General features: G+C 40.5%; 4 protein-coding genes, 2 non-coding genes and 1 pseudogene across 9 annotated transcripts; 2 read left to right on the top strand and 5 right to left on the bottom strand.

The window, feature by feature from the left end:
- Positions 1 to 51,553: 51,553 nt before the first annotated feature.
- Positions 51,554 to 107,140, bottom strand: CDC123 (cell division cycle 123). Its single transcript, XM_044228429.1, has 13 exons — positions 106,862 to 107,140; positions 101,836 to 101,907; positions 87,367 to 87,424; positions 87,082 to 87,114; positions 80,887 to 80,982; positions 78,530 to 78,636; positions 67,116 to 67,164; positions 64,648 to 64,723; positions 62,669 to 62,791; positions 61,272 to 61,300; positions 55,555 to 55,683; positions 52,374 to 52,511; positions 51,554 to 51,798 (listed from the first exon to the last, which is right to left on the bottom strand). The coding sequence occupies exons 1-13, from the start codon at positions 106,933 to 106,935 to the stop codon at positions 51,772 to 51,774; spliced, it is 1,011 nt and encodes a 336-aa protein (XP_044084364.1). The 5' UTR covers positions 106,936 to 107,140; the 3' UTR covers positions 51,554 to 51,771.
- On the top strand, positions 97,526 to 97,650 carry LOC122892858. Its single transcript, XR_006381530.1, has one exon. It is a non-coding gene; the product is annotated as a U6atac minor spliceosomal RNA (small nuclear RNA).
- NUDT5 (nudix hydrolase 5) lies at positions 107,129 to 132,137 on the top strand. 3 transcript variants are annotated; one of them, XM_044228431.1, is made up of 10 exons: positions 107,129 to 107,216; positions 118,540 to 118,647; positions 120,128 to 120,195; positions 124,354 to 124,403; positions 125,626 to 125,733; positions 126,966 to 127,061; positions 127,683 to 127,784; positions 129,287 to 129,295; positions 129,430 to 129,483; positions 131,897 to 132,137. In XM_044228431.1, the coding sequence occupies exons 2-10, from the start codon at positions 118,585 to 118,587 to the stop codon at positions 132,004 to 132,006; spliced, it is 660 nt and encodes a 219-aa protein (XP_044084366.1). In that variant the 5' UTR covers positions 107,129 to 107,216; positions 118,540 to 118,584; the 3' UTR covers positions 132,007 to 132,137. The 3 variants fall into 3 exon arrangements, with proteins under 3 accessions (XP_044084366.1, XP_044084365.1, XP_044084367.1); XM_044228430.1 differs by lacking the exon at positions 107,129 to 107,216 and adding an exon at positions 107,272 to 107,420; XM_044228432.1 differs by lacking the exon at positions 107,129 to 107,216 and adding an exon at positions 107,272 to 107,424.
- A 2,543-nt stretch (positions 132,138 to 134,680) lies between these two features.
- Positions 134,681 to 163,158, bottom strand: SEC61A2 (SEC61 translocon subunit alpha 2). Of its 2 annotated transcripts, XM_044226442.1 has the most exons (12): positions 163,054 to 163,158; positions 160,916 to 160,983; positions 159,787 to 159,852; positions 153,272 to 153,350; positions 147,782 to 147,913; positions 147,549 to 147,658; positions 142,173 to 142,326; positions 141,054 to 141,214; positions 140,508 to 140,705; positions 138,497 to 138,688; positions 137,832 to 137,908; positions 134,681 to 135,757 (listed from the first exon to the last, which is right to left on the bottom strand). In XM_044226442.1, exons 1-12 carry the CDS (start codon positions 163,058 to 163,060, stop codon positions 135,571 to 135,573), a joined length of 1,431 nt encoding a protein of 476 aa, XP_044082377.1. In that variant the 5' UTR covers positions 163,061 to 163,158; the 3' UTR covers positions 134,681 to 135,570. The 2 variants fall into 2 exon arrangements, with proteins under 2 accessions (XP_044082377.1, XP_044082378.1); XM_044226443.1 differs by lacking the exon at positions 140,508 to 140,705.
- Positions 163,159 to 166,421: 3,263 nt separating this feature from the next.
- On the bottom strand, positions 166,422 to 222,597 carry DHTKD1 (dehydrogenase E1 and transketolase domain containing 1). Its single transcript, XM_044226934.1, has 17 exons — positions 222,346 to 222,597; positions 207,340 to 207,495; positions 202,688 to 202,899; positions 201,673 to 201,867; positions 198,884 to 199,153; positions 194,648 to 194,819; positions 193,421 to 193,619; positions 190,550 to 190,862; positions 189,255 to 189,339; positions 188,634 to 188,773; positions 182,351 to 182,501; positions 180,994 to 181,100; positions 179,746 to 179,910; positions 171,778 to 171,860; positions 171,283 to 171,452; positions 169,787 to 169,872; positions 166,422 to 168,973 (listed from the first exon to the last, which is right to left on the bottom strand). Exons 1-17 carry the CDS (start codon positions 222,500 to 222,502, stop codon positions 168,872 to 168,874), a joined length of 2,763 nt encoding a protein of 920 aa, XP_044082869.1. The 5' UTR covers positions 222,503 to 222,597; the 3' UTR covers positions 166,422 to 168,871.
- LOC122892812 lies at positions 206,304 to 206,406 on the bottom strand. The gene has a single exon (XR_006381493.1). It is a non-coding gene; the product is annotated as a U6 spliceosomal RNA (small nuclear RNA).
- Positions 222,598 to 231,317: 8,720 nt separating the features above from the next.
- LOC122892754 lies at positions 231,318 to 231,446 on the bottom strand (annotated as a pseudogene).
- Positions 231,447 to 239,295: the final 7,849 nt, after the last annotated feature.

Here is a 239,295-nt window from a genome sequence, read left to right as displayed (position 1 = left end):
GGGCTCGATCCCAGGACCCTGGGATCATGACCCGAACCAAAGGCAGAGGCTTTAACCCACTGAGCCAACGGTGTGTTGCGGGGGGTGAGGTCGGTTAAGTTTTACTGCATAAACAACAAAATCACTGTTTAACCAGATGGAATCGCTCTGGCTAAATAGGCCCTTACAATAACATCTACTGGGAACAGGCCTATTTTCTCTCTTTTTCACTAGAACATTCGTTGCATACTGCCACTCTACCTCGTTAGTTCCTGGATCCATTTCCAGTACCAAAGGCAGTGGGAACTATGCCAAGGGCACAGGTGGGGTAGTCTGTGTGGTGTCAGAAAGGAAACTGGCACGGAAATGTTTAGTGTTTGTGAAAACTGGGTCTGCTTCTACTTATGATGACAATTCAGACAAAAGAAGCTTTCATTGCATGAGAGTTTTCAGAGGAATGGTCATCAATTATGACTATAAGAGATTTGGAATAAACCTCCCAAATGCTGGGGGAAGACAGAGGCAAAGAGGCCCCTATGGGTGTTCACCAAGATTTTTTAACAATCAGAAAGTAGAAAGTTCAGCCAAAAGGCACCTGGGTGGCCCAGTCTGTTAAGCATCTGATTCTTGATTTGGGCTCAGGTCATGATCTCAGGGTCGTGAGATGGAGCTCTGTGTTGGACTCTGCACTGGACGTGGAGTCTGCTTGGGATTCTCTCTCCCTCTCTCTCCCTCTTCCTAGTGCCCCTCCTCGTACTCTCATGCTATAAATTAATTCATTATTTAATTAATTAATTCTTTTAAAAATAGAGTTCAGTCAAGAAAAGTTGAATGAAACTGGGATGGTAAGATGGGCAAGACCATTTGAACATGAAGGAAAACCCCATCATCTGTAAGAAAGTAGAAGGATCAGTCTCTACCCTCTCTCTGGTGGTTTAGTGATAGCAAAAACCTCACTGATAAAAGAAGAGAAGTAGGGTAAGCACAGAGATGTGGCCGGTCTGCTGAGGACTAAAATGCATCAATAGCTGGTTGGAATAGACAACTTCAAGAAAATGAAAGTCCTAGTTATTTGGTGCCACACAGCCCACCTGGTTTACCTAGGTTAGCAAATATTTATTGAACACCTACCACTGGCTCAGCACTTGGAGTGTTAAGAAGAGTTTATTGGCCATAAACATTATGATTTGCTGAAACAACTTCACTCTGGGAGAGAGAATTTTCTTCACTGGATAGAACAAGTCATCTCAAAGTCCAGTTCTGGTTGGAGACAGAGAATGTCCTCTCTAGTCAGAGTTTCTCAAAAGTCAAAGATGACTTTGCTATGGGGGTTGAAGTCTTAAAACTACAGACTCTGAGGGGATTCAAATGTTAACAATTGGATATATTACTTTGCTTTTAATAGATATATTATTACTCTTCTCACGGTTTAATTTGCCTTTCAATAGTTTCCAGTTTTGTACATTGTCATGGTTGCAAAGGAGGCATCTTTAAATCCTTGAGAATCAAATTAAAAGCAAGTCAGGAAACTTTTTCCTCTTAACATTATAAGAACATTTGTCAGGAAAGGGCCCTGGCACTCATTCAGAACTTCCTTGTGAACTGGAGAATTTTCTTGAGGCAGATTACCATATGCTGGACAATGAAATCTCTACCTCTTGCAAGCTGTTTCTTTTCTTTAATAAGAAATTCTTATTCTTAGATGCTCTTTACAAAACTACAACTGTTTTGCAGGCATAAGTGCACCATAAATCCTGTATATAATACCAACAAAAGTTTTGGTTTTGGGTTTGTTTGTTTGTTTCAATAAAAAGAGCATATCAAATATGTACCCAGTTTATTTAACATGATTTCTATTGACAAAATGTTCTGTTCTAATTGTGATATAATTAATGGAGAAAAACGTTTCTGAAGCTTACCTCTTTTTAAGTAATCTCCACACCCAACACGGGGCTTGAACCCACCACCCTGAGATCAAGAGTCGAATGCTCCACCAACTGAATCAGCCAGGTGCCCCAGTGGAGAAAATCTTTTATTAAATAAATTTGTATTTAAATATTCAATATCAAAATTTCAAATCACCTCATAGCAGCATCAGCTATCATTTTGGTGAAAAGGGGTAAAATATAAGGTATGATCCTTGCCCTCAAGGTTCCAAATTCTCCACTTGGAACCCAAACTGTTCTAATGAAATCAGTAAAATAATATGTATCTTAATAAAAAATATTTCTTGGATTAGTCTCATTGATAAAATCAATCAGGAGGCCTACTTGGCTTAAAATTATATCTGATTTGATCTTTTAAGCAATTGCCCAAACTGAGCATTTTGTTTGGTTGGATTTATCTATTCAACATTTACTGAGTGTTTGTTTTTTTTTAAGATTTTATTTATTTATTTGACAGACAGATCACAAGTAGGCAGAGAGGCAGGCAGAGAGAGGGGAGGGAAGCAGGCTCCCTGCTGAGCAGAGAGCCCAATACGGGGCTCGATCCCAGGACCCTGAGATCAAGACCTGAGCCAAAGGCAGAGGTTTAACCCACTGAGCCACCCAGGTGCCCCTTACTGAGTGTTTTTTATGGGACAGACACCATACTAAGTGTCGAAGGTTTAGCAGTAAACAAGTAATCAATCTTAAGGCTTGCTCTGATGGGTGGGTTTGTGGGGCGGTAACAACTAACAACAGTGGCAATGGGAGTAAACAGAACAATGTTAGGATAATTTTCTCTTCTCCCCACCTTAGAGTCAACCTTGAATCTGAAAGAATCTGAAAGGTGTTTGAGAAGAGACGGAAGTGCACCTAGTTTCTTTCTTATCAGCTCCCCAGGGTTCTTTGACTGAATCTCTTCATACTGAAAAGAGATGGTCTTACTTTTGCCTTTAAAAAGCTGCAAGTTCCTTCCTGATGTTTCTGCTCAACAAAATCCTTCTCTGAAGGCCAAATACCACTTGTGAAGTTTGATACAGACCCACTTTAGGATTTTGCAGTTTGGAACCTTCCACAGAGGAAAGTCATGTTGTTCCTTTGGGAGTGTGGAGACGTATCCTGAAGGAGCATTCCATGGAAATGGTAGGCTCCCTTGGTTCCATCTGGTGCTTTCTACCTCCTGGTGCTCAGCCCTATGGTCCTCTTAGTCACTAAAATCTGTTAGTGTAGGAACATTCTTTTTTTTTTTTTAGTGTAGGAACATTCTAATACACACTGAACTTAAGAGACCCCCTCCTCAAAAAGTGAATTGACTCCTTACCATTCAAGAGCAGCAATAGAGGCTCCTCCTCGGAGCTTGTGAGGTAAGTTATAGCACCTTCCTTAAGAGGCCTCTCTGTTATCATTCTCCCATTGGAGCTTTCATCCAAAGCTCTAAGCGACCTATTGCCAATTCCTTGTGAGCCGATAGTACTGAGCAGCTACTGTGTGCAGGAAGTTGGTTGATAGATATAAAGCCCCCGGTTAGGAGGAGGGGAAACAAAAGGGAAAAGAATCGAGTGATGTTTTGATAGGTTCTGTGATAGGAATACAGGCTGAATTCTGTGGAGTGACGCATTACCTTCTGAATGGGTCTTAAAGGGTAAGTGAGAATTTGGGGGTTGGGTTGGGGTTGCAACATTTCAGGCAGAGGGAACATTAAGACCAAAGAACAAAAATGAGAATGAACATGACAGTGGGGGGAAACCTCAAACATCTACTCTGTCTTAGTTCATTCAAGCTGTTTTACAGAATACCAGAGAAACTTCTCACAGTTCTGGAGGCTAGAAGTCAAAGATCACGGAACCAGCAGATTTGGTATCTAGTGGGGGCCCACTTTCTGGTTCACAGGTGGTTCACTTCCCCCTGTGTCATTTCTTGGTGGAAGGGTAAGGGAGCATTCTAGGGTCTCTTTCATAAGGACACTAGTCTCATTCATGTGGTCTCCACTCCCCACGACCTCTTAATTACCGCCCAAAGGCCCTACCTCTTAACACCAATGCATTGGGGGTTAGGTTTCAACAAACAAATTTTGGGGGAGCTTGGGGGAATACATTCAGACTCTAGTTTACTGTGACTATGTATAATGTACATCAGGGCATGCTGTAAGAGATGAGAGTAACAAAGATGGTGGCAGACTGAAAGCATCACATATGTCATGCTAAGGAAGGATTACATGTCTATAACAAATGAGGAAACTGAGGTTCATGGTCATTATACTTGTCACTTAAAGTCACTCTCACAAGAACAGGATTTGGGTAGGCACTCTACCTTTCTCCCTTTTGCTAGGGCAGGAATGAGGAAAGAGTAAATACCCAGAGGTAGAAGAGATCAAAGTCTTTGGTGATCAGTTGCCTTTTGCCTCTTGTCCCTGGAGCCTACTCCATGCTCAGCAGACTGAGAGCACAGCTGCCTTTGGGAGGTTCTTATTTACACACAGCCCAGCTCCTTTGCCACAATGGCCTGGAAACCCAGCTGTTTCTTGCTATGGTCCCCATGTAGCTGAGCTAGTTCACAGGTTAAAGCCCATCTGCAGTGTCTACATCACTGACCTTCTGCCTCAGGACCTGGGAGCCAATCTTGGAGGAGAGCTGGCAGGGTCCACTGCATGACTGGGCAGGCTGGGGCCAAAGAGGGCCACTCCCTCTGTGCTGGCCCTGATTCTGGGAAAAAGACCAAAGCGCTTATCAGAATTACAGAAATTACCCTCAAGTCCTTAGGAGTTCAACAACACTCACATCTGAGTTGAGTATCATAATCAACATGGCCTCCTAGAGCCTTGAAAACAGTACAACATCATGGGCCAGTGAGGTCTAACAATAAATCAGAATTCAAGGGGGCCTCCTCTGCAGGTCCTTTCTATAAGCAAAATTTTTCTTGGTTTTACCTATACATGCTACTTGCAAAAATGTCAAACATGATATAAAAAGTTATGGCCATTAATCACTATTGCCTATGGCTAATCTCATCAGCACCCAGTGTTTTCACAGTCCCTTTCCTAAGAAGGAAGGGACCCATTCTCATACTCACGGCTGGAATCCAAAAACATTATAGAAAAGCTGCTCTTGTTTCCAGTTAATGGTCCCAATCTCGCATCAGATGGTACTGTCACAGGGCTGTTTATTTTATGTATGTATGTATGTATGTATTTATTTATTTTTTTGGCAGAACTTCTGAGTCCAAAGCACAATTCAGCATAAACAAAGGCCTGGCTCTGACCCAACATATTAATCAATGAATTAATTCTTTCCTGCATCCATTAACCTTGGGCATGAAGCAGTGACTTAGCATTGGAAGAATCAGGACTTCTTAAGCTATTTGAGATGCCTTGAGGACCGGGGGGGAAAAAGCAAGGAGTCCTCAGTCTCTTGAGAAAGGGTGGCCAAAATGACCTGTGACCCCTCCTGCTCTCAGGCTACCTTAGTTTTGTCTAGTCTTCCAGCAGAGAAAGCAATGCTCCTGCTACCAGTTATATGCTGGCTATAGGTATATCTATTACAATACTTATTTTAAAGATTTTTATTTATTTATTTGACAGACAGAGATCACAAGTAGGCAGAGAGGCAGCCAGGGAGAGAGAAAGGGAAGCAGGCTCCCTGCTGAGCAGAGAGCCCGATGCGGGACTCAATCCCAGGACCCTGAGATCATGACCTGAGCTGAAGACAGAAGCTTTAACCCACTGAGTCACCCAGGTGCCCCAAATACTTATTTTAAGCATTCACTTTCCAGATATGTGTCCCTGTCCCCCCACCCTTCCCCATTACCTTTCTTAGACTATGTTTTTTTAATTGTGGTTAAAAAAAAGAAGAAGAAGAACAACAACAACAAAACACACATAACATGAAATTTACCATCTTAAACATTTTAAGTGTACTACTCAGTAGGGTTCAGAGATGGCAGGCAGAGTTCGAGAGGTAGGGAGAGCTGCATATTCAGGGAATTGTACTTATCAGAAAAAGTCACAGAGACCAGTCCCTCTGAGGGAAGGAAATACAAAGTTAGACTTCTCCAGTTTTAGAAACTGTTCTATTTCTCCCCTTTTCAGAGAAAGAGAAGCCAAAACAGAGTACTGGGTATAAAGTAGGTTGCCCATAAGTCCTTAGCCAGTTCACTTGGCCATAACAAAATACCACAGGCTGGGCAGTTCATTTTATTTCTCACAGTTCTTGAGGCTTGGGAATCCAAGGTCAAGGTATGGGCCACTTAGGTTCCCAGTTGGGAGACAGCCACCTTTTCTCTATGAACTTTCCTCAGTATGTGTACTCAGAGTGCCCTCCCCTTCCCTCTCATGAGGGCCCCATCTCCATGACCTAATCTAACCCAATATAACCCACTTTCATGACCTAACCTATTACCACCCAAAGGTCTCATCAATAAGGACCGTCACATTGGGAGTTAGGGCTTCAGCATATGAATTTGGAGAGACATGAACTTTCAGTCCATAATACTTTTTTTTTTTTTAAAGATTTTATTTATTTATTTGACAGAGAGAAATCACAAGTAGATGGAGAGGCAGGCAGAGAGAGAGAAGGAAGCAGGCTCCCTGCAGAGCAGAGAGCCCGATGCGGGACTCCATCCCAGGACCCTGAGATCATGACCTGAGCCGAAGGCAGCGGCTTAACCCACTGAGCCACCCAGGCGCCCCTGTCCATAATACTTTTGATGGCTTTATTGAAAGTAGAGTAAAACACACTCTGCACTTCCAAAAAGGATTTAAGCCATCTTAAAATAAAAACAGAGGCGTCAGGAACTATGGAGAAGAAGGCACTCATTATTATACCAGGAATGAGGGGTGGGCAAGTATTGTTATTAAACACTAAATTTAGTTCATTCTGAGGATCATGGGGGATTTTTAAAATGTGATGGCTCCCTATTCAGATAATAAAAAAGCACTTTTTCCACCGAATTAGATTAAAAAAAAAATTATTATTAAATCTAAAAAAGTATGAAAATGTACATTTACTTCATGTGGGTGGTTCTTGTGCTGGCCTTTGAAAGAATCCAAGGGCAGATAAGCAATGGGGAGGATTCTACAGGTCTGAACATACTCGTGTCTGATGACCAACCTTAATACAATGGAGAGAGTCAGAAGAAAGGAAAGCAGGGCCTCTCTATGTGTGTCCTCCTCACCACCCCACCCCACCCCCACCCAGAACCTGCACCACCTTTGGCTGAACTGCTGATAATATGTAAATTCTCAGACCAATCCATACCTACTGAATTAGAATACTGGGAGAATGGGGTTAGGAACTCCCTAGTTTTGAAACTCCGTGGGTGATTCTGATCCCCATGAAGCTCTGAGATACCGTAATCTAGAAGAGAAGGTTGGTGGGGCATCTGGGTGGCTCAGTGGGTCATGACCTGCCTCTGGCTCAGGTCATGATCATGGGGTCCTGGGATCAACCCCAGATCAGGCTCCCTGCTTAGTGGGGAGTCTGCTTCTCCTTCTGCCTGCCGCTCCCCTTGCTTGTGCCCACTCTCTCTCAAATAATAAATAAGTAAAAATCTTTTTAAAAAGGAAAAGAATGTTGGTCTCATACGCATTTTCTTTCATATTGTCTGAATTGCTAGATAGAAAGCATTCCCTGTTCCTCAGTTACTTGAGGCCAGCTACAAAAATTGATGGACTGTTGTGAAGATTATGGGGTCTGATGTATGTTCTTTCTGAAAAAGAGGCTACTGTTCCCAAAGCAGCAGGTCCCAAGCTTTTCTCAACCATGGACTGTGAGCCCATTTAAAACCTCTTGGGAGCATCTAGTTACAGTAGTGTCGTACTCCACAAAGTACAGAAGAAATGACTTAGCCTTGAAATTCAGACAGGTGTTAGCAGTCAACTGCTGTGATCACAGAATGTTTTCTTGTGCTACCTAATATATATGTAATATTGATGAGCAACTGCTCCAGTGTGCCCATCATAACAAACAGGTGAGAGACAGCTGCAGTCCCTGAATAACAGACTCAAAAGAAGATTCTCTTGTATGCTAGACAAAGGAGAGTGTTGTTTAATAGTCAGGAATACAGTGAGCCAGCTGTTTAAGCTGTTGGTTGCTTGGAATCTGCCACATGTGAGTATTTATACCACAGAAATCAGCAAATGCTACAAATCAGGATTCATTTGTTCTCCTCAGAGAGCTGGTTCACCAGTGTACCCCTAGTGTGGACTGAGGAATGAATCTGAAACACAGGGAGCAGTCACCTTCCTGAATCCTGGGACAGAGACTCCCTCTTCTTCCCACAAGAACACTCTCTCTTAAAAAAAACAAAAACAAAACAAAAAAAAAACACTCTCTCTTGTCCTGTGCCCAGTGTTAACTTGGGTAATGGTCTGTGTGGAAGGTTGTGATTCCCCAGATAGTGACGTGCATTTAATTCTATTTAGATAGGCTCCATGTGGTTGACTAGGAAGGGCCACTACAGAGAATAAATAACAAAAACCTTTTAGCTAATATATTTCTTTCATTAAGAATTATGCTTTTGAGGGGTACCTGGCTAGCTCAGTGGATCGTGCGACACTTGATCTCAGGGTCAAGAGTTCAAGCTCCACATTGGGCATAGAGACTATTAAAAAAAAAAAGAAAGAAAGAACTATGGTTTTTTGTACAATCAGGGATAAATTTTAAATGCAAATGACTAGAGAGAGGAGTTCGTTGATTTAAATTCATAGCCAGCTAGGAATGACTGACACTAGATCTTTCCTGAGTGTAGGCTTGGCTCAGGGAGCAAAGGCTACAAAAGCAGTAGTCCTGAGTCTGAAGAAAGTGAGAAGAGCGGCCAGTGGGACATGAAACAGCTGCCAGGAGAGAGGCTGGGATACTCCTAAAACGGGACTGATGGCTTCTTTAGGTCCAGAGCCTGTCCTATCAAGAAGCTTGTCCTTAGGGCACAAGAGCAGAAGTCAGACACTGACTGGTGCACAGCTCTGCAGCATTTTACACCAGGGCAAGGCTCTGTCACAGTCCCTCTCTCAGGACTGCGGACCAGTTCTAGGCTACTCTGTACACTGGCATCTAGTTGTTATTACTACAAAAACGCTAGTTCACATCAAAACCAGTAGAATGTATCTGATTAAAGACAAGAATGGTGCTTGCTGTGGGCAAGAACCTCAGGAGTGGACACTTAGATAGACCATTTTGGCCATTTGTAGCATAAGTCTTAAAAGAATGTATACTCTGACCTAGTAAGTCCACTTGTAAGGATTTCTCTTAATATTATCAAACTAGTCACTGAAGATGTATCTGAAGCATGTTTGTTGACACCTTATTTATTATAAAACTTAAAAAAATATTTGAATATCAGGGTGCCTAGGCGGCTCAGTTGTTAAGCAGCTGCCTTTGGCTCAGGTCATGATCCCACAGTCCTGGGATTAAGCCCTACATCTGACTCCCTGCTCGGCAAGAAGCCTGCTTCTCCCTCTCCCACTCCCCCTGCTTGTGTTCCCTCTCTCGCTATGTTTCTGTCAAATAAATAAATAAAATCTTTAAAAAATATATTTAAATATCAACCAATAGGGTGCCTGGGTGGCTTAGTGGGTTAAGCCGCTGCCTTTGGCTCAGTCATGATCTCAGGGTCCTGGGATCAAGTCCCGCATCGGGCTCTCTGCTCAGCAGGGAGCCTGCTTCTCTCTCTCTCTCTCTCTCTCTCTCTCTCTCCCTGCCTCTCCGTCTACTTGTTATCTCTCCTTGTCAAATAAATAAATAAAATCTTTATAAATAAATAGATAAATAAATATCAACCAATAGAAAATAGTTAAAACATTAGGGTACCTCCAGACAAAGGAAATATTATTAGACATTAAAAATGATGTAGACAACTCATGAGGTGAAAATATGATTATAATACATTGATGACTAGCATCACTAGCCATCAGGGAGATTCAAATCAAAACCACATTGAGATACTACCTTCTACCAGTTAGAATGGCCAAAATTAACAAGACAGTAAACAACATGTGTTGGAGAGGATGTGGAGAAAAGGGAACTGTTGGTGTTGGTGGGAATGCAAGTCGGTGCAGCCACTTTGGAAAACAGTGTGGAGATTCCTTAAGAAATTTAAAATAGAGCTACCCTATGACCCCGCAATTGCACCACTGGGTATTTACCCCAAAGATACAGATGTAGTAAAAAGAAGGGCCATCTGTACCCCAATGTTCATAGAAGCAATGGCCACAGTTGCCAAATTGTGGAAAGAACCCAGATATCCTTCAACAGACGAATGGATAAAGAAGATATGGTCCATATATACTATGGAGTATTATGCCTCCATCAGAAAGGATGAATACCCAACTTTTGTATCAATGGACAGGACCAGAGGAGATCATGCAGAGTGAAATAAGTCAAGCAGAAAGAGTTAATTATCATATGGTTTCGCTTATTTGCAGAGCATAAGGAATAACACACAGGACATGGGGAGATGGAGAGAAGTGAGTTGGGGAAATCAGAGGGCGAGACAAACCATGAGAGACTATGGACTCTGAGAAACAAACTTTTTTTTTTTTTAAAAGATTTTATTTATTTATTTGACAGAGAGAGATCACAAGCAGGCAGAGAGGCAGGCAGAGAGAGAGGAGGAAGCAGGCTCCCTGCTGAGCAGAGAGCCCGATGCTGGGCTCCCAGGACCCTGAGATTCATGACCTGAGCTGAAGGCAGCGGCTTAACCCACTGAGCCACCCAGGCGCCCTGAGAAACAAACTTTAAGGGTTTTGGAGGGGAGGGGAGGGGAGTGGGAGGTTGGGTGAGCCTGGTGGTAAGTATTATGGAGGGCACATATTGCATGGAGCACTGGGTGTGGTACATAAACAATGAATTCTGGAACACTGAAAAGAAATTTTAAAAAATACACTTATGAATGAAAAACTTTATAACAATATGTTTATTGTGACTAGACTCTTAAAAGTTTACATGCTTCTATTTATACACTCATCCCCATGACAGGAATGCATTGGGTGAAATTGTAAGAGTAGTTGTGTCTGGATGGTGTGATTTCAAGTAAATGCTTTCTTTTTGTTGCCTACATTTCTAATTTTCATGCATTTACCATATATTATTTGCATAGCAAAAATTAAAGTTTTTAAAAGGAACTTCATAGTGCAAAAGGGAGGAGGGGCAGGATCAGTCTCCCTGTGTAATTGATTGTGATTGTCAGTTTTGTCTGTGTTAAACAAAGGAGATTTAGGGTATGTGTGCATGTGCAGACAGCAAAGTCCATAGACAAAGAACCGTTGGGGGTAAACAGATTTCTAATGTTGGGCTGAGTCTGATTTCTATTAGTGTCTATCCATCTGCCCATATGTCCTCCATATTGGTGACATCAATTCATTCCAATGTCATTAATATCTAAGAGAGGCAACATTACCTGAAGAACCTCCTAAAATTTTACAGTCACTGTGTATTTAGGGGGAAATGCCTAGCACCACTTCTCATAAAACTGAAAAATTCCCCTGCAGACTATTAGCCAGATACACAGGATAATAATGGGCAGCAGCTGTGGTCCAAACAAGTGGAACAGAAATGGCCATGTGAAAACAGAAACAAAAACAACCCCTATTTTTAATCCCATCCTCCAAACTTCAGCTTATTGTCTTTAATTGGGTAACATGTTACATGGGGTAACATGAAGAACTGCTGCCACTGGGGAAGGGCAATCAAAGATGTTAAGAGGCATTCTATATGTGGACAGAACTATTATCACCACACCCAGCTCATGCTCCTTGGAACATTATTGGGAAGGCCTTGATTCCATTCATTAATACCCAACATATCGAATCTCTGCTCTACCAATGACTGGGTATTTTCATTTTTCCTATACTCATCCCTTACAAAGAATCCAAAGGAGGCTGACTTCAAGCTTCTGTGAATAACCAGCCAGAGAGCCAATAAGTTAAAAAATGCAAGATAGTGTATATGCAGGCACTAAATTGGTGGTTGAATTAGGGAAATAGAGTCTAATGTGGGCTGATATAATCACGGACTGGGTGCTGGGTTATGAAAGATGGTCAGCGGGCTTAGGGAAGGCAAGCAGGCTGAGTAAAGACATGATGGTATGCAAGAGAGCAGTGTGAGCAAGGAGATATCCAGAAATTGCTGGGTACATGCAGCAGTTGATATTGGTAGGTTAGAAAGGTGGGATTACATCAAATTAATGAAGGAAGTTGAAAGTCTGGGAAAGAGCCTCAGGCTGAGGCTGGAGCAAAAAGCAGCCTTTGCATGGCGGACAGGAGTGAGGTCTTGAGCAAGAGGATGATATGATGAAAGCAATGCTCTACCAGGTAGCAGAAGTTTCTTAACAAAATTTTAAGTACAGTAATCCCTACGAAACCAGCAAACATGAGAGGATGTTCTCTCTCTCCTAGACAAGCCTATATTACTTGTTTCACCAAACCTACCATGGGGTTTAAATAAGACTCTTCCTCAGCCCAATCATGAACAAGGTTTCCTTCTTGTTCTTATTTTTTTTTAAGATTTTATTTTATTTTTATTTTTTTATGTTTTTAAAGATTTTATTTATTTGACAGAGATCACAAGTAGGCAGGGAGGCAGGCAGAGAGAGAGAGGAAGGGAAGCAGGCTCCCCGCTGAGCAGAGTGCCCGATGTGGGGCTCAATCCCAGGACCCTGGGATCATGACCTGAGCCGAAGGCAGAGGCTTTAACCCACTGAGCCACCCAGGCACCCCTAAAGATTTTATTTTTAAGTAATTTCTACATCCAGTGTGGAGCTTGAACCCACAACCCCAAGATTGAGAGCCTTATGCTCCACCCACTGAGCCAGCCAGGTACCCCTTCCTTTTTTGAATCCACTTATACTTAACAAGTGCTCCAAAGATGTTGGCTCCCTTGTCCCTCTAGCTAGAGAAATACTTCCATCTTTCCGTGTTTGGAAACAAAACCATAGGCCCTGGTGTGTTGCCAAGATAACATCCTGTATGCTATAAGCCAGGTCAGCCAAACCTTCCAGATTGCTCCTAGGCCTACTAACCAGGACCTGCCTACAGGCTGAGTGACCACACTCAAGTCACCATAGGAACCAAACAGTGGGCTCCATGAGAGTCTAAGCGGACAACCTAAACGCCTACATGGGAAAAACCAACACCAAACCTCCATCCATATCAGAGTCATTATGACTGCAGGGAAACCTTCCCGAGATAATTCTGACCTCAGAGGACCTAAGAATCGACTTGGTTTGGAGCGAAACAGTGTGGAGAAAATCCTACCCTGTCGTCTTCTAGGTCATGGGGTTCTGCCTCAATCCTTTACTTTGTGAAACAGCCTAAATATCACCCCCCCCAAAATGTCACACACTCCTTTGAGTGACCATTTTCCAAAGACCAAAATAGTCCCTGGTTTCTATTTTTAAGAGTAAAAGCAAAACAAAAACAAAACAAAACAAAACTCTATGTGTTTTACTGTTGCACTCACCACCACCCCCACCACAAGACCCTCTGATAGGTTCATGCTCTATTTTCACCTAAGCCCTCTATACCAGTGGTTCTCAATCTTGAATGTACATTATAATCACCCAGACCTGGAGAGTTTTTAAAACACATGGTACTGGGTCCCAGCCCTGAAATTTTTTATTCAGTATGTTCAAGGTGGAGCCAAATTTTCCATGGTGACAAGTTTCTAGCAACAAAAATTTCTCTGCTGTAAGATGTTTTCCATCCATGTTTATCTTCCCAGATACTCTTTCCAGTTCTTTCTCCTGAAAGAGATATGTTGGGGCAAAAAAAGGACTTCAAAGGTGAAGGCTCTCTGGGGTGGGGTAGTTGCAGTTGGCTGGTTATATTAGCAAAGGAAAACAGACAAAACTGTTCAGAGATAGGAAGGGTATTCAGTCAGCAGAACTTTCTGAGGTAAATGAGTTGAAAATTGGTCCCCAAACCTGTGCTTGAGTCCTAGCACCAACACCTGATAATCATAAAATCACAGAATCTTAGAGCTAGGTGATACCTTTTTGAAGTATAATGAAACATGAGGCTCAAAAAAGCTAAGTAAGTTGTCCAAGATCTTAGAGCTAACAAGTAGCAGGAATGGGACTAGAGCCTAGGGTTTATAACTTCTGAAAATCACTTTAACTTATTTATTGTACAAATGAAAGGATAGTAAGAGTTCTGCTACCAGTAATTTGCTGTTAATTAATCTTCATGCCAATAACAATTAGAAACTCAGAAAAGTTACCAGACAGGAAAAAATGCAGGGAAAAAGTATACCCAATGGCAAAAGGATAAAAAACAGCTAATCAAAGCAGACCCAGGAATGAACTGTTTGTTGGAATTAGCAAATGAATATGGCAAAAAATTGTGAAGGAAAAGACAGATGCAAAGGGGAAAGAAAAGGTGACTTTAAAAGCAATATCAAGAAATGCCTCCTTAGCGCAGTAGGCAGTGCATCAGTCTCATAAAAGCAATATAGAAAAACAACAACAAAAAAGCCAAATGGAAATCCCAGAACAGATAAAATACCTGAAATAAAATTCATCACCTGGGGTTAATAGGAGATTGCTCACTGCAAAAGAAGAGAATCAGTGAACCCAAACAGATGAACAGAAATATTACAAACTAAAGAGCAAAGATATGACATTAGGACTGTCAAATACCCTAAAGTAAATCCTGTGAAATAACCTGATGAGAGTTACAAATTAAAAGAAAAGAATAGACCACCATCCCTCAAGAACAAAGATGCAACTGTTGACAAGATATTAGCAAAGCAAGAAATATTTGTAATAATATATCATAACTCAGTAGGTTTTGTTCCAAGGATGCACTTGAAAATAGATGAATATATTTCACCACATTAACAGAATAAATAAGAAAACTCATGGTAACTGTGGATGCAGAAAAGCATTTGACAAATTTCAACACCTATTCATGATAAAAATATCATACTGAAGGTTGAAATATTTAATTTATTCTAAGACTGAGAATGAGGCAAGGATGTCTGCTTTTACTACTTTGACATTGCTTATGCCATAACACAAAAATTCATTTGTTAATCAGTTAATTAGTGGTATAGAGCTTGAAAATGAAGAATTAAAACTGTCATTATTTGCTGATGGTATTATTGTCAACATAAAAAAGCTAAGGAAACTGGAAAAACAAAACAAAAGCCACTAAAAGAACTAATAAATGAATTTAGTAAAATTACAGAATATAAGGTAAATAAACAAAATCAACTGTATTTCTATATGCTAGCAATAAATATAATTTAAATCACTATACTGTACAGCCGAAACTAATATAACCCTATATGTTAACTATACTAGAATTAAAATATAAATAAACAAATAAATAAAATTTTGAAAGGACAATTATTATAGCATCAAAACTATGATATGCTTAGGAATACATAAAAGATGTGTAAGATCTCTACATTAAAAAGGGCAAAGCAGGTGGCAAGATGGCAGAAGAGTAAGGGACCTCGTTTCATCTGGTCCCTTGAATTCAGCTAGATATCTATCAAACCACTCTGAACACCTGTGAATTCAACCTGAAGTGTAAGAAAAGAATTGCTGGAATTCTACAAATAGAAAAGTGACCACTTTTTGCAAGGTAGGAGGTACAGAGGAGTGAATCTTAGGGGATATATCTGAAAACAAATGGAAGGCGAAGGGAGGCTCTGAAAGCCAGCTCCTGGAAAGTAATATAGCCCCAGAGCACAAAATCAGAAAAATCAGAGACAACCTTGCTTGGAAGGTGCTCGGGTGGTAAAGCGGGGCAGTGTGGTCTCAGATCCTCAGGGTCAAAGAAAGAACAGGGGTGCCTGAGCTGGCAGAGTTCCCAAGCATCAGAGCAGAGAAGCCAGCTGCAAACAGCAATCCAGGAGTGGGCTTTCAGTTCAGTGTTGCCATAAACAGTGAATCCCGGCACAACTGGGCAACCACTCTCCATTTGGGGGCCTTTCAAAGGGCAGAAAGACTGCAACCCTCCTTCTTCCCCAGGGAGGATCAATGAGGGTGTGCATGGCAGAAGTCTGCAGAGTTTGGTGCTCACAAATGTGAAGACTGCCTCTACCTGAGGGTTTACTGAAAAGCAAGGGTTGCGATCTTTCAGCTATGAGACTGGAGATTGGGGCACTGCCATTTTTATTTTCACTCTCTACAGCAGTGCAGAAAGTCTTCAGGGAGCAAAAGCCACACAGAGCAACCTGAAGCAATTACAATGAGCCCAGGCCCCTGGCAAGTGGAGTTGCACTTGGACGCTCTAACAGTTAGGATAAATGAGGCAGAAGAGAGAGTCATTACATAGAAGACAAATGTTGGAAAGTAAGGAAACTGAGTAAAAAAGAAAAACAACTAAGGGATCATGAGGGGAGACTTTAAGAAATCAGTGATACCATAAAGCAAAACAGTCTTAGATGGATTGTGGTCCCAAGGAAGAGGAAAGAGAAAGGGGGGATAGAGGGTGTATTTGAGTAAATCATAGCTAAGAACTTTTCTAATCAGTGGAAAGAAACAGGCATTCAAATCCAGGAGGCACAGAGAACCCCCCTCAAAATCAACAAAAATAGATCAACACCCTGACATATAATAGTGAAGCTTACAAATTTCAGAGATAAGAAAATCCTGAAAGATGAGCAAGACAAGAAGTCCTTAACCTACAAGGGTAGATACATTAATTAGACTGGCAGCAGACCTATCCAAAGAGACCTGGGAAGCCAGAAAGGGCTAACATGATATATTTAGGGTACTAAATGAGAAAAATATGCAACCTTTATCAGCAAGACTGTCACTCAGAATGGAAGGGAAAATAAAGAGCTTCCAGGAAAAGCAGAAACTTCAGGAATTTGTGATCACTAAACCAGCCCTGCAAAAAGAGTTAAAGGGTATCCTGTAAGAGAATAGAGACCCCTAAAATAACATAGACCAGAAGGAACAGAGACAATATACAGAAACAGTGACTTTACAGGTAGTACAAAGGCACTAAATTCATATATTTCAATATTTACTCTGAATGTAAATAGGCTCCAATCAAAAGACACAGGGTATCATATTAGATAAAAAATAAGACCCATCCATATGCTCTCTACAAGAGACTCATTCTAGACCCAAAGACACTTCCAGATTGAAAGTGATGGGGTGGAGAACATTTATCATGTTAATAGACATCAGAAGAAAGCTGAGGGTGCCTGGGTGGCTCAATGGGTTAAAGCCTCTGCCTTTGGCTCAGGTCATGATACCAGGGTCCTGGGATCGAGCCCCACATTGGGCTCTCTGCTAAGTGGGGAGCCTGCTTCCTCCTCTCTCTCTCTGCCTGCCTACCTACTTGTGATCTCTGCCTGTCAAAAAAATAAATAAAATCTTAAAAAAAAAAAAAGAAAAAAAGAAAGCTGAGATAGCAATCCTTATATCAGACAAACTAGGCTTTAAACCTAAGGCTGTGGTGGTAAGAGATGAAGAGGGACACTAGATTATACTTAAAGGTCCATCCAACAAGAAGATCTAACAATTATAGCATTTATCCTCCTAACTGGGAGCAGCCAATTATATAAGCCAATTAATAACAAAATTAAAGAAACATATTGAAAAAACAATAATAATAAGGGACTTTAACAACCCACTCACAGTGTAGACAAATCATCTAAGCAGAATATCAACAAAGAAACAAGGACTTTGAATGACACACTGGATCAGATGGACTTCACAGATATATATATAGAGTATTCCATCCTAAAGCAACAGAATACATGTTCTTCTCAAGTGCACATGGAACATTCTCCAGAATAGATCACATACTGGGTCATAAATCAGGTCTCAACCAGTACCAAAAGACTGTGATTATTTCCTACATACTTTCAGACCACAATGCTTTGAAACTGGAACTCTAATAGGAGGAAATTTGGAAGGAACTCAAATTTGGAGGCTAAAGAACATCCTACTAAAGAATCAACAGCTCAACCAGGAAACTAAAGAAGCATTAACAAAATTCATGGAAACAAATGAAAATGAAAACACAACTGTTCAAAACCTTTGGGATGCAGCAAAGGTGGTCCTAAGAGCAAAGTACATAGCAATACAAGCCTTTCTCAAGAAACTAGAAAAGTCTTAAATATACATGCTAACCTTACACCTAAAGGAGCTGGAGAAAGAACAGCAAATAGAGCCTAAACCAAGCAAGAGAAGGGAAATAATAAAGATCACAGCATAAAACAATGAAGTAGAAACCAAAAGAACAATAGAACATATCAATGAAACTAGAAACTGGTTCTTTGAAAGAATTAATAAGATCAATAAACCCCTGGCCAGACTTGTCAAAAAGAAAAGAGAAAGGACCCAAATTAATAAAATCATGAATGAAAGAAGAGAGATTACTACCAACATCAAAGAAATACAAACAATTTTAAGAACGTATCTTGAGCAACTATATGCCAAAAAATTAGGCAATCTGTAAGAAATAGATGTATTCCTAGAAACTTATATACTACCAAACTGAAATAGAAAACCTTAACAGGCCAATAATCAGCAAGGAAATTGAAGAAGTAATGAAAAATCTCCCAATCAACTGGAGTCCTGGACTGATTGGCTTCTCACGGGAATTCTACCAAACATTTAAAGATAAACTAATACCTATTCTTCTGAAGCTGTTTCAAAAAATAGAAATGGAAGGAAAATGTCCAAACTCACTCTATGAGGCCAGCATTACTTGATCCCCAAACCAGACAAGGACCCCACCAAAAAGGAGAATTATAGACCAATATCTCTGATGAACAAGGGTGCAAAAATTCTAACCAAGATACTAGCCAAATGGATCAAACAGTACTTTAAAAGGATTATTCACTATGACCATGTGGGATTTATTCCTGGGCTGCAGGGCCATGTTCACAAATCAGCCAATGTGATATACCATATTAATGAAAGAAAGGACAAGAACCATATGATCCCCTCAATTGATGCAGAAAAAGCATTTGACAAAAACAGCATCCTTTCCTAATTAAAACTCTTCAAAATATAGGAATAAAGGGAACATACCTCAATACCCTAAAAATCATCTACAAAAAGCCCACAGCAATTATCATTCTCAAAGGGGAAAAACTGAGAGCTTTCCTGCTAAGATCAGAAACATGACAGGGAAGTCCATTCTCACCACTGTTATTCAACATAGTACTAGAAGCCCTAGCCTCAGCAATTAGATAACAAAAAGAAATAAAAGGCATTCAAACTGGCAAAGAAGAAGTCAAACTCTCACTCTTTGCAGATGACATGATACTTTATGTGGAAAAGCCAAAAGACTCTACCTTAAAATTGCTAGAACTGATACAGGAATTCAGCAAGGTGGCAGGATATAAAATCAATACACAGAAATCAGTTGCATTTTTATACACTAGTGATGAGACAGAAGAAAGAGAAATTAAGGAGTTGATCCCATTTAAAATTGCACCAAAAACCATATAATACCTAGGAATAAACCTAACCAAAGAGGTAAAGATCTGTACTCTAAAATCTACAGAACACTTATGAAAGAAATTGAGGAAGACACAAAGAGATGGAAAAACATTCTATCCTCATGGATTGGGAGAATAAATATTGTTAAAATGTCTATGCTACCCAAAGCAATCTACCCATTCAACTCAATCCCTATCAAAAATACCATCAACATCTTTCACAGAGATGGAACAAATAATCCTAAAATATGTAGAAAAGACTCCAAATAGCCAGAGGAATGTTGAAAAAGAAAATCAAAGTTGGGGGCATCACAATGCTGGACTTTAAGCTCTATTACAAAGCTATAATCATCAAGACAGTATGGTGCTGGCACAGAAAGAGACACAAAGACCAATGGAACAGAGAATAGAGAACCCAGACATGGACCCTCAACTCTATGGTCAACTGATCTTTGACAAAGCAGAAAAGAAGATCCAACAGAAAAAAAGATATTCTTTTCAACAAATGGCATTGGGAAAATTGGACAGCCACATGTAGAAGAGTGAAACTGGACCTTTTTTTTAATACCATACACAAAAATAAACTCAAAATGGATGGAAGATCTAAATGTGAGACAGGAATCCATCAAAATCCTAGAGAAGAACAAAGACAGCAACCTCTTCAACCTCAGTCACAACAACTTTTTTTTTTTTTTTTAAGATTCTATTTTTTATTTGACAGACACAGATCACAGGTAGGCAGAGAGGCAGGCAGAGAGAGGGGGGAGCAGGCTCCCTGCTGAGCAGAGAGCCTGATATGGGGCCCGGTCCTAGGACCCTGAGATCATGACCTAAGCTGAAGGCAGAGGCTTTAACCCACTGAGCCACCCAGGTGCCCCAGTCACAGCAACTTCTTACTAGACAGGTCATCAAAGGCAAGGGAAAACAAAAGCAAAAATGGACTATTGGGACTTCATCAAGATAAAAAGTTTCTACACAGCAAAGGAAACCTTCAACAAAACTAAAAGGCAGCCTACAGAATGGGAGAAGATATTTGCAAATGACATATAAGATAAAGCACTAGTATCCAAGATCTATAAAGAATTTATCAAACTCAACACCCAACAAACAAATAATCCAGTCAAGAAATGGGCAGAAGGCAAGAACAGACATTTCTCCAAAGAAGACATACAAATGACAAAGAGACACAGGAAAAAATGCTTCACATCACAGGGCATCTGAAAAACACAATTCAAAACCACCATAAGTTACCACCTCACACGAGTCAGAGTGGCTAGAATTAACAACTCAGGAAACAAAAAATCTTGCTAAGGATGTGGAGAAAGGGGAACCCTCTTACACTGTTGGTGGGAATGCAAGCTGGTACAGTCACTCTGGAAAACAGTATGGAGGTTCCTCAAGAAGTTAAAAACAGAGCTGCACTTTGACCCAGCAATTGCACTACTGGGTATTTACCCCAAAGATATAAATGTAGCAACTGGAAGGGGCACCTGCACCCTAATGTTTATAACAGCAATGGCCATAGTAGCCAAACTGCAGAAAGGGCTAAATTGACAGATAATGGATAAGATAAATGGATAAGGAAGATTTGGTATATATTACTCACCCATCAGGAAGGATGAATACTTACCATTTACATCAATGTAGATGGAACTAGAGGGATTATTCTGAGCAAAATAAGTCATTCAGAGAAAGACAATTATCATATTGTTTCATTCAAAGGTGGAATATAAGAAATAACACAGAGGATCATAGGGGAAGGGAGGGAAAAGAGAACAGGAAGAAATCAGAAAGGGAGGCAAACCACAAGAGACTTAACTATAGGAAACAGAGTTGCTGGAGGAGAGGTGGTTGGGGGGAATGGGGTACCTGGGTGATAGGCATTAAGAAGGGCATGTGATGTGGGCGCCTGGGTGGCTCAGTGGGTTAAGCCGCTGCCTTCGGCTCAGGTCATGATCTCAGGGTCCTGGGATCGAGTCCCGCATCGGGCTCTCTGCTCGGCAGGGAGCCTGCTTCCCTCTCTCTCTCTCTGCCTGCCTCTCCGTCTACTTGTGATCTCTCTCTGTCAAATAAATAAATAAATAAATCTAAAAAAAAAAAAAAAAGAAGGGCATGTGATGTGATGAGCACTGGGTGTTACATGCAACTGATGACTTACTGAACTCTGTATCTGAAACTAATAATTTACTATATGTTGGCTAATTGAATTTAAGTAAACAAATAAAATGGTGCAAAAACATTGCTGAGAAGAACTGCTTAAATGCCTAAGTAATAAATAGACACATCATATGCACGAGTTGGAAGGCTCAGTTTGTTAAGACGTTAGTTCTCTTCAAAGTGATCTATAGAGTGAACATGATCCCAATCAAAATACCAACAAGTTTTATAAAAATTAGCAGGCTGGGGTACCTGGATGGCTCAGTCAGTTAAGCAGCTCCTTCAGCTCAAGTCATGATCCAAGAGTCCTGGGATCAAGCCCTGCATGGGGCACCCGGCTCTGTGGAGAGCCTCCTTCTCCCTCTCCTTCTGTCTGCTGCTCTGCCAGCTTGTGCTCTCTCTCTTTCTGTGTTAAATAAATAAATAAAATCTTTAGAAAAAAAAAATTAGCAGGCTGATTCTAAGATACAAAGTCTTAGAATGGCCAAATTAATCTTGGAAAAAAAGAGTACCAGATTAGAAGATTTATACCACCCAGTTTCAAGGCTTACTATGAAACTACAAAACAATTTGGTATTGGTGCAAAGACAGACAAAGACATCAACGGAACAGAATAGGGAGTCCAGAAATTGTGTGTATGTGTAAAATGTGATCAGTTGATTTTCATCAGAGATGCACAGGTAATTCAGAGTGGGAATTCATTTCAACAAGTCATGGTGGAGCTACTGAATATCCATATTAAAATAACAGTGTACTTTGACCCTTGCCTCACACCACACACACAAATTTATTTAAGATGGATCTTAGACAGGGACGCTTGGGTGACTCAGTCAGTTAAGCATTGAGTACTGGGATCGAGCCCTATGTTAAGCCCCATGCTCAGCAAGGAGTCTGTTTCTCTTTCTCCCTCTGCCCTTCCCCTCCTCCCTCTCTCTCTCTTTCTCTTTCTCTCTCTCTCAAATAAATAAATAAAATCTTTAGGAAAAAAAAATAAAGATGGATCTTAGACCTGAAAGTAAAAGCCAAAACTATAAGGCTCCTAGAAGAAAACAAATGGGAATATTTTCATGACCTAGGGGTAGGCAACAATTTCCTAGAACCCAGAAAGTATTAAGTGTAAAAGAAAAGATTGATAAACTGGAAATCATCACAATTAAAAACCCTGTTCAAAGAACACCATTAAGAACGTTGAAAAGGCAAGCCACAGGCTGGGAGAAATATACAATACATGTATCTGACAGAAATCTTATAGCCAGAATATATAAAGTATTTCCACAAGTCAAAAATAAGAAGACAAAACTAATTTTTAAATGGACAAAAGATTTTTTTTTTTAAGATTTTTTTTTATTTATTCATTTGAGAGAGAGAGACAGTGAGAGAGAGCATGAGCGAGGAGAAGGTCAGAGAGCGAAGCAGACTCCCCATGGAGCTGGGAGCCTGATGTGGGACTCGATCCCGGGACTCCAGGATCACGCCCTGAGCCGAAGGCAGTCGTCCAACCAACTGAGCCACCCAGGCGTCCCTGGACAAAAGATTTTAACAGACATTTCACTAAAGATGATACACAAATTACCAGTGAGCACAAAGAAAGGTGCTCAAAATCATTAAGTCATTGCAGAAATGAAAATTAAACTCAGAGTGACATGCCACTTGATGCCCATTAAAGCTGAAATTTAAAAGACTGACTGTATGAAATGCTGGCAAGGGGATGAAGCAACTGGAATTTTCTTACAATGTTAGTAGGACTTTAAAATGGTACAACTACTTTGAATAAGACCGTAGCAGGGTTTTTTTATGTTTTTTTTTTTTTTATAATACTGAACATATAATTGCCGTATGATCTGCCAACTCCTAGTAATTTACTCAACAGAGATGAAAGTATAGGTCATTGGTGAGCGGAGAAGGATGTTGTTGGTATGACTGAGATGGAATCCAAACTGGAGCGGGTGAAGGTGCGTGGGAGGTGAGGAAGTGAAGAAAGAGCAGTCGCTGGGTGGGGAGCTGGGTGGGTGCAGGTTGGGGTGAAAGCTTTTTTTGTTTGTTGTGAAACAGCCTTGAGCATGTCAGGCATATCTGTCACACCAAAAATCAGTATAAATTTCAAACAGTATTGCTTAACCGAAAAGCAGGAAAATAAGATCATCTCGAAATATCTGGAGAAGTTGGAAGAGATAATGGTGTCTAGAAGCAGCATGTTAAATAAAAAAGCTTGAAATGACATATTTGGAAATACATCAAATGAGAAAAACAATTAAAATGCAAACAGACCAAGAGAGATATTTGCACCAACTCTAACAAAGGGTTAATATTGTTATCACTAAGAGAAAATCCTTATAATTGACTTTTTAAAACATCTTCTGGATAAATGGGAAAAGAACATAAAGCTACAATTCAAAGAATTATTTAGCCAGTGGAAATATATATGAAATATTATTTAATTGTTCTAATTATAAATATCAAAATACTGAATTTTCATTCTGCTACTTAATTAGCAAAACAAAATTTTACATTAATATAACTAATGCTAGCAGGATGTAATTTATAGATTGATGGACAAAGAAGGTGTCATGTTTATATGTCATTTATATATTACAAATGGGCATAATTATTTTCGAAGTCATTTTAGCACAATGCGCCAACTGTCATTAAAATAGTCACATTCTAACTTCATTATTTAGAGCAACAACATTATATCAGAGATGGCGTATGGATAGAGATGTTCCTTGTGGGTTTGGTTATAATAACAAAAGAAAAAAAAAGAAGTAATTTAAATGTCCACATAGAAAGGAAATGATCAGCACCCTGGTTAAAAGCTCAGGGCCCAGGGGCACCTAGGTGGCTCAGTGGGTTGAGCCTATGCCTCTGGCTCAAGTCATGATCCTGGGGTCCTGGGATCTAGCAGCACATCAGGCTCTCTGCTCAGCGGGGAGCCTGCTTCCTCCTCTCTCTCTCTACCTGCCTCTCTACCTACTTGTGATCTCTGCCTGTCAAATAAATAAATAAACTCTTTAAAAATAAAATAAAAAAGCTAAGGGCCCAGGGGCGCCTGGGTGGCTCAGTGGGTTAAAGCCTCTGCCTTCGGCCAGGTCATGATCCCAGGGTCCTGGGCTCCCTGCCTCTCTGCTCAGCGGGGAGCCTGCTTCCCTTCCACTCTCTCTGCCTGCCTCTCTGCCTACTTGTGATCTCTGTCTGTCAAATAAATAAATAAAATCTTAAAAAAAAAAAAAAAAAAAAAAAAGCTCAGGGCCTGGAATTAGACCTTGGCAGAACCAGCTCTGCCACTCCTGGGCTGTGTTACCAGTCCTTCATCTGAGAAAAAAAAAAAAAAAAGCTGCTATCCTAAAGCTGTAAGAAATAAATCAGATAAACATGGAAAGCTGACAATAATACAAACAGTACATGTTAGATGTTATTATTCCTTCTGCTTAACAAAATACCACTTAGCCACAAGAAGCTAAAAGTGTGAAACATAAGTTAAGAGAAACCATCTAGCAAAATGTATATATTAAGTAGGGAAAAAAATTCCAACTGCAAACATTATATTGGCATCACAACTGTAATAGCCCATCTATCTCTAATAAATTATATGTGATATCAGAGAGCCCAGAGGTATTTTTGCATCTTCCTATAACCTTGTGATATTATTTTCATATATGAAAATAAATTCACAAGCCAGGATACGTCCTCTCTCAGACCATAAGTTCTGATTTTTGATTCAGAAAGAGCATGAGGTGAAGGCAGTCTGTCTGGGCTGCCAGACTCCTTACTTTCTGTCAGCCAGGCCAGATGGGCAGATACTTCTCAGTGTGAGTTTTATTGTGCTTGTGCTCCTTTGGGTGGCTCCTCCTCCACATTCTATCAGAAAGTCTCCATCTTTTCAAGCTTTCTAACTAAATGAATGGGCATCAACTGTGTCTCTGTTGTCCCCACCCTTACAGATTCGGTCTCTAATGTCACTCCACAAGTAGGTGGACGAAAGAACTGTAGAGATGGGCCATGCTCTGCCTTCTTCAACCTTCACGGATAAGGAAAGCTGTATTTTCCAAGTGTGGTGTTGCCTAGAAGCATCTTTCCTATTATTCAAAAGCCCTTCAGTCTGTGCCTAATCCACATGATTAAGAAGGGCTTTGCTGGGGCACCTGGGTGGCTCAGTCGGTTAAGTGTCTGCCTTCCACTCAGGTCATGATCCCAGGTCCTGGGATGGAGCCCCACATCAGGCTCCCTGCTCAACAAGGAGTCTGCTTCTCCCTCTGCCTCTTCCTCCCACCCCTTCATGAATAAATAAAGAAATAAAATCTTAAAAAAAAAAAAAAAAAAGAAGAAGAAGAAGGTCTTTGCTGTTTAACTGCTTCATGTTCCCTACCTGTGTGTTAGGTCCATTGACCAGTTTTTAGCAGTGCTGGTCCCCAATTCAAACTCAGCTACTGTTTGTGGAAGAGATTATTCTATTAACTTTTCAATATAAGTAGCTAATATTAGTTGCAACTAAAACCTGCTTAGTATAAACTTGAACTATAGCAAGCAAAAACAGTGATGCCATTTAACTTGGTGGCTACATGGAAATCAAGTCCACAAACACTTTATTTAGTATATATTGAGCATCTACTGTGTGCCAGGTGTCATGCTTAAAACTGCAAACATAAATTATCAAGGTTGAAAAAGAACTTGTTTCTTTCTCAACCATGAGAAATTCTCCACCAAGACTAATTTCTATATCGAGGAACTCACAGATTCCCAAGGTAGTCCCTCCCACTTTTAGCCAGCTCTGAGAGTTAGCAATTTCTCCTCCGGGTTGATTCATAATTCAAAACCATCAGTTATATTGAAGGACTATAATCAGCTATCACCTCTTGCTAAGAACATCCCTTACCCCTGTCCCTTATACTGGCATCCAAGTGTCCTAGTTATCTCTCTTCCTATGACTCAGCAAGCATTGCAAATGTTTTTAAGACCAGGAAGTTGACAATTACCAAACAGGTATTCTGTACTCTGAAGACCAGTCAGAAATAGTAGCTCCCTGGTTAGTTAAAATGGTGTTTAGGTGCTAGATTTTAGGCATGTAGCTGGCATTCAGCCCAATGCAATTAGGAGGCCACCAGAAGTAAATTAATCTTTTAGGATCTTGGATGATGAGCCACTAACTCCATAAAAGGCCCAACTTCCAGCCCCTGGCCCTGAAAATTAATGTTTTTTCACCCTGAGTATAAGTGCTTAATACTCTTGAGGCAGATGCATTCTCAGAGGAAATTCTAACCAAAAGTTATTACCCCACTCTGGTTATGGGGGAAATGCTTTGCCCAAGAAGCAGAAGTTAAAAGGAGTGGAGACGCTTGATGGCTGACAGAAATGGCTGAAAGACAGCTCTCATTTAAACTTTCTTCTAGTAGACAATGAAACAATATGTTCAAATTTTTAATGGGATATGGTTCTGAATCCAGAGTTCTCTGTCCACTCAAAGTATCAATCGAATGTGAAGGAACCGAAAGACACTGTGGGACATGCATGCAAAAACTCAGAAGGTTAACTGCCCATGTATCCACCATGAAAACATTACCTGATAGACTACTTTGGCAAAATAAAAGAGGAATTCAAGAAAGGGAAAGAAATGGACTATAAGAAAGGATCGCTAAATATGACCCAAAAGATGCAAGAGGCTGGACAATCTGAAGAACCTTTTGTCAACGATGACATTCCAGAGCCAGGAGATTGGACTGCTGTATCTATACTCCATTCACACTTCAAGAGAGTCCTTCTTGAATAACTCAAAGCTGTCTAAAAATATTTCTCTCCATTAAGCTTAAATTAAGTCCTTAATTTATTTTGTCTCCTACCACAGTGACCAATTCACTTCAGCATCAATAACAGCATTCTATGCAAGACAAGGATACCCACTTTCACCACTTTTATTCAACGTACTACTGAAAATCCTAGCCATAGCAAATAGACAAGAAAAAGAAATAGGATGCATCCATATCGGTAAAGAAGTTAAAGCGTCACTATTTGTAGAGAACATGATACTTCATATAAAATCCTAAAGACTCCACCAAGAAACTGCTAAAAGTAATAAACGAACTCAGGATACAAAATTATAACCAGAAATCAGCAGCATTTCTATACACTAATAATGAAGTGATAGAGAAATTAAGAAAATAGCACCATTTACAATTGCATCAATAAGAATAAAATACTTAGGGATAAAATTAACCAAAGAGATGAAAGACCTGTACTCTGAAAACTATAAAACACTGAGGAAAGAAACTGAAGTGACACAAACAAATGGACAGTACATTCTCATTGATTAGAACTGTTGAAATTTCCATATTACCCAAAGCAATCTATAGATTCAGTGCAATCCTCATCAAAATATCAATAGCATTTTTCACAAAACTAGAACATATAATACTAAAATATGTATGGAACCACAAAAGATCCCAAATAGCCAAAGCAATCTTGAGAAAGAAAATAAAGCTAGAGGGCACCTGGTTGGCTCAGTCAGTTTAGCATCTGCCTTCGGCTCAGGTCATGATCTTAGGGTCCTGGGATTAAGCCCCACGTCAGGATCCCTGCTCAGGAAAGAGTATGTGTCTCTCTCCCTGCCTCTCCTCCCACTCAAATAAGTAAATAAAGTCTTTAAAAAAAGAAAAAGAAAAGAAAGTGGGAGGTATCATAATTCTAAATTTCAAGATATGCTACAAAGCTATAGTAACCAAAATAGTACAGTACTGGAACAAAAATAAACATGTAGATCAAGAGAACAAAATAGAGAGCTCAGAAATAAAGCCATGATTATATGGTCAATTAATCTATGACAAGGGAGGCAGGAATATACAATGGAGAAAAGTCTCTTCAATATAAGGTGTTGGGAAAACTGGACAGCTACATGTAATAGAATGAAAATGGACCACTTTTTAACACCACACACAAAACTAAACTCAAAATGGATGAAGACTTTTATGTGAGACCTGAAATAATAAAAATCCTAAAAGAGAACACAGGCAGTAATTTCTCTGACACTGGCCATAGCAACATTTTTCTAGTTATGTCTCCTAAGGCAAGGGAAATAAAGGAAAATTAACAATTGGGACTACATCAAAATAAAAAGCTTTTGTGCATCAAAAGAAACCATCAACAAAACCAAAAGCCAACCAACTGAATGGGAGACGATATTTACAAATGCTATATCCAGTAAGGGGTTAATATCTAAAATATATAAAGAACTTATACAACTCAATACCAAAAAGGTAAACAATCCAATTAAAAAATAGGCAGAGAAATAAATAGACCTTTTCCCAAAGACAGCATCCAGGTGGCCAACAGACACCTGAAAAGATGTTCAGCATCACTCATCATCAGGGAAATGCAAATCAAAACCACAATGAGACATCACTTCATACTGTCACAATGGCTAAAAAAAAAAAAAAACAAAAAACAAGAAAGGTGAGAATGTGGGGGAAAAAAAAAAAAGAAACCTCACATACTGTGGGAATGTAAATTGGTATAGCCACTGTAGAAAAATGGTATGGAGGTTCCTCAAAAATTAAAAGTAGAACTACCTATGGTCCAATAAGTCCACTCTTCGATATTTACCCAAAGAAAATAAAAACAGTAATTTTAAAAGATATAATAAGCACACCTATGTTTACTGCAGCATTACTTACAATAGCAAAGATATGGAAGCAACTAACCATTGACGATGGAACAGATAGGGAAGATGTAGTACACACACACACACACACACACACACACGCACACACAGGAATATTATTCAACCATACAAAATGATGAGATCTTGCCATTTGAGACAATATGGATGAACCTAGAGTATATTATGCTAAGTGAAAAAGTTGGACTGTGAAAGACATATACCATATGGTTTTTCTCATAGACAGAATGTAAAAAGAAAGTGAGAGAGAGAGAGAAAGAGAAAAAGAAAGAAAGAAAGAAAGAAAGAAAGAAAGAAAGAAAGAAAAGACTACAACAAATACATAAACAAACAAAAAGCAAATCAGACTCATAAATAGAGAGAACAAACTGATGATTGCCAGAGGGGAGGCAGGAGGTAGGCTGGGCAAAATGGGTGAAGGGAAGTAGGAAATAATACAGGCTTCCAGTGATGGAATGAAGAGGTCACGAGAATAAAAGACACAGCATAGGGAATACAACCAATGATACCGTTACAGCATCGTATGGTGACAGGTGGTGGCTACCCTTGTGGTAAGCACATGAGAATGTGTAAACTTGCTGAATCACTATGTTGTACATCTGGAACTAATGTGACATCATGTTGTCAACCATACTCAGATTTTACAAGTGAAAAAAAAAAATCAAATCACAATATTCTTCCAAGGGGACTGACACAAGCAATGCCCAGCCCCTGGCCTGGCAGTTTCCAAGTGGTCCATCTCTCATGACCTGGTAGGGGATTTCCTACTGCAAGAAAGAGAGAACTGCTGAATGCAAAATTCTTGAGTCTGTGGTAACTAATTTTCTGAACCAAAAGTCAGAAGGTGAGACCTTAAGGTCTCAAATCAAAATATACTTAGCTGAACCAAATGGACAGAATATTCAAACCAGACTGTTCTTGAAAATTCAGAATCTATAGCTGTCATCATGCTGAGATGCCTGGGGGAGAGGGACATCAAGGAAGGCCTAAAAAGCTGAAGTCCTCACCAGTGAGCCCTCTAATAGGAGCTTTTCACATGAACTTCTTGTGCTTCTCTTTGAGAAGACCTCCCAGCAACTGGCCCTCTCTCCAGGACAGGGTAAAGACATTCGACACTTGGTGCTCTCACAGGCTTATAACTGGACACTCCTTTAAATCTCTGATCTTTAGGGATTTGTTTGATGATTACGATTACAAGAGTCTGTGGGGCTAAGGGATGGGGAGACAGAGAAAACCGAAGTGTCTGATAACTCGGCCTTTTCTCTTTGTCCCTAAATATTCAGGCTCCACACGTATATCCCACTTAGCAAACAAGTTCTCCAGCTGGGAGGCTGCTGGACAGCTTGTTGTCTTTCTTCTAGCATGCCCTTAGGAGTAAGGCAGGGTGGGGGTGCGAGCTTCCCTTTACCTTAAGCCACTCATCAAAGTACTTCTTACTACCCCTTAGAATATTCTACCACAGAAAAATTCTGAAAGATAGCCTTTTCCATCTCATTGCATTTCCACAGTATTTTAGTGTTTCTTATAGAACAAGGCCCCTAACAACCATAGAACTAAGTGGTCTACTCCTCAATACATTTTGATCACAGTCCCTAGGAAATACTACTGCTTCAGGAATGTACACTCAGAAGGTGAACATCTGGGCCTACCCTTATCTCCAAGGCTCCTACAAATGACCCACTGGTCTTGACCACCAGAAGTTCCAGTGGTGGCTGAGAGGGAACGATAAGACTTGGCAAGGCCTCCGTTCCCTCTAGAGTTTGTGTCATTCAGTGAACTCTGTCACAAGAGAGAGATAAGGGTGGGGTAAGCTCACTTCCCACAGAGATTGTTTCATACCCAGTAGACACGTACCCCAAATCCAAAGAAGCGGTAGGCGTTTAGCAAATATTTACCTAGCTACATGGCAACAAGGAAGTGCTAGTTAGAGTTCTATTTAACATCAAGAACACACACCCTGCACACGATTCTCTCCACACACATAAAAAAGGCTCCATCCTTTCCTGTGGCTCTTTCCAAGCATTAAAAGCCACGTGAATTTTGGACCGCTTTAATCCCCAAATCACCCAGTTATCCAGGATTCGAACACCCAGTGGAAAAAAATATTAGGTTTTCTCTCATGTGTGAAGTGAACGGCTGCCACTGAGTCTTGAAGTCCAGACTCATCCTTGCATTCTCAGAAATGAGAATCACAAGCCTGGCAGAATTTTCTGGTTCTGCTCAGCTTGCACGGATAAATTAAGGAAACCAAGTGTTTGGTGCTTCAGGAAATCCACAGCAAATACAACAGAGGACCCAGAACATAATCTTCCCATACTTTCCATCACTTGCCAAGGGAAAAACTTAACACACACTTTCAGAGGCTGACCTAACTAAGCCACCTTCTGCTCAAAATATGTAACTAACCGTTGGCTTCATGCTGTCAGGATAATAGCATGTTACCCGGAAAGGCTTGGTTGAAGGGAGGAGCACATATGAAGAACACAAAAGAAAGACTTTAGTCACTAAAAACCCACATAGCAAGACAGACATTTGACTCTGTATGCATAGCTTTATCAGATTACCCTGTGCCACTGCTTTTAAGAGGACCTAATGTAAGATAAACATTCCGCACAGGGTAAGACTCTTTATTAACTACTGCTTGCATAGTGCCATCTTGTGGTGAATCTCTTTAGTGACTTGAAAGTAACAAGGCCAACTTTATAGAACTACCAAGTTCTGAAGTAACATATACAATTAAAATGTATAAAATTATAAATTTTATGAAGTACAGTATTTAGTTTAAAACAGCTTGAGTTTTCACTTCCTAATTTAAAAAAAAAGATTTCTGATACATTAGATACATTATCCATTGGATTTAAAAGTTAATGAATACTGATTGAGACTTCCCCACCCCAGTATCAACAATCATAAAATCGAGGAAGGAATTTGACTGCTTCACAGAAAAATCTATTTTTAAATTGTAATTATCTTTCTTTATTTAAGAAAAAAAAATGTCATGCAGTGATTCAAGCTTTAGACTATGTTGTACTATCTCATGTCCAAATGGCTTAAAAGGTAAGGGAATTTTTCCAGATGGTCGTTGATAGATTGGTTTCAAACAACCTGGAAGGAACTCAAGGTCTGGGCACATGGGCTCTGGATTTTTCTGTTTGCTTTTTTTTAATCTTGAGAAAAGGTTAACCAGTGGAGGGGTCTCCCTGAAACTCACATATCAAGGGTACAGGGGATCCTGTGCCCTTATGAAAACCACACAGTTCAGTGTGCATCTGTAAACCCAGATCCGAAACAAAGCTTTCCTCACCTCTAGTCCCACGGTCTTTGCTGTAGATCTGAGTGCTTAATGTAGATAGTGAACCCACACTGGCTAGAAGTGGTGTGTAGTTGGACGTTTGGGGTGGTTATGAGATTAGAGTGACAGACCCGTGGCTAAGGAGTCATAGGGAGACCCCTGAGCAATATGCCCAGACCTGTCAAACTGGGGACTGGAGAGGGCTCAGGTCATATTCGGGACTCTTTTGATGTCTGACCAGCCTTAGAGTAAACAGACCCTGAAATTCATCAGCCTGTCAAATACCACAGCCCCTAAAATCTTCCTAAGTCCTTCTCTCCACAGTGATACCACAGTGCCAAGTTCACAGAAAGTACTCAGCGGACACTCTTGCCCAGGGTGACTGCTGATACATCTCATCACAGCGAGCATCATTAAGAACCTAGTGTCTGGAACATAATGGCCAATAAATACCTGACTGTACTTTTAAAAAAAAATGTAAATCAGAATTCTCTCTTGCTCAAACTCAGTTCTTTTGTTCAGATTCAGATGAACCAAACACTTACTGAATGCCCACTGGTATGTTCCAGGCAGAGTCACATGTATCTTCACTTGCTGTATGTATACAGCCAGCCCTTTTATCCTCTTAACCTTTGGTAAACATGCATCTTTGTGTTGGGAAGTCACTCCACTGGAAGAAATACGCAGTGAAGTACAAGAGGTTTCACAATTAGCTTTCAGGGAATGGAGTGGTGAGGGTGTGACTGAAAATTATCTTTCCGGTTCAGGAGGGCCTCTGAGTTCAGCTCTCAGAAAGCCAGGTGCCGGGCATAGCTTAAAGATGAGACAGAGAGAGCCACAGATGATGCCATCAGTCAGAGAGAGACAGAAGAAAGACGTGGTCAGAGAAAAAGGGCAAGATGAAAAGTGATGTGGTTGGAGGCTTGCCATCAGGTCCTGAGGAAAGGAAGATCCTTAGAGGCGGCCCAACAGCAGAAATTATTCTGCAGAGAATCTTCAGATGGAACAAAGGATCAAAGCGTGTTGACAGGAGGTAAACTAGATGAATGAGTTTGAAAATTTTGTTATCTCCCCAATTTCCTGTTCACTGACCTTTCATGGAGGAGAGAAATCAAGCGTCTAAAATGAGAAACATTTGGGGCATCTGGATAGCTCAGTCAGTTGAGTGTCTGCCTTTGGCTCAGGTCATGATCCCAAGGTCCTGAGTTAGAGCCCCACATTGGGCTTCTTGCTCAGCAGGGAGCCTGCTTCTCCCTCTCCCTCTGCCTGCTGTTCCCCCTGCTTGTGTTTTCTATGTGGCAAATAAGTAAACAAAAATCTTTAAATAAAATAAAATGAGAAACATTTATATTTGTTGGTCTTCACAGCCTACAGAAAATGTGAGAAGGGAAAGAAAATTAACACAAATGACTAAGGGAAGTGATGGTACGGTGGTGACAAAGTATGGATTTGGGGTGTCCGTATTCTTCCTGTTCCATTACTAGAGTACGTACCCCAGGGACATATTTGTGATGGACCAATTGGAAGGAAGGGAAGAGGTCCCAGAAAATAGGGTACAGATGGAAGGAGAAATGCCTAGGGCATAATTAGACAGTGGGAGGCAAGTTGGAGAAGAGAAAACAGTCTTGGGAGAAGCAATGGAAATACCCACAAGGCCCCAGAGAGGAGTTGACAGTAGCACTTAGGAAGTTATTGTGAGAGAGGCAGGGGCCAGCCAGCTGCGCACTGAACAGGTGAGGAAGTGGGGGGGGGGTTGATATAAGGGGGAGGGAGGGAGGAAGGAGGGGGAGGGCAGACAGGCATAATCCTTAAGGCAGGAGGGCACAATCACACTCTTGAGTAAATCCAGCTGCTCCCCACCCCAAAGGCCCCTGCCTCTGCCCTTGTCATCAGGCCAACGAATAAATCACAGATTCAGTTTCAGGTGAGGATCAATACAGCTAAAACACATGATACCCTATGGAACACATTATATACTAGGGAAGGCATATAAGGACTCTCTGCTCTCCACTCTCCCACCTGTATCTCCCAAAGAGAATGTCCATTATCCTGGGGCCATCTTGAATAACAAACTCTAAGGGAAGAGAAAGGGAAAAACAATGCAAAAGTTTTCCTAAGAGCAGAATTTTCCACGAGGCATTAGCCACTCCTTTCTCTGCTGTTCACAACCCATGGTGTATAACATATTGCCTGAGGATCTGCTGGCAGGGAAGCCTCTTGGGGTGGAGGGCTGGCTCTCTGGTCTGTTCAAGGCCACTGGGTGTAGGCATCCTGTGGGAAGTTACCTTGCTGTGGCCTCCATGCTTCCACTCTCTAACTCCACCCTGAATGAAACATCTCCTGTGGCAAATGGGAACAGGTAATAAAAATGAAGGTTTCTCATTTTATTTTGAATATTCAGCATCCACAAGCACATCCACGCAGTGGGTTTTAAGAAGCCTGCCCCTCAGGCACTCAGAGAGATCCAGAAGTTTGCCATGAAGGAAATGGAAACTCCAGATGTTCCCATTGACACCAGGCTCAACAAAACTGTCTGGGTCAAAGGAATAAGGAATGTTCTATACCGCATCTGTGTGTGGTTGTCCAGAAAATGTAATGAGAATAAAGATTCACCAGACAAGCTCTATCCATTGGTTACCTATGTACCTGTCACCACTTTCAAAAACCTACAGAGTTAATGTGGATAAAAACTACCAGCTGATTGTCAAAGGCATAAAACCTCAAAAGAAACAAAGGAAAGGAAAGGAAGGAGGGAAGGGAAAGGATAGGAAGGGAAGGGGGGGAAGGGAGAAGGGGAGAAAGGGAGAAAGGGAAAAGTCATAGAGAGAGAACCTAAATAGACATTTCTCTGAAGAAGACATCCAAATGGTCAACAGCACATGAAAAGATGCTAAACATCACAAATCATCAGGGAAATGCAAATCAAAACCACAATGAGATTATCACCTCACACCTCACCTGTCAGAACGGCTAAAATCAGAAAGACAAGAAACAAGTGCTGGCAAAGATGCGGAGAAAATGGAATCCTGGTGCACCATTGGTGGGAATGCAAACTGGTGCAGCCACTATGCAAAACAGTAAGGAGGTTCCTCAAAGAATTAAAAACAGAAGTACCGTATGATCCAAAAATTCTACTACTGGGTACCTACCCAAAGAAAATGAAAACACTAGTTCAAAAAGATACATGCACCCCTATGTTTATTGCAGAGTTGTTTACAATATCTAAGATATAGACACAACCTAAGTGTTCATCAATAAATGAATGAATAAAGAAGATGTGTGTGTGTGTGTATGTATGTATGTATATATATGTGTGTGTGTATATATATATAAAATAGAATATCACTCAGCCATGAAAAGGGATGAGATCTTGCCAATTGCAATATGCATGGACCTAGAGGATAATATGCTAAGTGAAATAAGTCAGAAAGACAAATACCATATTATTTCTTCATATGTGGAATCTAAAAAACAAAACAAATAAACAAAAAGCAGAATCAGACTCATAAATACAGAGGACAAACTGATGGTTGCCAGAGAAAAGGGCTGGGGAGGATGGGCAAAATATATGAAGGGGAGTGGGAGATACAGGCTTCCAGGGGTGGTATGAATAAGTCACGGAGATAAAAATCACAGCTTAAGGAATATAGTCAGTGGTACTGTACTAGCCTTGTATGGTGGCACGGGGTAGCTACATGGTGGTAAGCCCAGCATAATGTAGAGGGATGTTAGATCACTGTCGGTATACTTGAAACTAATGTAAGATTGTATGTCAAAAATTTTTTAAAGAAATAGCCATATAAATATCTTTGCGTGTTCTGCAAAACTATTTAAGCATAAAGGCATAAGGACATTCTCTGTTACACAAATTTCACAACATAAAATCCCAAAACATAATGTATCTCTCCTAATGAATCAGTATGTGTGGTTTTGTTTGATAATAAAAAAAACTTTGGTGGTTCACCACCACGGCTCCGTCTTAGAATCACCTGGGCAGTTTGACCAGCTCCAGGTGCTCCGTCCTCACCTTGTACCAATTAAGTCACAATCTGGGTACACGGGACTCAGGCACTGATCATTTTTGGTAAGTTCTCCCAAGTATTGATGTAACACCCAGGACTGAGAATCCCTCCTATAATTTATCATCTTACCTCTCTAAAAATATCTTAACTACTAAGACATGCAAAGTTGGATTCCTTATAATACTTGGCCAAGATTTTTCATATTGTTCACATCTCATCCTCCATGGTTTACAACTTCTATTTGTCTTTTTTTTTTTTTTTGAGGTTTTCTTTTTAAGATTTTATTTATTTTTTTGACAGACAGAAATCACAAGTAGGCAGAGAGGCAAGTAGAGAGAGAGGGGGAAGCAGGCTCCCCGCTGAGCAGAGAGCCTGATGTGGGGCTCCATCCCAAGATCCTGGGATCACAACCTGAGCCGAAGGCAGAGGCTTAACCCACTGTGCCACCCAGGCGCCCCTCTATTTATCTTTTTAATTATCATTAAACATCCCTTATAAAAGTCACCTCAGATCATTTTGGGAAGCAAATAGAGAACGAGCTCTCATTTTCTAGAAAGGTCATTCATGGAAATCCTCCTAAAACCTATTTGTTTTTTTGATGCTATGGGTTCTTTGGATAACTGGTTCCATAAATTTAATCTCTGTTGTGCAAAGTCATGTTAACTTTAAAGTGCTCAAAAACTAATTTCTATTGAGCTTTCCATGCTATTTCTATACTTCCAAGATTTAGTAAGTTCTGTATCCATTTTCTATTGCTATGTAAAATATCTCCACAAATTAACGGTATAAAACAACACACAGTTGTTTCATCTCACAGTCTCTGGAGGTCAGAAGCATATGCCTATCTGATTTCTTTGCTCAGGGACTCACCAGGCTGAAATCTGGGTGTTGGTTGGTGGGTGTTCACAAATGGAAGCTTGACTGAAGAAGGATTAGCTTCCAGGTTGTTGCAGTGGCCCTAACATGCAGGCAGTTTGCATCTTCAAACATCAGTACAGATAAAAATCCTTCCGCTTTGAGTAAGAGTACTTGAGGAAATAGCTCACCTGAATTGCACACATAGCTTCCCAGGTGTAGACGTTTCTCTGCCTCGTATGTGGGGGTGTTTGTGTGTTTCCAATATCCTTTGTGAAGGCATCCTTGCATTTAGTAATGAACACATTGAGCTATTGCCTAGGAGGGCAGCCTATGGTAGTATCTGATTCTGTTAATAAGTGGTATCTGACAGCTCAGAGCTTACAAGTATTGAGTATCTGCCCCAAATTCATTATTTGAATTTCCCCACCCCCTCATTTCATATACTAGTCTGGAAGGGCGACCATAACAAAATACCACAGACTGGGGGGGCTTAAACAATAGAAAGTAATCTTTTCCCAGTTCTGGAGGCTGGAAATCTGAGATCAAAGTTTTAAAGGGTTTGCTTTCTTCTGGGGCCTCTCTGGTTTGCGGATATTCTTCTCACTGTATTCTCAGTTGGTCTTTTTTCTGTGCGTGTCTCTCTGTGTGTCCACATTTCCTCTTTTTACAAGAACACCGGTTAGATAAGATCAAGGCCTACCCTAACCACCTTATTTTAACTTAAGAACTTCTTTAAAAAGCCCCATCTCCAAATTCAATCCCATTCTGATGTACTAGGGGTTAGTGAGTCAACATGTGAATTTGGGAAAGGACACATTTCAGTCCCTAATACTTCACTGCCCACACAGAAGTGTCTAAAACATTTTTTGATTGATCGCCATTTTGTCATTACCTGGAAGAGCTTACTAATCATCCAAGCCTTTTATTCCTGCCCTTGAGGAGTTTGTGATATAAACAAATACAAGAGACAACTAGGAAAAAATATAATAAAGTAGGAAATTAGTTGCTGGTTTGGACAAAGAGGACCATAGTTTTCTAGAAGTTCAAAGAAAGACAGGGATCAAAAGCACAGTGGCTGCAGTGGGCCAGGAGGCCTTCAGGAGCAGGACTGGTTCGTGGACACTGGCAGCAAGCCTGAGGTTTTAACTAGTTGTGTTAAACTCTAACAGTACCTTAGAATTATCTGCGGGATCGAGCTGTGTCCTTCGCACTGGCATCAAAAAAACAAAACAATGGGGCATCACTGGTGAGCCACTGGGTGGCTCAGTCAGTTAAGCTTCTGACTCTTGATTTAGGCTCAGGTCAAGGTCTCCAGGTTGTGAGATTGAGCCCCGTGTCAGGCTCCAAGCTCAGCAGGGAATCTGCTTGAGATTCTCTCCTGCCCTTTCCCTTTGCCCTTCTCCCCAACCCCATGCCCTGCTTACACTTTCTCCCTCTTTCTCTAAAATAAATAAATAAATCTTTCTAAAAAGGCAAAAACAACCCCTTCCAGGTGATTAGAATGCATAGCCCAGCTTCAAACGGCTGGTTTGAATGGGTGGATGAGATACAGGAGGGCACCGCGGCTGAGGAAAAGAACACGAGCAGGAGCATGAAGGCAAAAACCTGGGGGTATCTGAAGGACAAGAAGACCCACCTTCCTGGAGGGGTGGATGTGTGGGGAGTAGTGGAAATAAGTTTGCATGGGTCAGAGCGAAGTGCCTAGAGGGCCTATGGAACCCGTGCACAGACTGGAAAGGCAGGAGGGAGGCGGACACCAAGTTAGGAAGCTCAACTCTGTGGTTATTGCAGTGGTTATCAACCCAGAAATGCAGACACGACTGTAAGGCTGTGAAGGATGGATTGGTAGGACTGGCTAAGTGGGTAAGTTGATAAGTGATAAAAATATGGGAGATTAAGAAAAACGTTGGGTTATAAATGATCTCAAGGTTTTGAGGCTGACGGTCGGGGCATATATTATTAATAAAAAGTAAATGCCTAAGAGAAATTGTTGTGGAGTAAAGAGCATATATCTGGCTACATCCTGAGCTTCCCTCTAGGGGATGTTAAGTCAGAGATAACATCTTGTTTATTCACACTCGGCATGACCGTTCTCCTGTAGCAACTGCTCCACGCACTGTGGTTGCTAGAGTTGAATGAGGTAAAACTGGAACATCAAAGTATACATCAGATATAAAAGTGCACGTGGCAGAGAAGAAAAATGAACACAGAAGAGATAAGAACTCAAGCTTTGATACCACAAAGGCCTTGGAGTGCTGTCCCTGATCTCCAATAAGGATTGCTAAGAATCTCGAGCAATGCGTCCCCGCAGCAGCCTTTCCCTTCGCCATCTCCTGCCCACGTAGAATGAATGAGTCTCTGCTGTTTTGTCACCCAGCACTCCCTTTGCTGGCTCCTATTTTCACTCGGGGAACTTCCCTTCCCCCAGCGCACAAAGTCTTGCTGGGCCTGTCAATCAAAGTGCTCTGCCAACCCTGGCTAGGGTCTCCAACCACTACCTACACATTTGGCCTTGTGCCTGACATTAAACCTCTCCTCTTCCCTGAGAGCTTCCTGGACCACTGTGCCTACCAACCCCCTCCTCAGCTGAATTTCTAGAGAACTATGGTTCACACTGTTCAAACTAGAAGTAATTTCCTCTTGACCTCGGGTGGGCTCATCAGATTCTCTCTCCTGGAATTCTGGGCCTTAGCAGACTAACAACAGTAGGGAACCCGCAATCTATTTGGTGACCAAGTCCTGGTGACACTCTCCCCTGGATCTCTAAAATTTCCTGGGTCCCTGTCTATTCAGTTTTGCTGTTAAGCCTCTGGGGTCCTTCAAATCCTGCCAGTACATCCTTTTGCCTACAGTTAAACAGAACTAGTTTCCACTGCTTGCAACTGAAGTTTTACTGATTGACCACATTCCTTCCCGTTATTCAAACTGTGTCACAGCTCTATTTTGTGTTCAAAATCCAGAAGTGAGTGTGGTATATCCTAGGATCTTTATCTCTCCTTTTCTTTTCTTTCCTTTTTTTAATTAAGTAAGTTCTATGCCCAGTGGGGCTTGAACTCATAACCCCGAGATCAAAAGTCACATGCTCTAACAACAGAGCCAGCCAGGCACCCCTGTTTTTCCTTTTCTAAAGCTGTTCACCCCAGGGATTCTCATTTCCTTTGCTAACAACAAAGAGTGATGGGCAGCAGCCCTCTGCCAGCCTTGCACTTTTCACTTCTTGTACCTACTAACTTATTGGAAGAGGTCCCCATGATCCTTTTGCCCTAAAGTGTATTTTATAGTCATCTGTTTAAAATGTTCTGTCCTGGACGCCTTCGTGGCTCAGTTGTTACGCGGCCACCTCCAGCTCAGGTCATGATCCCAGAGTCCTGGGATTGAGGCCCACATTGGGCTCCTTGCTCAGCGGGAAGCCTGCTTCTCCCTCTCTCGCTCCCCCTGCTTGTGTTCCTTCTCTCTGTGTGTCTCTCTCTGCCAAATAAATAAATAAATAATCTTTAAAAATATAAATAAAATGTTGTGTCTCTCCTTACTCCATCTATTTCTCCAACCCTAAATTCCCTTGCAGTCAAGATCAGGTGCCACTGAAGAGTATTTGAGATTAGGCTTCTGCATCCTTTCTTCCCCACATCCCTACCCAGTGTCCTCTTTTTTCGAGTGACCGCTTTATTTTGAAAACTAAGAACAATGATGCTCCCAGCATCATCAATGCTTCTCTTGTATCTGAGAGAAACAGGAGAAACAGGCTGTGGATTGGGCTTCTAGTGGGCCTAGAGACAAACGCCTTTTACCATGCTGACAACAAGCACTCCTAAAAGTGATAATGTCACTTGGCATTGATGCAACACTTTTCATCTAGAAAGCAATTTGTAGACATTGAAGGGTAAGCTGTCAGTTATTTCCGCAAGAGTAAATGCACAGTGCTGGGTACAGTCCTGTCCAGTTCCTTAGAACCCCAAAATGGGCCCCACATATAAACTGTGGCTGCACAAGATGATTTCTTGGGGGCAAAAAAGGGGACAAAGGTGGGGAAATGGAAAGAGGAAGAAAGAAAAGAAGACCTACAATTTATCTAGTGAATGTTGTGAGTCTGACAGGAGAGTCTAGAGAAAAACCCTCCAGGGTTCTGCTGCCATTTATCCTACTTCATGACCCACTGAGAAGTTTCCACGGAGATTAGGTCATTCCCAGTCACCTCTCAAGCTATAGTATTTTATCTTTTGATGATTCTTCCTTCGTGTCTCTGGCACATGTCCTTATTCCCAATTCAAGTCCTACCAAGTGCACCAAAGCAAATCAACTTTAACATTTGTGAGCGCATGTGTCCACATACACGTACATACACAACCTCTGTGCTCTTTCTTGCCTGGTTACCCCGCCCCTTCTTATTTGGGGTTAGGAGCTGGGAAGAAAGGTAAATAATGAACCATGCCTATTAGCCCAATGTTTTGCAATGATGTGACGGGAAAGAACTCCATGAGATTAAGGTTGGGCTTACTTCTTAAGAAATCATCCCATCAAAAGAAAGACGAGCCTCCACCTGTTCAGAGAAATTGTTGGCTGAATTTCTGAGCAGTTAGACACCCTGTGAACTGCAAATAAATGCAGGGCATGAAGGTAGGAGCCAAAGCCTTTCAATGCTTTGCACACAGGTTTCCCATAAAGAACAAAGTATATCACAGCTTAGGCACCCACATAGTATCCTCTTGTCTCCTGGTTCTCTGATCACAATGAGGAAAGTACAATTCCTTCCATAAGCTCCATCTTCCTTCTAAAATCACCCTATTGTGTGTATGGAGCTGTGTGGCATTAAAGAAAACAGATATGCAGCAACCCATTTTCAGAACTGACCATTTGATGAATAATTATTTGCATAATGGGACACAAGGGAAGGATTTTTTTTTTAAACTATGGAGTCCTGTTCTCATAAACTCAATAAATTATATTAAACTTTCAATTGTAAAATTTCACTTTCCACACCTTATAAAACCAACCATAAATCAAGGCACATCTTCATTTACTACCATTTGGCTGTTAATACATATATGTATCCATCTATTCTTTCTCAGACATCCTCTATTTGTGTGTGTCCCTATTTTACCACTGGCCTATAAACCTCCTACCAGTCCAGGGGAATCAGAAAAAAGGGAAATCAGAGAAAAGAAATAGAGTAACCTAAGATTCAGAAGCAAGCGAACATTCTAAAATATCACATTGGTCCTGAGGCTGACTCCCAGCAGACACAGATGCATTATACTCTGAAGTGGAGAAAGGCAAGAAAAAAGTGCCCAGTATGAACACATTAGCTTTCAGTTTTTTAGGTTTGTTGTTGTCTTCCGTAAAATGTAATGAAAGTTGAGCAATCTATTCAATCACAATCTACTTAGAACAAGAATACAAGGGTACAAGGGCCAGCCACGCAGCATCACTACTGCTTCAGTAGAAGGGATCCCGTGAAGACAAAAGCTTAATTGAGGGCACACAATAAAAATGTCCACATGGAGCCATGAGTACTGACCCCGGACTACAGAACCAAGACAAAGCAGAGGGTGCTCATCAAGTCCAGAGCACAGTACACACGCTCTCTGGCAGGGCTGTCTCCCTGGCCGCCAGGAAGAATGGCTGGCCTCTTGCAATTTTATTGTGCAGCGACAATAAGGCAGCTTGACTGATTTAAGTGAGCAGTGACTGGTAAGGTGAGAGAATCATGAACTCTTCGAACAGGACAATGAAGTCTGTCCTAGAAGTACTATGGAGATTCCAAGTCTTGTTTTCTATGTTTCCACATTTGTTCCTTTACTTGGAATCCAGTTGATGAAAGTAGGAGCTCCTTGGATCAGTGGCCTCCCGTAGGATTTTTTGAGAATGCTGTATATATTTTACTTGTAGGGGAAAATCAAAAGAGCCACAGATTAATTAAAGACAGTCTGGATAAACCTGTATGGACTTCAGGTTATTCTCCTGTGATTTTTGAAGGAGTAAAACATAGGGTAAATATGGGTTTGAATCATAGGTCTATCATTTACTGCTTATTATCTAGAGCAAATTATCTGAGCAACCGACTCATTTTCTGCAAAATGGGAAAATGGTTTAATTCATATAGCTACAGAATTGAAAATCAGGTAATGTCCACAAGACACTTGGCATTCCCTTATCCTAGAATTTTTTACTATCAGGTTGGTCATTTCTTATGTCTCCTGAATGGATGCATTTGTTTTAGTCCTTACTCTGTTGCGTTAATATAACTGCACTTATTTTTTTTTAAAGATTTTATTTATTTACTTGACAGAGAGAAATCACAAGTAGATGGAGAGGCAGGCAGAGAGAGAGAGAGGGAAGCAGGCTCCCTGTTGAGCAGAGAGCCCAATGCGGAACTCGATCCCAGAACCCTGAGATCATGACCTGAGCCGAAGGCAGCGGCTTAACCCACTGATCCACCCAGGCGCCCCAATATAACTGCATTTAAAGCATTCCTGATACATCTGTTCTTCTTCTTCTTCTTCTTTTTTTTTTTTTTTAAGATTTTATTTACTTCTTTGAGAGCGAGTGAGTCTGAACCGGTGAGTGGCAGAGTGAGAACCAGACTCCCTACTAAGCAGGAGGCCTGATGCGGTACTCATTCCCGGGACTTTGGGATCATGACCCATGCCAAAGGCAGCCGCTTAATTAAGCGACTGACCCACCCAGGCGCCCCCTGATACATCTGTTCTATTCTCAACTAACTGTTTAGCCCCCTGCTGCTCCCTCCTGTCCCAGGCCAAGTGGAGTGGCTCTGGAAATACATACACTGACACTCAGGAAGTCAGAGTCTTGGGAAACTGGGTGAGTGTTGGTTCTCTTCCCCCAAACACAGGAAGGCAGAAAGCAGAACATATTATTGGATTATTAGAATATAGACGTTAACAGCTCACTGGAATCACATGATGACAGTGATATAGTAGAGCAAGTAAGAGCTCATATATACCGAGCATTGAGTCTGATGTCAAGAACTGACCTATACTGACTTTTGGCAACAACTGAGACAGGTAGGCCCTATTGCCATTTCTGTTTTGTAGACTAGGAAACCGAGGACCAGAGAGACACATTACCTGGTCCTGGACCATGCTAGCAGTAGGTGACAAAGCCAATCCTAACCCAGTCAGCTGGGTTCCTAGGGCTGTGCTGACATCCAATAACTCATAAGCATGATTTTTCACTTAATTGTAAAACCAACAAAATAAAAGCACAACTGCATCCTAAGAGGTTATCATTCTGAATGACTCTTTAAACATATGGAAGGCACAGCTCTGTAGGCAGTGGCTACAGTTCTGTCTGGGCCTGCCTCATATGGAGACAGTGCTTGTTAGAGCTGGGCATGGGGAAGCAGGAGGAGTATAAATGTCTGGAAGATAAAAGGCAAGCAAACACAGATATACTGAAGTTCTTAGAACTTTTTTTTAGAACAAACAGGCAGAAATAATTACTCAGTTGGGGCTTATTCACAGGGCCAGCGTGCTCTGTCACGAATGCTGTGTGTTGAGATAACAGCAATAGGTCTTGATGATCTGGTTTAGTTAAGGGAAGATAAGAATTCTAAAAACCTTTGGAAGTAGTGATTCTATAATGTGAATGGAAAAAATTAACATATATAATTCAGTGTTGCACTTTTCAAATTGTCGACCTTAAGGGTGACACATTATTAGCTTGGGTGATGCTCCCGCTGTGGAGTGTTTTGGGAACTCATTTTGAACTGCTTCTAAGTCAGAATACCTTCAGTGATGCTAAACCACATTTCATTTGGCCAAGATAAAGCACCACACCCCTATGAGAAAACAATGCCAAGTACATCATTCTTTTTTTTTTTTTTAATTTTTTTTTTTGGTTCTGTTTTTAAGATTTATTTATCTGAGGGGTGCCTGGGTGGCTCAGTGGGTTAAGCCTCTGCTTTCCGCTAGGTCATGATCTCAGGGTCCTGGGATGGAGCCCGCATCGGGCTCTCTGCTCAGCGGGGAGCCTGCTTCCCCCTCTCTCTCTGCCTGCCTCTCTGCCTACTTGTGATCTCTCTGTCAAAAAAATAAATAAACAAAATCTTAAAAAAAAAAAAAGATTTAGTTATTTGAAAGAGAGAGAGCATGAGGAAGGGGAGGAGCAGGAGGGAGAGGAACAAGTGGACGCGGAGCAGAGTGGGGAGCCCAACTGGGACTCAATCCCAGGACCCTGAGACCATGACCTGAGCCCAAACCAAGATTCAGACCTGACTGAACTGCCCAGACACCCCACAAGTACACCGTTTTTGCCCTAAGTTTACACCCATGACAGCTACTTCTTACAAATACTGCACAGGATTCTAAATATAAGAGGAACAGTCCAGCACAAGGGACATCTGGGTGGCTCACTTGGTTAAGCATCTGCCTTTGGCTCAGGTCATGATCCTAGGGTCCTGAGATCAAGTCCCACATCGGGCTCCTGGCTCAGCGGGGAGCCTGCTTTTCCCTCTCCCTCTCCCTCTCTCTCAAATAATCTTTAAAAAAAGAAAATTAAGGAAGGAAAGAATGAAGAAAGGAAGGAAGGAAGAAAGAAATTCCAGCACAAAAGAAAATCTTTAGATAATTTTATGAGGAAAATAACACTTAAACCAGGCTGTGAAAGGTGGCTTTGAATAAGAAGACTGAGCAGGAGGTGAGTGGGGGTAAATAGGGAGGGCACAGCAAAGGGAGCAGTTGAGAAAGATAAAGACATCCTCAGCTATCTCAGGTAATCTAGGTTGGCTGGAGAATAGTATGGGCTGCTAGGGTGAAATTAGTCTCTAAAGACAGATTGAGGCAACACTGCACAGGGCGTTGGATGCCCACTGAAGTCTACTTTAACTTGCAAGTGATGGGAACCTGGGAGGCTATAAGCATTAGAATGACTGGAATTGTGCTTCAAAAAGATTAATGTCCTGGGACGCCTGGGTGGCGCAGTTGGTTGGACGACTGCCTTCGGCTCAGGGCGTGATCCTGGAGTCCCAGGATCGAGTCCCACATCAGGCTCCCAGCTCCATGGGGAGTCTGCTTCGCTCTCTGACCTTCTCCTCGCTCGTGCTCTCTCTCACTGTCTCTCTCTCTCAAATAAATAAATAAAAAATCTTTAAAAAAAAAAAAAATTAAAAAAAAAAAAAAAGATTAATGTCCTAGTGGTGCATACAATGGATTAAGGCCTCTTGAGGCTTAATTTTGGAAAAATTCTGAACCAAGTCTGATGAATAAGAAAAGTGATATGGAAATATTTATCATTTTTGGTCAAAAAACAAGGTATTGGGGACACCTGGGTGGCTCAGTCCGTTAAACGGCTGCCTTCAGCTCAAGTCATGACCCCAGGGTCCTGGGATCTAGCCCCACACTGGGCTTCCTGCTCAGCAGGGAGCCTGCTTCTCCCTCTCCCACTCCCCTGCTTGTGTTCCCTCTCACTGTCTCTCTCTGTCAAGTAAATAAATGAAATCTTTTTTTTTTTAAACCAAGGTATTGAATAAAATAGTAAGATAGATTTCCTTCTGTGGCTTATAAATGGATCTGATAGAACTTCCAAAACAAAAACAAAAACAAAAAACAAAAACTCAAAGGTTTTGGAGTGGTGGCAGCATCACAAAATAAATATACAGTATTCTCAAAAGCACCTGCTTCCAAGGATAACACCTATCCCAGTGAATAATCAGTTGCTCCTTTAAAGACAACCAGAATTATTATTTAAGTCACACAGTATACTTTTAAAATTATAATCCATCAGAAGAATTAGCTTCTAACGTACAATGTGACCTTCTTATCCAGTCTGTGATGGCATCCTGCAGTTACACAAATACTAAGTTCTGCTGCCAAGAAATTTTTGCAGATGTAAATAAAGTCCTTACCAGTTAACTTTAAATAAGTCTTTATCAGTTAACTTTAAATAATGATTGCTTTCATGGTGGGCCTGACTTAACCACCTGGAGGACATTAAAAGCAGGGCTGAGGCTTTCCTGAGGCTAAATGAGATGAAAATCTACCAGTGGACAAGAGCTTCGGCCCATGACCCCTGACTTCCAGCCTGGTCTATACACTTCAGACTTGCATGGCCAGTCCATCTCAACTGCATAAATAAATCCCTTGTAATAAAACCCTTATTTACACACACAAATGTACGTACTTACATGTATGTGTGTATATAATATCTATATATAAACACACAAGTAGTAAGGTTTTATATATACATCTGTATGCATGTACATAGGTATCGCATACTGGTTCTGATTCTCTGAATTCTCACACACAGTTTACTTTGTGAGAGTTGACAATCTGAAACGGATGCATTATAAATGAATTACAAAAAGACCATTGTTAGAAACTATCAAAGTTAGGGACACCTGAGTGGCTCAGTCAGTTAAGCGTCTGCCTTCAGATTGAGACCTGCAACAGGTTCCTTGCTCAGCAGGGAGCCTGCTTCTCCCTCTGCCTGCCTCTATTCCTGCTTGTACACTGACAAACACAATCTTTAAAAAAAAAAAAAAAAAAAAAGATTAGTTAAAAAAACAAACTATCAAAGTTAGAAGCTACTAAAGTGTAGTATACTATACAGTATGGGATGGCTCCATTCTTACAACTACAGAATCCTTGGCTTCCAATCTGATTCTACGTGGCATCCCACCAGGGATTCTTAATCTGGGATCCATGACCCTCTCGGGAGAGCCCACAGCTTTCACCAAATTCTCAGAGAAATTGATTTCTCCCCAAATCATTAAGAACTGCTTAGCTTATTTTGAAGGTTATATAAGGTTATTTATACTCAATTTCCCAATGATTGCTTTTTTTAAAAAAGATTATTTATTTATTTGACAGACGGGTCGGCTTCCTGCTTCTCCTTCCGGTCCTGGCATCCCGCCCGTGCTCCCCCTCAGTGGCGCCCCCGTAGCGTGCCCCACACCCCAGTTCCCGCTAAGGCTACTCACATGATCGCCATGAGGCACCCTTCTCCCAACTGATGGGCTTCCACACAAACCAGAAAACCACTTCAGAAACTTAACCCAGACCATCATCTCTCTCCCTTGCTTCAACCTCTGCCCTGGCTTCTCACCTCCCGCAAGAATGAAATCCCAACGTGTCACCCGCGGGCAGCACCCTGGCCCTCGTCCTGCCCTGGCCCTCGCCCCAGCCTTGACCGCGGTCGCCTCTCCCACCTTAGGTCACGCTCCTGTGGGCCGTTCCTGCCCCGCTTCACGTGGCTGGCTTCTCCCCAACCTCCGGTATCGCTTCCCTGTCGCCAGCTCAGAAATCTCTTCTTACCAGAGCAGGTGTCCGTGTCCGCGGCGCCCACCTCCACAGCTGCTGGATCCCGAGCGGTGCCTGCTCTCGCGGTCTGTGAGGCGGGACCGCTCGGACGCGCGCACAGCACCGGCCTCCAGCCCAGCCCCCAAGGCTCTGCCCCAGGGACCAGTCGCTGTGGTAGCCAAGTGTCATCCCACCTCTACCAGCTTATCTGTCCTTCAGGACACTGTTTTGGTTTGGTTTTGCTTGATTGAAAAAAGACGCATTTGAATGCATGCTCTCTTCAGACGATGCAGGACTCCTCGCCCAACTGCTTTATTAAGTCTCACATTCCCTTTCCCGCAAGCCTCCCCATGTGTATCCATGACACATCTGTGCTGTGTGTGAGTGGTGCGCTGATCATCACTTATTTTCTTAGATTACTTACAGAAGCTGTTTTCTGTGTGCTAGCACAGGTAAATATAACAATGAATTAAATAGGAATTTTGTCTTTAAAATGTCTAAAAATGGTTTAGTCACCTCTCAGGATGAGCTGGGTTAATATAAACATGAGACTGAATTAACTTTTCAAAGACAGTTACTTCCTCACTTAATTTCTGTATTTAATATCTCTTTTCATCTAATTCCTCCACACAAATGTGAATTTGTACTTACCTTTATTTAAAAAAAAAAAATCCCTAGCTACACTTGTAAACATAGCATCATGTATAAACTTACGGAATCCCTACGTTGTATACCTGAAACCAATGTGATACTGTGTGTCAGCTAGTCAACTATATTCAAGAAAAAACTTTTTTTTTTGAAAATTCTATTATTAAAATATTAATCTGTCCTGGTTGAAACTTATCTATAAAAAAAATAGTAGGCTAAAAGCCCTTAGAGAAGAGCATTAGAACAGAAGTTCTTTTGTGGTCCTGATTCCGCTTCAATTTTGGAAAAACCTTAACTCCTCTGGGCAGCAGTTTACTGCTTTGTTAAAAAAAAGTCAGGACGGGAGGAGGAAAGGAGGAAAAAAGGAAAAGAAACTGGGGCGAATCATCTTGGAAGTCCTTTGCCGCTCAAAATTTTCTTGATTCTATTAAGAAAAGAATTTGCCTTTAATACACAGAGGTCTGCAAAGCAAAATGATAATGACAGATACCATGTGCTGGGGGTTTAGTATGTATGTAGTGATATACTATATGAAAAAAATTACATGGGTTCTCATTTAACAAATGAATTTTCAACTATTATTCTACTGTTTGATTTTTAACAGTGGACACAATTCTCAATTACCCTAAGAAAAATGGCTGAGTAGATGGGAAAAATTTATGAAAATACGTATCAAAATGAGACTTAAAAACAGAACTTTTTGACAAAGTCTCCTGTATTGGAGGCCCATGATAACATGCTACTGTTTCACAGGACAAAGTAAAAATATTTGTCCCAACCTGACTAAACTGACAGCTACAAAATCTTCTCTTCAAAAGGTAGGATTTCAGGATCAAGCTAATTCTCTTTCTAAATTCAAGCACAAACCGGAAGTACCTCAAAACAAAACAAAAAACAAACAAAAAACCGAAAAAGCAGATGCCAATAAAATATAAGGATAATTCAAAACTAATCTTTAGGCAGGCATAAATGATCATTTGACTGTAGGAAAACATTTCCTGTACATTGGCCTATATTTAACAAGCTAATTAACAAAAATTAAATATACTAGGGAAATAATGTATAAAAATCACATTTTTTAAAGTGAGAGTTGAACTCAGTAATGCCTCAGGGAAACTAATGCAAAAATTTAATGAGTTGTATATCAAGAATTATACTTTTTATAAAATATTTGCCACATTTTACTTAAGTCCTCCTATTATTTGTAGTCCATTTCTTTTCAGTTGGTATTAAATACATCTTTTTTTTTTTGGACTGGTGAAGTACCACCTTGATGAAGCCAGCTTCCAAAGCTAAGGTTAAGTCAACTCACGATAATAAACCCCTCTATTACAAGTTAACAGTCAACTCCCTCAATTGTGGCTTAAAAAAAATATTTTGAAGCACCTCAATTTCAAACAACTGGCCTCAGAAATGGCATAGGATATACTGAGTACAAAGATCACAATTTGATCTCTGCATTTTTTAAAAAAATACTAATAGCCAAGTGATTATAACCACACAAAAAGCTACAGAGTTTGAGATAACAAAAAAAAAAGCATCTTTTATCATTATGTATAATCTGCCATAACCACACAGAAAGGGGAAATTCTATTCCACTTTTCCATTCCACTTTTCTATCTTCTCATGGGAGCATTCAAATGTGCACTCCTAAGCTGAAAAACATACCTCCAACTAGTAAAATATTCTATGATACCACATTAGATGGGAAATGGTAATGTCAATTTCTTTAAAATTGATCCAGGACGTAAAACAATAAACAAAGAACACATAGCAGAGTAAATAATAAGTACTAATAAGTAATAATAAGCATATAGTAAGTACTGAGTAAATTAGATATTATTGATATACTCATCACCCTTTAGTGCACTGAAGAATAATTACTCATATGGTGGCCTCAGAAAAGTGAATCTACCTCCCCAAAATTCTGATGTTTTTAAAAAAGGTCAAATTCTAATTAAATCTGTGATAGTTTTACTAATACACATTAAATATTAAGCTAGTTGTAATAGACTGACATTTTCTGGTTAGTTGATAGCTTCAGAATTCTGTATTATTTTAGTTATATGCAAACCAAAAATAAACCAATAGAAAAATTATATGAAAATCCTCTCAAAGTAGGAAAAATATTTTCTATAGCAGTATATAAGGTTCTATTTTTCCCAAGAAATAGCAATGATTAAAAAAGAACCCATTTCTGTATAACAAATATAAATGTGCCCATCTACCCAATAGGTACACAAGAAACATCTATAAATAGCACAAGAAAACACAGATAAATCTCAACAGACTGAGCCAAAAGAGTGAGGTATTTCAGAGAAGGTATTTATCATCAGAACAGTATGGTTTCCTATATTTAAGATCTATTTATTATTTATTTTTACAAATAGCAAAGTCCCTTCCATTTTTTTTCCAGCTTAATGTACATGGATATAAAAAGCTACTGATTTCACTCCACCTCCCATCCCAACCCAAGTGGGATAACAGGAAGTTGTGAGGTCAGAGCAGCCTCCTGATGCCAATGTGGTTTCCTCTTTATCTCGGACTTAACTCTGGCACTCACATCAGTCATCCTCTTGCTGATTTCTTTTCTGTCAAAAGAAACCATGATACATTAAATTAGCACTTTCTAGTTGGGATATTTGTTCAGCCAAGATCACTTGTTCTGTCATCAAGTATAATTTTCTAGAGCCCTTGGCAATAGATACGGTCAAAACTCATCATGGAGAAACATGTCTTAACTAATTCATCAGATAAGTTTATCACTTTGGTTGCTAGGCACATGATCCTCAGGTACTTGAATACTTCTCTTTCTTCCATTTGTGCAAACGTTCCCACATAGCAAAACACACAAGGGTACAAATATACACATTCCCCTTGAGTAATACGGCTCAGAGCTGGATCTTCTCTTAGCTCTGTAACAGTATACAGACTTTCTTCAAAAGCACAAGTATTGTGAAAATTATTCAAAAAGCATAAATATCATAAAACAGATTTTCTATCATTCTAAGCAATAAATTATTCCTACAGCTTACTTTATGTATTTCATTACAGAATGACCTAACCAAATAAAATCTAGGTAGTATATGGGTACGATGAAATTTTACAAAGTCAATTTGAAAACAAAGGTGTACACATATGTGTACTAAGTACACATATACTTTACCAGTTTAAGAAAATCTATGAGTTTGTGAGCATCCTCCCCAGTAGACAGGTCTACAAAGTCCTTCGGAAGTCGGTAACTCAAATAGGGACTGGGTTGAACTGTCACTTCACTGTTTGTGCAACGGAAAGCTGGAGAATCCTTTACAAAGAAAAAAAGGGAAAGGCTGTGAGGAATTATCTTTTTAAGTCTATTCTTCAAAGTGAAAAAGATACTAGTATAACAATTTCAAACTCATGTTCCCTTCTGTAGTAGGTAAGGAAGGAAATAAAATTCTGAAGTAAAAGAAACACCAAAATTTTAAGACTGTTTCCACATGTTCATTAGAAAATAAATACACAGTATCTGAAAACAGTGCCCTCATGGAGAGCTTTGGTCAATCCCTAAATGCTACCAGCCACTATTCACTGCGATTTGGTTATGGGTTCCTTAGTCCTTGAATGGACCAGAGGCCTATGGCTAGTTCTCTCTGGCCTTGAGCAATCTCCTGCAGGTCAGAGAGCTTTATCAATATTAGCATTTTCTACAGGTGCACAGTGGGGAAGTACTACCCTGGAGAATAAAGTTAATAGTAAGAGCAAGCAAGTGCTATGAATTCCTAATACTTTTGTGCTTCTCTTAGTCATTTAACTTACATATTTGTGTATCTCTCTTAGCACCTATGGAAAACTGCAAATTTCAGTATCATAATTAACAAGTCTTCATATTCTTCAATGTACTTGCTTAGAGTCTTGCATTTTATATTTACAAGTTGCCTTGTGCCAAAAAGGATTTCAGAGACAGAAGGCCTTGGGTTTGGACTTCATGGGTGGCAGGTATCTAGGTGAGGGATGGATGGTGTCCAGCAGATGGAGACAGGCCAGGAACTTGAGTGGAACAGGACCGTAGAGCCCTAGAAAGCAGGCCATATCTTATGACAGACCAGTCATCTGACAAATACGTAGGAAACACCCACTTTGCGCTGACCTTGTCCTAGGTGTAGGAGATACACTGGTAAGCCAGTCTGGCAGAGAGCCAATAAATAAGCAAATGAATACAACAGCAAGATCATTTCAGATAGTGAGAGGTGTTCTAAAAACACAACAACAGGGTGCTATGATAAGAGGCCACTTCACAGGGGTGGTCAGGTAACACCTTGCTAAGGATAGAACATGTGGACCAAAAAGTACGATGAAATCAGCCCTGAGAGGTCTGGAAACTCAGGCAGGGACCGGGCACAGCTTGGAAAGCAGTGGGCACAACCAGGGCAAAGATCCTGAGGCAGGGCTTTGTAGCTGTGAGAATGAGAAGAAAAGCCAGGTCTCCATGGAGGGGAGTAAGGACACGACTCTGGGAAAAAGGCAGGAGCCTGCTCCTGTTTTCCTGTCAGCCCCTGACCTCCAATATGTTGTTTAAATTAAAAAGAAAGAAAGGATTTGGATCATCGAGTGAATTTTGTACAAACTGTTTCTATCCACTGTGTCCCTCATATTTAAAAATAACCCTGTGCTGAATAATTTACACTCTCTTTCCTTGACATTCAGATTTAATGGCCTCCAACTCTAAGATGCCAGCACGAAGACAATTCTTTCAGCCATTAATTCAACAAAAATCAACTGGGCCTGAATTGTGCTAAGCCACACCAAACTGTGGAGAACATGAGAGACACTCCCACCCCCGCAACTTACAGTCTGGGGCAAGCACAACACAACAGGGCAAGAGCCTTGACAAGGAAAATAGCCATCTGAGCCAGATCTAGAAAAACAAGGCCAGAAAGGGCCCAGACGGAGTAATGATGAAAAGAAGTATTTCAGAGCTAAGACAAAAGATCCTCACACTGAAAGCAAGGCAGCAGCAAGAAACCCAGGAAGAGAGCGTGGATCATGGAAACCAGGGGAAAATGTGCGGTGAAAACATGGAAGAGGGTAACGCATTCAAATGTTGCTGTGCATCCTTCCCTGGCCCTTGCAGCTGGCAGGTAGAGCCCCTGCCTGTAGAGAGGCAGGGGCGGAGGCTAACCGCACAGGTGGAGGAGCGCACAGGTATAGAGAGGCAGCAGGCAGGAGAGGCAAAGGGAGGAGACCGGCTGTGAGCAGTTACAAAACCACAGGTCACCTGCTAGCATGAGGGAAGTCAGTAGGAAAATACTTGTACATATGATTATAGAACCATGCCCGGACAATATAAACTGCAGGGGTAAGAATGGCAATTTCCAGGTGGTAGGATTTCAAGTCTTGCCTCGTTCTAATTCCCTGGTTTTTTAAATGACTGTGTAAAAAAACCCCTGCTTTTTAAAATACATTAAAAAACACAAAGATAACGCATATATAGTAAAATCATTTATTTTAACACGTTTATGTGTATGTATCCAAGCATGTTATGTGTACCAAATATGATATAGAAAATATAAACTGTGGTTCTCAACATGGACTGTGGGTACTTCAGAATGCTCTTCAACAGCAGGTGTGTATTACTTTCATAAGCAGAAAAGGGCAACACAAAGGTGTTGTTCAAAGAAAGTTTGGCTGCAAAGATGAGATAAGAATTGCTGGCTGAAGACATGAGTTTGAAGGAGGTTTGTCTCGTTTGGACAGAAGATACCTGAACACAGACAGGGCGGGTGGACAGAAGAGAACAGGAAACATGACGGAGTGAGTGGCAACACGAGTATCCGGAGAGACGGTGAGGAACAGCTGAGCAGGTGGAACTGTTAGACTGAGGAGGAGGGACAGAGGGACGCTCAGAGGTCTGAGGACAATTACACGAAGTCACTTCGCACCAGCAGCTTCTCTTCCTATGAAGGAGGATGTGGAATCATCTGCTGAGGGGCAGAAAGGGAGGATGATGGGCGGTCTGAAGGGTTCCACAGGGGTATGGAAGGCCACCGTGGGTGGAAGAGAAAGCTGGTGAGGGAAACACTGCAGTAAGGTCCCCCTGATGGGGTCGTGACCATGACTATGACAAGAATGCAGGCTGGGCACCTGCAGTTTTCCTCTCTCAGGGGTCAGAAGCCTGGAGCTAGGATCAGAGCCAACATAGAAATGACCCAGGGTCAAGATTCTTCCAGGTGAATCAGGTACACACCCTTTTTGGTCACCTTCATGATTGAGTACCTATTAGTAAATCTGTATTGATGCCTAAAGAACAAAGGAGCAATTATTTAATGGATTACAGGGTTTTCTGTAATCCTTTTTTAACCTCTTACCTGCTCCAGAGTGTCTCCTTCACTAAAATCACCTTTTAAGTTTCTTCCAGATATCAGTTCTTCCCAAGTAAACAGCAGTGAATCAGTTACTTCACCAAACGGGTTGAAATCAATCAGCCACACCTTCCCCTAGAGTACAGACAGAAAAATTAGTAAGCAAGAAATAAAAACAAACACAAGTGTGTCATCTGTCTTATCCAAAAGATCATCTTCATATTGTTTTTACCCAAACAATAATATTAAAAATCCTGTAATTTATTTCAAAAGACAGTTCCTCCAGGTCCCAGCTGAGAAAGGATCACTTGTCTAAAGAAATGAGGGGGGCGGGGGGCACCTGGGGGTCTCAGTGGGTTAAAGCCTCTGCCTTCAGCTCAGGTCATGATCCCAGGGTCCTGGGATCGAGCCCCACATCGGGCTCTCTGCTCAGTGGGGAGCCTGCTTCCTCCTCTCTCTCTGCCTGCCTCTCTGCCTACTTGTGATCTGTCTGTCAAATAAATAAATTAATTAAGAAAAAAAAAAAGAAAGAAAAGAAATGCAGAGAAGGGACCTAGGAAAGAAAAGCCCTGACAAAGGCAGATATGCCAACTCCTGCCTAAAATCACACAACAATTCTAAGTCAAAAATCGAAGCAGGAGAAAGGACAAGCTCACAGAATGGTTCCACCAAAATACTATGACTGGAATGCTTTCAAGGGTGTCTGCAATCATCTTGCCTGAGGAAGCTAGGCAGGGAAGAACAGCAGATCTGAGAGCACCTTCCTTACCCCTGAGAGGCTGCTGCAAAAGGGGCATTTAAAACACACACACACACACACACGAAAAATGTAGGGAAATTCTGTTATCTTCAGTCTTCATGTAATATTTGCTTTGTATAACAGAATTTGTGGCACATGAAGGGGAAATGAAAAATAACAATCTTTAAAAGCAATTTCTATCTTCTGTTCTGAGTATTGGTGGGCAATGTGAAAGGTTCTAGATGCGGGGAAAGAATACTTCTAACCTAGTTATTCTGAGCTTGATTAGAATCAGGTGCATCTTAATATTATAAAGCAGCAGAGCACTGATATAACAGACCTGGGGAATCTGTGTAATTGTGCCAAGAGATTAAAGCCACATTTGATCACAGAGATGTATTTGGCATTTAGTAAATGTTTCCTTGAAACTTTTATCTTTGATTTTTTTCCTCACTGAAACATTCATATACTGGCACCATTTTGCTGTTGATAATTTTTTTTGCTAAATATGTAATCATGTCTTGATCAGATGTGCATGCATAAAATTATATCCACCTAAGGAACTAGACTGCTGAGCTGGCAATATTAATCTCTAGCACTACTTCTCATCTGGGTTCAAAGAAAATTTTAAGAAGATGAAGCATCTTTTTTTTTAAAGATTTTATTTATTTATTTGACAGAGAGAGATCACAAGTAGGCAGAGAGGCAGGCAGAGAGAGAGAGAGGAGGAAGCAGGCTCCCCGCTGAGCAGAGAGCCCGATGCGGGACTCGATCCCGGGAACTCGAGACCTGAGCCGAAGGCAGCGGCTTAACCCACTGAGCCACCCAGGTGCCCCAGAAGATGAAGCATCTTATTAGGACTAGCTTCAAACATCAGAAACATCTAGCAAGTAGCCAAAAACCATTACAGGAAGTTTGGACCACATATTTTTTTATAAGTTTCCTATTATATACTAATACCCTCTTTCCCCCCCCAGCCCCCCAGCCCAGGAGAAAGCCTGTATCTCTTTCTTGCCACCTGAGCTGTTTTCTCACACAGATTCCAAAACCACTTGTTCAATGTTCAAGTGAAATAATGTTAGCTATTAATCAACTTCTTTGTGTGACATTAGCTTTGTTTTGGGGTGGTTAGTAAGATGTCTTTAACATACTGTATATTACTCTAACAAAATAGGTATTTTCTAACCCCCAAACTCTTTCTACTTGAGTTTTCATAACCAATAAAACCAACCCTTTATTAAAAGGGTGGGGGGGATAAAGGAATATTGAGCTCTATAAACTAAAAATATGTCATACTATAAAAAACAAGCAAAACTAAAACAGATCAGCTGGCAGAGTTTGTTCAGAAGGCTCCTCTAGTTTACTAAAGGAAAAAGAAACCAGCTGTAATCAGGCATGAAACTATCAAGATGACACTATCAAGGATTTTATAGCTCTAACATGTTTTTTATGTAACTTCTGAGGCACAAGACATCCTGAGAAAGTCTGTTTTTAGGCAATCCATCAGGTAAGAGTGGTCACAGTGACCTTCCTGGTATCTACCAACTAACCACCCCGCTACCTGCCCAAAGAAATCTCTATGCACCAAACATTACCAGGCATTGAAGCATAAAGACCAATAACACAAAATCTATTCCTTCAAAGAGCTCAGGCCAGGACACATATACACACACACACACTCCCTGCCTGATGCAGTTTGTAAACGCCTAGAAATAAGCTATGTGTTCATAGACAGGAAAATGGCTAAACAAACTACATAGTATATTCTCAAAATAAAATACTACACCATTGTATGAAAGTAGAAAGCTCTCCAAAAATACAATGTTTTAAACAAATGTTTATAAAGCAAGGTACAGAGCATATATCACATGCTAACTCCTGTGTATGAAAGGTGGAAAAAGGTAAGTATATTGCTTGTTTCTGCAAGCAAATACTAGAAGGATATATAAAAAACTAATAAAAGCGTACTTGTAGGAGGTATAGAGGAACAGAGGTAAGAAAAGCAAGACTTTCTATATGTATTTTCACACTGATTTAATTTTTGAGGAATGTGAAGATATTCTCAACTAAAAAGTTTAAAGCTCAGTAGGTTTTACAGAGCAATGTTTGCTAGGGTGCAGGGAGGGTCATCAGGAAATCTGGGGGAGTGATGGGAGTTCTACATGTTCACTGTAATAGTGGTTATACAACTGGATGTATTTGTCAAAACTCATATAACTGTACCCTAAAAAGGATTAATTTTACTCTGTGTAAGTTATTTCTCAAAAACTCTAACAAAAAAATTCAGTAGTTTTAAATGATTGAAAATACAGGGACGCCTGGGTGGCTCAGTCAATTGGGTGCCTGGCTCTTGATTTCAGCTCATGTTGGGATCCCAGGGTCATGAAACTGGGCCCCGCTTCTGGCCCTGGACTCAGCAGACAAAATATAAAGAACCCAAATACCTATCACTCAGTTTCAACAATTATCTTGTTGAGCCCCACAGCCAATCTTATTAATCTATATCCATCCATTCCCCCCAAATCGGTATTGCTTTGATGGTCTCTTCAGACACCATTTCATTCACAATCTATAAAAAGATTTTCACAATTATTATTACCAAGCTTAATCTAACAAACATCTATAGAATGTCACACATTAGTTGTAATTTTTCAAACACACACAGAACAGACACAAAAAAGTGACCAAGTTGCAAAGCCAATCTCAACAATATCAAAGACTCACGATCAGACATTTTTAGCCCTTACAACAAAAATTAGTAACAAAACAATAGCCATCACTAAAATAATAAGGAGACTACAATAATTTTCCAAGTCTCTGAAGTAGTGATTCTAAATTCTAGTTATGAGCTATCATCACTTAAGGAGCTCCTTAAGATACATATACCAAGGCCTCATCCCAGACCTACTGAATGTGTGGGCCATCTCTGACATATGTGATTGCTAGAATCTATCAACACTGAGTCAACTTGCCCAGCTGCAGTAAGAAAATAGACACATCAGAATATTGCCAAATTCAGACTTCAGTTCCACCGCATAGGAGAGACCACCATAAAGACTTAGTTTTCTGCAACAGTCATAAAACCAAATTTCCGCAAAGTGCCTATCAAAACAGTGATACAAGTGTCCCTGAGTATATGAAAATGTGTCCTACACCACGGTTTAAATCTCTTCTCAGAAACTGTTGGCATGTTTCTACTGGTATGTTTCTCACTTTTAAAAACATACAACTTCTTTCAGCTCTGTTAGATCATAGCAGTAATTATTTCTCTACACGTCCAACTTCACTTATATAACTCTTTCACCAAATTACACATTTGCACTGACCTGCCAGCAATAGTGAATCAAAGCAGATATGGACATTTTCCAGGGAAATACTGACAGACCTTAGTAAATTCCACATTTTTAAATGCCATTAAATATAACTGCATTAAAATATAATTACTTCAGTTTTAATATCTATAAAATGAGAATAACACATACCTCACAGGGTTATATGGATAACCTGAGTTAAATACAAATAAAGTTCTTCTGAGGTGCGCCTGGGTGGCTCAGTGGGTTAAGCCGCTGCCTTCGGCTCAGGTCATGATCTCAGGGTCCTGGGATCGAGCCCGCATCAGGCTTCCTGCTCAGCAGGGAGCCTGCTTCCCCCTCTCTCTCTCTGCCTGCCTCTCTGCCTACTTGTGATCTCTCTCTCTCTGTCAAATAAATAAATAAAATCTTTTTAAAAAAAAATTTTTCTGAGCTACACATTAGGGTAATAAGCCAGGTTTACTCATTCACTAACTGGTTGCTTTGATCCCACTTATGACCAGCCAATTCCCTGGAATGGTTAAGTCTCAAAGATAGGCTCCTTGCAGGTCAGGAAATCATCTTGTTGGAAGCTTTTTGTTAGAAGCATGGCATCTGACAGTAAGGCTCTCTATAAATGTTAGCTGTGTGAGTGACTGATGCGGCCAGTGTCTATCAGTCAGAAGCAGATCTGGGACTAGAGCCTGGGCTCCTGTTGATCAGCCCTGGTTTCTATCCATTCCATCACACCAGCTTCCTGTCCTTTCTCTAACCTTTGTTTCCACTAGATTTAAAGTGCAAAGTAACATCCCTCTTCCTTACCACATCTCAATTTGTAACTCCTCTAACTCTTAGCAGACACTCTCACCCTTGAAGACATAGAGGTGAAAACAGAGTAAGTGCATCTTTTGGCTAAATAGAGGCAAGTCAATAGTTAACAGGTATTTTGGGACATGACCATATGGGCCAGACCCTTTTGTCCAAAAAAATGATTCAAAGGTATCGTAAGCATCACAACAGTGGAACTGCTTGAGCTTGGAAAGGGAATGAGAAATGTGCGGGTAACATTTGGAAAACATATGGTCACATACTCAGAAAGCACACCTGCTGTCTTCCCAACAGCTTAGTAAATAAGCACTAATCACAGGACGTTTAGTGACCCAGATTTTTTTTTTAAAGACTGCACGTCTTGATAATAAAACCTCTGCTATAGGATTAAGTGAAGTCAAGTTTTTGTTCTCTTTTTCATTATATAGTTTCCAACACTTTTAAGATTTAAAGAATAAGCAAATCCTCATCTTCAGTCTAAAGATAAAAGTGATCCCAATCATGCTAAGGATTTTTTAGTTGATTAAAAATAATGACCCAAATATTAAAAGACAAACTCCTGGCCACACTTACATGTGCCAACTGAACTATTTTAAGCAGGCCTAGAACCCCAACAAAAGTGGAAAGCAGGACATCAAGTAGCCATTTAGTCGTCTGTTAAATTAATAAATCCTAATCCACAAAACTATTGAAAATATGTCTCCCAATGTTAAGTATATGTTAAGGGAGACTCTTGACCACTGTGACTTTCAAACACCTTAGCTGGTTTGAGAAAGTATTTTTTGAGCAGCGGGCCCCTACATAATGGCTACACACTCCGGAAGACCAGCCCTGATTTTAAAGCATATCAGAGAGTTGTTACTTACCCTACTGTCTCTATATATATCGAACACAACTGTAAAGGAGAAAAAACTCAAAGTTAACAATGAACTACTACTTTCATGATCTAAGTCTCCTTTTGAAAATTAAAATGAATCTTATTATTCATTACTCAAATAGCAGGATATAAGTACCTTGAGAACTTCATGCTTCTAAATCTCAAAATTTTTTAAGATAATAAGATAGCCTACAATGTTTTATTACATGATTTTGTTTTCCTTTACTCTACTCTTGGCCATAATCCTTTATACAGTTGATCCTTAAGCAATGCGGGGGCTGGTGCTGACTTCCCCGCAGAATTGGAAAACTCATGCTTAAGATTTTACTTCCCTGAAACTTAACTACTAACAGCCCACTGTTGACCCGAATCCTTACCCATAACATAAACAATTAACATGTATTTTGTGTATTATAAACTGTATTCTTACAATAAAGGTAGAGAAAATATTAGTAAAGTTGTAAGGAAAATATACCTACAGCCCCACACTGCATGTATTAGGAAAAAAATCCACATTAAGTGGACCCATGCAGTTCAAACCTGGGTTAATCAAAAGTTAATTGTATTTAAAACTTCAAACCAAACACATCATCCCAACAAATTCACCATTATAAACAAATAACATGTACTAATGACAAAGACATCAATCACTTAATGTGAGGAATGATTTCAGTAAAATCTGTAGTAAGAAAGCATAAAATCTAGCTATGATTATGGCATGATCATCTTTTTTAAAATCAAATTTGCCACAGAACCCAGGTTTGGCAAGAAGAAATCAGAACAGATTTTAGAATGCAGGAAAACTCTTTCATATACAATATACTTTCTTAAAAGCAAGTCACAAATGTTTACCTTGTAACTGGTACTATCTGATCATTCAAATAAAAAATCGAGAAAGATGTATCAGTCAACTAGCTAATTCAGTCTGAGTAACACAAGCATTTTGCTCTCTGTAGACAGACCCTCTGAAATGAATAATAAAACGTCTAAAATGACAAAAGAAGTATCTGCCTTGGTATTAAAAAGTGACTGATTAAAATAAGATAAAATTAACACACCAACCATCAGATACAGTAATACAGCAAAATGGTTAAAATACAGTGTTTTAAATCCAGTTCTAATATCTGCACCACCAGGGTGCCTGGGTGGCTCAGTCGGTTAATCATTTGCCTTTGGCTCAGGTCATGATTTCAGGGTCCTATGACTGAGCCCCACACCTGGCTCCTGCTCAGCGGGGAGGCTGTTTCTACCTCTGCCCCTCCCCTCACTGGTGTATTGTCTCTCAAATAAATAAAGAAATTCTTTAAAAAAAAATCTGCACCACCATGAAATAAGGTTCAGTAACATTATGTACTTCATTTCACTGAGTCAATAAAAAATACTCACAGTCTTCATCCAAGAATTTGTACTGTATGTGTTTCTTGAAAAAGTCTTGTATGCATCTGCAAATCTCTTCCTTTTGTTTAGAAATATGATCATAGTACTGTGTATAGTCCCTTTGAGAAATACCTGACAAGAAAGTATTTTATATCCATTATTATATAACATTCTTTTCAAAAACATCAAAATGTAATTTAAACATTTTTTGAGAGAACCATTTTTGAGAGAACCATTAAAGTAGATCAGAAGACCAATCAGATGAGTATTGCATAATACATGATTCAGCATTTTATACAGGTAAAAAGCTTAGTAAAAAATTATCCATTCATATGGATAGATATCCTAGGTTCCATATTGTCATGCATTCTTATTTTAGAAAGTTATTTTTATTTAGTACAATAAAGAGCTCAGTCATAAATATATTTACAATGTAAAAAATTGAAAGAAGCAATTTTAAACCTATACACATACACAATTGCTTCTTGATTTTTTTTTCCAACAAACTTTCTACAAAATGGTATTCTTTTCCACTCTTCTTTGGGAAACTTAAAATATTCCCAATGTCTTCCAATTCATATTGTATTTCACAGAAACAGGCTATTTTTCCTATTCACACATGCTACAATGCCTTTCACAAGCCTGATGTTTCAAGCCATGGAAAAGTAAACATTCCTTTCTTCAGAGTGACTTGCTGATTTTATTCCAGATACACTAAAGGGATTATTGTAAAAACTCCCTCAATTTGCTCTAGGCTTAGGAAAGTTTTCTACTTTGAAAGAAGGGTTTCCACCCAATTTCTGCATCAATGACAATATGCCTCTCTTCTTTAGCTCGCTTGTGTTGCACCTTCTTCCAGAAATACCTAACAATATGATCAATTCAAACACCCCAAGTTTCTTTCAGGTAAACTAACAGAACGTTACATTCACTAAACAGTGCTCATGTGGGGCACATGGGTGCTCAGTCAGTTAAGCTCCTGACTCTTGGTTTCAGCTCAAGTCATGATCTCAGGGTTGTAAGCCTGAGCTGTGTGGAGCCTGGGTAAGATTGTCTCTCTTTCCCTCTCCAAAAAAAAATAATAATGATAGACAATTTTTAAAACCTTTAAACTTAAAAAAATTTTTTTAAATAGTGATGTGATTTTATTCAAATCACACTTTTCTTGGTCAAAGATAAGTTTTACTGCATGGAAAACATGCAAAGACAAAAAGAGCAGATTATCTTCAAAACTTGAGTATATCACAGCAAACAAAATAATAATCTGAGAGGAAGAAAATGGGTGGCTTTTTAAGTAATGCACTTACTTGTCTACATACTTCCTCTTGCTAGAATAATAAACACTGCACTAATAATAGAAACAAAGATCCCAAAACTTGACTTTTTATGATGCTTAAAATAAGTAGTGTGTTGCTAGTAATACTTAGGAAAGTCCCAAAGAGAAAGCAGGTAACATGGTATGTAGCTTAAATTGGGAATGGCCAAGACCATCACTTTCATCTCCAGAATCCAGACATGATTAATGGACAAGATACTTCTCTGTGGAAACTGAATATGGCCTCAGGACCACTGTCCATAGAGAATTCCAGAGAGTCACTACTAATTGGCTAGAGGTACCATCTGAGATAAAAACTGATTACTACCCTCTCCTAATTATTAGAAATTCACTTCCATCAAAAGCTTATCTTCTTGGAGCAACTGGCTGGCTCAGTTGGAGGAGCATGTGACTCTTGATCTCAGGGTCATGAGTTTGAGCCCCATGTTGGGTGTAGAGATTACTAAAAATAAATAAACTTCAGTGATGCCTCGCTGGCTCAGTTCGTGGAGCACATGACCTCGGGGTTGTGATCTCAGGGTTGTGAGTTCAAGCCCCCTGTGTGGTATAGAGTTTACTTAAAAAAAAAAAAAAAAAGAAGTAAAAGTAAAACATATAAATTTAGAAAGAAAAAAAAAATCTTGTCTTCTTTTAATGTGTAAAAAAACCTCACCAATAAGTTTGTTTTCCTTGACAAAACATCGGAACTCAGCCCCAGGAATTAATTCACACCATTTTCGAAGAACAAGCTGTAGAGAGAGGAAAAATGTAATACAACCATGTAACAAAGGAATGTTTACTGGTCTAACAGATAATTTTATGCCAAGAGTATGTTTTAATAATTGCCATTATGAAATAGTTTGGAAGAAAAAGCATCATAAACCATTCTTATCATGAGATATAGAGAACAAATGTATTAATCCAATAAGTGGCAGAAACACTGTTAAAATACTTTATGACAAAAAGTACTTTTGTCATTTATTCATCACTTTAAGAGCTGACATAATATATAAACCCAAGGATGAAGTTGAATCCTATCATCATTGCATACAGTTGCCCTCTAATTATTTGTTCTTCACCCCTTTAAGTATATTTTAAAACAAAAAAAAAAAGGATATCCTAGTTATCTACCTTCTTAGCACTATTGTGTAATACTCTGATCAAAGTATTATAATTTATCACTAAGAATCACTATAACCCTCAATAATTTTGCCTCCACTTTAAAGTAAAACAATTCTGTTACTGGCTCAAGTCATAAATGGGTTCCACTACTATAATTAATATATACAAATTCTCATATACTCCTGAATTGCTGCAATTTTATAAATACTATAGTTGACAGATGTACGCTTCTGAGTCTGTTTTTAAAATGTTCTTTGGCGAAAACCAGTCCTACTCTTCCAAGTATTAACTGTAATACGTGGCCAGTGCCTCCAGCCTCCCTTAGACTGGCATACACTTCTTTGCCCTTTAAGGCCTAAGAGATGGAACTTAAATCACACTAAGCCCCATTCCTCGAATAACCTCCAGTGGCCTCAGTATCCTCCCTTCCCATACCCTGTGCTCCCAGTTTCTTGTATCTAACATTCCATAGTATGCACATATATACCAAGTTATACACGGCAATAATCTGAACAAGTCTCTCTACCCTCCTAACTAGCAACTCAGAAAGGGCAAGGAACTAGGTCTCAATTCATCTTTATGTTCCCAGCACAAGTAAATAATACCTACCAAATGCTTAAAAAATGTTACTAAGTAAAGTTGTCAATATATAAGATACACAGCCACTAAAAATCCTGATATAAAAAATATTTAATGAGCTGGAAAAATAAACCATAAATGAAAGAAAATGGTATGTAAAGTATTTTATGAAGAGAGTATATATATACACACAAACACATATATACACTTATCTCAGGAAAGGTGTTTTCCAGCACCAAATGGTAAGACACAGCAGGGATTTAATAGATGTGTTTTCAGTGAGACAAAATATATGAATATAATATATACATATAAAAAAGGTTATAAAAATGTTTAATGATTAGGAATATGCTCATACTATATGCTGTTAAGTAAAAAACAACAAAACAAAACAAACAAAAAAAAAACCTTTACAACTGGTATGTAACTCAATTTTAAGTGATAAAAGATCCAGTTTGGTGGCCTAATAAATAGTAAATTAACTGTTCTACAAACATGGTAAAATCACAGAAGATATACCAATACATATTCAGCACACTAAAAATTTCTTGATATAGTGAGTCAGTCTGCAAGTTTTGAAAGTGTGTGTATACAAAGGTGACAAAGCAAACAATGAATTTTTTTTTTAAATGAAGAATTTTTTTTAAAGACTACTGGACTAATTCTAATTAATGTTACAAATCCAAAAATGCAAGTGGTTTGCAATTATGAAGCAAGATGACCACTCTCTTCAACAAAGTATGAGCTGTCAAAGTTTTCAAAAGTGTTACATTTTGACAATCCAAGTGCAAGAAGAACCAAGAGTAATGATAAGGAACAGCCTATCAGGGATGTAGCTGAAACCTGGAATCAAGATTTAAAAGAAAAGTATTTACTCATAACAACTGATGAGTAGTTATTTGAGTCCAAGAACACTGCCCATTTCAGGGAGAGGTATTTGGTGGGGGGGGCAGGTAGTATTTAACCTTCAAACTAGGAAAAGTGGAATACAAATTTGGGTTTGCTATGTTTGAATTCTTATTGCTATTTCTAAAAATGTTTTCCACTATCCTTTTGATCTAACTTCTGTATGTAATTTATAAAATAAGTGAACAATGTAAAAAAATAAAAAGGTCTACTGAGTCTAAATGGTAAAATGGAGATTATTTTTCTTCATATACCAGGTTAAAAAGCTTACCCAGCTTAAGCCAGATGATGGATGTAAAGTATTTGTTTCATTAAAAAATACATATATTCTATAGTATGTATACACTGTGTCTAAGTGTTAAATATTTATTTATACAGATATTTTTCATAAATTTAAAAAAATTCAGTGGCTCCAGGTTCCCAGAGAAATTGATTCAAAAAATTTTATTCATTCTGCTTAAGAACAGATTGCAATTTCCAACACATCGTCATCTAGGATTATCAATTTCAAGATTTAAAAAAGTAAATCCTTACCTCATATTCTATACAAGGATCTGGAGAATCATCAGTACAATGAATAAATCTTTAAGAGAAAAAAAGGCAATTGAGTATCTTTTTTGGGTGCCAGGTTAGGTACACACATTTACTTATATTCAGTGTGATACATGTAAGGTTTTACTAAAAGAATCCAGTAACAGGAGGCTAATTCAAACCCAATGAACATTTATTAAGTACTGTTGAACATCAGATGTTAGGTGAGGAACCCAAAAAGGTATTTCACTAGTCCCCCAAACCACCACATAATCTACAATTGTCTTCATTTTTTCTGTCAAAAAACAAAGAAACTTAGATCCAGAAATGACCAAATTTAATGACCAAGACAGGGCTAAAACTCAGGTTGTCTAAATACAGATTCCAAATGAAGGCAGGATGGCACTGCTGTTCTATAATTCTCATTGCCTTCTTTATGGCTAAAGCAGAAGTCTACTTCTCTGCTGACATTATCTCCACCATCCAAAGCCACACAAAATTAATCCAATCTTTACCCTGCACGCTGTTTAAAAAAATATTTGCTAGAACTACTCATCCCTTCATTAAGCATACTATTTCTGTCTCTAAAAATCCTCCATTTCATGAACAATTTTTCATATATTTTCTAAATGCCTTTGTTAAATACCTCCCTATAAGGATGGCTAGGCACCAGAAATGCTAAATGACCTAAGTCCCTTGTTCTTTAGGAGAAAGTTAGTCTGGTGGGCAAAGCCTAACAAGCAAAGAAATTCAAAACACTGGAAGCAAAAATAAAAATACTCTGATAGCACAAAGGAAAAACCAGTTAGCTCTCTGTTGTGTGAGGGGGAGGGATGGTGGTAGTCAAGAAGGCCTTGTTCAACAGGAAGGGAAGCGTCCATATTAAGGCAAAGGGAAGCACACACTAGAGCAGGAAGGGAAATGAGAACTGTCACGCTGTGTGCAGAGAACGACTGCGCTCGCGCTGACGGAGTGGAGAGCGCAAGGAAAACCACGGAAAGATGAGGTTAGACCTCATGCACTGTTGTGGGGAACAGTAAGCTGGGGCAGCCGCTGTGGAGAACTGTACGAAGCTTCCTCAAAACAGTAAAAGTAGAACTACCATGGGATCCAGTAATTCCACTATTGGGTATTTGCCCAAAGAAAACAAAAACACTAATTCGAAAAGATTTATGCACTCCTATGTGTACTGTAGTATTATTTATTAACAGCCAAGATACGGAAGCAGCCTAAGTGTCCATCGATAGATGAATGGATAAAGAAGATATGGGGTGTGTTAAACAAACAAAAAGCAGAAACAGACTCCTATTTATAAGAAATAGACTCATAAACACAGAGAACAAACTGGTGGCTGCCAGAACGGAGGGGGTAGGGGGGAATGAACAAATAACGGTGAAACGGGGTGGGAGATACAGGTTTCCAGTTACAGAATGAGTAAGTCATGGGGAGAAAAGACACAGCATGGGCAATCTAATCAGCGGCACTGGAAAAGGGCTGTATGGGGACAGACGGCAGGTAACCTGTGGTGAGCATACCATAAAATATAGACTTGTTAAATCACTATGTTTTACACCCAAAACTAATATAACATTTGTATCAACTATAATCCAATTAAAAAAAAAAGAAAGATGACAATGGAGAGAAATTCTGGATAAAAAGGAGTATCCAGATTGTGAAGAGTCTTGTTTGTCTCTCTAGGGAGGTTGTACTATATTATATAGATAATGGGGAGCTAAGTCTCTAAACATGTGAGGGCTTCAGGACTACCACTGTGGTAAAGGTACTGGACAGCTGGGCTGGCAGTGCGGAGGGGGCGGGGAGAGTGGCAAGTAGGGAGGCAGAGAGACTAGTTAGAAAGCTCAGTCCAATAACCCTGGGGAGAGATAAGGGTCTACCTGCTGCAGTGGGAGGCCAGGAGGAGGAAAGCACTCTAAAAAGATATTCAGGAGTCAAAGTCTATTTAACATTGCCTGGCACCTGCTGAAAGTGAGAGGTGAGGGAGAAAGAGGTCAGGATGACTGGCTGGACAGTGATGAGAATGCCATTCGCTGAGATTGAGAGAAAAGCAGGTGACAGGGGTGAGAGAAAGATGGGAGAGAATAATGTTTGTATGTGGAGCACTGGAAACATCCTGAGAACCACACAGAGATTGTGTAGGAAGCAACCAGGAAAAACAAAACTGAAAGAGAGGGAGGAGTTGTAGAAAATTATCTGGAGGTAATCACATAGGTATAAGAGCTAAAGTCCAGAAAGTAAATAGAAGCGATCACCTCAGGCAGATGACAGAAACTTGGAGAACACCAAAAATTAAAGAGTAAGTAAAACTTGCAATCGAGACACATTTTTATTAAAAAGAAAAACCCGCATAAAGAAAATAAAAAATACTTCTGAAGATCACTTAAGCAATTTACAAGTAAAACTGAGTTTGAAAAGCTTTTCAATTCCCCTGAATATTTGATTAGGTTGGAATTCTCTGTAATCATTTGTAATTTATGATACATATAATTTATAATAGCAACTCCAATTTAGTTGGTTGGCTGATATTCTCAGACAAAACCCTTTATTTCTACTAACAACTGGGCATGGGCAGATATAATCTGAAATACAAAGTACACCCAATGTTCTTTGTTGAAAAGCAATGGGGTTTTCTCTTTATTAATGAACAGGCACTAATAATCCTATGAGAAAGTGCTATTAATATCAATGTTTACCACAGGAGGAGACCAAGGCTCTGAAAGGTGAGAGATCAAATAAGTGGTAGGGAGGGCACTAAACCAGCAAGGACGGAGGTTCTAGAGTTGCTGCTGGGGCACCTGGGTGGGTCAGTTGGTCAGTTAAGCATCCAACTCTTGATTTCAGCTCAGGTCATGATCTTAGGGTTATGAAATCAAGCCCCACGTTCAGTGTGGAGTCCACTGGTCTCTCTTACCCTCTGCCCCACCCTGCCCTTGTGCACGTGAGCTCTCTCTCTCAAAAAAAAAAAAAAAAAAGACCTGCTGTTAAAGCTCTTGAATTTCAGCCAAAAAAACCAAAACACCATAAATACCAGATGCATCTAAAAAAAAAAAAGTCCTTGATCATCTTTAATAGTTCCACATAATAAATTTTTCATTTCAAAAGATTCCTTGCCTTTTTTCCTAGTTTAACAGTCTAAGCCTTTTAATTAGTAAAAAAAATGCTATTTTATGAATTCTATTATAAACATTTCTTTTTGTCCTTAAAACATATATAATTTTATTCCAACTTTTAATTTTGAGGAATTAAAAAATACATAAAAGTACAAAGTGTACATGTATTGCCTTTGTAGGAAACCAATTCAAGTTTACTTTAAAAGTTAATATTTTACATTTTATAACATATACAAATATGGAATTACTATGTTATACGCCTAAAACTAATATAACATTATGTCAATTATACCTCAATAGGCAAAAAGTGTAATATTTTGGCTTCCAACTAACCAACAATTCATTATCGATGATAAAATTGAACTATCTTTTCTTAATTTAAATGTTTCTAAAACATACATGGAGACGGAAGTAGGGAAATGACAAAGGAATTTGAATAAGTAAAATAATGGCATTATCTTAGTGGTTAAGTATAGTACCATTCTCACTCTAGAAATGTGATTTTTTTTTTTTAAGGTTTTATTTATTTAGTTGACAGCACAAGCAGGGGGAGGGAGGGCGGGCATATGAGAGAGTGAGAAGGAGAAAGAGGCTCTCTGCTGAGCAGAGAGCCTGATGTGGGGCTTGATCCCAGGACCCCAGGATCATGACCTGAGCTGAAGGCAGATGCTTAACTGACTGAGCCACCCAAGTGCCCCTTGAAATGTGATTTAATCATGTGGGTGCCATAGTTTTTGGAAATCTGATAATAGAGGATAGAATATTGTTATTATTCTATAAAGAACAAGGTGGATTAAGATCCTATATCTACCTATTTTTAAAATACTACAGGAAACCCAATCGACACAATTCCAAAACACAGATCTTCGTTATCTAAAGTTTTTAATGTTTTGATATTCTTACAAATACTGATTTCAGCCCTTGATTAATCCTCATATTGCTACTTTATTTTTTTTTCCTCAGAGTAAACTTTATTAAAGTTACTTTTCATATTGCTACTTTAAAACAAGTATGTTTTAATGCATATTTGCATTCCCCCATCCTATAACATTTATTTTTTTAAGTGTTGATTGGTTTAACATTTAATGTTATTTTAAAAGCCTGGTTAGTTTCAGAAAGCAGAAGTGAGAATGTCTGTGCTATGTGAGATTATTGTATAAGGCTTTTTCTTATTAAGATGATTAACCAGATGGCCCAGTACAGTTCCTGCAAGAGAAGAGTACAGAGCCAGCTAGTTAAGCCCAAATGTAAAGGTCAATAATAGCATTTTCAAGAGCTTAGCTGAAATACTGCAAAGAATGCTGTGTGTACTTAGATTCCATTTACATTCTGGAGGATGTAGGTTTAAAAAGCAAAAATAAGATAATTAGGGTACTAACAACCCTGGAATTTTTACAATCCTTAAATATAAATTAATGGACCTAAAATTTGTACTAAGAGTCTCAATTTGAGTTTAATTAATTAAAATACTTCCTTTATATTATCTTTGAAACTTCCGTTATTTTAAATTCATACAGCTCTACTTCCTCCTCTAGTCCACTGTCTCACCTTGACGCACGATGTGCTGTTTTCTCACAGGTCTTGTTATTTCTACATGAGCACCTATTTGGTGTGGCTCATTTCTCTGGGGGTCCCCCGAGGCCTGGGTTGTGGAGTCTTCCCAGAACACTTTGCATTTGCATCTTCTAGGCACCTCAAGGGTAAAAATGACTGGAGGACTGACTTCTAGATTAATTTCTTAGTTAATGGGAGATCTCTAACAGGCAGGTGGTTCAAATTCTGTTTTTCAAAGTTCATCAGACACAGGGCTGAGGTTTCAAACTTTTAAACCAAAAAGCCAAAGCCCAAGAACTTTCAGTCCTGCTTCCCTGTCTCTGTGCTAATGGATGAATTTTTTTCTTGTTCATCCTTTACTGAAAATGCAAAATGGTCTCTTTTCCAAATCTTCACTTTATTTTGGCTTAAAGCTTAGCCTCTAGTCCCATAAAGGGATTAAAAGTTATGTCCCTTATCGGTTCTGATAATGACCCCTAAAAGACTTCTCTACCTCACCCTCTGATTTTCTATCCTCTTCACATCTCTTGCCACTGGGATTTGCCTTTTGTTTCTCCTGAATTCAGCTATGCACTTAAATTTTTGTTATAGTTAATATTTTACCGAGCATTTCTAGATAATTTGTAACAAAAGATTTTTCAGGTTATCTTGCCTGCTACTTAGCTAAAACCAGAAATTAACGATCAGTTTCTTAAAGTTCTTTTACAATTAGAAATTAGAACATTCTGAATTTCATTTAAACATCTCTGCCAACCTGAACAGTCTAACTATAATTAGTACTTACTAATCATTTTCATGTACACTTAGGAACTTATTTTGTGCTGTGTGTGTGTGTGTGTGTATTTTTAAATCCCACTTCTTAATTTATTTTCCTGGGTAAATATTTTATTATAACTTGGAAGATTTCTTTGACTGAAATTTTCAACAAGGTAACAACAGAAAGTAGTACTAAATCTAAGTCACTACTTTACAATCTGGATGGAAAGGAGGCTCCTATACTGAATTATAGTTCCTCTAGCTACCCATTAAAACGCCAATTATACACAAATGTTATTAAATGATGAATGCTACATTATCTACAGTGGGAATCACAAACTAAAAAAAATTCTCAGGTACAAAAATAAAGATTTTATTTTGGGGAAAAAAAACAACAAAACCCCAAAATCTATTCTGATAAAAGCTACTATGAAATTAAAACAGTGCATTTTTAAAACATTTTGAAATTAGCCAGTTAACAGGAATTTTTGAAAGTAATGTTCCAGATCCAAATCTTTAAAAAGAGAAGAAAGGGGAAAAAAAGTCTTAGCCCAGAACTGCAAGCATGGATCATTGGCAGGCAGAAGAGTCGTCTTATTTCTTTCATGCCTACTCAAGGTCCTACCCAAATCACTCCCTCAATTCAACAAGACTGCACTAACTGTCAGTCCCGAGGGCTTAGCATAAATAGGCCTATTCGTTATGCCCTAAACATGTCTTAATATTGACATACTTTTTTCTGTGAACTTCATAACTGCGATCAACATGTTTTTATCATGTGGTTCCAAATATTTCCCACATCAAAAGCGAACAAATGTAACACACTCAATGATAAGGACGTGGGTGTGTGGAGCAGAGGGGAGCACCCTCAGGAAAATATGGATGCACTCTAGTATACAGATGAGGCAGAATGTGTCCCATGCTTTGTTACAAGTAAAGGAGGAGAGGACCAGAAAAGGATGCATGTGCTTATACTATGCTGAGTTGTGCTACAATTCAGAAATAGACTATGTAAGAAAGAGCTAGATGGAGATGAAAACAGATGATACTAGTGGAAAACATCTAAGCTGAAAATGAATGAGTGAGTGAAAGGAGTGAGATTCTGGCACTGGACATACAGATTTACAATATTACCTACTCAAAGTGTATGATTTGGGCCTGTAATTTGGGCCAGACACATGACAAGAGTGGGGGAAGGAGAATCACACTAGGGGTATACTTTGAGAATAACATCTATATGAATTTACTCTAGGTAAATGACATATTACCTAAGTCCATTGGCTGAGATCACAATTTGACCATTTTTATAAGCAGTAAGAAAACATCTTCATTAAAGCTTTCTGAAGTGGCAGTAAACACAATCACTGATGTTTTAAAGTGGCAAACCATCCTAGATACTTACTAGGACACAAGTCTCATTGGTAAGCTTTTATCAAAAGTTGGAAGGTTACATTATACCTCATGGTAAACACTTTTAAGTTTAAGAAAAAGTGGAAATTATGGGTGCACACACATACACACACACACACACACACACAATGCAGAGCCATGGAACCTTAAACATCAGTGTTTCTGGTAGAACCAAGAGAACCAAGATGAGTACTGGTGCACAGATTCCATTACAGATTTCACTGGTGGTGGAAAAACAAAGATAAAAGTAAAACAAGACTGAACTAAGGATTACTGGGTATGTTCATCTGAATTCTTGTAGAATTCCTCTTCAAAAAGAGAGAAAATATGCTATCTAAAATTAAAACAATCCACAGAAGAAAAAGTGTCACCTCATTAAATGGGCCCTAAAAATCACAAGGTAAAAATTTTATCAGTCCAACTTACACACAAAATTGTACTCCTGAGACTACTTGCTGAATTTTAGGATTAATAACCAGTTTTATGATAATCTTACGAATGCATACAAATTATGTCAAGCAAAGCTGAGTTAAATTACTAAGACAAGTGAAATTTCCTGACCTCTAATCAAATCTATCTTGTAGGTGACAAATCCCTCAGAGAAACACTTAATGGATTTATTTTTTCACTTGCTCAGCTCTTTCTTCCAAATGCCAGTTGAATACCGGATATTATTTTCTTGCCTTGCCCTACTGAAGTGACACTTAATCAATAAAATAATTACAGCAAGCAGCCTTGAGACTCAACAAGTCTAACCACATGAAACGTTTATATCTGGACAAACAGTTTGCTCAGGGAGTCTAGTGCAGACAGATTGTGTTAATGTGTCATACTTCAACTTCCACTTTTTAAAGCTTCAAAAGCTTCCTGTGTACAATAACCAGTTGAGGAACAGGAAAAATACAAGTACTTAATAATCTCTATCAGCTTACGACTGTGACAGATAGTACTGCTTGTCTCCCTCGAGCTATCCCCAGCCTCCATCCTTGCTAACACAACTGTGATTGCCGGATCAGGAAGCACTGGTATTCTGCAGGCCCCTCCGGAATCCCAGGGAGGCATGTGTTGCTTAATCTAAGCAGTCCTCAAGGGGTGGGCCTGCATAAGCATCATCAGAAAACCAGGGAACTTCTCAGAAATTATATTCCCGGGTCCCACTCGCAGCCTACTGGGCCAGAACCTCGGAGAGTGGACGAGCAATCTGTGTTTTGTCAAACCCTTCAGATGTTCCTGATGCGCGCTAACGTCTGACAGCTCTGGTCTAAACCAGTCGTTGCATTTCTGTTCCCTCTGCCAACTGCTAGATTAGGCTGGGTCACTGTGTGACCAATGAGCCTGGAAGAAGTCTCTCGGGAAGTTTCCAGAACGCTTTACTTGCTCATGTACAGAGAGGAGTGAGAGGAAACAAACCACCCCTTCTATTTTTGGTTCAGATACTGCTGTCTCTTCACATGATGCCCAGAAGTGTAGCAGCAATCTTGTAACCAGTAGGTGATAATCCCAAATTCCACACCAGTAACCCAAGCATGAGCGTGGGGGAAAAACTGAAGAGCCTGGCTCCTTGGGGACCTTGAGGACCAGCTCAATGAACCCCAGAAATACCCACATTCCAGAGTCCTTGTTAAGTAATATATTTTTAAAAACTCTGTATGTGTAAAATACTTTTAGTTGGCCTTCTGTTAGCTTGCAATCCTGACTGGAATAGATTTCTTTTTTTGAGGTAAGCCCCAAAATAGTATAAACAATATAATGTCACTTTTATATAATCTTCTATGTATTACAGATAATTATATAATAATGCCATAATGTCTTTTTATAGTCTACATTTATATTTATTGTTTTTATTTATTTTTATTTATAATAAATTCTTATAAGATAAAATTCATTATGATATTCTGTATTTTAATTTGAAGCATTTTTTAAAGGAATTTATGACTTTACTAAGTGAAAGTACAGAAACCATTTAGAATGGCATTACTGAAATTATATTCTGGTTTTGGTTCTACTAACTCGTTTGTGGGAAAAGTAACCAAGCAGATTTAGGCCTTGATTTTCTAGCCGACAGAAGGAAAGAGATTAAATCATTGGCACAATCTTGTCTATAAAGAATTACACTCCGCATTTACTCTTTCAGGGGTCCTGAAAAGCCTATGCAACAGAAGTTCTTCTTCCACTAAAGATCTCATCAATACAGATTTTTATGGCGACAAGACTTACAGCTCTGCAGTTCCTCAACTGGTTCATGTACACAGGAACACTTCCAGAAGAGGGTGACTAATTAGAGCCGCCAAGCTGAAAGGCTGCAAGCTTGGTGCTCGGGGTTTGTTCCTGCCAACTCCCAATTATTTAGACTAGGAGAAGCATGGTATTCTGTGGGTAAACACTCTTAATCCTAGGCCTCAAATTCACTTGCTGACTTAACTGCCCTCCCATGCAAAAGCACAAAGCCAAAGCCAAGAAGCACAAGCCAAAGCACAGAAGGCCAGACAACTGACTGGTATTTCTACCTTCTACTGGACTCCCACTAGATTCATGCATAACACAGAGGCAGAGGTGGTTTACAGAGCTGCAGAAGTTCACCAAGGGCAATGACTTAAAAAAACCTTTAGCCACAGAGAATTAAAAGCGACTTACAGTAATGATTTGATTGAAAAAGAAAAGATGTCCTCATACTCTCACTTCAACTGGTGTTGAAGGAACAGGGAAACCCCTATCTGATGAACTAACACATACAGAGCATTTTTAATGTAATATATTTTAAGGCATCTTTACTTAAAGCATTAGGTATTTAAAAGCTTTATAATGGACAAAGAAGATAGCAACAACTTCCTTGAATCAGAGAGCCTCTCCTAGAAGGGAAATGCTGCAGCATTATTACTAAAACAAGGGCCACCGAACACCTAGTAACATCTGTGCCAATGTGACCACAAGAGGAGGACAATGAGATCTCAAGACAATATAAAGCTTTTCTCCGTAAATGAACCAGAAATATCAACACAGGTAAACCCTTTTACAATAAACTGACAATTTAACCAGGCTCGTTTATTATCACCAAACTTCATTCCCTTCATTATTATAATACTAAAACCAATGCCCAAGCTGCAGAACTCTGAGGCAAAAGACCAGGTGCACAACTGACATGCAGTGAGTTTATTTTTTCTTGTGCCAGGCTTCTCCTCAAAAACAGGATCTGAAGGGGTGCCTGGGTGGCTCAGTGGGTTAAAGCCTCTGCCTTCGGCTCAGGTTCATGATCTCAGGGTCCTGGGATCGAGCCCCTCATCGGGCTCTCTGCTCAGCAGGGAGCCTGCTTCCTCCTCTCTCTCTGCCTGCTTGTGATCTCTGTCTAACAAATAAATAAATAAAATCTTAAAAAAAAAAAAAAGGATCTGAAGTTGAAATGGGGTGAATGGGCAGGACAGATTACATGAATGGATGGGGAAGAGGTGCCAAGGATACACAGTATCTCCACCCCTACTGACCTGCTTAATTGCTGGATTTTGTGATACGCTTTCATTTAGAGATCAATTTAAGTATTAGTTTAAGTGGGATAACTGGTTTGTTTACAATGGTAAGAGGGGAATTCTAAAAGAATACCTACTTTACGACAGAACAAGAGAGCCTGAAGAGTTCACTAGCAGGTCAACAGTGCAGGTGGGTTACCTGCCTATGAGTTCTTTAGCTGAAGAGTAACTAGCAAAGAAAGGAAAATAGCAATGCCACTTCTAGAAATATATTCTAAGAAAAAAATTAGGAACATGCAAGAAAATTTAGCTCAGGGATATTCATTATAGGACTCTATAAAAACAGAAGGCTGATCAAACAAATCATGTTGCAGTTGTCCAGCGGAATACCATTAAAGTAATTTTAAATAGTGACACACATAAGTATTTAAAGACACGTTAAGATGTCAGCTATACACTGAAAGCTACAAAGCAATACAAACTACATGATCCCATTTTTGTGTTAAAATGTCAGAATACAGTTAGAGACTGGTATACTTATACATATGCGCAGAAAGAATTCCGGAAGTACATAAAACCAACTATGGTGAGATCATGGGTCCTTCCACATTTCCTGTTTTTATTTAGCTCAAATTTCTAATTTTATTTTTCTATGATAAGCATATGCTGATTTTATAATGAAAAAAAAATTGCCAAAATATTTAATGGACAGATACAAATATTTACACATATTCATTGTAGAGCATTTACTATCAAAGGAAAAGAAAGATCTGCTTTAATAGATGTTATTATATGGAACTGTTATTGTTGTTGGTTTTTTAAAGATTTTATTTATTTGAAAGAGAGAGAGAGAGAGAGTGAGAGGAGGGTTTAGGGGCAGAGGGAGAGGGAGAAACAGACTTCCCACTGGGCAGGGAGCTGGATGAGGCTCAATCCCAGGACGTGAGATCACAACCTGCGCCAAAGTCAGATGATTTAATCGACTAAACCACCCAGGCAACCCGGAACTGTTGTTTTTAACAGTACTAGAAGCAATGGGATTTTGCCTTCAGCAAAACTCTCTTAAGTACAGAAACTACTGACATGGGAGATCAAGAGACATACTTACGGCTGAGTGAAGTCACGAGTGATGAAGTCAGAACTCTTGAACAACAGAAAGATGTCGCTGAGGGTTTTACATTTCAGAGAACTGTTCATTGCTATCCAGTATGCATCCTAAATAATAATGATAAAGCACACTCAACTTAGTATATATTCCATGTCAGTTACTATGAATGAGGTCAGGCCAATATACAAAACTGATAATGCATTTAAAGAAAAAATTCAGGTAAGACATTTTAACTATACCTCCAGTGTCAAATCATACTTCTTTTTTTTTTTTTTTAAAGATTTTATTTATTTATTTGACAGAGAGAGATCACAAGTAGATGGAGAGGCAGGCAGAGAGAGAAAGAAATATAGGGAAGCAGGCTCCCTGCTGAGCAGAGAGCGATGCGGGACTCGATCCCAGGACCCTGAGATCATGACCTGAGCTGAAGGCAGCGGCTCAACCCACTGAGCCACCCAGGCACCCTCAAATCATACTTCTTAACGGCCAAGAGCAGGGCTACTGCATGCTACATGCTGGGTTAGGAACACTGAGCTGGTAAGGTCCTTACCTTCCCACTCAGGCCCAAGCACTTCCCTGCGTTTGTCTTACTGATGATGAAAGAGGGGGGAAGAAGTATCAGAAGTGCTGACACTTCAGCTAAAAGATCAAAGTGTAAAGAAAGAGCCCGACTGGCTACTCTCTAAGAAAAAGGAGATCCCTTCTTGCTTCCGGGCAGTGAGACCTGGGACACCTGAAGTGCGAGGACTAGAGCAGTTCAGACCCATGTCTACCAAGTCAGGGAGAGAGGAGATGAGATACTCTGCACCATCACAGCTTTCAATGGTGAATGTCTCATACATATGAACCAAAAAAAGTAAGAACAGCAGGCACACTGGGCATAAAGCTTAGCAAAACATGCCTAAAAATGACAGAATAATTAAGTCATTTATTAAACATACTTCTCCCATAGATCAGACACAGGGCAGTATCTAATTTCGAGAAAACTGCAAAAAAATATCTAATTATCCACACACGAAAGACAGCAGTGGCACATAGTAGGCACACAAAAAGTAAAATATAAATGAATAAATGAACAACTTCAAACCACAAATAATCTGTCATTCTTAAGTGGAAACCCTCAGCCCAGTTCAGCAGTAAGAAATGATTCAAGTTACTGCTCATATAAAACTAAAAATGAGATTGAATAACTTCTTTATAATAACTTCTTTATAATTTCTCCCAGTGAAAAAGATGATGAACTTCTGGTTGAGAATGGTACACTGACCAGAGATTTAATTCCACTGAAATAACAGTAGATGCACAGGAAACCATGAACTCCAGGGAAAACAGAAGGGTGAACAAGAACACGAAATCATCCTATAAAGATGCGCAGAGAACAAGAACACTGAATGATCCTACCTATCAGATGTGCACAGAGTCTGCGTTACCAGAACATCAGAGACACTGCGTACCAGAACATCAGAGACACTAATCAATACATGACAGTACTCAGCTGAGGAGAGTGGAATATAAAGTAGCAAGAACGAGAGAAGAGAGAGCAGAACCTTCTCGTTCCTGAGTGGGTAGCAATAATGAATACTGACAGCTAAAATAGTAAAGGAAAACAACGAAAGAAAGCATTCAAATACTGACAGCCATTGCCTCTGAGGAATAAGAAATGGCAAAGCGAAGGAAGTGTCAGGATCTGCTGGTTTGGGGGAGCAAGAGTCCCGATCTTTTAAAAATTTAGGTGATGTACATGCATAACTAATTTTAACCAGTAAAAATAAAGGCTAGATTAGGTACAATTTGTCATTCATTTTAGAATAAGAAAAGAAAGGCACACGGGATGATTTTTGAAAATGCAGGTAAATCTTTGAGTCTTTAAGTGAACTTTGCCGCTGTAGTTGTTTTCTACTGGTTTAGAAAAAAGACCAAATTTTTCCACAGACCTTGACGTAAAAACAACTTGTCAATGCATGTCATAACGATAAAATACAATTTAAGAAAATGTCAGCTGAATTCTCTAAGGACCCTGTGACTTTTTAATTTTCATTATTTTTCAACAGAGAAAAATTTCTCTGTTACACTGAATAGCTAAAGTTTTGAAAGGGGCAGAGAATGGCCTTCCTCGGGTTCTAGTATGATCATGCAACATAAGAGGTTGCAACTGTCTTCTGGCAAACTATACAGTATTTTACAGACTCAGGAACGTGGAAAATCAGGAAAGTAAGAGGAGAAAAATAAAAATAAATACCACAGTGTTTTCCCTAGAATTAGAAATAAAATTAGACCCTCTGTGGGGATATAAAAAGAAATGAATAGCAAAACAAAGAATATTCAAACAGCTGAGAGATTTACTGATGTGTTCCTACCCTTGGGGCACTCCAGTTAAGCTTAGGAAATACACTGCCCCCCAGGGAATTGATAGCTTCTTGGACTTTCGTGGTAAACTCGGGAAATTCCGGTGCCTACAGAGAGAAAGGAGAAATCATTTGGGCAGGTTGATAACAGCACAATAAATACAGAAAACAAGATCAAAATCTCAAGGTTAAACAATTAGGCATGTTAAAAATAAGTTAGAATACAAATTACTATCAGAATTTCTCAATTGAGCTAAATAAAATCAATGATCAAATATTTACCAGAAAGGCAAAAAAAAAAAAAAAAAGAGTGCCCAAATGGTACTTCCCAAAAAACAATCAAAACCCAGGAAGCTTAAAAGACAGATGTCACGAGGCACCTGGGAATGTGAGGAAGGACTGAATGGTTTCTTAACGTCTACAGAACTAACAGTTATTAAGTGGAGAGACAGATGGAATGTCACCTGTACCCATACTCCAACACTCCGAAATAACACCTCACATTTAAAGGGCCAGAAACCTTTCCATCTAGAGGAAAAGATTCTTGGGCATATCCCCAAAAGCCTTCATGAGAATGAGAAATAAATGATATGCTTAACTGTATTTAAACACTGCTATTTCCAGACAAGTTTTAATATAAACAAAACTCAAAAATAGGACTGTAGTGCAGTTAAAATGTTCTTTCCTTTTTGGTTGATTTTAAAATGCAGTTTATATAAGCAAGTAACCAAAACGTCCTGAGTGTCATTTCAACCAGGAAGTCAAGAGAAACAGTATGAAGAAACACTCTTCTGTGAGCCTTATGTTCCTAGCTAAGGAGCACATGAACATTAGCAGAGAAAAGGGGACTATGAGACGCAGAAGTGGGGTCTGCAGGGCACAGAATACAAAAACATTAACAGGTTTGCCAGTCACATTATCCCTTTATATCTGTCGCCCCCTACTGGGCAACTGCATATTCTGAAAAAGTCCAGTAATGAGTTCTTCCGTAGAAGAACTTAATTAATACACACTGCTTCTGTTAACCCCCATGATCTAATCCAGCTACGACAGAAAGAAAACTGTGTTAAGAGTCTAGGAAACATAGCAAAAAATGTCAATTTAAAATAATAGGTGATCTATCCCTCAAACTAGAAACCAGCTTTAAGCAGTAGGCTAGTGAGTAAAGGGAGAGATCACAGCCGACTGGATCCCCTTCCTCTCTCCTACAAATGTCTATTCTCTCCAGACAGTCTGGCAGCATCTTTAGTATCTGCAACCGTGTCATCTTCCTTGTGACATCTTCAGCTTAGACATAGGAAATCAAACAGCTGCCATTCAGTGAGGCTTTCAAAATGACTACATCCTGAGTCCTTTATCTACCATTTGCCTCTCCCCATGAGAAGAAATTACCATGTATGTTGAGCTAATAATTTCCTTACGACCGGCTGAAGTTGCTGATGTGGCTCAGTTACTAGGGTTCTATCCATAAAAACACTTATCTAAAATCTGCATTAGCGGGGCGCCTGGGTGGCTCAGTGGGTTAAGCCTCTGTCTTCGGCTCAGGTCATGATCCCAATGTCCTGGATCAAGCAAAATTTCCCATCGCTTTATATTTTATGTATTATGAGAGGTGACAGATTCCCTCAAATCCTCAAATTACTCAACTTCAGGATATCCTGCTATAAGGATCCTAAAATTATAAAGTTTACATATTATGGAGAAAAACATGTGCTTCAGTGGAAGACCTATGTATTATCTACCTACAGCACACCCTCTGGATGATTGGATTCTAGCTAGGTCTATGAGCTGTTTTACAACTTGACACGTACGTTAAGTGATAACAATGAAAAGTATTTCTATGGACATAAAAATTCTATCCTGCTTGATAGAGAGCCAAGTGTCTCCCCCAACCCCCCAACCCTTGAGAGGCAAAACCAATTCTGCCTCATTTACATATTCATTTCAATATTTCTGATCTATAAATGTGTCTGTCCATTGCATTCCCTTTGGAGCCACTTAAAACATCTGTTTAGATCCCCCATGAGTTAAATAAAAACTTCAGCATGTGTTAAAGATTTTTATATTAGTATGGGAGTCATGAGTCTAGCTCTTTGAAAATTATCTTTCAACAGATTTAACTAATAGAATTCTTTTAAGCTCATAGCTCAAAGAGTTAATTTTAAATATGCAATACACCTCAGTTTTCCAGGAAAAGGTTCCTGCTGTGACTGATAAAATCCACATTTTTCATCGTATCTGGGGACTCTCTGTAATCCAAACTCCATCTTTCCAACTATACCTACCATACCCATTCAGAAAGGGTATTTCTTCTTCTTTTTTTTAATCATGAAATCTTTAAAATATCTCATATATATATAAATATATAAAAATACACACACACACACACACACACACACACACACACATATATATATATATATATATATATGTGTGTGTGTTCATGGGTTCATACATTCAACAATTTGGTATACTTAACCCAGACCTTTAAATTTCTTAAGAGGACAAGGTTACAATGCAAATGAAGCTCCTAGGGCGCCTGGGTGGCTCAGTTGGTTAGGGGACTGCCTTCAGCTTGGGTCATGATCCTGGAGTCCCAGGATCAAGTCCCACATCAGGCTTCCTGCTCCGCGGGGAGTCTGCTTCTCCCTCTGACCCTCCCCCTTCTCATGCTCACTCTCTGCTCGAACTCTCTCTCTCTTATTCTCTCCTCTCAAATAAATAAAATCTTTAAAACACAAACAAACAAAAACAAATGAAGCTCCTTACTTGCTCACTCTCCTCCCTAATCTTCACCCTTCTCCTCCCCACAGGCAACCAGCATTACAGACTTAGACATATTCTTCTAGAGTCATGATTTATACTGAATGATAATATGTGCCTCTCCATAAATTTTAAAAATTTAATACAACTGCTGTCATTGATACGTATACTTTTAGCAAACTGCTCTTGCTTTTGAGATTTATCCACCTCAACGGAGTTTTCCCATTTTTTTTAATGTATTTTATTTATTTATTTATTTGACAGACAGAGATCACAAGTAGGCAGAGAGGCAGGCACAGAGAGGGAAGCAGGCTCCCTGCTGAGCAGAGAGCCCGATGCGGGGCTCAATACCAGAACCCTGAGACCATGACCTGAGCCGAAGGCAGAGGCTTAACCCACTGAGCCACCCAGAAGCCCCAGTTTTCCCATTTTTAATTCAGTGTTTCTGTATCTAGATTAATGGACTCTTACCATTCATCAATACCTTATATCTTCCTCCTTGGGTCCTGGCCCAGATTCCTCGACTAAGAGTGTTCCGCCATGAATATTCTCCTGCTCAACATCTAGTTCCACCCAGCAAAACCCAAATCATTTAGTAACTTTTTATTTTGAAATAATTTCAGAAAGCATTAAAAGAAGAATAGCAAGAATTTCCATATACACTTCAGCCAGTCTTTTATTCTGTTTGTTTTATCGTTCCCCATCCAAACCTCTCTCTCTTACAGGTCTATGCGGATGTGTGCATTTACTTATATATACACACATATAAATAACAAAATTTTTTCTTATATTCTTTAAGTAAGTACAAGTCATCCTGCCCTTTTACCTCCAAATACTTTAGTATGTTTCCTAAAAGAGCAGGAACATTCTTTCACAGAACCTAGCAAAATGATCAAAATCAGGGAGCTAACACTGATAGAATACACACTGATAGAATACCATTATCTTATTTACAGATCTTATTCAAAAGGTGCCCATTTTCCCAATAATGTCCCTTATAGCAAAAGAAAAAATTTCCTTTTTTTTTTTTTTAAAAGATTTTTATTAATTTATTTGACAGGGAGAGAGAGATCACAAGTAGGCAGAGAGAAAGGCTGAGAGAGAGGGGGAAGCAGGATCCCCACTGAGCAGAGAGCCCAATGCGGGGCTTGATCCCAGGACCCTAAGATCATGATCTGAGCCGAAGACAGAGGCTTAACCCACTGAGCCACCCAGGCGCCCCAAGAAAACATTTCTTTCTGACCAAGGACCCACTCCAGAATCACACCACTGCATTTAGCTGTCATGTCTTCTCGATCCTTAATCTGTAATAGTCCTTCTTTCTGTTGTCCTTTATCTTTCAGGACCTTGATATTTTTGAAGAGTACTGGCAATTATTCTCTATAATTTCCAAAGAGCTGCGTTTGCAGGAGGTTTCCTCATGATTTAATTTAGGTTATCCACATTTGGTAGGTGGTGTGTCCTTCGTAGTGCATCATATCAAGAGGTACACAATGCAGGTCTGCGCCATCACTGACAAGGTTAACTGTGATCATTCAGCTACCAGGTCTTTCCACTATAAAGTCACTATTTTCCTCTCTATAATTAACAAGTAATTTTCGTGGAAATATCTTGAGAGTATTAAAGTATCCTCTTTCTCATCTAATATTCATCCTCTAGTTTTAACATCTACTCCATCAAGTATTACTGTGATGATTGCCAAATGATGGTTTCTGTAATTCCTTCTGCATTTGTGAGCTGGTGCCTTTTCTACTACAAAGAGCTTTCCCTTCTGCTCCCATTTATTTAATACAATCATTTAATTGTCAGTATGGGATCACAGATCACCGATCTTAGCCATCTATTAGAAAGCATGAGCTGGGAGCACCTGGGTGGCTCAGCAGGTTAAGCCTCTGCCTTTGGCTCAAGTCATGATTTCAGGGTTCTGTGATCGAGCCCCGCATCGAGCCCCGCATCGGGCTCTCTGCTCAGCGGGGAGCCTACTTCCTCCTCTCTTTCTGCCTGCCTCTCTGCCTGCTTGTGATCTCTATCTGTCAAATAAATAAATAAAATCTTTAAAAAAAAAAAAGAAAGAAAGAAAGCATGAGTTGGCACTCACCACTTTTAGGGTCTAGGTCAAATACTATGTCTCCCTTTCCCCATTTCTAGAAGACCTCAGCTCCAATTGTTACCCTCTGTGTTCCGACAGCACTTCATCATCTACTCCCAAACTGAGGCATCTTTCCCTGCAGGTTTATAAACTCACTAATGGCAGGAATCAAACCAAATTCATCTTTGTTCAGAACCCACTGGAGTGCCCTAAATACAAGAGATCACTAATATGCATGTTTAACTGAACAGGATTTTCAGACACACAGAGCGACTGACTTGCACGATACCCAGAGTAAAATAAGGCCCTGAAACTTTCTCTTTCTGCATATGTTGGCATGCTTTTCATACCTAAGAAAATATACTGGTTTAGGCATCTCCACTTACTTTTCTTGTACTGTGGATACCAGTTCTCTTCCATTAAAATAAACAGAAGTATCTTATTTAGTGCTGTATTAGACTATAACTTTCCCTAAAACTAGTTTCCCATGTGCTTGGTACATGTATCTGCAGGAAATTATATAAAAACCTTTCTCTTTTATCTCAAGTTATAATAAGTTTCATTTATCTACTATATTTTTAGAAATACATGTTTTACCACACTCATTCCTTTAAAAAGTATTTCTATTAAAAATATATTTCTTTTTTCTTTTTTTTTTTTTTTTTAGATTTTATTTATTTATTTGACAGAGAGAGATCACAAGTAGGCAGAGAGGCAGGCAGAGAGAGAGGAGGAGGCAGGCTCCCCGCTGAGCAGAGAGCCCAATGCGGGACTCGATCCCAGGACCCTGAGATCATGACCCGAGCCAAAGGCAGCAGCTTAAACCACTGAGCCACCCAGGCGCCCCTTAAAAATATATTTCAAGTTGAATTAGACAACAGCATTCTTAGCATCAAAGACCATAATATACTCAATCAACTTCTACATTTTTATGATATTGGTTAAAGCCACACACTTCTTTGCTCTCCTTTGAAAGAAACTGTATTTTTATGCCATTTAAATATACTTAAATAAGTGACTATAGATTTTACTTTAATTCAGGTTCCACAGATCTGGGAACCTCAAAACTCAATGTTAGGCTTAATTACTTCTTTCAGAGCTCAAAAGAAACAAGTCAAGGCACCAACTATGCACTTAAAATACTTCCTTTGAAATCAAAGGGAAAGAAGGGCAGGCCATATTTTCCTATAAACAATGATTCAAGTTACTTTTCAAAGTAATCTATCAAAACCAACAGAGAAACATACATCTGAAATAGTGAATAAAAAGGATTGAGAGACATGTGAACTGAAACCCTGAAGCATCCTGAGCAATAGTGTGAGGCTGTTCCCACACTGGCAAGGCTCTGCTCTTACCGTAAGCGTAGCGGTGTTCTCGTCATCCGACCACTGCATGAAGAGGACAGAAACAAAATATTAAATGTGGATAGTGTACTGGGCTTCCAAAAAGCAATGCTCCATCTAAAACTGATACATAAATACAAGAACACCTCTTTCTGAAGACAAACTACATGTCAAAGTGAGGTTTTTGTATAATTTCTCACTTTACCAAATGTATGCTAAGATGTAAATATCAGAACCATACCAGGGCTCATTTAAATTACAAGAGTCTATAGAATGAATTTTATTTTTTGAACAAACCTGTATTTCTTCTGCCTCATCATCACTGTCTGGTTGAGAATGTGTTGGTGGATCTTCCCTACAAGAACATAAAACAAAAATTAAGCAAGAAAAATGCTTTGGTACCATGTGTAGTCATCATTTCATAAGGGGAAAAAACATAAAGAAAGACAGCCTCAGGGGGCGCCTGGGTGGCTCAGTGGGTTAAGCCGCTGCCTTCGGCTCAGGTCATGATCTCAGGGTCCTGGGATCGAGTCCCGCATCAGGCTGTCTGCTCAGCGGGGAGCCTGCTTCCTCCTCTCTCTCTGCCTGCCTCTCTGCCTACTTGTAATCTCTCTCTGTCAAATAAATAAATAAAATATTAAAAAAAAAAAAAAAGAAAGACAGCCTCAGAATTAGAGGATGTTAGGAAAATTTCATTTTTTAGGGGCACCTGGGTGGTTCAGTCGGTCAAGTGTATGCCTTTAGCTCAGTCATGATCTTGGGGTCCCTGGGATCAAGCCCAGCGTCAGGCTCCTGGGACAGAGTCCCACGTCAGGCTCCCTGCTCAGCGGGAAGTCTGCCTCTCCCTCTCCCTCTGCCCCTCCACCCCACTCATGCTCTGTCTCTCTCTCTCTCTCAAATAAATAAACACAATCTTAAAAAAAAAAAGTTCATTTTTTGAGACAGAAACTAATAAAAGTTGATATAAAATTAAAGAGTACGCTTCCGATAAGAGAAGAAACTTTCTGCCCTCTTCTCAGAAATCACTAGAACCAAGGAAGAGAAAACCTTTAACTCTGGCTCTGAGGACACGAGCAGTCATCTACAACTCTGAATCCCGACATGTGAGGTAGTGCCACCACAGACAAGGAAGATCAAGTGAGATGAAGGAGCCAAAAGGAATCATCCAGAGAGCTGTTCTACCGAAAAGCTGGAATATGGAATACCCCCAGGTAGCAAAATCAGGAATCTTTTGCTTATATTGTGACAACGCAGCATGTGGGCTGGTGTCAACAATTACCCTGGATCGGGACAGGCACAACAGAAAGGTGTGGGGGAGAGAGAGAGAAAGACTCAGACATGCTGTCTTTGAAGAGCCTGTGAGCAAAGCACATGTTGGAAAGGACCAGCGAACAGCCAATCTTCATTGCCTAGGGAGGAAGCAAAGGCTGAAAACAGAGTATTTCCTCTCTAAACAATAAACCACAAATAATTGGCCCCTAAAGAACTCACGACATCAATGAAAACAATAATAATCAGAACAGGAACCAGCACAGGATCTATACCAAGAAACTTCAAAGAGGGAAAGGGAGGGCTCTGGATGACCATGGGCAGTTCTCTATCCTATGCCCCCTCCTGAAACTCCACTAAAATGGGTAGGGAAAATCCCAAGGGAAAAAAAAGGACCAAAAAGGAGACAACTGCAGAAAAGAGACAGCAAAAAAAGTTTGGGAAACAGAAAGCCAATGAGGAGGATAACCCAGTGAGCAACAGGCAGGACCTACCACGGATGATGGAAACGAAGCTCTGGGCTACCAACAGGTGACCTGTGCCCACAGCAGAGGCAGTCCGCACACAGCCCTCCTCACCTTGTATACCCTAACAACTAATCCTTCTCCATGAACCAAAGAGGCTAAGGACTCAGGTCCATAATGCCCCAGAAGAAAATGAGGGTGAAATGCTATAGAATCATGAGAAGCCATGTGAAAGTCACACTGACAGAGGCCACCAGTCCCCTTCCTCCCACCCTGCTCCCAGAACACACACAGATTACAAGACTTTTCTCTGTAGAAACTAAACCACTTCAGGGGACAGACCTACAGATAAGAGTCATCTGGAAAACTTCCATCAGTACCTGCTGACTGCTGGCAATCTTAGTCAGCAAGCCTCACCTGGGTACAGAGTGAATGAGTATGAGTTTGAGGTGTATGTCCAACAGGAATCAAGGCCTAGAATCATACAAATCTAAAGAAAGGCTCCTAGATGAAAAATAGTATTCTTAAAAGGAGAGAGAAAAGGTAATATATAAGAAACAGACATTAGAGGGACCAGGTGAAAAGTATTTTTAAAAATCATTAATAAAAAGATAAAAGAAGACATTGCATCCATGAGAGAAAAACAGGAAGCTGTAAGAAAGGAACAAAGGAGAGGTGCCTAGGTGGCTTAGTCAGTTAAGCATCTGACTTTTTTTTTTTTTTTTTTTTTAAGATTTCATTTATTCATGAGACAGAGAGAGAGAGGCAGAGGGAGAAGCGGGCTTGACTCTCCCAGGACTCCCGGGATCGTGGCCTGAGCTGAAGGCAGAGGCTTAACCATCTGAGCTACACAGGCGCCCTAAGTATCTGACTCTTGATCTCAGCTGAGGTCTCGATCTCAGGGCCATGAGTTCAAGCCCCATCTTGGGCTGCCTGCTGGGCAGAGAACCTACTTTAAAAAATAAACAAATAATTTTTTTTTTTCAAATAAAGGAAAAAAAGGAACAGAGGACAGTATTAAACCTGAAGAAATGAAAACATGGCAGCTGCTATTTAAAAATTCAATAGGGGGCACCTGGGGGGCTTGGTAGGTTAAGCATCTGACATGGGCTCAGGTCATGATCCCAGGGTCCTGGGATCAAGCCCCATGTCAGGCTCCGTGCTTAGTGGGGAGCCTGCTTCTTCCTCTCCCATTCCCCCTGCTTGTGCTCACTTGTGCTCTGTCAATAAATTTTTTCTTAAAAATAAAAAAAATTTTTTGGGCGCCTGGGTGGCTCAGTGCGTTAAGCCACTGTCTTCAGCTCAGGTCATAATCTCAGGGTCCTGGGACTGAGTCCCGCATCAGGCTCTCTGCTCAGCAGGGAGCCTGCCTTCTCTCTCTCTGCCCGCCTCTCAGTCTACTTGTGATCTCTCTCTGTCAAATAAATAAATAAAATCTTTAAAAAAAATAAATTTTTTAAATTTAATAAAATGGGGGCATCTGTGTAGCTTAGTCAGTTAAGCATCTGTCTTCAGCTCAGGGTCCTGGGATTGAGCCCTGCATCAAGGTCCCTGCTCGGCGAGGAGCCTGCTTCTCTCTCTCTCCCTCTGCCTGCTGTTCCCCTTGCTTGTGCTCTCTCTCTCTCTCTCTGTCAGAAAAAGACTATCTTTAAAAAAAAAAAAAAAATTCAACAGCATGAATGGCAAAATGAAGGAAATTTCCCAGAAAGAACTAAGAAGACAGAGAGACAACAGAGAAAGAATGATTCAATTCAGAGATTCCAACAAGCTTCAGTATCTAAATAATAGGAGTTTGAGAAAAAGAAACCAGAAAATATAAGAAAATTGCCAAAGATAGAGTATTTTTTAAATGTTCCCAAACTGAAAAATACATCTCTAGAATGGAAGGGCTCACCAAGTACACAGCACAGTGAATGCGGGGTGGGGGAGGACTCAGGCGACTTGCAAAGGCTACCACAATAATTCTTCCCATCTAGTCTGACACACTCCTCTATGGGGTGACTTTGCCACTCTTCCCATCAAAAAGTGGCATTTATGTCCCCCAATCCTTTCATTTAAACTGGCTTCAAGACTCACTGTGACCAACAAAATGCAGCCAACTGATACCATGTAATTCTAGGTGTCAGAAGCCTTTACAGACTCTGCTCTCCTGTTTGGAATGCTTCCACCAACTATGTGAAGATGCTAGGGTAGCCTTCTGAGATGAGAGACCACATGGAAAGAGAGGCCCAGCATCAATGGCCAGACATGGGAATGAGGCCACCCTAAAAGCACCCAAGTATTCAGCAGAACCACCAAATGACAACAACATGATGTTAGCAAGACCAAGAGAAGACTCACCCAGTGTCAAGAAGTGTAGGGGTTCTGAGATTTTACCCTACTTGCAAGCTAACAGGCTAGCTCATCTCAGTTTCTTGGACTCTGGCAGAAGACCTAAGACGTCTAGGTCAGAAACAAAGGACTCTTTGACTTACAGCACAGCATCAAGCATGAGCTTCATCTGTCCATCAGATTCCACTGGCCCCTCTGTCCCAGGGGAGGTCAAAGAGTGGTCCAGGTTTGCCTCACAACTGAGGAACCCTGAATTTAGGGAACCTCATCTTTTATAATGGGCTGCAGGTGAACCTGTTCGGTCTGGGACCCACGGGCAGACACACTTGTCTTTACCTGTACTAGACAGTAAATAAACCTGCTCTCTGCTAGGGAGGGAGCCACTACCTCTACCTTCCAAGCTGTCTGCTATATAAACATCCTAGAAAGGATAGTCAAGAACAAAAGCTTTAGTGCCTCTGCGTGCAAGACAAGCAATAACTGAGATGCGAGAATTGTCTCTCAACACCCACCTGAGCAATCACGGACAGACAAAATGTTTATTGTTCTAAGTCAGCATGTTTCGGCCATTCAGAGGACTTTAATGAAATATAAGAACATGAAAGAAGAATTCTCAAAAACATTCATAAAGAAAACTGGGTCACAATAAAGGAAGACAAATCAAAGTGACGAAGGACCTCACAGCATTCTAGAAGACAGTAGACCATACCTTCAAAATCACAAGGGAAATTCTCTGCCTAGAATCCCATACTAAGCCAATTCATGCTCCCACCCCACCGCCCGGAAAATCTATAGTAGAATAAAAATTTTTTTCAGGAATGGAAAGACTCAAAAGTGTTTCCTCCTATGCACTGCAGAGCATGACAGTCAATAAAACAAGTAACTCAAGAGACCCAAAAATGTGATATCCAAGGGAGAGAAAATCTAACACAAAATAGTAAAGGTATCAGGATGACAACTGTACACCAGACCTGAAAAGAGCTACCAGGCGGAACAGGACGAAGGGGGATTGCTAAAGTGAAATATCCAGGAAAGGAAAATGGAAGTGATCCATTTGGAAGTGTCCAGGAGTATTTAGAGAAATAGCTAACAGGCTATTTAACCTGTCTCCTGAACAGTTACTAGGTATTAGTGAGAGACACATGGAAAACAAAGCACATTTAAAGAGCATGGTTATTAGGAAAGAAAAGGTAATCACAGTACACAGTGTGGCTCAGCAGCCACAATAATGTGGTATACTGTAAATAATGACTCTCACTTAACCAAAAACTGTAATGAACGTAGAGAAGGCACAATAAAACTAAATCTTCAAACACTGTAACACAAAGTCAAGAAATAATATCTAAGGTGGATATAATATCAAGAAATAGTGAAGTATATTGCTAATAAATGCAAAGCTACCAACAGTGGTTCCCTTCGAATTTGTTGAGGGTGTATTACATGGTAAACAATACAGTAGCAATCACTGGAAAGGCATATCCTCCTTTATAAATCAAGAAATTGACACGCTGGCTTGTCAATCATTCAATCAATCTGGTGTAATTCTGTTTAACATGTATCAATCAGTTCCATATATTTTCTTTTTTTAAAGTAATCTCTGCACCCAATGTGAAGCCTGAACTCATAACCCCAAGATTAAGAGTCGCATGCTCTACTGGCTGACCCAGCCAGGCACCCCAGTTCCTAAACTTTTACCAACCCTTCACAATCCTAAAGAACTGACTTGCCAGATCCATGAAGCTAAGAACCAGACACTATAGTACAGTGATAATACTAACACACTGTCACTAGTGAATCCCAGCCCAGGGAGCCAGACTTTCTCCTGCCTCTTTTTAAATACCACACATTTTTAAATACATTATTTTTAATAAGGTTTATTTAACCTTACAATACAAAAGGTACTCAATGAACTTGAAAATATGTTTCGCCACTCTAAAACATCACTTTGTTAGTATAATGAAATACATTTTAAAAAATCATTATTTATGAGGCGCCTGGGTGGCTCAGTGGGTTAAGCCTCTGCCTTCGGCTCAGGTTATGATCTCGGGGTCCCAGATCAAGCTGTGCATCAGACTCTCTGCTCCCCCCGCCTGCCTCTCTGCCTACTTGTGATTTCTGTCAAATAAATTTAAAAAGTCTTTAAAAAATCCTGTTTATAACCAGTGTATCCATATACTTCTTCAGAAGAATTTATTGCAGTACCTGCTGTGAGGTATGTCCCAAAACCTGGTCACCGTAGATGATGGGTGAGTATAAATCTGCAAGTTTCCCAGACTGGCTTTCTAAGGTATATCTCTGACTACTGAGGACTGAATTGGCCAAAGTATGATGCTAATATTTAAGGCCTTCTGCATTTCTTGTATCATATCCAGCACAGAGATGGAACATAAGAACAATGGGAAACCTTAAGAGAACTGGCTTTGGATCAGAAAGAGCTTTAGTGGGTCAGTTCCACCACTGTTTCTCAAGAGCTCTGCACCATTATCCCATCTAAAAAATCTACAAAATCAGGATAGTAGCAGCTATCCCGAAGAGTTGTGAAGATTCAAATCACAAACACACCTAACATGGGTTTTTTTGTTTTGTTTTGTTTTTTAAAGATTTTATTTATTTATTTGAGAGAGAGAGACAGTGAGAGAGAGCACGAGCGAGGAGAAGGTCAGAGGGAGAAGCAGACTCCCCATGGAGCTGGGAGCCCGATGCGGGACTCGATCCCGGGACTCCAGGATCACGCCCTGAGCCGAAGGCAGTCGTCCAACCAACTGAGCCACCCAGGCGTCCCTAACATGGGTTTTATAACTGGTGTCTTATTTATTATTTTCTGCCTTAGGGAGACAAGTGAGGAAAGAACTTGGGATCAGAAAGGGACAAGTAAAGATTAATTCCGGGAAGCAGTGAATCAGATGACCTGAGTCAGATCCAACCTATGAGCCTAGTTCCAGTATCACCTCTACATAAAAACTTCCTGAATCACCCCACTGATTATTTAAACTTCAAAAACCTTATTAGAAGAACAGATGTTTTTATTCCAAGAAAACAGAGTTCTATTTATTTATATCTTTGACTTGGCTACTAAAGAGGGACTCCCCATGAAGCGTATCCCCCGTCTTGTTATTTCTGTTGCGCACTCAACACCCATCTCATGAGGGTGGGACACACCCAATAATGTACAATAAAATGAATTACCACCTATACTAGAAATGCACATTACCAGCTTCCTTTCCCATACCCTCTGTAGGCAATAATAATCAAATCAAGCATTCTTTCTCACTGAACCCTGGATATAGCCTCAGAACCCTTTCTAAATTTTGGAAACCATTACCAGTAGATCTGAACTGGCAAACAAGATAAACCCAGTTACCATTCTTGGTGTGTACTCTTCATCTGACTCCATTTAGGCCGCCAGGGGAAAGAGTGAAGTAATCATGTTCATTTATTCACTCATTCAACAAATACTTATTGAGCCCAGACTGTTTTTTTTTTTTAAGTATAAACAAGACACCTTATAGAGCTGAGAGTCTGGAGTGAAAAAATGTCCTCTATGTGGAGGTAATGGGAGATTAGGCATGAAGAATCGAGACTTATGGCAGACCCCAACAGCCACTTCCCCACTTCTCTGTTAATAAAACCTCCAATGTGTCCAGAAACAAAGTGCCCCTGTGCCTTATGGACTTCTCCCCAGCCGCGACAGGATGTACAGACTAATCTACCACTCCCAGCTATTCCATCCCCCCTACCAGTGAGGGACCCGGCCCCGACCAACAAGAGCTAGAGGCTTACTGAGAAAGTTTGTCCTGCTCTTAAAGAGGGACATGAGACAGGATCTCTGGGTATGATATTGTGAGGACATGAACTTTGAACCGACTATGGTGAACCTGGACTCTCTAGAGGAAAACCAGGAAATTCAGAGAGAAGCATCACTGAACTACTATACTTTACAATAGCTGCCATGCCTTAGGGCTTCTTATGAAATAAGTTATTTGCCTCCTTATTTAAGCCATGTTTAAAACTGGATATTGTCTTAGTCCGTCTGGGCTACTGTAACAAAATAACATACACCAGGTATGAAGAGGAATTTATGTCTCACAGTTCGGGAGGCTAGAAGTCCAAGATCAGGGTGCCAAAAGGGTCAGGTGCTGGTGATAGCCCTCTTCCAGGCTACAGATAGCCACCTTCTTGCTGTGTCCTTAAATGGCAGAAGGCACAAGGTTGCTCTCTGGGGTACCTCTCATTAGGGCATAAAAACCATTCATGAAGCCTCCAGCCCTGTGACCTTATCACCTTCCAAAGGTTCTACCTTCTAATAACAAATATCTTCGGGGGTTAGGATTTCAACATATGAATTTGGGGGCCACACAAACCCTTGGACCACAGAAGATATTCTATTACTTGAAACCAAAATCACCCCATTTGACCCAGGGAACAAACAAGAGAGTACTGAACGGCAGGTTAAGGAGATAAAAGGCCACATTCACTTCATGGGAGCTGAAACTGATGAAATCATATTCAAAGACTTGGTCTGTCTTTTATTTTCGTTGTTGTAACAACTAACTTGGAAACCTAGAAGAAAGCATTTAATTAAGAATTTCACTTTCTGAGATGGGTATCCTAATACACTAGTGTTAAGACCATAAACTGGTACAATGGTTACAAAAGCTATTTGGCAATACTGGTCAAGAATCTTTTTTTTTTTTCCTAAATTTTATGTATTTGTTTGAGAGAGAGAGCATGCACACATGAGCAGGGGAAAGGGCAGAGGGAGAGGCAGAAGCAGACTCCTACTGAGCAGGGAGCCTGATATGGGGCTGGACCAGGACCCTGGGATCATGATCTGAACCGAAGCCAGATGCTTTACAAACAGCCACCCAGGCGTCCCCTGGTCAAGCATCTTAAAAATTTTTATAACCTTTGCCATGTGACTAGAGCCTAGGATTCTTTTTTTTTTTTTTTTAAAGATTTTATTTATTTATTTATTTGACAGTGAGAGAGCTCACAAGTAGGCAGAGAGGCAGGCAGAGAGAGAGAGAGAGGAGGAAGCGGGCTCCCTGGTGAGCAGAGAGCCCGATGTGGGACTCGATCCCAGGACCCCGAGATCATGACCTGAGCCGAAGGCAGCGGCTCAACCCACTGAGCCACCCAGGCGCCCCGAGCCTAGGATTCTTATTGCACAGAAATAATCCTAAATGCAAATAGTGTTCCACAAAACAATATGTTCACTGAATTATTTTTCAGTAAAGTTGTAAATGACCTATGTATATACAACTATGAAATCAAATCAGTCATAAAAAACTATATGCAAAAATTACGCAGTTATTAAAAATAACTTTATGCCATTTTAAAAACATAGAAAAATTACACTCTGGTTTCAATGATAAAAAAGTATAAAATTATCTATGCTCATAACTTAGGCTAAAAAAGTATTTAAAAAGACTACAGAAGATATGCCAATATTTGAACAGCATTTGCTTTTAAGATGGTGGAATTATACATGATTTTTCTGCTTCTTTATATTTTGTGTAGTTTTCAAGTTTACTATCATGAGCAAGTATTACACCTTGATAATTAAAAATGAGATGGGGCAATTTTACACATGATGGAATTTCTAAGCATTCACATTGGTCCCACTCCCTACCATCTCAGAATTTATTTTACCAAATAAAACCAAATTGTATGTGTTCCATGGTCTATGCTAAAGAAAGATGCTTAATTGATCTATCTCAGTATGTACAAATAACAAGTAGTAGTTCACTATTGACCTACTCACAATAAAAGAATACTCAATAACTCTAGTTCATTAACTCTATTTATCTGTAACTATAATACCGTATTCTTTGATGCAGGGCAACATTCCATACAAAGGAGCTAAAATGTTCACATAATAATAGATGCAGTTATGGTACTCTATAAATAATATTTTAAATAAACACTCATTCACCTAAAGCTATTACTATCTGAACTCAGGATGAAATTACTGGTAGAATCCAATCTGGATTACTCTACCCTAACTGAAATCATGTAGGGCTTTAATTGCTGAACAAAAGAAACCTAATAGGATCTCCTGATTGTAGGCCATGAATCCTACTACTGCTATGAACTCTGTAATAAGACGTGCTGTTATCCGCAGGGTAACTTGCTCTGTTGATCAATACCTTGAATCAGTAAGTAATGACTGATATTGTGACTAGTGAGTCTAGATATTATTCACTCAGAAGTTGTTTTGTTCTCCGAGGTTACCCCAACCAAAACTGTTAGCCCATTTAATATTTTGATATCCATTACGGTTAGGTTAAATTATGTTATTTTGGGGTAAATTAAAGCTCCACAGCGTCTTCTCATCTTATTTTTTTAATCCCCCACTCTTCACTGGAAGGTAAAACAGATTAGGATAGCAAGTGTTACATGAACTGAGAGAGGGTTGACACTCCCCTTTACAAGGATGGAAGAAACTCTCGGGCCTAACAACACATATATGGTTAAGGCACTGCCACCTACTTTGAGGCATTAACCATCGTTTTTTAAGAAACAGACTCTTAACAATAGAGAACAAACTGGTGGTTACCAGAGGGGAGGTGGGTGTGGGATGGGTGAATTAGGTGATGAGGATAACGAGTGCACTTGTCATGATGGGTACGGGGTGATGTATGAAGTGCTGAATCACTACACTACACACCTAAAACTAATAGTGCATTGTTAACTAACTGGAATTTGAATAAAAACTAAAAAAAAAAAAAAAAAATGTTCAGGGTGCCTGGGTGGCTCAGTGGGTTAAGCCTCTGCCTTCGGCTCAGGTCATGATCTCAGGGTCCTGGGATCAAACCCCGCATTTTGGGGGGGGTGTCTCTGCTCAGCAGGGAGCCTGCTTCCCCTTTGCCCTCTGCCTGCCTCTCTGCCTACTTGTGATCTCTCTCCGTCAAATAAATAAATAAATAATGTCTTTTAAAAAAATTATTTATAGATAAAAATATAAAATAATATAAAATAACAAAATAAAGTATCACTGACTCTAAGGGGGAAAAAAAAAAAGATTAGGATAGCAAGGAATATACTAAGAGGGATATACAACCAAGCCCACACACAAAACACAAATACTGAGTTTTAAAAAGACACATTTGGGGCACCTGGCTGGCTCAGTCGGTGGAACTTAGGACTCTAGATCTCAGAGTTTTCACTCTGAGAAAGTTCAAGGCCCACAGGTGACATAGAGATTATTTAAAAACAAAATCTTTGAGGGGCGCCTGGGTGGCTCAGTGGGTTAAGCCGCTGCCTTTGGCTCAGGTCATGATCTCAGGGTCCTGGGATCAAGCCCCGAATCGGGCTCTCTGCTCAGCAGGGGGCCTGATTCCTCCTCTCTCTCTGCCTGCCTCTCTGCCTACTTGTGATCTCTCTCTCTCTCTGTCAAATAAATTAATAAATAAAATCTTTTAAAAAATAAAAACAAAATCTTTGAAAGCAAAAAAGAAGCCACATTTTTAAAAGCTACTTAGTTATAAAACATAGCAACCGAGATGAATCCCAAAAGCATTATGTGGCGTTAAAGCAGCCAGACACAAAATACGTACTATATTTCACTTACAGAAAGTTCTAGAACTGGCAGAACTAAGGCATAGAGATGTAAATCAGATCAGCATTTGCCTGGGGTGGGGCAGGGGGAAGTAGGCAGGATTGACCAAAAAGAGGTAGTAGGGACTTTCCTGGAGAGTGGAAATGTTTGGTCTTTTTCATGGAAGAGGTGATGAAACAGGTGTCTGTATTTATCTAAACTCACCAAACGTTACACTCTGCACTCGTTTGTTTTACGATCACACCTGTAGTAGAATAGTCATTTAAGTTACGCCTATAATTTTCAAGTTTTTACCGAGAAAAGGAATCCAATCTAAAAATTACCTCCCTTTTCAAATCAAAGGCTTTTCTCAGCCTGAGCAAAATCTTCATTCATCTAGCTCTTCAGCCAGAAATGAGAGGGTGATTCTTGCCACCTCCTTCTCTGTCACCAAGTCCTGAAGGCACAGCTCCAAGACACCGCAAATCCATTCACTTCTCCCCTTTCAGGGACACCACCATAGTTCAAGCCACTGTCAGTTCGTACTGGATCCAAGGCAGTACCCTCCTAACTGGTCTTCAATTTCCACATGGTAACTGGTCCTAGTTCAAACCCTGTAATCTGCCAGCGTCACTTTCTTGGTCAGAGCTCTTTAATGCATTCCCACTGACCTCAGAACAAATTCTAAGATCTTTAACAGGACTCTCACACATCCTCTTATCACCTCCCCTACTGCAGTTACCAACTCTTACACAATTCAGCTCTCTGTGCTCCAGCCACATGACCTCTTTGCAGTGTCCTGGAAGGAATACCTTCCATGCCTCAGAGCCCTCCTTAAGGCTGTTCCCTCAACCTTAGGATAGGATAATTCCTTATCTTGCAATTATTCTAAGTTAATGAGACTCTCAAATAATAATTTTCAAGTTATTATGAGGCTGAGAATACCAAAACAGAAATATAATCCAGAAAGCTACACAGAAAATTCATAAACAAGGGAAGGGGGGCGGGTCGAAAATCAGTGTTACTTTGGGGCACCTGGCTGGCTTAGCCAAATAAGCGTCTGACTCTTGATTTTAGCTCAGGTCGTGATTTTCACAGTTGTGAGCTCGAGCCCCACCTCAGACTCCTCCATGCTGAGTGAAGTCTGTTTAAGACTCTTTCTCCTTCTGGGGCGCCTGGAGGGCTCAGTTGGTTAGGCATCTGCCTTCGGCTCAGGTCATGATCCCAGGTTCCTGGGATCGGGCTCCCTGCCCAGCGGGGAACCTGCTTCTCTCTCTCCCACTCCCCCTGCTTGTGTTAAAAAACAAACAAACAAACAAACAAACAACTCTTTCTCCTTCTGCTCCCCCAACTCGAATGCACACATTCTCTCTCTCTAAAATAAATACATCTTTTTAAGAATTAGTGTTATTGAAAACATACAATTCTATTTGCAATTTTCATCCTTCAGCAGATGTCTATTAGGCACCTCTTGTGTGTGAGACACTGCTCCAAGAGCTAGGATCAGAACTGTCCATGTCCCATTTCTCAAGAAGCCAGCAATCTCATACCAGAACAGTTATGGGACTGGTATCAGATGGAAATAAGTATTTTTTTTTATTATGTTCAGTTAGCCACTGTGTAGTACATAATCAGTCCTTGATGCCATGTGCAGTGATTCATTAGTTAAGTATAACACTCCATGCAGGAAAGAAGGATTATGCAGAAAAGCAAAGTGAGGCAAGGGGGTGAAGAGTAAGGCACCAAAATGTGCCCACTCATGCCACAGAGCAGCGTTCAGCCTTACAAGGAAGGAAACTGAAATAGCAGAACATGGACAAACCCCAACGACATCATGCTGGTGAAATAGAGCTGGTCACAAAACAACAAATACTGCACGACTCCACTCGGGCAGGTACTGAGAGGACGCCAGTCACAGGCACAGAAAGTAGAACGGGGGTGGCCAGGGGCTAGTGGGACGAGCAAGGGAGGCAGTGTTTCCGTGGGACCGACTTTTGGCTTTACAAGATGAACAGAGTTCCGGAGGCGGGTGGTGGTGACGGCTGCACATTATAAATGTACTTAGTACCACCGAGCTGTGCACTTAAATATAATTAAGATAGGAAATCTACAGCTATGTGTATTTTACCATAATCAAAAATTTTTTGTAATATTGCCAAGGGAAAATGATTTCCAACCTAGAATCCTACCAAAAAGGAGTACAGGGCTGCCTGGGTGGCTCAGCCGCGGAAGCATCTGCCTTCAGCTCAGGTCATGATCCCAGGGTCCTGGAACTGATTCGGGCATCTGACTCCTCCTCAGTGGGGAGCCTGCTTCTCCCTCTGCCTGCTGCTTCCCCTGCTTATGAGTGCATGCTCTCTGTCTCTCTAACAAATAAACAAAATCTTAAAAAAAAAAAAAAAAAAAGGAGTTCAGTCTACAGCAAGGGTTCCTTCTCGTTAGGCTGTTTTAGTAAGGCGGGTGAGAGATAAGCACTTAGGTAACATAACCTCTGAGCAGAAACCTGAATGAAAAAATAGGAACTTCATTAAATTCTATGATTCTTAAACTTTTCCAAGTTTGCACTAAAAAGACTGAAGCATGGCAATGTCTTCCCTTTTTGAACAGAGGAACAACATGAAGGTAGAGATGGGGTTAACCGTGGGGAAGAAGTAGTTAGGGAATTACATGATACACCTGGTGAAGCTGTTTGAAACAATTTTTTATCTTAAGAGCTGACGTATCCTGGGGCACCTGGCTGTCTCAGTCAGAAGAGCAAGCAACTCTTGATCTCAGGGTCATGAGTTCAAGCCTCACACTGGGTGCACAGATTACTTAAATAAATAAACTTTCATAGCATGTCCTCTTTCTCCCTCCAACCTCTCTCCCTACCTCCAGAAGAAAGAATTATCACACTCATTTTCTCAAGTTAAAAGATGAAAATAACTGCCCAATTTCTCAACTGGTAGCTATTAGAGGAGAAAGTACTCAATTCTGTAACTATTAATTGAGCATTGACAAGAAACACAGGGCAAAGATAAGGACATAATTTTAGCTAGGGAAAAAAAAGTAGAGAATGGTCCCAAAGCTAATGTATTTATTTTACACGGTAATCAATGAGATTCAATCATCACAACATTTCTTCATAATAAAGCTCTAAGTATTCCTTCTGGTATACTTTACCTTCCTGAAACCACCAGAGTTCCATCATCGAGTAAATAATCCTTCACATTCTGTGGAAGTGGAAGAATGACGCTTTGAAAAAAAAAAAAAAGGCATTTATCAAAAAGGAATCATTTTAAAAGACCAAACATAAGCAGAGAGAAAAAAAATCAAAATTCAATTTTTTAATTACTTATTTCCTTTATTTTTAATATATGGTAGGAAATGTTAATGATGTACATTTGCGGGCGCCTGGGGGGCTCAGTGGGTTAAGCCTCTGCCTTCAGCTCAGGTCCTGGGATGGAACTCCACATCGAGCTCTCTGATCAGCAGAGAGCCTGTTTCCCCCTCTCTTCTGCCTGTCTCTCTGCCAACTTGTGATCTCTCTCTCTGTCAAATAAATAAATAAATAAATCTTTTTTTTTTTTTAAAAAGTACATTTGGTAGCAGCACATTGAAAATTAGAATAATATGAACAAATCTTGTGGTAAACTAACTTCAGCTCATGTACTACCACAATCATGGTAAAACAAAACCAGACAAACCCGAAGAACCATACTGAAATCACAGTCTGAAATGCATCAGCTCAAGAAAATTCTGAGTATCTGTCTTTAAGAAATCAGAACTAGGAGGTATTTCCAGCAACACAGAAAATGTAGCAAAAAAGCAGAAACAGCATCTGACCATCTTCTAAGATAGAGGGCAGAGGCAGACTTAGGATCTGCAAACCATTCTTTGGTTGGCAATGAGAGTGAAGGGCTAAGAAGTCATGATGTGTCTGGGTGTGTTCTGGTGGCTTTCTGTTCAACTGACTGCCAGAGCTATAAAGCTGCTTTCGTCTACTCTGTTTCAGATAATTAAGGGATGCCAAAGCCATAACTGGAAGTCATTTCAAAATCTCATGGGATCATTAGATTTTTTACTCTGAAATAATAAATCATCAAGCAATTCTGCCGCAGGTACATAAAAGGAACGCTATTATTTTGAGGTATGTATTCTTTAAAAAGTAAAAAGAAATGATGGCCTGCTTTCATAGAGTCAAGAGAACATCATCGACTTATGCATCATCTACTTATTTTCTAACACATTAAAAATGGTTTTTGTGGGGTGCCTGGGTGGCTCAGTGGGTTAAGCCTCTGTCTTCGGGTCGGATCATGATCTCAGGCCCTTGGGATCAAGCCCTGCGTCGGGCTCTGCTCAGTGAGGAAACTGTTTCCCTCTCTCTCTCTCTGACTGCCTCTCTGCCTACTTGTGATCTCTCTCTGTCAAATAAATAAATAAAATCTTTTTTTAAAAAAAGGTTTTTGCGCACAGAAAACATTATTCATGGACTATTTCAGTTTTAAAGATTAACAGCTGATCTATCAAATTCATAATTTTACATTCAAAAGCCTAGTCCTTCAGGATTTTAAGGTCACCCACCAGATCTTACTATTCCATTTGTAAATTTGCTAAATTTTAACCAATCTCAAGTGAGCCTTTGAAACTTAAAAGTTGCTTAAAATTTTAAAACTCTACTATCAAAAGAATTATCCAATTTTTTTTTAATTTTATTTATTTATTTGAGAGAGAGAGACAGTGAGAGAGAGCATGAGCGAGGAGAAGGTCAGAGAGCGAAGCAGACTCCCCATGGAGCTGGGAGCCTGATGTGGGACTCGATCCCGGGACTCCAGGATCACGCCCTGAGCCGAAGGCAGTCGTCCAACCAACTGAGCCACCCAGGCGTCCCGTATCCAATTTTATTTTTAAATATGTCAACTGTCTAGTCACAAACAAGCCTTCCTAAATATTTACCTTGTAATGAACCCAGCAAACTAAACCATAAATGCAGTCAATCTGAGGTTCTTGCACACATTACAATACTACCTAAAATCCTGAAAAATCTTCTTACTCGTTTTCCAAGAGAATTTTTGAAGTTTATCTTCTCGGGGGCCCAAGCCTGTGAAACGCTGGCAGGAAGGCCAGTTCCTAGACATCTACGGTGGTTTTCCTGACCCCAAAGAGAGCACAGAGTCCTCTCCCCTGCTGGTCATGTCTCTAAGCCCCCAAATCAATGTTTTCAGAGTCCATGTCCATCATTTTTGAGTTACACTCAATCAGACTCAAGTCTGATTTTTGAATCTGGACTTTGCCTTCAGGCTGCACCACCCCTTGACCAGATTCAAAACATCTTGTTTATTGTTGGATTCTATTCTGAATTCTTTGCATATTCTTCCTACTGGAGAGTCTTCAACTCTTACAGATACTAGCTGACATCTAGATCCCGCTTACTTCTCATGGGTCACTGACTTCTAAAGCCCCAGTTCTGAAGTCATCCTAATGAGCGTATCATGCATTACATTGTGTACGACAAGGAGGATACCAAAGTGATTTCATTAAGACCTGAAAGCCTATGATGAGGGAAAAATACAAAAGAAAAAAAAAACTACAGTACAACATGTTAAGTGCTGTCCCAGGTGAGGATGTACCAAGTGCTGCCAAAATTCAGAAGAAGGGGGCCACCTGGGTGGCTCAGTGGGTTAAGCCTCTGCCTTCAGCTCAGGTCATGGTCCTGGGGTCCTGGGATTGAGCCCCACATCGGGCTCCCTGCTTGGTGGGGAGCCTGCTTACCCCTCCCTTTCTCTCTGCCTGCCTCTCTGCCTACTTGTGATCTCTGTTAAATAAATAAAATCTTAAAAAAAAAATTCAGAAGAAGGAACTGTGCCTAAAAGACTGAGGCCATAAATAAGTCAATGCCAGGGAAGCTTTTTACAAACCTAAGAAAGCTGTCAGAGAAGAGCTTAAGTCAGGTCATTGAAATCCAAGTGCAGGTGAGAATCCAATGAGGCCTGACAGATGTAAAAGAATTAAATGTCAAAGTTCCTATCCCGTTCTATATCCTATTCAGTATCTCATATATTCAACATCCTATTCTAGATCCTATTCAAGTGAATATAATTATGCACATACAGATAAGTTATTCTAATATAATTTTAGAGGTAAAAACGGGCTTTTAAAATCATTTATCATAGCTTTATGTTTGAGGAAAGTAACAGATTCATGAAGTAAAGAGGCCTGAAGTTATCTAGCTAATGATTCTTAAGCCTGAGTCAAAGTCCTAGAACTTGTCAAAAAATACACCTGTATTCTTACCCACCTAATCATCTCTGAACCAGGATTAATAAACACTGAAAAATAATGCTGAGTCAGTAACAAGAATATGATCTCAGCATGGAAGCTGACAATGACAACGCAAAGCTAACAGAGCCCCCACGAGATTCGCCCAGACTGTGGAGGGATATCCTGTCATATGTGAGGTTTCAGTAATATCACTACAGAACTAAACAGACTGAAGAAAGAGTTTAAAGAGCAGTTTCAGGCCACACGGTTTAGCTGTGAACTGTTGGGAAAATCCCACCTCCTGGTTTATTCTCCGATCTCGGCTCCCTATGAATGGTACACATCCTAAACTTATTTTGCTTCAGTGAAGCTTTGATTAAATCCAAAATGTAACAATGAACAGCATTTCTGTGTGTTTACTACATGCCAGAAACTGTGACAAGCCTTTAAAATATTTTTTCTCATTTAATTCCCATGACAATCCTATTACTTTCTCAAATTCCAGATGGGGCTTAGAGAGATTAAGCAATTTGCTCAAGATGCTGGTGGAACCAAAATTCAACGCCAGGCAGATGGCCCTGATGCCAGTATCCAATTCCTAACCATTGTTCCCTACTGCTGAAGGCAAAGGAAAACTACAGTTGCAAAAGGCACCTGAACAGAATGCAGGTCAGTTCAAGTGAACTCTGTGTCTGGGCGGTTCACAGAAATACCTTCTCTTACACCAACACAGATAACTCTAGCATCATCTCAGACCCAATGCCCATTTCAATTACAAAAGGTGACAAAGACTGGAATATACTAAGAGAAGGTAACTTCTCTATTAAGACGTACTGTCCACTGCTGCTGTTGAAGCTCTCCTTTTGTCTTAGTGTGACTTTCAACCACCTTCAAATGCAAAGATGATCTATCTTCCTTCAAGTTGCTCTAACCTCCAACTAGAAGCAGATTCTATGTATGACCAACAGGATGAAAAAGAACTGTCCTTTGACTAATCTCCTTAGGCTCTTCCAATCCCTTGGGATTTCAAAACCATTTCCCTCTCTGCATGCACACTCTGCACCAAGAGGACAAAATGAGAAAAGGGCAGCTGATACCTAACTACATGACAATCAAGGCCTAAAGAGCGACTGGGCAAAACACAGAAAATCCTATCCATGAATATGCAGTTCTTTGTCAATCCTTCTTAGTGAGTGAAAGCCTACTCCTTCATCATTCTCCAGGTGTTATGATTGCTTTTGAACATTTGGGGGTATTCTCCTAGCTACCTTGCCTCTGTTACCTTGAATGACTCCGTGAAGGATGAGACAGTTACTCCTGTTTGACCTGCAACCCAGGGACGGATTCCCTGATGTAGTCCAGGAAAATAGAAACCAAATACTGTTCTATTCCTTTTCCAGGGATGACTTCCTCTCACAGTACATTACCAACATAACAACATGTAACTACACTAATGTTTCCATGCACACTATCTTATGGGAGCTTCGCAACAGAATTCCAGGTAGAGTCTACATCACTGTTCTCATTTTACATCGACTGAAAGCAACTTATGTCCACCAGCGGGTTGGTCGGTGGCAAAGTCCAGACCACCCAGTTCTCCTGATCGTCCCCTCTCTGACTATCCTAACAGCAGTGATGGTGAACTCCCAAGCCCTGAACTATCGTCACCCCGCGTCCGACCTTCACTGAACCACGACATGCCCTTCTGCCTCCCTTAGCACACCCCCTGAACGCAACACGAGGTACAGAAAACAAGGATCGACTTCATTAACCCCCTCTCCCCCCCAGTGAAATATCACTGGGAAGTCGAAATCTTGGCACTGGTGCTCCCATCCGATCTCTGTAAGGCCTGCATTTTTTTTTTTTTTTTTTTAATGGAGCTAGGACTCGCTCAAAATGTCGCAGTTCCCTTTTGCCTATCGGCCCGACGTAACCCCTCCTGTCTCACCTCTTGATGGTAAGGCTTCGGAACAGTGGATACCACGCGGAGAACTGACAGTGCAGGACATGCTCCTTCTTCATCCTCCAGCCGCCGCCGCCGCCTCTCCCTTTCCTTCCAGCACCCTCCCGGAACCCAGGTCTCCCGTCCCGGAAGTACCCGCCGAGCTATTTTGGCTCAGGGACTCTTCCGGTCCATAAAGTAAGGGGGTGGGGGTCTAAAAGAGCGAGGAGCGTCGCGGGGCGTCCTTTCAGTATTCACTCACACACGCGCACACACGCACACACACAAAGCGTTCGCGTCCCGAAAAAGGAATTCCGGACGTGGTAACAACGAGATTCTAAGACGCGCACCGCCCCGGAAGGTAATTGTCTCAGGCAAGGTTACGAGGGGCGGGGGATTCTACGGGTGCCGGGAGGGGCCGAGCGCACATCCTCTTATCACCGCGAGGTGCGGCTGTGCCTGAAGCAGTAGCACCGGGTCTTCTGAGATTGCTGCTTCGGAATCGTGCTTTCTTCTCTCGTCCCCCTCCCCAAAGGAGTACCCTCCCCTTCACCCCACACTTGGAGTAGGTAACTGGGCGCGGGCCAATCCTGTACAGTCCCCTCTTTGGGGACGAGGGAGGGAGTACTTCTGGTGCGTGCCGGCAGCCGAGCGCGCGCGTGTCCCAGTCTGCGGACTGGGCTCGTGTCCCGGAAAGCGAGGGGGCGGCCGCCGCGAAGGCGCAGAAAGGAGGGCCAGTTTAGTGAAAACCAGAGGCTGGGTAGAAGAGCTTGGGCTCGGGCTCTTCGGTGCAGAGAAAGCAGGAAACACCGCAGTTACCTGTTCATGTGGGTGCGGTGGTTGAAGCATCTGCAAAGGGGGGAAAGGCACCTCTTCTTCGTTCGTGGAGGAGGATTTTGAGAGAGGGGGAGAGAACCCTGTCCGTCCGCTCCTGAGAAGGTAGAAGAGGAGAGAGAAATTGGGAGGAAACCGACGAAAGTGGGGAGAGGTGACTCCTTTGAGCGTGAAATTCATTTATCCCAGCCCTGCCAAAGTAGCAGCCTGGAAAAATACAGCCAGATGGTATCAGTAGCCGGGCCATGCTGGAATCGTAAGACTGGAAGAATTCTAGTCTAGTGAAATTTGCAGTATCATTCTTTTTCCCTCCTCTTTTCTCCATCACTGTTATTATCCTTATTCCTTCCGTGATGATGTATCAGATAGCGACCAGACAATAGAATATTTTAGAAGTTCACTTTTGTTTATTTCTGCAGAAGAATCAGATTCTAGCTGCTGAGTAATTTGACTTGGGCTTGTCCCAGTCACGTCTGTCTAAGGGCACACATTTTAGGTACCTCGTTAAAACGGCACACTCTGGTCGGGCTGAGCAGTTTTAGATTAGAAAGAGGGGGGAACCCCACCGTCTACAGGCCTCTTCAGAAAAGTATTCATTAGGATAATTATAGGATCCTCTGCCTATTTGGAGTTAGAAACTCCTCCCCCAAAGAGTTTCATGTTTTGTTTTTCTCAAAAATGTTACTGGCTAAGTGGTTTAGTTGGGAGCATCATTTTTAAAGATACATTTTTCACAGCAGAGGTAAGTTACAATGTTGCAGTGTATGCTGGGGGAGGGGCGGCGGTAGTTTTTCCTAAGGACTTCTGAGATCCAGGATTATGTAGTGCTTTCTGTTTTGAGGGGGAAATGAAGCAATATTCCATAGATGTGAGAGAATTGTGCCAGACTGCCAGATCTAAGGGAGACCTAAAGCTGAATGGAGCAATCACTTCAGATGTTCGTTTTGATTTGACCTAGGAATAAATAGGTTGCTGCTGAAGGAATTATTAGCATCGATGAGGCGAATTAGGGTAAGGTATTTTATGTTGGAGATAGGAATTAATAGATGTATAGAAGAAAGTAGAAACTGGGAATATAGTCCTTCTGAGAGGAGTAATATGTTAACAGCCCAGGAAACTTGAGTGTAGAGGTAGAGGCAACTGCAAAGCATTACTACAGAACTGGTTATTTGTAGAGAAGCAGCCAAGTTTGTAAACTTAAATATAAACACTACAGGGATGGAATTTGTTACAGATGTCTTTTTGGGGGGCTATATACTTTAGAAGTGAGCTTGGTGACTTTTTAGTATTACAGTTGATTTTTTAAGTTAACTAGTTACACATTTAACTAGCCTCAAAAAAATCAACATTACAAACGGATGCTCTGGTGTTGTGAATGGATACAGCTAAATTCCCTTAGATTATTTTTTAGCCACCCTGTTTGTCTTTTCTTCACTTAGCCATGAAGTGTTTATTCTCAAGTCTCTTCAATAAAACCTTTACAACAATGGAAATAGTTGCTTTTTCTCATGCATGCCTAAAAATATCAGTAGCTAAATGATTGTGGGGGAGGGGGGTTATTGTGTAATTTTAAATTAAATAATGGAAAACATTTCCTGCCCTGAACCCACATGACTAATCCTTCTAAATTAATACTTCCATCTACCTGCTGGTTTTATCCACTTGGATATCATGTCAACATCTCAAACTCAGTGTGTCCATATTTAAAGACTGTACCACCCCTTTCTCCTGAAGAAGAGAGAAAAAAAGTCCTTTAAGAACTTCTTAAAAAGTCCATAAAGTCCTTTAAGAACTTCTTCTTGGAATTAGCTTTGAAAACCCCTTCCGTAGACACTGGTTTAGGACAAGTAATAAAGTTTCATATGCAAGGAATTAAGTCTGTTTCCTTGCCACCGCTACCACCCTAGACCAAACCTATGGTATCCCTTGCTTGAGCTATTGCAAGAGGTTCTTTACTGGTCTCATTGTACAGCTGTAACCAATTAACCCTCCCAAGGGTAATTAGTCCACAACCCAAACTAAAAGTAATGATTATAAATCACCAAGTAGCGTCATTTCAGGAAAATGTTACCTCTCTGCCCATCCAACCCCCATATCTGCCAGAAAAGAAAAGAAACTCGGTGGCTTTCCATAATTAACAAATTACAGGAAGTCTTCGGTATCTGAGGATAATTGTTGTCAGCAAAGGAGAGTTCACGTAAAGCGGATCCATTTGAGATGGATACCAAAATTTTGCTATAAGTGGTACAAAAGAAGGAATGATCAAAATATCTTTTAAAAAATTAAGTTTTTTAGAATTTTTATGATTATAACCAAGACCGTTAAATGTAACTATCCCAATTGATTACTTATTTATTATAAATCACATGGCTTCTCTGTGTAATTATTCTGAAAGAATGTGGGATGACATCTTGGACAGGCCTAAGCATTTGATGCTTGACTTACACAGTCATAAAGTTATTTTTGCAAAAATTAATCCTTTCCCACTTAGTTTCTTTCAAATGCCTTATTGGAAATATCTCAATCCAATTATTAAACTATTCCACTGCCTGACCTTGGTCAGTCAGAAGCTTTGCTTGTGATTTGAGCTTCTACACCTTTTATTTGGTTGAACGTAAACGATGTTTACAATACTCAACTTTTATCTGGGAGAGAGTCGCCAGCATGTTATTTCTTGATTTTTTTGCTTCACTTTGCAAGCTCAGCAAACCGTAGGGATTCCAATATGGTAATAACTGAATAATGAGAAGCCTGAGTGCAAACTCCGCCCCCACTTAACCTGAATTCAGCTGTTGTTACTAGTACTGAAATACCCAAGATTGTGAAAAAGTAATCATTTTTCTTCCTCCCTTCAGTGGAGAATTCTTAAGTGCTATCCCCAAGAGGCGCTTACATAGTAGCAAGAGCTTGTGGCATGCCCGCGTTTTGGGGCTCTTTATTTGCCCGCAAATTTGGGAGAGGAGGCAGGCATCAAGCCAAATATGTGTAAGCCCTTAGAAATGTGTTTGCATATGTTAACATCACCCGTCATGTGGGGTCATGTGGGGTTAGTTTGCAGGGGAGGGGGGTGGTGGGAGGGTGTGGGAGGGAGTGGGAGGGAAAGATTGAGAACCACAGAGCTTGCCAAACTCTACTATAGTAATTTCTCAACCCTTCCCATAATTAGTGTTTCTGTTTTTCATGTGGTTCCTTCCTGAAATGCTTTCCCTGTCTTGGTGTCTAAATCATATCTTAATATTAAATGGCCTCTTAGTAGTGGTAGACTTTTCAAAGTCTATTACTTTCCCTGCCTCCCAAGTGGATGTGATTTGTTGCTCACTTAAAACACCCTGGTATTGCTTTATCTCTGTAATAGACATTTACTTTTCTGGTTCCTTGTGAGTCCAACTATGAGGTCCCCAAGGGCAGGATTATGGGTCAGTTTGTACTTTCTGTGTGTGTGTGTGTGTGTGTGTGTGTGTTTCAAACATTTGAACTGCCCCTCTCATAAAGTCAGTTAACCTCCTGCCTACCACCGTGTGGCAGTTCTAAGAATCCTGTGATGTCTTCCCTCATGAGAGTTTCTGGTGCCCTGAAAAAATACAGCTAACATATCATAGACCTTCAGTGTTCAGACCAAACAAAAACTACATAAAACAGATTATGTGAGTTAAAACAGAAGAACACAACATTATGTACACGGGTATTATTTTAAGTATAACATGTACATCTTAGCAGCTTAGCAGCAAAATGTAAATGACTTGAAATTCTAGCTAAGGAAGTGGATAAAATTTACATTACGCTTTACTTTTAAATCTGAAAATAGGATGGAGTCAGCTCAGGAAAGCTTTATTACAGTCACTGAGACAGGAGTGTTCGGCACGCAGTGGAGCCTTGTTTCTTTCTGTAGTGCCTTACTTGTAGGGACCAGTCCCCACATGGCACCATTTAGCTTCCAGTTTTGAAATGGTGCTAAAAATAATATTCTTTTTTCTGTTTCAGTAGTATTTTTGAGATGCTTTTATAATCCTGAACATTTTGGGAATCACAGAATAAAGAAATTATTTTGAAATCACCCTTTAACCACATTTTTTGGTTATTTACACTGTCAGCAGATTGCTTCAAAATACTGTTGCCTCTTGGGGCTGATTGCATTTCAGTTATCCTGGAGAGGCTCAGCCCTGCTTCCCACTTTTTTTCCCCTTTTTTGTAATTTATGTCTGTAGTTTGTTGTCTTCCTAGCTCTCTAACAGTCTAGCTTAAATTTTTTTTAATACAGTCTGTTTGAAACAGCTGTTTATAGTTTAACATTTCCTGACCAAAACTCCATCTTTTGATTACTGAGACTGGTATAATAGAGTTTAACTAAACTGTTTAAATGATGGATCATCCTTCAGAATAGTACTTTCCACCTTTTGGCCATCAACAATCCCTTTTACAGTCTGGAGGAGGCTAGAGATAAAGATAAGGGGGCCTAGCAGATAATTTAAATGCCTTAAAGTTATATGTAAATCTGAAGGAGCTAGTGGCCCCTTTGCCCCTATATACTCCCCTGGGGATGGGGGATGACCTCCATTTTGTCTAGACTTTCTGGGAGTCCAGATTAGGAACTCTTTTAACAGAAAAGTTACAGATGATCTAACTCTTCTTTTATGAACTTCTGGTGGTGTTCAGCCTTTTGAGGCCTGCAGTTTTGTTTTTAAGAAGTTTGGGTAGGCATCAGAAAAGTTATTTGGGGTCAAAAATACAACTTTTCAAAAGGAGGTCGAAATTTTACTTAATCCAACCATCTTGCATGTAAATTTCAGATTACATCGTGCACTAAATGGGTTCCCTTGGATGCCTAAAAGTTTCTCTCGAGTGACAGAATTAAGAGCAGAGGAAATATTCTTTCTGTAATGTATATGTTCCTAATAGGGAGGAAATGGAAATCTGGAAGATAACAATCTAGGTAGAGAAAGTTCTTTTATCTGGTTCTAGAGACCACTCAGGCAATAACCAGTAGCCAGCCTTTGATTTAACCTGTGGTTAGTGTTCCTCTGGATCAGCAGACTGCTTTGATTGCCTAATGATGTAAATTATTTGCCATATGTAAACTAATGCTAGTTAAAAGTTTACCAGGAATAACTGCTTCTTTTGTTAACGCTATAGGCATATAGTCACTGTGCTAAATGACTCTCTCTAAATACGCACATAGCTTACTGTTTATTTAACTTTCTAGCGTCTGTTCAGACGTCACCAAATCAAAGGAGGCTTCCCTGATCACGTCATGAAGATACCAGCACCTGCCCTGCACCTTCTCTATTCTTCTTCATCTTCCTCTGTAAAGCTTAAGAGTCTCTAATGTAAATTTTGTATATTCCTCAGTTTTCTCCCCTTTCTCCAACCAGAAAGTAAGCTCCTGGTAGGCAGGGCATTTGTGCAGTGTACTACTGCGTTTCCAGCACTGAGGACACACCTTTCAGGAATTCCAGCCCCTCTGCCACAGGGCGCTCTAGCCAAGTTACCTAAGATCCAGTTGATAATTCATTTTTTTTTAAAAGATTTTATTTATTTATTTGACAGAGAGAGAGATCACAAGCAGGCAGAGAGGCAGGCAGAGAGGAGGAAGCAGGCTCTCTGCAGAGCAGAGAGCCCGATGCGGGGCTCGATCCCAGGATGCTGGGATCATGACCTGAGCCGAAGGCAGAGGCTTTAACCCACTGAGCCACCCAGGCGCCCTGATAATTCATTTTTTATGAACATTAATACAATTTGTGCATACTTCTTTATGGTTAAACGAGTGTGAAAATGTATACACATTTCTTTCTGTCTTCATTAAGTGGTTTTTATTTCTTTAGCATAAAGTCATTTCTTTCTTCCCTAATGCCTCAAGTTTTACTTTTTTGGCAAAGTTCTTACTGGAAATTGAATTCCTCGGTTTACCCACAAAATAATCTGCAGGCAACAATGTTGATTAATCTCATGATACAACAGAAATACATTTAATTTTACAACAGAAATATATATTGAGTATCAGGCAAAATATACACCCAGTGGACAGTAAAATGATCGCTTGGGTACAGTAATGCTATGTATATATTATTAGCCTGTTGAATCCAAAGCAAAGCTCCCTGAACTAGTCTCCTAGACTTGGTCAATCTTTGGGTCTACTGTGGCTTTCAACAACCAACTGCTTGTCTCTTGGGGATTTTAAGACTGCAAAGGTAGTGGTTGTTAATTGAGATGCAATTCACATACCATAAAATTCACCTTAAACTGTAAAATTCCATGGTTTTTACTGTATTTGCAAAATGGTGCCACCATCACCACTAAGTTCTAGAACACCTTTCATCAAAAAGAAGCCCCATACTGGCAAGTAGTCACTCCCTATATTCTCCTTCCCCCCATTCCCTTGGCAACCACTAACTAATCTGCTTTCTGTATCTCCAGATTTGCTCTTCTGGGTATTTCATATATATAATCTTACAATATTTGGCCTTCTGTATCTGGCTTCTCTCACTTAGCATAATGTTTTCAAGGTTCATCTATCTTGTAGCAGGTGTCAGTACTTCACTCTTTTTATGGGTGAATAGTGTTCCATTGAATGGATATACCACATTTTATTTACTCATCAATTGATAGACATTTAGGTGGTTTCCACTCTGGGGGTATTACAAATTATACTGTGATGAACATTTATGTAAAAGGTTTTAGAGAGTTTGTTTTATTTCTCTTGGGTATATATTAGGAGTGAAATTGCTGGGTCATATGGAAACTCTGGTTAATCTTTTGAAGACTGTTTTCCAAAATGGCTGCGCCATCTTGCATCTTCCAGCAGCATATGAGGGTCTCAGTTTCTCTACATCCTCACTGCCACTTGTTATTCTCCACCTTTTATTATAATCTCCATAGTAGGGGTGAAGTGTGGTATCTCATTGTGGTTTTGATTTGCCTTCCTCTGATGGCTAAAAATGCCAAACATATTTTCATGGGCTTATTGGCCATTTGTATATCTTCTTTGGAAAAATGTCTATTTAGGTCCTTTGTCTATTTTTAATTAGGTTGTCTTTTAATTATTGCATTCTGAGATTTTTCTCATATTTCAGGCACAGTTCTCCTATCAAATTTACAGACTTTTTTTCCCATTCTATGGATTGTTTTTTTCTATCTTGATGGTATCCTTTGAAGCACACAAGTTTTTAATTTTGAGGAAGTCCAGTTGATATGTAGTTTCTTTGGTTGCTTGTGTTGCGGACCACATCTAGGAGATCATTGCCTAACCTAAGATCATGAAGATTTACACTTATGCTTTCTCCTAAGAATTTTGTAGGTTTAGCTCTTACATAAGTTGTCCATTATGAGTTAATTTTTATACACAGTGTTAGGTAGAGGTTCATTTTCCTTTTTTCTTCTTCTGAAGATCCCATCTACTTAGCACAGGAGCACAAGTTGTGGGGGAGGAACAGAGAGAGAAAGAATCGCCAGCAGATTCTGCACCAAGTGTAGAGGCCGATGCAGGGCCAGTGACCCCAAAATCATGACCTGAGGTGAAATAGAGAGTCAGATGCTCAACTGATTAAGCCACCGAGGCACCTGTGAGGTTCTTTTTCATTCTTATGAATGTATGTATCTAAGCCCAGAACAAGCTCTTGAAAAAGGCTATTTGTTACCCCCCTTGAGTGGTGGTATTCTTTTTTTTTTTTTTTTTCTTAATTGACAGAGAGACAGTAAGAGAGGGAACACAAGTAGGGGAGTGGGAAAGGGAGAAATAGGCCTCCTGCTGAGCAGGGAGCCTGATACGGTGCTAAATCCCAGGACCCAGGGATGGTGACCTGAGCCAAAGGCAGAGGTTTAACCCACTGAGCCACCTACGCTTCCCAAATGGTGACATTCTTGTTGAAAATCATTAGACCATATAAATATGTGGGTTAAATTCTGGACTCTCTATTCCATCAGCTGATATGTCTGTCCTTATGCAGGTACCCACACCATCTTGATTACTGTGGCTTTTATAGTGACTTTTGAAATCAAGAACTGTGAATCTCTTTAAAACTATGTGCCAAGACAATTTTGAAATTGAGTTTAACTAAGTTAGTCAAATAAAGACAAGTAGACAAAGAACTATTCTTCAAAGTAAGTCTAAGCAGGTCCCAAACTAACCTAATTTACTTAGGAACAGAATGGCTGTCTAGACTTACCCAGCCACGTTCATTTTACTCCTTCCTTCATTTATTTATTTTTTATTTAGTTATTTGTCAGAGAGGGAGCACACAAGCAAGGGGAGAAGCAGGCTCCCCACTGAGCAAGGAACCTGATGGAGGACTGGATTCCAGGACCTTGGGATCATGACCTGAGCTGAAGGCAGATGCTTAACCAACCGAGCCACCCAGGTGTCCCATCTTCCTTCATTTATTCAGCAGTAATTTTAGGTATTTCTATACCAACACAATTGTGAGCAGTGTTGAACTTTGGACAACATAAAGAAAAATCTAACGTCGAGGAGATGGCTTTGGAAATTTCATCCCAAGTGGGAGGTTTTCAGCCAGAGCAGTGATGGTAAAGATAAGACACTTTTAAGAAATGTTAGAGACAGAATTTTTAGTACTTACAATGGATAAATTATAAGTTGGTGAAGGAGAATAAGGGATTGGAGCTATCTCTGTTTCTAGCTTGGGGTGTGGGGGTGATGGGTAGATGGAGTAGATAGGCAGATGGTAAAGGAGTAGACTGCCCTGGGCTGAATAAGTGCACACAGTGGTATCATCTGTTTTTTTGAGAAGTCCAACAAGGCAGAAGGAGAGAATAGAGTTGTGAGAAGGTTAAATGTGTTTGTTTTGTTGGGTGTGTTTTAGGATGGACGGTACTTGCCATCTGAGATAAAAATTGCAGATGTGATATTACTACTTTAGGTCTCAGAAGAAACAGAGTGGGGTGCCTGGGTGGCTCAGTGGGTTAAGCATCTGCCTTCAGCTCAGAGCATGATCCCAGGGTTCTGGGTTTGAGCCCCTCATCAGGTTCCCTACTCATCAGGGAGCCCGCTTCTCCCTCTGCCTGCTTCTTGCCCTGCTTGTTCTCTCTCTCCCTGTCAAATAAATAAATAAAATCAAAGAAAGGAAGGGAAGGAAGGGAGAAAGCAAAGACACTCTTTCCTCCAAGACATTTAGGATAGTTGAAGTTGATGGTCTGTATCTTCCCTGGAGCAAACATAGTGAACGTTAGGAGGTACAGTAGGTGAGGGAACTACAGATCTTAAGAGCAATAAAGCACTGGAGTGGCCACTGAGAACTGTAGAGAGAATAATGAGGAAATAGAAAATAGGATTGAAAAAAGACAAGTTCAGGAAGTCTAACAGCTAAATACCAGTTCCTAAAAGAAAGAACAGAGAAAGTAGAAGGGAGGAGATGATCAATGAAATATTTCAAGAAAAGTTCCACATAAAGAAGAACAGTATGGTTCTCAGATTGAAAGGACCCATTGACAAAACAGGGGAAGGGGATTAAAGTTACAGACTTACAGGGGCACTTGGGTGGCTCAGACTGTTAAGTGTTCAACTCTTGATTCTGGCTCAGATCATGATCTCAGGGTTGTGAGATCAAACTCTTGACAGGTTCAGAGCTCAGCTGGGAGAAATCTGCTTGAGGCTCGCTCTCTTTCTCTATCTCAGTCTCCCTTGGTCCCTCCCCTACTCATACATGGTCGTGAGCACTCGCTCTTCCTCTCAAAAGTAAATCTTCAAAAACACAAACAAAAGATACAGACTTCAGCTATTAAATAAATGAGATATGGGAATGCAATGTACAGCATAGAGAATATCGTTAATATTGTAGCAAGTTTATATGGTGACAGATGGTAGCGAGATTTTCCTGGGGATGACTTCGTAAATTATAGAAACGTTGAGCCACTATGTTGTACCCCAGAAACTAATAAAATACTGTATGCCAACTATGCCTCAATAAAAATAAGAAAGGGCCCATTTGAGATCCCAATACAATAACATCAACACAAAGACATGAATAACTACAGGTTTCCAGAGATATAAAATAGGCCCCATAGAAAAAGGATTGGATGTCACAGCAGCCAATGCAAGACAACTGAGCAAGGCCTCCATATTTCTGGTAGAAAGTGATTTTCAGCACATACTTCTATATGCAGCCAGGTTAGTCAGTCCACTTTGAGGGCAGAAGAAGATTTTCAGACCCTCAGGGTATACAAAACAGGAGAATAAGCCAAGAATAGAGACTGGAGTAGTGTACAACACGTGGAACGGGACGGGGCCTGCTCCTTCCGCAACAGAGCTGGTGCCACTGGCCAACTCATGCACAGCTGTGACTTTGATACATGTTGAAACTTGAAAGTGAACAGGCCACAATGTAAATGTGTTTCATTCCACTGAGCTGCACAATTTAACATTATTAAAATGGTATAACCACTTACCACAAGTTTAAAAAAAAGATCTGTGGGAGGTAAAAACAGGCAGCTCATAGAAGTCTTACGGTTGAGCTGTCAAAGGTAGATAAGGCACAGCAGTGAAGGGGTGGGAATGGGGAGGGGTATACAATTTTTGTACTGTTTCCCCCTTGGAAAGCTTTTAAATTTAGAGTCAAAAAATCCACGAATGTATGTGTAAGTGCCTAGCGCCCACCCAATAAGAGCTTAGCTAAGATGAGCTGAATCTGACTAGGATGGCTGAGGGTTCTTTCCTGGGTGTTTCCTGGGGCCTTGGCATTTACTTTCCATCTGGGGCAGTCCTCCCAGGTTCATGTGAGAAAAGCGGCTTTGACGATGTCAGAAAAGTTTTTCACCATTTAAGTACTCTGACTGGTGGCCTCTGGACAAATGTTTAATTCAGAAAAATAAATGTAGCCTAAACAAATTTTATTATCTTCCAGCGTGAACTTCCCGCCTGAGGACTATAAAGACGAAGTAGTTTGAAAATGGAGAACCAAGAACCAGCGGATCCTCCTCAAAATACCAAACAGTCTATTATTTCAGAGGAGGTATAAATTGTTTTTTACTTCCCTTTCTCCTCTCTGCACCCCCTTCCCAGAGCTGAGTTTAAATGAAATGTAGGAACTGTTGTTTCAGATGCTTGTATTTAATTCTTTTTTTTTTAAGATTTTATTTATTTATTTGATAGAGATCATAAGTAGGCAGAGAGGCAGGCGGGGTGGGGGGAAGAGGCTCCCCACGGAGCAGAGAGCCCCAGGAGCCCGATGCAGGGCTCGATCCCAGGACCCTGGGATCATGACCTGAGCTGAAGGGAGAGGCTTTAACCCACTGAGCCACCCAGGCACCCCTGTGTATTTAATTCTTAAAGACAGTTTCTTAAACATTGTTCCTACTCCCTTTTTAGGACGAGGGACATTTTGCCCTTGTGTGGGAGCAATAGTATGTCTCTGAATGATATGCACTAGTGAAATGGAGGCTGTTTTTAAAGTGGATTTTGGCTGTTAATACAAAAATTCTCAAAATTTTATTAAAAGCTTCCCTGGGTAGAAGAATAAATCATAATGTGAGTTTTAGGGTTTAGACATTTCATACTTAGGTATCACATCACATCTTAGTTAGCTGTTTACGGTCTCAATAGCTGTGTTTAAGAACAGTAACAATCTTAAAAAAAAAAAAAAAGAACGGTAACAATCTAAGTTGTTAGTTGTAGGCTGAATTCCAGAACTAATGTTTGTGTTATATGTTATTTGATTTAGCTTTTAATAAGTCTCTTTCTGCAGGAACCATTGCAATGGATAAATTTTAAGTCCTTCACCTTCGAACTCTGACCTTGACATCTTCCTGCAGTTGTTTACGATTTTAAAATCTTTCCATGTTGTCTGTGAATAGATCTGCTGATAATTATTAGGTTGCTGCTGGCCAGAAGTGAGAGATAGGATAGTGAGGAAAAGGCTACTGCTTTATGTCCACAGTGAATCTCTCCTGTCAGTTCAGTATAGTGCCATAGGTAAGTTAGTCCAGGTAATGGAAACTCATTGTCTAGGGAGAACAATCCTGGGCTACCTGTCTTGGATGGGGTGGGAAACCCACGTGTCACTGGAAATGCAGTTGTTGAACATGGTTTCTTCAGTCAGCCTCCCGGTGTGGTCGCTGACCATAAACCACACTGATGAGTCTCTACCCACTAACCACACGTGTGTGACGAGCGCCCAGCTCAGAGGATAGAACACTAGGTCCCCGAAAACCCCTCATTCCTGGTTCTCCCTCTCCACTCCCCTGCACCCCCCCCAAGAGTTTTTCAACTATCACCTCTTTTCACCTCTCAGGATCACTTCCAGAACTCCAGAAAGAAGCTGAACCACCCTTCAGAAACAAAACTTTCCATACTTTGAACTGAAAACCTTCACACAACTACTGGGAGGGATAGGTGGTCACTGGGAGGGCCAGGCAGAGAAAATCTGAAAGAAAACAAACCTTCTAAATAAAATCCTCAGTTTGAAAGTTTCCCAATTTAATGTCTCCTTTTAGTTAATTTCAGAAGGAAAATGGGTCAAGCTTGAGAAAACAACATACATGGATCCTACTGGTAAAATAAGGTAAAGGATTTTTTTCCCTCTTGTAAAATGCACAGTGTTTGGGTTGTCAGTCGGGTCTCCATTTTGCATTTGGCATAAACTCTGATAGTGTCCTCATTATCAACTTGGTCTTAAATGAAAAACCCATTTCAGTGCTTTCCCATTGTCAGAATGTCTAGATTGCTTATAATCTCTGAATAAAATTACACTGTCAGTATGTTGTAACAACTAATTGGGAATTGATTTTTAACACCATTCTTCCTAAGGAGGTTTGTATGAACCTGAAATTTGGGGCCACGCCTCACTTAAGCCGATCAGCAGAATAATGAATCATCCAGGGTGCCTCCTTCCGGTCACACCAGTTTTTAATTTGTAAACTAGAAGGATTAAGGAGAGGATAGTGCTGGGTTTGAAGTAAAACTTCTATCCTTTACACCTTGCTCATGGAAATGGGAACTGGTGGTTGGGGAGGGGGAGTTTTGCAAAGCATTTCACAGTATGTGCCAGTTCCCATGAAACTATGACAAGACACCCTTCGACCTAAGTGATCACACCCCTGACACTGTCTGGAGTTACGTTTGTGCCTGAAAAATGTTCATCAGAATTTAAAAAGACAACAAATCGAAAGCACCCTCACCATTTTTACAATTGGGAAGTGACTGTAACAGTGTACTGTAATAAGAGAATACGATGTACAGTATGAGGGAATATAGTCCGTGTTACTATAACAACTTCGGTGACTACCCTTGGTGTGGTGAATATTAATTATTGAGTCACTGTGTTGCACACCTCAGATACAATATTGTGAGTCAATTCTTCAGTCTAAATTCTTCAGTCTAAAGTGGGAAAATAATTTTTTAGTATATTCATTTGGTAAAATGACCACTCTTCTGTGGTCTTTAAATTATAATTAACTACCAGAAAAAAAAAGTTTAAAAATAGATTAAGCATTTCAGTGAAATATAAAAAGGAATGAAGTGAAATGAGAAAATACAAAAATAGAACTAAATTTAGTATCCAGATTACATGATATAAATTCGTTAATATAAAAAGTCCATTTGCTAAGTGATCAGGTAAGAATACGGGTTTCTTTGTGAGGAAGTACATCTATATTCCGTGTGAAAGTACGCGACTTGCCAGTAGTAACTGAAACCACTCTAATTACATTTACTAAACCAGCAAAAGTATTATTAAGTGCCAGTGTGAGAGAGCTGCAGGAAACATTAAGCTCTCCATAGCACTATTAAGTTAAAACCTCAAAGTAAGAAAGCTAAGCACACTGCAGTCCATCATCACAGGGGAATATACAGAACACTTATCTGATGTCAATCTGATGGGCGGAACTAAGTAGGAAATTACCAGTGGGTACAGGAACACAGTCCAGAAATGTGGCCAGGTCCCAGGCCTTAGGAACACAGTATGCTCAAATATGCTTGTATCTGTGAAAATGTAGACAGATGAGAACCCAGTTGGTAGTGATATGGTTTGGCTCTCTTTTCCCTATAAAATTGTTTAAATGTATAACAGATAAAAACCCTTAACACTAATTTATCAAAAGAGTACCTCTTGGTTTGTACCAGTTCATCTCTTCACCTGACTCCTTTTCCTCCGTCAGCATTTCTGAGTCAGGGATGTGCATCAGAATTATTTGGAGGCTTTTCAATCACATTACTCTCATCCGGGTCTCCCCTTCAGATTGCCTGTTTCAGTAGTTGAGGCGTGCACCCAAAAGTTTACGTGGCCTGTTACCGCACGTTCACCTCCGTTCTCACATGTAGATATCTTCCCGTGACTTCCAGAGAGCTTTTACAAATCATTCCGTACTAGAATGTCAGGCTTTGGAGAGTGAATCTGGATTTTCCCATAGGTCATGATGAGTGAACTTATGAAAAGTTTTATCTCTTACCCAAAACATAAGCATGTCGGTAAGGATGAAATAGCAGCCCGAAAATCCTTTGTTCCACCGTATTATTTGTGGATTAAGGTATGGAATTGATTTTGTGTAAAAACTGCTGGCAGTGTGCCCCTTCATGGACTTTTGGGACAGAGCCAAAGTCTTCATTTGTTTCCATTCCTGCCTCTTGTGTTTGTTGACTAGGCCAACAACATATTACGGGAAAATAGGCTTTCCTATAGCAAAGACTCAAAAAACGAATAACTTAGCTAGAATCAGAATTCTAAAGCTATAAGAAGCTTTTGAGATAACTTACTCTTAAGTCCATAGCTTTACAACTGAGAACAGTTTCAGGGAGTTTGTGGCTATGAGGTTGGCTGGTAGGCAGGCAGAGACCAAGATTTTCTGACTCAATCAAATGTCTCTCTCAGAGTCCCTTGAAGATGATTGGAGCTTTTGTGAGGCATTCCTGGTCTGGATTCCTTATAAGTGCATTTATATTTCCTTGCTGATTTATGGCTCGTTACTGGTTATTTTACTTGATCTTAACCACTATAATGATGGTACTCTTTCTGTTTCCCTTATTCCTAGTGTTTTTGGGGTGGTACCTTCAGTTTCCTCAGCACTGTCTTCTTCAGTCTTTACAACTAACCTTAAGAGACAACAGAGAGACCTATGCCAAAAGGTGTTTTGTCTCCTGCAACCTGTATTATTTACTGATCAGAATTGCTTGTTGGTTGGCTTCTTGTTACTAACCGGAATGTTGGGCAGTTGTGAGTTGTCATAATAGCATTTGGTTTTCTTAGGTTCGTTTTGACACATTTGCCATTAAAATTTGAGTATAACACCAAAAGATCTGCAGTTTATAGTAAGAAAGGTTTGTTTGTTTTTTAAAAGATTTTATTTATTTATTTATTTGAGAGAGAGAGCACAAGCAGCGGGGAGGGGCAGAGGACGAAATAGACTCCCTCCTGAGCAGGGAGCCTGATCCAGGACTTGATCGCAGAACCTGGAGATCACAACCTAAGCCAAAGGCAGAGGCTTAACCGACTGAGCCACCCAGCACCCCCAGAAGGGTGGTTTCTTTTTTTTTTTTTAAAGATTTTATTTACTTATTTGTCAGAGACAGAGGGAGAGAGAGCGAGCGAGCACAGGCAGACAGAGAAGCAGGCAGAGGCAGAGGGAGAAGCAGGCTCCCTGCCGAGCAAGGAGCCCGATGTGGGACTCGATCCTAGGACCCTGGGATCATGACCTGAGCCGAAGGCAGTTGCCTAGCCAACTGAGCCACCCAGGCGTCCCTGTTTTGTTTTTTAACTAGAGTAAATATTTGGATTTTTTTCCATAGAAATTTTGGCACAGCCCAACCCTTAAGAAGGAGCAGGTCAGAAGTGCGAGGACCCCTCTGGGGAGCCCATCTCCTCAAACCCACTCTTCTGTGGGGAGGCAGACCTTGATGCCTTTCGTACCCTAGTCTCCAGCACCACTCACATGTCTTATTTCTCCTAGATCCAGAGGTCATCTGCTTCTTCACTCCCATCTGCTATTCCTTTCTCTGGAAGGGATAAGAGAGTGAAGGGGAATTTCTCTTATATGCCCCTCCCCCTCAGACACAATTATAGCAATAACTAGATTTTCAGAACAGCATTCCCCAGAAAGAAACAGCTACTCAGGGAAAGGGAGCAGGAACTTGTTCACTACTCATCTCACTTTTTCCTCTGTGGACCATTTCCCCCTTAGGTAGGATAGATCTCATACATGCAAAAGAGAGCACTTACCTAAATCAAATAATTCCTCAATGAATAAATGGAATGGTCCTGCTTTCTTCAATTGTTATTTTAGGTCACATGTAAATAATAGCTCAGTAGTTCCTATTGTACCAAATACCCTCTCTTTTTAGCAAAAAGTCTGGACTTTTCATAGGACCGTAATCTGCACACTGCTCAGTAGCTTTGCAGCTTAACTGCTCACCTGTGGATTTATGACCCAGCCTGAAATACTTCCAGTGAACGATTTGAAAAGCAGCTCAAGCGAATAACAGGCCTTGTCTTTAGACAGCACTCAGAGGGTTAGAGTTGGGTGGCACATTTTCTTCAGAAGATTTTTCAGAAGCGACAGGAGAGCACAGTGGGCGTTTCCTATACCAATGTGTACGGCTGTGGTCTTCTTCATCATTATCGTTAGCACACTTGCATGCTTTGCATTTGAAAGTTCTCGTTGTAGACCAAAAACCCAAGGACATTCCCCTCTGTAATACCAGTGATTTTTTTTCTTCTCTGCCTGAACAGAACTTGGGAAACTGTGAAACGTACAACCAGGAAAGGACAGTCGGCTGATGGTAGGAGTGCAAACCCGTTACAGCTCTTCATGAAGGAGGTCACCGCGCATTATTGCTGGAGGCACCCTGCCTCCAAGACCTTAGAGCAGTTCTCTTCAATTGTGATCTTTTATCTTTAAACTACCTTTCCTTTTTGCAGTGCTACATGATTAAATCAGGCTGTCTCTTTTTTTAGTTTATAGATTTATTCATTTAGAGAGAGAGAGAGAGCGTGGCAGGGTGGAGGGTGGAGTATGCGGGCAGAGGGAGAGAGGGTTTAAGCAGACTCTGTACCAATACAGGCCTTGATATCACGACCTGAGCCGAAACCAAGAGTCAGATGCTTAACCAAATGCACCACCCAGGCATCCCAATCAGGCTTGCTTTATAAATAACTTTTGCCTCCTGTTATTTCTTCTCAGTACAGTGTTCTGAGGGGAGGGTATACGAATATTTATAGCCAAATATAAGTCAGTGTAATTTGAAGCCACATACTGTGTCTAGATAAGACTTTTAGAAATCCTTTGTATTCTGTTCAGAGGCCCTAGGTGAAAGTCTTTAATTTGGAAAAATATTTGGCCCTACATTATGATGGACCGGTTGCTTTATAAGTTGATGAGGAAATGGAATTAGGATAAGACTGTTCTATTCATTCATTTCACTGTCCCTTCCAGGCATAAATAAATGCTTTGACTGCTAAGATCCTGAAAATCATCTCTGGTCTAGAGGAAGTTGGGCAGTAGATCTCTGTTTCTCCCTTTCATTTTGTTGTCTGTTTTTACTGGAAATTAACAGGGTAGCTGCCTCAGCTGCTGTTTCTGCCTGCCAGGATAGTTGGGGGCAAAGGGGTAGCCAAGAGCTCCCCGTAGGCAATTTGTGTTTTCCAGAACGCAGTGGGGTTTTGTCTGTATTTTGTTCTAAAGCCATGTAAAACGTTTCCCTCTTGGGAGAAAAGGTCCTTGATCCTAACATTGTGAAATCCAGTGTAGCTAGGTTTACCACAAACAGCAGGACTGACTTGATTCATTCTTTAAAGGCAATACAAGCGCAGGGAGATGAATGTCCCTTCACCCGCCCCCCAACCCCCCACCTCCCCCACTCCCATCCCCTGTCTGGCTTGCTTCAGAGTGAGAAATGAGCCTCTGCAGAGGTTAGCGTAGGTGAGAATGTGTCCTTGACCCTGGGCTAAGTGTTCACGGACGTTTCATTAGGGATCTTCCTTGGTCTTGTTTCCCGGCCACAGGTGTGGCGGTCATCCCAGTGCTGCAGCGCACGCTTCACTACGAGTGCATTGTTCTGGTGAAGCAGTTCCGACCGCCGATGGGAGGCTACTGCCTAGAGTTCCCCGCAGGTGAGTCTCTGAACCGAGGGGCCGCCAGGCCCAGCACCGAGAACTGCAGTGCCTAGACCGTGAACACCTTTTTATCTGTGCCTGTGGTTCTAAGTAAGGAAGAAGCATCCCTGCAGCGAGCTGCCCCATCGCATTCTAGTGGCCTGCTAAGCCCGAGAGCGGTGGTGTCCCAGCCGACCTTTCCAAGCCACCTCTCGGCAGCATTCTCTCTAGCTTCTCTTTGAGGAATTGCATTTCCCTAATTTGTCAGCTGAGTTCATTTTCCATCACTAGTGATCCATCTCCAAGCAGAAATTCACAGTAATAACTAGGTCAGACTCTTAACTGTGTGAATGGAAAAGACATCTTGATCTTCCTCTATGTGCCCAGGCCAGGGAAATGGTCTTAATTTCCATTAGAATATTCTCTTGAGTTGCACAGTTAAGTTGAGCTATCCAGAATTTGAAGCTGTATATCATTGTAGGACTTAATGGGGTTGTTCCCATCTGAAGAGATTACATCTCATTTATTTATCATTAGCGGTATAGGTTTTGTACAAATTCCAGCCCGTGAGAACGCATACCAACTTTCCTTCTCATTTACCTGCCATTTCACTGAACTTTAAAAGTAACAGAATAGGCTATATTTTACTTTTTCATTGCATTATTTCCTTTCGAGTAAAATAATCCAAGTTCTAAGGTCCTCCCCACTTGGCCTCCCTGTCAGCTGCATCAGGTCCACCAGCCTCTCAGCTTCTCCCTCGCACGGGATGCTCATGCCAGCATTTCTCTCCAGGCCCCAGAATCCCTGTGCAAGGGAGGAAAGCACATAGGTGACACTGTGACATGAGGAAACTGAAAACAGTGCCAGGCTTCCCAGGCTGGGGCACATAGGTGGGTCCGTCACCCAGGCCAGTGGTCCAACACCATGAAGCCATTTCTCCTCACGGGAATCCATGGTGTCCAGGCTGCAGAACACGAGCGCCAAGACACTCGTGGAAACAGTTGAGGTCTAAGTAAGATGAACAGAAGGGAGCTGTGGGAACCTACTCGATCTGCCGAGGGCTTTCTTCTTTTGCCCTTTTTTCTTAGAAAAGTTCCAAACCTCAGTCAGCTTTACCTGTAGAACCATGTTCCACAGTCCTCTGATTCTTCTCAGGTAGCTCGACCACAATTATACTAGAAGGAGGAGAGTTTCAAAAAAATCCGGCTTTCCCTAGCCCCCCTCAAATCACAAATGATTTGAACTTCTAGGTCTCATCGATGATAACGAGAGCCCGGAGGCAGCCGCTCTTCGGGAGCTTGAGGAAGAAACGGGCTATAAAGGTGATGTTGCAGAATGTTCTCCAGGTGTGTATTGCTGTCCAGGTGAGCACTCGGGGACAAACTCTTGAAAGTTAGTGAAGCGTAGATTCTTCTGTGTGTAAAAGATAACACAGATGTTCGTTAAGCTCGGGATTCAGGTGGCTTTTGTCTTGGCTAGTTCACTGAAGAGAAGTCTTAGTTAGATCTGGTCATCCTCTACACAGAAGCCACCCCCCGCAAGGGAGCCACTTTGAACAGGAAGGCCCCAAAGCTAGAGCAGAAAGTGAAATTCGTTACCTTCCCAAGCTTCCCACATCCTAAGCTTTATCTTTTATTTCTTAACCTCATCCCCATGCCATGCACCTCGCTAGAATTCTTTTCTTGACATGGTGAAAGGAGTTGACAGCGTGACCTAATTAGCGTAGTGTCTAATTTTGCTCAGACTCACCACACTGAGGAACTCGGGGGAAAACACGAGTGCTGGCTGCGCGTGTGCTCGGCAGGCCCGCGGCCCTGCTGAGCAAATTGGGCCAACCGTCGCTTTCCTCACAAGTTCTGTGTTAACCGGGAATCACGAGCCCCGTTTTCTTCCAAAGGCATTTAAGTAAGGAAACAAGAGGCATGTGACTGGGGTCCGTCAGGGTGACCTTTCGCTTCTCTCCATAGCTGTGTGTATGGATCCAGGTTTGACAAACTGTACCACACACATCGTGACAGTAACTATTAACGGAGATGATGCTGAAAACGTGAGACCTAAGCCAAAGCCAGGTGAGCGTGCGGTGGGTGCGTTGAAGGTGATTCTGTTGCGTTAAATATCATTCAGTTTGCTACCGATTTCGGTATCTGACTTGTCAGAAGAATAATGGGCCTGTAGATACTTCATCAGGGCTCCAGGCTTTTTTCCCGATCTTCAGGTCCTTTAGCATTTTTCTTTCAATGCTTTCTGATCTTTATGCCTTATAAAATGTTAAATTACAGTATTTCCATATTTTCTGTGTGGAGTTTATTCCCACTTTGTAATAGGAGCCCCAGGTCTGAATAGTAGACAATGAAAATCTTCAGAGTCACTCATTTCTGGTTTTGTGTGTATTGCAAACATGGCATAAATAATTGTGAGCGGACAGCAACTGACTGTGCACGGGGTTCCGTAGAGAAGTGTTTAGGAAACTCCTGGCTCTCCTGTATTTCTCAGCAAGTTTGGACTCGAGCTTTGATGCCTCTGTCCACCCCTGTTGTCTCCCACCCCAGTGAAGGCATTGCTTACACACATGCGCGCGCGCACGCGCACACACATCACATGTCACAGCCGTACTCTTCCGTTGCTCTCCGGCTCAGGTGTTCCTGAGTGGTCCAGCCCCCACCACAGCTGATTTTAAATGCACGGTTCAAACTCGCTGATTAATATGCACAGGACCCGCAGTGCGAGAGTCAGCTGTCCTCGGAGCACTGCCACTCCTGGGTCTGTACCCCAAAGCGCTGACAGCCAGTGCTCGCACAGATCCCTGCATCGCAGCGTTTGGATAGTGGCACTCACAGTGCCCAATCGGTGGCCTCTGGCAGGTGCATGGAAAAACAACGCGTAGTGTGTGTGTACAGCCCTTAAGGAGACAGGCCGGCGCGGGCTGTAATGGGATGAACCCTGAAAACTGTGCTGAGTGCTTCTTGCCGCCTGACAAAAAAGCCTCCGCGGGGGCTCCGGGCTGGCCCAGTGAGTAGAGCGTGCGACTCTCGACCTCCGGCTCCCGAGTTCAGGCCCCACTTTGGGCATAGAGCTCACTTTAAAAAAGGAAGAAAAAAAAATGTTTTTAAGCCTAAATCTGGCAACTCCACTCATATGAGGTTACCAAAACTCCACGTATTCAGAGAGATATAACATACAATAAGGTCAGTGTGCGTGCAGACGTACTACTTAATGGCTACCAAGCTTCTCTTCATGAGGATGAGAAAGGTGCTGGTAACTGCATAGCAGCGAGAATGAATTTAATGCCACTGAACTGTACCTTTAAAAATGGTTAAAATGGGGACTTTTGTATATTTTAACAACTTAAAAATACATACGGGTATCTCTTAGAACATGCTTTAAATGTTGCTGTTACACATTTGGAGAACAGAAATGGTTTTGTACTGTCGGAATGCTTTTTACCATGTACACAGATGAACTTAGCAGAGACCCAAGTTTCTGCCGAGTTCTTACACACTTCTAGCGTGTTTTGCACAGCGAGCCCCCACAGCAAGCCTTTCTCCAATGTCGTCCTTGTGTTTGTTTTCAGGAGATGGAGGTATGTTACCCAGCTGGCAGTGGCTGACCGTGTGTATGGCTTAGCGCAGTGGAAATGGCTGCAGGCATTTTGTGGTGTTCTGGTAGGCCCTCTTATTCTTCAGCTTTGTTTTCACGTGCACTTTGTTTGTTTAGAATTTGTCGAAGTAATTTCCTTACCAAAGAATGACCTGCTCAAGAGACTGGATGGTAAGCATTCTTAAGACTATTCCCCAACTTCCTCAATGTTTCCCCATCCCTGGCCCCAGCCAGTGGGGCACTAAACAGAACTCCATTTCTGTAATTATGTTCCTCCTCATTAAAGTCAAATACCGAAGAAACTGTTGTACAACTGCAGTTCCCCAACAGTAATTTTCGTTTCTGGGTAGCACAGAGTTTGAAAATGTGAGCAGAAAATTCTGCGTCAAGCTTTGAGTAGTAGAGTTGTTGTTTTGTTTTTTTCTTGTGGAAGAGTCAAGATATATTCCTGCAGATTTGCCAAAACTTCTATACCTCAAATCTCTAATCCATGGCAATGCAGAGGCCTAAGCGGATCCCTCTCAGCTGATCTCCCTAGTGCCTGCTGGACGGTTCTCTGCAGGGTAGAAGTTAAAGGAGAATTTAACAATATTCCTTCCACAAAGACTGAGGTATATGAAGAGCAATACGGTGATACAGTGAGCCAGACTGGCAGAGTGACTCCTAGGAAATCACTGGTCATGTAGTTCCGTCTTGTCATTCCCAGCCAGCCCATCTCAGAGGGATTTGATAAAAAATTAAATAAGGTCATGTGGACAAATGTCTTCTGATGAAGCGACAGTAGGATGTACTGTACTGGAGACAGAGGCCCAGCTGGGAGGGTCCCGTTTGCTCATTTGTAAAGAAACAGATAGTCTTTCTAATCTGAATATTTTAAATTTTTTACTTTGAAAAGTAACTTGAAGCATTGTTTGGCCTGAGGCTTTGAGGGCTCTCTTCCCCCTTCCGTAAGAACCAGTGGCTTACAATTTTATTTCTGATATCCGTGTTGTTTTAAAAGTAAGTATAGTATGAGCTTCCAAAAATGACTGATTTCAGAATTCCCAGAAAGCGTCCCTTCCTACTTTATCTTTTTAAAAACTAGACCTGAGGTAAAAAGCACCAAGTCTCAGAGTTAGAAACACTCACACTGAAGAAAGCCATGGTTTACCCAGTGAAATCTCTGGCTGCCAGTAACGGACAGCACAACTCAGAGTCTTTCAGGTTTGCCTGGGTCTGAGGCTCAGCCCGCCATGCGTTAGTCATGAACCAGAACACGTTCCACAGCCTCTCCTCGCTTTTCTTCTTAAACAGGAATGAGGAAAAAAAAAAAAAAAAAAAAAAACAGGAATGAGAGGTAGCCCCTGTCTCCAAAGAGGCAGCAGAAAATTAAATGATAATGTTGTCACTAGAGAAATTAAATGTTAAATGCTTTATGTCTTAGGGAAATATTCTCGCAAAGAATTTCCTTCCTTCTCCCTCCCACCCAACTTAGCCTTCTTCTAGCCTTAGATAAGGGGAAGACAGAAAAGAAGAGGAAGGAAGGTAGAGAGGGACAGATCTGTAAAAAGAGGAAGGGGAAGAAAAACCATTTTTCCTAGCTTTATTAGAGTCAAAATATAGTAATCAAACCATTTATTCAACAAGGAACATTTGGGAAGGTATTTTGAGTTGTTTGCTGTAAGAAATAGTTTTCAACACTTACGAAGCTCCCGCCGTGCACAGAGAAGGAGGCCATAACCCTGCCTTCCAGGATCAACATATCTCTGAGCATGTTCCTAAACTAGTGGCTAGGAAAACAAGTGACAGATCCCAAGTCTGATCACCTCCACCTGAGTGATACAGAAGTTCTCCTTAAAGCCCACTGTACAATGTAGGATTCTGAGACTTCATTCTTTCTTAAAAAAAAAAAAAACAACTATATATATATATATATATATATATATATATATATTTTATTTGAGAGAGGGAGAGAGAGAGAAAGCAGAGAGAAAGGGAGAAGGAGAAGCAGACAGTGAGCAGGGAGCCAGGCGCAGGGCTCAGGGCTCAATCTCAGGACCTCAGAATCATGACCTGAGCTGAAGGCAGATGCTTACTTAACTAATTGAGCCCCCCAGGGACCCCTAAGACCTCATTCTTGGTAGAACTCCAGTCCTGTCATGCACACAGCTTAACTTATGTGTAGAAAATACACCTCTCCCTAGAGGTGGAGAAAACGAATGAACCCTTCCATGAGGGATGGAAGAATCACCGCTGAATCACCACTGAGCCCTATAACGAGCTATAAACAAACAATTGATCCACAAACTTAGAATGTTGCTGTTTTAACACATAAAATCATCCTGAATGTGTGATCTTCTCCCTTTACGCTTTTTTCTTGCTCTTGTCTCTTGCTGGAAATGGAATCCTGCTTATATATCCTTTCATCTTCTTTCTCACTAGAATAAGATCCTCGAAGGCAGAAAATGTCTTGTTTGCCACTTGATCTCTAGCATCTGGCACAGGAACTGGCACATAGTAGTAGCTCAGTGAAGACGGACTGATTGATAAGGGCATTTTCCTTGATGAACTTCATTATGTAACTTGTGTGCTTTGTTTCCTCTAGCTCTGGTAGCGGAAGAACATCTGACCGTGGACGCCAGGGTCTACTCCTACGCTCTGGCACTGAAACATGCAAACACAAAGCCGTTTGAAGTGCCTTTCCTGAAGTTTTAAGGCCAAAGGACAGTAGCCATGTTTTTATAAATAAGACCATCAGGCCTTCTTCACTAAGACTTTGTATTCAGCTTAGCGTCCTGTAGACTTGAAATTAGCTTTTTTTCATTAAATAAAAGCAATACGGAATACATGTGGTGATATGGTATAATTACAGGTAGGTTGTAGTCTTCATTTAAATGCTAAACTCCAGCAAAGGCTAATGAAAAAGAACATAAATGCAGATACCGTTTTTAATCCAGTTAATTTTTAAAGTTCAGCTGTTACTTATCTAATGTAGTCCAACAGACAGGAGTATTTCTAGAAGAAAAATGACCTGAATTCCAAATTAGGTCAATTATTCCCACCCTCGGCCCCCATATAAACTTCTGTAACTAGGTATGCAAATAACTATTTACTACATCAGTGTTTAAACAAAGTTGTTTTTGTTTTTTTTTTTTAAGACAGACCTATAAGGGACTTTCTTGGTACTTCTATTAATTATCTGCTATTTGGAATTAATACACATCCCTGCAGAGCAGAGAGTGTAAAATCAACAGAGAATAACATCCATGAGAAACAAATATTTATTTACATTTGGCTAGTGTCCTCCTACCCACCTAACTACTGAAGGTAAACAAGCTGTTAGGTATTGAAAAATGGTTGATTCCATTCATTATAACAAGGTTAAGAAGCTAATGAAAATACAGGGCCCTTGCCTCAAGCAGGTATATATATTTTAGAATTTCATTTCCTGTCCTTACCTCAGAAAGTACTTGAAGTTTCAAAAACCAAATCCATTTAGGTGGCTGGGTGGCATCACTGTCTTGATGTTGAACCGTGACTGTAGCCAGCAAGGAGAGCAAATACCAGAACCCCAATACAACTACCTTACAGGGGAGAACAGGGGCACAGTTTCCAGCTCAGGCCATGCCCAAAGCCCCCGTCACCCAAAACGTCTGCCAGTGTCCCTGGGCCATTTTCTCAGCTTTTGGCTGTGCTTAGCCCTTGTGTTGACTTCTGTGGCCTCCAGCAGCTCCAGAACTATCACCGTTCAGCTGAGCCCCCAGTGGAAGTCTCAGAGTGATGCTCCCTGGCCAGCCCTAAATCGGGTTTCCAGCCCTGCACTCTGGCCCCTCAAACCAGATAAAACCAGGACACTAATACCAAAAAGTGCTATAATATAGTTCATTTGTCTACGGGGTTATTTTGTTCCCAGTGTATCACTGTGTTCATCTCTGTATCCAGAGATGTTTTTGTGAGCAAAAATACAAGATCTAGGGGCATCTGGGTGTCTCAGTGGGTTAAGCTGCTGCCTTCAGCTCAGGTCATGATCCCAGGTGGGATCAAGGCCCACATCCGGCTCTGCTCAGCAAGGAGCCTGCTTCCTCCTCTCTCTCTCTCTCTGCCTGCCTCTCTACCTACTTGTGATCTCTCTCTGTGTCTGAAATAAATAAAATGGAAATGCATCCCTTTAAAAAACAAAAAACAAGATTAGACTTTCTAACCAAAGGAGGAAAGGATGAAACTGGAGAACTGACTAGATTGAGTCTACTCTGTAAATATGGCAAAAATTAGGCCCCCAACTACTTGCTCTAATAGTAGTTTTCCTCTGTGCCCCAACCCTTTAAAAAAAAAATAAAATCCTTATTTTTAATGCTAGGCATCATGATTCTCTAGAGATCTTATTCCTTCTCCCTGAGCTCCCAAAGACCAACTTCTATAATCTCCCTGGTAACTGCCTTCCTTCAAAAATCAAGAAACAGAAGGCATATGGGAAATACACAGACTCGGCGCACAGACCAGTCTCCAAACAGACCAGCTCTTCCGAAGCTACTCCCTGCAAAAACTGAGACACCTACTCTTAAATGTTGGTGGAAGAGAGATCTTTGTAACCCCTATCTGTCCTTTCTACCTTTTTCTCTTCCTAAGAGTGCAAATCACAAGAGACTGCTAAATCCTAGAACATACCCCTAATGCCCTTTATATTAACCTTTAAGCGTCCAACGGTGTCCTTGGCAAGTTAGGTCAGCTTGAGAGCCAGCAGTCTGGATGTTTTTCATGGCTGGCACTGGTCATTTATCAGCATTTGGAAGTTCAAGTTTTCCCCAAAAAAGCCCTATTTCCACCTTCTCTTGAAAAAAAGGGGGAAAAATCACATATGACCACTGAATCCACATTTCAATGGTGACCAGGGTCTGAGGCCCTGAGGAGATGTCCTCCAGATGACCACTGTTCCTGGCCTGCAGCCTTGTGTCATCTGCCTCCCTGTAACTGTACTTTTGTTACTGTAACTGGCCTAAATAAGATGTACTTCCACGCTTACTAAAAAAGTAAACAATGGGAACCCTTACTTCTGAAAAGGAGCCTTCAAAAATGAAATGTGATCTCTTTGTGGCTGAAAGACCACACCGTTTAAAAAATTATAAAGAACTCTGCTATTTCGGATAGAGGCTAGGACGACATCGGAGATCGTCCTGTTTTCCTATTCTTTCCAGTTAGTCGCATAACTGAGCACCTCTGAGTTGGTCCCTGTTTCCCAATAGTTTTAGGATTAAACACTAAACCGTAATGACGTTTGACCTCTTGCCACAGACTTCTCAGGATGGGTTTTGTATGATTATGATGAACCTATACAAATAATCTTAGAAATCATTTAATACCCGATTTTATTTTTCCAACACAACTGAAACAGTTTTATTAAATAAAGGTTTATTTTCTACTGTTTACACTCATGTTGCTGCTGTAAAGTACAACAACATACACAAATTCCTAGCATGAATTACTCATTGTTCACCCCCACTGAACTACAGACATTGCTTGAGAATTAGATCTTTGCTTTAGGGATTAAAAAAAAAGAGAGAAGAATTGGGGCATCGTATCTTGAAAGAATATTCTCAAGTGATGTGTTGGAATTCGAAGGCATAGCCAATACAGTAAAACAGCACCAACTGCTGTCACTGGGAAGAAAGGAATGAAAACCAGGAGTAATTACAAGCAGTTGTTTCTAGGAACAGCTGGAACTGAAGCTCAGCGTTGCCCACCTGGGCTGAGTGGCAGCTGTGAGAGGGGACGCATCGGGCAGGGGACGGAGAGGGAGGGTGGGAACGTGGATACTAGGAGTTAAAAAAGTATAAAAAGTTAATTATATCTAAAATACAGATTAGATATAAATGTTCCAGAACTCATTAAATAAGCTCAAAAATACTGGAAAGTGGCAATTTGAACTACATTTATTTTTAAACAAGTGGGGGGAAGAGTGAGTGTTCTGAATGTTGTGTGCAAAACTGATCCACGTCACCATCTCACCGTCACAAGTGAACAGGGCAAGGCGGGTACATTGGTTTCCAGCATCACAGGCAACACTACAAGTACATTTTTGAACGAATAATGTAAACTTCAGTTTTAAGGCAGCTGGTACTAATGCTGCACACGGGCTGAGCTCGGCGCCCATCTCACAGACGGGCCGGTGAGCGCTTGAAAACAAACCGTGAGGGAAGAAAAGGGGAACCAGCATTATTTGACAAAAACAATGTGTCAAAATTATTTTCCCTTTCACACACACAAGAAGAAATACTGGAACATTTAGAAAAACAAAGCACCCATCCCACCGACTTCAGCCTGTTCCTTGACAAAAATTTCAAAATACTGATAAATAATAGTGACGGCAAGCAGGATGCCGGTGCCGGAGCCAATGGCCCCGAGGAAGTCAGCCAACACCGACAGGGCGCCGATGCACAGGCCACCAAACGCTGCCGCCGTGGGGATGTACCTGCAAGACAGAATGCTCAGTCAGTCAGTGCAGGGCAGGGGGCGCTGGGGCGTCATCGTCACGCTACCCCGGCAGGGGGCCATCTGCGGGGATGACGTGCATGTCCCACGTGCTGCTGACATGCAGATGGAGACTTTATGACTCAGGGAAGGATGTGACCTGGATTTCCAGAAACCAGTCGATAGCCAAGAAGAGCAATACTTGATTTTTATGGCAGAAGATTGGAATCCTCAACGTTGATTTAAGTATTAAAATATTCACTATTTTAGGGGTTCCTGGGTGGCTCAGTGGGTTAAAGCCTCTGCCTTCGGCTCAGGCCATGATCCCAGGGTTCTGGGATTGAGCCCCGCATCAGGCTCTCTGCTCGGCGGGGAGCCTACTTCCTTCTCTCTCTCTGCCTGCCTCTCTGCCTACTTGTGATCTCTCTGTCAAATAAATAAATAAAATCTTAAAAAAAAGAGAATGTTACAACTCGGTAACAAAAAGACAACACAATTAAAAATGAGCAAAAGATCTGAAAAGATATTTCTCCAAACAAGATACACAAATAGCTAACTAAATGCATGAAAAGATATACGCATGAAAAGATATTCAATGTAATTACTTATCAGGGAAATGCAAATCAAAACCACAAAAAGCTACCACTTCATACCCACTAGGTGGCTATAATCGAAAAGCAAGAAGTCGTGCTTGCAAGGATGTGAACTGAAAGCCTCATCCAGGTGGGCATGCAGACCAGTATGGCCACGCTGGAAAACAGCCTGCCGGTCAACATGTTAAACACAGAGTTGCCAGATGGCCCAACACTTCCATTCCTACAGGAATGAAAACATGTCCACACAAACCATGTTCAAATACGTTCTTAAAAGCCTTATTCATAATAGTCAAAAACTGGAAACAACCAAAATCTGCATCAACTGATGAATGGATGAACAAATGCAGTATAGTACATCCATATAATGGAATATTGCTCACAAATAATGCCTGAACTCTGAAAACCTTACACTACATGAAAAAACCGCTTCACTAAAGACTGCAAGTCCATTTATATGAAATGTCCAGAATAGGTAAATCCATAGAGATCAAAAGAAAAAGTTGGCTCGGGGGTGGGGAATGAGCTCGGAATGGGAAATAACCAGTAGGTATAAGGTTTCTTTCCAGGTAATGAAAATGTTTTTGGTTTGTTTTTTATGTTTGTGGGGTTGGGTTTGTTTTTTGTCTTTTGTTTTTTCATAATCTCTACACCCTATGTTGGGCTCAAACTCACAACTCTGAGATCAAGAGTTACATACTCCTCTGACTGAGCCAGCCAGGCACTCCAGTGACAAAAATGTCTTTTAAATTACATTGCAATGAGGACGCCTAGGTGGCTCACAGTTGGTTAAGCAGCTGCCTTTGGCTCAAGTCATGATCCCAGCATTCTGGGATCGAGTCCCACACCAGGCTCCTTGCTCAACAGGGAGCTGCTTCTCCCTCTGCCTCTGCCTGCCACTCTGTCTGCCTGTGCTCACTCTTTCTGACAAATAAATAAATAAAATCTTCAAGATAAATAAATAAATAAAAATATATTACATTGTAATGATTATACACTTTGAATATACTAAAAACAGAAACCATATACTAAACCATATACTTCAAATGAATAAATACATTTGTATGTGAATTATAACTCAATAAAGCTGGTATCAAAAAATAAACTAATGCACAGGATCTACCCTAGACCAAATAAATCTCAATTCCTAGAGGTGGAATATCAGGACTTTTTAAAAGCTTCCAAGGGATTTTATGTGCAGCCAGACAATGAGGACCTCCCATCAAGAACATTTTAATACTGGGCTGAGCAGTGAAGGGAACACAATTTTAAAAAAATAATTTAGATGTCAATTTTGATGGGGAACAATTTTAGAGAACAATTCAGTATTATGTTAAACTTTGGTTCTTCTGTGTGAAATAGAAGAAAAATGATTCATATGCAAACAGGGTAACACCTGACAATAAATTAAAGATTGAAAAACCAAATAACATGTGTATGTACACACATACACACATCAAGGATTAAGTTTCATGACCTTACCTATTAAGCTCATGAACCATAGAGGTATCTCTGTGGCCCCTCATTACCATTTGCTGTTCTTTAAGCTGCTTAGCTACCTGCCAAGAGAAGAACAACTTTGAAAATCGAACTGTAAATACTAGGTGTAAAGTGCTTTCCACACACTAATAAATCAAATAAAGACCCTTAAGTAGGCACTGTCATACCATTCCCATTACATCTGAGGCTCAGTGGTGCACACCACCTATCACCCACACATTAAACCAGTGTTTGTCAGTCTTTTATTTATCATCCCCCTAAAACAGAAATTAAATACTAAGGAGTAAGAATTTGCTGGGAAGGGTTAAGAATGTATGACTTAGGGCGCCTGGGTGGCTCAGTGGGTTAAGCCGCTGCCTTCAGCTCAGGTCATGATCTCAGGGTCCTGGGATCGAGTCCCGCATCGGGCTCTCTGCTCAGCAGGGAGCCTGCTTCCCTCTCTCTCTGCCTGCCTCTCCATCTACTTGTGATTTCTCTCTGTCAAATAAATAAATAAATAATCTAAAAAAAAAAAAAAACCTTGATAAAAAAAAATTAAAAAAAAAGAATGTATGACTTAAAAGCTTAAATTATAAAAGTAATTAAGAATGTTTCAATTACCACTTTGAAATTAAAAACGTTTATTTTCAAATATAACAAATACTTACATCTTTGGCTGAGGAACCAGACACCTCTATCCATGTCTTAGAAAAGAATGCACATGATCCCAACATGAAGATGATATAAACAACCACATGGACAGGATCCTCAAATATGGCGCCCATGGACTCAGGAGGAGAAAGATAGTAACAAAGCCCTCCTACTGGGTAAGAACGAGCAGGTCCTCCCCCACTGACATCCTATAGAACAAGAATAAAAAGGAAAGATGGTGAACCCAACTGGTCAAGATACATTTTTATGACTTTTCAAACTCCTCAAAAATTACGGCAATGCTTTCAACTCAAAGCCCCTAGAGTTAACAATTCTATATAACTTAAAGATTTACTTTTGTGTCTAATATCTTCACTCCTTCAAAATTATATGGTGAGTATCTACTATATAAAAGACATTGTGGGGGCACCTGGGTGGCTCAGACGGTTAAAGCTTCTGCCTTTGGCTCAGGCCACAATCCCAGTATCCTGGGATCGAGCCCCACATCGGGCTCTGCCTGCTTCCCTCCCTCCCCCCAACCCGTCTCTCTGCCTACTTGTGATCTCTGTCTGTCAAATAATAAATAAATAAATGACATTGTGAATATATTATTAATAGAAGAATGATCTTTTAAAAACTAACATTATAATACATTTACAAAAAAACCTTCCTTCTTTTCCTAAAGACAGGAATATGATGACATTTACATTCCATCTCTGATTACATGTAGAATCTGAAACTTTCTGCACTATACAAGAGTATGCAACATACCCTTTCACTTCAAAGTATTCTATGAAGAATACAATCAAATGATCAATAATATTGACAGATGACTAATAACTGCCTAAACTTTATACATTTTATAAGAAATGTATAAAGAAATAGTCCTTTAATATTTAAAATAGGATTTTTATCCAGACCAACATTTAAGAATTTTTATATGAACAGAACCGGGAACAGTGTTAAGTTTTCAGGCATAAGGGGTGGGAAAGCAATTTCTGCCTGCAATGATTAAAATGTCTGGTTCCTGAATATACATTTCAAGATGATTTCTTTACTGTGCCCCTAAAATCACTAATCCCCAATCAAAAGCACTGTTTATAGACACAATTCAATTTCTCAGTAATTCTCTCATTAAAAAGGAACTTAGTTAAGATCACAACACAATCTATACACAAACCACTCAATACATTTACTGCTATTAAATTATTACAGTCATAATTTCTGATGGATTATTAGCTCACAAAGGGAAGGACCACATCCTCCCTCATTACAGGTAATCACATTTCCATTACATGAGTGAAGAAAGAGTACTGTGGATAAACGAAATCTTACTTCCTTCAACTAACACTCAAGAGTTACTGTCTTACCTTGTTAACCTTAAAAAAAGAAAAAAAAATGACCTTTATTGTAGAAGTAGAAAGATCTGTCACTGTAACTTACAATGTTAACAGGGAGCATATGAAGATAAAGGCATAGAATAAGCTCATTTCAGAAACAGTGACTATAAAAAATAACAGTTGGTAAAATACAAGTTGTACAACTACGTGTTCTGAAGAAGAATAAAAGGCCATGGTCTCTTTTAATTTTATAGTTTTAAAAGAGGAAAAAAATGCTCCTTTGTCATATGAAGAATTTAAACCAATTAAAATTCAATCCGACAATAACTCACACTTCAGTAACAACAGGGCTGGACTGCTTTGGAAGAAGCTATGATGACAGGATCTATAAAGGGAAGTCAGAAAGTCCTGGATTCTATTTCTAGTAACTCTGTGCTCTCTCCGGTCTAGTAATCACATGCCTCTCTCTAGCCCAGTTAATCACAACTAGTTTATTGCCACTCAGGCCATGAAAAATGGGGTAAAACATCTTTCCAAAGAAATGATAAACTCTGCAACAAGTAAGTGAATCTGAAAATGTTATAGCAACTGCTTCAATTATGGCTCATCTCTTTCAGTTACAAAATATAACCATGAAATGCAAATTACAATAAATATGAATGCTTAGAATAAATAACAAAATACTCACAGCCCACTGTCCTAGTAAATTTACTAAAAAGTTGCCACTAAATCGAACAGACAGCATCTGGGAAATAACATACAGGTTTGACACTAAGGCCGACTGGAGAATAATGGGGATGTTCGAGGTGTAGAAGAGCTTGATGGGATAGCTACTGTACTGTCCTCGATACCGGGCTGACTTGATGGGCAAGTCAACACGAAATCCCTAAAAAATGAAACCGAAGAGGAAGTAAGAGTTACTGCACATCTCAACTAAAGAACACAGATGACAGGCAGAACAATACAGTGGGGAAGGTGAGAAGCAACACTATCATTTTCCCTGCTACACACACACACACACACACACACACACACGCGCGCGCTAAAATGTAACTCCTGTTCTATGCCATCACCACCGCTATTTTGCACCTCAGTTGAAAGACCAGAATTATTTGCTTGACTAGACTCTGCAACACTGACTTGTCAGATACTGACATTTCAAATAGCATTCTTTTCTTTAAAAGCAAAATAAAAATCCACATCCCCCTGACTCCAGTGAAGAAAGTATACGTACCTGAAAATATATAACAACGGCAAACACAAAGACCGTAGCGATGAGGTTCATGAGATTGGGTAAGTTCTGACGATAGAAAGCTTCCCTTAAAGCTCGGACCTTGTCTGTCCTGGTGGCCAGTAAATGAAAGAGGGCGATGACCGCACCCTCAAACTCGGTACCTGATAAATCAAGAGACAAATTCACTGTAGACTCTTTCTCCAGCGCTCTCCCTAAGATCAAACAAATAACCTTGAAACTCCAGTACATGGCCAAAATAGGAATCAAAATCATTCATCAATGTTTACTCTATAAATCAGCCATGTGTGGGGCTTCTAAAAATCTCTACATCATGAAGGCAAATGTATCTTTTTTAGCACAAATCTCAAGTTTTCTCAAGAGACTATTCTTGACGAAAACAGCTAAAGGAGAATAAGCCTAAGCAAATATTTAGGTCATAATGATTTGCCTCTCCTTTACTTTAGGGAAGAGAAAGGGAGGGGAGAAAGCGGCAGCAAAGCAGAATAAAGATGTCAGAATCAAAAGATCTATGTCACTCTATCGAGCTGGCTTTTAAGTTTATTTTACCAAGAATACGAATAAAGCCATCATTGCTCTTAAGGCTGGGATCAGTTTAGACGTTAACTGTTATGAAGCTTGGATGGCATCGGAGACAAATGGAGATGGGGAAGGGGAAAGACAGAATGAAGGATTTCAAAATTTAGTTGCTACTGAAAGCCAAGGAGAGTGGCAGCAAAAGTATTAGTGCTCCCTGATGATACAATAGATAATAGTGTTTTCATTTGAAAAATCTTAATCCACTACCTTTTCCTCCCCCTGGAAATGTGGCAATCGGTCAAATCAATGACTTCTGCGGCAATGGCTTAAGTAACATTTTAAAAAGCTTGTTTGCAATCACTGAAATTTTCAATGAGCAGAGGCTAATATTTAGATATGATTCTTTCTGAAGTACTATTTCATACTCCACAAACTCTGCTGTTTAACTCTTGAGCAATTAGCACCAGATGTCCCCTGGGACAGCAAACCAGGATGTTTACAGGCACGTCCTGCTCCGTGATGGGTTACTTTCCAGCACACATCCAGCAAAACTCGTGCAGTTGCAGTCACTGTGCAATGTACCTCTGCCAGTGTTAATAGTAGTGGGACTAAAGGCCTTCCAGACAATGGTTTCACAGATGTTGGTGGCAATAAAGAGGGAAATACCAGACCCCAAGCCGTAACCCTTCTGTAGCAGCTCATCTAACAGCAGCACAATCAAACCAGCAACAAACAACTGTGGGGAAAGAAATGCAAGTAAGCTGAAGCAAGAATAAACTCAAGAAAGGGGAAGGTGAACACCATTGACTATTTTCAAAGTACGGGCATTTTTAATAGTAAAACCCAATTGTTGCAATATCACTGTTACAACTCTCTGCATCTTTTTAAACCCCACTTTTGTCAGAAGTCATTTCTGCAAATCAGATGGGTGGAAACATCGTTACATTATAAAGCAGACATTTCAATCTTTAAAGTATTTTTTATAAACCATCTGAATAGTGTTTTGTACAATGTTTAAGTAAGGCCTATTAAAAGCACTCTAAAGCAAAAATGTTCAAACTTGTTCAATTTAGGACAGCAAAACACTGAAAACATTCCAAGTAGTTCCAAGGAAGTGAAAGACCAAATGAAATATGGTATAATAACAAGACACAATTGCATACTGCCACTAAAGGAAAAGTGTGTAAACCATGCTGATACATTTTTAAGGTATTATGCATAATACTTGAGTAATTATATTACATATACAGTTACCATTGAACGACACAGTTCTGAACTACACAAGTCCACAAATACACAGGCTTGGTTTTTTTAAATAAATACACTGCAGTGCTATAAATGTATTTTCTCTTCCTTCTGATTTTCTTAATAACATCTTTTCTCTAGCTTACTACATAGTATAAATATGGTATATAACACATAAAATGTGTGTTAATCAATCACCTATGCTATCGAGAAGGCTACAGGTAAATAGGGAGCTGTTAATAGTTACGTTTTGAGGGAGTCTAAAGTTATATGTGGTTTACAACTGCATGAGCGGGGTCAGCACCCCAACCACTGTGTTAAGGCTCACCTATAATATATAGAGAGAATAACTCAAAAAGAGCACAAATTAATATGTATAGAGATTATAACAATGTCAAAAATGCACTCCATACATACAATGACAAAGACTGAATGTAAATTTAAAGACAAGGATTTGCGAGGTTCTTAAGCTCATCCTTTTTTTAAAAAATAAAAGCATAGGGGCGCCTGGGTGGCTCAGTGGGTTAAGCCGCTGCCTTCGGCTCAGGTCATGATCTCAGGGTCCTGGGATCGAGTCCCGCATCGGGCTCTCTGCTCAGCAGGGAGCCTGCTTCCTCCTATGTCTCTCTGCCTGCCTCTCTGCCTACTTGTAATCTCTCTCTGTCAAATAAATAAATAAAATCTTTAAAAAAAAATAAATAAAAGCATAATAACTTTAGTTTATGTGAAATTGAAAATTCTTAATTTTCTCCTTGGAGAAGACATTCCTGTAAAAGCATACACCAATTAAAAATAATCCATAGCCTTGCAAGTGACCTCTACAGTCATGTCTTCCCTGCACTGCAGTAACCTGATCAAGAGGGAAAGAAAAGATGTTTCTAGGCCTCCAACCTCACACCTGTCCCCATTTTAGAAACCCCATCCTACGTAAGTGAGGAAATGCCACTTGCCTTCTGCCCAGCTCTGCAGCCTCCCACCCTCTTACTCAGTTTACCTGACATCCCCCGTTACAAAAGGAGCAAACTACAGAACACCATTTTAAGCATGCTTACCTTCAGCAGTTTTTTTATTTCCCTTAACTGTCATTTCAGTGGTTGTACAGAGCCTAAACTGTCTATTACAGTCTTTTAGTTTGACTTTCAAAGGATTGGGAAAAGGGTGCAATTCTTCAAACTTCTAAGAATGCTCATGAATCCTTTACTGTTTGAAAACCAAGCTTAACACTTTGACAAGACAAAAGAGAAGTAAGGATTTAGTACTGAGATTTTAATTTGACCACAATTATGTAAAAAGTAATTAAATACTCCCAATTAGAGAACCAACCTTGTGCAGGGACTAACCGCTGTCCTCAAACTACCAGCCCACCAGAAAGTATGATCATGGGCTTCTGGTTAAACGACCTTCCAGAGTCATAAAGTCACTCTGAAATACCTGTAATTCTCCAAACCGCCTGTTCAGACCAATAACCATCAGACTACAGAGTGATTTATGTATGTCCTGTGAAAATCAAACTCATATTTTTCTAACCAGAGAAAGGAGTTACAGAGAAGTCTAAATGAGAAATCATTTCTATAATCTAAAGAATGAGATAAAAGACCGTAAAAAGCATGTGAACTATACCTCTGAGGTGGGAGATGCTGAGAAACCAAGAAGCTAGAGCATCTCATTGACTACAATACTGACAGAGACTCAATGCTACGGGCACATGCTTGTGCAATGTGTCACAGGTAGAAATCTCTAAATCAGGCATAAAAATAACTCTTTACATTTTAATTCTGCTTGTGCATGCACACACACGCACACAATTGTACAACATGATACTCACCTTTCCTGTGTGCCATGCACACTGGTATTTTCTATTCTGTTATTTTAATCAAGATCCACTATTTAGATTTCAAATCTCACTAGTTGAAAGACATGACCACATGAAGGAAACAAGAATAATTAAGGCAAGAAATACCTTACCTAACAACATGCAAACAGTTTTCACAACCTATGTTTCTGGATGAAACACACTGATCCAATCATCTCTCTTTAGCATATCCATACATTTTCAACGTTAGCAATGCCTTTAAAGACATACTACCTACCTATCATCAAACACATTTCTCTATACATTAACACTGAAAGAATTAACCACAAGTATTTGTTTGCCAGAATTTCTATTTTTAAAAAAGTATATATCCATTTATTTCATTCCTGGAATATAACTATTCCCTGACTTCTGATACTGGGGGGTAAAAATTAAAATAGCTTAACTCTGTTTTATCTCAAATTCAAATTTGTAACAACTGCACAGGAGTCCATGCTTTAACCCAGAACTGGTCAGATGAAGGTCTTCAAGAATCCAAAATTATCCTTACTAAAATACTAGAAAAATTGTACTGGAGCATAATGTTCTAAGAGTTAGGTGCCAATTCCAAGTGTCTTTTAACACTTGGGGTTATTCTGGGGGTGCCTGGGTGGCTCAGTTGGTTAAGTGTCTGCCTCTGGCTCGAGTCATGATCCCAGGGTCCTGGTTTCATGATCTCACAGTCCTGGCGTCATGATCCCTGCTTGGCCGGGGTCCGCTCCTCCCTCCTTCTGCCCCTCCCCCTGCTTGTGCTCACGTTCTCTCTCCCTCCCTCCCTCTCACTCAAATAAATAAAATCTTTAAAAAATAAAGATAAAAATTGGAGCTATTCTGAACTACAAGTTGTATAAAGCAAAGGCTGTAAGGAAACAAAGTAGGACAACAACTGACGCATCAGTATCCTCAACAATGGCAAAAGCACACAGAGAGATCCTAAGCACCGAAACACATAAATCAGTTTTCAGAGGCTCCTCTCTCCCAAGCCACTGCAACACTGCTTCCTCTAATTCTCAAAGGTTATAAATTTGCCGATCAGTTTTTTTTAAAATGGAGAAGTAAGGACATTATGGGAACACGCTAGAGCTCAGAAACCTACCAAAGACTGCTAACACATTAAAAATTCCTTACCTGGTCAAAAGACAAAATATTTCCATCCAGTTAGAAGAGCCCTCTCTGTTGTAATGACACCGATAACTACTTGAACAACCTAATTCTCTTTGCTCTAATCATATGCACAACAAGATCTTATTGTGCTTCTTATAATGGTTTCTCATTAAAAAATGGTCAACCATGCCAATTGAGAAATGGTCCTATTTCTCAATGTATCTATTAATAAGTTGGTATTTTAGTTTCATTTAATAATATTTTTCTGAAATTAATGCTCTGACCATTAAAAAAAAAATGTTCCTAAGTGAATCCTAATTCCATAGACTGAGCAAGAAGAGGCATTTCTAAAATAACCAGGACTCTAGATGTTGTATTTATTAAACTTCTTTTCAAAATCCCATAAATAATTACTATGTAACTTAAGTACAATCCCTTAGTGGATAGCCTCTCAAAATGACTTCTAAGGACTGTACATTAGAGAAGTATCTTCTAACTTTGACAACTCTGAGACACTTATTACAGGGATAATTTTATATTGGTCTTTAAAAGTTCAATTCCAGGGGCGCCTGGGTGGCTCAGTGGGTTAAGCCTCTGCCTTCAACTCAGGTCATGATCTCAGGGTCCTGAGATTGAGCCCCGCATCAGGCTCTCTGCTCAGCAGGGAGCCTGCTTCCCCTTCTCTCTCTCTCTGCCTGCCTCTCTGCCTGCTTGTGATCCCTCTCTCTCTCTGTCAAAAAAATAAATAAAATCTTAAAAAATAAATAAATAAATAAAAGTTCAATTAAAAAAAAAAAAAGTTCAATTCCAAAGGATCTACTTTAAAAATCCACAGAATATACGTATACAGGTTCACCAAGTTCACGTATTTTACTGGCTGTAAGATATTATTTGTGATGCCATCATTTTATACACCACTAAGAAACAAAAAATATATCATCAATTAAACGATGACACAATAACTTATCACAAAGAATTTTTATTTTCTACTTATAAGAAAAGCTATTTTAAACCTAAACACAGATTTTATCATCTAACATGTTCTGTGTTTTACTACACACAGTGACTGTTCCATAACAAACCAGACACTCTTGCAGACATTTTAAACAGCAACTAATCTCAAAAACATGTTATACCAACAATGCACACAACCAATCAATGCAATGAACATGTGACTAGCTCCAACCAGCTGATACACATATGTGCACAATGACTACTATCACAACCGCTGCCTGGCAGACAGCAAATGTGGGGTACCATCAGCTGTAAGAAAAAACACCCTGGGGGCGCCTGGGTGGATCAGTTGCTTAAGTGTTTGACTTCAGCTCAGGTCATGTTGTGGGAGTCCTGGACTCGAGCCCTGCCTCAGCTCCCTGCTCAACAGGGAATCTGCTTCTGCTTCTCCCTCTCCTTCTGCCCCTCCCCCTGCTCCTTCTCTCTCTCACTCTCAAATAAATAAAAATCTTTAAAAAAAAATCCTGATTTCAAAGACATCAAAAAGTAAAAAATGTGCATCTAAAAACTGGTAAAATATAGTTGATCCATAATTCCTTATACTATGCAGCTATGAGGCTATTAAGATAAATTTTAATTTTTTATATCAACACAATTTATATGTCACTTCAATAATCAAAATCTTATAATTAAATAATTCAGAGGAGGAAAATTAATGTAGCAACCACTTAAAGAACTGTTAGAAAGGAAAAAAAGGGGTCAAACTGTTTTGTTATTTGCAGATGAAAAATTGGATTTCTTACCTGAATAATGATAAGGAGACAGATGCCAGCACCCATTTCAGCAGGATCCCCATACATGCCCGTCATGACATACACAATGGCTTGCCCAATGGTAATGATCATACCAAATACTGACAAAAATTGGGGGAAAAGGAGTACATGCTTACAACCAAAGACAAAAAAGACTAGGAAAGCATCTTTACCGCAAAATTCTTAAATTTGGAAAAGACTCTTTAATTGTATTAATAGCTCACGTTTCTGGGCTCCATTGAATAGAGCTCTATCTTTGGGTGTATCTCCAACTTCAATGATTTTGGCTCCAGCTAACAACTGCATAATCAAACCAGATGTTACAATTGGGGAGATACCCAATTCCATTAAAGTTCCTGTAAAGGAGAAGGAAAAAAAAGTAAATCTTTCCTATACCCAATGAGGATTACAAGTGTTACAATCCTTAATTATGTCTATTAAAACACATGCTCAAATGTTAACAGGCAGACTTTCATTCTTTAAGCATTAATTTGTTAACACATTCATTTACTTCATTTATTAACACAACCTTGCAAGAACTCATTGAATCAAAATTACTATTTCCAAAATAGGTAAATTTCTGTAAATTCTAAACTTAAAATGTTAAAGAAATCCTTTGAAAGATATCTTCCAAAATATCTGTCCAAATCATTATTTTTAAAACCTACACTGAACATTTTATTTTAATGCAAAACAAGAAATACATACCAAGCCTGAGAATTAAATACCAAGTTAGGGGGGTGGGAGGTTGGGGTACCAGGTGGTGGGTATTATAGAGGGCACGGCTTGCATGGAGCACTGGGTGTGGTGAAAAAATAATGAATAATGTTTTTCTGAAAATAAATAAATTGGAAAAAAAATACCAAGTTAATAAAAAATGACATTTAAGACTATCTGTGACTCTTCTAATTCAAATTCTAAAAACACATGGAGAGTCATCTAAATTCCTGTTGTAGAACATTTAGTGGCATGAAAAATGTTCATGCCATAGTGGATAGCAAAATAAAAAATTTGGAAACTAGTATTACAGTTTGATTCCAGTTAATACTTGAGTGGAAAAATGGTTTTCTATATTTTAGTCTGGTTGTCAAGATGTGGTTATTTTTACCCAGTGAGATTATTTTCTTCTTTTTCCCTCTCTTGATTTTTTAAGTTTTTCTTTACAGAAAACATATACTGTACTTATAGTGAAAAATAAGAAAACCAAATATGCCAACTGTATAAATTAACATGTAAAATGATTAATTCTATAGCATCAAGAATACATTTCCACTGGTCTTTCTATCATACCACAACCTTAAATCCTGGCTTTTATAAATGTTGAAAAGGTGCCCTTAATATAAGAAAAGATTCCATTCTAGGATTCTTCATGTCTTGTCAAATACTTCAATAGTAAAAGGTAACATTTCTTATTGTTAAAACCAGTAGATACAGAAATAGGAAGGTAAACATTTTTATTAAATAAAGTCACAAAAATTTATAACTTTCAAATGGATCTAGTCTGAGAATAAACATAGTCAAATTTTAATGACAATTTCATATAGGAAATATGGCACCCCAAATCAGTAGGGAAAGGATAAACTGACCTTACCAAATGCCTGGCCATTTATAAAAAATCACACCTCTATTTCTTACCTTATGACTTATATCAAAATAAAGGCCCGATGTATAGAAACTTTAACCATATGAGAAAAACAACAAAAATACTACAAGTGAGTATGCTTATCATCTTGGAAGAGAAAAAGCCTTTCTAAGCATGACAAAAAAATTGAGAACCCACAATGGAAAAGACACATGCTATGGCTGTATCTCTAGATACAACTACAAAAATTCCATGTGGTAGGGGCGCCTGGGTGGCTCAGTGGGTTAAGCCGCTACCTTCGGCTCAGGTCATGATCTCAGGGTCCTGGGATCGAGTCCCGCATCGGGCTCTCTGCTCAGCGGGGAGCCTGCTTCCCTTCCTCTCTCTCTGCCTGCCTCTCTGCCTACTTGTGATCTCTCTCTGTCAAATAAATAAATAAAAATCTTAAAAAAAAAAAAAAATTCCATGTGGTAAAACACTGCATAAAAGTTTAAAAAAAAAAAGCAGCATAAAAGTTAAAAGAAAAATATCTGAGCACAAATGACAGAGTTCATATCTTTAATATGCAAAGAGTTCTTACAAATCAATTAAAAATGAAGAAACCAATAGTAAACAAAATTTTAAAAAGGAAAAAGAGAACACAATTTGGCTGTGCCCAATAACATTCTTTCTCAGGAAATACTAACAGTACAGGAGGGGACCCCCACACCCAAATCTAAACTACATAACTCTAAAACTCTAACCAAAGCTCACTGAGCCCAGTGTAAATCGTACAGTTTGGAATTTTGAGCTAAGAAGCAAAGAACCCAGGAATTTGGGGAGCTAAATCCCAAAGAAAAGGTTCCTGGTCCCTGCTGCTGATCTAAAGCTCCCCTGGTTTTCTCTCCCAGCCCAGGCTTAGTTGTTCTACTCCCTCTACGGATTCCAAAAAATGATCAGTATCTTTCTAATAAATTCCATTTTTGTGTTTAAACTGGTCAGTAATTTTCTATTACTTATAACAAGTCCACTCAGAAAAAAATCAAATATTCAATAAAAATATAAGATGATGCTCAAGCTGACTAACATACAAATACAAATTACCAATTTTTACCTGTCCAACTTCCAAAGACTAAAGGACTAATAATATCCACTGATGGAAGAAAAATGTCATTCTCATATACAATTGCTAAGTGTATAAAATAGTACAAATTTTTTGGAAGATAATTTAGCATTATTTATCAAAAATTTAGGTTTTTATATCTTGCACAGTAAAACTTCTAGAAATTAATTTTATTAAAAAATGATAGGAGGTAGCATTACAGTTATGCATTCATGGTAGCACTGGTTAAAATGATACAAAATTGGGGTAAAAACTTAAATGTGTGACAGAAGAAGACACTAACGGCCTGGAATCACACTTGAAGTACCCTCCCTACTTTGTCTCTAAGCCCTTCATGATCTGGCTCTTGGACTCATCTGCATGTTCTCCCTCATTACTCCTTTCCTTATTTTCTTCTAGCCACACTGACCCCACATCCTTCCCTGAACACATTAAGCACACTCCCATCTCGGGGCCTGGGCACACACTACATATTCCCTACAGTGTTCCTCCCCCAGATCTTCACATGGCCTTCCTCTCGCATCCTGTAGATCTCTGCACAAATGTCCCTCCCCTCACCCAAAAGGTACTTCATGTAGAGGATACCTCCCCAAAAAGTATAATATAAACTCCATGATGATGGAGACACTGTCTTAATCTTTGCTCTAACCTCAGCACCTAGCACAAAAAAGACCTGAATGATTAAATAATTCATGGCAGAGCCATATAATGGAAGAGCATATGGCCCTTAACTGAAATAACTCATCCAAGAAATTGAGTAAACACACTAAGTAGAAGAGTTACATAATTTATCTTATTTTTTAGTATATAAAAACCAGCAGAGTTGACCCTTGAACTACAGAGAGGTTAGAGCCACTGATCCCCCCATACAGTCAAAAATCCACGTATAACTTTTGACTCCCCCAAACTAAAAACTTAACTATTAATAGCTTACTGTTGACCAGAAGCCTGACCAATAACCTCACAGTCGACTAACACATATTTTTTATGTTATGTGAGTGTTATATACTTGTAAGTAAGCAAGCTAGAAAAGCAAATGTTATGAAAAATGTCCTAAGGAAGAGAAAATACATTTATAGCACTGCACTGTATTTATTTTTTTTAAATCCATATATAAGTGGACCCACACAGTTCAAACCTGTATTGTTCAAGGGTCAAGTAAATATAAATTTGTATATGTGAATATATATGCAGAGAAAAAGTCTGCATATGTATTCACCAATCTATTATCTTCCCAGGAGTTACCCCTGAGATGCAAGACTTTCATTTTCAGCTTTATATAAAACTGCATACAAATTTTGGTGCATTTTTTTTTAATGATTAACCATTATTTCTATTTTAATCTAAAAAAATTACCAACAAAGCCCTCATGATCCAGCACCTACCTATCTCTTTAGCCACTGCTTTACATACAAGGGCTTTTATTTATTTATTTTTTTGAGTCAAAATTATTTTATTTTGCACCTCAACATCAGGAATTCTGTTTCTTACATCAGCCAATCATTAAACTTGTTAACAGTTTTGAAAATCTGCTTATATAGTTGGGGATCATTACACCCCCATAGAGAAATTTTAATTGGCTTAAATTGTATCTATAATTAGAAGAGCTTAAATTTTAAAATAAGTTAAGATGGAAAAGTAATACACATAATATATTCAATAGTATATGAGTATGCCAGCTACATAGAGATAACACAAACAACCACAAAGGAAAGCATATTTCTAATTAGGTTAATTTTTAGTTGGTAAACATCTATACAAATGTTAAATATAAAAAATGAATTTTAATAACATTACCAATATGCATACACAAATGATTTCTTTTCTTTTTTTAAAATTTTTTATTTTTTTATAAACATATATTTTTATACCCAGGGGTACAGGTCTGTGAATCGCCAGGTTTACATACTTCACAGCACTCACCAAAGCACATACCCTCCCCAATGTCCATAACCCCACCATATAAGGGCTTTTAGATCAGCCTTCCCTCTCCCATCGCTTCCTTCACATACTGAACTCTAATTCAAATGCTACCAGTATTGTCTCCTCTGACACTGCAGATCAGGGTCTTTCTGGCCCATGCGAAATACAAGGACCAGACTTCAGAGGGTCATGAAGCTCAAAAAGTTTTATGCAAAATCTGTGCGTTTGAGTATATATGAATTTTTCTTGGGAAAGTATACATAAATTTAATAGAGTTAGATTCAACTAATGAGTCATTGAACATTTTATCAAAAACTAATGATGTACTATACCTTTGCTAATTGAATTTAAATTAAATAAAGTAATACTGGGACGCCTGGGTGGCGCAGTTGGTTAAACGACTGCCTCCGGCTCAGGGCGTGATCCTGGAGTCCCAGGATCGAGTCCCACATCAGGCTTCCAGCTCCATGGGGAGTCTGCTTCGCTCTCTGACCTTCTCCTCGCTCATGCTCTCTCTCACTGTCTCTCTCTCTCAAATAAATAAATAAAATCTTTAAAAAAAATAAAGTAATACTGTACCAAAAAAAATTAATTAGCGTCTCAAAGAAAATATGACCCATAAAAGGATGGAGGACCAAAGCTCCTGACAGTGCTATCACTCCATTCTCTGTTGTACATCTATACTCTGTACATATTTCCATTATTATAATATATACAGACTTTTTTTTTTTAAAAGATTTTATTTATTTATTTGACAGAGATCACAAGTAGGCAGAGAGGCAGGCAGAGAGAGAGAGAGAGAGGAAAGCAGGCTCTCTGCTCAGCAGAGAGCCCGATGTGGGACTCGATCCCAGGACCCTGGGATCATGACCTGAGCCGAAGGCAGCGGCTTAACCCACTGAGCCACCCAGGCACCCTATACAGACTTTTTTAAGTATTTATGTGTTGGTCCCTTCTCCTAGGCAACGGTTTTCTTTTACCATACACTCCACACCCCTGTAGACATCAAAATAGTTGTTTCCACATTTTCACATCTACTTGATGTCAGTACTAATGCCCAGTATGGAGGCAAACAAACAAACAAACAACAAAAAAAGAAGTACATACCTCTGTTAGATGCAAGAATAACTCTCATCCAGTAGAAGGGATCTGCAGAATCTGATGACATTATTCCAAACAGTGGTATCTATAATATTACATAAAACAGTTTTTAAAAATGCATTACATAAATTAAGTTGGAACTTAATTCACAACTCAATTATTTAATGTTTGCAATACTTAGAAGAAAAAAAAAACACTACTTCTCATGTTCTGTAACAAAACAAGTGAACCCTAAAAGGAAAGTTTCAGGGTTTTTTTAAAAGATTTTATTTACTTATTTTGACAGAGAGAGAGCACAAGTAGGCAGAGCAGCAGGCAGAGGGAGAAGGAGAAGCAGGCTCTCCGCTGAGCAGGGTGCCGGATGTAGGGCTTGATCCCAGGACCCTGGGAATCATGACTTGAGCCAAAGGCAGTGGCTTAACCAACTGAGCCACCCCCGTGTCCTAAAAGGAAAGGGTTTTTTTTAACAAAAATAAAAACAAATCACTACTTACACAAATCTACTAGTAAAAACACCTATCAGGATGAAGATTTGTTGCATAACAATGTGAATACACTTAACACTACTGAACTGTATGCTTAGAAATGGCTAAGATGGGGGTGCCTGGGTGGCTCAGTGGGTTAAAGCCTCTGCCTTCAGCCCAGATCATGATCGCAGGGTCCTGAGATCAAACCCCAAATAGGGCTCTCTGCTTAGCAGGGAGCCTGCTTCCCCCCTCTCTCATCCTGCCTCTCTGCCTACTTATGATCTCTCTCTTTCTCTCTGCCAAATAAATAAATAAAATCTTTAAAAAAAAAAAAAAAAACGGCTAAGATGGTAAATTTTATTTTTTTTTACAATTAAAAAATACCCCTATCAGTAAATTACAGGAGATATCCACCCAGTCATAGAATAATTTTGCTAAGCTATGGGTGCTAATGACAGCCACAGTCACACTCCAATGTTAGACTCAAGGTTTTTTTATATGTGTGTGTGTGTGAATATTATGCAGCCACTAAAAAGAAGCTTAAAGAAGCTTGTAACAGCATAAAGAAGTGCTTATGTTTTAATACCAAGTATGACACTATGGTTATCAAACTGGGGCAATTCTGCCCCCCAAAGGATATCTGGCACTATCCAGAGACATTTTTGGGTGTCACAACTTGAAGGGAAATGCTACTGCACCTCGTGGGTAGAGGTCAGGGATGCTGCTGAACATCCTACAATGACCCCACAATAAAGAATTAACCGGGCCTAAAATTCAGCGCCATTGTTGAGAAACCCTGCTATAAAAAGAAAGGTACAGAATTATATAAATGGAAGTTTGATACTGTAAAAATATGTGTAAAAGATAAAACTAAGTGTAAATATTTAAAATCCTGAAAAGTAATTTCTGTAGGTGGTAGGATTAAGGCTGACTTTTTCTTTATTCTTCTCAGCATTTATCAGATTTTCTATAATAAGTACATACTACTTTTTCATCAGAAAAAAAAAAAAGAAAAAGAAAAAGAAACTCTTCGCTTCAGAATGTTCCCAATTATATGATCGATGTTCAGGATACAGCTCCTGGCCATACCTCTTCCCTTACCATGCAGGGATCAGACACAAAGAAAAATACATTTCCAATTTCAAAAAACTTCTTTACACAAAGCTGATTTTTTTTTTTTTTTTAAGTTGCAAAAGATGCTGCCAACAATTCTGAACAATCCATCTGATCAACCTCACCCTTTCTGGGCATCTGGATTTATTAGCTGGGTAGCAAAGCTGGTGAAGCAAGAAGCATGGATATTTTATGTCCCCTAATGCTGCAGATACTCTTCAGGTAATGTGAGAGACAGGGAGGAAGGAAGTTAGTGTATAAGAACCAATTAACACTACAGGACAGTCCACATCACAATCTTCCATAAGTGGGAGAGAGGTCAATCAGTCAAATCACTTTGCTTAATTGCACCTGATAGAGATGGCCATTACCTCCACAATTAGATGATTTGTGGGACAATGAACAAGAAAAAGTCAGCCAACCTGCCCTAAGTAATGGCATTCCCTCCTTTCCTGAAGACAACTGGATTATTAAACTCAATGTCTGGTTTTATTCCTCTCAGTAAAATCAATAGCTATGGGTTTATGTACAACAATAGTTGAGCAGCAACTCCCCCATGCATAAGAAAACACATTTTACATGTTTACATGTTTACATATTTTACATGTTTTTTAAACATGTAAAATAGTAGAAGCTAACAAGAGTGAAAAAAGCTAACAAAAAGAGGGGTGCCTGGGTAGCTCAGTCAATTGAGCATCTGACTCAATCTCAGCTCAGGTCCTGAAATGAACTTAGGGTCGTGAAATCAAGTCCCACACTGAGTTCCATGCTGGATATGGAGACTACTTTAAAAACAAACAAACAAACAAAAAAACTAAGGAAAAAGAATAAAAAATCCATGAAGTAGCGTAGGAAGAAAAGGGATCATGAACTGAAGCACTGGCGGTCATGGGGGTGAGCAAAGTGCAGACAACTGAGAAGCAGAGAGCCCAGCATGAAGCTGCTCCAGCCATCACAATGGGAAGGCAACAAAATCCTCCCAATTCCCACAACATTCCAAACCTGGAGAGGAGCAGGCTGCACAGATAGCCTTATCTTTTTGTCTCCTTTGGTTAAAGGGACTAGAAAAAGCAGCTGGGATGAAACAGAGAAGTGAGCAATGGGGCTTTCTTCTGGTGACAATTACAGGGTCACCATGAGTTGGGAATGAGGGAATGATCTGAGGTCAGGAATGGAACAGCCTGTTCCATCACCTGATGAGAACCAGTTCGGGAGAGGAGACAACCATGCCCACCTAGTAATTATTGCACTTATCACTGCGTATCTCACCTCCCACCATTCCCTCCAACTAAATAAAACTCGGTGAAACTGGAGACCCCAAGCCCCTTAACTGTGGCTAGGAGGGGAAAATAAACCTGTCTGGAATTCAATGGAAAGAGATTCAAGAAGTTACCAGCCCTGGGCAGAACTGCCTAAATATGAGAAAGACATAAAACACACTTTGGCAACTATGCAATTATACTGCAGGGAAAAAAACAATAAAGTAACATAAAATGCATAAATTAACTTATTGCATGAAACAGTCATGAGAAATACCACACTTTCTGAGCAACACAGTTCCTACGGGTCTTGGGTTCTAACAGCCAAGCTTAAAATATTTACTACCGAGCCCTTCACAGAACAATGTCTGCTGACCCTTGGATTAGAAAATTCAATATTGTCAAGAAGGTAATTTTTTTCTAAATTTATCTATAAATTCAAAGCAATACAAATCATAATCCCAGCTATAGAAACTGACAAGGTGATTCTGAAATCTATACAGAAATACGAAAAACGTAGAATAATCAAAAACCATTGTGAAAAGGAAAAACAAAGTTGAAAGACTTACGACCTGATTACAGGACTTAATATAAAGCTATGGTAATCCAACAGTGTGACCATAACAATGGAATATACATGAATGGAAAAGAACAGAGTACAAAAATATATCCACACTTATACCGTTAACTGATTTTCAGCAAAGATGCCAAAGTAATTAAATGGAGAAAGAAGAGCATTTTCTGGCTATCCAAACAGAAAAAAATGAACCCAAACCTTACTTACACCATACACAAAAATTAACTTGGACTACATCACAGACCAAAACATATAAGCCAAGACTATAAAATATTCAGAAGAATACAGGAGAAAATCTTCTCAACCTTAGAAGATAAGAAAACAAAAACCATGAACCATCAAAGAAAAAAGTCGCTAAACTTCCAAAGGAAGGATTTTTGCTCTTCACAAGATATTAAGAAAATGAAAAGGCAAGCCATATACGAGGAAGACATAGTCATAGTCTTCCTATTTACCTGACAAAGGACTTGTATCCAGAAAATATTTTAAAAGGCACATAATTCAGGGCACCTGGGTGGCTCAGTTAAGCATCTACCTTCAGCTCAGGTCATGATCTCAGGGTGCTAGGATCAAGCCCCACATCAGGCTCTCTGCTCAGCAGGGAGTCTGCTTCTCCTTCTTCCTCTGTTCCTCCCTCCCTGCCCCCGGCCCTCCCGGCTGGTGCTCACCCTCTATCTCTCTCTAAAATTTTTAAAAATCTTTTAAAAATGCGGGGCGCCTGGGTGGCTCAGTGGGTTTAAGCCTCTGCCTTCGGCTCAGGTCATGATCCCAGGGTCCTGGGATCGAGCCCCGCATCGGGCTCTCTGCTTGGCAGGGAGCCTGCTTCCTCCTCTCTCTCTGCCTGCCTCTCTGCCTACTTGTGAGCTCTCTCTCTGTCAAAATAAATAAAATCTTTAAAAAAATAAATAAATAAAAAATAAAATAAAATAAAAATCTTTTAAAAATGCATATAATTCAATGAGACAATAATAAAAATTTTTAATGACCAAAAGACTGGAAAAAGACACTTCACAGAAGATAAACAAATGCCCTATAAGTACATGAAGAAATTGCTCAATATCATTTACTAGGGAAATGCAAATTAAAAACCACACCCATTAGAGTGACTAATACTAAAATGCTCAACAAGAGGAAGGGCAGGCAAGGAAGGGGAGAAACTGGAACTCCTATACCTGCCTGATGAAAATAAAAAATGGGGCAATCACTTAGAAAAAAGTTTGACTATTTCCTATAAAGCTGAACATGTAATTACCATTCAACCCACCAATTCTACTCCTAGGAATTTACCCAAGAGAAATGAAAACAAATATTCACAGGAAGTCTTGCCCAGGAATGGTCACAGCAACTTTATTATAGACAAAACTTGGTAACAACCCAAATGTCCAACAGCAAGTGAACAGATGAACAAATTCTGTACAGTCATCTAGTAGAACACTCCTCAGAAATAAGAAGGATGAATTACTGCTCTACCAAACACAGGGACAAATCTCAAAATACTCATGATAAAGCCAGAGCTAAGGAATGATACTGCATGATCCCACTTAGATGAAATTCTAAAAAAAACAAATCAAATTATAGGAACAGAAAGCAGATCAGTGCTTGCCTGACACTGGGGGTGAGTTGGAGACTGACTAAGAGATTACACAGAACTTTCTGGAGTGACAGAATGTTCTGTATCCCCTGAGGTAGCAGGTATGTGGGTGTCTACATTTGTCAAAACTCTTCAAAATGTACACTTAAAAAATAAGTGTATTTTACCATACATAAATTATACCTTTATAATCTAATTTTTTTATGGAGGGGAGGGGAATTTCTAAGATGTTAAAAGTAGCTGGCAAAAATATGGATGATTATTCTTCTTTTCTCTCTACTTTTCCGTATTTAAAAAAAGTTCTCGGGCGCCTGGGTGGCTCAGTTGGTTAAGCCACTGCCTTCGGCTCAGGTCATGATCCCAGAGTTCCAGATCAAGTCCCCAATCTGGCATGGGGCTCCCTGCTTAGCAGGGGGTCCGCTTCTTCCTCTGACCCTCCCTCCACTCAAGCTTTCTCACTCTCCCTCTCTCTCAAATAAGTAAATAAAATCTTTAAAAAAAAAAAAAAAAAGGCTCTCTCTCCCTGACCACTGAAAACAATCTTAAACTAAGTACAGCAGTAAAATATCTTGATGACCAAATTATTTCACTCTTCAAAAAAAAAAAATACATTTGGCTTTTCCCCAGACTATGGACTTACTCTGCTCTACTGCTTCCTAATATAACTTTTTATACTTCCTTTTATGTATTTTCAATAGCTCTTTTTTTTAATTTTTTTAAAGATTTTATTTATTTATTTGACAGAGAGAAAAATCACAAGTAGTGCAGAGAGGCAGGCAGAGAGAGAGGAGGAAGCAGGCTCCCTGCTGAGCAGAAAGCCCCATGGCTCGACCCCAGGACCCTAGCCAAAGGCAGAGGCTTTAACCCACTGAGCCACCCAAGCGCCCCATCCTCAAAAAACCTGCACCTAAAGCATCTAGTTTAATCCTCTCAACAATCTTGTGACAGGGACAGATCACATTTTACCCTCATTCTGTGAACTTAATCTCTGCAAAATACTAATAAAAAGCATCAATGAATTTTATCTATTTATAAATACAGGGTATCACTGGGGTTCTAGAATTTGACTTTTTGAGATTTTTAAATTAATACATGCTATTTACAACATGATTAAAGGCCAACAAAAATAGAAAAAAAATTTGCAATGTATATGTCAAAGGTTTAATGCTTTTATATATAAAAATCTGTCTTTATACAAAAAAACCTCAAGAAAAAAATGGGTAAAGATCATTAACTGCACATTAAGAGAAAAAAAGAATAAAAATGTTCAAACCCACTAATTTAAAAAAAAAAAGAATACACAGTAGGACAAGATAACCATTTTCACCATCAACTCAGATTAAAAATAACAATGCTCAAAATATTTCAGGCTTTATTTTATCTATTTAATCTATTTAATCTATTTATATTTATCTATTATTTAAACTAAAATAAATTTTCTCAAATTATAACCAATCAAAACCCTCCAACAAAAGCATAGGCATTTAATTAATATTTTGGTTTTGGTTACATACCTGACAACATACTAAGAAAATGAAGAGAGTTATGGCAGTCCATAGTACCTTCTCTCTAAACTGGATCTACATCAAAATAAGAATGATCAATCAAAACCAAGAAACAGCAAATACAAAGCAAAATTCCACATTAAAGCATAACATTCTGCATCATGACAGGCTCCAATTATTTACCTTAAAATACTCTGACCTAGTTAGTATCAGCTAAAGCAAACAGCTCAACTTTTCAAACATACCTTCTTTACTTTTCCGAAAATTAAGTAAATTAAATACAGGCAGGCCTCAACACCCTGAACTACATTAACTGAAACCAAAAAGGATAAAAAGCAAGACACAGATCCAGTATGCATGTATTTCAGTTAACACAGCATTGTGCGAAGCAGGGACTGCCCAGGATAATATTATATGAATATCTTATGGAATATGAAAAGCTAGAGCTTCTCGGGATGCCTAACATGTAACTGAAACAACTATTTTTAAAACCACAAAGCAATTAAAAAAAAAAAAAAGAAATACACTTCTAAATGAAACAGTAAGTTTATCAAAAGTTTCACACACCTATTTCTGTTAGTTTTGTGAGATATCAAAGGCAGAGAAGAGGACTGTCAGGGAATTGGCCAGTTTGGGACTAACAGTATTACTGAATTTAAATACCTGTGTTCCAAAAGTGCACAAGGATTCAAGAATAATTTGATGCAGTCATATTATTTTCTGAATGCATTTATGTGATTCTTCCATGTATTGAATGACCAAGAAATGGGAGGCATATACTTGCACAACTGTAAATCATTTAGGTAAAACAACTGTACTCATCAAAAGTGACCCAGCAGACTGAGTCATTCATAGTGCAGTGGGTCCCTAGAGATAGAATATCTTATCTAACACATAGGCCAAAGAAACACTTGGTTTGGAAATATCCCAACTTAAAGAACAGACCTTTTTAAAAACAGAGGATAACCCATCTAAACTGGTTTAAACTGGTGTTACTTACTTTGCGCCTCTTGCAAGGAAGAGCAGTTCTATTTCTCCAAATATACCAGAAAAGGGTTGGGGACAGTTAATCAATCTTGCTAGTTCAGTAGAGTAAGTCATTTAGCTACCCTCTATATTACCAATATGTTATACTTACTTTCCTTTCAGGTTTCTGAATTTCTGGTAGAACTGCACAGAAAGGTTTGATAACTTCTAAAAATTTGACTGTAAAAAGAAAAAAAAGAATACCTCTGTTACAAAGTTTTTAAAAAGAGATGTACCTTTTTACAGAAACCAATACAAACATCCTCTAACTTTTAATGAAGATTCATCCCATTCCCACCTCCAAAGTAATCACAGTACTCTCCATTTCAAATATATCAGGGAAGAGAAATAATTAAGGGACAAAAGAATCCAAAAGTTTTAAGGGTTTACTCCATAGAAGCAAATACAAATACCCTTGTGCCATGATTTTGCTTCCTCATGTTGGTATCCAGCCCTTTTATATATACAGAAAAGGAATACTTTCATAAGCATTACTACATCAAGAAAGAAAGAACGAGAGAATGCAGTCTACTACATTACCCACATGACAATGTACTATAGAAGAAAATAAGATGTATCAGAGGAAAAATGCAAGAGGAAATGTGCTGACACTGCAGAACTGACTTAATTTAGATTAAAAGATGCTGAAATGTATAAGTGAGAAAGATTATGGATTCACCTTCTACACAGAGAGTTTTGTGTGTTTTGTTTTGTTTTGTTTTTTAAGTATACAATCTCTATTTCATTTCACTTACACCAACCTTCATTGCTTGGTTGCTCTCCCACATAATGATCTCAAAGAACTTGTGTATGGATGATAATCAGCCCAGAAAATGACCATGACATTTCATGAGAAAGCACTGCTTTTCCAGACAACTTATAACATATCAAAGTAAGATAAACCAAGGTTCTTTAAGGATAGACACTATATTCTGGCATAGCTTAAGTCAATTCCTGCCAAAGAACTGGAGAATGAAGATGATATTCTCTCAGTCTTTGCCAGTGTCTGTAATGTGCAGAAACACAAGAAGGCACTATTAGTTATGATCATCATCTTCTACAGAGACTGCAGTCTGTATCCTAACACCAAGAAATTGTTTTAAAACTGACCTAACTAATTACACTTTCATAGTGAGCTAAAAGCTGACTATATAATCTTCTCATGAAACTTCTCAAAACGATGGTAGTCACTGACATTTGACAGAACTCAGAAATTCCCAGAGCAGATACTCATTGACCAAGTGCCATTTTGGACTATTTGGAAAATGTGAATTATAGAAGCTTTCTTCTCTAATGCAACACAAATGATCAACCACATCAGAAAACTTCCTAGACTCCTTTATCCTCTTTCCTTCCCACCTCAATCCAAATCACCCTCCCAGATTTCTTGGCATTGTCCCATCACTGGTGTTGGAGAGCTCCTGTTCAAGCAATGCTTCTGTCGGCCACTTGTCTATTCTTGCGTTGCAGAACGTCACCGATTAAAATGTAAATTCAAGGTCAGGGGTCTCCTCTATTTCCTTCCTAAACGTTCACTAGTTGGCCAGTGGATGCACCGCTCAGGTTTGCACTTAACCATTCATCCAAGGAACATCGGCAACAGCTATATAAGTATATGCGTGAATGCATGGGCCGTTGAATGTTCAGGAGATAGCCCTCAAAGATCCCCATAATTCAAGGCCTTGTCCCTAAGGCTTATACAACCTCACACACAGTGAGTTTTCAGTCAACGCTAGAAAATAACTGAAATGAAAATTTTAGGGAAAACGCTATGCTGCCAATCGCACTTTCTTCCTCCCCTAAAATACATGCCATGCATCACTTTAAAAAAAAAAATATCCAACAAGTCAGAGAGCTTTATTCATCACACTAACGTGCCAAGGAAGGGTGACTTGGAAATAAAAATGTGAGCTTCCTAAGCTCCTGAAAAATTAGAAGGGGTCCAGGTTTCGCTCGGTTCCCTAACTCCCCGCCCCCCAAACCAATGGCTTCCCCTCTCCGTCCTCCGCTCCCCGCCACCTAGAGAGCGCAAACCCCGGGCCTCCGGGCCCCGGGCCCCGCAGGCGGCTCCGGAAAGGCCGCACCGCCGAAGGAGCCTCGGAGGAGGCCCCCGGCCCGCGCCCTCCGCAGCGGCCCGGCGCGGCCCGCGCCTCTCCCTCCCGCCCCCGGGCTGGGCGACCCGGGTCGGGCGCCCGCCCCGCCGCCCGTGGAGGCCGGCAGCCCAGCGAGTGCTGCGCCGCCGCTACTCACTGCCCATGGCGGCGGCTGGGGCGGCCCGGCGGGGCACGGCGGCCTCGGCACTGCCTTTGCTCGGGTCCCACGGCTCGGGTCTCGCCGCCCGCTCCCGATGCGCTCCTGGCCGGCCCCGCGCAGGCTCCGCCCCGCGCCACGTGACCCGCCCGCCCGTCCCGCCCGTCCCCGCCCCCTGGCGAGCGCCCGGCAGTTGGCAGCCGGCGCGGCGGACGTCCGCGCGTTGCCATGGTCACCGCCAGCGCGCCAGTGGGCGTGCTCCAGCTCTGCAGCCGAGTTCAGGAGCCTTGGCAGGATTGCAGCGGCCAGGCTCTATACTGCCTGAGCTCTTCTCTGAGCTCACTGCCAAGCAATACCCGTTTCCTCGACCTCCTAGTCCGGTCCAGGCCTCCCGGGTCAGGACCCGGCCAAAGCGGCCGCCCGAGGGTCGCGGGCCAGAGTTGCATCTCTGAGTGTGACCCTAACAGCCCTTTTATTTTGCTCCTGCCTTATCGGAACTTCGTGGAAGTTGTCAAAAATCTTGTGATAATCTGTCTATAATTAATAGCTATGAACTCCCCACTATTATGTGTGCTCCTTCTTCAGCTTCTCTGATAGACGAAGATCCGCGTTTTGTCCCCCCTTATCCCTTCTGGGACAGCGTGGCAATAAGGGAAATCAGTCTTGGAAATCAGTCTTAGAAATCAGCCTGCAACCTGTACCCCTGAAGCAAATAATACATTGTATGTTAATTTTTTAAAAAAAGAAAGAAAGAAAGGAAAAAGAAATCAGCCTGCATTTTAATCTCTTCTTCTGAATGGCTTTGGGCAATTAACCTTTCTGAGGTACATCAGTAAGATAAGGATAATAGCCATGTACTATAGGTGTGAAAATTAGAGGACGAGACTGACACACAGAAGGCCCTCAAATGTATTCTCCAAGTCAATTTTAAACCCCTACTGTAACTTCTGCTCTAACTTCTAATGAAACAAGCTATTTCAAAGTTCACTAATGACGCAAAACCACCAAATCCAATGATCTGTCCTAAGACTTCATCTGCATCCAAGAAGGAAACCAGTGATTCATATGTGTGTGTGAAAGAGACTGAGAAAAGTTGATTTTCTCCTTGACCAAACTCCAGCCAGGCTCTGGTGAGCCCTTTCTTCACTAAGCTTTACCCAGTCCTATAAAGATTTAAACAGAGATTAACAGCTCCATCCCGAAAGTGACCCTAGCCCTCCCTTGAAGAATCTGCCTGTGAAAACTCAAAACTGCCCGAAGAATTTACCATTTGTTCCAACACCTGAAGATACTGCTTCTGTCTTCTAGCCTTTGTGAAAGGTAGGAGCCTAACTTTCATAAGCACCATTTAACGAACCCAGATTGGTGTCACATGGACAAATCCCTCTTCCTTCAAGCTTTTTGTCATTTTTTCACTTCCTGACTCTGAGCCCCACCCACCTGCTCCTTGTTCTGTCGTTTTTGCTTTAGATTTCCAGTCCCCTCTGTACAAATCAAAGTTGAGTTCAGTTCATGCTGGACTCTTTTCTACTGCAATAATATACTGCTGATTAAAATCTGTCCTGACTTCTTTACCTGGTGTGAGGCATTGTTTATCTTTGAAAACACACACACACACACACACACACACACACACACACGTAGGCTGGGCATGCACAGAACTCTGCTCCACTTGGGGTCATCTGGGACAGCTCCAAGACTGGAGACTTGAATGAGCAGAGGGATCTCTCACTCACAAGCCCAGCATTTGCGGCTGCCTGTCAGCTTCAACATCTCCACAGGGCCCCTTCATTTTGCCTGGGCTTCCTCAAAACATGGCCGCTGGGTACCAAGGGAATGTTCTTGTTAATGACCCAGCATCACTTTCAGTGCATTATCTTGGTAGAGGCAGCCACAAATGCCTGTTCAATCTCAAGAGAGTAGGAAAACAGACTCTGCCTCTAGGTGAAGTTGTGGCAAGGTTCTGGAAGGGCAGGTGAAGCAAAATACTGCTCTAGCCACTTTGGGAAACACAAAGTTTGCCAGAGTTATAACCTCCCATCCTATGACTTCATTCTTGTCTCACTCTATTCTGTATGAGTCATTTTTATACTTCTCTAAGCTCCCCTACTATCCATAAACTTCTAGATGGCAGAAACGTAATTTTTGTATCACCTATGGTGACTGGCAAATGGTTGGCTTACACACAGTTTTGGCCCTATACTGTGAGCTAATTTCACACATATAATATCCTTTCAATAAAGATGCACTAAAATGAAAGCCTAATTGACAGACAAAGAGTTGCCTCCACTTCTCTTTACTTCTTCTTTCTGGGACAGCTCCATGTTTCAAGTAAAAGAACCTGGGAATAAGCTCTGACATGTTAGGTAACTGCTGTGAATTATCCTTCCAACATTCTTCAGTCTTTCTACTATTACATGCTACCCAGAACTTGTCCTCTTTTTTTTTTATGTTTTTCCATCTGTTTATGAGGACTGACAGATACTGAAATAGCAAATGCCTTCCAACAATGAAATGTAAACAGCAGAACAATAATTTAACAGGATATTTGTTGTTTTGTTTTTGATATTTTGTTGTATTCTCAAAATCTTGATGTTATGTTGCTATCTACAACACAAGCATCTTTTTCTGCAAGTAAAGTAATGCCTTGTTTGGTAGGGGGAAAAAAAACCATAACCACTATTCATGGTGTTCCACAGAGAATGCAGGCTTCTGGATGTCACATCACTAGAACAAATCCAAGAACCACCATCCTAGGGATGCAGGCTCTATAAAACCTCAGTGACAGATGTCATCACAAGAAAATACCGCCGTTAGGGAGAGGTTAACCATCCCATCCTGAGTCGTTCGGAATCCTGGCAGCTGCATAATTGATCTGCTTGCTGGAAGACATTCAGGTTTCAGAGGCTGACCCAAGGTGACACATAGGAGATCATTGCAGTGTTCATTCTGAATGATCATGTGGTCATCTTCTGCCCATGCAGAGTAGTAACGTACCACATGTGGGTGATGCCCAAGGACTGCATGAGCATAAACATATTGACTACAATATGCCAATTAATCTACATCTATCAGCAGTATCACTCTACCTTGACCTCCCACACTGTTTTAGCACACTCAACAAGAACATATCTCTCTATGTGTAAAATGCGTTGTCATCTCAAATAGATAGATAGTCCACTGAGGACAAATAGCAACCCATTTTCCATTTTACTCTCATGTATTTCTAATGTCCCAAACAACACCATATATGCAGTAAGTGTCCAATAAACTACTGGGGAAATACTATCCTACTGTTAGAGGGTCATTTCTCACTTTTGTTCAATTATAGTTGATTCTCCACATGACTCAGAGAAGACACAGGGAAATAACACTAAAGGAACATACTTTTATTAAAAGTTTTCTAAGATTAACTGATTTTGCAAATGGCAATGGGGAAATAACAGTCTGCTTTAGACTGCTTTATCAGATTTAAATACAAGCATGACAATGAGTTACTACTCCCACTGAGTAATTTAGGAGTTGTTTATTTGAATTAATAGTAGGTTGTAAATATTGAGGATTTAAAAACATTTTGTCCAAATTTCCCCCAAATGTGATGGTTTTAACACTAAACTTAGAAGCTGAAGGTGAAAAGCAAATATCCAAGTATATCCAAGGGAAATGGAGGTGAAGCTTTTGGAACCTCAAGATTCAAGTCTTGATTCTCATCTGTGACTTCCCTCCTGTGGAACCCCTAATTTCTTTTAACTGCATTTCCTCGCTTTTGTAAAATGGACACTATTTCTATTGTCAGTCAAGGAATTAAAAAAAAATTCATAAGTAATACAGTCAGACTAAAAGAAGTTACGCTTTAGAATATTTTCTAAATAATATGCATATACAAAAATGGAGCAAATGGTTCTCAAAGAAGAAAATTTTATTTTACTAAGAATATGTCACTTTAGACAAAATCAATATTTTTTTCACTCTTGTTAATACTTCTCTTCAATGAATACCCAATTTGAGCTCTATTCTTCATTGAATATGAAATTAACATAGATATATGTTAATATCACATTATGTGATATTATTATGTGATAATATTATTATGTATAATATCACATTATCAAATTTCCCAGGGGAATACAATAAAGGTGTTTTATTAATTTTGCTATGCTATTTTTATCCCATACTTTATTATGGGAGTATTTGATTTGGTCCTTTCCTACGACGTAATTAAAAATGCTGACCCGTGTTGCAACAGTGATTGAGAGTAAGAAGGTTAAGATACAGAAGACACATTTTTTTTAGAAGACAATTTCATGGCTCATGGTGGTGAAGACATAATAAGATACCAGAGAAATTAGAAGAAATCTAAACTTCTAAAAAACAAAAAAAAAAACAAAAAAACCCTAGTTTTCCCTCTCATTTTGTGCTTCAAGCTTGGAATTTTTAACTCAAGAAACCAAGAGATCTGAAAAAAATGACAGGCCTTTCATGTTTTTCTAGTTCAGTCTACAACACTGATAACCGTTTTCATTAGATAGACTTTGTAATTGTACCGATTTACATGCGTGGCACCGAGTTACATGATTTATAAGGCTTGACACAGGAAGGAAGCATTAAGGTGCATGGGCTTGAATATAGGTGCAAAGGGCTGTGAATATTACAGAAATATTAAATTAACAAACTAAGGCATACACTGAAGATGTGAATTGCAAATCTACTCCTGTGACCCAAACAACCATGTTGATTGTGAAAGACTTTACCAGTCACCAAAAAAGGGAGAGGCCATTCCAGTGCCCCAGCACTTCCTCCATTATTTCGAAGAAAAACTCTCATAGCACCAGAATGGAAGATGGCAGAGCCCCTGCAGCACCAAGTGACATTAAGCTACACAGCTTGCTGCTCTGTGATTAAGCTTCCATGAACTTTCAGAGGTAATGCAATGGGCTGGTGATCTCCGTAAACCCCTAAGAACCTGTGCTTGGAAGTTTTCAGCGTTAAAGTTAAAATGCTCCTTAAACACCACAAACGAACATCACTTCATCATACCCTTTTAGCAGCAAGACTGACTAACCAGGAGCTGAAATCCTCGTATCAGACACCAAAAGTCAATCAAAAATATTAAGATATCACTGCAATAAGAATTTAGGGGGAAAAAAGATATGATGACAAACAATTTCATTGTAGCTAAAACTCCTTAATAATACTGTGCAAAAAGATGATACATCCCGAGTCCTTTGTGATGGGATGGATATTTAAGGTCAGTGGGTGAAAACAGCTCTTCTGAGGAACATCCATCAGGACTAGCATAGCTTTGCTCCAGCATTTGGTGAACACTTCTCACCGTGGCTGGAAAGCAGCCCCTGAGATCACATAAAATGAAAATACTGGTAGTCACAGGACTCTGAATAAAGAATGGCAAAATTAATGAAAGTGACACGCACCAAGCAAATTGAGAAGTCATGTCCAGGTGATCTGCAGGTAAATTCTGTAAATTCAAATTAAAGAGACTTTCCTGGGCATATATAGTTAATTAGAAAACATGATCTGAAAAAGTCTGGGTAAGGCACTGGTTCTACAGCTCACTCAGATCTAACCAAAACAGAACACTGTTGTACCTTCAAGGATTAAGGTGACTCATCAGGTTCATGGATTGATGGATAATTCCCTTGGTTACTCTGTGTATTCCAATTAAATGTTCCTCATCAATCCCAACGTCTTAGAGGAACACAGACTTTTCATGTTGCCTAATGGAAGAAGAGAGCAAAGGAGCCGGCTTTTTTCATGCTTGTTTTCTTAAAAGGAAGTAACACTGTTTCAAAGGACACCATCAAGCAAAGGTCTTGGCGAGGACATCTTCATGCTGCTGCAGGTGAAGGGTGCCAATTCCTACAGCAGGGGCTGGCAAAGGGGGTCGACTCACAAGACGGAGCTATGATGAGAGCAGAAAAGAAATAAAATGACCTGCTGACCTGATCAGAGCCCGGCTTTATTCTCCCGAGGCAGGGCATGCATTTCTTTTAGCTTGTTTAACCACAAATCACCTTTTTTGGAAAAATAATAGGTCACCTAGAATAGACTGGAAGGAGATACAGGTCACAACTAAAAACTAAATCCCAGGCATCATCAGGGGAGATCAATTCTTGAATTTGTCCTATTCTTCAGTAACTATTAGTTGGTTTTAGCAGTAGAGTTTCCTAAATTAGAACAATGACAATGATTTGACCCCACAAACTAGTAACAAATGTGTGAAGTGAGTTCTAATTGAAGAAGAACAGGAAGAGAAACAGAAGCCCATTTGCTCTTCTCATTGTTCTTCCCTCCTGACAGTCTAAGCAGTAAGAACTTGGCCTTTGATGGACCCCAGCTATGTGGAAGAGCCTAGAACAAGCATTAGTGGGCATCTCTTCTCCATTACTGTAATACAAACCCACTCATCACCCTGCTTCCCCAGGGCCTGGATTGTGAACTTTAGGACAAGACTAGTGGTAAAGGTAGCTGACAGGTAAGGGCTTTTACTTTAAGTATAATCACTTTTTCTTACATCATACTAGCACATACACATATATATCTTGATAAACATTCAGCATTTCATTCCCCCAAAAAACAGTCTAAGTTAGGTTTTATAGTTTAGTTTCTCTTTAAAAGAATTGGACTGCTAATGGGGGATAAACCCATTTACGGGCACTCCAGGAGAAATAACACACACACACACACAAAACACTGTAAGAGGGAAAGCTATTACCTTGCAGGCCAGCTGCTTTTCAAACCTTGGAGAAACAAAGCACCATGGTCCCATGTTCTGAGGCTCCTCCTGACTCCAAATAAAATCTATAGCAGAAGAAAGTTCATTTCAATACTCCAGGTAAACCTACAGTAACACACACACACACACACACACATTCTATATGTAGAATATATAAAAATATATAGAGATTTATATATATCAATATATATAGAATATATATATATAGAATGTGTGTGTATACACACACACAGTGCATATGTACATAGATACCTTTTAGCCATATACACACACATATGTACATATACAGTGTGTATGTATGTATAACTAGCTTTCTTCAAGTAAACATATGCCTTTCCAATATGGCATGGTGTGGTTTGGTTTTTGTTTGTTTTGTTTTGTATTTTGGCAAATGATAGTCACGTATCAAGCACCTCACTCATGATACAGAACAATTCTATCCACCCCCAAAATTCCCTCATCCTGCCCTTTGAAGGCAACTCCTCCTATGGCACCAGCCTCTGGCAACCACTGAGGTTCTCTTCTCCCTATGGTTTTGCCTTTTCCAGAACATCAGATAAATGGAATTATACGATATGGAAGCTTTGGTTCTGGCTCCCCTGAACTAGCAAAATCCCAAAGCCATAGTTCACTCTCTTTTATTGCTGAGTAGTATGGTATTGCAAGGATGTACCTTACATCCTTGTTTATTTACCCACAGGTTCAAGGACATCCTGGTGGTTTCCAGTTTGGGACAATTATGATTGAAGCTGTGGTAGACATTTTTCTGTGAACACACTGTCATTTCTCTTGGGCAAATACCTCAGAGTAGACTGGCAACTGTGTCTTGGAACTAACTATTTTCCAGAGTGGCTGTACCACTTTCCATTCCTCATCAGCTCTCAATATCGCCAACTTACTGTTTTGTTTTCATTTTAGCTATTCTGACAGGGGTGCAGCCGTATCTCGTCTGGGTTTCATTTGCATTTCCCTTATCACTAATTATGTCAAGCATCATTTTAAGTAGTTATTTGTCATCCCATTCTTTCATTCAGATCTTTTGCCTAGCCAAAGGTCATGGAGATTTTCTCCTAGAAGTTTTAGAGTTTTATGTTTTACATTTAGATCTGTGATCCTGAGTTAATGTCCATTTCCAGTACATACAGATGTCTAATTACTGAAGCCCCACTTGTTGTAAAGACTTGGCTTTTACAGTTACATTTATCCTAAGCAATAGTATAGCACTGATTACCTCCAACCTATCAAGAAACGACACATCTTAAAGTGAGAGAAGGGGGTGGGTTACTGAAAGGGACACCATAAAAGACAAGGAAACATTGGCTCTAGCAGTATTTTTTTTCCCCCATATTTCCAAATTCCAAAAGATTCAATCCTTTAAGGACTCTCACTGCCCCAGAATCCCTTTCCACATGAGACGCTGGAATAGGTTTCAGGTATATAAAACACAAAGAACCCCACCAAGAATAATGCTGCACCTTTAACGTGTTTGTATTTGCTCATCTCTTGCTGTAACGAATCCAGTGGGAAAGGGCAGAGTTCCTCTAATCGGATGATGGCAAAGTCATGCTTCTTGGCCTCTAAGGATTCTCTTTGCTTCAGCAGGGCATAGAAATGTTTGCCACAGCAGAACACTAGCCTCTTGACCCTGTTGGGTAGAATGGGGTAGAGGAGAAACAGCTAAGAGAACTGTATCAAAAGAAAGAGGAAATTGCGTTGATGAAAATGCTTCATTATGGAAGCAGTGGGGGGCTCTGTAGTTGGGTTCAGTGACACACTGTGCCCTGTGGCCTTCCTCAACAACACACGCCTCTGAAGCTCCACATTCCATGCAAACTCTGACTCCCGCCCCATGGGGACAGAGGACTTCTATCAGGATAGAGGAGATTTGGGTCACTCTGGGCTCCCTAACGTGAACTAGTTTTCCCATTAATTAAAATTCTACTGCAGAGTAGAGATACACAGCAAATTACTTTTTGGGATCCACAGATGAATCTCCAATGACCGGCTTGAATGTTGTTCCTGGTGCCATTTCTTGAAGAGTTGACACAGCGGCCTAAGGAGGGTAAAAAGCCACACAACTATCAATCAAAGAAAGGAGCTGAAGATGCTTGCACTTTCAAGGGATCTTTACCAAGAAATAACATCAAACTTTCCTCCTCGGACTCATATATGTAAACATATGCCCTAGTAAACACAGTATCTTTCAAAAAAATACCAACTGTGTATATTTCAGAATAAAATTACTTTTTCAAGGTTATGTAAGATTGCCTTTTATGCAATACTGAAACAAGACTTTTAGAATCAAAATTTCAGTTTGATCACACTTTTTTTTTTAAGATTTTATTATTTATTTGACAGAGAGAGATCACAAGTAGGCAGAGAGGCAGGCAGAGAGAGAGAGAGGAGGAAGCATGCTCCCCACTGAGCAGAGAGCCCAATGCGGGACTCGATCCCAGGACCCTGAGATCATGACCTGAGCCGAAGGCAGCAGCTTAACCCACTGAGCCACCCAGGCACCCTGATCACACTTTTTGTCTCAGTAAAAATACACTTTGGTTTGTTGGAATCAGAAATGACATTTGTGAACAAAAACAGCTAAACTAGGACAAGGATTTCTGTCTTTAGGATTTTGACTATAATTTATACGTGAAACCTAATGAGTCAGAACAAGAAGGAACAATACATGAATATTTCTGTGATGAAAAGAAATTTTATTAATGCACTCAATTTAAATAAGTACCTGTTGCCCAAGAACTTAGCACATAGACAACCCTAGTTCACTGCCCTATAATCTATTCTCAAATGGGAATACATCTTGATTGGTCCACTGATGGGCAGCCATGCTGATGGGGAATATTGTAGTATACCCTAAAAAATTAATATTAACTAAGAGAATGAAATAAAAATATATACTTTATACATTATACATTATCTATATGTCTACATAATATATGTTACCTATTATATATAGATATATATTTTATTATATATCATATATTTATTCTTATTTTTTACTTATTCTTATTGCTAAATAATATATGATAGAAGCCATTTTTCTCCGCCCTGAACCCTTGGTCAGCTCCCACTTCCTAGGGTAGGAATCCAAAGGAGCTGGAGGCGTGCCTGGCTAGCTCAGTTAGTGGAGCAAGTGACTCTTGATCTTGATCTTGGTGTCAGTTCAAGCCCCACATGGAGGTGTAGAACTCACTAAGGCCAAAAAAAAAAAAAAAAAAAAAAGGAACTGGAATTCAGAGCTGGGTGGGAAATTTGGGTACAATTTAGGTACCACTTGTCAGACAAACTTCTTACAGCCCTGAGTCATATTTGTCATATGGCAAGTCATCTCTAAATACACCTTGAAAAGAAAGGGTGGACTTCTGTTCTGCTAGATCACTTGTACCAATTATCTAATTTTCAGGAAGAAATCAGACTTCAGTAATGGTGGTATTCACTTTCAGTTAATAGAAGGACTTACATGTTTAATGAAGATATTTAGCTACTTAATAGTTTTTCACTTAAAAATCTATAGGATAGGGGCACCTGGGTGGCTCAGTGGGTTAAAGCCCCTGCCTTCAGCTCAGGTCATGATCCCAAGTTCCTGGGATCCAGCCCCACATCGAGCTCTCTGCTCCGCGGGGATCCTGCTCCGCCCCGACTCCCTCGCCGCCTGCCCTCTGCCTACTTGTGATCTCATTCTCTCTCTGTCAAATAAGTAAATAAAAAATAAAATCTTTAAAAAAAATCTATAGGATATATATATATATATATATTTTTTTTTTTTTTGAGAGAGAGAGAAAGAGTGTGTGAGCAGAGAGATGGAGGGAGAGAGAGAGAGGGAGAATCTTAAGCTCTCAGGCTTCATCTCATGACCCTGAGATCTTGACCTAACTCAAAATTAAGAGTCAGACACCTACCCATCACAGCCACCCAGGTGCCCCTAGCTGTTGATATTTTCAAGGTTCCAGAGCAAGGTCTCAGTTATTTGGTAAGTTATATATTAGACATGAGAGAGGAGTGGACTATTGGGGCCAGAATGTGAACTCTCTTTCTCATTAGAAACAGCAAAAAAATTCTCAATAAAATTTCTAATTGTTCACTCAATACTTAGTAATATACATATATTATACTTAATGTGATTACATGCCATTAGAGTAATGATTGAGGGAGCATGTGACACCCTTAGGGGTATAATGAAAACTGGGTCAAGAATCCCAGACAAATATTTTTCTTAGAAATAAATTATAGTAATCTGTATTGTGACTCAGCCCCTTTAACACTGCTGCTTCAAAACATCTGTGTCCAAAAACCCCCATGAGAAACACGTGTTAAAGGGATTGCATTCATTATTCCTGAATATCCTGTCATGCTGCGAGACCGAGGAAGCCATCTCACAATGTGCAAGGTTGTTCAAGTCAGGGGAGCAAACGAGAATGAAGGGATCAAACACACAAACCACGCCATCCATGTAAGAACGGGAAGTACATTTCCACAGTACTGACCCCCGGGGTCAGCACCAGGGAGAGGCAGTGGAGGGGCACAGAGGGCGGAATTTGAGGTGGCACCCACTCTGGGCTCATGTGGATGCTGACCTCCACTAGAGGTAAATCACTCACTGCTTTCCTCAACACCCCTCAATTCCAAATATACATTCTCGAACCTTCGTGAGAAGCACAGGGTAGTCTTGAAGAGCCAAATCCTAAATGACTTCTTTTACCTCCTTTGCCTAGCATCCAAATAAGTGCCAAGGTTTTTTTGAACGTTAATTCTAATTAAGACTCTCATATAAAACCAGAAAAAATGCTCGCAGATGGGATAAATAGATGCTTAGCAATATATATTATCTTGAACTCTGCATATTTTTGTGATTTAAAAAATATATTGGGGGTGGCGCCTGGGTAGCTCAGTCGGTTAAGCGTCTGACTCTTGATTTCTCCTCAGGTCATGACCTCAGGGTGGTGAGATCGAGCCTCTTGTCTGTACAGCTCTACGGTGAGCATGGAGCCGACTTAGGATTCTCTCCCCTTCCCTTTGCTCTTCCCCCTCCAGCTCACATGTGCAATCCCTTTCCCTCCCTCTCTCTCTCACACACAAAAAAATAAAAATAAAAATAAATTTAAAATAAAATAAAAAACTATACTGTATGCTTAACACTCAGTTCAGGTGAACCCAGACAAAATGTTCCTTTTCTTCTTTTTTAAAGATTTTATTTATTTATTTGAGAGAGAACAGGAGAGAGAGAGAATATATGTACCCCTTTAAATGTTATAGCAATAAACTATATTGTTGTAATGTTTGAAACAGGATTCTATCCACTGGCAAATCATTTAACAGAAAAAAATCTCAGCCAATGAATATCACCACTGGTTTTCATCAAAATACTTGGCGGGGCGCCTGGGTGGCTCAGTGGGTTGGGCCGCTGCCTTCGGCTCAGGTCATGATCTCGGGGTCCTGGGATCGAGTCCCGCATCGGGCTCTCTGCTCGGCGGGGAGCCTGCTTCCCTCTCTCTCTCTCTCTCCCTGCCTCTCCGTCTATTTGTGATCTCTCTCTCTGCCAAATAAATAAATAAAATCTTAAAAAAAAAATACTTGGCATTCCCAACTTGCTACTCTCAATATAGTACATTAGACCTGGTTTTCTCTGGTTTTGCTTTCAATGGTTTGTGTTACGTACAGTCAACCTAGGTCAAGAAGCAGATGATCTTCCTCCTGACATGTGGTCGGAAGGTCTCTAGTAGCATCATGCTGTCACCATGCCTACGTCATTCACCTACTTCCTCTCATTATGTACGCATTTTATCATCTTGCTCCATCACAAGTAGGGTGAGTACAGCACAACAAGGTATTTTTTAAAAAGACCATATTCACATAACTTCTTTTATAATATATAATCGTGATTCTTATATTTTATTTAGTTCTTGTTAAGCTAATACTGTGTCTAATTTATAAATTAAAATTTGATAGGTACGTGTGTATAGGAAAAGACAGAGTGGGTGCAGCATTTAGTACTATCTGCAACCTCAGGCATCCGATGGGAGTCTTGGAATGTATACCCCACAGATAAAAGAAGAATACTGGTACTGAGAACTACTTGCACTTTAAATAAACTTTTTCTAAAAAATTATTTCTGCTTGGGTGCCTGGGTGGCTCAGTGGGTTAAAGCCTCTGCCTTCGGCTCAGGTCGTGATCCCAGCATCCTGGGATTGAGCCCCACATAGGGCTCTCTGCTCAGCAGGGAGCCTGCTTCCTCCTCCCTCTCTCTCTCTGCCTGCCTCTCTGCCTATTTGTGATCTCTATCTGTCAAATAAAATAAATAAAATCTTCAAAAAAAATTATTTCTGCTCACAGTGAGATGGAGTGCTCCCTACAGTCCAAGTTATTCCAGAAAGTTTTTTTTTTTAAAGAGAGAAAGCAGTTAGGTCAACTAAAACCGAAAAGACGTTTCTGTTTAAATATAATTAGACACAAGGGGATGTGTGGGTTTGCAGAGTCTAGGGGGCCAGGGGGGCGGGGTGGGAAACAGTTGAAACAGGTAAAGGGGATTAAGGAGTGAGTGCTCTTGTCGTGATGAGAACCAAGTGTGTATGGAAGTGTTGAAGCACCATATTGTACACCTGAAACTTACATAACACTGCATGTTAACTGGAATTAAAATTTCAATTTTAAAAGCCAAAAAAATTGCCTGGGTGGTTCAGAGGTTAAGCCTCTGTCTTCAGCTTGGGTTATGGTCTCATAAAATAAATAAAGGCCCTAAATAAATAAATAAATAAATAAGAGGGGCGCCTGGGTGGCTCAGTGGGTTAAAGCCTCTGCCTTCGGCTCAGGTCATGATCCCAGGGTCCTGGGATCGAGCCCCGCATCGGGCTCTCTGCTTGGCGGGGAGCCTGCTCCCTCCTCTCTCTCTCTCTGCCTGCCTCTCTGCCTGCTTGTGATCTCTGTCTGTCAAATAAATAAATAAAATCTTAATAAATAAATAAATAAATAAATAAATAAATAAATACGATACAGAAAATAGAAGCAAGTATGTACAAAAATGACAAAAGGACATTACAGACCAATACCCCTGATGAACACGGATGCAAAAATTCTCAACAAGATACTAGCTAATTGGATCCAACATTAAAAGTATTATTCACCACACCCAGGTATGATATATTTCTAGGCTGCAGGGGCGGAGGTTCAATATCTGCAAATCAATCAATGTGATATTCTACATTAATGAAAGAAAGGATAAGAACTATATGATCTTCTCAATAGATGCAGAGAAAGCATTTGGCAAAATACAGCACCTTTCTTGATTAAAAACCCTCAACAAAGTAGGAATAGAGGGAACATATCTCAAACATGATAAAGGCCATATAGGGAAGACCCGCAGCAAATATCATTCTCAACAGGGAAAACCTGAGAGCTTTTCCTCTAAGGTCAGGAACTCAACAGAGATGTCCACTCTCACCACTGTTATTAACATAGTATTAGAAGCCCCTGCCCAGCAATCAGACAACAAAAAGAAGTAAAAGGCATCTGAACTGCAAAGAAGAATTCAAACTCTACTCTTCACAGATGACATGATACTCGATGTAGAAAACCCAGAAGATTTCACCAAAAAATTGCTAGAATTGATACAGGAATTCAGCTAAGTCATAGTATATAAAATCAACACACAGAAGTCTGTTGCATTTCTATACACCAACAATGAAGCAGTAGAAAGAGAAATCAAGGGATCAGTCCCATTTACAATTGCACCAAAAACCAGATACCTAGGAATAAACCTAACCAAACAGGTAAAAGATTTGTACTCTCAAAACCATAGAACACTTATGAAAGAAATAGAAAAAGACACAAAGAAATGGGAAAACATTCCATGCTCACAGATTAGAAAAACAAATATTGCTAAAATGTTGACACTACTGGGGTGCCTAGCTGGCTCAGTGAGTTAAGCATCTGCCTTTCATTCAGGTCATGATCCCAGGGTCCTGGGATCAAGCCCCATGTTGGGCTCCCTGCTCAGCAGAGAGTCTGCTTCTCCCGTTCCTTCCCCCCACCACCCCCTGCCCAAGCTCTTGCTCTCTCTCACTCTCTCTGTGTCTGAAATAAAATCTTTTTTTAAAAAATGTCTATACTATCCACATCAATTTACACATTCAATGCAATCCTTATCAAAATACCACTAGCATTTTTCACAGAGCTAGAACAAACAATTCTGAAATTTGTATGGAACCAGAAAAGACCCCAAAAAGCCAAAGTAATGTTGAAAAAGAATCAAAGCTGGGAGCTCACAATTCTGGACTTTAAGCTTTATTATGAAGCTATAATCAGCAAGACAGTATGGTACTGACACAAAAACAACAAACAGATCAATGGAACAGAATAGAGAACCAGAAATGAACCCTCAGCTATATGGTCAACTCATCTTCGACAAAGCAGGAAAGAATATCCAATGGATGGGACACCTTGGGTGGCTGAGTCAGTTAAGTGTCTGCCTTTGGCTCAGGTCATGATCCCAGTGTCCTGGGACCGAGTCCCACATGGGGCTCCTTGCTCATCAGGGAGCCTGCTTCTATCTCTGCCTACCACTCCCCCGCATGTGCTTTCTCTGTCTCTTGACAAATACATTAAAAAAAAAAAAACAAAAAAGAATATCCAACAGAAAAAAGTCTCTTCAACAAACAGTGCTGGGAAAATTGGACAACAACAACATTCAGAAGAATGAAACTGGACCACTTTGTTACACCATACACAAAAATAAATTCAAAACAGATGAAAGACCTAAATGTGAGGTAGAAATCCATCAAAAAATCCTTTGACCTCAGAAGCAGCAAATTCTTACTAGACATGTCTCCAGAGGCAAGGGAAACAAAACCAAAAATAATTATTGGGACTTCATCAAGATAAAAAGGAAAGGAAACTATCAACAAAACTAAAAGGCAACTTACAGAAGTAGATTATCAGACAAATGACTAGTATCCAAAATCTATAAAGAGCTCATCAAACACAATGCCCAAAAAACAAAAAATCCAGTCAAGAAATGGGCAAAAGACATGAATAGACATTTCCCCAAAGAAGACATACAAATGGCCAACAAACACATGAAAACATGCTCAACGTCACTTATCATCAGGGAAACACAAATCAAAACCACAATGAGATACTACCTCACACTCACCAGAATGGCTAAAATTAACCACTCAAGAAACCAGAGATGTTGGTGAGGATGTGGAAAAGAGGGAACCTTTTCCAGCTGTTGGTGGGAATGCAAACTGTGGAAAACAATTTCCTCAAAAAGTTAAAAACAGAACTACCCTCAGATCCAGCACTATTAGGTATTCATCAAAAAGATACAAAAATAGTGATTTGAAGGGGCACATCCACCCAAATGTTTATAGCAGTAATGTCTACAATAGCCAAACTGTGCAAAGAGCCCAGATGTCCATCGACCGATGAATGGATAAAGATGCGGTATATTTATACACAATGGAATGTTACTCAGCCATCAAAAATAACGAAATCTTGCCATTTGCAACAATGTGGACAGAACTAGAGGGTATTATGCTAAGTGAAACAAGTCAGTCAGAGAAAGACAAATACCATATGATTTCACTCATATGTGGAATTTAAGAATCAAAACAGATGGAACATAGGGGAAGCGAAGGAAAAATAAGATGAAAACAAGAGAGGGAGGCCAACCATAAGAGACTTTTAACTGTAGGAAACAAACTGAGGGTTGCCGGAGGAGAGATGGGTTGAGGGGCTGGGGTAACTGGGTGAGGGGCACTAACGAGGGCACATGATGTAATAAGCACTGGGTGTTATACACAACTGATGAGTCACTGAATTCTACCCAAAACTAATAATACACTTTATGTTAACGAGCTTAACTTTAAATAATTTTTTTTTTTAATAACAAAAGGAGAGACGCTTCCTAACTAGTTTTTCCTACTTACAGGGAACCTGAGTAACATCTTCGGAGAAGCAACGATGAGGGGTTTTCGGAAGTTCCGAACCATCTGTCTCCTGAGCAGGTGGAAATACTGTGCAGGGGTGGTCGGGTGTGTCACGAACATGTTTACCGTGTCTCCATCTACCCCCTCTTCGACACTGTCACACATCTGAGGGAAAAAATGGAAGAAAGGAGCAAATGTTCAGATCATCTCATTCAATCACAAGGACCCAGGCTGTCCTAAGGGAAACATGTCTGTATCTGACAACTTCCAAACCGTATCTTCTGCACAGGTGTGTACATATCCTGTAATTTCTTTCCCAAAATGTACTTTTCTGTTTGCATCACACGCCATCTTTAATTTACCTGCCATTTATTTCTGTATCCTAATTTTTATAAAATCATTTTTCTGCATTTTCATCTACCAGTATAACTTAGCATCTATCTACTATTCTGTCTACCTTTCTACTGACCTATCATCTAGTTGTGTATTTTATCGGCGCAGATGCCAAAATGACTAATGATATTCCCATACTAAGTGGATGTGTACAGGTGTCTCCATTTACTCTGAATTGCATCAGAAGATAATAGAGGTTTAGAGACAGAAGGATGATAATGAGTAGTTGTGATAAACCAGTACTGTAGAATAAAATATTAATGATACACTCTAAGGGGTCGGCCTATGAACGTTCACTGGAAAATCTTCTAACTTCTGTATGTTCGAAAATTTTCACAATAAAATACCCTAATATTTTCCTGCATATTCTGCCATATGCAGAAAAAGACGTAGGTATTGCTCCTTACCAATGAATAACAATGGTTATTTCTGGGTGGTTATTTAAATTTTTTTGGTGATCATGAATCATTTTATAAAAATACAATCATTACTTGAAAAAAAAGTTTTTTAAGTAAACATACAGATTCCTAGGCCTCACTCTGAAGAATCTGGTGTTTGTCCCTGTATCTCTGTTTACAAAATGCTCCCCAGGTGATTCTGACAGTCAGCCTGGTTTGGGAGACCCTGACCTCTTCCATCCAAGAACCACTTTAATGGTTATACAACCATGATGTTGGTGTCCCCAGACATCAGGCTGATAAGGAATATTGACATTGCATGAAATCTGTGTCATTCAAATCTTCCAAGTCCTCTCGTTTGAGGTGTGTGTGAAGTATCTACAGGACGCAATTCTATTTCAAACCATCTAGGAAGTAGGAAGCGTTTCTTGGAATCTAGAAGGCATGGGACACGTACCTGCAGGAAACGCTCTATGCGGCAAGAGGAATGGTCGGGTCCAGCCCCGTCGTACCCATGGGGAAGGAGAATAACAATGCCACTCTGTAGGAGCCACTTGGCCTCCCCTGGAAAAGTACATGACAGGGAGTAAGACCTCTCTGAGGCAGGAACACAATGGCCTGAGGTGACCTGGTAGTGCCACAAATTTAGTTTGCTGTCTGATCCCCTAAAATCATTTCCATTCTACGCACTTCCCAGCAGTGTTCTAGGCTTCGGAGGAAGATATCCATCCCGCTGGCTGAAACCCTACAGGACATGTTCACTGAACGGGCTCTAGCAGATGGAACACAAATTAAAAGGGGAATGACCCGGGTTCAAGGACAACATGTATCTCTGATTCCAGGTGGATCTTGCGTTTCCTCACATACCACTTGCAACACGGGCCACTGTCCTTAGCCAAGGGAGCAGACACGCCAGGATGGCTTCTGTACATGTCAAAGTTCAGTCAGTTCGCTCAAGGCACTTTTCTTCCTTCTTTTTTTTTTTTTTTTAAGAATTTATTTATTTATCTTTTGCAAGCGCACGCACGCATGAGACAGAGAGCACACAAGCAGGGGGAGCAGCAGGCAGAGGGAGAAGCAGAATCCCCACGGAGCAAGGAGCCTGATGTGGGGCTGGATCCTGGGACCCTGGGATCATGACCTGAGCTGAAGGCAAATGCTTAACCGACTGAGACACCCAGGTGTCCCAGCACTTTTCTTCCTCACAACTATAAGGTTGCAGAGAAACACAGCAAAGGGAGGCCTGAAGTGTGCAAATTCCAAGAGTGGTTCCCCCCAGAAAATGGGGTGATAGGAACTCACACTTGTACTTTACTACGTACCTTTGAATTTTGCAATAAGCAGGTTCTGCTTTTGTAAATGGTGATTAAATACAATAAAAATGCACAACTGCCAGCTTTCAGATACTTAAATATCCCTGGGTTAGGGAAGTGGGTTTTCAAGGCTGCCATTTGCTCCGAGCACAAATCCTCCCTGTGTCACCACTGCCCGCTTTGTATTCATGTCACAGCTCCTCAACACGTCCCAAGCACAGACCCAAAAGTCCATTGCCTAGGAGCTGGTGGGTACATGCCCTGCTCCTGACAGCCAAGCGCCGTCCCCTGGAGAAGTTGCTGCCTACGGTCTGAGTGGCCCCCAGCCCTCTGGCAGCTTTCATAACCATCCAATAGCTTCCAGGCCCCAGCAGAGGGCAAGGCAGCCTCCCAACTCTCCTGAGGAGCTGTGCTACAGCACCTCATAGGCAGCTATGCCCCTTTCCATTCATTTGTCCCCAAGGGGCTGGGGCCATGCCACACGCATATGCCAACACCAACCTCCAGAGATGAACGTGTCAAAAATGATCTGAGCACCATTGAAGAAATCACCAAACTGAGCCTCCCAGAGGGGCAGCAACTTGGGGCTTTCAATGCTCATTCCATATTCAAATCCCAGGACAGCCTCTTCTGACAACGGGCTGTTGCTAACCTAATACAAAGGAAGAGAAAAGAAACACTGTCATGCTAGGACAGGGGACACAAAAGTCAGTAAAGCATCATAAACCTCTCAAAAGGGAGGAGGGACCCAGAGGGGAACTTTCTTTCCAGTCATCTCCCATTTCTTTGAGAAAGGAGATCTATTTCTCTCCGTGAATGACGCATTTGGGGAAAGTTGGCATGAAGAGAGGAGGGAAAAGAATGGAATATGGGCATTAAAGATTTTCTTTAAGGATAAGCAAAATAAGGGGCGCCTGGGTAGCTCAGTCAGTTAAGCATCCAACTCTTGATTTCAGCTCAGGTCTTTAGTTCAGGCTCATGAGTTTGAGCCCCATGTTAAAAAAAAAAATAGTAATAATTTTAAAATTTTTTAAAAGGATAAGCAAAATTAACTTCTCAGATAACCTATTTTTATTACTGAGAGTAAAATTATGTCACACAAACTTTTAAAAAGACATCACAAAACAAAGGAGGGGAAGTGACCAAAAGAAGGCCTACCTTTGGTTAGAATCCATTATTCTAACATCCTATCTGACAATAAAGCAAAAGAACCATCATGACATGTTAAGATAAAAAAGAAAAACAGAATATAAAATTAGATCTCTGAGGAGGCAAAAAAGATAGGACAGTTAAAGGCAACATAATTCTACTCAGTCACAGGATAACAGGGGTAGATCTAGAGAGTACGATGCTAAGCGGAATAAGTCTCAGAGTAAGATAAATACTGAATGATTTCGCTTATATGTGGAATCTAAAAAACAGGAGAAACGAGAAAACAAACAAAAGCAGAAAGAGACCCATAAACACAAGAGAATGAATTGGTGATTGACTGAGGGGAGTGGGGAATGGGGAATGGGCAAAATGGGTGGGAGAGAGTGGAAAGCCCAGGCCTCCAGGGATGGAATGAATAAGTCACAGAGTGAAAGATACAGCACAGGGAGTATTGTCAATGATATTGGAAGAGCGTAAGGGGATCGATGGTAGCTACTCCTGTGAGCTCCGCATAACATACAGACTTGTCACATACCTATACTAATACAACATTGTGTGTCAACAGTATTTCAACTAAAATAATTAAAAAATTAAAAAAAATAGAAATAAATGCAACATGATTCTCAACAGGGTTGGAGGATGAGATGGTAGTCATGTTTTGACATTCATTTCCCGACGTGGATGATCATACTGCTATGGTGGCAGCGAAGGTCTTTGTTTGCAGGAAATACACATTCACAGCAGGAGGTGAGCAAGCTGGTATTTCCAACTTCAAGTCTCAAATGTTTCCGGAGAAAAAGTTCCTTTTGTACGGTACATCAAACTTTTTCGTAATTTTGTCTTTGTTTGAAATTGTTTCTCAAAGATATTTGTAAGTCCTGTATTTATAGAATAATAGTTGGCAATAAAAAGGAATGAGGTAGTAACACAGACTACCACATGGACGAACCCTGGAAACATGACGCTAAGAGACAAGTCACAAAAGGCCACTTTATTGTAGGATTCTATTTATATGAAAAGTCCAGGGGCGCCTGGGTGGCTCAGTGGGTTAAGACCTCTGCCTTCAGCTCAGGTCATGATCCCGGGGTCCTGGGATCGAGCCCCGCATCGGGCTCTCTGCTCAGCAGGTAGCCTGCTTCCTCCTCTCTCTCTGCCTGCCTCTCTGCCTACTTGTGATCTCTGTCTGTCAAATAAATACATAAAATCTTTAAAAAGAAAAAAAAAAGTCCAAAATGGGCAAATCAATAGAGACAGAAAGTAGATAAATGATTGTCAGCGGCAGAGTGGAGGAAGGAATGGGGAGACTCTCACTGGGTGTATGGGGTTTTGTTCTGGGGGTGCCGAAAACATTATGAAACTAGATAGTGATGATGTTTGCACCACTCCGTGACTATACTAAAAACCACTGAATTGTATACATTGAAAGACTAAATTCAAAAAGTTTTATCTCAATAAATCTTTTATCAAAACAAAAACCTCTGGAGGAGCCTAGGAGGCTCAGTCAGTTAAGTGTCCGACTCTTGGTTTCAGCTCAGGTAATGATCTCAGGGTTGTGAGATCAAGCCCTGTGTTGGGCTCCACGCTCTACGAGAAATCTGGTTGAGATTCTCTCTCTCCCTCTCTCTATGCCCCTCACGCTGAGAGGGAACACTCTTTCTCTCAAAAACACAAAAACAAAACATACAAACAAAAAAGACTCTGGGGGAAAAAACTGTGACTACAAGTATAAAAATGTGTGATTTGTACATTTAAGCACTCAGTGACAACACAGAAAAATAAAAATAGATGATTTATAAGCATGGTAGGATTATGTATAATAATATGTATAATAACCTTGTCTTTTCTGATTTCTCTTTTGATTTCAGTTATAAGCTATATGTTACATTAATTTTTAAAAGACAGCTACATTTCTCAGATTTATGAGTGCATTGTAAACGAGGTTTAGACTGACCCCTTTACCCGTACCTTCCGTCTGTCCTCACCTTCTCATTTGTCTTCCTACTCAAGGCTGACATACCCACCAATGTTCTAAATCCATTCTTCCTTTCTGCTTCTTCACTGGCTTCATCACCTAATGCCTGTTTTCTGAACCTCTCCTCACTGACTTTCCCTTCATAGCAGATAGAAATCAATACTCAAAAATGCAACAAGAAACAGTCCCCTGCCCAGTGGTCTACAGCTGTAGCTTCCTTCCACCATCAAGCTTCTAGAAGAATTATCTAATCCACTTGTCTCCAGGTCTGTAACCCCTGTTTACTGCTCAGGCCAGTGCAATCTAGCTTCTGTTCTCACCGCTCCACAAAAAAACAGATCTATGCGAGGTCGACCCTTGACCTTCCAGTTGCTAAATCCAACGGCCATGTTGTTCTTCCTCATATCTGACTTCTCCCTCCTTCAGTTCATGACACAGCGACTCCCAGTTGTCTTCCCATCTTTCTGGGTGCTCTCCTGGGAAAAATGTCTCCCTCTGCCAGCACCTTAAAAACTGTTTTTCCCAGGACCCTATCCCCCAGTCCTCTTCCTATTCTGCTCTCTCCCAGGGAGATAATCCCACCCCTGCCCACCCCTGTGGTTTCAAACATTTCTACACCCTGATAATGTCCAAATGTGTACCTCGAGACTAAATTCCTTTATTAACTCCAGACATATGCATCTAAGTGCCTTTCTGTAATGGACAGCAACTTCGAGGTTCTTCAGCCACCTCAAAGGCAAATGTCCAAAACTGAATCCATCATCTTTCCTTACCAAACCCGTTCCCTCTCTTTACACTATGTCTGGGTGAATGTCACCATCATATAGTAAATGTCTGAGTTAGGAAGCCAGGAGATAAGCAAGACTAGTTTTTCTTCTCCACTCTCTACATCTACAACTAAGTCCTATCGCTGTTCTCAAATCTGGCCCCATATTCCATCTGCACCGCTTCTGTCCTAATTCAGGTCCCCGCGATTTCCTGCCTAGAACAACTGAGAACCCTCCTTCGAAATTGCCCTTACCTCAATAAAGCTAGGACAGAACTTCCCAAAATTTTCATCCGCCTTCAGCTTCCAAAGTACCATCAGGAGGGCTCTGTCTGATATAAAAACCTGATCACCTGTTCAAAATTCCCTCAAGGTTTCCAGCTTCTATAACATTCCAAATCTTTCACGATGTGTGGAGTCAGGCCAGGTTCCTCTTCCTTGCCCCTGTCCCCACTTTGCAGCTGAACCTCCAGTCACATGAAGCTATTTGGAGTCCCTGTCCTCTCACCTCATGGGGTTTTGTGTGTACAGTTGTGCCCACCTGGAATGTTCTCCCTACATGCTTCAGACTAGGCAACTCCTCATGTCCTTCCAGCCCCAGCTCAAATCTGGCTTCCTCCCCCACGCTCTCCTGACTTCCCAAGTAGACTCACTACACCTTCACCTCTGCATTCAGCATACTTTAGACACTTGGATTCACACATCTACCTTCAAGTCTTGGATTTATTAATGGTTTTATCTATGCCCCAAAGCATCTGAGATGGGCACAGAATATACAGTGTGATAGTGTAAATGTAAGTAGAGAGAAGAAAGGTAAAGAATGAGACACAGCACAGAGGGGACAGACAGCCTTGGTGGTCTACAGTCCCCCAGGGTCCCATGGTCTCCACCCCTTCCTGGGAGCCCTTGCTGACCAGGAAAGGCTGAGCGTTCGAAGCACTTACAATTCAAACACAGTAAAGACAAACCACTACTCAGTGAGCTGCACCCCTCTTAGTTACCACAAGCGAGCAGCAGTTCCTTCAGGGTTGGTCTTAGATAACTAATGAAATCTTTGGACAGCATCCTCATGAGAGACGCAAGCCATTTACTTGGGGCTTTCTAGATAGTAATATTCAAAATGAACTGATACTATATATCAAGGCACAATTCAATGAAGGACACTGGGGTGAGGGGCTACTTTACATTTCAGTGTCTGGATCCCCAGTCTGACTTGATCCAGGGGTAGATTTCAGAATCATGTAAAGAAAAGATGAGCTTTGTGTCCTTTTAAGTAATGCTTCTGGCATCTTGCTTTTGAAAAGTAAATTTGTTTAAATACTGAGTATCAGTAAGCTCCAGATTATACCCAAACAAATGCTAGAATAGGAAAAAAGATGACAGGCCACTAAGCGTACCTTGAAGGATAATTTATTTTAATAAACATCATGTGGCCAGCACTATGCTAGCTATTGGAGAGAAAATAAAAAGACCCAGCCCCTGCCTTTGACTCTATTGTGACCACCACATAGAAATATATGGTAACAGATATATTTGTCAAGCCTACTAAGCCTTAGAAATAAGGTAACCTTGAGAAAGCTGGGCCCTTTTTTTTTTTTTTTTAAGTAAGCTCTATGCCCACTGTGGTGCTTGAACTCATAACCTGAAAATCAAGAGTTTCATGCTGTATGGACTGAGCCAACCAGGTGTTCCAGGGCTTTTTGTTGTTGTTGTTGGCTTATTATCCACATCTTTGGGTTACTTTTTTTTTTTTTTCAACATCTTTGGGTTACTTTAATGAATTCAGCAACACACAGATTACGATGTCAATTTTCCTTCGTGTGTGTGGTTTTTTTTTTTTTTTAAGATTTTATTTATTTATTTGACAGGCAGAGATCACAAGTAGGCAGAGAGGCAAGCAAAAAGAGGGAGAGGCAGGCTCCCTTGCGGAGCAGAGAGCCCGATGTGGGGCTCGATCCCAGGACCCTGAGATCATGACCTGGGCCGAAGGCAAAGGCTTAATCCACTGAGCCACCCAGGCACCCCATGTGTGTGTTTTTTTTTAAGATTTTATTTCATTTATTTAACAGAGAAAGAGATGGTGAGAGAGGGAACACAAGCAGGGGGAGTGGGAGAGGCAGAAGCAGGCTTCCGACTGAGCAGAGAGCCTGATAGGGGCTCGATCCCAGGACCCTGGGATCATGACCCAAGCCAAAGGCAGATGCATAACAACTGAACCACCCAGGTGCCCCACAACGTCAATTTTGGATTAACAAAATGAACAACCATTTGACATTTATAGGACTACAGGTAAGTACCTGGAGTGAAACAGCTCTAGTCTACTCACTAGTATGCTCCTTCCATCCCAAGTGTATAGACCTCTCTTCTCCACCCATTCAGAACCCTTTATTTCAAAAAAGATTAGACCCATGTTGTTGCAAATGGCAAGAATTCATTCTTTTTTATGGTTGAGTAGTCTCTAGAGGGTATAATGGTTGGTGAAATAAGTCAGTCAGAGAAAGACAAATACCATATGACTTCACTCATGTGTGGAATCTAAGATCCAAATGAAATGAATGAAAAAAGAAGAAGATACAAAAAACCAGACTCTTAGAGAATGAACTGGTCATAACCATAGGGGAGGTGGATAGGTGGATGAGGAGATGGAGGAATGGAGGAATGGGGAAATAAATGAAGGGATTAGGAGTACAGTTATCTAGATGAGCACTGGGTGATGCAGGAAGTATATCCAAAACTAATATAACAGTATGTTAATTATGCTGGAATTTTAAAATAATTAAAAAAAAAAAAGGCTGAACTCAAAACAGCTAACATCTGTTTCTAATTGCTTTAAGAATCTTGTAACTATAATTATCGGCATCTGGGTTTTACAGCAGATTAATAAGACATCCTACCTCTAGAAACCCCTTTTGATCAGGATCCATATGGTTCAGAGGGATATAGGTATCATCGGTCTTCTGGCAAACAATCATTGCATGCCGCTGACTAAAAGTTCCACGGCCAACATCTTGCCCACTCAGACGGACATTGAAACCTTAAGAAAACAGGTGGGGGAAAAAGAAAAATTCAGACTCCCATGAATAACCTAAGTATTAACAAGACATGGTGACCCTGAATTCTTAACATATCAGCTCATCCTGAGAGTTTTCTGTAGCAAAGAGATTATCCTGATTAAAATACACCTGTGCTATATTCAAAAGTCTGGGTAACGTGAGAATATTTAAGAATGGAGAGTTATCATTTGCTCTACAATCTTTAGAGGAAAATACCTTCCCAATTCATCCAGCACAGAGCCTGCTTCCCAGCAAGAAATGCTCTGTCATTTATTCTCTGATGAAGGTTACCAATATGAGTTATACTAAGGTTAAATATTGCCAAGTAAGAAAAGTTTAGAGCCTCTCTAGTCAATGATAACGAGGGGAAATAGCTCTAATTCAAAACCTCAGGGGTCACATATAACAAATGTCAAACAAAGCACTCCCTACCAGCTGTGCAGCTAACCAGAAACGTCTTACCCTGAGCAAGTAATGAGCCCAAGGCAAGAGCTTCTGCCGTGGCCCAGTCTAACTTTGTTCCATCCATCACTTTCTCCAGCCTGGACTGCAAAAAATGGAAGGGCAGGAAAAAAAAAAACAAAAAAAGACACTTTTAAGAGTCTACCTCCTTTTTCACACTGAGTCCAAAAAATGTAATGCCATAACAGTATGTATCAAAATCATAATATTAAGTAAAAGAGAAAGTGCAGAAGGAAATAGAACAGGATAGCAGTTCTAGGTTTTCAAACAGGCAAAATGAGCAGGCACTCGAGTTAGTGGTTAACCTCTGCATGGAAGACAGGAGATGGAGCCAGGGAGGGCATGAGGGGGGACCATCCTTCTAATATTCTAGTTCTTCAGCTGGATGGCAAGTACATAGATTGTTTTAAGAGTCTCAGCTCCTGGGGTGCCCGGGTGAATCAGTCAGTTAAGCATCTGACTCTTGGATTTGGCTCAGGTCACAATCTCATGGGTTGTATGTAAGACCAAGGGACTCCCCACTCAGCGGAAGTCTTCTAGGACATTCTCTCCCTCTGCCCCTTCTGCCTCCACAACTCGAATTAGTAAGTCTTAAAAAAATAAAGTCTCTTTACGTGTAATAAAAAACCTAAAGATGAAGTTAGTGTTGTAACAATCATCCAGGACAGTGTCTCTGTTCAAGTTTAAGTAAAGGCAAAGGCCTTTAGCGCCTTGCTTCCCCCATTTCTGCATGGAGAGTCCCACGTTCTAAGATTCCCAAGGTGCAGGACAACTAAAACTTCAGTCTATATTTAACTTGAGACAATACATAAAACTGCGATGTGCATTAGTCTCTAAATGGTTGCCCTTGGAGTATGCATGTTGAATTTCTTCATTTTTATTTAATCTACCCCCTAAAATGAAAGTGTTTTTCTGTTCACTGGTCAGAAAAATCAAAGCTGGCATTCCTGTGCCGCTGTACTTGTGATAACGGGCACGCTGCCCACGTGCATGTGATGTATTAACCATTTAATACATAAATAAATGGAGGGAAATGAGTAGTATTGACTCTCAGTACCAAACTCCATTGACTCTCAGTACCAAACCACGTATGTGCACTGGAAGGGAAGAAGAAAGAAAAAAGAAGTGGACACATCAGAGCTCAGTGACTATCAGTACCAAAACATCACTAGGCTCAGCTCCCAGAACCTCGCGACCCACCATCAGTAACACTAATTCAAAAAGACCAGATACACACCGATTTCTCTGTGACTCGAGACAAACAATCAGTAACCTGAAACTGTCAGGCTCCCTACCTGCACGTAGGTCTTCAGCAGATGACTGTGCATCTGGAGCTCCTCGGGCACCTCCACCGACTTCCCGCCAATAAACCGCAGGAGGTCGAGGGCCACACCCGTGTTCCAGGTGCTAATGCAGGCTGGCGGCTGGACCAGACCCTTCCAGTGTGCCTGCAGGTTGGTGGCTGGGGGGCTGTAGTGTGCCATGTTGGTTAAATGGTCATTTAACTTCGAGTAGTAGGAGGCTTTGATTTCTGACACCTCTTCCCCAGTCATGAGTCCATTGGCAATCAGGTGCTCTGCATAGGTGTCCGGGATGCTCTTTCGGGCTCTGTGCAGCAAACAAGGGAGAAAAGTCAATCTGATTTGCAACAGTGGAAGAGTGACAGACACAGCCATTGTCAAAGGTATCACAGAGCATCATCACTGTAAGGAGGCACGCAGGACATGTTCGGGAACTAGAGAGGGTGGGTGGTGGGCCGACACGGTGAACATACTAGATGCCTCTGAACTGCAGAGTGAACCATTTTATGTTATGTAACTTTCACTCCAATATCTTGTTTTCTCTAAAGGCAATGGGGAGTAACAACCTCTTCCAAGTAAAAAAACAAAACTCTCCCAAGAAAAAACAAATCCATCTTTATAAGCTTTTGTCTATATTAAGGTAGAAATAATTAGTAGAGTTTTTCTATGAACATTCTGGACAGTTATTTACAAGACTGACTTACATTGTCTACACCCTTATTTCAAAAAGTATTGAACTCAAAGTCGCCAACATCCGTTTTTGGTAGCTTTAATAACCCAGTAACCATAATAACCAGTACCTTGGTTTTACAGTAATAATAATGATACTCTATGTTCACATAATACTTTAACTACAAAGTTTATTCACATACTTTATCGTATCCCGTCCTGACAAAAGAGGTAGACCAGGCAGACCTTTTTTTTAAAATACGGCCCTGAGCCACATCATGCCATTCAGGAGCTAAATTCCAGATTTGTTCTTCCAAGAGCAGTCTGTTACCTATGACCAGAATGACCTATAAAATGTCATTCAATTGGGGCACCTGGGTGGCTCAGCGGATTAAACCACTGCCTTCGGCTCAGGTCATGATCTCAGGGTCCTGGGATCGAGTTCCGCATCGGGCTCTCTGCTCAGCAGGGACCTGCTTCCCCCTCTCTCTCTGCCTACTTGTGATCTCTCTCTCTGTCAAATAAATAAATAAAATCTTTTTTTTAAAAAAAGTCACTCAATTTATTCCTCTGCTTTCATTTATACCTATGAGGAACTAAAGTGGGGAAGGGGCTCTGTTGTACTTTCTAGTATCAAAAAAGGAAATTCCAAAGTAACATGTTTCTCTCTGTCATATTAACCTTCTATCCCAGTACTGTCCAAAAGAAATGTAGCATGTCTATTGGGTATTTACCCCAAAGATACCAATGTAGTGATCCAAAGGGGCACTTACACCCCAATGTTTATAGCAGCAATGTCCACAATAGCCAAACCATGGAAAGAGCCCAGATGTCCATTGACAGATGAATGGATAAAGAAGATGTGATACACACACACACACACACACACACAAACAAACACACACACACAATGGAATATTATGCAGCCATCAAAACATGAAATCTTGCCATTTGCAATGATGTGGATGGAACTAGAGGGTATTATAGTAAGTGAAATAAGTCAAGCAGAGAAATATAATTATCATATGATATCACTGATATGCAGAATTTAAGAATCAAGGCAGAGTATCATAGGGGAAGACAGGAAACAATGAAACAAGACTAAACCAGAGAGGGAGACAAACCATAAGAGACTCTTAATCTTAGGAAACAAACTGAGGGTTGCTGGAGGGAAGGTGGGTGGGGAGATGGGCTGACTGGGTGATGGACATTGGGGAGGGTATGTGTTGTGATAAGCACTGTGTATTGTGTAAGGCTGATGAATGAGACCTGTACTCCGAAACAAATAATACATTGTATGTTAATTTAAGAAAAATGTAGCATGAGGGGCACCTGGATGTCTCAGTGGGTTAAGCCTCTGTCTTCAGGTCAGGTCATGATCTCAGGGTCCTGGGATTGAGCCCTGCATTGGGCTCTCTGCTCAGCAGGAAGCCTGCTTCCCCCTCTCTCTCTGCCTGCCTCTCTGCCTGCTTGTGCTCTGTCAAATAAATAAATAAAATCTTTAAAAATAAATGTAGCATGAGCCAATGTGTGATTAAAAATTTCTTAGCAGTCACATTAGAAAAGGTTAAAAAAAACAGGTAGAATTAATTTTCATAACAAATTTATTTAACTCAATATGTGTAAAATATGGATACTTTAATATTTTATCAACATAAAAATAAGTATTGAGATAGTTCACATTTTTCTTGACAGATGAAGTCTTTGGAACCTGGTGTGTATATCACACTTACAGCCCCTCTCCAGCAGGACCGGCCACATTTCAAGCGTTCAAAGCCACATATGATAGTGGCCTCCATACTGGACAGCACAGTTCCCAAGATTCCTTACAACTGTCATGTTACCTCTTGCCGAGGCACCAAGTGAATCACGGAGGACTGGTTTCTGGTCCTGTCAATGGCATACTATGGGCTCTGCCCGAGTCCTCCTACTTGTTTCCCATCTGCCAAGTGGTGTTGGTAAATTGCCTTTGTTCATTCATCAAGCAAATGAGTAGAGTATGAAGAATATGGGGACCTTTCCTGAGACCCACAGAATGACCACCCCAGTTTGCTCAGGACTGTCCCAGCTTTAGCACCGAAAGTTGTGTGCGTCAGGCAACCCATGGAGCTGGTCACCCTACTTCAGAGCATCTAATAAAAATAATGTGAGCCCTATGGGGGCGAGGGGATCTTCAACAAAGGTTTATAAATGTACCTGATGATCTTGTACATGACCGGGTTGGTGAAGAAGGGCTCATCCAGCTCGTTGTGGCCCCACTGCCTGTAGCATAACAAATCAACAATCACATCCTTCCGGAAATGGCGCTGGTATTCAAAAGCCAGTTGTGCAGCACGGACCACTTCCTCTGGGCTATCTCCATTGACGTGGATGATGGCGCAGCCCACAAGCTTTCCTGAGGCAGAGGAGACAGATGAAACCAGCCAGCTATCCCCATACGACATTAGCCCACCTCCAACTCCTGTTGCCTGTGTGGGGAGGCAGCCCACATACTCAGAGGTAGCTTGGCTGGGTGGTTAAGAACCCATACTTTGGAGCCTAGCTGAGAGGAAAGAGGTCATGTCCCAGCTCTGTGACTTACTCTGTGACCTCAGTAAAGTTATGAATCTCAGTCTTCTTACCTGTAGAACTGAGATAATAGCTCCTACCTCTTAGCAATGTTGGAAACATTACATGAGCTAACAAAGAGAAGTCCTACAATGTGTTTCCAGTATCTCTATCAAACTAATCACAAAAAATTCACATAGATAGGGATCTCTGGCTGGCTCAGTCACAGCAGCAAGGGACTCGATCTTGGGGTCGTGAGTTCAAGCTTCACATCAGATCTAGAGATTACTTAAAAATAAATGATCTTTAAAAGAAAATTCACACAGATAGCCCCAAAAGGCATCCAGGCCGGGGTCTAGGTGCAAAAATGGAAGAGTTCCTACCATCTTACAGTTTACTCTGTGAACAGGGTGATGGGTTTAAAAAAAAAAAAAAAAAAAGCCCTTTCTCTTCATACTGCCTGATTTCTGGGATAAAAACAAGTCAACCTGCCTTCCTCACATCTGACTTCTAACCAAGACCACTTAGCCAAATTCACTGGTTGAACCTATTCTTCTTGACGAGGGCTTTGGGTACCCCAGTTCTGAATCCCCTAAAGACAAGTACCCTGGTGTTGTGCCAAATTCATTGATCCCTGGCTTTCACCACATCATTCAACTGGATTCTTGGACAATCTGAGATGGCAGCCTCTCGGTTCCGCTCTTGTCTTATTTCCCTGGATTCAAAGATCACACTCAGACTTTTCAAGGAATGTTAGTAACACTGTTGGTGACTACTGAGCCCATCTGATCCAAATTTAAAATGGGATAACCAGAGAGGCTCACTCTTCTAAGCGAACTAGATGTTTCTCTAGGGCTGCCTCCCTGTGTCACATACCTATGTCACTGCAGTATAAGGAAGATCTTCCTCTTTCTGCAGGAGTGGTGTAACCCAGCTGGTTATTGACAATCAGATGGACACTCCCACCTATTCTGAAATGTGGGAGACTAGACAACGTAAATGTTTCAGGAACAATCCCCTGACCACAGAAAGATGCATCACCGTGAACCTAAATCATGGAGGAGAAAATGAGAAAATGAACATAAGGGGTGTAGAAATTTATGTTTCCAATTGGGAATAAGTTGTTTTCAAATAATAACAGGAATAAAAACAACAATGCTCTTTCTCACTGCTCTCCTGCCTTCCCAAAACTCTGCTGGTTCTGTACAGGATTTTCTAGAAGGGTTGCCTGATCTCAAGCAGGTTTCAAAGCCCTTTTCCTCTTGTGACCACCACCGGCCAATCCATGCCACCCACCACCACATTATCACTCACACGCATAATTTCTAATACACCCATAAACATTCTAGAACAAACAATAGCACCACAGAAGGAAGGGCTATTGGAGGTACAGAAGGAAAATCAGCCCAGCACAGTTTTCAGGAAAAAAGGCTGCAAGACAGTTTTTTTCCTATGTATTTCTATGTATTACTATGGGTTTTTTTCTATGTATTTCTCCACCCCTCCAAGCCCTTCTCCTGGATCAAGGAACTTACTATGCACATGATGTCATTTAATTCTCAGAAAACTATCAAGAATGTAGTACACTCCCATTTAGCTATCAGATTTCTTCCTCTTTCTTCCCCAATCATCCTACATCTAAAGCGAGTCTGTGTGCACCTTGTATCTCCTGGTCCCCATTGGGTATACTGACCACCCCTGGGAACATAAAGAAGGGTGATCTGACTGCAAAGACAGGAGGCAGGGGGGACAGTCTCTCACAGGTGAGTGAAAGGATGCTTTAAGGAACCAACAAAATACTATCACACAACATCTGAAATGTGCTGTTCTTCCAAACCATTTGAAGTCTGTTAGATCACAGAATCACCACAAAACCTGATGGATGGAAAGCAATAGAGGAAAAGGGAAATCTCTTTTAGAAAAGTTGAATGCAAATAATAAGGGAATTGTAGATCTTAGAAGATCTTAGAAGATATGAATTCTATTGACTTCAGGCTAAAAGGAGATTACCTGTCAAATCAACATGTTATACCCCTTAAATTTATGTAATGTTATTATCAAATATATTGCAGTAAAAAATAAATTAAACAAAAGGCTAATATCAAAATGATGGACTAAAGAATAAGATGATCTCAGATGCCCTAAGAACATGACCATTGCAATTCCAATAATAACAGAAGTAAAAGACCTAAATATGTGTGAAGGAAGAATACTTGAAGTAGATTTTTTTTTAAAGGACATTGAAAATGTCCTTAAGATAGTCACTTTTTTAATGTAAATAGAATATTCTGGCAAAGAAAGGAAGTACTGCTTTGCAGAAGTGACATTTCCAGGCTACACCTTCCCTTGGCTAGGGACTATATGGATGACCTCCATTTTGGAGTATCTATATCTAGTAATAACATACCCTTACATTATCTCCACAGCATTAACCCATTCAAGGTAGGGGGAGGAGGGGTTGCAGATAAGAAGAAAGTCACTACTGTCCTTTTACAGATGAGCAAACCAAGGTTCACCAAGAGTGTATATTTCACATTGGAGTCGACACTGGGCCTTCTATGGTACCTCTGTTTTTTTTTTTTTTTCTATGTATTTCTCCACCCCTCTAAGCCCTTCTCCTGGATCAAGGAACTTACTATGTACCATGATGTCATTTAATTCTCAGAACACTATGAAGAATGTAGTACACTCCCATTTAGCTATCAGATTCAAAGACCCTAAATAACAGAATCAAGCACACCAAGCCAGAAAGCAGCAAAGGCAGGATTTGATCTCAAGTCTTCTTGGTTCCACAGTCTTTGTCTTTTCTGTACCACGTTACACTGTAAGGTCCGACTCTTAGCCACCAGGTCCAAGGGCTCTGGGCATCTGAACACTCCTCCTTGATGATGGAATTTCTGGGGGATATCGGTGTAAGTGGAGTTCAGTAAAGCAAGGAAGAGGGAGGATGTGTGCCTCTTCTGCTCCTTTACAAAAATGTTACAGGAGAGGCATTGTTAAGAACATACCATCTGGGGAATGCCTAGGTGGCCCAGTCGGTTAAGCATCTGACTCTTGATTTCAGCTCAGGTCATGATCTCAGGGTTGTGGAATGAAGCCCTGCATCAGGCTCCATGCCCAGTGCTGAGGGCCCACCCTGCTTCAGATTTTCTCTCTCGCCTCCCTTTCTGTTCCTTCCTGCCCCCCACCTCTCTCTCCCTCTCTAAAAAAAAAAAAAAGAACATAACATCTGGTGTCAACCATTCTCAAACAAAAATTTCTCAGAAAAAGAACATAACATCTGCTCATAACTTGCATCGTTTTATCATGGTCTGGATTCTTGGCACTAAAGCACACATGTGCCATTTGCTAATTTTATTTTCTTCTTAAATCAGAAGAGAACCCACTCCACTATGCCCCATAAAGCTTTTTGGGAATAAGGGTCCATAAGTACTAACAAATGCTGGATGAGGTGGGAGCTGCCCAGGCCAGGGGGTTAGACACATGGCCGGGGGTTAGAAACATGGCCAGGGGTTAGACACACAGCCATCATAAAGGACAATCTACCTTCACCAGGTTCAGGATCCAGATAAAGAGAAGACAGGCAGAAAAAGTAGCATCCAGAATCTCACCTACCAGAATTTTATAGGCTCCAAATTTAGAGTTCTCAGAAGAAGTTAGAACTGTGTCCTTGAACAAGGCAAAACATGTACAGACACAGCAGGGCAAAATAATTTCGGAACACAAAATAGACAAAAGAGGGCAGTCATTCTCAGCACTTTAAAGAGAATGGCACTTTCACCTCTTACTTTGGAAGTCCATGCAAAGACCTACTTCATGCACTGGGTAAACGTGAACGACAGAAATACTTTAGAGTATCATGAATTAAGTCAATTGACAGGTAAAGAGAATGACTAACAATGTAACATTTCCATTTCAAAATACCATACTGTAGTCAAATGCAATGCTGCCTACCCCCAATTTACTTACTACAAGTTTCTGGCTCATGAAAATTAATATGAGATAATAAGATACCGTTGGTATTCATTTACGTAGCCAAATATTCTCCTGCCTTATAGTTTTTTTTTTTAAGATTTTATCTATTTATAAGCAGAACCTGTTGATTCTTTTCAAAGTTTTTTTTTTAAGATTTTATTTATTTATAATCTTCTGCCTTATAGATTTACCAATGCTTGTGGGGTTTAAAGACGCAGTGACTAATGCCCAGAATTAATTATTGCCCAGTAGTTAAAGGTTCATATTTAAATGAATACTCATAGGAAAAAAAAATGTGACCCAAAGTTCAAATCTCTAGGCTGTCGGGTTACAAAAAACTGGTGGTTGGAGTGGATAAAGGAAGTAAGAGCCACACTAATGATCAGTACTGGTTGCCTTAGTGCCAAAGATCTTTATTTTATTTTATTAGTATTTTTTTAAGCAGGCTCCACAGCCAGCATGTAGCCCAACGTAGGGCTTGAACTTAAAACCCTGAGATCAAGACCTGAGCTGGAAAAGAGACTCAGGTGCTTCACTGACTGAGCCACCTAGGTGCCCCAAGACCTTTATTGTGAAACAAGCAAGCCTTGTTAGATATATGGCGACCAGGTAGTTTCCTAAAAGTAATAAAATCTGTCCTCTGAAAAGCATCAGGGATACCACTCAATACTCCCTTAAATAACACACACAACTCAAGAAAGGAAAACACAAGACACACCATAAGAGACTCTTAAGCATAGGAAAGAAACTGAGGGTTGCTGGGGGGATGGGGGAACTGGGTGAAGGACATTCAGGAGGGCATGAGATGTGATGAGCACTGGGTATTATACGAGACTGATGAATCACAGACCTATGTCTCTCAAACCAATAATATATCATATATTAATTAAATGAATTTAAATTTTAAAAAATGTTTAAAGTGGTTCTTCAAAAAAAAAAAAAAGAGTGAAACCTGAGTCTAAAGTCAGTTGCCTTGAGACTGGACCTCATATCTGCTATTAATTTTAAAAACAAGCCCCGAATCTTCTTTTCCCAAAATGTCATCTTTTCTCAATTTCATCTTGAATATCTACCATCTCCCTTTCCCTCTTCCTGGTCTCCCCAGCCTCCTGCCTCACTTCATGAAGCTACAAGTACCTGTAAGCAAATGACTTTGTCCCCAGGCTGAGCAGAACTATCTGGAGAGTAGTCCCCATCCTGTCTAGACTGCTGCCTTCCACGAGTCTTCCCCACAGCCACGGGGTTGACTGCTTCCAGGTGCGAGGGGTTAGGCAGCATGGTCACATGGAGGGGATGGTGCGCGCCGAAATCCAGATCAACCGAGGAGGTCAAGTGAGACAGGACATCTCCAGTGGCTGAAACATTTTCTGGAAATTCACTTAAGCCTCTCATTTTACGGAACATCAGCTGTTATGAAAATGTAGACAAGAAAAAATGTCTTTTATCACAATGGAGACCAGAGAAGAGGTGGTTAGTTTAAATCATACAATTGAAAAAACTTTACACCGATGCTTGTATAACTGTGATCACCACGCCTTAAAAAAGAAAGGCACGGGCGCCTGGGTGGCTCAGTGGGTTAAGCCGCTGCCTTCGGCTCAGGTCATGATCTCAGGGTCCTGGGATCGAGGCCCGCATCAGGCTCTCTGCTCAGCGGGGAGCTGCTTCCTCCTCTCTCTCTGCCTGCCTCTCTGCCTGCTTGTGATCTCGCTCTGTCAAATAAATAAATAAAATATTTAAAAAAAAAAAAAAGAAAGGCACAAACTTCTAACTGCTCAAATGCCCAGAATTATTTGGAGATCTTCACCATCACATGAAATACCAACACTCTGAAAAGAGTCTAACATGACTATTAGACATGTAGATAGTAAAGTACTAAACTGTTAGTTATCTCTGCCTTGCAATATGCAAAATAATTTTTTTTAAAGATTTTATTTATATATTTGACAGACAGAGATCACAAGCAGGCAGAGAAGCAGGCAGAGAGAGAGGAGGAAGCAGGCTCCCTGCTGAGCAGAGAGCCCAATGTGGGGCTCGATCCCAGGACCCTGGGATCATGACCTGAGCCAAAGGCAGAGGCTTTACCCCACTGAGCCACCCAGGCGCCCCTGCAAATAATTTTTCTTAAATACACCTGTTAGAATTCTCCGAAAGAACTTTTTATGAATCTTGTTAAAGGTAGACAAGAAAGGGCACCTGGGTGGCTCAGTCGGTTAAGCATCTGCCTTCGGCTTAGGTCACGATCCCAGAGTCCTGGGATGGAGCCCCATGTCAGGCTCTCTGCTCAAATGGAGAGCCTGCTTCTCCCTCTCCCTCTGCCTCTGCTCCTCCCCACCATTCATACTCTCTTTCTCTCTCTCTCAATTAAATACATAAAAATCTTTTTTAAAAGGGGGGGTAGACAGGAAAATGATAGAACAGAACTTAATCCCACTTAGACACAGGATGGCATCCATGATTAGCTCAAGTCATGCCTAGAAAGTTCGACTGTCTAATTCTCAAAGGACTTCACTTCATTTTCCCAGTCTACCTCGAGATAAACATTACTATCCACTTGAAAAATGCACAAGCAAGAGAAATTTACTAATTTAAAGGTCTTTAGCTAGTAAGTAAGAAAAATCAGGTCTCAAACCAAGGTAGTTACCAAAAAGAGCACGTTGTCCTCATTTACCCAAATGGTTTGAATGACCCCAAAACTTCTTACTGACCAATGGACAAACAGGAGCATACATCCTTACACAGTATGGGTATATCCATGTTTCTCACAAATATGATCATTTGTAATTCAGCACTTTTCAGATGTGTTTTGGTCTGTGATGCTTTAAGAACACAATTTCTCATTTAGGGATTTCTGCCTGTGTTTCAGCACATGCCTCCATCTGTCAATCACTTTTTTTTTTTTTAAGATTTTATTTATTTATTTGACAGACAGAGATCACAAGTAGGCAGGGAGGCAGGCAGGGAGAGAGAGGGGGAAGCAGGCTCCCTGCTGAGCAGAGAGCCTGAGTGGGGCTCGATCCCAGGACCCTGAGATCATGACTTGAGCTGAAGGCAGAGGCTTTAATCCACTGAGCCACCCAGGCGCCACTGTCAATCACTTTATTCTGTTTAGTCTGCTTTTTCGAAAGTATTTGTCTTTTAAGAGCTGACTATCAATCTCTTAGCATCAGAAAAACTGAGGTATGAGTAGTAGTGGTAAAGCTTAGCCCCCAGACATACCGTCACGTGTACCTTCTAGTGGTTTAAGGGTAACGCATCCTTCCATAGGCTCTATTCACTCCATTAACTCTCACAGTCCCTTTGACACTTACAATTACTTTTAATCTCCTGGCCAAGATCAGTAGTGAATTTTATCCACACACAGCAGCCACGATCTGGTTAAATTGCAAGTCACCCTGATGTTCTCGGAACTAAAATCTACAGCCCTAACTCTCCAGTCTTTTGAGAGACTAACAGAGCCGCTGAGTTGGACAGAACAGGGACACCAAGATCCAATTACCTATAAAACCTCTCAGGTGGTGGTCTCCAAGGATAACAATGTGTTATTAGTTTTATAGAGGATGTTCAGTATAAATTCTGCACATCAGTGGAAAGTAAAATGGACTTCTTGGAAGGTAAAATTATAAGCAATCACACAGATCTTAATGTTTGTTTGAATAATTTCTATTACATTAGGAAAGCATGCTTCAAAGAACAGAAATTATCTATTCATGTCATCCTTGAGAAAACAAACTAACCTTTACCCTCCCTAAGAGAGAAAGAATCCATGTAAGAAGACACAGAAAACCAACTCAAATACCAGATCTATCCATCAACTTATTAAGCTATCCCCTGGGCCAATGGCGCAGAGCTTTACTGGGTTTCTAAGGAATGATTATTGTCGGCTCTATTCTGTTACAATCAGTTGTGCACCACACAAAGTATCTTACCTCCGGAGGGAACTGCAGAAGGCCTGTTAATAAATTAAGCCTCCCTCTGTGGGGCATGCCAATAATCACATCTGTGATCCCACTGTAGGCTGCCATTTTCAGCAACTCGTGGAAAAAGCCCATCATGCTCTCCGCTCCTTCGCCCCCATACCGCTTCACTGTGGCAAACTTGGTGGCCAAAAAGTGGTCAAACTCCTGTGGAACATCACGTCAAACACATTTGTTGTGGGAAGAGAGCCAGCTACTCAGGTCCAAGTCAGACACGTTTCTGTGTGTTGTGGGGAGACCCTACGCTAGTTTAAGAAGGTGCAGCAGTGCCCCTTCATGATGTACTCCAGAGACAGACGTGACTAGTTCAGGGCACAGCAGGAACGCCAGGCCAAGGACACCAGGCAGCAGTGGGAAGGCAGAGAAAATAACATGAGTGGTAGAATAACTTAGCCCCAGAGGAAGCCTCTTAGAATGTATTCTTCTGGGGGAAAAAAAAAAAAAAAAAGAATGTGTTCTGAAGCAAGGGCTGGGCCTTTCATTCTGCCCTTCCCAGCCCCTGAGCTTTAGTAGAGGCCTCTACAGTACTCTTCCCTCAAGGTTGCAAACCACCCAACTATCCAAATTACTGGGAACAGTTTTCTTGTCATCTTGATACGCCAGAGCCTGATCCAAGCCCTGACAGATTCAATTTCATTAATTTGTACCAAGAGCTTTCATGCATAGCTTTCTTTGATTGCTTGAGGTAATACGGAGAGAAGAGCTTAAGGATTTTGCAGTCTTTTAGAGAGTGAATAGGCAAATATATAAAAAGTATTTTGACCCTGAGGAGAACCAACAGCTCTGGTGTTTGGCGATCTAGCTTTTTCTACTTAGAATAAAGTAGCACATGTTATACTGTCTGTTGTGTTGAGGCAATGGGATTAATAGGGTAAATAAATGCTTTAATTCCCCTTCTTCAATATTTATGCATCTTTGTAGAAAATGAGTCACGCTATTCCATTGATATTCACTGGCACTTCTATACCTGGGATTCTAGCATTAGTTTTGACAGATGTTTTCGCTCTTCTGTGCTAAAGGTCTCTTTCTTCAGTTCCTCAAATCGCTTGGCAAACCAGTCTTTCTCCTCCTGGCTCTGAAGCTGGGAGGTTTCAATAGAAATTTGCCCACAGTAGATTTGGTTGAGATAGGCCAGTACGTCCTCAAGAGAGGCCTCCTCCTTCCCCATGTTCAATAATCCTACAAAATGGAATCAAAGGGACCATTTTAAAAAGCAATCAACCACGTAATTGCAGAACATACAAAATATTTCAGTTCAGGGTATTTTGTTCGGATAACTCAGATCATCATCAATGGCTATCTAGATTTTTCTAAAGGCAAAACTAAAACTATGACCAAAGGCCATGAAGTAGTCATACTAGGAGAGGGAATATAAATCTTTGCTTTATGCTAAATTTTGATTGTATAACTCCAAACTAAAAATTGAAACCTGACATTCATCTGCTTTATAGCTACAAATCAATGTCCTACCTTTATCTAAAATATCTTCCCAAATGTTCAAGTCTTATTAATACCTATAAAGTAGTGTCTATCATTGAGCAGCTGATCTTAATGTGAATTAATATTGATAGCAAGGTAATATTTTCAGGTCAAAGGAAATCTACCCAACTCTCAGTCAAAAAAAAGGGAAGGTTTGTAATACATCAATAGCTCAGCACAAATCAATTATCCATCATTTGCCTCAATCTACAACTTGAGTTTAACAAACCAACACTTACTTTTTTATTGCTTATGGTTTCTTACAATAAACTTTGATACCGACTGATCATTCAACTTACAGAAATTGTTTTGTGTTCCTTAGCTTCTCTGCTTCACATTTTAACGTATAAAACGGGAGCAGTCAAAGCACGTCAGCGGGGAGTTGTTAAGATTAAATGAGATAGGAAATAACACAATGTCCACTGATGGGATAAACCGAATGTGATGCAGCCTTTTGATGGAGTATTATTTAGCCACATAAAGGAATGAAGTACTATGTTACAACATGGATGAAACTTGGAAACATTATGCTACAGGGAAAAAAGCCAGACACAAAAGGCCACATAGTGTGACTTTATTTATACAAAATGTCAAGAATAGGCAAGTCTATAGAAACAGAAAGTAGAGTAGTGGTTGCCAGGGGCTGGGGAGAGGGCAAAATGGGGAGTAACTGCTAACTAGGCACAAGATTTCTTTTTGGGGTGATAAAAATGTTCTGGAACTATCTTGATGGTTGCACAACATTGTGGATGTACCAAGTGTCGTTGAATTGTATACTTTTAAATGGTTCAAGTGATGGGGCACTTGGTTGGCTCAGTGGGTAGAGCATGACTCTTGATCTTGGGGTTGGAAATTTGAGTCCCACGTTGACTGTAGAAATTACTCAAAATAAAAATTTTTTAAAATGGTTAAAGTGGCAAAAGTTATGTGTACCTTACCCCAATAAAAATTTTTAAAAAACTAAAATCATTAAATGTGATAATACAGAAAAGCATGCAGCTTAAAAAATGGCTTTGGGTTTCTCTCATTTTCTGCTCTTCTTATTAACTACATGTATCTCAAATATGCAGACCCATGTCTCTAAAAGAAGAGATATAAAAATATGTGGCTATAGATAAACATAGATTCATCCATCTGATGAGCGAGTTTGGAGAACCTACTATATACCAGAAGCCATACTGGCACTGAGTGTTCAAACATGGCTGAGAAATGGTCTTTTTCAGGGAGCCTGGCTAGCTTAGGCAGGAGAACATGCAACTCTTGATCTCAAGGGTGTGGGTTCAAGCCCCACAATGGGCCTGGAGCTTACTTAGGGAGGGGGAAAAAGGTTTTTTCCCTAAATGAAATTTAAGCCTTATAGAGAAAAATTTATAAACAAGTAATGATAACACTATGTCCTATCAACAAGTGGTTTTTCCTAGTAACAAGACTGTACCTTCTGTTAAGTAACTTCATATTTCTGGTTACTGCTGAATGGAGGGCTCGAGAATATTTTTTAGGGAGCTTTGTTCTGAAGTCAGATAAAGTTTTTTACCGGTTTTGGTAATTGTGCTATTGTTGAGAGTTGCCCACAGTACCATGAGAGCACAGGTGAGGGAATGCTGAACACTGCCTTGGCAAGTTCTGGGCAGGTCTGCCTCACAGAGCAGGCAGTGCTTGCTGAATGCTTAAAAATGAACAGGAATGTCCCAGGTTGATGAGGTAGCGACCTACGGGAACTCCATGCAAAATCATGGACATATGAGTAGACACAGTATCAGGGATCTGTTAGAAGACTCAGAAAGAATAAGACCTTAAAACAGTTAGCTTTTCCACTCCTGAAGGGCCATTTACATTATGATAGGACCACGGATTTTGTCTCAGACACCCCCCAACTGAGAACTCGCTGAGTCTAGTCAAATTCTAGAACTACATGGTAATAAAATTGTTGTGCCCTAAAAGTCACTACATTTTGGAGTGGTTTATTACCAGAACATTACTAACTGAAGCATATACCAGAATTTGACATTGGCCAAGATTAACTTTAAAAAATGACATGAGAGTATGCGACTCTCATTCTTGGGGTTGGGAGTTCGAGCCCCACGTTGGGTGTAGAGATAACTTAAAAATAAAATCTTTAAAAATAATAGATAAAGCAATGACATGGATGGAACTAGAGGGCATTATATTAAGCGAAATAAGTCAATCAGAGAAAGACAATTATCATATGATCTCCCTGATATGTGGAATTTGAGAAACAAGGCAGAGGATCATTGGGGAAGAGAGGAAAAACTGAAATGGGACAAAACCAGAGAGGGAGACAAACCCTAAGAGACTTTTAATCTCGGGAAACAAACTGAGGGTTGCTGGAGTGGGGGGGATGTGGGAGGGATGGGGTGGCTGGGTGATGGACACTGGGGAGGGTACGTGCTATGGTAAGTGCTATATAGTGTGTAAGACTGATGAATCACAGACCTGTGCCCTGAAACAAACAATATATCATATATTAATAAATATATATTTAATAATAATAAAAATATAAATATAAAATAAAATAAAAATATGACATGACATGATCCCAGGATCCTGACGGGTTATCCATTCCCAACTGGGCAAGAAAAAGGGCAGAAAAAGTTCAGGCTACAGAAATGGAAGGTGACGTGGGTTGTTACCTCACCTCTGCCATTTTTTCACTACTAGCTACTTAAGTTCTCTGAGTATCTCTTTTCCTAACCATACAGTAAAGACGGCAGTAACTTCTTTAGAGAGGATGAGAATTAATTGACATAATGGATATAAAGTGTCTGGCACATAATGGGAGTCTGACTTTTTTTTATTATTATTTCAGGGCTTGCAATTTTTTATTCATTTTTAAAGTAATTTGTTTTCTTTTCTGGAAAGAGCACTGACCATAAGATCTGTTTTCTTACCAAAGTTTTAAGTATACAATACAGTATTGTTAACTATAGGCCCTGTGTTGTATAGAAGATCTCCAGAACTTATTATTTTTCATAACTGAAACTTTATACCTTTTAACCCACACCTTCCCTTTTCCACCTTTCCCCAGACCCTGGGAACCATCATTCTACTGGTTCTAGGAGTCTATTTTATTTCGTTATTTTCCTTAAATATTGGAAGGCTTCATGAATTTGCATGCTCTCCTTGTGCAGGGACCCAGCTAATCCTCTCTGTATCATTACAATTTAAATATCTGTTGCTGAAGCTAGCACGAATTTGACTATTTTAGATTCCTCATATAGTGGGATCATGTAGTATCTATCCTTCAGTGACTTGTCTTATTCCACTTAGTATAATCCCCTCAAGGTTCATCAAAGTTGTCACAAATGGCTGGATTTCCTTCTTTTTAAGGAGAAATAATATTCCATTTTGTGCATATACTGCACTTTTTTTTTTTTTTAAAGTTGGCTCTACACCCAACGTGGGGCTTGAACTCACATCTCCAAGAGAAGAGTTGCATGCTCTGCCAACTGAGCCAGCCAGGTGCTCCTCCACTGCATTTCTTTATTCATTCAGCCACTGATGGACATTTTGGTGGTTTCCATATTTTGGCTATTCTAATAATGCCACAATAAACATGAGAATACAGATAACTCTTCAAGATCCTGATTTCAAGTCCTCTGGATAAACACTCAGAAGTGGGATTATCGAATCATAGGGTAACTCTATTTTTAGTTTTTCAAGAAACCTTTACATTGTTTTCCACAGTAGCTGTACCTACCTGCATTCCCACAAACAGTATCCAAGAGTTTCCTTTTCTCTACATCCTTATGAACACTTATTATTGTGTGTCTTTATTAAATAGCCATTCTAATAAGCGTGAGCTGATACTATCTCATTGTGGTTTTGATTTGCATTTCCTTAATGATGACTGATGCTGAATACCGTCCCATCTACCAATTGGCTACTTATATGTCTTCTTTGGTGAGTATGTTTTTAAACTCAGAGGAAATGGGCCCAATGGAAAAACTATTCTAGAACCTCCAGAGAGGTCCTCATAGACAGGGCTTGAACATGTTCCTCACTGTCGACTGGAAGCCGCAGCCCCAGGGGGCATGTGGATTCTCCAAGAACCAAGAAAGGAGCCCTCCCACCTGTTGGCAGTGAGTTGACACATGGACGTCTAGTGTCCATGGGCTTTACCTGTGGTATTAAAAGGTCCCTGAAGGGTCTGTACAAGAGCTTGGATCTCGGGCACATTCTCCTGCAAGGCTTGTCCACTGAAGAGGGGGTTGATTTTGGCAGCTTTATGACCATGTTCACAGTATACTGTCACCAATCTGGCAAGACCGTGATCAACTGATTCAAGGGGGAAAGAAAACAGTACAAACAATTTAGGAAATCCCCACGAACCAAAAAAAAAAAATCAGTTTTTTTCAAAGAAGTCCTTGCTGGCTTAGACTTTTTAAACGTGTTGCTCCTACCACTACATCTCAGGATTATAGACTACAGAATCCAGGAAAACACACTTATCTCCTTAAATTTATCTCGTGGGCGCTAAAGCCACTAGTGGAAAAGAGAGAGAACTGAGTGCACATATGTACAAACAACTATGCCTGTCTAGCGATCGTAAAAGGAAACACCCCATATTAAAAAGAATTGTTAAAATGCTGACATTCTGAATAATTACAATTCTCTTACTTATTATTTGAGATTTTTAAATATTTGGCATAGGGCGCCCGGGTGGCTCAGTCATTAAGTGTCTGCCTTCAGCTTAGGTCATGATTCTGGGGGGTCCTGGGATCAAGCCCCACATCAGGCCCCTGCTCAATGGGAAGCCTGCTTCTCCCTCTCCCACACCCCCTGCTTGTATTCCCTCTTGCTTTTTTCTCTGTCAAATAAATAAATAAAAATCTTTTTTAAAAATTTTGACATAAAAAGGGACACCTGGGTGGCTCAGTCAGTTAAGCATCTGCCTTCAGCTCAGACAGTGATCTCAGGGTCCTGGGATGAGTACAGCATCAGGCTCTCTGCTCAGCCTCAGCGGAGAACCTGCTTCTTCCTCTCCCACCACCTGCCATTCCCCCTGCTTGTGCACTCATGCTCTCTCACTCTCTCTCTCGTTCTCTCTCTGGCAAATAAATAAACAAAATCTTTAAAACTATATATTTTACATTAAAAAGAAATGGAACTACAAAATCAATGTTACATTTCCTTCTCTATTTCTAAAAGGCTCTTGGTACAGTTATTTCATAGACTCATGAAATCTTACAATAGAAAAAGATCTTAAAAATTATCCTGTCACTCACATAATTTAAAAAAAAAAAAATCCCCTTTATAAAGCCCTAAGTGAGTGGTTCCTTAGTCTCTGCTTGGAGGAGAGGCATTCTCTCTCAATGAATTCAATTGGTGATTTTCTATTGAGCCAAAAACTGCTTTTCTTCCCCTTTTCCACATGAAAGTTCTTCCCAAATTTGAAGAAAAAAAAATCCTACATGCCCACACTCAGTTCACCTTCAGTTCATCAAGGCAGCCTTACAAACTGAGCGCAAATCCCTAAAGGCGAGCAGATCTACTCTTAAGGGCACACATTTTCTGAGCATTTTTTTCAGTTTGTGTTTTTCTTCTTAGAACCCAGAGAAAATTGTTAGCATATTTTGAAACATATTTTGAAACATCTAGTGACTATTTCATGAACCTTTATTGTCATGTAGTGAGCTACACATGTGCTTGGGTTTGTAGTCAGAGAACTGCAAAATGTACCTCCTGCTGTAGGCTCACAGGAAAGAACAGAGATGAAATGAACATGTAAAAGACATGTTTGCACTAAAACAACAGTTAGGAGGTTCCATACTATGTCTAATAGACTAGTAAAGGAATCAAACAATCCCAGAAATGAATTGATTTCAGTCTGGAGGGTAGCCACATGAATTGCTGTAGGGCTCTACCCTGAACCCTACTGAAGTTCTCAATTGCTGTTACAACATAGAAAACCTTCAGATCCATGGCTAAAATCCAGACAGACCATGTCTAAAGCATTGTTCCCATTGGCCATGCCTTAAAAACACATTCTTGGGGCACCTCGGTGGCTCTGTGCATTAAGCCTCTGCCTTCAGCTCAGGTCATGATCTCAAGGTCCTGGGATTGAGGCCCACCTTGGGCTCTCTGCTCAGCAGGGAGCCTGCTTCCCCCTCTCTCTCTGCCTGCTTCTCTGCCTACTTGTGATCTCTGTCAAATAAATAAATAAAATCTTAAAAAAAAAAAATTCTTCCTCCCTGCCCAAAGAAAACAAAACAAAACACAACAAAAAAAGCCCACATTCTTCCCTGGGCTTCTGTGGCATTGCAAGATCCCAGCTTTCCTGCCAGCTCACCAGCTACTCAACCTCAGTCATTTTGGGGGAGCTCCTTCTTTGCCCATCTCTATAATATTAGTGCTCTGCAAGTCTGCTCTGAGCAGGGTGATCTCCTGCACTTTCTACAGCTTCTAGTAACATACAAAAAACTACATCTCTATCGGGACAAGTCCAGTAGTAAATATGTGGGGTTATCATCACCAGCCTCAAATCAGTAGCCACGCTGAAAACATTCTCTTAGCGAACCTATGTCACCTGCCGGAGGTCAATGCTCTGATTTCTAACTGCTCAACAGGCTTTTCATGCCACTCTACAGTTGGGGCGTGGTGTTGGCACAAGAACATGCGGACACTGCGTTTCTGGCAGAGCCAAAGAGATCCCCTCCCCTCTGCACCTCTATGCATATCCTACATCCGCCACCCCCACCCCCCCACCCCCCCCACCCCGCAATCTGTTTTCTCTCAAACCCTCTTACCATTGTTCTGGTTTCTTCTGGGGACCCAATCCCATATCCCTTCCCTCTGCCCTCCCAATTGTGACCTTTGGAATTCTGCTCCATGATTAACAAACCTCTCTGCATTCTTACCCTCTTCTTTAAACATTCCTTATACCCCTGTCCTAACTGGAACCTGCTTCCCCCCACCAGAGGACAGGGGGAGGTGAAGTTACTCATCCCACATCCACCCCTCAGGTATTGAAGGTGGGAGTCAAAGCCTCCTTGTGCCTCAAGGACAATCCCCTATCCTTATTACATTCCCCAACTGTTAGGGTTCTGACTCTGCAAACCCCCAATCTTTTGAGGGACATGCCATAGTATTTTCAACTAATCTCCATTTGCTAATAGCCATTACAAAACAATGTTATAGGAGAAGCTTAAGGGAAAAGTGTCAGTACATGTAGATAAAAAAAGACTATAAACAGTATACATAGCATGAGCCTGCTCTTCGTTAAAATGTGTATAGTACATAATGCATATTTCAGCATGTAGTCTATAGTCTATATAGCATAATAATAGTATTAATATACTTCACATATATGTATATGTGTATACATATTTCATATATGTCAAGGAAATGGACCAAAAACTTAGGGATTATCCCATATTAAAATTCCTGATTTTTGGTTTTTCCTTATCATATTTGCTGAGTTTTCCACAATGAACATATATAGAGCTCTTTAAATTGTACCCATTTAACTGACTTGTTGCCTCTTGTACTCTGAAAGCTTTTTTTTTTTTTTAAGGCTTTATTTATTTATTTTGACAGAGACAGAGAGAGAGAGAGCACAAGCAGGGGAGAGCAGCAGGCAGAGAGAGAAGGAGAAGTAGGCTCTCCGCTGAGCAGGGAGTTGGATGTGGGGCTTGATCCCAGGACCCTGAGACCATAACCAGAGCCGAAGGCAGACACTTAACTGACCAAGCCAGCCAGGCGCCCCTGAAAGCTTTTGATAAGCAGGTTTTCTCCAGTGCGCCTGGCACACCTGTCCCCACCCATGGACTTCATGCTTGTACGAATTGGTTCTATTTGTTCCTATGGCTGTTGCTTTGGGCAAAAGTAAAATATTAGGGGGAAAATCATAAAAATCTAGACAGACATTGTATTCAGATTACTTCCATAAGTTCTCTTAATTTTAAAGATTTGCAAATATAAAAACAAAAATAAACATACTTGTTAAAATACTTAAAACATCTCTCCTTTCTTTACCATACTCCTTGCATTAATAACCTTTTTTGAAATTAACTTACATGAAGTTAACAGGTTCTAGCTTCAAATGCACTGGATGAAAGTGTTTCACCTGTATTATTTTTTTTTCACCTGTATTATTTTTGTAGCAAATGAGAGCATGGCAACTGAATACATATATTTCTCATAAAAATAACTTCCTAGCACTGTACAAATAAACCAAGAGATTACTGTAAAAGAAATAAATGTCTTAGGGACGGAGTGATGGGAAACCATCCCAGGTTGTGTGTGTGTGTGTGTGTGTGTGTGACACAGACATGTGCACACAAGGGAGATGATCAATAAAAGGAATAAATGTGTAAAAAAAAAAAAGAAAGAAATGTCTTTATGTTGGGCAAAGAACTTAGTCCTCAGGATATCTATAGAAGTTCAGAAGAATGTAATTTGATGTTTAAATCCTCAAGAAGCCAGAGAGAAGAGGGAAAACAAGAGCACATATATACAACACCTCTTCAAAACGAAAGGGAAGATATTGAAGGCAGGTTTCTGGCTCAAGAGACTGGCACACAGTAGATGCTCAAAAAACATTTGTTATGAACTGAATGAAGTCCTAAGAGTCAGCATATCATAAAAGTCACAGAACCCTTGTGATGAAAGTTTTCCGGAGCTCTCAACCTTGCAGTGCTAGAACTGCTGTGGATCCTTATTCCTTACTTCGAGGCCCTCTTTTCTGAGAACTGCATCCCCCCATTTCAGGAAGTGGGTTCCTGAGGCCAAGTCTACCTCATGCCCTCCTGCCTCCCTCCCAATTAACAGATTCCCGGGACACAATAGTTGGGTGGGTCCGATTTAATCTTTCCAGGATTTATGATTTGGGATTGGAAGATACGGGTGGTTCACTAGGCCTGTTTGTGCAAACAACATGGTTTATGCTGAATACTTGCTTTCCTTCTGGAAGTCTGGAATCTGGGCACATGCAGAGGATGCTTACATGAACATCTGCCAATAAAAACCCTGGGTGCCGAATTTCTGATCGACTTCCAGGTTAGCTACGTCACACGTCTATTACTGTGTGGTGCTGCTCAAAGAGGAGTGCATTCTGCATCAGCCCTCACGGGGGAGAGAACATCAGAAAGCCCACACAAAGGCGCCTCCAGAAATGCCTTGTCCTGTGCTTTTTCCCATTATGATCCCACTGTGTATCCTTATTACATCACTGTGATAAATCTGAACCGAGAGTAGAACTATTAGGCTGAATGCCCTAAGTCTTTCTGGTGAATCTCTAAATGTGGGGGTGGTCTCAAGGACACCCAACACACAATATGGGTGGCAAAGGAGTGAGTACATTAACAGGTATGCCTTGTAGGCCCACCCACAGCCTTTGCCAATTATCCCAGAGTTAGTTCTGGTCTTCTTCCTCCCCTCCCCCAACAGAGTCTTGGTTACTACACATACCCTTTGGTTCTGGGAGATACCCTTGTATCTTTCAAATAAAGTCCCCTCTTTGGGTTAGATAGCCACAACTGGTTTCTGTTGATTGGGACCAAAAGAACCTTAGCTAAAAGGGGTGTGAAAAAAAGAATAATGACAGGGATATCTACATCAATGACTTTATTCTCCCCATAAGCAAGCACAGTGGGGGCGCTAAAGAGTTTGATTTTCAGGAAGAAAGGGTTCATATTAACTATCATGAAGTACACAGGCAGATAAACTAAACTTAGTCCTTAACCTTAAAGTCAGTAGAGTTCTTTCTCATCATCTGGTCATAAATAGCCTCCCCCCAAAATATCTAGATCAGATCCAATAATCTTCCACTCAAGGCAGCATATGCTTATAGCAAGTGGGAACGTTGGATAAAACGACTGAAGACTCCAAGAAAGAGAATTTCGTAATTGAAGTCCCTCTGAACCCCAGGAAAATGTGACGGCTGCCTCCCAGCTTCAGCTCAGGAATGTTGTAGATAACCACATTAAAACCATAAGTACCAGAATATTGTATTCTGTACAGCAAACTCAGACTAGGTCTGCAACTGAGTTCATTTTATACCATACTCTCTCGTTCCATCTCAAACACAATATGTTTATTAGATAAATTTATTTTGCCATATATTTCTTTCTTAAAAGGAAATAAAAAAACAGATTAAACAAAAAACCCTTGTTCTGGTCCTTTCTGGTTTTTTCCCAATCCTTTCCTAAAGTAAGGGTCACTGATTGATAGTAAATGGTAGTAAAAACTAACTTTACAAAAAAAAAGATTGTATTTATTTATTTGATAGAGAGCATACACACATGTACATACAGGGGTGTGCACATGTGTGCACGGGTGGGGGAGGGGCAGAGGAGGAAGAGAAGGAGACTCCTTGCCTACCAAGAAAGTCTAATGTGGGGCTTAATCCCAGGACCCTGGGTTCATGACCTGAGGTGAAGGCAGATGCTTAACCGACTGAGCCACACAGGCACCCCGAGAACTAACTTTTGCTACACATTGTGTTCAGTGTTTCACACATAGCATCTTAACTCTTACAACCCTGAAATAGGTATCCTTAGCTGCAGAAGAGTAAACTGAGGCTCAAAGAGGTTAAGTGACTTGCAAAATGTCACATAAAAAGTAGAATTCGAACTCAAGCATATTTGACTTCCACCCAGTCTTTTATCCATTACACTACAACAAAAAGTGAAAAAGGGAAGTCCAGAGCCTACAGAGAGAGGGATGAGAGAACTGGACATCATTGAGACATTTAAAAAAAAAAAGTAAAAGAGCTAATGTCATTAGCCTTTTTTGGTCTACATTTGTACTCCAGAATTATGGAGAATTTTCAAACTCTCTAATGCAATAAGATTTTCTTCAACTGCTTTTCCCATAACTCCAGTAAAGGCTCCCATTATTTCTAATATGCAACATACTCACAACCTCACTCCAACTCTTAAAGCTCAATGCCAAAGTCAGTAACTACTCAATGCTGTTTGGAATCCTCCCATCTTCTGCTCATTCCTAAATTCCTCCATTTTTTGTAATCCAAACCTTCCATCATTAAATTTATACTCATGAATCAGCACTCTTCCATTTTCAACGGGGATTGTTGTTAAATAAATTCAAGCTTACCCAAACTGAGGTTTACAGAGGTTAAAGTACAAGCTGTTACTAATAGCCAGATACAAAGAACACTCACCACAGGTCAAATTTTAACTGGTGAAACCACTGCCATCTAAGAGGTTACTAGAAGCAAATTCAATACCTCCTTAAAGCCTCCATGTAATAGAAGACTTAGCAAATGATGCAGTCATCCTACGCAGGCACGGATTTTCAGCCAGGATAAATATTTGAAGAAGGAAGGCTGATGACGGAAGGGCAAAGAGGAAAAAGGAGGCACCATAACTTTGGTCATACGTCCTCCCATTTCACCACGTCACCCTTGACTTCAGGGGGGCCTTTCCCTTTGATTAAGTCTGTCAACGCCAAAAAGTTGTGTACATGATCCACAACACCAACTCAATCCTTCCTCTCAACCAAGATGGTACCGATGGTACCTTTTAAGACAACTAGCAGGCATTAAGCACTCCTGTTCTAATTCATAGAACTGACCATGAGCACACACTTAAATGGAACTTAAGAAAAAACACAGCAAGTCTTCATTGTGTTCATCAGTAAAAAAGAAATTATTACTTTTTCTAAAACATAGTAATACAATCTATTACCCAATGTATACAGTCCTTCCTTTCTTGATACTTGGTGTGATGGGGGTACATGCAAAATTCAGATGCACTAAATATTACAAATAAATTGCCCATACAGAATCATATTTCCATTTCTCCATAGGATTATATCATTTAATAAGTATTCAGTGAACTGTGGAGCTGAGACAAGGTAAGATAATGTCTTCACCAGGCAGGATCTTACAGTGTGAGAGGATGGTCCCTACACAAATACACACGGTCATAAAATGTTCCGTAGAGTTCAAGAGGTCCCATACTGAGAGCTGAAGGAGCTCAGATTAGGACAGGCTGGAGTTGTCTAGACAGATGTCACAGAGGAGATGGGAATGGAGATGGTAAGAAGTGGAAAGGCATACAGGATAAGGGCTAGAACATGGGGAAATTCATGTTGGAGAAAGGTAAGAAAGAAGGGAGAAGGGCACTGAGTATCTAGCAAAAGAATCTGTATTTTACTCTGAGAGGCAAAGTAGAGCCTTTGGACATCTGAGTTAAGAAAATGACTTGGGTGCCTGCGTGGCTCAGTCATTGGTTGTCTACCTTCGGCTCGGATCATGACCCCAGGGTCCTGGGGTCGAGCCCTGCATGGGGCTCCCTGCTCAGTGGGAAGCCTGCTTCTCCTTCTCCCACTCCCCCTGCTTGTGTTCCCTCTCTCACTGTGTCTCTCTCTAACAAATAAATAAATAAAACCCTTTTAAAAAAAGAAAAGAAAATGACTCAATGAAACCAACGTTTCAGAAAGATTGGACTAAGCCAGACAGGAACTAGGCTATACATTTTAATACCAGTGAGGCCTACCAGTTTTATCTTTTTGAAGTCATGCATCTCTTTGAGAATTCAATGAAAGCTACAGGCTCTTTGCCTCAAAATAGACACACACAGAGTCGTGCAAAGTCTACAGACCCTCTGAAACTTTTTCGTAGAGATCCACGGATCCTTGGATAAGATGACCTGAATTAACTATTTTTGTGCGGCAGATGAGGATTAAAGGCCTGGACTAGGATCCCAATAGTGAAAATAGAAAGAAGGCAAGGCTTTAGGAAACACAGTGCTCAAAATCTGATATTAAGTATGAGCTGAAAAAGTTGAAGGTGGGTTGCTTGCCCTGGATTTTTACAATTTGTGGGTAGCAGAGACTCCCACAACTCCCGACATCCATTTTCCCTTCTCTTTCACAGTAATACATAATTGAACATAAGGCTTCCCAGAGCAAAGATATATGTCCCGGCCTCCAAGGCAGCCAGCTGGCCACTTAACTAAGTTCTGACAAGTGAGAAGGTAGGAGCAGCGATGGTTGCACCTTCTGGGTCTTGTCCTTAAAGGGAGAGGTGTTCTCTTTCCCTTTCCCCTTTCCTCCACCCTGCTGGCCAGACTGTGGATGCAATGGTTAGCCATCCTGGACCAGAGTGGAGAGCAGTATCCATAGGATGATGAAGAAACAACACAGAAGGAGCCTAAATACCCTAAGGCTTTGCAGAGCAAAACCGTCATACCAGCTTGGACCTCTACTCATCTTACTTAAATCACTGTTATTCCAGGTCTCTGACATAGCCCCTGAACTTACCCCATCTAATATACAATCTGGTACCCAAGGTGGGTTGCTATCATAACAGAGCCCAAAATACACATGACATTGGCTTAGCAGTCTGGCAGTAGGTGCCAAGGACTAGATCTTTCAGACTAGAAAGCTAATGGGCACTGTGTTATGCTGTCTGAAAAAACACGTGGGAAACTGTCACCTGTGATATCCTGCAGGCAGACTTATGTCCACAGGGCTGTAGCTTAGTAGTGTGTGATCACTGTTTCTTTTCACTTTCAGGAAAGCCCTGGGAGAAAGATGAGGTCGAGCAGGATCAAACAAGAAGAGATGGAGGGAAATTCAGCTCTGCTAATGGGAGGACTCTATACCTGGAAGGCAGATCCTGGCAAGTTTGGAGAATTAGAAGCACTCAGAAAAGGTGGTTCAGGGTGGGGCAAGAGAAGTGGGGGCACCTGAGTGGCTCAGTCAGTTAACCGAGGGTTTGCCTTTGGTTCAGGTCACGATCCTGGGGTCTTTGGATGGAGCCCCATGTGGGGCTCCCTGCTAAGTGGGAAGTCTGCCTCTCCCTCGGCTCCTCCTCCCACCCCACCCACCCCTTGTTCTCTCTCTCTCTCTCTCTCTCAAATAAACAAATAAAAATCTTAAAAACAAAACAAAACAAAAAACCAGAAAGAAAGGAAAGGGAAGAAAAGGTGTTTCAGAAGAGGCTGCCTTAGCAGGAGGTAGAAAACAGACAAACCCTCCATCAAGTACCTTCTAGAAAGCATTTACTATGAGACAGTGGGAGCCAGCTAAGCCTACAAGGTCCAATAAAGGGTGTTGCCTTCCGCTACTATTTTTAGATGGTCTCAAGGTAAGCACCATTAAGTTTAGGGAGCTAAGTAGGTAGGCACAGAAGCAGTAAATAAAAAACCAGAGGTTTCAGGCTTAAAAAATAGATCTAGATAAGATCTTTGACTGAAGGCAATTTGCTCATGGAATGACCACAGGCAAAAAGACTGCAGCCCTATGACGGTTCTAAAAGAACTGTACTGTTGGGTACCTGAGTGGCTTATGAGCAACTGGCTCTTGATCCCTGCTCAGGTCATGATCTCAGGGTCCTGGGAGGAAATCCTGCATAGGCTCCTCCTCTCCCTCTGACCCTCTCCCCTCACATAAACAAATGAACTTAAAAAAAAAAAGAAGAAGAAGAAAGAAAGAAAGAAAGAAAGAAAGAAAGAAAGAAAGAAAGAAAGAAAGAGAGAAAGAAAACTGTACTGCCAACAAATTCTGGTTCTGGTCATAAAAAACACCTGTAATTGATGACCCGCTAAAGCAATTCTCAGGCTCCTAACCTTACCAAAATAAAGTAGGCTGTGGAAGGTATGCAGCCCCCAAGGAGGGCACACCTCCCATGCCCATGTCGGAGACTTCCACAGAAGACAACGGGTGACAAAGAGAAGGCGAAGCCAGGGGAATGTAGTGAACTTACTACACAGCCACATCCGAGAGCTTTTATCATTCCTCTCCAAGAGGATTTGATAACTGGTTTGAATAGGGCCCTTTGTTGTTCCTCATTCTTTCCTTTTCCAGATGAGAGTTTTCTTTGTATACTGGATGTGTCAGTATGGGGTGTGTGGCAGTTCATAAAACTCCAGAGCAGAAGACACCATCAGCCCGGACAGGGAGGGCTGTACATTCTCTGGAGATAAGGGACTTTGAGATGGATTCAAGGACGGAACAGAGGAGAAAGGAGGTGGAAACATTCTTTGTATGGGAAGAAAAGCTTGGGAGTGCAGTGATTACTAAGTATTTTTCAATATTTTCTCCACAGCGGGCGCCTGGGTGGCTCAGTGGGTTAAGCCGCTGCCTTCGGCTCAGGTCATGATCTCGGGGTCCTGGGATCGAGTCCCACATCGGGCTCTCTGCTCGGCGGGGAGCCTGCTTCCCTCTATCTCCCTCTCTGCCTGCCTCTCTGTCTGCTTGTGATCTCTCTGTCAAATGAATAAATAAGGGGGCTTAAGTGGGTAGGAGAAGAATCCATGAAACAAGATGGGATAGGGAGGGAGACAAACCATAAGTGACTCTTAATCTCACGAAACAAACTGTGGGTTGCTGGGGGGAGGGGGGTTGGGAGAAGGGGGGTAGGGTTATGGACATTGGGGAGGGTATGTGCTTTTGGGTAAATTGGAAGAGGAGGTGAACCATGAGAGACTATGGACTCTGAAAAACAATCTGAGGGGTTTGAAGTGGCAGAGGGGTGGGAGGTTGGGGTACCAGGTGGTGGGTATTATAGAGGGCACGGCTTGCATGGAGTACTGGGTGTGGTGAAAAAATAATGAATACTGTTTTTCTGAAAATAAATAAATTGGAAAAATAATAATAAAAAAAACAATTAAAAAATGAATAAATAAAATCTTTAAAAAAAAATTTTCTCCACAGAATTTTTAGTTGGTACTTGGCCAACCTGAATAAAAATTATGCTTTCCAGGAACGCCTGGGTGGCTCAGTCAGTTAAGTGCCTGTCATGATCGCAGGTCATGATCCCATGGTTCTAGGACTGAGTCCTGCATGGGTTATCCTGCTCAGCAGGGAGCCTGATTTTCTCTCTACCTGCTGCTCCCCTGTTTGCCTGCTTCTGGGTTTTTCTCTCTCTCTCTCTCTCTGACAAATAAATAAATTAAATCTAAAAACAACAACAAAATCGGGAAGAAGGAAAAAAAAAAGGATGCCTCAGAGGCTCAGTCAGTTAAGCATCTGCCTTTGGCTCAGGTCATGATCCCAGGATCCTGGGATCAAGTCCCACTTCAGACTCCTTGCTCAGTGGAGAGCCTGTTTCTCCCTCTGCCTGTTCTACCTGCTGCTCCCCTTAGTTGTGCTCACTCTCACTCACTCTCTCTCTGACAAATAATTATTTTTTAAAAATTGTGCTTTCCAAAAAAAATTTCGCTTTTCAGTCTCCTTTGCAGATACATGCTGACCAAGTTCTGGCCAGAGAGATGCGACTCCAAGTGACAGATCCAAGTCTCCCCGGGCTTTCTCCTACCCAGCCTAGTAGGAGACAGTGATCCACAAACCGAGTCACTGCAAAATAACAGAGTAATTTCTAAAACACAGAGAAGAAAAGCCTGTCAAAGATCTGCGTGCAGTGGTAAGTTTGAAGAAAGTTACAGGGTGGCCTACTTGCCTTTCAGTTTTCAGAAATTCAGAGTAGCTAAAACATAAGAAGAATGAAATTATTGCCCTTAGCAACAAAATTCCTTAACTAGATCTTGTAACTGCAACAATTGTTTCCAGGCACTGATTTCACTCTTGCCTCCCAATACCACAAGAGGCCACCCTTGGCCTGCAGTTCTAACTCAATACCGACCTTTCAAAGGTCATCAAGCACCTCAAAGCACAGCTAATTCATGGGGCGGGGGGGTCTGGTTAAGACGGGGGAGGGAAGGGATTGTATATAAAAATCAACCCCAGAGATATTTTTCAAACACCAGCCCAAAGCTCCCAAGATAATTTGGGTAGTCTTCTAGTTAAAAACCACTGGCCCATGGGGCACCTGGGTGGCTCAGTCGGTTAAGCGTTTGCCTTCAGCTCAGGTCATGATCCCAGGATCCTGGGATTAAGCCCCACATTGGGCTCCCTGCTCAGCAGGAGCCTGCTTCTCCCTCTCCTCCCTGCTTGTGCTCTCTCTTGCTATCTCTGTCACTATCTGCCTGTCTCTCTCAAATAAATAAATAAAAATAAAATCTTAAAACAAAACAAAACACTGGCCCGGTTTTTCCAAGGCAAGTTTTCAGCTGTTGGGCTGTTATTAAGAATCGAACAAAGGGGTGCCTGGCTGGCTCAGTCCATGAGGCATGCAACTCTTAATCATGGGGTTGTAGGTTCGAGCTCTACGTTGCATGTGGAGACTACTTAAAAGTAAAATGCTAAAAAAAAAGAAAAAAAATCAGATAGAGACCCAATTATGAAAGAAAAATCTTAAACAAGATCACAGTAATTGTGCACAGAGCACACACTAATATAATTTTAAATGAAGAAGAGATTGTAAAACATGTCCTACACATACATCCTTTGAGAGTATAACAGTATTTGGCCATAGTTGGTTGTGGACCTTCTGCTAAAGAATCACCTGGGATGCCTGATTAAAAAATCTGTATTTTTGAACCAGATCTCAGACCACTGAGTTAGAACCCTGGGGTGGGAGGATACTTGGGAACTGGCTTTTTTATTTTTTTGTAAGGATTTATTTATTTATTTGAGAGCGAGCGAGCGAGCGAACGAGCATGCCAGGGTAAGGGTAGAGGAAGTAGGACAGAAGCAGACTCCTTGCTGAACTTGGAGTTCCATGCAGGACTCCATCTCATGACCCTGAGTTCCCGACCTAAGTCAAAATCAAGAGTCAGATGCTCAACTGACTGACCCACCAAGGCTCCACAGGAACTGGCCTTTTAAAAATCAATGCCAAGTGATTTGAATACACATACACGTTTGAGAATAACTGACATATAAAGTTCTTGATATTTGGGCACCTGGGTAGCTCAGTCGGTTGGGTGTCTGCCTTCGGCTCAGGTCATGATCCCAGATTCCTGGGATCAAGTCCCACTTCGGGCTCTCTCCTCCACGGAAAGCCTGCTTCTCCCTCTCCCCCTGCCTGCTGTTCTACCTGCTTGTGCTCTCTCTCTGTCAAATAAGTAAATAAAATCTTTTTTTTTTAATTTTTTAAAAATAAAATTCTTGACATTTGATTTGCAAAGTGAAATAAGACAACAGTCTTACCCTCAAGGGATTAACAATCTAGTTGGCCAAATGCTTTCCCTAAAGAAATCTCACTGCATCCAAGAGACAGAAATCAGGTTCACTATAACTGTCCTCTGAGGTCAAGAGCAAAATATCAAGGTTCCAATGTAAACGTAAGATTCAAAGTTTGGGTACTTATATGATTAAGAGGATCTTCATTGTTAACCTGATAAGTGGACTGAAATGATCTTCCTCAAATAATCAGTCTGTATTCATCTTCTACTCTGTGAGGATTAAATATAGACAACTTTGGGACACCTGGGTGGCTCACTCATGAGCTCATGGGTCATGGAGCCCTGGGTGACGGGCTCACGCTCAGGAGGAGATTGCTAGAAGATTCTCTCCCTCAGCTCCTCCCCTCACTCACCGCGGCCAGTGGTGTTCTCTCTCTCTCTCTAATAAATCAATATATTAAAAAAAATAAAACAGACAATTTTTCAGCATAAACTAAATACTCAAAATGGGTCTCCTGCACATGAGCATGCAAAGATAGGTCTCAATAACCGATATTCACGTCTCCTAATTCACTAAAACCACCAGCAACATACTTCTAAATTCAGAAAGGAGTTTAAAACTCTGAAATTAAAATAAGAGGCTAGTTAGGTCAGGGAGACAGATAATGAATACCATGCTGTGGTCCAGATCACCAACTAACTTGCCCTCTTCAACCCTCGCTATACAGTTGTGATCCCCACACATTCTGCTCACACGAGCCTTAGAGATGGCTCTGGAAATGTCTTCCTTGAGTAAATTCGAGCAGCTGGGAGATCTCAGAACTCTTCTATTCCTGCAACCCCGCCTTCGAAAAGAGCTAAGTTTCTAGAAGTTTACATCCAAGGCATAGAAAGGCCAAGACCTCACAAAACCAGTCAGAACACGAACTCTGGTAAGATCACCCAAGCGTGGATCCAATTACGAGACCTCGACCTCAAGATTCCCCAGCAAGGAGGCTGGACAATGACCCTGACACCACCACCCACGCCTGCCTTCCTTGGCCTCCTCACCTCCCCTTACTCCCCACCCGCCCGAGCACACTTTGCAGACCCCAGAAGCCCGACCTCCCCCGTAACAGCACCCCACTTCAGGCCTGTCGGGGAGGCCCCCTTTTTCCCCTGCATCTACGATCCCGGCCCTATCCCAGACCTGGAGGGCCCGCCAGGCCGCCCCGGAGCTCCCGGCTCTCGGGCTTCCTCGGCCGGTAGCCATAGACGCCCTTCTCCGTCTGGTAACCGCGCCGGAGGAGGAGCGGAGGGGCTCGGCAGAAGCCTCGTCTTGCTGCTGCCACAGTGGCCGTGGCCATGTCCCGCCCGGACCCCTGAGTCGCAAGACGAGGGGCAGCCGCCGGGAGAACGAAGGGTCGCCCCTGGGCCTCCTGGAACCTGTGCAGTGGCCCAGCGGGAAGCGGGAGGCGGGAGCCCCACCCCGAGACAACGCCCCCGCGCCTGATTGGCCAGAGGCCGGCCCCTGGCAGCCAATCCAGGCCAGCGGCCGGCGGGGCGGAGCCTCGCCCGGGGATGCGGCGGGACTCCTGAGGTCCTGGAGGCTGAGCGAAGCAGGCAGTGCCGAGCCCAGCGTCTTCTGCTTTCCCGTACAAAACTCGTTATCTCTGTATGTTCTAAGGACTCCCGCCCAGAGTATTCACCCACCGCCCCTCTGCTGGAAGCCCCAGACCACAACCGTACGGACACGAAATAGGTTTCGATACCGAAGGGGAAAATCAGCTACAGGATGCAAAAAAAAAAAAAAGTAGTGGGATGGGGACCAAGGGACGCAAGAAAGAAAGGTCATATGAAGGAGCCAGAAAATCAATATCGTTTCTTTTTTTCTTAAGAAACAATTTGGAAGAAAGTAGAAAATAGGAGAGGAGGAGCCTGTAAGAAGGGGATAAAATAAAAGTGAAAAGAAATTGGGCATGGAAGATTTCAGGCATCGTGGAGATACTGAGATTCTCCGTTGGTTTATCTCTCACAGAATTTCCCAAACTATTTTATTCTACGACTCACCCTTAACTTTGCCAGTGGGGTGGGAGATGGAAGGGGTCTGAATCCCTCCCTCGTCAGTCATCCCATCATTCCAGTCTGCCATGCAACAGTACCCCATACTCCCAAGAACGTTACACGTACGGGCCCAAGAGATAGCTCTCCACCTCACTCCCTCAAGCCCCACGCCCTCAGAGCACTTTGCTAGGTTCCAAGGATTAGTAAGATACAGGATCTGCCCTTAATCAGTTCCCAGTCCAGTTGCAGACTGAACTCAACACACAGTATGAGAGATCCTTGGACAGAGAGGCGTATGCCCTGCAAACATAGGCAATGGGGGTAGAGTACGAAGAGGTGTGTCAGGGGAACCTCCAAGTGGAAAGGACACTAGAACAGAATCTTCAGGGATGAAGTAGGTTATGGTGATTATGATTTTTTTTTAAATTTTAACACAAAAGAGTCCAGAACACGTTTGAAAGATGTTCCAAAGTACTAAATCAAAAATACGGAAGGGAAGAATAAGCCAAGAGTATGAAGTCCCTGCAGAGATGGGAAGCGATGGGCTCCACAGATGATGCTAGAAAGAAGAGATGCATCTTCCATTGTTTTAGGTGGAAATAAGAGAAGATTGGTGCAAAAGCAATCAGAGTTGTAGAGGCAATGGTAAAATTTTGAGGGAATTTCTTCTGTGTGAAGTATGAGGCTATAATTTGCCCCCAAAAGAATTATCTGAGAAGGTGCTGGGGAGTGGGGAGGTGAGTCAGAGTTCAAAAGGTGGGAACAGTAGGAAACTGTCACTGAGGAAAGTAGTAAAATGTGAAAGATTGTCCTAAAGTTTTGCGTGCCACCCAGTTGAGGCTGGTGACCATGAATAGAAAGAGATACCAATTTCTGCTCTTTTGTGATTTTCTTCATTAGTGCTCAGCTGGCTTGGCAAAGAGAAGGTGGGAAGGATGATGACTGGATCCACTCATGGCTGTAATTTTTCCAGGCAGATGTGATATAATGGCCAAGACACAAAGACGTTCGAGATACTAGTTGGCAAACAATTGAAATTAAAAACAGACAAACAAAAAAAATGGACTCTATGCTAGGGAAAAAAGGCTAAAGATATATGAATGGGCTCAAAAAAGAAGGGAAGTGCCAGTGGGTTGTGAATTCCAATGAGGCTGAAGAATAGGTAAACTCAGGGTGCCTGAGAAGCTGAGCTAGAACAGAAGATCGTAGAAAGACAGTGGGGTATTTGAAGTGGCTCTTTCTGCCATTGGTCCTGTCCCTGTGCTTTAATAAAAACACCTTTTTGTGCTGGAAAAAAAAGAAAGAAAGAAAATGGGGTGTTTATTGTGATGATTGCAGAAGTGATGCAAATTTTGATAATGATAAGGAAAGTTGATTGGCTAAAGTGAAGTGATGAAGAATATTATCACGTAATGTCTCAGGTAAGAACTGAGAGGTCAGATTTTTAGATGATGTGCCATAGAAACACTCATATCACCTTGGAAGTGCCAGGAATTAGAGTAGAGGAAGACTCTTAGCTACATGTTGAACCCTCTGGTGAAGGAAGAGGAACATCTAGAAAGTTGGAAGATGATGCTGTGGAAGGAGAAAAGGTGAGGCATATCCTTAATGCATGGATTCACACTGGCAGGGAAATGGGAAAAAATATAGTCAGAAACTGGGAATAAAGATGATACAGGTCCCATCCCTGGACCAGGTACAGTCTATCCAAAATAGCTCTCAAATCTGTCCACTCTCCATCATTACCACCTAGTCCGGGCCATCAGCACCTCTCCCCAGGAGGACCACTGTAGATTCCCAAATGGTCTTCTGGTCTTGGGTCATTCCTTGCCTTGCCATACTTCTTCCACATTGAGTCAGACTTATTTCCTAAAATTAATATCTGATTCACAGGGCTGTTGTCTGAATTTGAATAAGAGCATTCAATCAAAAAAATACATAGCAAATCGTGGGAAAAGAACTATTATAATCATTACAATATTATTAACACTGTTTTAAAACTACAGTTTATGTAGTTTAATCATTTTATTATTCCTGGTAGACTTAAATGCTTTGTTCTCTTTTCTACCATTATCTTATTTCTACATAGGACATGGTAGTAGATAGAGATGGTTCTATATATAGTTCTATATAGATTTCTAGACTTGAAATGTAATGCTGTGGTAATTGCATGAGTGCTGTGCTGGGTATCAGACTACCAGATTCTAATTCCACTTTTTCCATTGATTGGCTATGTGTCCTTGGGAGGACACAACCTCTCTATTTCCTCCTGGTCTACACGTTCTTTAAATTTCATTCAAGTTCTAAATGGTTTTGATTCAAAAGCTTAATGTAAAAAATAAGAGGATATGTGTTGGGCCACTAGAGGAGAAGGGGAGAGTATAGGCCTTACTTATTTATACAATGGAATGTTTTATAGAAATTAAAAAAGAATGAACTAGGTGTACGCATAGAACACAAGTAGTTTCCCAGTATATAAAGTGGAGAAGAGAAAATGACAGAAATGATATTCACACAAATTTTAAAAATACCAAGTTAGTCTATGTGTTTTTAATAAATCTGTACATATATAGTAAAAGCATAAATATATAATTAGGTAAGATGCATATCAATTTCAGTAAATTGTTTGGGGGGCATGGAGAGGAAAAGAATGGGTGGGACAGGAGATTTTATGAGTTCTACAGTGCTATAGCTCTTCTGAAAATTCTGATACATATATTTCAAAATGTTTGTCTCTGTTAGTATTTCAAAAATATTTAAAAGTATTTGTCAAATTGTGGGTGATAAGAGTATGGTTATTCAGTTTATGTGACATGTGACTCTTGATTTCAAGGTCGTGACCTTGAGCCCCACTTTGGGTGCTGAGAGTACTCAAAAATAAAATCTTTGGGCACCTGGATGGCTTATTTGGTTAAGCCACTGCCTTCAGCTCAGGTCATGATCCCAGAGTCCTGGAATCAAGTCCCATAATAAGCTTCCCCTGCTCTGCAAGGAGCCTGCTTCTCCCTCTCCCTCTGCCTGCCACACCCTCTGCTTATGCTGAATCTCTCTCTGTCAAATAAATAAATAAAATCTTCAAAAACAAAGTAAAATAAAATAAAACCTTTAAAATAAAAATAAATTTTATATAAGTATTACCTACATTGGGAAAAAATAAAATAATATATTTTAAATTGTAAACATTTATAAAATATTTTTAAATTATAACTGAAAATTAGAAAGGTCTTCCCTGATGTCCTTCTTAAAATTGCAACTAACCGGGGCGCCTGGGTGGCTCAGTGGGTTAAAGCCTCTGCCTTCGGCTCAGGTCATGATCTTAGGGTCCTGGGATAGAGCCCCGCATCGGGCTCTCTGCTCAGCAGGGAGCTTGCTTCCTCCTCTCTCTCTGCCTGCCTCTCTGCCTACTTGTGATCTCTCTCTGTCAAATAAATAAATAAAATATTTTTTAAAAATTGCAACTAACCTCCTCACCCCTCATACTTCTGCTCCCCCTTACTCTACTTTTCTTATTTTTTTATCATGACATGTATCATTTCCCAATGTACCGTAAAATCTGCTTATCATTTTTTTCTTTATCTCCTTTAAATAATATGTAAGCTCCATAAGGACTAAGATCTCTATAGGTTTTCCTCACAGATTTATCTTAAGTGCTTAGAAGAGTGCCTCGCACAAAATAGGTATCCCAGAAATATTTGCTCAGTGATTGTATGGATTTTAGAGACTGACTGCTTGTGTTGAAATTCTTTTATATATTTATTTGTTTATTTGACAGAGAGAGAGAGGGAGAGATCACAAGTAGGCAGAGAGGCAGGCAGTGGGGGAGAGGGTGAAGCAGGCTCCCTGCTGAGTAGAGAGCCCTATCCAATGTGGGGCTCAATCCCAGGACCCTGAGAACATGACCTGAGCCAAAGGCAGAGGCTTAACCCACTGAGCCACCTGGACGCCCCCGGTGTTGAAATTATAGTGCTACCACTTCCTAGCTGTGGGATCGTGGCCAAGTTATTTACATGCTCTTATTTACATTCCCTATCTGTAAAATGGGACTTGTAATAGTACTTACCTAATCAGGTTGGTGTAACTACCTATCAAACACTTTAGAACAATGACTGGCATAATGTAAATACTCAATACATATTAGAAATAATAATAATAATAATAATAATTATTATTATTATTATATTGTTAATGTTATTACAAGGTCTTAATCATGATAAGTGACCCTCAACATGATTCCTGGGATGTGATGATCTTGAGCCTGCATGAGGCCTGATAAGTAAGTCTGTGTGTCAGGGTTCAAGACATTTAGCAATGACTCAGTATGAGAATGGGAATATTCTAGGTATCAACTGAAGGAGTTCAGAGTATGCCACCCCAAAATATGCCACTCTGGCACAAGGATCATTTTGAGCTGAAAGCAATTGAAAAGAAACAAATATAAGAAGGGCAAGATGATTCCTTTTTTTAAAATTTTTTATTTTTTTTATAAACATATAATGTATTATTAGCCCCAGGGGTACAGGTCTGTGAATAGCCAGGTTTATGCACTTCACAGCACTCACCGTATCACATACCCTCCCCAATGTCCATAACCCAGCCACCCTTTCTCTACCCTCCTCCCCCCGGCAACCCTCGGTTTGTTTTGTGAGTTTAAGAGTCTCTTATGGTTTGTCTCCCTCCAGATCCCATCTTGTTTCATTTATTCTTTTCCTACCCCCCCAAGTCCCCCATGTGCATCTCCACTTCCTCATGTCAGGGAGATCATATGATAGTTGTCTTTCTCCGATTGACTTATTTCGCTAAGCATAATACCCTCTAGTTCCATCCATGTTGTCGCAAATGGCAAGATTTCATTCCTTTTGATGGCTGCATTATATATATATATATATATATATATATACACACACATATATATACCACATCTTCTTTATCCATTCATCTATTGATGGACATCTAGGTTCTTTCCATAGTTTGGCTATTGTGGACATTGCTGCTATAAACATTCAGGTGCACATGCCCTTTTGGATCACTATGTTTGTATCTTTAGGGTTAATACCCAGTAGTGCAATTGCTGAGTCATAAGGTAGCTCTATTTTCAACTTTTTGAGGAATCTCCATGCTGTTTTCCACAGTGGCTGCACCAGCTTGCATTCCCACTAACAGTGTAGGAGGGTTCCCCTTTCTCCGCATCCTCACCAGCATCCATCATTTCCTGACTTGTTAATTTTAGCCATTCTGACTGGTGTAAGGTGGTATCTCATTGTGTTTGATTTGTATACATTGTTTGATTTGTATTTCCCTGATGCCGAGTGATATGGAGCACTTTTTCATGTGTCTGTTGGCCATCTGGATGTCTTCTTTGCAGAAATGTCTGTTCATGTCCTCTGCCCATTTCTTGATTGGATTATTTGTTCTTTGGGTGTTGAGGTTGCTAAGTTCTTTATAGATTTTGGACACTAGCCCTTTATCTAATATGTCGTTTGCAAATATCTTCTCCCATTCTGTCATTTGTCTTTGGTTTTGTTAACTGTTTCCTTTGCTGTGCAAAAGCTTTTGACCTTGATGAAGCCCCAATAGTTGACTGTTGCTCTTGCTTCCCTTGCCTTTAGCGATGTTCCTAGGAAGAGGTTGCTGCAGCTGAGGTTAAAGAGGTTGCTACCTGTGTTCCCCCCAAGGATTTTGAAGGATTCCTTTCTCACATTGAGGTCCTTCATCCATTTTGAGTCTATTTTTGTGTGTGGTATAAGGAAATGGTCCAATTTCATTTTTCTGCATGTGGCTGTCCAATTTTTCCCAACACCATTTGTTGAAGAGGCTGTCTTTTTTGCATTGGACATTCTTTCCTGCTTTGTCAAAGATTAGTTGACCATAGAGTTGAGGGTCTATTTCTGGGCTCTCTGTTCTGTTCCATTGATCTATGTGGCTGTTTTTGTGCCAATACCATGCTGTCTTGATGATGACAGCTTTGTAATAGAGCTTGAAGTCCGGAATTGTGATGCCACCAACTTTGACTTTCTTTTTCAATATTCCTTTGGCTATTCGAGGTCTTTTCTGGTTCTATAAAAATTTTGGGATTATTTGTTCCATTTCTTTGAAAAAGATGGATGGTATTTTGATAGGGATTGCATTAAATGTGTAGACTGCTTTAGGTAGCATAGACATTTTCACAATATTTGTTCTTCCAATTCATGAGCATGGAACATTTTCCCTTTTCTTTGTGTCTTCCTCAATTTCTTTCTTGAGTACTTTATAGTTTTCTGAGTCTAGATTCTTTGCCTCTTTGATTAGGTTTATTCCAAGGTATCTTATGGTTTGGGGTGCAATTGTAAATGGGATGGACTCCTTAATTTCTCTTTCTTCTGTCTTGTTGTTGGTGTAAAGAAATGCAACTGATTTCTGTGCATTGATTTTATATCCTGACACTTTACTGAATTCCTGTACAAATTCTAGCAGACTGGGAGTGGAGTCTTTTGGGTTTTCCACATATAGTATCATATCATCAGGCAGGATGATTCTCAACCACTGGAGACAACTATAGACTCTAATCAGCCCAGAGAAGGCACCAGAGGAATCTACATAACAAACTCATTAAAACAAACCTTATCTTCCATTGGTGCCTCCGTATATCTACCTTCTCACAATCTGCCACCCCTAAAAACCTAAACCCTGTTTCCTTTTTTTCATCTTTTCTGCAAATTCATTGTTCTTTTTTTAAGATGCTATATAAGCCCAAGTTCTAACCACTGCTTTTGTGTTATTCATCACTGAATTTCTCCCCTGTGTGCATACAGGTAGTGCATATGTTGATAAACTCTGGTTTTCACTTGTTAATCTGTCTTTTGTCCATCTAATTTGCAGGACCCCAGGCAAGAGTCTAGAAGGGTAGAGTGATAAAGTTTTTCTTTCTTTGTATGGCTAATTCTGTCTCATTAATAGAATGTTCAAATACGGGAATGGTCAATTCACCAGGCTAGAAACAGAACAATTTTATTTTATTTTTGAGAGAAAGAGAGCAAGTGTGGGGGAGGGGCAAGCAGGCTCCACATCTAGCCCAGAGTCAATGAGGGGCTTGATCTCACATTCTGAGACCACGAGCTGAGCTAAAATCTAGAGTCAGATGCTTAACCAACTAAGTCACTCAGGGCCCCAGGCCTATTTTATTTTTGAAGAAAGGTCTTGAGTTCTTTGCCCTATTATTTGAAGCACTGTGCATGCTAGAATTTACAGTTTTGAAAATAGACTAATTTCTTGCAGCAGCAACTTTCTGTTGAAAGGAATTCTCAAATTATCATGATAATAGGGCACATAAACACATTGTTCCTTTTTATATATACCCCAAAATGTATCTATTGCCAAAAGTAACAAATTTCATTTTCTTTCTTTACCCTACCCACTTTTATTCCAGATGTTAAGAGTAAGGTACACATAACCAACTATTCTGACCCTGGAAATTGAGGAACAAAAGGTGAAATTGAAAAAGAAAGGTAAAATTTACTCGAATGAATCCTTTAGCTTAAAAAATAACTCTTTTTTCTCTATTGCTATTACTTAATCTCATTTCTTCCCTGATTAATAGAAATTCCTTAAAAAATGACTACTTCTTAATATCTTTTTTCCCCTCTGGCTAGTAGCAAAGATCTTTTCTTTGTTCTCATGAGTTTCCCCCCTACATTGTGAAATATATATAACTTATAAAATAAATTTATAAAGTATATGTATATAACATATAACATTAAAAATAATTTCAGTAATTATCGCACCTGCCTGGCTTGGTTGGTGGAGCATGTGACTCTTGGTCTTGGGATTGTGAGTTCGAGCCCCATGTTGGGTGTAGAGATCTCTTAAAAATAAAATCTTTAAAAATAATAATAATTCTTATTATCATCATATAAGTTGTCTGTTGCTGTAAAACTAATTACCCCATAATGTAGTAACTTGAAACAACAAGCATATTATCTCACAGTTTTTGTAGGTCAGTAATCCAGACAAAGCTTAGCTCAGTACCTGGGGCTCAACACCTCTCATAAAGTTGCATTCGGACTGCAGGTTGGGATTGTGATTTCATCTGAAGGCTCATCTGGAGGGGAATCAACTTATATTTCACCCATGTGGTTGTTGGCAGGATTGAAATCCTCATTGGCTGTTGGCCAGAAGCCTCCCTCAGTTCTTTGCTGTGTGGACCTTTCCAATTAGCAATAATCGCGCCTCGGATAAACCTCATTGGCTACGATACTGCCACTGTGCAAAGCTTGTGTGTGGACCTTTCCAAAGAGTAGGTCAAAATATGGCAGTTGGCTGTGCTCAGGAAGAGAGGAAGAGAGAGAAAGTTCCAAGATTTTGTAAACTAGCATTAATACCAACACACCATCACTTCTGTACTATACTCACTAGAATTAAGTCGCTAAACCCAGCCTATGCTCAAGGGAAGGGGATTACATGAGGGTGTGAAGAGCAGGAAGTGGGCATCCTTGAGTGCTGTCTTGGAGGCCATCTACCACAGCCTGTGACCACATGACCATTTCTAGAAATGTATGACTGAAGGGTGCACTGTACTCATCATTGTGGCCTGTCACCCACTCATTGTCTCATGTAACTCTTTCACTGGCTACAACACTCTGCCTTGTTAGCCCTCTATCTTTTCTGTTTCTATTCTGAATCCTTTTTCAGTCATTTTCCTTTTCCAACTTCTTTTGTTTTGTTTTGTTTTGTTTTTAAAGATTTGCTTATTTATATGAGAGAAATAGTGCACATGAGTGAGGGTAGGGGCAGAAGGAGAGGGAGAGAGAATCTTAAGCAGACACCTCACTGAGCATGGTGCCAGACACGGGGTTTGATCTCACAACCTAAGCCAAAACCAAGAGTCAGACACTTAACTGACTGAGCCACCCAAACACCCCCTTTTCCAACTTCTGACTTTCATCTCTACGCTCTTGCAGAAAGTCTATCTGTCACCATTGAGACTTCTTGCCCAGCTCTCCCACCCGATGTTTTGTAAAACCGCTAACTGATCTGCCAATTCCTCTCCTGAATTCCTGTAACACAGAGAGGCAGGATCTTCATTTGAACATTTTTTTTCTCTGCTTATCTTATCTCCCAAAATAAAATGTTTGAGTGGGGATAATGATTTTTTTTAACTGTTCACTTGTATATCTTGAGTGCTCTGTGAGAGTACTTCCAATTCTCTATAACTCAATGACTCCCATCTTCTACCTAACACAGTAGAAGAATGACATTGTTTGACTTTATTGGAAATCAGTCTGGCGTATATTCATCCAATGGAAAGTAGTAGGCATTTACTTACTGAGTCAATACTTAACAAGTGCCTACTATATGCATTGTGCTAGATGCTTTGGAATATAAAAGTGAAGAAGTTAGACATGGTTCCTACATTCAGGAGCCTACAATCTCAGATAGAAGTACAGTAATCACACAAATAATTCATTATAAGTATAAAAGAACCATGAAGGATGGGTATAAGTGCTATGAAACTAAATAACTGAGGGGAATATTATCTAGTCTGGAAGATTATATAAACTGAAACCTTGAAAATGAAACAGGAATTGGGCAAAAAGAAGTGTCAAGGATGGATAACTCAAGGGCAACGTCAAGTTCTAACAAGCTCCTTATACTCTCCTACCGCTTAGTGAAGTGTGTATATATATATATGTGTGTGTGTGTATATATATATATATATATATATATATATATATAAAGATTTTATTTATTTGAGAGAGAGAGAGAGTGAGTGAGCATGAAAGGGGCGAGGGGCAGAGGAAGAAGCTGGCTCTCTGATGAGCAGAGGGCCTGATGTGACTTGATCCTGAGACTCCAGGATCATGACCTGAGCCGAAGGCAGTTGCTTAACCAACTGAGCCACCCAGGTGACCCAGTGAAGTATATTTTTAAAGTACCCTTTTAAAAAATCATATTCTCTACTTGTGTCATGGTGTTGCTTTCACTTTCCTTCCTTTTACATCATTCCATCAGAGTCGTAACAACTGTCATATCAATATATTGTCTTTAAAAAGTATTTGTGAACATGGCTCCTTCAGAAAACGTCTACAAGGTAAGCGACCCATCCACTGCCCCCTTCTTTGCTTTGCTTCTAGAGCAACTGAGTTGATATTGATGCCATTGACTGAGATAAGGAAGAGTGGAAGGGGAACAAACTTGGCAAAGTTCACTTTGGACATTTGAGTTTTACCTGGGATACTAAGTAGCTCTGTCAACTAGGCAGATGGATGCACCTATCAGAATTCAGAAGAAAAGCAGGGACTGAATAAAGCACATTTGACAGTTTTCAATGTACAGATGTTATTGAGAACCTGGATATGATGAGAAAGCTTAGGTTTAAAATTCTGAAGAACTCAAAAGTTTAAAGTTGGGATAAGAAGGAGGAGTCGCCACAAAGAAAACAAGATACAGTCAGAGAACTGTGAGAAAACAGGGCTTTTGAAGGGACACATGTAGGCTCAAATTCTAGCTCTGCCCGTTATTTTCTTTTTTTTTTAATTTTTTATTTTATTTTATTTATTTATTTCACATACAGAGATCAGAAGTAGGCAGAGAGGCAGGCAGAGACAGAGAGGGGGGAAGCAGACTCCCCACTGAGCAGAGAGCCTGATGCGGGGCTGGATCCCAGGACCCTGGGATCATGACCGGAGCCGAAGGCAGAGGCTTTAACCCACTGAGCCACCCAGGTGCCCCATAGCTCTGCCCGTTATTAACTGTGTGACTGCATAGCTAGTATTGGTCACATCTCGTGGTGGAACACATCTCACTTTCCACCTGGAAATAGAGATAATTATGCCTATCTTAGAGAAAGCTTGTCTAGGCTCATGGCTAAATAACTTCATCTAAACTGCCTGACTCCTAATCTTGGCTCTATCATTGACCAGCTGGGAGCGTGGGTAGGTTCCCTAATTTCTCTATCCCTCATTTTTCCCATTAGTGAAATGAGCTTAATAGTATTTATCACATTAGATTATTGTGAGGATTAAATAATTAGAGCATGTAAAATGTTTAGAACAATGCCTGACACATAGTGAGTAAGGTCAGCTGTATTATGATTGCACTGTTTAAAAATTTAAAAAAGAACAGTTGCAGACAACTTGCAAAATAGTACAAAAAGAAGATAGCTGTTATTATTAGTTTATCATCATGATCATTATTTTGAGAGAGAGAGTGCATGCATGCAAGTGTAGAGGAAGGGGCAGAGGGAGAGAAAGAGAGAATCCTAAACAGGCTCCACACCCAGTGGGAGCCTAATGCAGAGCTCAATCCCACAACCCTGAGGTCATGACCTGAGCCAAAAATCAAGATTTGGGGGCGCCTGGGTGGCTCAGTGGGTTAAGCCGCTGCCTTCGGCTCAGGTCATGATCTCAGGGTCCTGGGATCGAGTCCCGCATCGAGCTCTCTGCTCAACAGGGATCCTGCTTCCCTCTCTCTCTCTCTCTCTCTCTCTCTCTGCCTGCCTCTCTGTCTATTTGTGATTTCTCTCTGTCAAATAAATATATAAAATCTTTTAAAAAAATCGAGATTTGGACCCCTAACTGACAGAGATACTCAGTCACCCCTTGCTTATTATTGTTATTATTAAACTGATATTGAATGTTGCATATGAAAAATTTAATCCAAAGTGTTTAGATGAGTCTTTCATGAAGATGTAAGAAAGAGGGCAAAACACAATGGAATGGCTATTTATACAGCTTTTATGGGGAAAACTTAGGGAAGTATAATGTATACACAATATGTCTGCAGTATAAAATCTTCCCAAAGAAAAATAAGTTGGAATCTACACCCATTCTTTTACCCTTAGCAACTGACACAAGAAGTGAAGTGATGTCAGACTCTTTAGGCAATAACTTTTCCCCCCAGTTCTATTTCTCATTGTGACAATATCATCTGGGTTATGAAGGCAACCACTTCTCATTTGGATTCTTAAACACTTGGAAGGAATGACAAGAGGTGTTGCCAAAATTAAATTAAAATAATGAAGTTAGGGATCATAAAACCTAATCTACTGATTTTTAAAATAAAGCATCTGAGTCACAGGTTACAAGTGACTTGCCCTAGTTTCATTATGTTACATGTACAGTAGCCAGGCTCCAAGCCCAGACACCCGGTGATTGATTTCCAGCCCTTCCTCTTACCTTTGTGTTATCATGGGTATAGATTTAGCCATACACTGGTCTGACCCAGGCAGACATTTTTGTTTTATTATATGTACTGGTCGGCCTTGTTAGAACTAGATTATAAAATCATGTCTGTTCTTATTCTATATTCTGTGTAACTGTGTAAAAACGGGTATCACTATTATTACATGTGTGGAACTCAGGTATATAAAGTGGGGAAATCCAATAAAAATGGAATTCTAGGAATTTCCATTCTAGGAATGGAAAGAAATACTGCATATGAGCATGAGCATTGGAATCAGAAAGTCCAGACAAGAATGGAGATTCTATTTAGCAGCTATGTCATCCTGTGTACATTATCTAACTACACTACACCCTAGTTTTCCCATCTCTAAAAACAAGGAAAATAACCAAATAGGATCATTGGGTGGATTAATGTGTTCGGCACACTAAGAAAGAGGCATCTGTTTATTTCTCTCCATTTATCCATTGAATGACTCAGTATTAAAAACTTGAATTAGTTGGGGTGCCTGGGTGGCTCAGTGGGTTAAGCCCCTGCCTTTGGCTCAGGTCATGATCCCAGGGTCCTGGGATCAAGTCCCACATCGGGCTCTCTGCTCAGTGGGGAGCCTGCTTCCTCCTCTCTGCCTGCCTCTCTGCCTACTTGTGATCTCTGTCTGTCAAATAAATAAATAAATAAAATCTTAAAAAAAAACTTGAATTAGTTGTAATGCAAATCATGAAGAGGAGTATAGGTGCCTATATTTGGGCTGCTAAGCATTGGTACATTACTTGGTAAATAAAAATGAAACTGCAGTCTACGATTGTTTGATCTAAAATAATGTGTTCTTTTCACTCTAGTTTAATCCTACATTCCTACCTCAGTACACAGATTTTTCTCCCTCTTCCACGAGAGCATTTGTAGAAGGGAAAAGTTTTTCCTCTACTCTCTTAGGTATTGTATCTGATGAATGTGAATTAAACTGACAGAAGACAGATTCAAGGAGGAAATGGCATACAACTACAATGGATGTTTTTTATTTTTTCAAATACTTTATTTATTTATTTGATAGACAGAGATCACAAGTAGTCAGAGAGGCAGGCAGGGAGAGAGGAGGAAGCAGACTCCCTGCTGAGCAGAGAGCCCCATGCAGGGCTCGACCCCAGGACCCTGAGACCATGACCTGAGCTAAAGGCAGAGGCCTTAACGCACTGAGCCACCCAGGCGCCCCTCAATGGATGTTTTTAATTTTATATGCAAGGAGGCTACACAGAAAAGAAATGAAAACCTAAAGAAGTAGATTCAGGTGCTTACATCCCATTTAAAGGGTGATAAATTGTGGAAAAGTGACTGGACAAAGGGATTTTGGACTTCCAGGGGCAGTAAGTTGTGGAAAGGTAAATATACGTAGAAATGAACGGGACAAATGACTTGTTTTAGTAAGGTTTGTTTGTCCAGACTCATCTTGGTGTCAACTTTCCATCTTCTTCATAGTCACAAATCTCTCAGAGAAAGGATCAATGGAAGTCCTCATTTCACAGAAGTTTATACTTTCAACCAGATAATGGAAAGTCTGAGGAGGCTTCTTTGTGCATCTGTTAATTCTGCCTTAATAAATGCCTTCAGCTCAAAATAATCCATATGCCAAAGTGGCATATTTTGGAGTAGAATATTCCTTTTTTTTTTAAATTATTTATTTATTTGACAGACAGAGATCACAAGTAGGTAGAGAGGCAGGCAGAGAGAGAGGGGGGAAGCAGGCTCCCTGCGGGGCAGAGAGCCCGATGCAGGGCTCGATCCCAGGTCTCTGGGATCATGACCTGAGCCGAAGGCAGAGGCTTTAACCCACTGAGCCACCCAGGCGCCCCTGGAGTAGAATATTCTAATCCCCTCATATTCATTCACTTAATAATTCTTTCTATCAAAATATTATTAAGTGTTGGGACGCCTGGTGCAGGGCTCGATCCCAGGGCCCTGATAACATGACTTGAGCCTAAGGCAGAGGCTTAACCCACTGAGCCACCCAGGCGCCCCTAATTTTCATTTTCAAATTGTGTTCTTAGCACAGATTTCCGGTGCTTGGAGTAAAGGTTTCAGGCACACTGGTATCATACCAGAGTTAAGGACTACTGAAGCACTATTTACTTGGACTGCAAAGCCATTTAGATGCTTGTATTTCCTATTTCCGAAATGGCTTAGTACCAGCTAACACAGAGCATACACTGTGAGCACTTTTTTGCCCACTTTTTTTTCACTGTGATTCTTTTTTTGAATCACTTCATTTACTGTTCACAAAGCCCTATGAAAAAGTACTGTTATTATCAAATTTTTAAAATATTTTATGTATGTATCTATGTATTTATATATTTATATATTTAAGGGATGGGTGGCATGCGAGCAGGAGTTGGGGCAGAGGGAGAGGGAGAGAGAGACTCCCAAGCTGACTCCAGACCCAGCATTGAGTCAACATGGGGCTCAATCTCGTGACCCTGAGATCACAACCTGAGCTCAAAGAGTCGGCTGCTTAACCAACTGAGTCACCCAGATGCCCCTATTATCAAGATTTTTTAAGAATTAAGAGCTGTGATCTACACTGGTTAAAGAAGTAGCCCACACTCAAATAGCCGGTATATTTTGGAACTAGAATTTGAATTCACGTAGTCTGACTTCAGAGATGCATGCATCTTGCTTTCCATGGACCAGTTCTCTTTCATCCTCTTTCAAAAGCCTCAGCTCCTCTGGATTTGTTCATTCCGTCTATAGTCCCAGTCACTTCAGCTCTCAAGAACAACATTCTGATGTCCTCATTTGTCCCCTTTAATTCACTAAAGTTCTTGGCTTTGTTAAGAAGAAAAGCACGGGCCCCACATGGAGTTGCTCCCTTCAGCAAACCAAGACTTAATGTTAAACCTAATTGCAGTTTCAATCCCCACAGGAACGTAACCTTTAGCCAGTCAACATGGAATTTCCTAGTCAGTAGTAGAAAATATACTGATAAACCACTTCTTCCCCTCAGGAGGGTTAACTTGTCTAAAATGATGAATTCTTTGCTAATAATTTCCTTTATTTCCCTCTTTGCTTTAAACACTGTCCCTTTTCTATAGCTTGATAAAGCTTTTTTCTGTTTGCTAGATGGGATGCTGCCTGATTCATGAATCATTTAATAAGGCCAATTAGATCTTCAAATTGACTCAGTTAAATTTTTGTTATTAAACAGCTCTTTCATCACCATTTTCTTGGCAATCTCTACTCCTGTTAATCCATTAACTCCAACCCACACTCACACATATACCTCATTCCCCTTAACTTCCCTCCAAACCTAGCTGAGATTCCACGATCCTTCATGACTATCATCTTCTTGCACACACACAATCCCCCCACTTTTCACTTTCTTTGTCATCACTCTCGTGGGGGCGGGGGAGGAAAGCCACAGCCTTGACTAAAGCTAACTGTTCATCTCTTCTGGAGAAATTGGCATATGTAGGCTACATGGTTTTAAAATTCATGATCAGAAACACCAGGTAGTGTCAGCAGCAATCCTTAATATGTATCTCCATTGCTTTCATGCTCTTCAAGCTGTCTCTTCTATTTTCCCCCTCTTTTTCAACCTCCCCCAATCTCTCCCTTACCCCACTCTTAGCTGATGACCTTCCTTCCAATTTCATGATCTAGGAGGAAGTCCTTTACAATCCCCCTTCCAAGTCTATAAACCTATCTGTCCATGCATTCATCTTTGTTTTCTCTCTCATGTCTTGTGGAAATGCCATTGTTTCTATCAAAAGCACTCTTTCTTCTCCTTCTTCTTTTTTCCCCTTAAGATTTATAAATTTAGGGCACCTGGATGGCTCAGTCAGTTAAGTGTCAGCCTTCAGCTCAGGTCGTGATCCTAGGGTCCTAGGATCAAGCCCTGCTATGGGCTTCCTGCTCAGTGGGGAGTCTTCTTCTCCCTCTCCCTCTGCTTGTG

The sequence above is a fragment of the Neovison vison genome, chromosome 12, assembly GCF_020171115.1.
Source record: "Neovison vison isolate M4711 chromosome 12, ASM_NN_V1, whole genome shotgun sequence".
In the NCBI taxonomy this organism is placed as follows: domain Eukaryota; kingdom Metazoa; phylum Chordata; class Mammalia; order Carnivora; family Mustelidae; genus Neogale; species Neogale vison.
Note: the sequence above shows the minus strand (reverse complement) of the source record. Positions and strands in the feature narration are given on the sequence as shown.

Coding starts and splice junctions, on each gene's coding strand:
- CDC123 (XM_044228429.1), bottom strand. CDS start 106,935: ATGAAGAAGGAGCATGTCCTGCACTGTCAGTTCTCCGCGTGGTATCCA. Junction 78,637..80,886: donor TTAACTGGAGTGCCCCAAGG/GTAGGAACACAT, acceptor ATTATTATTTAG/GATGCATACTGGATAGCAAT. Junction 61,301..62,668: donor CAAATTCTTGGATGAAGACT/GTGAGTATTTTT, acceptor TCTCCTTTACAG/TTGTGTTCGATATATATAGA.
- NUDT5 (XM_044228431.1), top strand. CDS start 118,585: ATGGAGAACCAAGAACCAGCGGATCCTCCTCAAAATACCAAACAGTCT. Junction 118,648..120,127: donor AGTCTATTATTTCAGAGGAG/GTATAAATTGTT, acceptor GTCTCCTTTTAG/TTAATTTCAGAAGGAAAATG. Junction 120,196..124,353: donor GATCCTACTGGTAAAATAAG/GTAAAGGATTTT, acceptor CTGCCTGAACAG/AACTTGGGAAACTGTGAAAC.
- SEC61A2 (XM_044226442.1), bottom strand. Junction 147,659..147,781: donor ATTCAATGGAGCCCAGAAAC/GTGAGCTATTAA, acceptor AATTTTTGTCAG/TATTTGGTATGATCATTACC. Junction 137,909..138,496: donor CTGGTTCCTCAGCCAAAGAT/GTAAGTATTTGT, acceptor TTCTCTTGGCAG/GTAGCTAAGCAGCTTAAAGA.
- DHTKD1 (XM_044226934.1), bottom strand. CDS start 222,502: ATGGCCACGGCCACTGTGGCAGCAGCAAGACGAGGCTTCTGCCGAGCC. Junction 182,502..188,633: donor ATCAAAAGGGGTTTCTAGAG/GTAGGATGTCTT, acceptor CCTTTGTATTAG/GTTAGCAACAGCCCGTTGTC. Junction 171,861..179,745: donor AGATGTTACTCAGGTTCCCT/GTAAGTAGGAAA, acceptor TACCCTCCTTAG/GCCGCTGTGTCAACTCTTCA.